General features: G+C 40.2%; 5 protein-coding genes across 18 annotated transcripts in view; 3 read left to right on the top strand and 2 right to left on the bottom strand.

The window, feature by feature from the left end:
• Nucleotides 1-21462: 21462 nt before the first annotated feature.
• Nucleotides 21463-23336, bottom strand: nat8l2 (N-acetyltransferase 8-like 2). Its single transcript, XM_078247497.1, has 2 exons — nucleotides 23235-23336; nucleotides 21463-22146 (listed from the first exon to the last, which is right to left on the bottom strand). Exons 1-2 carry the CDS (start codon nucleotides 23334-23336, stop codon nucleotides 21463-21465), a joined length of 786 nt encoding a protein of 261 aa, XP_078103623.1.
• Nucleotides 23337-62907: 39571 nt separating this feature from the next.
• On the top strand, nucleotides 62908-243508 carry slc12a5a (solute carrier family 12 member 5a). Of its 4 annotated transcripts, XM_078249033.1 has the most exons (26): nucleotides 62908-63067; nucleotides 189519-189619; nucleotides 190768-190905; nucleotides 212581-212727; nucleotides 222243-222297; nucleotides 223466-223596; nucleotides 226054-226301; nucleotides 227372-227583; nucleotides 229718-229885; nucleotides 230664-230762; nucleotides 232141-232198; nucleotides 232340-232514; nucleotides 232627-232745; nucleotides 233047-233145; nucleotides 233248-233367; nucleotides 234286-234390; nucleotides 234687-234855; nucleotides 235615-235810; nucleotides 236348-236517; nucleotides 236815-236946; nucleotides 237996-238103; nucleotides 238536-238661; nucleotides 239177-239370; nucleotides 239608-239622; nucleotides 239845-239978; nucleotides 242023-243508. In XM_078249033.1, exons 1-26 carry the CDS (start codon nucleotides 62908-62910, stop codon nucleotides 242112-242114), a joined length of 3471 nt encoding a protein of 1156 aa, XP_078105159.1. In that variant the 3' UTR covers nucleotides 242115-243508. The 4 variants fall into 4 exon arrangements, with proteins under 4 accessions (XP_078105159.1, XP_078105158.1, XP_078105160.1 ...); XM_078249032.1 differs by lacking the exon at nucleotides 239608-239622; XM_078249034.1 differs by lacking the exons at nucleotides 62908-63067; nucleotides 239608-239622 and adding an exon at nucleotides 136928-136982.
• A 5197-nt stretch (nucleotides 243509-248705) lies between these two features.
• On the bottom strand, nucleotides 248706-258955 carry ncoa5 (nuclear receptor coactivator 5). Of its 11 annotated transcripts, none has more exons than XM_078249021.1 (12): nucleotides 258866-258955; nucleotides 257841-257898; nucleotides 255680-255896; nucleotides 255362-255469; nucleotides 254471-254534; nucleotides 252663-252953; nucleotides 252460-252578; nucleotides 251762-251918; nucleotides 251414-251643; nucleotides 251070-251274; nucleotides 250286-250377; nucleotides 248706-249757 (listed from the first exon to the last, which is right to left on the bottom strand). In XM_078249021.1, exons 3-12 carry the CDS (start codon nucleotides 255846-255848, stop codon nucleotides 249186-249188), a joined length of 2007 nt encoding a protein of 668 aa, XP_078105147.1. In that variant the 5' UTR covers nucleotides 255849-255896; nucleotides 257841-257898; nucleotides 258866-258955; the 3' UTR covers nucleotides 248706-249185. The 11 variants fall into 11 exon arrangements, with proteins under 11 accessions (XP_078105147.1, XP_078105153.1, XP_078105152.1 ...); XM_078249027.1 differs by having other exon boundaries at nucleotides 251414-251613; nucleotides 251762-251891; nucleotides 252460-252581; XM_078249026.1 differs by having other exon boundaries at nucleotides 251414-251616; nucleotides 251762-251891; nucleotides 252460-252581.
• A 3053-nt stretch (nucleotides 258956-262008) lies between these two features.
• LOC144517141 (F-actin-capping protein subunit alpha-1) lies at nucleotides 262009-266727 on the top strand. The gene is made up of 10 exons (XM_078249036.1): nucleotides 262009-262117; nucleotides 263675-263738; nucleotides 263845-263896; nucleotides 263990-264053; nucleotides 264218-264424; nucleotides 264509-264588; nucleotides 264745-264823; nucleotides 264917-264988; nucleotides 265192-265254; nucleotides 265831-266727. The coding sequence occupies exons 1-10, from the start codon at nucleotides 262082-262084 to the stop codon at nucleotides 265969-265971; spliced, it is 858 nt and encodes a 285-aa protein (XP_078105162.1). The 5' UTR covers nucleotides 262009-262081; the 3' UTR covers nucleotides 265972-266727.
• A 907-nt stretch (nucleotides 266728-267634) lies between these two features.
• Nucleotides 267635-269476, top strand: part of mov10a (Mov10 RNA helicase a) — a 17359-nt gene continuing 15517 nt past the window's right edge. The window contains exon 1 of the mRNA XM_078249037.1: nucleotides 267635-268049. Coding sequence (XP_078105163.1) covers nucleotides 267931-268049 — 119 coding nt within the window. The 5' untranslated portion in view covers nucleotides 267635-267930. The remainder of the gene's footprint in view (nucleotides 268050-269476) is intronic.

Consider the following 269476-nt stretch of genomic DNA (forward strand, 5'->3'; position numbering starts at 1 on the left):
TCTGACATTGTGTAGAATAAGTGACTGAAAAGGTTTTTACCTCAATAAATGTGTAAATATAGGATGTATGTTTGTGTTTTTTGTTCTTCAAAAGTCATTATCTCTCATGCTACTTTTTGTGATTTCAAATTAAATATCAGTTTAAATTAAAGCACAAGCTCTGTGGCTTTCAGTGTGTATGCAGTTATGGAGTTTTACAAAACAATCATGAATGTATTGCACGGTAAACACAATTAATTTAACAGATTGTTCCATCTAGTTTGGCGAGGGTACAGGAACATAACACAGAAAAGAGAGTATACTTATTCAGGGAGCCTAGACACTATAATTAAATACATGCACACAGTCTCATCTAAAACACAGACACGATGTATCAACACCTCTGCCTTGGGGCTTGATACAATACGAAATAACAACAACAAACAACATGTATGCCCTATACCTACCCTACTGGCTGCACAAAATAAAACATGAATAAATAACAAAATAAATCAAATTGAAAGCATTATGAAGTTATATAATTTCTGTTAGAAAAAGTGACCATCCACACTTGTATAGCTTATTATATAATGAAGTGATATAAACCACGCTCACAAAAAACCCACAGGACCCTCACCCAGAAGAGCAGTGAAATCAAATGTCAATGTTGACTTTTTTAAGTAATGCAGGCTACATTACGTAACGTTACTTACGTAACATTCTTAACTAACGCCACGAACATTAGTATTTTAATCCAAAATTACGATCTTCCTAAACCTAACCAAGTAGTTTTGTTGTCTAAACCTAACCAAGTACCATTAGTTTTGTTTAAATTCACAACGGCACTCCCAGAGCGTTAAAAAGTGACGCCAAAGGTTCAGGACAACGCTAACAGCGACCGTTTATACCGTCATATGAATAGATAATGATGGCCTTCTGAACCTACTGGTAGATGTAACAGGCCCCTTCTAACCAATATCTACAGGCTGATAACGACCATTCAGTGACGTGGTAGCATTAGAAATGGGTGTACATTTAGTAAAAATGGAGAATATTAGTAGGATTACAAGTTTAAAATGAAGAACAATATACTACCATGCACATGCGCACACATTACAACACTTTACGAGTCTTACACAATACCACTCTGGTGTTGAGTAAAACCATAGTTTGCCAATTTATTATCATGGCATCTAACGTTGGTGGGAAAAGTGCTTTCACTGGGTGGAAATTTCACCATTATTTTGTATTTAAAGCAGAAAAGGGGAACAGGTTATTTGTTATTGAGGTAATCCAAAAGTAATGGAAAGTAACCAAGTTACGTTACTTTAATATTGTGATACTTGGATTAGGACACAAATAAAAAACAGGTCATTAGTAATTGTATCAGAATACATTTTTAAAGTAACCAAGCCAACCCTGGTTAAATATACTGTTTGCATTATTATTCATTAAACTATCCAGCATTAAATTAGAGTTGGAAGCTCCAACTCCACCTTGAATATTAAGTTAGGTAAATATAAGTACATTGTGCTGATATGTCTCTCTTTTCTCTTGAAGTAAACATTTTAATGCAGGACTTTTACTGTGCTATATTAAATAGTTTTAGTTTAAGGACATAAACACTCACACACAGACAGAAATTTCTTCTTTTAAAGATAGATGCCTCTACTTGAAATCCTGATTCTTGACCCTACTGAACATTTTCATCATTTCATCTTTTAGGTATCACTTTGACTACTGCAGCGACTCTTACACTCAAATCAGTGAGGGCTTTGTGGCCGGGACATCAGCAGGCAGAGAGATAAGTGATGAAATGAGATAGGGGCCAGCTGACCTTCTCAGCAGCAGTGGAGTCATCAGCGCACAGAGCACACAAACCTGATGACTCAAACTGTCCAAATTGACTGACATGTCAGTGAGTTCGGTGATTGGGTTTGAAGTGGAGGCTGCTCTGTACGCAGGGATGCAGGCACATGCGAAGGAGATATACAAGCATGCATGCACACAAAGATGCACATTCATTCATTCATACATGAGAAGACCACCGTGCTCCTGGAAAAATAATGCGGGGGCCACAGTGGAGAAGATTAGTTGGGATACATAGTGGAGATGGAAATGCTTCGTACAGTCACATCCGCCTGAGTGGTCACATATGGCCTGACCTGGAATGTGAGGTGCCCCCTTCCCAAGCCCACCCTTACACTAAGAATAAAAATATTTACAACAGAGCAGGAATGTAGTAATGCAAGGAGCACCCCACCACCACATCCTCCACCCTCTAGCAGCGTGATATGCCCTACTCCCTGTGCAGCAGCGAGGCTTCCAGTGTTGACAGATACACTTCTAAATGGTGTCGACAGTGCAGGCAAACGATTTTCAGTCTCCCTGTTTAACAACTTTATCTGTCATTCAAAGTTTTTCTGTGTGTCCCGAATCGCTTCACATTCTGTGTGGTGTTGATTGAGCATTAAAATTCTTGAGATCGAGCAGCTTTTGATTTCATGAAACATAAAGACTTGTGACACTGACAAGCAAAGGTTTTATTTATTTGATGGGTCTCACAAAAGCTCATAGATTATTGACTCTGGCCAAAAGGTAGGTCATTCCTATTGATAGAGATGATGGGGAAGGGCTGAAGCTTGAGCTGGTAAGGAAGCACATTTCCGTGAACTTGCTGACCTCCTCCTATACACACTAAGGCTGCTGTTTCCTCAGTATTTGGGTCATGATTCCCTGGATGGAGAAGCGCCCTCCCTCCTCTTGGACAGAAACAAGGTAAAGGACTGGAAAGTGTTGGAGTAGAAGTAAGGCCATAGGCTTGTTCCTTGGAAAGGGGAAATGTCGATAGGCAACAGAAATGTCATAAGGTCAAAAATGTGGCACCGTAAAATGTTTCCTCACATTGTTGTGTATCAGTGATTTTAGCATTGGATCATTCCTTTTGAAGAGATTAGTCAGTTGAGGCAGGGGTGACTGAGGTGAACTGCTGTTAGTGAGCATGCAGAGTTCTCAGAGTGAGTACAGGTAACAAAGGTCTGTGAACTAAGTGAACTACTTGATCTGGAAAACTCATGGCAGCACTCCATAAAAAATAGGACAGCATCGCTGACTTTATATTGTGATAACTTGATAAATGTTATCAACATAGGATAATATCTATGACATTGCCAAATTGAGAAGCTGCCTTTGTCTGTCCTCCTGTCAGTTTGGCTGGCCCTTCTGCTTCTTGTATTTCCAAACATGCATTCAAACCTACCATAGACATACTCCTGCATTGATAAATATAATAGAGCATGTTTAACTGCAGTAGATAAGAACTTTACTGTAATTTGGAGGGACTGGCCCACAGACCAGAGTGAAATATCTCAACACATATTAGATGGATTGCCATTCAATTTTGAGCAGACATTCAGAGCCAGTCAGAAGATGAATCCTACGGGGTGTAGTGATCCCCTGACTTTACGTCGAGCACCACCATGAGATCAAAGTTTCCACTTATCCAGTGAAATATCTTAACATTAAAAAGATGGTACAGAGGTCTATGGTGCCCAGATGATGCATACTAATGATTTTGGTGATCCTCTTATTTTTCCTCTTGCGACACTCTGAGGTTAACATATGACATTTGACTATTGTATAGATTTGTAATTTGGCTCAGAAATTTAAGTTCTTTGCTGCTGTTGGCTGATTGGGGAAAATGCTGTTTTGTTGTACAGTATGAATCATAGCAACTTTTTGGCCAAGACACAGGCGAAGTGAATCAACATGACGCAACGCCATAGTCAGGCTTTGTCGCCACTAGTTCTTTGCCGTCTGCTTGGTTTGTCAGCACCTTTACAGAGCCGCTGGCATCGCTGTAGACTCTTAGTCTTGTTTGAAGATAGCTGAAAAATGTTGCGCAAATCAATCGTTACTCTAAATGCACTATAAAATATTTGGCCCGTTGTACCCTGAAATATGAAAAGTACTCAAGTAAGCATGAAACTGATCCAGACATAAAGCCATGAAGTGCTATGAAGCCCTTATGTGTGGTGTTTATTATTTGTTGATGTTTTCTGTTGGCATTGTCCACAATATGACCAGCTCAGCAAAGTGAGTGTGCCCTACATGCAGTACAATAATGAATATAAGTCATCAGAAATATAAAAAAAGACTGTGGTGGAGTAGTACACAAATAAGGCTAAATTGGCTCCACATTGACAAACTCCAACATTAAAATGCTCTTACATGTATTTATTAGTGATCAAAATAGAATCATATAATATTCTTTAACTTAACACTAAATGGAGCCATTCTGCACATCGAGTTAATTTTTGATATTTTAAGTAAATTTTGCTGACAACACTTCTTTACCTTTAGTTAAGTAACATTTTAAATTCAGGAGTTTTACATGTAATTGAGTACTTTTAGACTGTGTTATTTCTACTTTTTCTTTTACTTAAATACAGGATCTGAATACTTCATCCACCACTGAAAATAGACTATGATTCCTCTGCAGTATGTCACCATGGCTGCTATGGCCCCAAAGAACTTGTTGATTACATTGTTGGCACACTCTGGTACTCTTTGACCTCTTCACTGACCTGAGCCTCAGAGGTAAATTTGTCAAAGTTTTGACCCCCAGATACAGTTTACCCCCATGGCCCCATCAACTCATCGCACTGTCTCTGTTATCTTATCATTATAAACAGGAGCTCTTTGGTGGATGTCATCATGTTCTGATGTCCTGTTAGCCTGCCTGCAGGTGGGCATTTAAAGGAAGCCGTTCAAGGCAGAACATGGATAGGTTTGCCTCAAATTGCCTCATTTGAGCTAAATGGTGGTTGACCAAAAAGAAACATCCTTCAGCTGGCCACTGAGCAGAACAATGAACCTATTAGAGCAGCCCAGTCTTCTAAAAATGGTGTTCCCATACAACTAAACTGCATTCCTAATTACATTTAGGACGAAACATGTTTTGTCCAGATTGTTTGTTTTTGATGTATCGCAAACGGGAGGATGTCAGGGGGGCCAAACAAATATGGAACTTTCACCCAGGAGACTGCTGTATGTGTCTCGTGAGAAACCAAAAGTCAACGTTAACTTATTTTAACTTACATACATAAGTTAGCTTACGTCACATACTTATCTTACTTTAAGTACGTAACATACTTAACTTATGTACGCAACTTAAGTTATTACTTACTTATTTTAACTGAAATTATGATCTTTTCCTTAAACTTCTTCAATTTACAAGAACTGTAAAGAAACACTTTTTTTTTTAAACACAATTTAACATTCAACATTCATCATTGACTTGATACTTTTTAGTAAATATAATAAAAGTAAGTTATACTATGTAAATGCTCTGTATCGTATAAACTGTCATAATCAGTGACGCAATGTCTGAATGTGACATAACCATGCTGTAACCAAGAATGAAAAAGAAGACTTAGATGCAGATGCAGAGTGGAAAAGGGCTCAGAAAACTTAGTTTAGAGCCTTGTTTAGATCCACAAAGTGCCCGTAGCTTTGTTAACGCCAGATCTTACTAAAATGAGCAGAGTGGATCTAGATATCCATGCAGCACCTTTATTAAGTATACAGTCCTGGATCAGGGCTAACTTCCTTCCTTCTTTGTGCCGATTGTTTGGAATTCCTATCAAACTTCATCTCTAGTCGAAGACACAGCCCATCTGGATCAATATTTAATATTACATATTCATTTAAACTGCTGAGCTTCTGTTCTCCAGTTCATGTTGCTGTTTCACTCCGCCTTCATTTTTTACCTTAAACTCATAGCTATGTACTGATGGCCATCTGCTGCTTGTCAGCACTACATATTATTTGTATATTTCAATCCAAGAAGTTTTTGTGATTCTGAAATGTATAAGGTAATAATGATTTGCTGTTAAAAAGATATATCTTAGTGTATATCAGATGGGGGCAAAAACAAAAGTGTTGCGTTTATAATTTTGTTGAGTGTATGATCAAAGAATAATAATTATTCAATGACAACTAGGAAGAATCCATCCATGATATGTCGCTGAAAGCTCCGGGAAAATTTCCAGTAAAAGAAGCTTGATCAAATTCAGTGTGATTTTTTTATTTTTTTTTTATTTTTTTATACTTGATAGTCAATACATTGATTTTGGTCTAAATGCAAATAAGTTTTATGGTTCAATACCTGGTTTTAGCTGGCTGGGCTAGGGAAACTGTTTATGTATAAGTCTGTTTCCCCATGGAATAGTGTTTCCCTTTGAATAGTGTTTCCCATAATGCTATGTTAGTTAAAGATAGCTGATTAGGGTTGAGTTAAGGTTAGGGGATACAGACCTTGACACAACCTATCTACCTAATGTGGTTTTGAGGGTGAAAAGTTACACTCCCCAATTTCTGCTTAGTGTATGTTTAGGAGTGATGAGGTCAGAGCCTATATGCCAAATAACTTCTCTGTACTTAGTGTACATACAAATAAGTCAGTTCCACATGACTGAACTGATGGGAACATTTACAGATATAATTCCCCTCTACTGCCTGCTCACTTAAAAGAGATGGGGCCAGGCGTCTGGGTAGTTCACCTGGTAGAGCGAGCGCCCATATGCAGAGGCTCAATCCTCAACGCAGTGGCTCAGGGTTCGACTCCGACCTGTGGCCCTTTGCTGCATGTCATTCCCCCTCTCTCTCCCCTTTCATGTCTTCAGCTGTCCTAAAATGCCCCGAAAAAAAACTGTGTCAAGCAAAAGAGCATAACACCTCCTTGTTGGATAACAGAGTTGTTTACTACAGAATGATGGACAGTTCTGCATATCTGTTACAACAATAACCAGAACACTGGGTTGCAGAGAACAGCCCCTCACGCTTAATTCCAGGAAATTTTGTGCGTTCATTCTTGCATGACATGTGGCATGTGTTACTTCTCATTCATGGAGAGAGAATGGGCAAACAGCGGAGCCTCAAAGGAGGCTTTTTAGGAAAAAGTAAAGAAATGTGAACACTCCCTGCCACTCACCGGGTGAAAAACATTCCTAAGTGTACAGTTACAATATCAGGTTTCATTGGGAACAGAACTACAATGCTCAATGACATAGTAAAAATAAGGAGAGAAACTCGGAAATGGGAATAAAAGCCATCAAAACAAGCATGTTGAGACACTGCAGTAGCTCAAATTAAACTTCCTCTTAGTGGAAAAGTGTGTTTGTGGGTTTTGTGTGTGAGAGGTTTTCACATGTGGGCAAAGATGAAGGCAGAAGAAGTTATTACAACTACTTTTTCCACTGTAAAAATGAGTTGCACAAGCCATGTTTTGATCACTTTTCAAGCAGATTTATTGTACAGGCCAAATACTGATGTACAGGGTCCAGAAAAGAAAAGAAACAAAAACAATGTATCCATAATTGCATAGGCAATAAATATTTGCTTGCGTTTCTGTCTGCACAGACGACCTAGGAAGCCATTTCAAGGCTGAGGCCAAGAAACACTCTCCAAAATCACAGAAAAACAGAGAAAAACAATCCTTTCAGTTAATTTTGAGTTTTTGAGGTCTATGAGTGATTCTTACCAATGATGTTAGTCACAACTGCTTGTAAGAATATAAAAAGTTCTTTGTCTATTAAATACCGACATCAGCAGGAATGCGTTGTGTTGTTTCTGCATTTCCAGATGTTGCTTAGGGCTCCACTAAGGCGAGAGCCAGCACAGGTAGTTATACTTTATTTAGTCATGCTAGCGTCGTGACTCTATGGGTGGCAATGCTGGTCTGTTGGTCGTAATATCTCAACAACTGCTGGATGGATTGCCATGAAATTTGGTGCAGACATTTATGATGTCCAGAGGTTGAATGCTACTGACTTGTGCCACCACCACATTCACACTTGTGGTTGTCCTGACAACTGTTGGATGGATTGGCAAGAATTTTGATGCAGACTTTTGCAGACAGAGACAGATTTCTGTCTGTCTTTCTGTATCTGTGTATCCCCTCAAATACAGAGGAGCCGCAGCCCAGAGGAAACAATTCACCATTAAAAAGAAGAAAAAGAAGAATCTTGCTTTCTCAAAGTAATAGTTTGATATTATATGTAATTTATTTGCATTTTTCATCAGAAAGCCATTTTTATGTGCTATGATTTTTATTTTGTTGGCTTGGTATGTTTTTTTTTTTTTTTACATTATTTCTGTAACACATACATATCTTTGAAAAGTGACATGTAGAAGAACCACACATGCAGATTCTACCATGTGTGCATGTGGCCTGTGCGTGAATGCTGTATGTGATTATGCACCATTGCCAGGCTTTCTCCTCTTGTTTTTTTTCCATGTCACTGTTTTCTTTCTATCATTTTCATTCATGTTTACAAAGTCTGATCTGGTTTCAACCAGCTCATCACTCAAGCTGGTTTTTACAACATCTGTCTGGCTTTGGTGCCAGGGTGCAGGCTGTGCCCACGCTGTGCATGTTGATGTCGTAGACTAGAGCAACGAAGCCCTGAGGTCATCCATCCTGATCAAAAGAGGGTTTTTTAAATGCTATTCAGTACGCTTGCCCAGGGCTAACCAAGTTGTTTTGGAAAACACGGCAGTATATTAACCTGTTTGTGTGTAAGGTAAGGAGGGCACAGAGACTCTGTTCGTTTATGAACTGTGTAACTGATGTGATATATTCTTTGGAAAGGAGCCAACTTGTTGAGTTCAGAGGGGTCCTTGTGTACTCTGCTCTGAACTCTTACAACCTCTCTGTGTGTGTGTGTGTGTGTGTGTGTGTGTGTGTGTGTGTGTGTGTGTGTGTGTGTGTAAGGGGTTAAAGGGGAGGTAAGTAAATGAGTGAATGAGCTAAAAAACATGCACCGGTCGACCTCGCCTGTGCCAGGGGGGGAAGTGACACCACACTTATTTGCGCGGATGTGACAGTGATAACATGCAGTACCTCCCGCTTTGAAACACCATTTCCCCATAATAAACCCACCAGGAGAGAGCACATTTGTCTGAGTTATCTTGTTTCCTATAGATGTTCACACAGGCGTTACAGGCAGCGGCCATTTATCCATCACGCATAATACATACAAGAGCATGTATTTTCTTTTCTTATTGCTTATATTACAGAAAAATAAAAACCCTCCCCATACTAGGGGTGTAACAATACATCAATCTGAATCGATATATTGATTTAATTGTCGTTAAGTCGTCATCTTAAAGACCTGTCTTTTAACTGGAAATTCCCACTTTATATTTATTCTTTTCAATAAAAAGAATAGTATGTTTTTACTTTAAATGTCTGGAAGAGCTTGGTTATGAAATTGTCAAATCCTATTTTAGTAAATATATATAGATGTAACTGATTGTGTTAAATGGGCTTATTTATCATCTTGTATCAGTCGCAGGCCCCTGAATTGAATCGAATTGAAATTGTATTGTGACAGACTTTTTGTTATTAGTAAATATTGTATCGTTGTCCGAAAAATAGAAATAATATCGTATTGTGATAAAAGGTGTGACACCACTACCCCACACCCACCAAAATATCTTAAAATAATGAAGTCAACATTGTCACAGTAACACAATAAACAAACTAGCTTAGCACACACATACACAACAACCGTTTTAGACATCTTAAACGAAAATGAAATATATAAAGACACTGCACGCAAAACATGATGCCAAACAACACACTGTATGCAACATATTCAAATAGAGACAAAGTGAGGTAAAGAGACAAACGTCGAGAGAGAGAAAGCGATTTTGTTTTCATTTATTTACACTCATAATAATTTGATGAAAAGTTTTTGTTGATGAGAGTTTCATGAATTCATGCAGGCACACGATGGTCAGACTCAAACTAAGCAGGGGTCCTAAGATAAGTTTGAGGAGTCAAAACATAATGGGATATATATATTGTTATACAAAATGATCTTTTTATATGCTTATATATGATGTAGTACTATACTACCAATCTACCCACTAGTATACAAATCTAAAATTGGCACTGTGAAAGGAGCCATCCTGCATAATGAGTACTTTTACTTCTAATAATACTTCTTATCTGTACTTTTCCTTAAAGTGGCTATTCGTAACTTTCAGTTTGTGTTGATTTTAGCGGCCGCTTTGGACAAAAGCGCTAGTGTTTTCACCACACCTGCAGTATTACTGAGTTAGTTTTACCAGGAGGTCAGTAAGTTGTGATGAATGTTTTGCTCAGACAGAAAATGTTTCAGAAACATTAAAAAGTTACATATAGTAACTTTAAGTAACATTTTAAATTAAGGACTCATATACCATGGTATTTCTAATTTTCTTTAAGTAAAGGATCTAAGTACTTCCTTCAATGCTGCTCTTTTCAAAAGATATTTAATATGTTACATCAAAATAATTGGGCTTAAATGCCATATTGAAAACACAATTCATACACAGGTGATACCATGTGTCCTACAAACAAAACTGCCATTTATCTAGTGTGTGTATGTGTACAGTCATTTTAAATTCAGTTACTCATAAGAACCATAACAAAATGGTTTATTTACTGCTGCTCGTTATCCCCATGAATTGACCCATGTATCGTTATGTTGATCTGTTGCCTTTGACAGATACCTTGCCTGTGAGTTTTGAAGTTGTGTCGTGTATGTTGTGTATGGACTGGGTAAGATGCATATGAACTGCCATCTTGGGATAAATAAAGTTGTCTGAATCTGATTCATCAGAGTTTCTCATTCAGTATCTAAAACATGTCCTCTAAGATTAGCTTTTGTTTACAGGGTAGACAAAGATTTCATTTGTACGATAAATAATAGCTTTAATTTCATCTTTTTATTACCATTATTTAACCAGGAGGAGAGATCTGGTCATAATGGCAGCATATAGTCCTATTAGGATGTGTGTCTTAATCAAGGGTTTCGTAGGAGCACAAGCTGGACATCAACTTTACTGATAAGTGGTGGAAAGAGGCTGTGGAGAGAACCCATGCAAGCTCTTTTTCTGCTCGACTTACAGTTCCAGGTCACAGGGTTCATTCACTTCTCTAAAGCCTGGCTGTCAGAAATAAATCATGATGTAGAGGACATGCTTCTGTTACAAGCTTCTTTATTCAACTTAATGTTTTATTTGTGCTCGATCCTTTACAATTTTTGGCAAGACTATTTTGAGATCATGTCTAAAACATTTAATCCTTGTGCATCACTAGGGACATTTTTTACTTGTTATTCTTCGATCATTTTGGCTGTTTTTTTGCATGGCATACATTTTGGCAAGGGTGTGTTTTGTTCTCTCAAATTCAACCTCAGCACCATTCTATTATATCAGGCTTTCAATCAAAGGGCAAATACATGCTATTTTCCTGGTTTACACTCGGCTTATTGCTGCTGTATTATAGAGCACTGCAGTGTTTGATGCAATGAATCAAAATCAATGTTGTTGCTAATCATTAACATATACACACAAAAAATGAAAACTCCACCTGGCATTTATTTATGTTAACAAACTGGCATATAAAGAGTTAGAATTCTGAAAATTAGTAAACATTTGGTAGTGATGGTCAGGACTGATGTTGGTGGAGAATAATAGAGTGTAATAAATAATAAAATGGAGAATAATAATATAGTATTTTATAGCAATTTTAGAAAGGGGACATTTTGTCCTCTGAGGTAAGAAGAGGGAGTTTTTCTAAAAAAATTTATTTGACACTGCACAAAACACCAAGCATCAAAATCAATTTTGTTGCTAATCATTGACATTTCCCAGACTGTGAAAAAAAAACCTAGCATTTAGTATACAGAGAATAATTACATTTTTTAGTTGTTGTTTTTATAACAGTAGCATTATGTCAACAAATGGGTTAAAGGGTTAGAATTCTGAAAATGAATGAACATTTGGTAGTGATGGTCAGAACTGAAGTTACCTAAAATATTTAACTTGTGTAAGTGGCTTAAGCAGCCTTAGGAGGGGGACATGAGAGCAACTTTTTTAAAGGGATGCACAAGAGTTGAGCAGTTGCTCTGAGACCCCGGTGCGTCGCATACAGACACCGAAAGGGTTCCTTGTGCATCGTTGGTATCAGGCAGTGTTGTAGTCAACCACCTAAACCGAGATCAAGTCATCACCAAGACCAGAGTGTATCGAGACCGAGACTAAGACTTTGAGCGGTTGAGACCGAGTCAAGACCAAGACCAGGACCCGTGTGAGTCCCACACTGCATGACACAATAAAATGTGGAAAATGCTAACCATAGGCACTCCTTAAATTGATCTGAAAGATCCACCTTCCCATTACAAAACACCCACAGAAAACCAATTAAGATTCTTCTTCATTCAAGATTTGGCTGACATCCCCCAGACAGCTAGCCTAGAAATCAAGACACACTCTAGCGGCAGCAAATGTAATTTGCAGCCAGGGTCAGTCTAGCAACTCTCCGTTGGCTTGCAAGCTGGAAAAACCAAATTCTGGTCAGGCCAATCACATCGTGTATAGAGTCAATGGGCGGGCTTAACATAAGGACGGCAGAGTTGTGGAGGTTCCGCTTAAATTCCCTGCACTTGAAAACAAAGAAGATAGCTGCTGCTGCTGGCGAACAGCGGTCTTTCGAATCGGCTTTAGCCGCGACTCTGGAAGACTTGGAGTTAAGCACTGAAGTCATTCTTAAAAAAGGAAGACGTGTTCGGAGTTTTGCCGACCGGATACGGCAAAAGTTTAATCTATCATCTGTGAGTACAGAGGGAATTTGAAAGACATCCGTTTATCCCGCCCCTCGGATTGAGCCCTGCCAATGGTGAGTTCCCAGACCCAACATCTTGATGTGGGTCTGGCTTGTCAGGCTACCAGACAGCCAGAGCTGCTTCAACCTATCTCCCGCAGTCACTTTCTTGAGAGTGCGTGTTTAGGGGGCGGGGAGAGGGGGGGTTAACAGTAACAAAGTTATTGGTTGCATTTGAAGCAGGACGTTTTACATCCAATCACAGTAATGATGTTAACACATAAATCAGACACATGCAATTTAGTGATATTCCTGCAGTTGTGGTCTTAAAATAAAATCCAGAGTCCTCTTTATCTGAGAACGAGACAAGGCCGAGTAAAAATGCGGTGGATTCCGAGACCATCAAAAAGTGAGATGGCAAAGTGAGAGCAAGACCAATCTCGAGTACTACTGCTGACCAAGCTGCTGTATTTGACGAGATGGGAGTGAGAACGGGTTGCTAATTTGGAGTCCCCAAAGACCGGAAATGCATGCATTCAATTCCATATATTTAAAAAATGTACATCTAAATTTGCCGTATACAACTGGAGAAGATCAGATGTGAGCACTGAGATATCCTTTGGGAAATGAAAACCTTATATAACCTACTTCAGCTCACTAAACTTCTTACCACCAGACGGATCAACGGAAGTACATTTCCAAGATAACTGCCTGACATGAGCCACGCGCCGGATGTCCCTCACCCTCCGCTGTCTGTGTGTTGCCGTTCTCAAACTTCATTCGCTTCGGGAAACAACAACAAACGAGCCAGCAAGCTTCACCCTGAAAATGGCAAGTTCTGAATCAAATTTGGATTGCGCAACAAGGCAGGCCTGCTTTGTTCTTTTGGGGAATGATTGTAAAGATTTACAAAGAATATGTTTGATGCATTTACTATCTAACTGGGACGTGTTTGGGACTGATTGGCCGGATTGCTGTGGACGAAGTACACACAGCGATACACTGGTAAGAGCAAATTACGTTTAACCATGTGTCCAGCTAATTTAAATAGCTCACGTTACTGTATTGTGTGAACATTGTATGTGGCGTTTTCTTTTGCAGGATGTTCTACCAAAACAAGTTTCTTCCTGAGACCAATTTGGAGAGCCACCATCGCTGCATCCAGAGCTCAGCGCCGTCCAAGACGATTGTGATTGGTTTAAAGAAAGACTACCACCAGACTAAACCCACTGTCCCTCTTTCTTATCAAATGATTTCCCCTCTTTTTGTTCTGTCTTTGTTTCTGTATTGCTGTGTTTTATCATTACTCTACTGACAGGGAGAGTTTGTGTAGTGTACTGTTAACATAGTTCCAGTTCCTATGAGGGGAATATTGAAAAATAAATAGAACAGGGGAAATATTAGAATTATGCTTTTACTTCTATAAGTACTATCTATACTTCTAATACTTTGATCTGTATTTTTAGCATTATGGTGATGTGATCGGATTTCAGTGATGTCCGGTAATCCTGTATTCCTTAATAAATGTATTAAAACAAAAATATAAGCTCCATGTGTACAGTTGTTTGCGTGTGTGCAGGCTGACTCTTGTCCATGTCGGATGACTTTTAGGGGGCCAGCGGGGCCACAGAGTGACTGACCTCTCCACAGATGTTATTACACATAGATGAGGCTGCCCATCTGATCAATAACCCCTCACTGCGTAATCACACCAATGTGTGTGTGTGTGTGTGTGTGTGTGTGTGTGTTTGCCTGCCCTCTCTCTGTCTCCCTCCATCTCTCGTTCCAAACTTTGTTTTTGCTACTGTATTGTATTTAACCATATTGATTTCTCCCTGAACCACCTCCTCAAGGTTTTCTGCTGCAGGACTCTGATCTGTTGCTGTAAACTTGTTGTGCTCTTTGTTCTAAAATGCGGATAGAACGATGAAAAACAAGCTAGAGTATCTCATCTCTGTGGCCTGAGCAGTCGATAATCAGAAGAATATTAAGAGCAGTTTAGCTGCTGGTAAAAGTTTCTTGTAAAAGTTGTGAGGTGTAGTTACTCTTAATAATGCATCAGTGACAGTTTATTGGGCGGTAAATATTATTTTACCGTAGCGGAAGTCATTTTCTCCGAAAGAGCACTGTAAAACTTTAATTGCCTCTGTTTAGCATTAAGTTAAGCCTCTGTGGGATTTAACTGCTGTAATTTGTGTTGAGTTACAGTGTGTAGCTGACAGTCCGAAACAAAGTGTGTTAAAGAGTTAGCAGTTCATTTTTTGTAGACATGTGGGGCTAGAAGAAATAAAAACCAAGAGTTCAGGAATAAAAGGTTAAAGAAGAGTTTTCATTGACAAAAAAAATCTCAACTCAAGGGTTTTCGACTGTTCTTCACATGGTCTTCATCAGCAGATTGAGTTAGCTCATTTTAGCATAGATGTTCAAACATTCATCTCATCTCATCCATGGTGGTTTAAAAGTTAATATAAAATGCTCAGAAAAACAGACACCTCCGGAACAAGGTGAGGTGAGTTTAATTGTACAGCCCCTTTCAACTATGAAGCAATTCGAAGTGCTATACATAAAACAAAAGTAAAGGCATTAAGATGAAGTAAAACAAGATAGAAAGATACATATAAGCAAGTAGACCTTGAGTTGAAATTGTTCAGTTTGTGAGATTGTAGAGTTTAAATCATGAAATACAATACATGCAGTTTTCCATCAAATGTCTAATAGATTTTTAATTTTTGTTACATGTCATTTAGCATAATGAAAATGTTTTTTCATGGTTAGCCATTCCTCTTCTTCTCTCTGGGAAATGGAGATAAAACAATGAAAATGAACAATGTTAGAATAAATGAATAAACAGTGGATTCAGGAATTCACACTTTGACTAAACATATTTAATTTAAAATAGCCTAGATTAACTTTTTTGGCATTTTATTCTACAAACAATAAATGACAAAGCATAAACACATTTTTAGAATTATTCTTTGGCAAATTTTTGGCAAAAAAATTCAAAGAAATAAATTTTTTACTTTACAGGTATTCAGATAATTTGTTACTGCACTTCAAATTGAGCTCAAGTATTTACTTTGATGATTCTTTATTATGTCTACACCTTAATTTATATTATAATAAATTAGTAAAATGTGTTTTAGCTTTGTCATTATGAGTTTTTACGTGTAGAATTAGTTGCCAACATTGCCAAAACAAAAGTGCAAAAGGTGAAGACTTTCTGAAGTCACATATCGACAATATAACTACATAAAAATGAACAGATCAATACAATTTTTTTGCTTTTTACAGTAAATCAGTTTCTGTCATCTCAACAAAAACTCAGTAAAACTTGTTGAACTGGCCCTTTTTCTAAACTGACTAATGCTTTATCAAGCTTTTGGCTCAAAGGGTCACAGGGTCAGAAAAACATTTTGTTCGTCCTGTCCATTTACGGTCAACCCCCCCTCCCCCCCCTTCTCTATTAACGGCCTGCGGAGGAAGTCAGAGACCTGCAGTCTGCTGCCTCCCAGGGAGTACACAGGAGATGTTCATCTGTTTATCATTAAATGCTCAATCTGTCAAAATGACCTGATCAAATAACTATTACACATTTTGGCAGCTTTGTGTGTGTGTGTGTGTGTGTGTGTGTGTGTGTGTGTGTGTGTGTACTTGTCCTTCAGTTTTGTGCAATTGGAGGATTTTTGCCAGGGCAACTAGCAGCTTGTTGTGAACCCACTGTTCCATTTGTTGGACACGTGTGTGTGTGTGTGTGTGTGTGTGTGTGTGTGTGTGTGTGTGTGTGTGTGTTTTATCTGTTGTGTAAGTTAAGTTACTTTTAGTAATATTTACTTTTACTTTGATACTTTAAGTATTCACCTTTTGCTGATCATTCTTCTGTAATTTTAAGGATTTTAAATCCAGGACTTGTATTTTTAGATTTTTGTATTACTACTTCTACTTGAATAAAGGATCTGAGTACTTCTTCCACCACTGCAGTATACAGGGAGGACATCCTGTCACACTGAATGTTTTATACTTGTGAATTGATGAGCATTGAAAAGAAACCTGAGAGCTACTATAGGCCAGGGCCTGTGGCCCAGTGGTTCAGATGCCATATAGCCAAACTACAAGGTCCCCCAGTTCAAATCCGACAAATGGACCTTTGTTTATGTTCCCCTCTCTTCTGTCTATATCTTCACTATCACTGTCCAATAAAGGTAAAATGGTAACAAAACAAATAAAGGTCCTAGTCCATTTTATGTGGATTAAGAAATATCAGTATGTAGGCTAATTATACTGTACAGTCTTCAGTCAGAGAATAATAAAGATCTTGTTTCCTTCAGTATTACTTTGTCTTTCTTTAGCTGTCATCATCAAGCATAGATACTGACAATGTCTATAAAAAGGCCCACAGGAGTGTTTCAAAGATTTCTAAAGTATCACATTTACATTACCCTCACAAATAATATCTCCAAGACAGAGTGAGGAGTGTCACTGCAATGTCCAAACCTAATATCCTTGAAACAAAACATCACAGCAGGACTAGATGCATGGACATGAGCAAGGTCCGTACATTTCATTTCTGCTTCTAATTTCATTTCCACTGTTTAAATTACTTAATTTGTTTGGTGTAACTAACAGAAAATCTCTTTTATTATTGATTTTTAAAAGCATCAATAAATAAATCATCAGATTAAATGATGAGATGTCTCTCCTCTAGATAGGACCATCTTATTCCACTCCATTGTGGAAATGTTGAGGGTTTGCAGACGCACAAAACACAGTAAATTCTTAATTGCAAGTCCTGCATTCAATATTTTACTTAAGAAAATGTACAAAAGCATGGGATCAAGATGTACTTAAAGTAACAAAGGTAAAAGTACTCATTTTGCAGACTGGCCCATTTTTAGAATAATATATAATAATATATGTATATTATTTTATTGGATTATAGTTATTGACAGATTAAAGTATCACTTTAATGTTGCAGCTGGTAAGGTTGGGGCTAATTTTAACTACTTTATATACTGCTGTATAAAATATACTAATATTTCATGTTTTATTTGTTTATAATATTTTGTATTAATCTAAATTTATAAAAAAATAGATGGAAGTACAATATTTTCCTCTGAATTGTAGTGGAGTAGAAGTATCAAGTAGCAGAGAATGGAAAGACTCAAGTAAAGTACAAGTACCTTAAAATTGTACTTAAGTACGCGAGTAAATGCACTTTGTTACTTTTCACCACTGCATAGTGCAGTTTTCTATCTTTTTTTTAAACAGTTTTTAGCATTTTTAGTTATGATCTTCCCTTTGAGGAAGGCTTTATATGCATCTAACAGTATAACGAGTATAACTCCATCCGGTCAATTCAATTTTATTTATAGTATCAAATCATAACAAGAGTTATCTTAAGACCCTTCACAGATAGAGTAGGTCTAGACCACACTCTATAATATACAAGGACCCAACAAGGGGAGAGAGAGAGAGAGTGGATGAATGTTTGCTTGAGTTCGTGGAGCAGACTGCTCTTCAGAGTCGTGTAATTACGGCTTCATGACAATTTAGTAATGGCAGACCGCCGATAATAAATGTATATAGCGGAATGCAACATTTTTTTATACGCCACCGTGGCTGGTAGGTTGAGCAAATTCACCTAATTTGCTAATTTCCATCCCTATTCATATGTAAGGTTGGATACAATTAGCAGGCTTTCCAAATGTTTAACCACAGTAGGAAGTAGTTTGACACACCAGCCGACTCTATAAGCATCATATTGATATCTAATTATTTGGGATGTTGAGTTGAAGACATATCCTCCCAATTAAATACAGTTTTCTTATTGAAAATATTACCTTTGTTTTGTTATCTTTTGTCTTTTACTTTTGTTTGACAAACATGCTCAGCATTTGTCAGATAAAACCAACTAAAATCTACAGTCGCATTTCATCAAACGTTAAATTGAATTGCATTATATATATTCGGTACATATTTATGTTCTGTTTTTATTTGTCATATAAGTTTTATTATTTTATTATGCACTTGCAGAGCTTTTTATTTTTGTAATCTTTATTGTAACATGTGTTTCCATGTTTATGCTGTTCACACTGCTAACATCATTGCTTCTTCTCCTGTGATCCTTTTTTTGGTTTTGTCTAGCCTTAAATGGTTGTCAGAGTTTCATGTCCTCTTCATTGGGTATTTTGAATTTAAAGTAACTTGTTTTTTGTGTTAATTCGTTAGTAAACTACATTAATAGTTTATTATTAATAATGATCAGAAGATATCTGGCATATATGTAAAAGTACATCGGTAAAAACAATTTCTCCCTCTTTGGATAATATCACACAGTGTACACATGCTGTGTGTTGACTCACATGCAAGGTCTTTAACAGTAATAACCTTGATTTGTTTGTCCCCTCAGCCTCTCCAACAACTGACACAGATTCAATATTGCCATGTTGTTTGGCTTTTTCACAAGTGTTGAACTCAAAACCTTTGATGGACAGATAGAGCACACAAAAACACCGCCAAGTGTTATAACACAGGCAGGAGTATCTCTGGTTTCTCAATCACACTCTTTGCTTTGGAGAGCTGCCAAGTGTCATTTACCTGAAATGTGTGTGGAGGTGAACTCAAAACAAGTGTCATGTGTTGGTTTTGTGGGTACAAGGATGTGAAGAAGGGGAATTTGGAAGATCAGAGAGATGAACTGGAGATGCACTTAGAAAAAGTTTTCTATTATGTGCCCAGGTGGAGAAACTAAACACTCTACTAACAGATTGGCCAAGGCCATACCCTATCTCGCAACGTTAACGAAAGTGAAAAAGTAATTTGTGTATCTTCCCCGTGATTTGGATCTGCTCCAAAATGTAATGGGTTTTTCCTTGTCCTATACACCCTACCACCAAGTTTAATGAACTCAAACAGTCAAAGAAACTGAACTGAAAACATAACCTCCTTGGTGGAGATAGACATTTATCGAGTGGCCATTGAGTGTACGTCTGTACGTGTCCTTTTTACACTCAGACCTAAAGAAGTATGTGACTATCACTGTTTTTCTCGACCACTTCAATCCAGTGAAAAGATCTTAGAGAAGAAGAAAAAGAAACATAGAAATCTCTCATGTGAAAAACATTTAGCAGAAAATAGTATGATCATGTAGGCTGCAGTGTTGTAGTACTCGAGATCGGTCTTGGTCTCAAGACCGATCTTAAGACCCATTTTTGAAGGTCTCAGTCTCGTCCCGGAATCGACCATATTTTTACTCGGTCTTGTCTCAGATGAAGAAGACTCTGGATTTTAAGACCACAACTGCAGGGATTTCGCTAAATTGCCTGTGCATTGTCTGATTCATGCCTATGTGTTAAAACTTGCAAATGCAACAAATAACTTGACTCATATCTATTTTGACATTTGTTACCGTAAACCCCCCTTTACACACACTCCCAAGAAAGTGAATGAGGGAGACAGGAGAAGAACCTCTGGCTGTCTAACACAAATCTGGTTTTGGTCTTGTCTTGGTCTTGACTTGGTCTCAAACCCTAAAATTCTCGGTCTTGTTTCGTTCTCAATACACTCTGGTCTTGGTGATGACTTGGTCTCAGTTTAGCTGGTCTCAACTATAGACTGTATAATATTAAGGGACAGAGCATGTGTGACGTCATCCATTGGTTTGTGGAGATCTGCTATGAGCCGTTGAGTTTGCCGTTACGGGCGCACCTAGTATATGCTATACTGACATTGTCTGGTGTGGGTTTGTTTTTGTTTTTGTTTGTTGTTCTGGGAATGCGGGAGCTTGTTTTTGGCTAATACAGCTATTGAAGCAGCTTCCTTCTATCCCCAGTCCGTTTACCTACAGTAAGATGTCTGTCATGTGGGATGAAACACATCTGGAGGAATCCCTTGCAGTATACACATGGGAGAAGCACATGCCCACACAGTGCCTCCAACTCCCTGTCAATATTGATTCATGTCATGTCATTTCTAGTGTATGCCTTACAGCAAAGTAATAAGTGTCTAAAGCTATAATGTTTTGGATTCCAAACATCTGGCACCTCTCAGTGGTAGAATAAAAAAAACACACACTGTGGCAGACATAGTGACTGCATTTACATGGACACTAGTCTCCTGTGTTGATGAATAAAATCATATGAAGAAACTTCTTATAGTATAGCAGTATAGCATTGTTTAAAAAGCAGTTTTGATGGTGATCATAAATAATGTTTACCAGGGACTCAACAGATGTTAGTGTTGACACAAAATCTCAATTTGCTGCACACTACTCAGTAAACTATTGTATAGGGAGTAGTGAATAATTGAACAAGGAGGTACTCTATACGTGATGAGTGAAAGACTGTGTTTGACTGTCTTTGACCCTGTTAGTTTTGTTGCACCTGTTTGTGTAGGAGAAGCTACACCTTTATCATTCATATTGGTTTAGTGCCCAATATGCACACATGCACATGATGTGAGTGTTGTGTGTTAAAGCTAAACATACAGCGGTGTAACACCTTTGAGGGTGGATTTATTTCTTGCATGTTTTTGTTTGAAAACAGTTAAATGTGATCGATCATTTGTGAAATAAAATCACAGTACTTGAAACTAGTATTTTTTCCCCTCTACAGTATTGGTAACAGTACTACAATAAACAATCAGTGAATGTTGGTCCAGTAAACTTAATGTGAAACATGTATAACCAACATTTAGTTAACATTCATGTTTCTGAGATAAAGCTTACAGGTAATGGTTTCAGTAAAGTATTATCGATGCAAAAGCTTAAAGCACTGATACAGATGAACATAATAGGAACATCACAGTAGCTGATCAGGAGTATTTCAGGTCTACAGGTGTTTTTCCAACTGTAAAACCGTCACCTTGGCCAGCGTTACAATCCATAGAGGAGCCTGTGTTTCGGTGTGTGAGAGGACGTGGCTGAACCCCAGTTTCTTGTACAGGGCCACAGCAGCGGTCTGCGTAGAGCTGGTCTCCAGCACCACCCTGGAGAAGCCTCGTTCCTTACAGAAGTCAATCACAATCTGAGCCATCCTGAAGCCCAGGCCTACCCGTCTGCACAATGGTGAGATGATCATCCTGAACAGTTCCCCGTGTCTTTCTTCCCCACTTTGTTTGGCCACTACAGCCACCATCCCCATGATCTGGGCCCTCCCATCAACCTCAGCCTCTGCCACCCAGAAACAGTCATCTGGTCTGCTCAGATAGTTCCCAGGGATGTCCTGCATTTCTGTCCGGAGTTTCTCCCTGACGTAGCTGGTATATAGATCATAACAGCAGTAGTAGACAAGGCCCACCCAGGCTCCTGGTAACACCACAGCCCCTAACACGGAGCCGAGCAGGTAGCCAGTGACACACAGAGCCAGGGTGATGGCGAGGTAGAGAGGGCTAGTCATGGCGTTGTGAAAACATGGACGGATGTGCTCCCGGATGCCGATGCTGAACAGGGCGAGCACTGTGTCCTTGTCTGAGGGATGGTACCGGCGGATCACCAGCTGCATGACCAGAAGGAACTAGAGGGAAATCAAATAAAGGATTCACATGTTACATCTTACAATAAGTTATTGGAGTGTGTTCATTCATTTTGGGGGCCAGATGTTGCTGCACACACATTTGCATATGTGTCACTCACTGAAGTCTGTGTTTATAGTATTGGTTTATCTGAGGAAGACACGGTATGTGTAAAATGTGTAAATAGCATACAGTATGTTTAAAATTACCTGAACTCAGACTCAAAAACTCACAAAAATTGAATGAGTAAGATGTGAACATGGAAACAGCTTGACATAAGTGCATTAATGTAGTTTATTTGTATGACAGAAAAATGTATTACCTATTTAAGTCAAATATCAAGTAAAAATACCAAACATTCACTAGTTCCAGCTTATCAAATGTAAGGATTTACTCATTTTCGCTTCCTTGTTTCCAACAGAGTATTTTCGGATTAGAAACAGAACAAGATTTCTGAAGATATCAGTTTGGGCTCTGGGAAATTAGAATGGACATGTCTGGCTATTTTCTGGCTTTTTTTTTTTAGACTAAACAAGTAATCTGTTTGTCAAAACATTAGCACTAGATTAACAGATCAACGAAATAATCGTTCACATTTGTTTGTCACAGCTGTTTTGCTTCTATGCTGTGTCTGAGAAAAGCCAAAACCCTCATCATTCACTGATTTTCTATCACATGTTAGAGTTGAATCATCTTTCAAATATCAACTTCATGACAGCCGTTTTCTGATTCTACTTGCAGTTTTCAACATGTAATAAACCCGCTGCCAGTTTAAGACAGACAACCATCCTACAGTTTTCTATTAGTTCTTACAGTGTTATAAACAGTCTCCTGCGCTTGCCTGAACTGTAAGCCGACTGATAACAGGGCCACAGCTGTAAAGACACCACATGATAACCAGATAAAGAGCTCACATGATTCATCACAAATACTTTGCTCAGACTCTGTCGGAAACCCCGTTACTTTAAGTTTATACCGTTGAGCTCACGTTACAAAATGGCCTACTCAACGTTAGCTAACTTAGCTTTAGTAGCCTACAAGCCTGCAATTAATTATCTTGTGTTCTAGAAACAACTTTGTATCGTTGTACTAACCATAGACTGTAAGCTATAAAATAACTAGTGCAGTGTCCGGTCAAAACGTGGCTGTTGCTTGGCCTCCGGTATTGCTGCTTGCAGTTTGAACCGCTCATCCAAATAACATCACACTCGACACAGCGCTTTCTGCAATATAACAAATCCGCTATCTCTTTCTTTATCCGTTCTTCAATGAAAGTTTCTAGCGTACGGAGCTCCCGAATGCGAATTTGAGTTTTCTAGGATGGCGAAGGCATGTCCCGCCCATAGTCTGCCTTACTCTGCCTCTGATTGGCTTACCCTGATATTCTTACCTCAACCCTAACTAATCTCACTCCAGGCTACCAGGGCGACACATTCCTTCGCAATTACCGATTAATCATTCATTCATTCAGTCAGTCATTTTTTAAGCAGAATATGAGAAAGCTTCACAATGGAGTCAAAAGGAACAGGCATCTAAAATAGCCCAATAAACTGGAGTGAGCGGTAATCTACCACCATACCATAACTACCATATACTATGTTAAGGTTAAACAGATTGGCACTTCTCTATTATGACTTAGATAGAATGAATGGACAATGCACTTCCTTGGGTCCTCAGCATACACCCATCAAGTGTGAAGTCGATCAAATGAACGACTGTCGAGAAAATCGAAGGAGAGAGAGACAGACAGACAGACAGAGACTCCTTCAATGTTAGTTAGATTTAATTCTCTGCAAAACACACTAATGCCTTATTAATTTGTCTGCTGGCTACATTATAACTTAAAAAGATTGACACTCTGTTAACTTACGTTACTCAGACAACTTGTGAAACTGGTCCTTGCCGGGGATCAGGACAGTCCAACGTAGTAGCTCAAATGAATGAACACGATGGAAACACGATGACGAGCCTTTTTGAAAGTTAACTTTACCGGGGTGAAGTTCATGTAATGATGGCGTTGACAAAGAAGTGATCTTTGAAGACATTTTTTTATTTTTATGTAGGGTCGAAGTACAGTGAAAAAGTAGATAACGCCACTTGCAGAGTCTGTGCAGAAATGTTAATAATTGTGGGGACACCGTGCAAACCACTTTATATACAGTGGGGCAAAAAAGTATTTAGTCAGCCACCAATTGTGCAAGTTCTCCCACTTAAAAAGATGAGAGAGGCCTGTATTTTCATCATAGGTACACTTCAACTATGAGAGACAAAATGAGAAAAAAAATCCAGAAAATCACATTGTAGTATTTTTAATGAATTTATTTGCAAATTATGGTGGAAAATAAGTATTTGGTCAATACCAAAAGTTCATCTCAATACTTTGTTATATACCCTTTGTTGGCAATGACAGAGGTCAAACGTTTTCTGTAAGTCTTCATAAGGTTTTCACACACTGTTGCTAGTATTTTGGCCCATTCCTCCATGCAGATCTCCTCTAGAGCAGTGATGTTTTGGGGCTGTCGCTGGGCAACACAGACTTTCAACTCCCTCCAAAGATTTTCTATGAGGTTGAGATCTGGAGACTGGCTAGGCCACTCCAGGACCTTGAAATGCTTCTTACGAAGCCACTCCTTCGTTGCCCGGGCGGTGTGTTTGGGATCATTGTCATGCTGAAAGACCCAGCCACGTTTCATCTTCAATGCCCTTGCTGATGGAAGGATGTTTTCACTCAAAATCTCACGATACATGGCCCCATTCATTCTTTCCTTTACACGGATCTGTCGTCCTGGTCCCTTTGCAGAAAAACAGCCCCAAAGCATAATGTTTCCACCCCCATGCTTCACAGTAGGTATGGTTCTTTGGTTGCAACTCAGCATTCTTTCTCCTCCAAACACGACGAGTTGAGTTTTTACCAAAAAGTTCTATTTTGGTTTGAGCTGACCATATGACATTCTCCCAATCCTCTTCTGGATCATCCAAATGCTCTCTAGCAAACTCCAGACGGGCCTGGACATGGCCACTGGCTTAAGCAGGGGGACACGTCTGGCACTGCAGGATTTGAGTCCCTGGCGGCGTAGTGTGTTACTGATGGTAGCCTTTGGTACTTTGGTCCCAGCTCTCTGCAGGTCATTCACTAGGTCCCCCCGTGTGGTTCTGGGATTTTTGCTCACCGTTCTCAACCTTGTGATCATTTTGATCCCACGGGGTGAGATCTTGCGTGGAGCCCCGGATCGAGGGAGATTATTAGTGGTCTTGTATGTCTTCCATTTTCTTATAATTGCTCCCACAGTTGATTTCTTCACACCAAGCTGCTTACCTATTGCAGATTCAGTCTTCCCAGCCTGGTGCAGGTCTACAATTTTGTTTCTGGTGTCCTTTGACAGCTCTTTGGTCTTGGCCATAGTGGAGTTTGGAGTGTGACTGTTTGAGGTTGTGGAAAGGTGTCTTTTATACTGATAACAAGTTCAAACAGGTGCCATTAATACAGGTAACGAGTGGAGGACAGGTCTGTGAGAGCCAGAAATCTTGCTTGTTTGTAGGTGACCAAATACTTATTTTCCCGAGGAATTTGCAAATAAATTCATTAAAAATCCTACAATGTGATTTTCTGGATTTTTTTTTCTCATTTTGTCTCTCATAGTTGAAGTGTACCTATGATGAAAATGACAGGCCCCTCATCTTTTTAAGTGGGAGAACTTGCACAATTGGTGGCTGACTAAATACTTTTTTGCCCCACTGTAGGCCTATTCCCACCCATTTCAAATGTTATCACTCCATATCTACAGTATGGTAATGATAAACAACTGATAATACCCATTCAATCAGATGATAACATTCGCAGCGGGTGCATATTCCTGCGTTCTAAATCTTACTTAAGCAAAAATGCATAACTTTTATACCAAAAAAAGGTAAAGTGGCAGTCCTTCCAGTCTGGTTGATTTTGAGTTTCTATTTAATAGAACAATAGAATTGTGCTGAGAGTTTAGCAGTCTGAAACATAGAAAAATAATGAATCTTATTTTATTTCTATGGTCTGGAGTCTTGTTGATACATGAGCTTCAAGTCTTCAGAATTCTGTGCATAGTTCTATGTTTTGTGTGTATAGGCCTACAATTGTGAAAAACTGTAATACTTGCATCAGTAGGCCATAGGCTCAATCGCTATTGTTACCTCCTTCTGCGATGGAAAGTGACTTAACAGACATTTATTTAAAGAAAAATCTTCGAGATTATAAAAGTCCCATATTGTCAAAAGCGAGATTTCCATGTCTTTTTTTTGTTATAAGGCAGGCCAATGGTGCTATATAAATACTGTAAAAGTATCAAAAACGCTCAATCCACAAAGAAATGCCGCCTGGACTTCCGTCTAGTTGTGCTGTATCTACAGTATACTATATATAGGTAGAAGGTGCCCCTACAGTGTCCTTACAGTCATTCCCCGGCTGCGATGACCGTGCAGAAAGCGCAGATGCGGAAGACCCAGAAACGCAGACCAATCGGAGTAGATTGGGCTTTTTCGCTTAAAGAGTGCTAAAACCGAGTGTTTCAGACAGAGGGGGAATACAGGTATATTCATACTGACAGTATGAGCAAAATGTTTTTTCAACAATAAAGCATGTAAACATGTTCTAGTAGTAGAAACCCAAAATACAAGTAGAACCTGAAAATAAGCATATGACCTTTAAAGTATCAAAACCTTCTCATAAGACCGAAAAAAATGCTCCTGTGAGTGTTGTATATAAACATGTACTTTTCTTATACATGAAACTCCACCAGAGATGCTCACAAGTCTCTGAGCATAGCTATATATAAGGAATTCAAAACATTGCAGCCAGCGGGATGTAAATTATTACGTAAATCTACTACCACGTTTTCTCATTTATCTTTTTTCATAACATCTAGCAACAGTCTAAGTTAACCTCCCGTAGGTCATGGCTAAAGCAAGAAGCAAGCCAACGTTAGATGGCCAATGCTGAGCTAAATGTGTTTGCTAACCTTTCAAGGTGCGTTTTCAGGTGCCTGATAAAATGAGATGTGGTTGAGCCAGAGTCATTTATCTTGATACCACATATTTTGCATTCAGAACTACTTTTGTGTGGGCCTTGTTGTATGAAGTTTTTAAAGCCAAAGCTTCTGATGAATGGCACAGTGGATGCCGGTGCAGTCGACATGTTTGTTGTCGTCTCGCACGCGCAGCAGGTACGATACGTATTATGAGTTTCGTAGGTAGGTTATAGGTTATGCAGGGAGGGGAATAACATTCAGCTCATCGGACATTTCCTAAAAATAAAGATTGTTCCTGCATCTCAAGTCGAGGTCCGAGTCAGCAGGTGAAGGTGGAGTTTCATGTATAACAAAAAAATCATAAAATAATATAATAGGCCTATCTTTGTGTGTGAAATCATCACTAGTCAAGTTACTAGTAACTGTAGCTGTCAAATAAATGTAGTGGGATAGAAGTATAAAGTGGAATAAAATGGAAGTACTCAGCCTAACTAAAAAGATTGATTATACATACACCCCCAATCTAACCAAGAATTCCTTATTATTGCCTAATGGTACTTCCTGTAGTACCCATATAAATACCGTACTCACATTGTCTAGGTGTGGGTTTGTTTTTCTCATTCTGGAAATGCTGGAGCTTGTTTTTGGCAAATACAACAGGCTGCAATTTAACCCCCAAGCAGCTTCCTTTCTCCACATCGTCCACAGTCAGGCATCCGTTCACCTACAGTAAGATGTGTGTCCTGTTGGATGAAACACATCTGGAGCAATCCCATACAGTATACATGGGAAGTGCATGCCCACACAGTGCCTCCAAATCTCTGTCAATATTGACTTATGGCATTTGTAGTCCAAGCATAAAGTCATAACTTGAAAGGGGAATTCCATCTAATTGAATTTCAAGGTATAGTGTCTAAAGCTACAGTGTTTTGGATTTCAAACATTTGGCAACCTCGCAGTGGAAGAATAAAAAAACACATTGTGGCCGACATATGAGTGCATTTACATGGACACTAGTATCCTGGTTATGTGTTTGTTTGTGTAAACTAGATCATTTGAATTATGCTATAAAATCATATGAAGATTCTGCAAACTGTGCCTCTAAATACACTGCAAATATACTGTATTATTACCTCAAAGGTTAATGCCGCATTCTATTTACCTCGGAACTCGGTTTTAACGAGGTCAAAGTCGTAAACACGCCCCCTGACCTTGGATTTACGAGCTCAGAACTCGGACAACCTCGCAGTAGCCCGAGTTCAAAATCTAACATGGCTGCCCCCTGTATCAACAGTTGTGAAAGCTGCAGTAACATAAAGTTATAAGCACTTCTGTCTTATTTGTGTCACTAAATCAGTCGTTCACATAGGTATGTCCAACTACTATCTGTGGACATGTTGTTACACTGTTTGCATGCACAAAAAACGGCGTAATGCGTCGTTATCAACTGGTATTGCTAACAATAGCTAACCGGGCTAGAGCTCTTGAAAACAATGAAAATCCGACTATTAAATAGAACACATTCAACTCGGGTATGACGTCATTCCCAGTTCCGGCTTCCGAGTTCCGAGGTAAATAGAACGTGGCATAAACACCACGACAATCTGAACAAAAAAAACACCAAACATTTGGACTGAACCATAGTTCCCACAACATTAAGAGCTTTAATACTCATTACAGTACTATTACTATATTGCAAATGACTCCCAATCATGTACTGTAAATACAAGACTCTAGAAACTACTGAGTTACATCACAGACAGGTGCTTCAGTGTTCAGAAGGAACTAGAGGGAAATCAAATAAAGGATTCACACGTTACATCTTTGTTGCACTTAAGCTCAATCCTCAAGAGAGAGAGAGAGCGCAACTGCATAGACTGTAAATATTAAGTCTATGTTTGAGATATGTTTTCTCGTTTGGTGGGTGTGTCTCGGCTCAGGTCACAGGTGATACTCAATCAGCAGAGACGTCTGTAAACTCGTGGTGATAAAACATTTAAAACTGCATCAGCGTGTAACGTTGACGTTTGTTTAAGCCATATTACATGAGAGGGTTTAATTTCAAGATCCGAAAGGCGCATTACTGAAGTATAGGCCTCAAGTGTAATTGTGATTTATACAACGGTGATCAATCTGTATTCATATTGTGGAGCAATTCACTCTTGAAATACAAAACAGACAGGATTTCTAGTCCCTCCCTGTTTAGTAAACCAGCTAATTTACCGTGGGATTTATCAAACTGAATAAATCCCGCTCGCACATAAAAACACAACTGCTTTGCTAACTCCATCGTGTTGTAAGTAAGACATCTGCTGAAAAAGTTATTGTATTCATTAGCATGATTGCCGTACTGTTAAGTTCACAAACATCCAACACACCAAAATACAAACAAATAGCAGACCAGACGCAAGCTTTTATTTTGAAAAGCCGAAGCTTGGGGAGGCACCAGCCGGGAGGGCATGAGACGGGAGCATAGACTTTATATTATTAATATATTATGTTATTAATAATAATATGAATTTAATATACAGTCTGTGGAGTTCTCCACCGTACTCAAATGCTCTTTAGGACAATCATAATGTTGCATGATTGCACTGAATTTCTGAGTGACATAATTATGTACAGAGAACTAGGGCTTAAAGGGATAGTTCCGATATCTTGACATGGGGTTAACTTGTATTAGGTTCTTGGGTAGGGTTGGGTACCAAAACGCGGTGCCAATAGGGCACCTGTTCCGACATAAATGGTAGTAACGAGACTACTACCATTTCGGTTCCTCATTTTTTTTTTTTTCAAAAGCATTGCTGCACGGGACGCTACGTTACCGTTAGCTAGTAGCTGGATTAACACAACGGTTAAAATGCTGACAGTTTACGTTAAACTGTGTAAAGTGTGACTGTATTTCCCTGTAGAGGATTCCAACACCGGGACTGCAGCTGCCGTTGTTGAAAAAAACAACACACAGACGGTGCGTTCACTAGAAACTCGCCAGCCTTGTGGTGCATTTTAAGTTATTGTAAAATACCCTTTTCCCATCTGGTGTTATTGTTTTTGTCGTTTACCAGCAATTTACTGGTGAAATAAGTCATTGTTATAAGTTATTGTTATTACATTATTGATTAATAATGTTCAATTCAATCATTTAATTTTGACCATATGGCCTTAGCAATAAACAAGCCGTTCTTAAATGTCACCAACTGTCGTTTTGTGCTCCTTTTTTATATTTTATATTATATACATTATAAATATATTATATATATTTCGGTTCAGGCACCGGTACTGTTTTAAAAGTATCAATTTAGCACCAGTATCAGAAAAAAAACCAAACGATACCCAACCCTAGTTCTTACCCATAGTCAGTGTATTGCTTACATTAGATGCCAGTCGCCACACCCCCAGTTTGGAGAAACCGACTCGGAAGCTAAGCAATGTACTGCTGTGGACGGGGGCAACAGAACAACGTATTTTAGTCACCCCAAAAAAGGCCCACTTTAAAAAAAAAAACCAATATCAATTTAAGTGTACAATATATTCAGAATATTTTATAATATTTTGGGCCTATTTTAGTTGGCTAAAATACATTTAGCTGCTGTCCCCGTACAAAGCAGTATATTGCTTTGCTTCCGTGTCGGTACTCCGGTCTGCTTCTCCAAACTGGGGACGTGCGCCATCTACTGAAGGTAATACCAGTGTATTACCTTCAGTAGATGGCGCACTTCCCCTTATCTAAGTCAGTACTTAGATAAGTATCTCATACAAGCCCACTTAAGAATATCTGAACTATCCCTTTAAGGCCTAGATGAGATAAAAGTATATATGTTTGAATTTGGTCAGCTCACAAACCTACAAAAATGTAATCAGTAAGATCTGCATATAGAAAATTGAGATGTGTGCATCAATGTAGTAGATGTTTAAGAAAGATCTTTTGAATATTAATCAAAAAATCCTCACTAGATTATCAGAGGTTTGGGGTTCCCTGCTGCTGGAGCTGCTGCCCCCACGCCCCGACCCCGGATAAGCGGATGAGGATGGATGGATAGATGGATGGATTATCAGATAAGAAAAATAATTAGATTATAATCTAATTATTTGTCACATCTGTTGAAAAGCCAAAACCCTCATCATTCACTGATTTTCTATCACATAAAGTTAGAGTTGAGTTTCATATTTGAAACTTTGAGAAGTTTCAAATTTCAACTTTATGACAACCGTTTGCTTATTGCAATTTACAACATGTATTCAACCTGCATTTTTATTAAGAGATAAAACCGTACCGGCAACTACAGTTTTCTATAGTTCTTACAGTGTTATAAACAGTCTCCTGTGCTTGCCTGAACTGTTAGCCGACTGATAACAGGGCCACGGCTGTAAAGACACCATATGATGGAGCTCACATGATTCATCACAGATAACTTTAATGTTAGCTATGACTCTATCTGTCGCAAACACCCAAAGGTTAATTTTTTTTAACGTTGAGCTAACGTTACAAAATACTCAACGTTAGCTTACTTAACTTTTAGTTAAAGCCTGCCAGAAACATCATTGTAACGTTGTACTAACCACAGACTACGAAATAAAGGACAGAAGTGCAGTGTCCGTTCAAACCGTGGCTGTTCGGAACGGACTGATTCCTTGACCTCAAGTAATGCTGCCTTCAGCTCTCTAAAGAACTTCTCATCCAAACAACTCCGGTCTCTTTATAAAAAATTTTTTTTTCTTATTCTTATTTTTTTTAACTGTAGCACAACATGTAGTAAGCGTCGTAAAGCGAGCTGTACCCAGCATGCCGTTTGGCGGTGTAACAGTTAATAGGGGTCCCCTCATAGATGTTTTATATCTATGGGTCCCCTAGTCTAGTCTCGCATTGCCAATTTCCACAGCGCTGTGGAGACCTGGCTACACCATACATTCTGGGATAGGAAAAAAAATGAAGATGAACTGTTCACACAATACAGTAACATAAGCTATTTAAATTATCTGGATAACGTTACATAGTTAAACGTAATTGGCTCTTTCCAGTGTAATGCTGTGTGTATTTCGTCCATAGCAATCAAAACGTCCCAGCAGATAGTAAATGCTGTAAACATGTTCTTATAATGTATGTTATGTAACTCTTTACAATCATTCCCGAAAGAACCATGCAGGCCTGCTTTGTTGCACAATCCAAATTGTCTCCAAAACTTGCCATTTCAAGCTAAGCTTGCTAGCTCGTTTGCTGTCGTTTCCTGAAGGAAGGGATCTTGTGAACGGCAACACACAGAAGAAGGTGAGGGACATCAGGCAGTCAGGGGTGATTCTAGGATCAGATATTGAGAACATAATGAGAACATGTCACGGATACAGTGTGTTGCAAAAGTGTTTCACTCACTGATGCATTAGTTGGACCCAGGTAACAATTTTTGGTTCCCAGAACGATCTGGGAACGTTCGTTTTTGGTTGCGGGAATGTTCCCTGAAGGTTAGTTTTTGATTCCCATGGAAAGTTTTCCTGGCGTTTAGGGAACGTTAGTTTTTTGGTTACATTGTCCGTTCTCAGAACATTCTCTTACCGTGTAACCTTTAGAGAACGTTCCCCTGCCGTTGCAACCTTTAGGGAATGTTCCCCTACCATTGCAACCTTTAGGGAACGTTCCCCTAATGTTGTAACCTTTAGGGAACGTTCCTCTAACGTTCCCCTCCCGTTGTAACCTTTAGAGAACGTTCCCCTACCGTTGCAACCTTTAGAGAACGTTCCCCTAATGTTGCAAAATTTAGAGAACGTTCCCCTGACGTTGTAACCTTTGGGGAACGTTCCCCTAACGTTGTAACCTTTAGGGAACGTTCCCCTAACTTTCCCCTACTGTTGCAACCTTTGGGAACGTTCCCCTACCGTTGTAACCTTTAGAGAACATTCCCCTACCATTGCAACCTTTAGAGAACGTTCCCCTAACTTTGCAACTGTTGTTAAAACAGAACTTTCTAGATGTGTTACTTTGGCCAGGTCATCATCAAAAAAGTGAATTAGTTCATTCATGATTTTGTCCATGTTGATATTAGCTGCTTTATTTACATTTATCAAACACGTGGCATTGTTTATCTTTTCACGTAGCCGTGATGTTTAAATACCTGCCATGCTGATTCCAAACAGACAGCATCAAGGCAGTTTGGGTTTCAGATAGCTTTTACACAACGGCCACCGTTAATGACAAATCATGTTCCACTGTGAACGTGCACACGGTCAGTGAAGGAGCAGTCGCAGCGGTAGCCGGTAACGTACTCGTATGACAGAGTGCACGGACCGAAGCTTTGGGACTAGCATCTAATGACTAGCAGCCCTTTCTTACCGCTGCTGCCGTGCAGTGTCTTCTTTCAACATGCGCTGCAGCAGCCCCCGGCTCCCTCAATCTGAGGCACCGTGCTAAACAGCTTCCCGTCTCCTCTTGTCCTCTATTCATGCCCAGCGCCATTTGTTTTAACTCCTTTCTCAACTAAAGCTGTATCTACTACAAAATATCAGGTGAAAAACGTCCCGATATTTTGTGTATCCCCTCTTTAACTTTTGCTTTAAAACAGCAGACATCTCCATATTGTCTCAGGTTGTTTATTGTGACCTGGTAAAGTCAGAAAATAACACACATGATGACAGGACAGACCATTTGCATGTAAGGGGAGGGGGTACAGATTACAGCAGGTGAGAAACGGCCTGATATTTTGTGTATCCCCTATGTAACTTATATGGCAGACAGGTGAACAAAGCAGTTAATTGAAAAGCCATATTAAACTAAATTAAATTAAAACAGAAATCACGTTAGAGGGCAGGGAGGGATGGGTTAGCAAAGACGAGAAAAAAAATATTCATTAACCTGCATGACTAACGTAGATAGGCCTATAGCTAAGGAGAATGTCAATATGGAACTTTGGAAAACACTGTCGATTAATCCACAATAATAAACGACGCATTAAACAATTCACACGTCGCCTTAATGTAACACACAAATACACGTATTTATGTAGATAAATGAGACCCTTACTATGGAAAACCCTGTCGAGTCTTAAGTAACTTTTAGCTGCAGCTGTAGTTCCAACGAGACAACCTGTAGGGGGACCGAAGCTCCGCTCCGAGTGCACGCGCATTCCCGCGGCCAGGGGATACAAATCCTGGCGGGGTTAAGTACCTTGGCACGACACCGGCACCGCACTCTCGCATTTCGGCAAAGACCCGCCTTACTTTGCATCTGATTGGCTAGAACTCGTTTCATTGGTAGGTGGAAGTTCGATGATTGGTTAAATCCCGCACTCGCGCTCCCTTCTGGCACGCGCATCTGTTCGCAGTTCACTGAATCTCTGGTACCTACCCACCCCCCCCAAAACATTTTCTCATCGAATCTACACGATTCACGTAGGCGAATTTTGCCGAAAGGTGAGTGATTTTCATGTATGATACATGTAGGCACATTAACACAATATATTGTATAAATGTAGAGTGCAAAGTAATAGTGCAAATGTAGTGTGCAAGATGCATATTGGAATGATAAAGTATGTAATGTGTAGGTGAATGGCCAAAGTGGCGATGACCCCACTTATCAGCAGTTCAGGAGAGTGATGGCAGTGGGAAAGAAGCTGTTCTTGTGTCTGGTTGTTTTTGTGTGCAGGGATCAGTGTAGAAGATGGCCAATAGCTCTTGTGGTAGGCCATGCTTCCGCAGTTGCCGTAGGAAGTACATCCTCTGCTGAGCCTTTTTAAGGATGTTAGACTCCCACTTCAGGTCCTGGGAAATGATGGAGCCCAGAAACTTGAATGAGTCCACCTTTGACACTAGGCTGTTGGATATTGTGAGGGGGGGAGCACTGTGGGGTCCTCCACGTCTGCTGCAGTCAGCGCGGGGACGTTTTTCTGGGAGGCCGCTAGAATAGCAAGTAGAAGCAAAGTTACAAGTCAAATTAAAACCTCTTATCAGCCAAGCTAACCATAATACTGATGTGAACAATAAAATAACACCTGCCTGTTATAACCCTGCAGATTGTCAGGTCCTGGAAGGCCTTCTTTGTATTTCTGCCCTGCAGGCTATACGGTTTTACAATGTCATTGTTCCTTGTCATGAAATTGTATTTAATTGGAAATGGAAAATTCAAAGCCACTGTACCTTCAACTGGGTCCCAAGATGAAGTGGCAGACAGAGCTTGCGTTACAATACACCCATCCAGCTCTGGGTGACTGGCTGGTTTCCTGTGTGGTGTTGACTCATCTAAAAATAAAGTAGATATGAATATTGGTCAGTTCATTTATGGTAGGTTTCTTGCACATGCCATTGCAAAAGATGAACCTATGCTGTTACATTAGACAATCGCTAAAAAACAATTAAAAAAAAACGTACATGCTGGTGGTGGAGGCAGTAAAATCTGCTGACCTTTTTTTCCCCTTTCTCTTTTTTATTGACAAAATGCAGTTTACAAAAAAATCAGTTAAGCAATGATAGCACGTGAACAACAAGTGCACAAACTTATGAAAGTAAATAAATAGAAACATACGAGGCAATACAAACGAGAAATAACATAAAATATATATGAAAAAAGAAATAACAGATTAAAAACAAGTACAAGAAGAAATAAATTTACAGTTAGTCAGAGGTTTCAGGGGAAAAAAGCTCTACAGTTTCCACAATTTTGATACTTTTTTTGGTTATCCAACGATCTAAGTGAGAAAAGGTACAACATTAGAATATAGAATTTTGCATACATAATGACAAAATTAATTAGATATTCAAGAGCACAATTACCTGAATTATTGTAGAAACAGATGATATCTTTAAGGTTAAAGGAGTAGATAAAGTTGGTGGGTTCAAAAAAGTAAGACTCCAAATCTGTCCAAAATCTTTTGGAAATTTCTCAATCAAAAAAAAGGTGAGATATTGTTTCAATATTCTGTTTACAAAATGTACAGGAAGAGAGGGTATATGTTATGTAAAATGTTGAGGTGTACTTCCTTAGCTTTGTTAGAAACACAGTACTTATACGATAGAAGCCAAGCCTTTCTCCAGTTTATCTTCTCAATTTTGGATCTCCACACAAACTTGCCCCTTGGCACAACTGCATTCTTTCTCTGAAAAATTTGGCAAATATGCTTATTATTACACTTTGTGTGCGTTACTTCAATTCCATCCAATGATAGTAAAGGCTGTGATATAACGTGTGCATCATAGGTTAAGCAAATTTTATAAGTAGAATTAAACCATTTGAGATTGCACGAGTTAAAGAATTAAATTCTCTGAAAGGAATTGGAAAACTGTGTACATTCATAAACTGTTCATAGGTTAGCATATCACCAGATTCATCAAAAAGATTAAGAATGTAATTTAAATCTCTTTGGAACCAATTCGGAAAAAAATAAGGATTTGTTCCTAATGACTATTGGCGTTTTTCCATTACATGGTACCTGCTCCACTCGCCTCGACTCTACTCTACTCGCTTCACTGTGCGTCCGTTTTCCATTGCAGATTTTAGTACCTCCTCAGCGTGGCTGGTCGTCATAGCGGCGCCGCAGTAAACTGCCGTGACCTAACGCGACACACACACAGAACGTCGAGGATGTGTTGTTGTTGCCACAGCCAGAAGACACATTTTGTTTCAAATGAAGCTGGAGGCAGCAAAAATAAACACAGCTGGCTAAACTATTTAAAAATGGCAGGTTTGTTCAGGACACCCCCCCTCTGTCGCTTTCACGTCACCTTTTGGTATCGCCTCAGCTCGCTTTGAACCGTAATGGAAAACCAAAAAAGGCAAGTAGAGTCGAGGCGAGTCGAGCAGGTACCATGTAATGGAAAAACACCACATGTTACAATTGTTCCAGAGGAAAGTCTTGTGCGGTGAAAAAAAATTGTGGACAAAGGCTAGCTTCCAAGCTAGAAGGGTTTGATAATTTAATTAGCAATTTATTTGGCAGAAAATTACATTTTAAAATAAAGGAAAGACCTCCAATTTTGTTAAAAATGTAATTTGGGATAAAATACCAAATTGACTCAGGGTTTTTAAGACATCTTTTTAACCAATTAACTTTAAAGGTGTTCACAGTGTCACTGAAATCTAGGACTTCAAGACCTCCTTCTGCTTTACTACTGGAAAGCACGTTTTTCTTTAGTCTGTGTGACTTATTTTTCCAAATAAAATTCAGAAAAATTAGATTTACTTCAGTGGTTGTTAAATCTTTTACAAATAAGGATAAAGATGGATACACAAAACGAGATAGGCCCTCTGCTTTAGAGAGGAGAACTCTGCCCAAAATAGACAAATCCCTTTGAAGCCAGATGTTAAAAATATGTTTTGTTTTCTTTAGTCTACTTGAAAAATGTAGATGTTGTCTAGCAATACGATTTCTAGTTATAAATATGCCCAGATACTTAACAGAATCCTTAACTGGGATATTTCCAATTACACAATCATCACAACCATGTAGAGATAAGATTTCACATTTGGACATATTCAGTCTTAAACCTTAAGCCTTGGAAAATTGGTCTATCAAGCGAATAGAGTTACATAACTGGTTCTTGTCTTTTAAAAAGATCGTAGTGTCATCTGCCAATTGGGACATTTTTAACTTCTTACCAAATATTGAGATTCTTTCAAAATTTCTGTCAGATGTAATTTTAAGTGACAATAATTCGGTGACCAAAATAAATAAGAAGGGCGAGATAGGGCACCCCTGCCTGACCCCTCTATTAATTTGAAATCTTTATTGTATCTTTAAAGTATTGAGATTAGTTATAACCAAGCTATTAATCTCTTTATAGAACATACTGACAATGTCTACAAATTTGTTACCAAAGCCAAACGCTTTAAGGGACTGTAAAAGAAATTTGTGCTCAATTGTATCAAAGGCCTTATAAAAGTCTAGAAACAAAATGAGTGCCTCAGACTTAACTGCATCTGCATAATCCAACAGATCTAACATGAGTCTGATATTACAACTAATATGTCGATTTTTCATAAATCCTGTTTGAGTTTCAGCTATAATAGAGTTTAGCCCTTTCTTCAATCTGTTTGAGTAAGCTAAAGCCAATATCTTATAATCTATTGTTAAAAGAGTGATAGGACGCCAGTTATCAATTAATAGAGGGTCTTTGTCAGGTTTGGGGATAAGAGATATAATGCCTTGCTTCATTCATCTCCCCTTGACTGATGCATTCTTTGTACACACATAATAAAGAGTTATGAATGTGTTCCCAAAAGTGTATATAAAATTCAACAGATAGGCCGTCGATTCCTGGAGATTTGCCCTTCTTCATTGAAAATAGTGCATCTTTAATTTCATTGACTGACAGGTCAGATTCACATAGTGATTTAAATTCCTCATCAATTGAAGGGATGGTAGCTTGAACGTTATTCAAGAAACTTGCACAATCGCACAAACAAAAATTGTGATTCATATAAATTCCTATAAAATTTGGTGACAAAATTAGAAATTAGCTTTGGATCTTTAGAAGGAACTCCGTCAATATTAACGGCAGATAAAGATTTTCTTTTAAAATTTCTTTTCTCAAGAGCAAAAAGTAACTGGTGTTCTTTTCCCCTTCTTCAAGGCATTTGGCTCTTGACCTAATGAACGCTCCTTTTGCCAAGTCTAAAAAAATTTGGTCCAACTGTAGCTGGATTTTCCTTATTTCGGGTTCTTCTTCCAAATTAATGTTTACTTTTGTCAGTAAAAGGTTAAGTTTGTGCATCAATTCAGCTTCTACCTTACTTTTTTTCTTTGTTTAGTTCCTTACTCCTTTTAATAGCAACACATCTGTCTTTGTATTTAAAGAATTCCCATTTTATCCTGTAGTTGTCGTTTAGGTCGTCATTGAGGAATTCTGCTAGTTTTTGGATAGTCATTAAAGGAATCATCCTTCAAAAGAGAGTTGTTGAATTTCCAATACCCTTGAAAACCTGACGTCTCCTGAGTAGCATTTAATTTCAAAATAATTTGTTTATGGTCAAATCTGCTGACCTGAAAAAGGGCAGGAAGGGACGCATCAGAACAGAGAACCAGGTTGAATTTCAGTAGTTCCACGGTAGGAAATATGACTCTGGTTTCTTAAACGCATGCATAAATGTTAACTTACGGACAGGGCTTCCAGACACACGCTCCGTCCTGAAAGTTTCTTGCTTGTGGAATGGATTCATCTGAAATAAAAGACCATACAATTTGTACTGATTGCAAAAAGAATATTTGAAGTGTAAATAATAATAAATAGTCTGTACTTAAGGTCTTACCATGATTATCTAAATAAATGATGGATGTATTTAAACAACCAAGGAGGTGTAATCATTATGTCGTGCTAGGTTAGCCTGCAGTTTCGTGAATAGAGCTTCTCTTAATACATCCATGGCTTTATCTCTCATCCACGTTACAGGCTTTACAGCATACATCCCTCGGATGTATCCTAAGATAATAACATGGATGTATTAATAGAACATATGGTGAATTACAGCCTCCAATTTGGACGTGCATTCAGTGAGTCCGACTGAGTTCAGCTCGACTCGCTGTATAATGATGGCAACCGTGTCGGAGCTTTCTTTAAGTTGTTTACCAAAATCTTTCACCTTGTTGTCCAGGTTCCTTATGGTGGTTAAAACATCATTGAGGGAAGGCTCAGTCTCTGTGGCCAACTTTGATGTATCCGTGGGGCTAGCAGCGCTCGCAGCATAGCTAGCTGTAGAAAGCTAACTTGTTTCCCGCGATAGCATACGGGCTAGCAGTCTTGAGCGGAGAGAAGTCTTTACTGTTGACAGCCGACAATGTCTTTCTAGGTATCTTCGTCCTACCTTGCGTTATAACACCGTCGGTGAAGTGTAGTCAGCACATGTTTTAGTCAATGGCAGTATTTCAGTTCTAATTTGGGACCAAACGAACGGATCTTTTGTTTGCCCTGTTCGCCAGGTGTGTATACCGGTGTTGTATACGGAAGTCAGGACAGGACTTGAATCGGTCACCTGAAAGCAGAAGATCCTTGACATTGAGAAACGACTGTCTTCTCCCTACTGGTGGGGGGGGTGTAACGGTTGGATTTGTACACTGAACTGAGCCACTTGTTAGAAGTGAAATGTGAAATGAAAGTGTATTTTCTTAGTTGTGAAAATCGTTCTATTGATAGATTCTTGTTTTAAGTATTTTCACATAATACAGTTAACAAAACGAAATCAAGCACAAAAGTATTGTTTTTAACAAAATTGTTATCAGCCTAAAAATAAATATATTCTCTTGCTATGTTGTTAATCTTACTTAGATTTTATAAGACCAATCATTTTTGAGTGAATCTAAATCAAGTGACTGCTAACCTTTTATATGCTACTTCAAAAACTTAAGTGGAGCTGGTTTAAATAAACATTTTCAAAACCGCACTCAGAACAACCAAAAACAACCAAACGGGAATGTTGTGTGGAGGTACAGTGCAACCACAGGAGAACGTTTCATTTGGTTGGTTCCCTTAACGTTTAGGGAACGTTATAACCATGAGGGAACGTTCCCTAAACGTTGGAATAACTTTCAGAGTAAATATTTGGTTGGCTTTAATCTGCATTGTAGCCTCTCAGTCAGGGGTGGGTAGATGGGTAGTTGCGCAAAAAATATTAGTCAGTGATTTTGCTACAAGACTGACCTGAGAGAGACAAGGAGGCATCAAAGCCATTATGAAGACTTTGTGTGTTGCTGTTGTTGTGCTGAGTCTCACCTCAGTGTGCCAGCCTGCGCCGCTGGTCTGTGAGAAGCTGCAGAAGAGATTGGACAAATCTTCAGATGTAAGTCTCTTTCCATATTTATTGATATGTTCAACTGAATTGAACCTACTGAACTGATTTGTACGTGTTGTGGAAAAGAAAATATTCACAACAGAAGCTGCATATTGAATACAAAAATAAACAATATCATAATATTATATACAATATTTATTATTTCAGTTGTCTGGGAGATGGCACTGTATAGCCTTCTCTACTGAGTTCTGTGTGGCTACAACAATACTGAATGCTATTTATTGGCCAAGCGTTGCAGTGGACTTTACCTCTAAGGACACACCGAACATCTACACTGTCAACACAAAATTTAAAGTGTATCATTTACTAATCATATGTGATTAGTAAATGATACAATGTTGTTACAGTAATTTGTTGACATGAATCTGATGCATAACACTGTCACCGTTACTGTCAAGAGTATTTGTGCTATGTGCGGTACAGTTGATCTTTCAGTTGTTCTCTTTAATAAATCCTTTGCAGGTATGGTTAATGCCGCAACGAATCAACATCAGACAGGCAATCTGGCTATAAGAACAACACCGTATTTGATGTTGACAGCATTGGTAAGAGTTTGATTTAATATCCTGTGTGCACTGGTGTTTGTTTTTTCAATTGTCTCTCTGTCTCTGCTTCTTCCAGTCACTACTTTTATACTGCACTGACTCATTCTGTGTTATTATCATAATCAACAAAAACACTTGCTGTGCCCAACTTCACAGAAGATAGCAAAAAATTCAAAATAACTTACAAATTATTCACAGTGAATTTCACAGTGACTTAATTTCAGAAATTCTATCATGCTTTTGTAGGATATATGCTAGTTGAAAACTATGTCAATTTCAGAGTAGTCTCGGATTGCCAGACCTATCTCCACAGCACTGTTGAGTAAGGTCTGGCTGCACCACACATTCATTCTGGGTGAGGGGGAAAACCTCAGGGTTATTTGCATTTCTTTAAAGCAATCAGAATCGTCTTGGCCGGCGCTAAGCTCTGGACGCAGCGACGGTGGCTCTGCAAAATAGTCTCGGGAAGGAACTTGTTTTGGTGAAACATTTGCACCCCACAAAAAAAAACAACACATACAATATAAAATGAAGAGTAACTGTTCACACAATACAGTAACGTGAGCATTTTACATTAGCTGGATATATGGTTAAATGTAATTTGCTCTTACTGCTTTCATTTAAGGTAAAGTCCGCACAACAGTTATGTGCGCCGAAAAAATATTTAATAGTAAATGCCATAAACATATTATTTGTATATCTTTACAATCATTCCCTGAAAGAACCAAGCTGGGTGTCTTATTGCACTATCCAAATTTTCTTCAAATCATGCCATTTTCAGCAAGTAGCTTGCTATCTTGAAGCAAGCGTGAGCCACACACCGGCAATTATCCTGGAAATGTACTTCAGTTGATCTAGACTAATATGATATAATAATATATACATATATAATATAATATGTTAAGGAATCGCATATGCCCCTGGCTACCCTTTGGCAGTGCCACTGGACAGTGTCATTTGTAGGGCACTCTAAAATACAGCTGTTGCACTTCATAATAAAAATCTTGATATATTCTACAGTGTAATTATTTAAAGATTTGATTGTATTGCTGATATGATTGCGTTAATATTATTTGTATTTTAAACATTTTGACACAGATGTGTAACTCTGATTAGGATGTAAACCATTTAATGTAATAATACTACCCAACAGATGCTCCAACTAGTAAACCAATGGTGCTGCTGCAGAGTGGCTGTCCTGACTGCATCGTTCTAAAGGAGGATGTTAACGCTGTTATGCTCTTCAGTAAGATGAACATTGGAGATGATATAAGGAAATATGTGATAATATTTCCAATAATGGTGATATACAGTACATTACTTATGAGAATAACACTCAGCAAGAATACGCTTCAGAGAGAAACCTTTTAGCATGGCTTCAGACTGTTCATAGTTAATTAAAACTATAGGCTAATCTATATTTGATATATCAGTATGGTTATCTACCTAAAGAAGTGTGTGTGTGTGTGTGTGTGTGTGTGTGTGTGTGGGGGGTTCAAACACAGTGCTCAGCATAAGGGAATACACCGATGCTAAAGTTGACTACAAAGAGGAATAAAAAAAAATCATCTTTTGGAAATTGATCTTAATGCCTTAATTAAAAAAGATTAGGAAAAATCCAACCTTTAAGGACACCAATTTTCTTTGTGAATGAATAATGTATCATAAATAAATAAATGTTCTTCCTTAAAATACAGGGGGCATAAGTCAGTACACCCCAATGTTAAATTCCCATAGAGACAGGCAGATGTTTATTTTTAAAGGCCAGTTATTTCATGGATCCAGGATACTATACATCCTGATAAAGTTCCCTTGGCCTTTGGAATTAAAATAGACCAACATCATCACATACCCTTCACCATACCTAGAGATGGGCATGGTTTTATTTCAGTTAGCCTAATAGTGGTTTGATTTGCATTGATAGATGATCTTATGGAAAGTACCCCATGCCAATCTCTAGGTATGGTGAAGGGGATGTGATGATGTGGGGCTATTTTAATTCCAAAGGCCAAGGGAACTTTATCAGGATGCATAGTATCCTGGATCCATGAAATAAGTGGTGTATACTGTAGATATTCTAAAACAGAATATCATCCTAAGGCTTTTTAATCTGAAATGTGTCATCTCTTGAACAGGTAGGAGACAGAATGTCTCTGCTGCTGAGCTGAAGGAGTTTGTGATACAGGCAGAGTGCCTCGGCTTGACCAATCCGCAGGTCCTAAACACAGATCATGGTGAGACTTTTACACCTATCCAGATTTTTAAGGACTTATAAATCATATCAATTTTAAATATGCATGTAATTAGTATTGATGAAAACAATGGGCATTGGCCATCCTTTTAATGTACTAAGATAATGCAATAATATGAGCAGTAATTCTATTCTGTGTCATTTTCTTTTTTCTAATTTGCCTTTGTGCTTCCTGTACAAACTACGAGAACTGCTTAAGAGAGGACGATATCTCTAATGCTTATATGAACGAAGTTATGTTCAAAGGGCTTGAAAGGTTGAAAAACAAAAATAGATATCATGAAATGTATACCTCCACAGTTCCGTTTGGGAAGTTTGCTACCATATCAGACTTCAAACCTCTGAATGAATGCTACTTTTGATTACTGAATTGGATTAAAAAAATGGAAATAAAGACTACCATTCTACCATGTCTCAGTAATTGCTATTAGTTGTCATTCACAACAAAAACATGGCGTTTTGTGTTTCCAAGTGTGTTTGAATGATTCTTCAAAATGTATCTTCAAATGAGACCGAGAGTCTACAGTAATAAACTTTTTTCATGGCAGACATGTTGACATGTCATAGTAGGAAAAGCACAGGTGGATTCAAAACCAGTAATGATGGCTGCATTCCACTTAGGAGAGGCCCTGGTATTGTGCATGCTGACTCACTGAAATAGCTTACTGGGACACTTGATGGAATTGAGCCATCGTTAAGGTTATCAATTTCAGCTGTGCTTTTCCTACTATGATACGTCAAAATGTTTGCTATGAAAAAGGTCTATAGCAGCTCTGTTGAAGCTGTACTCGGCGGAGCTTTGAGCTTCATGCTAATTTCAGCATGCTAACATACAATACAAAATGCAAACATTTACCATGCTCACCAAATAGATGAGTTCACCATCATCAGCATGTTTACATGCTATCGATTGCTATTGAATTAGGTGTAAACACACAGCACAGCTGAGGCTGATGGGAATGTCATTAGTTTTAAAAGTTGTATTAGCAATTTGGTAATTAACCAAAGTATTAGGCAAACTGAGATTTTGACCTCAAGACAGGGGCGACAGGCAATGTGGGCTTAAGCCTACCCAACTATGTGGCTATCCTTGATTATGTATTGTGATAATCTGTGGAATGATTCCCACATCCCTTAGAAACATTGAACTCACCCTCACTGCCCAGAAGCCATCAAGCATCAAGGGCTTGCCTCGAAGTTGCATGGGTTCCATAATAATGCGTGAAAAAGGCATATTTGATGGGGAATGTTCAAGAGCAACACTCTAATTACCACCACTGATGTGCCCCTGAGACTGAAACTGGCCAGCAGATCAGACTGGTTGTACTGGGCAACAGTCCACCACTATAGCCTCGCTCCACACTTCTTTTCAATGATACAATGTTCGGTCAAAAGCAGAACACCACTACCTTTGGTGCCAACCACTGCAACAACGACTGGATCAACGGGAATACATTTCAAGGATAAAGTTTGATGTCAGGCGTGGCCCCCCAGCTTCCGCTGTTTGTGTGTTGCTGTTTTCAAAATCCCTTTGCTACGGGAAAGAACAACAACCTTTGAGCTAGCAAGCTACACGCTGAAAATGGGAAGGTTGTGTCAGTGAATGACCGTAAAGATTTACAAAGAAAATATTTACGGCATCTAACTGGGATGTTTCCGGCAAATTGGCCTGGATTGCTGTGGATGAAGTAATGTTACACACGGCGATACACTGGTAAGAGCGAATAACGTTTAACTTTGTATCAAATGCAAATGTTCCACCAAAACATGTTCCTTCCTGAAACCATTTTGCAGAGCCATGGTCGCTGTGTCCAGGACTTAGCGCCGTCCAAGACGAATGTGATTGGTTTAAAGAAACAACCCAGAGCGTGTTTTTCTCTTATCCTAGAATGTATGTGTGGTGTAGCCAGACTTTACTCCACAGCGCTGTGGAGACAGGTCTGGCAATGCGAGACTACTTAACCTGGTAGGGGGGCCCTGGGACAAAATATCAGTCAGTGGGCCCAGATGAACTTCCCCCATTCCTGCACTACTTCTTGGACCCAGGTTTGCTGTGACGTAATTTAATTCAACACAAATTGATTAAGTAATATGCATCAAATATAATAAATAAGCACAAAGATGAAATAACAAAGGCTGTACAATTAAGGATCCTTATCAAAAAAAGGGTACTAGGTCTGCACACAAGCACACGCCATTATATTGTGATTCACAAAACAATAGGCTTTTGTGTCTCCAAGTGTGTTAAAATGTTCATTCACAATGTATCATCAAACAAGACTGAGAGTCTACAACAATACTCGCAGCTCTGTGAAGCTACTGAGACACGGTGGTGTTTCGAGCTACATGTTAACTTCAGCGCGCCAGAGTGCTAACAATGAAAATACTAACATATACCATGTTCCCCATCATTAGCATATTTGCATGTACAATGCAAATGCAAGTTTAATTTTTTCGACCTGATTATTGTAGTTGATGAAAAGTAAAGGGATAAGCAAAGTGTTTACAATTCATCCTGAGGGGAAGAGGAAGATGAACATGAGTGCCAAATTTCATGCCAATCCATCGAGTAGATGCCACTCACAGCCCTGGGTCCTGGGTTAGATTTCCAGTTCGGGGCAGAACATTTCTGTTTTGAATTTGCATGTTCCAAAACCTCCTTAGAGTCAGTGTGAAGAAGATTTGTGACACGCTGTTAATTGTGTTTGACATTTAGATGGATTGACCCTGGAAGTGTTAGTGCACACATGTTGGTGCACACAACCCCCACAGACCCCCGGCCCTTTTCCTCCAGTTTGGCAACTGCTGTTTTTGCATTTTGTGCTTTGTACTTTGTGTTTGTTTGAAAAGTAAACATTAAGTAACATTCCAGCTTACTGGAAATGGAACATTTGGGGTTAGTTGGTGTTATACAAACTCAGGAACGGGTGGGTAGATGTTGCACAAAAACATTTGGTCAGTGATTTTGCTACAAGAACGACCTGAGAGACTGTGAGGCATCAGAGCCACGATGCAGACGATGAAGACTTTGGGTGTTGCTGTTGTTGTGCTGATTCTCACCTCAGTGTGCCAGCCTGCGCCGCTGGTCTGTGAAAAGCTGCAGAAGCCAGTGGACAAAGCTCCAGACGTAAGTCTCTTTCCACATTTATAACTAACTTGTAACTTGTATTTTTCAAATCCATTTGTGCATGTTTCCTTTTTCTGTAATGTTTTGTGAAAACAATCATCTAAAAGGTTTCAGATTATTGCCAAACATCTAAATAAATAGAGTAAATAACAAATAGGCGGCTGCATATATGAAAAAAAAACACCTAACCATAAAAAAAATTCTAACAAAAGGTTTCTCTGCTGTTTTTTGTAGTATTACGTGTCCTTAATAACATACTAAAAGTTTACCAAAATTTGACCACTAGAAAGGGGTAATTTTCAAGATGGCGTCCGAGATGGGCAGGAAGCCCTTAAAATATCCTAACTTATTCATTATTTGACCTAGCAAAGTAATCTTGGTGTCTAACTCCATGTTTTCTAGGTCTATAAATCCATTGGACTTGTCTAAATTGCACTGACATGATTACATACTTATGGAATACATGATTTTGTGAGATACTGTAAGGTTTTATCTTTGTTTGGGTTGAACCAGAGATGTCAGTACGTTTTTTTGGACACGTACCATTTTTTGCTAAAACACGGACTTGACATTCAATGTAAAAGTTATTTCACCCAAAAGTAACTTAAATTGGAGTTGTATAACTTTGATCATAAACAACTCTTAATTAGCCCAAAGAGAGGCCTGTGTGTGAACCCTCTAAAATGGTCATTCATTTCAATTTCAATAAGGTAATACATATGTAATGCACCCTCTATAGATGTTTTTGAGTATAAAGGTGGGATTATACCAAACTCAACACAACTTAATTCACAATTTTCAGCAATTCAGAAGATGGTTGAAGAGAATACTGACATTTGATATTGCTTACCTCATTAAAATGTTGGACTGTCTGCCAATATTTGCCACTGCTGGGCACTGCAACTACCTGAAATCGGCATATTTCTACCTCCAAGAAATGTGCCTACTTGAGACCAGACACCCTGATGTATATGACAAGTTTTCCAGGGGTATTCCATGTGGTCTGCCACAGCAACCAGTATTGGGCAGGCCTTAGCTCTGACCTTGTCATTGAGCAGACATTAATGCGATCCTTGAAAAGCAGTGGGAAATTGTAGCCTTGGGGCTGGCTTTCGGACATTTCTCCCAGCAGCAGCTCTCCTGCTGGCCAGCCTGTGCTTTGTTCATTGGGTGGTTTCCACCTAAGCTCAAGGGTACAAGCCAGCCCCCAACCTTCAGCCAGATCAAGATGACATTATTTTCTGGTCCAGTGGAAAGGTGGTGTGCTTCGCCCTGTTCTGGGTCTCAGGGGACTCAACAACCTTTTGAAAGTGTTGCCGTTCCACATGTTGAGCACAGCAGATGTTATTCGTGCTGTTGCCAAAGAGGACTGGTTCACTTCCATCCATTTGATGGATGCTTATTTTCCTGTTCCTATTGTGCCTCACCACAGGCAGTGTCTTCGTTCTGCCTTCCTGGTCATTATAATTTCAGGGTCCTCCCGTTTGGACTCTCCCTCTCTCCATGGGTATTTACCAGGTGCGTTGCAGCTGGACGGTAGATGGTCACCTCCTACCCTAAGAGTCTGTGGAGCTGCCATTTCGTTGCAGCATGTTGCGGTTGACAATGACACTGTGGGGAGCCACAAGTCGTATCCTGCTTCTTAACTGGGGCTCTAGGGTTGCGTCCCTCGGGCGCCCCAAGGGCTCCTGCAGGGGTTCTGCCCCTGGTGCTGGACGCCCTATGTTTGCCTCCCTTTGAATATTGGCAGAGGCAGAGCTGAGGTAGTTGTCAGCCTAGGCTGCGTTTCTCTTTTCCATCACTTCCGTGAAACGTGTTGGCCTGCTACATGCTTTGCTCATGAGTGATTCCTGTTTGAGGTGGTACTTGGATGGCTCTGATGTCACTTTGTGACCTAATATGGCGTTCCTCCCTAATATGCTGGCACGCTTACGCCTCAATCAGCCTATCCACTTGGCATGTTTTTCTGGAGAAGGAGGGAGAATGAGTCAAGTCTGTAATGCCCAGTGCGGGCCCTTAAGGTTTGTGTTGACACTACCATCTGAATCTGTCAGTCTGAGCAACTTTTTTTCTGTTATGGTTGTCGTATGACAGGCTGTGGTCTCTCAAAGCAGCGCCTGTCCCACTGGTTTGTGGAGGCCATTGCCTCTGCATACAGAGCAAGTGGTCAATCCCTACCATCTGGAGTGACATGTCACTCTACCAGGAGTGTCTCCACGTCGTGGATGACTGGAGAGGTGTGCCCTGGGAGGAAATATGTGCCGCGGCCTCATGGCGTTGCAAAGCACGTTCTCACGTTATTGCAGGATGAATGATGCCACCCCCCATTCATTGGGCGTGGTTCTCCGGCTGAGGGCCTCTGCTGCATCCTTGTGTGGTGGGTACGCAGGCTTCCTCGTGACTCTGTTGGTATAAGTCATCCAGTGTGAAACACTGCCTCTGGCGGTCAGTAAGGATGAAATATAATGAAAGTTACGAATGTAAATACAGCTCTATGAATGATGGATGACCGGCAGAGTTCTTGGTCACTCGGAATCTTGCAAACCTGCGAGAAGATTCTGAAGGGATGAGTTCGGGGTGACACCGGAACTTAATACCTTGGCTAGGGTCACCCCGAGGTCACAGGTGACCTTGTTGATATAAATACTCGACCTGCACAAGCGCAATATGGAATATATTCAGTGTGAAACACTGCCTCTGGCGGTCATCCAGGATTCATAGAACCGTAGTTACATTCGTAACTTTCGTTGGCGGTACTGAGCGTGGCAGCTCTGTTTTGACTAATTTTACATTATCACACAGTTGTATGTATTCTTTGTTGGAATCAAAAGAATGGTTATGAACCACAGAAACCACTAACACTAGTCAAAACGATATGAGAAAGGAGAAATATGCAATTACTTTGAAATTATTAAATTGTTATTGTATTCACCGTTATTTTTGACATTAAATATGCTTGTAACCAATTGCTTTAAAATTCAATTGTACCTGTAGTCACTTCTCTATCATGCAAATATGCTAATTACAATAGTACAGGAATACAAAGGAGTAATGGTCATTTTAAGAACCTGACGGCCGCCATTTTGAAAATGGGGCCTTTCTTGGAGTCAAACTTTGGTAAACTTTTAGTATGTTTTTAAGTACATCTGATACTACTGTAAACCACTGATAAATCTTTTGTTAGAATTTTTTTGGGGTCAAGCCATATTTGCAGCTGACTAAAAACAATATTCCCTTTTTTGTTATTTCAGTTTTCTGGGAGTTGGTATCTTATTGCCATCACCTCGGAACCCTGTTGGGTTGCAACATTACTGAATTACGTGTTTTGGCCAAGTGTTTCACTGAAGATTACCTCCAAGAATATACCCAATGTCTATGAGGGCAACTATAGGTTTAAAATGTAAGCAATCTTGTTACTTGGAACGATGCTTAATTTGTTGGCAAGAATCTTATGCATCACACCGTCAGAGTGTTTGTGCATCCTACAATCTTTTAGTTGTTAAATCTTTAATAAACCTTTTGCAGGTATGGCTATTGTGATACTGACTCAGAAGATTTTTTGCTTGAGAACAACAAGATTTTTGTTGTCGGCATGAACAGTAAGAGTTTTGTTTCATTTTCTGTGCACGCTGGTGTTTAATTGTTTAATTGTCTCTTTGTCTTTGCTTCTTTTAATCACTATTTTAAACTTTTACACTGCAGGCTAGACTGTAATGAAATGTATTACTTTTCTTACAGTCTATCCTACTGATTCTGTGTGATCATCCACAAAAAATATTCTTAACAATGCACTAGGGGTGTGCAAAAAAATCGATTGACATTCGTATCGTGATTCAAGCTCTACCGATTCAAAATCGATTCATAGAATTCCAAAAATCGATTCATATTTTTTTCTTTCTTTTTTTTTTTTTTTTTGTAATGGCATGTGTACTATTGTCCTAAAATGAGTTTAGCTTGCCATTCCCATAGATGGCGCTGCGTCGAATTCAACCTGACGCCTGGGCACTGTTGTTATAATTTTGTTATAAAGAAGAACAAGTACAGCAGAAGTAGTTTAGTCGGCGCAAACAATGGCAAACCTCACAGAAAGAATTATTCAACCTGCTCCATCCTCATTGAAGGTGAAAGTTTGGGCACATTTCGGCTTTTATAACTTCGAGGGGAAGACGGAACTTGATAGGAATCATGCTATATGCAGGCTTTGCAAAGCGAAAGTTAAGTATTTTGGAAACACCACCAACTTGAGAACTCACATGGTACGCCATCACCCAGAGATTAACATTAAAGACGTGGACGAACAACAACCTAAAGTACCTAACATGCCAGTCAACCAACGCACTCTCTTTCAATGCTCTAAACTCCCACCGAACTCTGAACGAAAAGCTCTTTTTATTCAACAGTTTTATTTTATACTTGAATTAAATGTATTTGAGAGCTGGACAAAGCTTGGCACTTTACAGTTTTTAGTTGCAAAAGTTTTTATTTTGGCATGAAGACATATAAAGTCATATCAAATTTGTTGTGTTTCTTTTCTTTTAAATTGTATGTCTACTGCAATCACATGGGGAAAGTAACTACTTTTACATACTGTGAATCATTTTTGAATCAAAAATCGATTTTGAATCGAATCTTGAGCCTAAAAATCTATATCAAATCGAATTGTGACATTTTCTTAAGGGTGCACCCCTACAATGCATAGATTATGATCAAATGTAAGCCCTATAGGCAGGCTTTGAAATAGGACACTGAAACAGTTCTGTTGTATTTTATGTGTTTTTTTTTATACAGATGTAGTGTTGATGTGATTATGATATTGTAATTTTAATGTTAACCATTTAATGTGTTATTACCATTCACATTCTTCGTATGTTTCAACAGATGCCCCAGTTGGTGAACCAGACTTGGTGCTGCAGAGTGGCTGTTCTGACTGCTTCGTTGTAAAGAGGGTGGACAAGGACATCAATATTCTCTTGCTCTTCAGTAAGGACAACAGAGGGATAAAATAAGAAACTATGTAATGATATTTGACATGATGAGGGACATACAGTAACATATCTTAACATGACACTAATACTGCAGGAAGACAGATATACAGCTCTGTGAGGTTGAGCGTATTTAGGAACAGCTAATTGCTAACACATGCTAACAAGCTGTCATGTTCACCATCTCAGGTTAGCGTGTTATCATACTAACCATCGCTAAGTAGCACTACACACAAAGGACAGCTGAGACTGATGGGAATGTCATTAGTTTTGCAGGTAGTTGGTCATAAACCACAAAATGAAGGACAAATTGAAATGTTTACCCGATGATGGTACTCCAGGAAGCGTAAAGGGATTACCAAAGTTATTACAATTCATCCTGAGGGGGACATGAATGTTTGCACAAAATTGTATGCCAATCCATTTTATAGCCATTCTAGTGGCACGGCTAAAGATTTTGATTTCTGTATTACTGTAGTGAGTGAGAATGCAGTGGTGTTGGTGTACACTGTAGTTCTATTTCGTATAGGCTTCGCTCTCTAAGCCACGCTATGGGTTTATCCCTTCGCGCATGTGTAGTCGTGAAGATTTTCTTTCCCGCCCTTGCGTACCGCTCGGGCTTCAACTACGTTCGCAAATACTGTATATAAACAGAGTGGACCCGTTGCTCTGCTCCCACTTTTTCTTCAAGCAAACAGTATGAAGAAGATTATGAAGACCTCCGGCTCCAGCGGCATCCGCCTCTGCCCTGCCTGCGAGGCCAGCTACATTTTTTCGCTGGACCGCCACCCCCGCTGCGAGACCTGCCTCGGTGCCTCTCACGCCGGCAAGGCTCTCACCACCGATGCCTCCTGCCCGTTCTGCGCCCGCCTGCCATCTAAAGAGCTTCAACCTCCGCTCCTCCGCCTGCCCCCCCACAGCGGCAGCCAGCCCCTGACCGGCAGGTTTCACGGGGCCGAAGGACCATGAAGGCGGCTCCCACCTGGTCAAACCCGCCCCCGGAGCCACCCAGCAAGCAGTGACGGTGGCAATGACGGGGCGCGGGGAACGTCTGTCCTTCCACGGTTGAAAACTGGAAACACAACGGCCCTTTTAAGGGCCACTTCAGTCTTTCTAAAGAGCAGTTTCCCTTCAACCGAGCAGCCCTTGTTCCCACTGAACATTACGCTGATGTTATGACAGATGTTCCCCACACAAGCACACACCAGGTCACCGCTGCTCACGGAGCTCCACTGCTCTCTCACTATGCAGACAGCGGGAGCAAACGCCCACCCGCTACAATTAGCGCTGCTCAGTTATCCTCCTCCCCCCGGCTATGCCAGCAGGATGAGGACGACGATGACCCGCCACCCTTTCAACAGGGCCCTACCATGGGCTGGGCGACACGATCTACTCATGTCTCGCCCAGCGGCGGGACAGGCTCTGCGCTTCTTGCTAGCTATGTCTGTGAACAACACACAGACATGCGTGCGCCCGCTCTCAGAGCACAGCGCAGCATGGATCAGGCTGACACACATGGACTCGTGGATGTCAAAACTGATATCGCGGGGCTACACGCTCCAGTTCGCCTCCCCCCGCTTCGCTTTGCGGGCATGTTGGAGACAACTGTGTCATCCCAGGCAGAATCAGATGCCATGACGTCAGAACTACGAGAACTGCTGTCAAAAGGAGCAGTTTCCCGCATTCCTCCGGGGGAGAACGAGGGATTTTACTCCCGCTACTTTCTCACTCCAAAAAAGTCAGGCGGGTTACGCCCCATCCTCGACCTGTCCCAGTTCAACCGGTGCGTCATGGAGCGTCCATTCCACATGCTGACTATCAGACATGTGTTGGAATGCGTGCACCACCAAGAATGGTTTACATCTGTGGATCTGAAAGACGCATACTTTCACATCCAAATCATTCCCAGGCACAGGAAATTCCTGCACTTCTTTTTCCAAGGGGCTCATTTCCAGTACAACCGACTACCGTTCGGTTACTCACTGGCTCCCCGCACTTTTTCCAAGTGCATGGTGACGGCACTTCAGCCGTTGCGGAAAAAAGGCTGCACACTGTGGCAGTTCTGCAGCACCTGCAGACACTGGGTTTCGCCATAAACTGGCAGAAAAGCTCATTGGTTCCCACACAATTAATAGTTTATCTGGGTGTAGTGCTAAACTCGATTGTTATGAGGGCCAGGCTGTCAACGCCAAGGCAAGACGCACTGATCTCTCTCCTGTCGCGCACCACGCCACGCGCAAAGGTGTCAGCGCTGTCCGTCATGCGCCTTCTGGGCTTGATGTCCGCGGGCTACATGGTAGTACCCCTGGGGCTTCTCCACATGAGAAAAATCCAGAGGTGGTTTCTCTGTCAGCGCGTCGACCCCATATGCCACAAGTGGCAAATGCTGACCATCCATCCTTCTCTGCAGTCAGACCTGTCATATTGGGGGAACCCCCGGACCTTGTCAGCTGGGGTTCCCCTTGGCAAGGTGACGTCATACGTGACAGTGTACACGGATGCGTCCCTCACTGGCTGGGGAGGAATGTGCAAATCACAGGTGGTGGGAGGGGAATGGCTACCTCCCCCTCTCCCACACATAAACTGCCTGGAGCTGTCCACGGTGCTGAAGGTTTTAAAGCACTTCGCCCCAGTGGTAGCGGGGAGGCATGTTGTCGTATAGACAGACAATGTTACAGCAGCAGCGTTCATAAATCGCCAGGGCGGCGGCTTTTGGAAATAGCCAGGAACCTTCTGCTGTGGGCACACAATCATCTGCTGTCCCTCAAGGCTGTTTACATCCCCTGTTTACTAAACCGGGCGGCAGACCTAATGTTGAGGGGAGGGCCCTCTCACAACGAGTGGAAATTGAATCCCACTATCGTTCAGAAGCTGTGGAGCAGGTTCGGGGAAGTGGAGGTGGATCTGTTCGCCTCACGAGAAAACACAGTGCGCTCTGGGGTTTTCCTTGAGCACACGGGACAATTCAACCCTTGGCGTGGACGCCTTCTCCCGCCATCCCTGGCCCAGAACCCTCCTATACGCTTTCCCCCCGGTCCCTCTGATCCCTCGTCTCCTGGAACGCACATAGGAGGAGAATCTGTCGGTCATCCTGGTAGCACCGGAGCGCACGAGCGCATCCTGGTTCCCAACGCTGGTCCAGCTGCTGGCGGGTCCCCCCTGGCAATTGCCGTGGCGTGCGGACGCACAGTCTGGCTGCTATATATATATATATATATATATATATATATATATATATATATATATATATATATTATGTACATATGTATATATTTTTGTCACTATCATACATCCTCTCTCACTACCATGCACGCCTACAATCATGATATGTGCCGCTGCATGTGTACTGCCTGGGGTCCTCACCCCCCCCCTACTCTGGGTGGCTGGGAGGACCTGCAGTCAGTGGAGGTTCATAATTATCAATCATGTATTACCCTCACCAGTCATGCATTCCTGCACTCTTGGCTTGGGCCTTACAGCCAGCTAGGCCAAATCATTACCATGGCAGGCTCCGTTACCTAGATAACAGCTTATCTGATACAGTCTCCTGTCAGTGCATGAGAGAGAGAGAGAGACAGTGAGGGGTCGCAGGTGGCATTGACTACATCAGCTTCACCCTAAGCCATAGTGTGGCTTAGAGGGCGAAGCCTATACGAAATAGAACGATAGTTACGTTATTGTAACTCCAGATTCTATGAGTATAGGCGTAGCCCTCTAAGATCCGGGCCACCTGCTCCAGTTACATTAGCTGAAGAAAAAGCTTATGTTGGGAGCAAAGCAACGGGTCCGCTCTGTTTATATACAGTATTTGCGGACGTAGTTGAAGCCCGAGCGGTACGCAAGGGCGGGAAAGAAAATCTTCATGACTACGCATGCGTGAAGGGATAAATCCATAGCGTGGCTTAGAGTGCTACGCCTATACTCATAGAATCTGGAGTTACAATAACGTAACTATCGATATTCTAAGACTGAAATGTGTCTGAAATGTGCCATCTCTTCAACAGGTAGGAGGCAGAATGTCTCTGCTGCTGAGCTGAAGGAGTTTGAGAAACAGGCAGAGTGCCTCGGCTGGGCCAAACCAGAGGTCCTAAACACAGATCACGGTGAGACTTGAAAAAAGGAGTAAATGTCTTTACAATCAATATATGAAAACAAAGGGAGTGTACTGTAGTGGCATGCACCCTAATTGAGAGGCTTCACCTCCTGACACCCCTGTCCTGACACAGAGGGGACTGGTTAAACAGGGAGATGGCAGCTGGCAGGAAGGTCCTTCTGTAGCAGTCCTTGTCACAGCAAAGCTGGATCAGTCTCTTACTAGTTTGGGATAGGAGAAAAACGTGCTCTGGTTTATTGGCATTTCTTTAAACCAATCACAATCGTCTTGGGCAGTGCTAAGCGACGGTACCTCTGCAAAATAGCTTCGGGAAGGAACTTGTTTTGGTGGAACATGCACGTAGGGAGGCGAGCTCTGGAATTAAAATGGCTGTCGAGTGTGTGATAAGAATTTTACTCCAAAAAAAAGAGAAATATAATTTGATTGTCGGTTCTAGCTCGGAGGATGTTTCCCGAATCAACCAGAGTTTAGAATGCCAACACAAAGAAATCGTAATGTGATGGACATCCAGCAGAACCTTGGGTGGCACCGGAACAATCCCGTAGATGAAACGTTGTCTATACTGGGTTCTTCTCACTTCACCTAAATTTCATCCCCTTTCCTCCCTTCCTCGCGTGTTAGTCCGTCCCACCAAGGAAACACGGGAGAGATGCAAGGAAATCACGGGAGGAGAGAGGAAATGAGAAATGTGTTTTAGAGGGATGAGACGTTCTTTTCCTCTGATGCGTCACATTCGTCAGCCGTTTGGGCGGAGTTAGCAACCCTTTAAGCTGTACGGCTTTCGGGAAGGCTGCTCTCGTATATCCTTGCCTATAGCTCCTTGGTGATCCCTCCTCGATGCTCGCTCCTTGGGGTAGAAATAAGAGCTCGAGACGGCCTTCACGGAGGAGGGACAGAGCAACTTACAGTTCAGTCGCAGAGCGAGGAGCTATCAAATAAGGCAGGGGTTTTCAATGTTTTTAAAGCCAAAGACCCCTTAAATGAAAGAGAGATGGAGCAGGGACCCTCTTCATACAGTATATTGTATAAAATAAAGTTACTTATTAAATTGGGCCTAGAATAACGTGTAGGGTGGCCTTAAGCCTTTATACATACCTTTTTTGCATAGAATACTACACTATCAAAATAGCCTAATAATTGTTGCCATGATTTCATAAATCATGTATTAATGTTAAAACATATATGTAGCACAGTGAATCGTTAGGATTAACTGAATCTGTGGATGGCTACCATAGTGACCATCTTACCTATAGGCCAGTGATCATCAGTAGGGATTTATATATGCTAATAATATGTTGGATTCATGTTAAGACTAAACATTTTTGAAAAATACTTTTCAAAAATTACAATTATTTTGAGGCCCCCCTGCATTGACTCCGAGGAACCCCTAGGGGTTCCAGACCCCTTGTTGAAGATCCCTGAAATAAGGGACATGGGATGTAACCATAGACTAGTCTCTTAAAGGACAGTCTCTGAAAAGGCTCCACTGTTTGACCAGGAGCTCATAAAGAGGATGTGAGGTGTTTTTCATGGTGCATACTAGTTGGACTCCTCTTCTCCACCATTACCTCTAATGGCTCTAAAGTGGCTCCCAGAACAGAGCCGGCATTTTTGATGAGTTTATTCACTAGTGCCAAATGTATGTAGTATGCAATACATAGCATGGTAAAATGTATTGTGGAGTTGGCGTTATTTATATTGTCAGTGCTATTATACTTCAATTTTCGTTTTTGCTCCTTTCACAGATATTGAAAACTGCCTGTCACTGGACGATGACGACGTTGAAAATTCGGAATTATTATCCTTGATTTTTCAAAGACTGCGCAACGAGTATGCAGTGCTCCTCGAGTGTCTTTCAGAGAGTATTCAAAAATACTTTGAGTGGGCTCAGCAACAGTGGGCTACTTTCTGGTGAATGTGCTAGGGCACTGCGATAATAAATATTCACTCACACAATCATATTTTTGTGAAATGGTGCAACCCCAAGATGGATAAATTGTTTAAAGGGAATCAACTACTGTTAAAGACTCTCAAATGCCACAAAACAACCTTTTTTTTTAGTGGTAATCTGCAGCGCTTTCTACTGCAAAGATAATATATTCTCTCTTTCAGACAATTCAATGTCATCATCACTAATAATAAATGAATGAACAAGATGTACATAGATGTATATTACATAGATTTTCTTTTTTTCATTTTCTTTTCCTCTTTTTTTCTTTTTCTTTTTCTTTTCCTCTTTTTTTCTTTTCTTTTTTAATAAATAAATGACCACTGAAGTATAAAAGTTTTTTGCAATGCAGACAGAAAACACACACTGCACTGCACACACTGAGCCAGGATTTAAGCGTGATTTATGGTTGTGTGGAGGCTCCACGCAGAGCTTTCAACGTAGCACAAGTGGCCTGGGGTCTCATTTATAAAACTGTGCGTAGGATCCTTACTATAAGTGTACGTACGCCCAAAAGCCCAAAATGGCGTACACCAAAATAAAGTCAGATTTATAAAACCGTGTGTACGCACACCTGTAAGCAATGTTCCCTTTATAAATCAGAGATTACCTACAAGTGTGCGTACATGGATCAGCCTCTTATCCCACCCTGTACACGCCCATTTTTAACCATAAATAGTCAATGCAAAGCACCTCGTGAATGCTCATCAGTGTATGAATGACACTGGCAGTTGTTACACCGAATCATGATGACTGGCGGAGAAAAAGCAAAAAACTTCTCAGACGTTCAGGAATTGCTGCAAATTGAATTATAATTTCAGCCTGTTCTTGCACAGTGTAGGGAAACCTGATCTATAACTACATGTATTAATAATACCGTCCAAAACGGCAGGCATTACGGCACTCAGGGACAGCTTCGATATACCAGACGTATATAATAAGATTTAACAGAACTATATATTATATCCAAACAAGCCTTAGTGATAAAGTTGAAGATTATATAAAATATTTATAAAAAAAAAATAAAATACTTAGCTGTCTGACATTTCCCTCTGGAAACAGCCGGTTGCCCCCAGAGTGGTGAGGACCTGTATTTGGACCGGGATGGACCAGGATGGCACGGTTCCGGCATTATTGCCCTCTCTACTGGACCCAATTCAGTACATAGATCCAAGAGCACAGCTTTAGGGAATCTAAATCGGCATATTAGTATTCATATATTAGTCATTGGTTTCCTGCTGAGAACCATGGCCTCCGATTTAGAGGTGCTGAGCCTCATCCCAGCCGCTTCACACTCGGCTGCGAACCGATCCAGAAACCGATGGAGTGCCTTCTCCAGGTAGGGAATGAGTCCTTACCCCAAGTGAAGGAGTTCAAGTACCTTGGGGTCTTGTTCGCGAGTGAGGGGACAATGGAGCGGGAGATTGGTCGGAGAATCGGCACAGCGGGTGCGGTATTACATTCAATTTATCGCACCGTTGTGACGAAAAGAGAGCTGAGCCAGAAGGCAAAGCTCTCAATCTACCGGTCAGTTTTTGTTCCTACCCTCACCTATGGTCATGAAGGCTGGGTCATGACCGAAAGAACAAGATCCAGGGTACAAGCGGCCGAAATGGGTTTCTTCAGGAGGGTGGCTGGCGTCTCCCTTAGAGATAGGGTGAGAAGCTCAGTTATCCGTGAGGAGCTCGGAGTAGAGCCGCTGCTCCTTTGCGTCGAAAGGAGCCAGTTGAGGTGGTTCGGGCATCTGGTAAGGATGCCCTCTGGGCGCCTCCCTAGGGAGGTGTTCCAGGCACGTCCAGCTGGGAGGAGGCCTCGGGGAAGACCCAGGACTAGGTGGAGGGATTATATCTACAACCTGGCCTGGGAACGCCTCGGGATCCCCCAGTCGGAGCTGGTTAATGTGGCTCGGGAAAGGGAAGTTTGGGGTCCCCTGCTGGAGCTGCGACCCCCGCGACCCGACCCCGGATAAGCGGACGAAGATGGATGGATGGATGGATATTAGTCATCGTCATGGTCCCTGAAGTCTCTTTTTCTCCTGATTCTTCCATTAGCGTATAGTCCTCCTGCAGTGCCATCATGCAGCATTACGCATTGTTTACAACAATTTGTGATTGTTGCCAACACAGCATCAACTAGTGGTATCCCTCACCCTGAGATACAATTTGAAGACGAAAGAAAGTGTAATAGGCAAACACACTTTTCTTCATGCAGGTTTTGTCACAAACAGTATTAAAGTTCGGACTGATAACGAGGACATTAAGAGTAACGATTGCGCCATCCCTCAGTACAAGCGCAAATAACACTGCTGGATTTAATCTTCATGATAACGTGGATATGGAGTGAAAAAATGTGCGTGAGGCATCAATACTTGAAAATATTAAGAGTAATCGTTCTTCCCATTTACTTTCTGCAGTCTGACTTCAGTTCACCACCTCACCATCTGCGTCGCCAATTCCTATGTTGTCTCCAAAATGTGCGTACGCATGGGTCAGAGTTTGCGTGGAGGACAGCACATTCTCCCGTCAAGTTTGTTTTTTATAAATCACAACCTTTGCGTGGGAAGTGGCGTACGCACATTTTCAGCCCCGTTTTGTGCGTACGCAACGTTTATAAATGAGACCCCTGAAGTTTATACTTGTGCGTTGGTGTGTGCGTCGATCACTTTAAGAAAATAACAGGGCCGGCATGTGTGTGTGCGTGGGGGGTGTTTGGTAGAGCTTTGGAGCGAGTACCGATTCTATAGTCAACAAAGTGTCTACCCTGTGCTTTCTGACCACGGTGGGAAATCTGTAGTAGGAAAATGTTTATGGAGATGGAGAAACAGGAAATGAGTAGGGGGCAATGCTACCAAGCCACGGCCGACCGACGTGCGTCGCCGCGACGCTTAGGAGGTCCACGTCAGGCTACAGCGTAGGGTCCGTGTCGCCACGTACCTACGTACGTAGCCACGGCGTAGATTTAACGCTGAAGCATAAATCATGCTTTAAACTGCAGCTGTGCAGCAACTCAGCCTGCTTCAGTTTTGGTGAAAAGACTAAAAGTTTCTCTGATTCACATCAAATATTTGATTATCATACCAACCAGACAAGGTGTGATCATTTGCATTTGTGCTAAAGTGTTTTATCAGATTTTGTGTTTTATAATGATTAATTAAAGTTAAAGAGGTTATATAATAATATACTTCTAATATATAAACTAATAATACTTCACAGCACAAACAGCCTCCATATCATCCTTGAATTGGATTAACGCCACTATGACACAACAAATTATTCTGATAAGTTTTGTTATTGCAGATATGTAATATTGGATTGCATTATATTTAGCTAAATAGCTATGAATTTAAATCTCAGTGTATGCCCTTCTCCTGCCCTATGCCTGTGCATTTAGTGAAATATGGTATGTTTGACGTTGATACACAATAAAATAATGTTACAGAGCTAAACACCTTCATGCTATAAAAACAAAGTTGTACACTGTTGAAAGAAACAGTGAAATATCTTTTCAATATCTGATTCTACTGTGTGATCTTGCATCTGTCAAAAAGACGGTGTGCAAAAAACGGCAAAATACAAAATCTGGCTAAAATTATTATGTGCTTCAGCCATATCACATATTTGGTGGTAACAAACTTGCTAGTGATGGGACGGTGTCTGGTTTGATCCTGGACCTAACAAATAAATAGGCTTTTTTCACAGAGGACATTTTGATATCTCACAGTATAAAAAACAGAAATGAATGTATGATTCATTCTATTTAGCTTCTTTAGGTCCCTGTCTCTGTCATGGCTTACTGAGACACTTGAATAGAACAGAGCCTTTTTTAAATGTCATTAGTAACGCCTTTTCAGTAATTTCTAATAATGATACTGCAGAGGAAAAGGCCAAGCTTTAAGCCCAGGTGCTGTACTATGGGTTGAATAATTGACGCCCTTTTTACCTTGTTTTGATCAATCAAAGTCCAAGCCGTATTTGCAGTTAAACCAGTGGTTTCATTTATTTCCATCAAATCTTCATGGTTTCTCCCTACAAACAGTGACTGTGCAGTTAATGTGTGGTTGTGTAGTGATGTGGCTGTCTAGTGTGTGTGTGTGTGTGCAAGAGCATAACTTTGGGTTCAACATTGGGGGGTTTGAGGTCTCCACTTTTGAGCAAAATTGAAATTTTGAGCATATTAAACACTTCATTTCCTGCATTCTGGTGAATTTTTCTGTAACAATTTGTGCCTTTTCTGCATCAAGTTATGGTGCAATTGTCTTAATTTATGTAAAGGAAATTATAATACGTTTTTGGGGTGGGTTACACTGTCCAGTTTTGATTATTAGGGGGGTTGTAATCAACCCCCCCCCCCCTCGCCTATGGGGAAATCCTACCTGGAAATCCAGCCCTAACAGCAACCAATTCGATTTTTGTTGTTGTGTTTGTTTTTTTTACACATCTTTACAAGTGTTCTCCACTCATCGTTTTACATTATAAAACCTTTAACCTTTTTATACTATTTGTTTTAGCTACTTTAACTTTACAGCAGAGAATCAACGGCTGCTAGTTGACGGACAGTTGATCTTTACCGTGGTTGCCTAGCAACGCCAACTCAACTCAAATGTAGATGGCTGCATTGCTTTGTAATGCTATGATTTCAAAATATATAAAAAATAACACTACATACAAATAGTTAACACAATGCGTTTTTCAAGTTAAGTGGGCTATAAGAGAGCGTGATTAAAAAAAATAATAAAAAGTGTTAACATTTTACTTAAAACGGCGCGACAATCGAAGAAGATCCGGCTCTAGGACCCAGGTGCAGCATCCAACCAACAGACACCGGTTGATGAGATCGTCCAGTCGGCGTTACACATCTAATTACACGACAAAGAGCGAATGTTCGCTCCGGTCAGTAGTAGTCGGAGGTAAACTTACTAGACGGTGAAGGTGGACTACAATAACGATAAAAGCGAGAGCATTTTCCGCTGTCTTTGTCCGTTAACCCGCACCGTGGCAAGAAGACCCGTCGCTTGTCTCATCGGCGACAACCATGAGCCAGAGGTTCATCGTCTCCAAGAGCGACGGCGACCGGCGCCCCTCAGACATCCAGGGGGAGGTGAACCAACTGTTTGAGGGAGACGAGCCCCTGACCAGCAGCGATGCGGAGGGGGAGGATGCTGCCGGTACCGAGGTGGTGGTAGTGCTGAAAGGTAGGGAGACACTTAAACCGGGCTTCATTCATCCTGTTTGTTAGCTATAACGTTGGGCTATATGCTAGCGGTCCTGATGCTTGACTCCTGTGCTTGACTCCTGTTGTCTATGGACCGATATGTGTGACTTGAATTTATAATGGCCACATAAGGCACAGTCTGGCCAATATGACAGAGGCACTGCAAAGGACACACCGTTTCCTTTCCCCTTTAAAATATTTGTAATGTTACAGTTGCAACTATTGGAAGTTGCATGTATGCTCATGTCTATGTTGTAAAAAAAAAAAAAAATGGGGCTATGTTTTGCTTGGTTTTCAAATGGTCTGTTATTTTGTATGTCTGCTCCCACTGTTGTATACATGTAAATGTGTTAATTTTTTACAGCACAAGTCATCAGTGGTCACTCTGAAGGGCATCAGTTAATTTCCTTAGTAACCCCTCCGTTGTCAGACACTAGCCAGAGGCTCTTCATCTCCCCATCTAATAGACCTAACTTTATGTGGCCTGATTTATAGGGTTTATTACGATCAGGCAGTCAATACTTCACCCTCCACACATACCACCTAAACCACAGCATGTGAGCAGGGAAACTACTTGATTCCCTGGTGATGAAAAGGAGATGTTAATGTCAAGTACGTTTCAACCTTGTAGCTTGGTTTTGGTTTTACTGTACTAGTAACATATTTTATTAGGTGATAGCTTGCAGAGTGTGTTATCTGGCTGTCTTTTTTGTCGCAGTTGAATTGTATCCCAGTTAGTGCATACAGGACAATTCCTGTGCTCACCATGAATACGAATTTAATCCATGGTGAATAAAAACATCGCTGGTCAAACCTTAATCTCTACAGTTAGGTTATGGCAATTTCCTCCAGTTCCCCTCTGAGTAACCCTAACCCTGAGAATCGGAGCCATTGTTGTGCAATCCTGTGTCACCAACTAACCTGAGTGAAATAATCAACACCAGTGATTGTCTGAATTCAATGCAGCAGTGCAGAAATGGTGGCAAAAAAACACCAGGAATCGAAGCTGTTAGCATTGATTTTGGAAAACGTGCAATTATTCAGGTCTAGTCATGTGCAAATAAAGATTTATCTGCAAATTAATCAATACATTTCACACTGCATTTAACTTATGAACCCTGTCACATTTATGACATTTCAGATTAATTGGCCAGGCTCCCTAGATTCCCATAAATGCCTTTATTTCAGCTCCAGATTTGCTGCTCCTTGGTTTCTGTGCTATGGTCTGAAGTCTCCTCCTACCCTATGGAGAGTTAGACATCTAGTCAAATCCTTTATTCACTCTGATCAGCATTGTTTAAACAACAATAATACACATTATAAAATATACTAACAGTTACATTTTTGTCACAATATGTCTTTTCTTGAGTTACACGACTACCTTCAGTTCTTACACTAGATGCTTGACCTTCTCATTGGATATATTAGATGTCATCGCCTTGTCTTGACATTGTTCCTGCTGCGCCAAGGTTCAGCAGTGCTGACAGATTTCCACTATTAAATCAGCCGGCCTTTGAGATGGAAGTAAGGGCTCTTAATTACCAGTCCAGCACTCTACTTCATTGCTACAGAAAGCCTTGGAGGTTCAAAACATGCCACCATCTCCTCCCGTGCAGGTGACTTAACATATAAATGCCTCTTCAGCATTTCTCCACTTAAAAACCCCAGCGTATATCAATCATTCATGTGGACATGAAAGATGGCTGTGTGGGACAGTAGGAACAAACCTCACCATCTCCTTATGTTCCCCTTAAGCGATGGGGAAAGCTTTATTGAGGGACTTCCTCTCACATACAGTAGGCTATGCTCTTGCTGAGCTGGAGCCTTGTGGAGACTGCATCTCTGCATCCACTTAGCTGGTTGCCATAGTGACACAGTACATTTTCACCAGAGTTGTCTCACAAATGGTCTTCCACTGAGGTGAAAACCCTTCAGATCAAGCAATATGAAATCAGTCGCTTGCTGGGATGGTGTGATATTTTTTTCTTTCCTGTTTCCTGTTCTGTGTGGCTTGAAATCATTGTAATAGAACATAAAGACAAACCATACTGTAGCTGAACATCAGATTTGTACACCATAGGTGTGAGGCTTATATAGTTAGCTTAACTATAAGACATTTCTGATTGCTACTGTTAAGAAGCTGCAACTAACAACAATTATTTTCATTATCAATTAATATTTTATTATTTTCCTTGCTAATTGTTTTGTTGCTAAAGGCAATAGTGAAAAATGTCCATCAGAATTTCCCAGAACTGAAGGGGACATATTTTCTTTTGTGATTAACATTATGTTTTTTTAAACAACATGCAAAACATACAGTTCCCAACATGAACATATCCCCCCCCCCCCCACCCCCACCCTCGTCATCACCACCCACCCAGACAAAAATCAAAAAAGATGACGCAGTACTACAATATTCAAGACCATTCAACAAAATAGACAATAAGCCTGTACACCTCCTACCATAACACATGGGACGTTAGTCTCCCCCCTTATGGTTGCCAAAGGCTCTATGGCTAAACAAAACAACAAAAGAGAAAGAGGGGAGCCCTGTCTTGTTCCCCTTCCAAGAGCAAAATATTTAGAAATTAACCCGTTAGTTTGCACCGCAGCCTCTGGGTGCTAATATAACACAGTCTCACTCCCTAACTGTTAAATGTCTGACACATGGTCAAGGACCCCTGGCGTTAAGTTTCAACGCCAGGGGGGTACCCGTTGCATTATTTTTTGACGAGGGGGTCCGTCAGATAGACATTCATGTTATCCCTCACCCTCGGATATAGACGAAAGAAAAAACACGCCCCCTTTTAAGGAGAATTCCGGTCAATTTCAACACGTAGCTCTGTTGTTTGGAAATTTGGAGTGCTGGCAGTAGCAAGAAAACCGAAAACAATCGGTGCTGCCTACACCGTGTTATCCCCCTGCTAGCGTTAGCACCCAAAAGGCTTAAACAGGGCAAATTTTAAACATGTTTTAAGCCTCTAAACATGCTCGAAATGTCATTATGTACTTACATTAAGTGCCTACCCGTGTGCAGTGATTCCTTCCGAGGGAACACAGCGAATCTGACTGAAGTAGATATGACAGAAAGGCATACAAATTGTGTTAATCCAGCCAGCGCACGTACCTCTGTTTATTTCCTGTTTTCCGGTAAAGTCCACACTAGTCGATTGTGGAACTCATACAATCCAGTATTCCAGTCAAATTTGCTGTCTTCCCTCGGAAGGAATCACTGCACATCGGAAGGCACTTGTAATGACATTTCGAGCATGTTTAGAGGCTTAAAACACATTTAAAACTTGCCCTGTTTAAGCCTGTTGGGTGCTAACGCTAGCAGGAGGATAACACGGTGTAGGCAGCACCGATTGTTTTAGTTTTTCTTGCTAGTGACAGCACTCCAAATTTCCAAACAACAGAGCTACGTGTTGAAATCGACCGGAATTCTCCTTTAAATCAAAATCTGTAGCAGTTTTATTATTGGTATTTTTAACCCAATAACAGCTGTTTTAATCAACATTTATTCACGAGATCTTATCATGGTTTATATGTATTTCTTTTAATGTTATTATTTTGGTCTATTTCGGCCAGGGAAGCTGGGTTGCTTTTTTGTTTATTGATATTTTTAAAACTATAACGCTACATATATTAATATTTATTTAGATGTTATCATGGTATTAATTTCTTTATTTTAATAATATTATTTTGGTCTTATTACCGGTGAAATATTACAGTATGCTGTAAGACAGAACATTACGATATGATCCGAGCTAGACGCATTCAAAGCCGATATCCCACAATGCAATGCGGGCATTCATTCACAGAATCGGACAGCGATCAGCGGATCTTTAATGACAGTATTGCTTCAATGTACATATATACAGTCAGTGGTTTAGTCACCAGCAACAACATGTTGCTCAGCTTTGTTCCAGTAAGTTATGCATCTTAATAACGTTTAAAAAAATCAGTGGAATTGACGTAGCAATTACCCCTCCTCGTCTGTGAAAGAATGTGCACGTTGTACGTGAGAATTTACACAATAAAAGACCAATAATGAAAAAATTGTGTTTTATGCTAAGCACTTTGATTTGCCATATTATACTATATAAAAAACTACAGTTGAGTGTTTATAATACAGCCTAAGTTTGACTAATTAGCATTTGTTTTAACTTAAAAAAATAAAAACTGTATACAAAGAGAAGCATTTATTTAAAAACGCAATTTTCTAATTTTGCAGTTGATGAATATTAATAGCAAAGACGAAAGGGAAAAAAAACATGAGCATATTTATGTGTGGGACTTAGTTTGATTTAAAATCACACTGTATTAGTTGTTTTAAATAAATGACTTTTTTGAAATATCAATTTATGGTAGGCCTAACATATTAATTATTATATTCAGAAGATGATCCTCATATCAATCACCATGGTTACAGATTGTAGCCATCCTAACCTTTGTAGCCTTTTTCAAAATTAAGAAGGGACTAGTTTTAGGAAGCATTTTCAAGAAATTAAAAGGATAAGCAGATTGTTGCCGAGGTTTTTGTTCACAGAGTAAGATGTACTGTATATAGCTTTGTATATACAACATGGTTTGGCATTTTTGGCACACTTCTGCCTTAGCCTTTATACTGCACACAGACACAACTCACACATCTAATTCAACCATTTCACAAGCTGAGGAAAGGGTCGTGACATGGGTCAGAGGGTATCAGGTCATAAATGATGAACCAATCCATCGGCTCTGCTCCTAAAGGCACCTTGGTGTTAATATGGACAACACCTTTGACTGGAAGGCCCGTGTTGAAAGTGTGTGTTATCATTTAGAACAGACACTCACAGTGAATCAGAGGGTTTATGTTATACAAGGCTGCATTACAGAGCATTTTAATATGACTGTCATGAAGGTTGTGGAGAGGAATAGAAACCAGTCTCCCTAGGCAAGCACAGAGAATATGGTCTGATCTGGTTTATTCTCCATGCCAAGTATGAGCTCTTATCCTCTGGCAGAAGATATGGGTACCCCAATCTAAACTTATCATTTCTAAACTATAGTCCTATTCGGACCTACCTCAATTAAAACTTTAAATAATGTTGCTTGAGGCTGCAGGGGTTGTGCAATAGCTTCATGATATAATGCATATGGTTGTGTGTTGCTCTTGTCACTGTTTGTGAAAGATGAGCAATAGATTTTGGCTGTGTGATGTGCTTCAGTCTGACTACATATAACTTTGTTTATGTTTTTTATTGTAAGTATATGTCAGCTGTGTGATAAAACAATATGTCAAGTGTTATGTGTAGGGGTGGTACGGTTCACAAAATCCACGGTTCGGTACATATCGAATTCATGTTGCACAATATGTGCATACATCGGCACCTCTCAAAATCTTTAAAACTACGAAAATCTTTAAAACTGACCTTTGTCGATCAAAAAAACACAGATTCAGCAACTGTATGGCCTATTTCTTGCTTAAAATGTTTTCAGAAACACTATTTTCGTAAAATACGAGATCGTATTCAGAACGAGACGCCATTAGAGTCTGTTTTGAAATTCGGGAGCAGCAACAACCACGTGACGCGTTCGTCCAATCAGCTGCCATGTGTTGCGTTCATGTTGCTCACCCCCCTCGTCGTTTCCAGTAAGTGTTTTAACATAGGTGTCGAAAGTGGGCACTACGGCAGTAAGTGGTTAGTGCACATTAACAGTGTACTGACGAACCGTGCGACACACACACGCTCCGAACCGAGACATGCTAACCGAGCGGTTTGGATGTTTTTTCATGAACCGTACCACCCCTAGTTATGTGTGAAGCATTTGAACAACGAAATGAAAAACGTTGTCAGAGGACTATAGCAAACACATCGTTGGAAAGGTCTCAACCTCAACAGTAACATATATCAGTCTGAAGAGCATACATTACTCCTGCTTTGAAATATAGACCTCTGAACTTTGAACCCAGTCCATGTTTGAAGGCTTGTCATTTAGCAACAGAAGGTGCTACACACATAAGACCAGCTGTTATAGAAAGCTCTGGACCTCAGCTGTCATGTACATATGGTCACCAAAGTTTACCCACTGTAAGCACTGTCAAATATGGTAATAAGCTATTTTCACCTATTTAACGATTCGATTTTAAAAATCTGATGACACCAGTGTGTTCCCCATCCCAAAAAACCCCAGGGTGTATCCAAAATTCTACACTGTCAACTTCTAATTATGAGAAATATACCAATATACTTTAAAACTACAACTCCCATAAGAGACGTGCAACAGAAGCTGTTACAAAGCTTATGCACTTGTAGTTCTTCCGGGGTGGGTGGGAGGATTTGTTCGACTCCTGTGTTTCTGCTGTCTGGCGTGAATGGGCTTCATTCCATTTCAGACAGACTGCTGAGCAAACAGTACATGAGACAAATAATGAAACTGTATTTTATTATTCTTGTTAGCTTTATTGTTTACATTCTCAAATACAACGTTAGACAAAAACATCAATATTACGAATTTTATATATTTTGTATCTTCTTATCCGCCGAGCGGCACGTACTACGTCACTTCCGGAGTTTTCCGCGGATTTTTTTAAACGTTATTACGATGCATAACTTACTGGAACAAAGCTGAGCAACATGTTGTTGCTGGTGACTAAACCACTGACTGTATATATGTACATTGAAGCAATACTGTCGTTAAAGATCCGCTGATCGCTGTCCGATTCTGTGAATGAATGCCCGCATTGCATTGTGGGATATCAACTTTGAATGCGTCTAGCTCGGATCATATCGTAATGTTCTGTATTACAGCATACTGTAATATTTCACCAGTAATAAGACCGAAATAATATTATTAAAATAAAGAAATGAATACCATGATAACATCTAAATAAATGTTAATAGATGTAGCATTATAGTTTTAAAAATATCAATAAACAAAAAAGCAACCCAGCTTCCCTGGCCGAAATAGACCGAAATAATAACAAAAGAAATACATATAAACCATGATAAGATCTCGTGAATAAATGTTGATTAAAACAGCTGTTATTGGGTTAAAAATACCAATAATAAAACTGCTACAGATTTCGAGTTAAGGGGGGCGTGTTTTTTTTCCGTCTATATCCGAGGGTGAGGGTTAACATGAATGTCTATCTGACCCCCTCGTTGAAAAATAACGCAACGGGTACCCCCCTGGCTTTGAAAATTAACGCCAGTGGTCCTTGACCATGCGTCAGACATTTGACGTGTAGGGAGTGAGACTGTGTTGGCTAATACAGCACCTTTATCCACTTTCTAAAAATGCTGCCAAACCCATACATTTCCCAAATTTGAACATATCGCCCCATTCAACAATATCAAACACCTTTTCAGCTACAGACCATGCAATATTAATGAGACACCTGATATAATCTGACGATTATCCGCGAATAAACCCCACCTGATCAGAATGAATTAGAGAAGTAATAACCCTTTTTAATCTATTTGCCAAAATGTTTTAAATAATCTTAACGTCTAACTGCATTAGGGAAATTGGGCAGTAATTCTTACAGTCTCCTGGGTCTTTCCCTTTTTTAGGAACCAAAGTTATCAAAGCTTGCCTACATGTTGGTGGCACTGTGCCCTTCTCCAGTGCCTCTAAATATACCTCTAACAGAAGTGGAGCCAGTTTAGTTGCAAAACTCTTAAAAACTTCTACTGTGAAGCCATCGGGCCCTGAGGCATTACCCACCCTATTACCTCTTTCATTTCCTCTATAGAAAAATCAAATCCACATCAAGGAGTTCTCTTTGCTCTTCTGTCAGTTTGGGAATCCCTAGTGGCTCTATGAAGAAACACATTTCTTCATCAGTAGAGGTCAAGGTTATTATAGTTTTGCATTTTTCATTAGTTTTTATTTTTATTTCCTTTTGACTTTTTGTTTTCAAATTCAGTTTAGTTTTAATTAGTTTTTAAAGCGGGTTTGCTAGTTTAGTTTTTATTTTTTGAAAATGCTTAGTTTTAGTTTAGTTTTTATTAGTTTTAGTCTTAGTTTTAGTCTTTTTTTGTAATATGGGTTATTTGTCGGGGGATTCAAAAAGGTCAGAAAAAGTATTGTGTAATAATAACAAAAACATCATACAATTTTAGAAATATGTATTCACAATGTATTCAACAATAACACCAGTACATAACATGTAGTCTACATATGGTCATAAATATGTAAACAGTCTACACAAGACGCAGTATGTGCAAAATGTGTAAGTGACGTGTTCCAGGAAAAAAAAACTAAATAGCCAACAGACTAAAGAAGACATGAACAGGTGTCGAACTTTGGTTCGAGTAAAGTGGCTAACTTTTTGAAGTCAATTGAGTCACACAGTTGTGTAGACATCCCAGTATCAATCCACATATTAACCCACGCTTCCTCCCGCTTTTGGTGTTCCTGCGTATTTACTAACCAGCAGCTGTCAGGTCGCCGGTGAAAGCCTTCCTGTAGTGTTCTCTGTCCTGCTGTTGTCTCTGTCATGCTGCCTGGCCCTGTATCCATACATCCATGCCCGTAACGTTACCGGGGTTAGCTTCTGTTTTGGGGAAAGGGGGCTCTGCGTTCCTTTACCTTGTTAAGGTAAGCTAGGTTAGCCTCCTAGCTTGTGTGCACTTCTCAAATGTACTTTCAAATTCGTGGGATTTTTCCCTGTAATAAATTGACAACATATTTTACCACCTTCCACTGCAAGGCACTTTCTGACACAGTCATAATCAAATAGGACTTCCGCTTTCTTCCAACTTTCGGTAGCGCTATGATGCCAGGCGAGAGGCACGGAGCCACGGACATGTTGTGTTCAATTTGACGTGAAATGTCGGAATTTCTGGGTTCCCAGTCGGAAACTATACATGTCTGCGGGAAATGTCATGGTCGGAGAGATATAACGTTATTTGCTCTATGAAAGATCGACAAAGATGAAAACTAAGGACATTTACTCTATAATTTTATTTTATTTTAGTTAGTTTTGCAAACAGACATTACAGTTTTAGTTTAGTTATCGTTTTTTTGTAATGCCTCGTTTTTATTTTTATTTCAGTTAACGCCAGTGTTTTTTCCCACCTAGTTTTCGTTATTTCTTTTTTTTTCTTTAACGATTATAACCTTGGTAGAGGTAGATAATGACCTATAGAGATTAAGTGTAAAATTCTTAAAAAAATCTTGTTAAATATCTACAGTTGCTGTAAAAACATCTCCAGAATTGAATCTTACTGCAGAAATAGTATCTAGCGAGTAATTTTCCTGCTTTGTCTCCCGATTCTAAATAATTTTGTCTTGCCCTGAATAAATAGAATCCAAACTTCTGAGATATAATATTATTATATTGGTATTTTAATTGAGTTAGGTTTCTCAGGCCATCCTGTGACATTCTTCGCTTAATCTCCGTTTCAGCATGTTTGAGTTTACTTTCTAGTTCTAACAGTGCTTTAGCACTATTCCTCTGAGATGAGGACTAATTGATCGCCAAGTAATCTTTTAGCTCAGACATAAGCCCTGTAAAATGGAGGAGTTAAGGCGCCACCTATAAGAGCAGCTTCTCTCACTTTGAGGCAGCAGGTCTAGGCACACCCACGCATGATCAGAGATGACGTTATTTCCTATCACACATCCTATAGCAGAAGGAGCCAGTGATTTGGACATAAAAAAAAAATTCTATCCTAGAAAATGTCTTGTGCACTGACGAAAAAAATGTATAGTCTCAGCTAGGCCTGTCACGATAACAAATTTTGCTGGACGATAAATTGTCCCAGAAGTTATTGCGATGAACGATAATATTGTAGTGGACTTTCAGTCTCTGTTAACAAAAAATGCACTGGAATAAAAACCAAACACAATCAAAAACAATAAATAAAATGGAAATTAAAAACCAAACCCAACCAAAACAATAAATAAAATGGATGTAAGCAAAATTGCGCTTCAAAAAATATTAAACATTAGGCTCAGACATAAAGAGTGCCAAAGAGATGAAGCAGATGCCTCAACAGGCCATATGCAAAAAGCTTTTTAAAAAGAATTTCTCCAGCACAAAGCTTTGTTCAAATAAAGCGAAAGTCAATTGCAGTCTATGTCCACAGCAGGTTGTGCACCAAGGACGAGAGAGAGAAAGAGAGAGAGAGAGAGAGAGAGAGAGAGAGGGAGAGAGAAAGAGGGAGAGAGAGAGAGAGAGAGGGAGAGAGAAAGAGGGAGAGAGAGAGAGAAAGAGAGAGAGAGAGCGAGAGAGTGCATTCGTCAAAATGATGGCTTTTCGATGATACTAAAGGACAACATCTCTTTAGCAATGAAGCGAACTACACTGTCTGTGAGTGCACAACATTTTACACTATCCTGTTTGTACTTTGTCGACTAAACGTCCCAGTGATTGTGTACAGTCGGGAAGACAGAGACGGCCCATCTGTTGTAGTTTTTTTTCCCCAGCTCGGAAAACTGCACCGGATGATTGCGTTTTAGGTGCTTTTGCATGTTTGTTGTGTTGCCGTGTTTAGTTGCTACTGTTTTACAACAAATGCGACATACCGGCTCGCTCAGGTTAAGTGCTTCACCACGGTCATTCGGTTTGAATCCGAAGTGCTCCCACACTACAGCTGTCGCGTTTGGCTTTGAAACCAGTTCCATCTTTTTTTTTTTTTTGTTCCTCCAACTCTCAACTAGCGTTTTCTCCTCACACGGCTCTTTTGCTGCACTCTGTGGTAAGCTACGCCAGGAGTCCCGCCTCCCCACACAGAGATCATGCGGCTGACAAGTGACTAGAGGGTTCACTCCTTGTTACGCTAAGGAACCGAGAGTGGTCATCCAGTCTCTTTGGTAGAGAGAGAGAGAGAGAGAGAGAGAGAGAGAGAGAGAGAGAGAGAGAGACGAGGAAAACAAACAAGCATGCAAATGGAAATTATCGCGGCCGGAAAAATTATCGACCTCATTTTTATTTATCATGCGTTTAATTGATTTATTGACTATCGCGACAGGCCTAGTCTCAGCTGGGTTTAAAATTCTCCAAATATCAACCAAGCCTAAAATCTTATACGTCCTCTGTAATGTGAGAGAGGCTCTGGGGGCCCTGCGTGCTGCAACCCCACTGTAGTCCAGAACTGGATCCATTATCAAATGACCCCTAGAACAATATTATGGTTTCCTACAGCTCTTAATTTCTTTTCCAAATCTATAAAAAAAAAAGACTGATCATCTACATTAGGTTCATATACATTAGCCAGAATTAGTTCTTGCTCTTGTATTTCAACCAGAACGATAATAGCTCTCCCAGAATTATTTGTCAATTTGTTTAATTAATTTAAATTGCAGGTGCTTGCTAATCAGTGTAATGACCCCTCTACTCCTGCTAGACCCCACACTATGAAACGCATATCCAACCGATCCTCCACACAATTTTTCAAATTCCACAATCGACATATGCGTTTCTTACAAAAATATCACATTGCTTGTTTTTTTTTAAGACTGGACATAACCTTCAACCTCTTCATGGGATTCCCCATTCCACTAATATTCGAGGTGGAAAAACGTATAGGGCTTAAGTTAGACGACATAACTATATCAAAATATCAAAGCCATCTTCTGAGCACATAACAAATACTGTACAAAGTGGTGATGACTAAACACAACTAAATCCCAAATACTCACAGAACAGTCCATGTGCACCTGAACAATGCACAGTTCAACTCCCTTAAAAGTCTGTCTTTTCGGTTCGTAATCCGTTCTCACTTCACATGCTCCGTCTCCCGTGCACCGCTGCTGAAAAAAAAGGCCAACCAGAGTAATAAAAAAGTATGTGTCCAAGTAGGATCCCAGCCGGTGTCTCATATTTGCGCCAGTCCGTCCCATGAGAAAGCTGAGAAAAAAGAAAAAAAGATAATCCATCAGCAGAGGCTATAAGTTGCCGACAAATCACTCCATATTTTCTATGAATGCCATCACCTTTCAGGGGCATTAAAACTCCAGCCTTGGCTTCTATTTGAAGTTTGGCAGGATACAGGATTCTGAACCTCACCTCTCTCTCATGAAGCTTTTTGTTACACTCATTAAACTTGTCACGCTTTATCTGTGTGGCTCTAGAGAAGTCTGGAAATAGCATTATGTTGTTATTCTGCCAGGATAGTTGCCCTTGCCTTTCGCAGTCCGCAACACCAGGTCCCGGTCCGATGATCTTAGAAATCTCGCCAGAATGGTCCTGGGTCTGCTGGCCGGCGGTTCTTTGTGCACGCTCGATCTCATCTCTCCCTCAGTCTCCAACAACTCCCGAATCAGCTCCCCCAAAAACTTCACTGTATCTCCTCCTTCCTTACCCTCGGGGATGCCCAGAAAATGGACATTATTACGTTGGGATCGATTTTCAAAAGCTTCAATTTTTCCCCAGAGCATGTCTTCCTCTCTCTTGCTAGCGGCATGATCACCCCGTCTCTCCCTCTCAGCCACCTCTAAACTCTCAACCTCATCCCTTCTGGTGAACAGGCCGGAGAGCTTCGACCCCATCGAAACAATGGAGCGGCGGATTTCCTTCAGACCTTCTAGCTCAGCGGAGATTTTCTCTAGTGCTGCAAATATTTTACCAATATCCATCGGCGACATGTCATTAGCCTGTTGCTTTACTGCTACAGCAACAGCAGCAGCGTCATTTTTACCCTTTTCAGCCTCGTCACCACCACGGAGCATATGCTGCTTAATATCTCCATTGGCCGCTAACATTTAATTGTTCGTCATTTTCGGCATCCAGAGTGTTTCTCGACCTGGCTGAGCACAAATATCTCTGGTCAGTATCTTCAAAAGGATAAATACAGCAGTGCACTATACGGAGCTCTTCGCCCAACTAGTCTGCCATTAGGTCACGTGACGCTCCCTGAAGGTCTTTGTGTTCCTATCATACATGACAAAGAAGCAAAAACCTTGACATTTGAGAAGCTGAAACCACATATTTGGAATTTTATTTAAAAAAAAGATATCAGATTCAAAAAGTCTGAATCTGTCAATGGAATTATGACATTGTTGGCATTTTCCTGCCGCATAATAATTGCAGTGTCTACCAATGCCCATTGAGTCTTGCGTGCTTATTTCAGCTGGCGGTACCAGAGCAATATCTAAATTCTTCCCCCTTGGCTTGGACCCGTGATCCTGTTTCTATTGATCCAGAGGGAGGTGTGAGCTCTTTCGGCTCAGCCAGCCAATGTGGTTGATGATGACTGGCTGCAGTAGGAAGGAAGATCCATGTCTGGCTGCGAAGTGCACTCTCTGCCCTTGACCTTGCAGTGGTGTAAAGGGATATATCTCCATCAGATCAGTCAGGCTCAGTGGGATGGGCTGCAGATGGGTTCAGCATTTCTCATGTTGCACTTGGCAAGGGAGGTTTTGAAACTACCAAATCATTCAGAAACCTCATATTTCCAACATTCTTCTTATTATTTTTTGACAATTTGGGTGTAGCACAGTGAGCTGTAAACACAACCTTGTCATATTATTATTTTATTTGACAGGGACAATGTGCATTTAAATGTTACATATTTATAACTTTCCAAAGTGAAGTGTGTGTAGTGAGTGTAAGCAAACAGTTTCTTAGAGCAACAATTAAAGGTCCCATGGCATGTAAATTTCACTTTATGAGGTTTTTTAACATTAATATGCGTTCCCCCAGCCTGCCTATGGTCCCCCAGTGGCTAGAAATGGCGATAGGTGTAAACCGAGCCCTGGGTCCCCTGTTCTGCCTTTGAAAAAATGAAAGCTCAGATGGGCCGATCTGGAAGGTTACCTCCCCTTTCTCTGCTTTGCCCTCCCAGAGAATTTTGCCCACCCATGAGAGAGAGAGAGAGAGACATCGTGGCTTTCAAATGAGCAAAGTGGCAGTTGGTCAAGGCCACACCCACACCCTCCACCTTGCCTCCCCCTCTCTCCTCCTTGCTAGCTACAGAAATGGCACATACTAAGGAAAGCTCATTGTGGGACTGGCTCTAGTGGCTGTAATTCTGCACCAAGGCTGAATTTCAGGAAAGAGACTTCAGATACAGTATTAGGGGACCACTAAGGTCTATATAAAAGCATCCAAAGAGCAGCATGTTGTGGGACCTTTAACATTCATTTTGAGTGGGTCCACCTGATGAATGTAAGTTCATTATTCACTTTCCCTCTAGCGCTGTTTGGTCTCCACCAACTTCTGAGGGAAATAGCTGGCTCTTTGCCTGCTAAATGCTATACTATGTTAAACAGCTAGTCTAGTACTTTTTTTGTTTGACCTTTGGTGGTGGGCAGGGGGCATGCAGTGGGTTTATCAGAGTTATTTTGCTAAACAAACAAACAATGCTGATGAGAGTGATGGGAGTCAACCAAAACCATAAAGTTGGGAGCTGTAAACCCAAAACAACGTGCTGGAAGATGCAAAAAAGTTATGTAAAGCAGAGAGGAAGTGCAGAGTAACTTGACAAATACTAGGGGTGGGAAAAAGAATCGATTCTTAGATGCATCGCGATTCTCTCTAGAATGATTCGATTATCGATTCTGATAAGTTAATAATTGATTTAAATAAATAAATAAATGTGTTGATTTTTATTTAAAAGTTACTGTCTCCAGAGAAGTACAAATCAGAAAACAGAGTGACTGAAAGAGGATGGGATAATGGACAACAACTTAGAGTTTAGGCAAGAGTGCAGAAAAAAACAAACACAAACAAAAATGGCCAAAAGGAAAAATTAAATTAAATTTTGTATATATACACATGATCTAATAAGACATACATAAAATAATTAGGCAAAACACATATAGAGTGCCGAAGTCACGCCCTTCTACTTCCGGCCAATGGGACCTATCGTTCAAAAAAATATGAACAAGAGTCAATGGAGAGATAATAATTACTTTTTGATCCCGTTTGAATTGAGCCATGGATTACAAATATGATGTTCGTCAATTTAAAAGATAATTTTTCAACCGAAGAAAGTCTCAGTTTTTTGTTAAACTGTTGAAGTATGAGACTGTGAAAATACATAATTAGAAAGACTACACACTTACAAAGTCGCATGGATGACGTCTCGCTGAAGCTACGATGTCTGTGTGTATCGTACCGGGGATGTAACGTTACTCAAATGAGCAGAGGATCTTGCTTGTTCTTTTGTTTATCTGCTGAAAACAGTTCACTGGATAAAACACATCAGGTAAGATAACGTTACATGTGTTGTGGAACAGAGCTAAGCTAGCTAGCTACCAAGGAAGTTGAGCATCAAGCTAGTCACGTAACTAGCTAGTCAGTAACGTAAATTGTGAGAGATATATTTTTTCCGAATTAAGGTCTCATAGGGTCCAACGGAAGGGGAGTGACTTCGGCTCTCTATAGGCTGTTCTTATCACATTACATCTGACCACCTCATGTTTAATGTTCTAAGAAGCCAATTATCCACCTTTAAACGATGACTGAGCCCCTGACATGGAAGATTACTGTGAGAGAAGGTGACTTTCACAAGCATGTTTAAGGCTTAAGCATGGAATGACTACAAAATAAAAACCTCAGTAGACAAAACATTTCATTAAAACTTGTGTGTGACAAATACTGTATATGTCAAAATCTAAGCTTTGTCTAGCTGCTTTGTCTAGGAAGTGATTAGCAAACTCTGAGTAACAAACTCAGATTTATATGTATATTTTTTAAAATCACGCATGGAAATGTACATAAAAAAATTTTTGCATCGAGATGCATCGATAATGGCCTCTGAATCGGAATTGAATCGAACCGTGAGGTGCCAATTGATTCCCACCCCTAACAAATACTATGTAGGTTTCACATTGGGTGATTTGATCCATTTTTAAGTTTAAAAATATTGATTAGAGCAACTTTAAGATAAGAGTGTAAGCTGCTGAAATCCTTTGGCTTTCTCTCTGTAGCTGCCCACAATAAATGCAATTTTACATGAGCGAGCAGATCTCCATATGTCTGAACTATATATTTGGTGTGAATTTGGCTGGTCTCTCATTAGAACGCCATCTACTGATGCACTCCTTGTATGCCTCGACTCCTGTGCTTTCCAGCCAAGCTGTGATCTCTCGAACAGGTTCTAAGTTTGTGTAAGAGCATGCGTGTGTATGTACAGTACTTGTGGTTTAGTTTTATTAATGTGTCAACAGTAACTATTGTAGCAGATGGGCTTGGATCTAAAAACACAGCCATTTGACGTTAATAACTGTAACCCAATTTGTCCCCGGTGTTTTGGTACATGAGCAGAGAGGCCGACTTAGCTAAGGTTTATGCCGTGTCACTGTCAGGATGTTCTGTTTCCTTGTAAGCAAATACAATCCAGTGGACAATAACACAGCATGGAAGCACAGCGACAAAAACACCCATAATCACAACAACAGCACAACCTAATAACCGCATGACAGCAGCAAACAGATTTTGATAGTCTGTCTCAATTAATGTTTGTGCTTTTGTCTTTGCCACTACATATGTGTAGGTGAATTTCTATTTTGAATCTACACAGAACTATCTATGTGTTTCAAGGAATAAATGGATAGCATAACAGGAGTGTGCAATTCCCCATGCGCTTTCTTTCACTCTAATTTAAACAGTGTATTACATGGGTTTGTTGTTTGGTTTGTTATCATCTATATGCTGCTATTTCTCCACCAGAGCACAGCTGAGCAGACATGGTCAGATTATTAAGGATAATGCTGGCAATATATATATATATATTTTTTTTTTTTTTTTCAGTTGTCAACAAAATCCATCCCCATTATTTTCTGCCTTTCCCAGCCTGTAGCCCATTGGTTTCCACAATAAATATATACTTTAATTAATTTTTTTTTTTTAAATTAGGCTAAATAATTGCCTAAAACACACTGAACACTGTAGTTTTTAGCAAAGGTTACTCAATCAGGAGTAAATAATGTATTTGTTGAGGACTATTTTCAGCATATTATTATTATTATTATTCACTCAAATTCGACTGAAGTGTAATCCAGCAGTGGCTGCCAGTGATTGTTCTCCCATGATAATGGGCTGTTGGCTGACCAGACGGAGGATTGTTTGTGTGTTTATTCAGGCATTTCTGCCCATGCATGTGCTGTAATGAATGCCATGCAAATAATAGAGAACCTCTTTGATATAGAGGTGCAGTCCGATGGTGAACACAGATATTGAGTCACAAAGGGCTATTGTGGATGACTCCTATTAATATAGTGGGGTGGCTGTTTATAGTCACTCCTGGGAAGAGTGTGGACCTGGTTAGGATTTTTATGGATTATTTATCAACCCCCGGAAAGCATTGTGTAATCACAGCTTTTCTTGTCATGAAGGGAGAAATGTGATACTAAACATTGCATTTGTTGTTGTTGGCCGTCTGTTCACACAAAAAGAAGATTAGGTTTGAGATGTGAGGTTTTGTTTGGATAAAAGCTAAATTCTCTTCCTCTTTTGATATGCAGGGGGTGCAAAAAGAATGTAAACATTGAATGAAAAGGGAGGTGTAAACTCTGCTACAAGATCCTTGTTTTATTAGTGTTAACTCTAGACCAATTTACCGGTTTTCAGTGCAGTTTGTTTGGCATGTGGTCTGATGGTTATCCAGACATAGACATATCCCCACCCCCACATATGCACCTGCGATGTCAGCCAAGGTTATTTGGACTTGGTTATCTGTCTTGTGTTGCTTTGAAAATACACATATCAAAGTGCTGGTCAGTGTTGGGCAAGTTACTTCCAAAATGTAATACATTATAGATTACTAGTTACTGTCATTTGAGAGTAATTAGTTATATTACAATATTACTGTCTCTGAATTGAAATGCTTTACACTACTTTTGCGTTACTTTTGAGTTACTTTCACCAAAATGACAGCAGAAGTTTGACTTGGCAGGTAGCATGTGAATTTCACCACAGGATCAACAAAGTCTCATCTTTGTCCACTTTAATACATCATAGTTTGTTCATAATATTTTGTATTAGAAATCTGAATCTGCAAAGTAACTAAAGCTTTAAAATAAATAGTGTAAATGTAAAAAGTAAAATGTACAATAGGCCTGCTTGACTCTGAATTGTGGTGGAGTAGACGTATAAAGTGAATGTACTTAATTAAAAGTACCTTACAATTGTATTGATGTACGACATAGTTACTTTCCACCGCTGATGAAATGTAATGATATTACGTGTAGCAAGCCTAAACATTCATGTTTATATCTGTCAGTTGCTCGGTCACACCGCTGTCCGCGCAGACGGGACACAGATGCTGTCCGTACCGTCTCTGGCTCTGGCTCTGACCACGGGAAGAGCGACAGGACAGCACCTCGCTTCAACGCAACATAAAAAACTTCTGAAAATAATGGGAGTATGTCCACCCCGCAAATGTATCCGTCTCTGCAGTCATCTCAACCATCGAATTCCAGCAACAGGAAATGACATCACTGGTGTACGGAAGTAGAGCAGATTTTGCCGCTGCGGCCGGCTGAGTCCCAGAGACACAGAGAACAATGGAAAGGCTTTTTCACACCATATCTCTAACCCTGATGGATAGAGATAAGGTTGAATATCGCTTAATTGTCCCTTTAAAACCTGTTAGCGGAACACTATCATTTCCAGCCAGTACCTTGGTTTATTTAACATCAACTGCCAGAAAAATAAACTGTAACGATAAGTCTGAAATGTTTACAACTTCACATTATATACTTTTCTGTGGACCTAGGAAAAGTATTTTAAGTAAGTAAAGGACTCATTAACCTTCCACTTGCCTTTCTTTGTCTTCTTGCCCATCTGTTCCCCTCCTGCTGTAATGCCATTAAATGGTTCGACATTTTCTACCTCAGAAGAGCCATTGATTTGTAATCTAGCGAGCCATTAAATGCCAGGGCTTCTTTGCCATCATTCACCCCGTTATTCCTTTTTTCTTGTCCAAGGGGGCCATCAATACAGTGCAGATCAATACAACTCATACACCATTACCTATGTATGTCCAGTCCCTATCTAATTTTCTGTGTGGAAGTGGAATAAAATGATTAGAGGCTTCTTCAGGGGAGGGGGAAGGACACTGTAAAGAGAGGTGTGGTGACATTGACCAGACAGCAGAGGGCAGCCAATTTAAGGTTTTTATGGTGGAGACACGCAAGACTGATGCTGTGTGTGTGTGGGTGCTTAAGTAATCCTTTTAATTTTTTTTGTCAAGAGGTTTAGGTTTTGACATACATAGTTAATATACAACAGACAAAGGTGGTTTTAACAGCTGCTTCTTGCACATACAAAACCTGTTACAGCAAATCTGAATTGGAAGGTTGAATGTGATGAGAAATTAATTGCTCTGCAGTGACCCAGACAAGTTTTTCTCTGCTGAGACAACAGGGGGCAGTCATGTCCTAATCAAGACTGCCAGCATCTACGTATATTCCCTTCAGTCAGAATCATGTGGTAGAAAAAAACTAATATATGATAGGGGATCAGGAACCCAGCAAATTACACCACTGTCTGTGTTGTGTGTGTGTGACCGAAGGTGCGTGTTAAGCAAATGTCAAGTGAGAAGAAAATGTATGTGTGTGTGTGAGGATGGATGGGAGGAAGAATAAGTAAGGGAGAGAAAAAGGTAACGGCACAAGAGGGGGAGTAAACCTCCCTTAGCCCAGAAATCCTCGTGCCGTTATGTAACTGTGTCTGCAAATGGAGGAGGGGTGTAAATATACAGTGTGTGTATATGTGTGTGTGGTGGGGGATTGAAACCAATTGATAGAAAGTGACAAAATCCTCCTCACATGCAGGCAGGCTGCAGGGCAGACCTCAGTGATACTAACATCATGGGACGAAGGGGGGGGGGAGAGACGGGGGAGAGCCTCAGCGGGAAGAGGTAGAGCATTTCTCCTCTACCACGCAACTCGGATGACACATCCATCACAGGTCCACAGAGCCAGTAACTTGGACAACCACAGCTCGTTCTGTGGCACACGGCCTGATCTGCAACCTTTACACTCAAGATTTCTATCGTGCCTGCGTTCCCACATACTGACTACCATTAACATCCCACATCGATTCAGCGTGTCAGGCTAGTTTAGAACATCATGTAAAAAAATGGCCATGAATGTCTTCGGAAAATTCTTTTACAGAAGTGTTCTAAAGAATGTGTATTTCTTTATTCTTATCTAAAAAGATGGCGGGGATGTTTTCTGGCACTGTTTTAGAGAGTAACTTTGGCATGCATATTGCATATTCATCATAATATTTATTATAGCTAAAATAATTAGTTGATCAAGTCAACCGAAAGAGAGACCATTTTTTTAAGCACTAATGGCAAAAATGTACTGGTTCCAGCCACTAAAATGTGAATATTTGTTCTGTTTATAGTCTTCTGTGATGGTAAACTGATTATCGTTTGGTTTGGGACCACTGATTAGACAAAACAACTTGAATTCTGGGAAGTTATGATGTGCATTTTTCATAATTTCCAGATTGATTATTTAAGAAAAGAATTGGCAGACTAACTGATAATGAAAATTGATAGATACTTTATTGATCCCCAAGGGGAAATTCAAGGTCCCAGTAGCTTAAGACATCACACACAACATTCACATACATCATAAACAGGATGATAAAAAGCAAATCCACATGGATAGCATGGACAATAAAATAAAAAATACTAAATAAAATAAATATAATAACTGATGTTGTCTAACAATAAGATTATGCCAATAAAGCCTACAAAGAAAAAAAATAGCCTACTCTGTATGAGGTTGCTTGGGGGGCTGGATCAAATTTGAAACTGAATGGGATGTAGATTTTCTGTAATTCCTGTGACGACTATCGTCTATTTCAGTCCCTATCTTTCCTCCATTTCCATTGCCTATCAGTCACTTGTCTGTATCGTGCATTGGATTTTTGCATTGCATGTGTCACAGTCGGCACGTCAAGGCATTGCAGTTAGTTTCATCATTCTGAATGTATTTATTAGACCTGTGGGATCTTTCTTCTGTCAGCTCAGCACCACCAGGATCTGTGGGCAGCCAAGATTCTCATGACTCTGCTCACATTTAAAAGCTGAACCCAGTGGGTGGGGGTGGGGGGTGTTGTATAGCTAAGTTTGCCCTAACATTACCCACCAAAAAAACTGCTTATATTAACTTCCTTTTTTGGAAATACTAATTGGCGCTATGACTATGGAGAAGATTATTTTTAATAGGTCAGTATGATAATGTATTAGACATAGGTTGCCAGAATAAATCACTGCCCCAAGAATGTAAGAGCCAGTGTTGTAGCCAAGTCACCAACTGTCAAGTCCGAGTCAAGTCTTGAGTCCCCAGTGTTCGAGTCCAAGTCCAAGTCACCAAAAAAAGAGTCAGAGTCGAGTCACCATTACCTGAGTTCAAGTCCGAGTCGAGTCTCGAGTCCCCAGTGTTCAGTCCAAGTCGAGTCATCAAGGTTGAGTCTGTGTTGAATTCCAAGACATTGCCTACATTTCTCCACTCTGGCACCTTTAAAGAGCTGATACATTAATAAAAGAGGGTCTACATTAAACCACTGTCATGATTGCAAAGGGAAATCATTTACTGACTTTTTTTCTAAACAACATTTAGAGGTGCTCTTTCTAGCATTGGATGTAAAATCCGTGTAGGCGAACTTCACGATCCGGGGCACATCTCTCTGCATTTTCCAAATGTGAACATGTAGTAGGGAGCATGTTCGAAATGTCATTAAAAGTGCCTACCCATGTGAAGTGATTCCTTCTGAGTGAACACAGTGAATCCGACTGCAGTAGATTTGAAAGAAATGCATGAAAGTTGTGCTAATTAATACCTCTGTTTAATTCCGGTGTTGAGACGGCAGTAAGACGAGTGCTTAGGGACCGTCTACAAACTACATCACCGAAACGAGAAACAACAAAAATATTTATTAATTTAATGATTAACTAAGGTAGTGTCTCCAAACTTACCTCATTATAACTTGTCTCCTGCTAGTTGTACTACACCACTTACTTTAAAAAAAAAGCATATGCCTATTTTTGAAAATATTTTAGTATCTCTTTTCAGTGTCGTAGTTTGTAGACGGTCCCGAAGCACTCGTCTTACTGCCATCTCAACACCGGAACTAAACAGAGCTGAATTAGCACGACTTTCATACATTTCTTTCACATCTACTGCAATCAGATTCACTGTTCCCTCGGAAGGAATCACTTCACATGGGTGAAGGAAAGGAACTTGTAATGACATTTTGAAATATGTTAAGAGGCTAAAAGCACGTTTAAAACTTGCCCTGTTTCAGCCTCCTGTGTGCAAACTGTAGCAGGAGGATAACACGTTGTAGGCAACACCAATTGTTTTCGTTTTTTTTGCTACTGACAGCACTCCAAATTTACAAACAACAGAGCTACGTGTTGAAATCGACCGGAATTCTCCTTTAACTGTTAACTCACTTTACATAGTTACACTAAACTAAACAAGAAGCTTCTCAAGACTTGGTGGCTTCATATTTTGTTAATACTGTGGGTGAAGTAAAGGGTGTTACCCCCAAAAGAACATCAGTCTCCCCAGCTGCTTCCTGGCCGGTCTTGGAGCCCGAAACAGGAAAAGTGTAACATCTTATATCAAATTTTTATAACCTATTTAGTCAGAAAATTCATACGTCTGAGTTCTTTTTCATGACTGCTCAAGTCCGATTTTATATATCCTCGAGTCCGAGTCCAAGTATAAGTCATCAGTGCGCGAGTCCAAGTCAAGTCACAAGCCCAGAGAATAGAGACTTGAGTCGGACTCGAGTCTGAGTCCAGGACTTGAGTCCGAGTCCAGGACTTGAGTACTCCATCACTGGTAAGAGCTGTAGAGTTGGGGTGTGTGTATGTTGGGGTGTGATTTGGAAAGCAGTGCAAGCTCCATCTGAGGCGATGGAGGCAGAGAGCATCGGGCCAGAGATGCAGGTCATGCATCCCCATGGGTCTGGTATTCAGGAATTATACCAGGCCTTCCTGTCCCTCAGAACGGCTGCACTGTGTTCTCTCTCCCTCCAATTCTCCCTTTCTCTGGCTGGGAAACAATTCAGAGCTGGGGCTGGCATGCAGGCTTAGTTTGGGTTTTGAAAAGGTGAACTGTAAGGAAGATATATAATGTAAGAGTTGTGCTTTCAATTTGAATTTTGTGTTGTGAATTTTTCAGTAATGTTTTTGGTTGGATGGCTACCAGGCAGAGTTACATAGTGCTGCAGCATGCAGGAGGGAGAAGGATGGACCTTGTCCCCTGGCCTCACTGGAGTTGTTCCACAGCCCAGTTCTGTTCACAGTCCACAGGTTCTGTCAGCTGGTTGCGCTCGTTTGGGGTTACACACTCTCCATCACCATTACCATGCATGCCACTGCTGTGGCGCAATGTCAAGAGGGTGACTGCAGAGCAGTCCTAAGGATTTCCAAATACCTATTGTCTTACAGTACATACATTGATTATGTTAGGCAGACAATAAAAAGGAGATTTGGGCAATTATCATTGAAAATCTGTTATATGCTTTTCTGACAGCTCATCACACACCATTACCTGATTTGTTTTTCTAAATATACTAAAGAATAACAGTTTGTTTGTAAAGAGTATTTGAAATAGCACTTGCCATTGGGAGTTTGTCAGTACAGACACCACTCTGGTCAGTAGCATCCAGTATGATTCAGCCATGGCAGTTTCAGACCTGAAGTTGATGTCATATCAACATGCCCCACTTTTAGGCATGGAAAGTAATTACAGCAGCAAAAGTATACAGTACAGATGCGAGTTCGTAATTTTTATAGATTTTCTTTATACAACTATTTAATACAACACAAACATTATGAAGTTATTCTTCCATCTAGAGTTGGGCGGGACAGTAATTCAGTATCATTTATTTACCTTCAGTCAAATTGTATTATCATGATGGCGATCCTTAAGGCTATGTTCACACTTTGTGTCTTTTTCGAAGCTGCAAAGTCCTGAGCGCTTTTTTAAATGCCATTGGCAACTTTTTTTCTGCAGCTAAAAGCGTCTTTTTGAAGTTTTCAACAATTGAACCTGACAGTGTTTGCTGCCGTGCTCAACAGCTTATGAATAGTTTTGTTTTTTTGCTTTAATATCAAAGAAGTAGGTGTATTCGTTCATAACACTAATGATCTTAATGCTGCTTCTGCTGGTAGTCTTATGCATCTCCCATCCCATTACTTTAATCACTTTAAGTTCTGAATTTGGTTTTATCTATTTAAGCAGGACGTTATTATGCAGTATGTTATAGGGGACTTTTATTTATTCATGCATTCATTTGTTGCCCCTCCACTGCATAAATGTCATGTCTCAGCAACTAAGAAGCTTAGACTATCCTGATGTATTTATCACCTTGGTAGGTTGCTCATGTGCGCTCAGGTTACATGCACTGTAATTATGATATTTCCAAGATCATTTGAAGGCAGGCCAGGTTGTCCTTGTTACAAAGTGGGTGAGATTCCCTGCACTCACCACTTGTCCCTTGTGATTGTCTAAACACATTTGTCCACATTTATTTTTCACTCTTTGCTCTAGTTATTTTCACATTGTTTTCATTTTTGCTAAATTGTTACCATTGCTTTCGTGTTGCATTTCAGCACTTATCATACTGGGTTTGTTTGTGTTAAAATTGTTAAACATTTACATCGAGTACTGGTTTAATTTAAAGCAAACACACAACCACAGTCTAGTTCCTTACGTTGCAGTCTTGAATAGTTAATGGTTTATTTCGTCATACTTACCTTTTCTTCGTTGCTTTGACTGGTATTCTGGAATGTTTGGGGAGGAGCCGCCAAGCATTTCCTGTGTATTTATTGTGTTAACGATGTCATCACTGACATCACTAGACCAAATCAACTGATGGGGTTTATTTATGAGTTTTCTTTTGATAGTTTAAAGTTTTTTTTAAAACTTTTTATTTATATGTATTTGGCACACGGTAAATAAATACGAACTTGTTGGAATCTAAGAAGTCTGCCTTTCTATCCTAGGTGAGCAAAGTTACCGTATAAAGTGACTAGTTTGATTAAAGCTGTGAATGTAAAACTGTTTAAAGCTAGGAACAGATATCAAGATTATTGCAACTGACAAATTACAGATGTCCTATATGACTTTTTTCACCAACATGGCAGCCAGAAAGAGGCACCTATGGAATGATTAGGGTCAGGTCGCTTGCCACCCCCTCACTTCGGTTGTGCTCCTGTTAGAGCTGCAAGGATTAGTCGATTAATTAGAATCAACACAACTGCAAAACAGAAAACACAATGACAAAACACAAAAAAGGTGAGCTGTTGTGTTTTGTGATTTGTTGCTGTGTTTTGTGAATTACGGTTGTGTTTTGCCTTCAGGGCCACCTTATACAAAACCCAAACAGATATACAGTGGGGCAAAAAAGTATTTAGTCAGCCACTAATTGTGCAAGTTCTCCCACTTAAAAAGATGAGAGAGGCCTGTAATTTTCATCATAGGTACACTTCAACTATGAAAGACAAAATGTGAAAGGGTTTTTAATGAATTTATTTGCAAATTCCTCGGGAAAATAAGTATTTGGTCACCTACAAACAAGCAAGATTTCTTGCTCTCACAGACCTGTAACTTCTTCTTTAAGAGGCTCCTCTGTCCTCCACTTGTTACCTGTATTAATGGCACCTGTTTGAACTTGTTATCAGTATAAAAGACACCTGTCCACAACCTCAAACAGTCACACTCCAAACTCCACTATGGCCAAGACCAAAGAGCTGTCAAAGGACACCAGAAACAAAATTGTAGACCTGCACCAGGCTGGGAAGACTGAATCTGCAATAGGTAAGCAGCTTGGTGTGAAGAAATCAACTGTGGGAGCAATTATAAGAAAGTGGAAGACATACAAGACCAATAATAATCTCCCTCGATCCGGGGCTCCACGCAAGATCTCACCCCGTGGGTTCAAAATGATCACAAGAACGGTGAGCAAAAATCCCAGAACCACACGAGGGGACCTAGTGAATGACCTGCAGAGAGCTGGGACCAAAGTAACAAAGGCTACCATCAGTAACACACTACGCCGCCAGGGACTCAAATCCTGCAGTGCCAGACGTGTCCCCCTGCTTAAGCCAGTACATGTCCAGGCCCGTCTGGAGTTTGCTAGACAGCATTTGGATGATCCAGAAGAGGATTGGGAGAATGTCATATGGTCAGATGAAACCAAAATAGAACTTTTGGTAAAAAACTCAACTCGTCGTGTTTGGAGGGGAAAGAATGCTGAGTTGCATCCAAAGAACACCATACCTACTGTGAAGCATGGGGGTAGAAACATCATGCTTTGGGGCTGTTTTTCTGCAAAAGGACCAGGACGACTGATCCGTGTAAAGGAAAGAATGAATGGGGCCATGTATCGTGAGATTTTGAGTGAAAACCTACTTCCATCAGCAAGGGCATTGACGATGAGGGTCTTTCAGCATGACAATGATCCCAAACACACCGCCCGGGCAACGAAGGAGTGGCTTTGTAAGAAGCATTTCAAGGTCCTGGAGTGGCCTAGCCAGTCTCCAGATCTCAACCCCATAGAAAATCTTTGGAGGGATTTGAAAGTCTGTGTTGCCCAGCGACAGCCCCAAAACATCACTGCTCTAGAGGAGATCTGCATGGAGGAATGGGCCAAAATACCAGCAATAGTGTGTGAAAACCTTGTGAAGACTTACAGAAAACGTTTGACCTCTGTCATTGCCAACAAAGGGTATATAACAAAGTATTGAGATGAACTTTTGTTATTGACCAAATACTTATTTTCCACCATAATTTGCAAATAAATTCATTAAAAATCGTACAATATGATTTTCTGGATTTTTTTTTTTCTCATTTTGTCTCTCATAGTTGAAGTGTACCTGTGATGAAAATTACAGGCCTCCCTCATCTTTTTAAGTGGGAGAACTTGCACAATTGGTGGCTGGTGGCTGGTGGCTTGCCCCACTGTATTAATAAATCTGTTTGCCTTGCTAACTTGTGATACAATTTGAATGAAAAAACAAAGAAATGAATGATACTTTGGGATTAATTCTGTTACCTAATTTGTACAGCCCCAATTCCAGTAATAAAACCAAAACACGTTTGCAACGTTGTTTTATTGTCAGTTTATTGTATCTTCTATAGCATATCAGACATAGTGGAATAAGGCAGTTCGTAACTTCGCTCACTCCAAGGTGATATATTTAGATTTTTTTTTGTTTTGACTGATCAACAGTCCATAACACAAATAAATTCAGAATGATCTATACAGCGAAAATCAATTTGCCTTTGTGGAAAGATGTGCAACATCTTTATTCTGCCCTGCCTTCTATTCATCCATCCATCTGTTTACTACAAGTGCACTAAGTTTATTTAGCCATTATCCACTTTGGTAATCAGCCCCACAGTTGCTCGCAGAGTGGATTGAGTCATGACAACCCAATAAACCTCTCCCTTTCTTTCCCTCTCTGTCGTTTGCTTTGTTTCTCACCTTCCTTTTCATGTCACTGTGACCTTCCCTTTATCTGCCTGCCAAAATCCTGAAGTTGCTGTAACGACGAGTATTTGGAGAATACACTTCATGATCCTCTGTCTCCGCAGTCATTTGTTTCCCAACCATGTGCTTGTTGTCATCCAGGCAAACTGCAGACATTACAGCTCTGCCACGTGCATGATCAATCTTTATTGTATGTCCACCTGATGTGTGTACCTAACGCCCGCTCTCACTCATTTTTAACTATGATTTTCACGTACACACTTTTTCACCTGCATCCAAATTCTCTCCCTCCCTCTTTTTCTCTCTCCTCGTGTTATGTTCATTCAGCTTGTGGCCACTTTGCCTGTCTGGCCCGCTGAATGGATGGCAAAAATCACTAGTGTGTGAATGGGTGTTTGGTTGGCTTGCTTTGTTAATGGTGTGTGGAGAGTATGATAGGTAGGACTGCTCTGCCTGCATTTTGTGAGTGCAGTCAAAGAAGTGAACAGATGTGTGTTGCTCGTAAAGGCAGGGATCAGGATTGTCTCTGCGAATAAAAAAGGTGAAAAGAAAAGTGAAATGTTGACATCTTGGATTTTAGCCATTACCTCCTCCCTCCCTTCTCACCTCCCACCCCAATTGTCAGCAGCGTGAGCTAAAGGTAGATGGATGTCAAAAAGGTTTTGTTGTGCCTTTCTCCCACACACTCCGTCACACTCTAGTCTCTCTGCGATCCTTCTTATTCTCTTTTTCCCTCTTGATAAAGTCTCTTTTGCCTCTGCCATTACCCCCCTCTACATTTTTGACTCCCTCTCTCTCTCGCTCTCTCTCTACCCACCCCCTCACTCTTACACCCTCTCTCCCCTTGGTTTTGGTGCATTGCAGTGGCTCCACCACCACATTGGAGACACAACAGCCTTGGCAAACGAGGTCTCTCTTTCTCTCTCTATCACTTTCTCTCTCACTCTCTCTTTCTCTCTCTCTCACACATTTAAACACACACACACACACACACACACACGGACAAACACACACACTTCATATGCTTATCGAGAGCAAGAGACAAACCCTTGAGAATGAGCCGAACAGTAACCTCAACCATTTCCATATCAAAAAGCTGCACAAGATTTGAAATAAAAGGCACAAACCCAATCCTTTGCCCTCATTCTTGCTAGGAAGACTTGTAGATTTCCATATGCACACACCAGCCTTCAGAAGCCCTGTGCTTCTCAAACGGTTGCAAGGCAACCACCTCTTTAGTTTTCACTTGATGGATTGCTCTCTGATTTCTGGGGAATAAAGACACTTCATAGATCTTTGGAGGACAAAGACTTTGTAAGATTTGCTGTTTGTGTCATCTATCACACCTGAATAGACTACCAGGCGACGGGCACTGTAGGAGGTGACTGTTATTGTGTCATAGCATCAATCCCAGCTCAGCTCTCTGTCGTTCCTGATCTGCCAGCACTGATTAAACATACATTTGATGAGGGATTCTTTCCAGTATCTAGGCCTGTAACAATTATTACATAATTGTCTAATTGTCAATTATTTTACGTAATCGCGGTTTCTTTGTCAAACCGCAATTAATTGCTAACATTAGCTAAGGTCTTAAGGGGTATGACTGTTGAGGGTAATTGTTGATTTTGTTAAGATATGCCAAATTGTAATTATATAAGTAGGCTAATTATTGGTCGGACTGTTGAGATAAAGCTATGCTAGTTGTTGGCACCTGTCCCAATACATGTTTATAGCAACAAAAAGGACAAGGGGGGATACAGTTAGAAAAAAATGTTTCATGATAATATAGAATAGTGTATTTGTTGGGGACTATTTTCAGCCTTGAATGAATACACATTTGGTGCTCTAGTGACTATTTCCAGCAGCAGGGCGATGTACAGTATGTGGGATCAGCTCAGAACAAACTACAGTGGTTGTGTTCATCATAATGAACACATCAGACAGTGCAACAGTGTGGCTCACTGATACGACGAAGGTCTTTGCACAGAGGAATAAGTTATATGTAGGGCTGCACCGAAATTCTGGGCCAATATCGATTTAAAATAACAATTTGGCCCACTAATGTTTTTTGTTGTTTTGTTTTTGTTATTTATTGCCCCTTTTGTGCCAGGGGAAAAAAAACTTTTCAATGTAAAAAATAAATAACTTCAGTGTGTGTTTTAAAGTCATTCAGCCCTTCATTACACTATCTTTGAATGACAAAAAATTCAATACAAGTTTATGAAATTTCACACATCAACAACATTAATTAAATGTAATAACATACATTACATTTAGAAAAGCAAAATAAAATATAAAAATAAATACTTATTAAATAATAAATCTTGTGTTTGTCATACAGAATAAACGTGTTGATGGTGATTGTCATTTTATTTGCTGATGCACATATATGCCGGGCACATATTGTTTATTCTAAAAGTATGATCTAGAATCAGTTTATTTGTCATGTTCTTAAGGCAGTTAGCTGCAGATTAGCCCACCCCTGCCACCGAGGCATGCAGGACTGGAGGAAGCAAACCCTGTGAAGCATCCCTTGTTATAATCCGAGCTATTTAAGGCTAACACTCCCACTTGTGAAAACCCAAAGCCGAGCCTGTGATTTAGAATTCCATGCATGCATTATGTAATGCTTTTGTCTTTAATGCTTGAATTCCTCTCCAGGCACAGGCATAGTTTATTAATGAAGGGGATTGCATGATTGGGGGGTTGGTTGTCAATGTGTGTGTGTATTCGCGTCAGTGAACAATAGTTTGTTGTATCTGTGTGGGCAGTGAGTGTATGTGTATGTGTGTGTATCTGCTCATGTGTGTGAGTGGGAGTGGGAGGAGATTGTGGGGATTCCTGTGCACTTGACATGAGGAGCATGACAACATGGACAACAATGACCATGAAAGGTCAGGGTTTGTCTCCCTGAAGACTGTATAATGGCCTGTCACAGTTTGCACGGATTACCCACTTATGCCAGCTGACATATGTGACATGTTATGTGCTCTGACTGAAAGGCTCACAAATTGAAGCCGGGTAGAGACTATTAACCAAGAGTTGTTACTCACTATTGTAGATGACAAAGTAGAATTGTGCTGTTGTACACAAAGTGTTGTTGTCCTGTTTCTTCTTGTGAATTATTCAGACATCCTGTCTTGTTGAAGTTCAAAATTCAGTGAGTAAAATGTAAAGTAAGTAAAATATGACATCACTTGTTTTTCTGGTCTAACAGTGATCCAAGGTTGCAGAGTTAAAAAAAAAAAAAATATATATATATATATATATACATTAATTTATATATATATACATTAATTTATTTATATATATATATATATTTTTTTTTTTTTTTAATTGCCCTGCAATTAAAAGCCCATTCGATTAGTAGTTTTAAGTAGTAGTTCATATTGTTTTAACTTTAAGTACTGAAGTCTGAAATACCCTAGATAATTTAGTCTCCTGCCAAACCAACAACAGTAAACATGGCCAGCGATATACTGGGAATCTTCTTAGTCAGTCCCCAAGGAGGAGAAATGGAGAACTGAAATGGTGCAGACTGGGTATCATTTACCTCAGTTCCCGGCTCAGTGTCATCCATTTAAAGCTACTCTGTGGAGTTTTTGTCCTCTAGCAGCGCTATGGAGCAGTTGTTTTTAATAAGTTGGCCCCTGTTTTGTTTGCTCCTGTTTTGTTTGTCTTGTCATGCATGCCCACGAGGGTGACGCCATACATCTTTGTGCCAATGGTTTCACACACTGATCTACAGGTGGCAGTAACACGCCAAGAAATGTATCAATGCGTCAAGAAAGGCAGTGAAGAAGAAGACTGCAAGTGAGTAAACATGGATGTCAAAAATGCAGGATTCAAACTGTTAATGTGATTTCTGTTTTATAAGGAAGGACATGGATTCAACAAATATTTCAGACCTAAGGATACAAACAATGACTTTTACAATAGGAAAGAAGTTACAGTATATGTATACATAACTTTTGTCTATACAAGAAAAACTCCTCAGGGCACCTTTTTAACAGCACATAAAAAACAAAGCAACTCAGTTTTAGTTTTGCCTTAAACCAGGAGAAATTTGGGGCCAAGTAGTGTTAGCTGCTTTGTGTTACTGCGCACTCATTGCCTTCTTAAATGACTAATGAGGCATGTACTGCCCAAAATCTTTGTATTGCAATTGCAGTCTGCAAAAGGGATATAAACATTGTGGGCAGCGGTGGATAAAGTCTGAATTTTTTCCCCTAACTGTATGGATTTTGTAGACATTTGTTGACACAAGACAAAGCAATGAAAAATAATGTGATTTAAAAATCACAAAAAATGAATTCAAGACAGAACTCAAAAGGTCACCCATGAGGAAATGGATTATGTAAGCTTTGATCAATGGATCGTCGGAAGCTTTTATGCTGTCGAGCAGGTCCAAGTGTTCATCTGCTTCTAACTTCTGGGTCAAGTTAATATGTGCCCCGTGTGCTTGTCGGCAGCTTATGTTGAAGCTGTGATTCCCTATCTCCGCCCGTCTCTCGGCCCAGAAGTGGGGGGCTGTCTTGGCCAGGGTTGGCTTTTAATTGAAATTGATTTTGTCTCCAGCGATGGAAGCTGCTGTAATATGTCGCGTAGCTGCCTGCAAATCTCCCATTGTGTCCTAATGGTTTTTGAAGGCTCATAAGTCTAGAATTGTACAAAACAAAGCCTCTCTTGTTAACCTGCTCTTATGACAGAATTCTAGGCAGAAAAAGACCCACAGATGCATGTTAGAGCGCCAAATACATCCTTCATGAAGCTACAACTATTGCATTTTATGTTTATTGCCACAAATTTATATAATTTGTTTGCCTCGCTTGCTGTGTGAACATGTAATGAAGCCATTATTTCAGCTTTAAGTGTTCCTTCACTGCTCTGGTTTTATTACCTTTCTCCTCAGTCTCCCCATATCCCTCAGTCTCTCTTTATAGTGTGACTATTCACCGTCTGTGTAGGTGTGTATCAGTTTTTTTTCTGTCTCTTCAAGTGAGAAAGTAGTGACGAGGCGTTGAAGTGCGTGGAGGCTTGTCCTTCGGCATTAGGCTTAGATTGGCCGAGTGCAATTGTCCGGGCTGTTTGTGTGCACCTCTAATTGAATTGAACCAGACCAATTGAGCCCCCAAACTGCTTTCTATTGAGTCAGATGTAGAGGTGAGTGTATTTATCACTTTTCCTGCTGCGCTGAAAAGAAATCCACTTGCTCTTCCTCATACCAGTTGTAATGCTCCCAGAGGCAGGTCGAAACTGCAAATATCAGTACCATGGGTGCTGCCACTTGAGCTGTTGATGCCATTGATGGTTTCCACCCTGACACCTAAGAGAGCTCAACACAAAACCGCTCTTTCTTCATGGCTAAAGGTCTTGTCAGCCTTAATCTCCTACACAGCCTTGTGCTATGGATTGGACAGTTGAAATCCCAATAGTGGTCAAACATTTAGTTTTCTTGTTCCTGTGAGAGATTTTGGCAGAGGAAAAAAAAAAAAAGATCCCTGAAACGAGAGGTTCACATTTTGAGAGAAGGAAACCAATATCAACGTCACAGTGTGCTATTAATGGATGTGCCTAGGATGCCGGGTAGTCAAGGAAACCATTTAAAATAGATGTTTATTTATTTAATTTTTTACAGAAGGAAGGTTTCCTTGTGTTCAGAGTAGGACTGAGTTGAGTGATGCAAGTAAAAGATAAATCTGTTAAACTGTGTTATCTTGATATTTAAAACCATAGAAATAAAATGGATAGAAAGGCCATTTCCATTCAAATCAACGTAGCAGCTGCCATTTTTATGTGTACCATTGCCATGGTAACCTATAAACTTCCGATAATAAGCCGACTTCCGGCAAGTTGCGGAGCTGAAGTTTTCCAGTAACGGACTAACGAGCAGTGGAGTAGTAGCCTAACGTTATGAGGCCGAGAGCCAGCCGCTAAATGAGTCAAATTAACTTCATGCTTCATCCACACAAAGCACATTGCTATCGCCACGAGTGACAGCTTTATTTGGCTCGTTTTCTGTGAACGGTGTGGCGAGGGGGTAACATCAAGGGGTAATCTTCTCCTCGGAACGCGTACCTCTTATGGCGCCATTTTGATGCTACCAAGCCATCACCTGCCATTAGTATTCCATTGACTGCCATTCATTTTGACGTCACTTTGACAGCGAATAACTTTACATCTGAAGCGTTTAAAGACTCTATTTGTCCATTGTTTATTTCTAAAGAAACACGACAATGTATAAAAGGCTCCATTGCCTTGTATCCCACGTTATGGCTCCGTAGCAGGCGTTTTTATAAAAATAGGCTAACGATTGTGTCATAACCACGCGACTTACTGTTGCACAGTAGAGAAAGTACCGTACAGGCAGGAGAAGCTCGCAAGCAGTTTCGACTCACATTAGCTGTTTAAGTTTAATTACTAATGTTAACTAGCATTTTAGTTAGCAATAATTAGCCTGTGCCTATGTTATCTCCTTACATATACCTACGTTCTCCGTCTCTGCAAGTCTTCTTGGCACAGCTACCAGAAGACCTACAACTTTCAGACACGTTGCTCACGTCACATTTACGTCGTTTCTCTCAGTTGGAGGCTGCGCAGTAACGCTCAGCCATCACCGGAAAAGTGCTTCTAATATCCTTCACTGGTGCAACGGGATCTGTTGGTCCATTTTATATATGTCAATGGGTAACATTAAGGCGAAGTTAGCAAGCCCAGCTAACACCGGCTGGCTGGCTTGCTGATTCTGCTTTTATGCTGTATTGTTTACAGAGAATGAGATGAACAGCAGGCTGGGTGTAACGTTAGCGGTCCGCTAACTGTCTAACTAACGGTCTAACTAACGGTCTAACTGTCCCTCCTCACTCCCCGCAACTCCGGAGAACGTCTCCCGAGCTGCGTCGGGCAGCTCTCCTCCCAGCGTATTAACAACTAACAACAATCACCATTTTGTTGTGTACCAATCAAATGACCATGGGAAACAGTTCAATGACCTTTCTATCCATTTTATTTCTATGTTTAAAACGCTCAAATAAAAAAACAACTTCACAAGAGCTCCTGAAGATTTCATGGTCGCCCGATGGCTTAACAGGGTTCAGTGGAGTTCCTTTTGCCTCTGACTTTTGCCAGTCTGATTTGGCTTCTCCTTGGCAGCAAATGAGATGTGGGAGAATCACAGCGTGATTCATCTCACTACTGTGGTATCTGGCTCAGTCATAGAGCAGCAGTACACAAACTAGCCTACTCTCATCCTGTGTGTAGGATCCTGTCTCCAACGTCACACTCTGAGAGCTGCACCTTCAGAACAAATATATATATATATCATCAGACAGAATATCTGTCATATATATATATATATATATATATATATATATATATATATATGTGTATATTTTTTTAAGTTACTGGGATGTTGCAACTTTAAATCATTTAATGTGATATTTATTTTTATTAATCTTAAAAAGTGAAGTTATGATAAAACCAGATTTTTTTGTTATTCTTTCTTATCTTTTCCATACTGCCTACTGTCTATAATTGTGTGCCCTCGGCTGCTGCTCAAGAATATTGCTTGTTGCAATTAATACTCCCATGCTATTTTTGTGCCACATCTATACAGAACCATAAATGTCATGCCTCAGACCTTCCACTAGCCCCTCCTTAGGCTGTGTTTATAACCCCTGAACAAACACAAGTTAATTAATGAAAGAATAATTAGCCACGCTAATTAGTGAGCTGTTAAAATCTCTGAAAGTGCATTCGTCCGACTCGGACGCTAGTCCTCACACCTCAAAATAATTTGCTTTATGTTTTCCCCTTGTGGATGTATAAGAGGCTTATGCATTTGCCAAACATTGATTTGATATTCTCTGCTGACACGTGCACGCTGTGATGGTCATGCTTGTAATCCTGTTGGCTAAATATGCTTAGCTGTGAAAGCAGATTAAGACATGGCTGTGTTTTCTTGGCCAGATATTCCCAGTGGCCTGGGTGATCTAAGCAAGAGCTTTGAAACATCTGTCCAGTGTTGTGTTTAAACATGACCCAAGGCTGATGTTTGATCAAGGCAGCATGCAGGTTCCCATAGTATGAGAAATATGAGCATTACTCATGTTACTGTTATTCATTTAAGGGGAAAAGGCACTTATGACTTCCTAATCATTAGATTCAGACATTTTCTTCAGTGTTAAAGTAATCCAGCTGATATTGTCTGAACATTGTTTCAGTACAAAGGTTTGCAGCTAATGCAGCGTGACTTTTCATGGTGTAGATTTGCCAAAATGTAATATCGGATTAAAAAAAAAAACTCTGCACCTGTAAAGATGCAGTTGTAATTACAAATCATTTGCAGTCACAACTGATCAGGGATAATTGCAATAGGCCTGGACAAAAATCAGCTAAATGTCAACTAAAACCATAAACAAGAACACACTGAAATAGCTCTGCAGCATGTCACATTAGTGTTTCCCACAGACTTAGACTATTTGTGTTTGCGCTTAAATATACCCAATATGTCAATAATTCACTATATAAGCTGTATTCTAGGCTCCTTACTTGCTTGCTAATAATTTAACTTACTTCAACAACAACACTTTCCCTAAAGGCAACAGGTCACAATAGGCTCTAAAACTGAAAAGCATCTCTTATGCTATGAAGCTGGAAATACTAAATATATAGAATAAAATAAAATAAAACTTGTGCATAAGGAGGAGTGCTTTAATAAGTTTCCACTCACATATAACTCTACATCTTGCACACAACTCTCCGTAGCTGTTGTAGCTGACCAGGAACTAGCAGGTGGGTCTTCCAGCTCCGCCGTTTTGTCGTTTCCTCAGTACATGTTGCTAACAGCGTACGGCCAATATCAGCCTTTGGGCGGAACTCGCACTTGTGAACTTTGGTTCCACATTATATGCATCAATCTACATACAAAATATAAATATACTAAAATGGGTCGCCAAATATACTTTGACGGCCATTAATATACCTGGGCGGCCCAAGTAAAGTCTGTGTCGGAAACATTGTACATCTGTCCAAGACTGATAGATACACTAAAGACCTTGCAACCAACAACGACTAACAGCTGCCTCTATCATCTCTATTTTGTGCTATCAGACTGTGACTTCCTTTGACCAGTTTTATCATAAAGTAGAGCTCCAGGGGCCTAACTGTCAGGCAGGCGAGGTGAGAGCAGCATGCCTGGTGAAGGCTGCATAAGGCAGAGGAGGGGCCGTGGACTGGAAGAGGGCAAAGCTCTGGCAGTGGGCACCACAGCCTGGCACATGAGCAGCCAAGCGGAAAAGGGCAGTCTGGTGAATCTGTAGCTGGGCAGTGATGTATAATGGAATGATTCAAGAAGGCACCAGCACAAATAGGTTAGCACCATTTGGTAAATGACATAAAGTAGAGTCTTTTCAAGAGATGCAAAAAGTGGAACAAAAATGAATGTTAACGAATGTTAATCAGGAATGATTGTGCTGTACTACTGAACATCATTATTGCAAATACACAAACATCCCATTTCATTCTGTGTGTAAATACATAATGCAGTTGGATCTTATTTGGTCAATGATCCGATCCATATACATTTTCTGAATTATAAGTAACCATTTTATACCAGAAGTGCAGCTGAACCCACATTGCTCCCCAGACGAAAAGCGGATCATACTCATTGTAAAGGACTGTTAACAGATATCCGATTACTCGCAAATCTAGCCTCGCAAATTGGGACTGAAAGTCGAATGCTAATGTTTCATCTTGTCGGATCACATCAAACGAAATGATCAGAGCCAGCAGGACTCACTAGCATCTGAAAAAAAAATCCCTCAACCTCTACTTACAGTACATTAAAGACACGGTCCATAAATATAGGCTATCAGCATGGGGCCAGTCATTCAACAGCCACAAAAAAAGCAAACATTGCAGCAAACGGATGCTGTGGTATTTACACATGCGACACGGAGATAAAACAGCGAGGGAGATGAGAGAGGGAGAGAAGGGAAAAAGCGAAGAAAGAGAGATACAGGGAGAGACTGGCAGACCCACAGCCTGCTATATTGGACAGGAGTGCCGTTGCCATGGCAACCGGCAGCCCTCGATTGGTATTTGGAGCAACGAGTGGAATTACTGCAGAGGATTTGATGTTCAGTACACATCTGGGGTCAGATAATATGGTGCTACAATCAGCTACTCCTTTGCTGGCTCCATGCCGTGCTCGCAATCCCATGTTTGGGACACAGCGGCTGGCACCTTAAAATCTCTCACGAGTGCCAGATTAACCAACGGTTCTCTTCATCCTGACAGATGTTTGTGCTGCCAAGTACAATGTTGGATTGGCAGATGTAAATGGAGCATGTGTTGTGCTGGTTTCAGGGTAGCACCTATTATTGGCTCTTTAAAAAAATATTCTTTTTTTAAAAGCTGCAAAAATTCAAGGTCAGACTTTATATGAATGAAAACAGTAGAAATACAGTTACACACACACAATTACAGTTTGTATGACAACTTTCAGAGATGTGGTTGCTTCTTGTTTAGTCTGATAAAATATGACAGCTTTCTATCCACAGAGAGCATTTTTTCGACACAGTGAAGCATGGCTATCGATTTTGAAACATAAAAGGGAAGAGTATTGTGTAGAAGTTGCTGTGTTGAATAGAACATGTTTTTTTCTAATGTTATTCTCTCTCTATTCTAATCTATTTTAGGAGAAAGGAAAATGAGTTTGTCTCTTTCTGTTTGAAACTGTGTGATGTGTTTGAGTCTTAAGGCTCAGACACACCGACCAGACGGCTGACCCTCGGCAGAAAAGGCAGTTGGACTGATCAGTCTCCCTGAGTTGGTCAAAAAAGTGCCTCGGAACACAACAAAGCGACGAGACGTAATATGTCTCCATAACAGCAGGCGGCACTAATCTGTATTGTTGCCAAAAAATGAAAACCGGCAGTTGATTGGACGAACGCGTCACGTGGGTCTGGTTTCTCCAAGGGGGTAAGCTTCGCTTCAGAACTTGAACCTCCTATGACCAAACGATCACCCGCTGTTAGCATTCCATTGACTGCCATTCATTTTGACGTCACTTTGACAGCGAATAACTTTACATCTGAAGCGTTTAAAGACTCTATTTGTCCATTGTTTATTTCTAAAGAAACACGACAATGTATAAAAGGCTCTATTACCTTGTATCTCACGTTATGGCTCCGTAGCAGGCGTTTTTATAAAAATAGGCTAACGATATGTTTCCTTAGACAATGAACAAATGGGTGAGAGCTCCATTGCTACATGTTGTTATTTGGTTTATTCACCAGAGTGATTCCAAATGCAGAGCTGGAATCAGCCGAACCCTCGGAGCTGTAAAAGGGGATTTCTGAAGGTCTATTTTGCAGTACAATGTGTCTTCACATGCCCACTTCATTTCATTTTGGCTCTTCAGAAACCTATGGATGATAGGGCCATAGTCTCACAGAGACTATGTCCATATTTTATACAGTCTGTGGTACTTACCCATTGTTGGTTTTGGTTTCTTCCTGTCGTGTTTACAATGAGAAAAATATAGATGAGTAACACTAACCTTATCTTTTACTATATCTTATTTTGTTACACCCCGCATCTCTGAGTGATCACAAGGCAGACTGAAAACAGCCCTTTTTAATGGTAAGGGTATGTTATGTAGGTTTAGTTAGTTAACCCAAACACCCATTTTAGAAAAAAAGAATTTTGAAATCACACACTTCCCGCTGTGCCCACAAAAGCAACTGCAGAGCTTTATAGCATCGCCTTGTAGACTTTGCGATTTGATAAACAAGCTTCATATATTTGTGTAATGATGTTTTTCTGTGCAGGGCATGCTTCACTAAACAGAACTTCAAATAGCTTTTTAAATTTCAAAGCAAACACTCTTCTATCTGTCTCTCGCCCCCTTTATTCACTGGTGTAAACTTTTCACTTTGGCTCCCTTCGTTCTTTCTACTCGAGTTGATGAATCTGCTAAAAGGGTTCAATGTCACACCAGCATTGTCATTTAAATATTTGAATGATGGTTTTACTTCCAGCAGGAAAAGAGGACGACAAGCACTTTGAGTCCATTTCTAGCCTCTGGTTGTAGATCTGCACCACTTTAACATCCTTCGCCACACACACTTTCCCTTCCCCCGTGTGTGAACTAGGGCACATGTACACACACACATACTTATATACTGTACTGTATACCTGCAGAAGAGATTTTATCCCAGCCTTTGAAGTAAGGCTGGACGGTATGACCTAAAATCAAAATCACGATTAATTAATTAAACATTTTACCTCGATTACGATTAATGAACGATAATACTAACGATTATTATTTAGATTTTTTTTTCACTGAGGTTTGTACTGTAAATATGCTCAACTATTAAAGGTAGGATAATTTTTTCTAATGAACGAGTGCATATCTTATCTTTGTTCTTTTAAAGTAATTGAAGGAAACACACACACAGATTAACTAATTATGGTTATTTGTTGACTATTCCGAACAATTGAAATCAAAGCAGACATTGCTTGAAATAAAGACGTCTTGTGAAAAAAGTTACATTTTAATTTAATGTAAAAAGCACGTTTCCTAAAAAAGTAGATAATAAATAACTTGCATTTTTTTTGCAAACAAAATAACTGACTTTAAATTTTGCGATATCGAAAGTAAAACACAGGTCTTTTAAGCGGGGGTCCGGAGTTCATGTCCAGGACAAGTTAACAAGACTTTCACCCAGGAATCGGGTGTTCGTAATCTTCCTTGTCATTTTGGTGTAACTGTCGTCACCGCATGGCGGTCACGATTTGTCGGCTAAACTTAACTGAACGGCCGCTGAAGCGACTTTACTGAAGTCAAAATGTGCCCAACTGACGGACACAGCGTTTGTTTTTGCTGCTGCTGGTGCTCAGTTGTTTAAGTTCTCCTCCATGTTGCATACCATGCCGCAGACTGGACAGGGCTGAGTCAGGTGACTACACACTCTGTAGTATGTTTTTAATGGGAAAGTACATGAACACACACACACTGGGGAAAGTATTAACGGGGGGGGGGGGGATTACATCTGTTAGAGGTTCTGAATTTCGGTTTTGATTACTTTTTGATTAATCGTCCAGCTCTACTTTGAAGTCTATGTTCCAGTTCAATGTTCCAGAAAATAATTAGGAATAAGGAAGAAGAGGAATATGATGATTTAGCAATGCCGCAGATTAAAGCAGGCAACCTAACGATAAAGACTTCATGTGCTTTATAATCTCATTCAAGACGCTGCATTCAAAGACCCGCATACAAACAGTAGACAATAGTTGTATTAAAGACCCTACGATTACTGTGAGCCACTTTCGTAGATATGTACAGACGGTTGTATTATGGTTGTAAAAGCTCTCCACTCTGCAGAGGTCAATTGGCAAGGCATTATGGTCAGTCTGTGAGATTGTCAGTCAAGCGTGATTTGTCTACCTTTTTCACTGAGACACACTCAACATTGTTTTGTTGTCTTGTCAAGAGACAGGGTGATTAGTTTAGAACTGAGTGGCTGCAAAATCTTCCCCATCATTTTTGTAAACCGAGCAGGGTAAACAAACTCATTCAGCAACATAATGCTTGTGGCAATCAATGTTCCACAAGTAAAGCTCAAACAATGCACCGCCGCCGCTGCTGCCATCAATACGGAACTCTGACTGAAACACACTGTCATTGTTGGATTTGACATGGATTAGGTTTCCAATTTTTCTGGAGTGATATTTTCTACTGTGTGCTGAAGTTAGTGGAGTGTGGCCAGACACATACAGTACATTCTTCAAGGAAAGGTTGTAGGAAGTGATAAAAAAAAGAGCTCTACCTCAAACACAGCGTTATATTTGTTCATGTAACGCTGGACAAGAAATTGTTTTTGTTCAGACTGACACTTTCTTCATGTATACTTGCTTGTCTGGAACATCCTTTGTAGTATGTCTGTAGTATGAAGGTATGAAGGTAAAGGTAATGCACATAGAGGCACTGAGAGCTTTACATTGACAGAAAATAAAAATTAATGTACGCTTCGCCTGAATTTATAGAACAAAATGTACCTGTATTTGATGCACACTACAGAGTGTCTTAGACGGATGTGCGGGGATCTGTTATACAATCCATTTCTCCCCTGTGTGAATATTTGATAGGAAGAGCTACATTTCCTTGTGCCTCTGTGGATATACAGTAATGGGGTTAAAAGCCCCACGTTTCTCCTCTCACTCCTCTAAGACCCAAATGGTTTTGTAACGCTCTCTGTTCTGTGGTCTCACATGAGTTATGGCATGTTTTTGACTTGTGCAAGTGTAAAAAAAAAGAAAAGAAAAAAAGACCCAACATCATATGTCATTGTCATTTTACAGACTAGATTGTTAATGAGAAAGCAAAAATCCTGTAATTAATGAAATTATTATCTAAGTGAACCGGTGCCCCTTACTCTCCACACCCCACTCCTCCTCCCTCCTCCTCTGTGTATTATTCATCATAGAGGACTCCTGCCCTGCTTCCCCGAGCTATTTTTACCCAGCATGCCCGTCACATTAACTGAGAGACCCAATCCCCTGCTGCTCCCAACAGCAAGCCTCCCTCCATCTGGATCATGGATTACATCCCTCAGTTCCTACCCTTTCTCCTACTCTCTTGGTACCTGAGCCCCCCCTCTCTCTTTACATCCCTCCATCTCTCGTTTTATCCCCACTTCTGTTTCTTCACCACTCCACTAACCCCCCCGACTCTCCACTTCTGTCCTCTCTCTTATGTCTTTCAATCATTCATATTAGTGTTCCTGGTCCCCTGGGAGTACTCACTACACATCTCTTCAGATTGCAGTCATCGCCTGCTGAGCTGGTGTAGCAGCATGATTTGAACGTAATAGCATGAAAATAAAAAATAAAATAGTTTTTTTATGTAGTTCATTGTAGTTTTCATCCCCAATCAAATAGGCCAGTTGTAGAAGGTGCAGTGTGTAGGCTTGAATATGATAGGACAATGCTGTAGTTATATTTAGTATGCACTATAATAAACACACACATTGACCCATGAATGACAATAACGTAAACGAGAAGACAGTTAAAATGAAGAGGTGAAAATGCATTATTTGATAAAAGGTGGTTTTCCTTTTACTTTTATGATATCCTCTCTCCAAAACATGCTGTGCTCCCAAGCAGGACTTGAAGTTAAGCTTTTGGCTGTACTGACTCTTTATTTCTGTTTTTTTATAAGAACAATAACCAGGCTTCCAACAGGGAATTGCAGGGTACAAACTGCACACAAACCAAAGCAAACAGTGACCGTCCTTGTTTTGCTCCTTGCCTGGGAGTCGTGCACTCCTCCATTTTAGGAAATAGTTTATTATCTGTATATACGGTCAGATAAGAAGGTCAGTTTTATTGGTCCAGCATATTTGTTTAGACTTCACATTAGAGACTTGAAGCTGGGGAAACGAAATGAGCGTCAAAATCGTGAAACAATCACAACCAAGGCAAGTTGAATGTATTTTTTATGACTGATATATCACTGACTAAAAAATGTATACTGGGGTAGCAGATTAAAACATGTAAATACTGTTTGGTCAAGCTTAATGTCTTCTAGGTGGCTCCTTCAAACAAAGGTATGCATATTGTATTTCTCCTCCTCTTGCTCCTCTTGTTTCCTCTGTGACTAATGAAAGTACTTCCTTTGTTTATAATCAGAGATCAGAGAGTCACTTGTTTATGTACAGAATGCTGCATACCCGCATACAGGCTATAGACTATCATACAAACATGCACATGGATGCAGATTGTCCATTCATGTTCAAATTTATTAAGTGGACTTCGGTTAGATTGAACTCGCAGAACGTGTGCGAATGTGATGTGCACATGCAAATGTGCTCAAAGGTACAGCCAAATTTATATATATATATATTTGACCTTAGTTATTTCAGTTAGTAAAATTTTTTTTTTCAATGAGCGAAATTCCTGAATTGCTGGCCTTTATGCAGCCCTAGTGACAGTCGTCCTTCAAGACACTTTCACATAAAAGCAGTCCTAGGCCACCATGTCATTTCATTTCCAATGAGTTTCCTATCCCTGATCAAATAAACAGGGCCGGCTCTTTACTGGTCGTTATGTTGCAGTCTCAGAAAACATTTTAAGAGACAATGAGGTGCTTCCTCTGCTATTGCAAAACTTCTCTTTATTTCCCATTCAAGCCCTTTTCCCCCTAAGGTGGCAAAGTTAATATTTTATAAGAGCCATGAGGTGAACTCATCTGAAGGTAGTGCACGTCCACAAGAGCTCAAAACAATCTCTGGTAGCCATATTTGTGCTATTTCCAAGCTTTTGCAGAACATAACCTGTTGTCAACTTGTTTTTCTCAAATGTGTAAATGTATTTAGTTGAATGCTAAGTGCACTCCAGCACTTAAGATTAATGGAGGTATATGATATTGTGCACACTGAGCTAATACTGTAAATAGCTGTAATTACTAAGCGGCCTACTGAGAAAAGTAGTGTTTGCTTTTTAATCAGAAAACAGCTGCACATCTAAAAGGTTGTTGATAGAACATGCAGAATTGTCACCTAAAGGCCAAATGCACAAAAAGCGTCTGACACACGCGTTTTGAAGTACACCTCTGGTTTTAAATGGCCAGACACGCACCAAAAGCGTTATGAGGCACGTCAAACTGCTCTGATGCACCTACTCAACCTTGTTTCGATTTTGGAGCGTCAAATGAGCACCCAGCGACCAAAGCGGGTTTTTCTGCAGGCGCAATACCTGTTCGGAGAGGGCTAAAATGAATACAAAGGTAAGGATGTTTTCCTCAGAGGACAATATTTTATTAAATAAATATTTAATAATTATACTAAAGAAATGGATAAACAAATAAATTGACAAGATATAGCCATATTGAGCCTGTTTTTAGTGGAGTCCTTATTTTGGTCAATTTTAGTCAACATTTCTTGACAGGCAGCTGCCAAGAGCATCTTTAGGGTCCTAAAGACGCATCAATTATCGCTTTCAGTGCGTTTGGGCCTTGAGTCTTTATTGATCTTGAATAACAATATATATTCTCTTGAGAACAAGTGAACTAACACATTAACAGGAGGCTGACAGGACCATTGATCTATTGTGCCTCCGACCAAATAACATTGATTGATGAAATGACAATCAATGTAAACTTCCCACCCGCCAACTAGTTTGCACTATTTACTCTTTATATGGTTCCTAACATTTCCTGATGTGACGGAAAATATCCATACTATATTATTATCATAGTCGGGTTAGTAGTAGTTCTACTTGTACTGTGGCATTGTTTTATACTTTGTGACTGTAGATTACATGGCAACAAGGCACGGAATACTTGCTCTTGGGGGAAATTGTTTGGTTTCTGTAAATTAGAGTTTGGTCTAGACCTACTCTATCTGTAAGTGTCCTGAGATAACTTCTGTTATGACTGGACACTATAAATAAAATTGAATTGAATTGAACGTCCTAGTTTTTTTGCAGATTTTTTACTTGGTTTACAGTGTAGAATTATTTTTGGAAAATGGCAACAGTTGCAATCAATGCTATAGACTGGGACCAGAATTAAAAGCGACTGTACATATATAGTATTATACTAACTCAAAATAGTGGATTGAGTGTTAGGTTATTTGTTAGGGTGCTTTCACACCAATAGTTCGGTAGACACGGTGCAATTCGGGGGTGAAGTTGCAACATGTTTGCGTTTTTCATTTGGTTCTGTCAGCGTTCACACTGCACTTTATCAAGCACACCAAACATTGTAAACTAATGTTAAAAAAATAATAATAACAACAAAAAACAATGTCTAGTGCACATGGAAGTGAACCTCAGACCACCCCAACCAAACGAACCATACTATCCAACCAAATGCTCCAGGGTTCGGGTTAAAACGGACCGAACAGCTCAGGTGTGAAAATACCATGTAGAAAAAGTAGTTTTGGACAGTCAGCTTTTTCCTTTCGAGTAGCCCATACATGGAATACAATACCCACAGAACAAAGGAACATCACATCTATCAAATCCTTCTCCAAATCCATAAAACATTGGTTATTGACGAATCAAATATGCTGCCATAATCCAGAATAATGTGTTTGTCTTTGTCGCTATAGTAGTGTCTCTGTGTGTGCTTATGTGTTGTTGATGCGTTCTAATGTGTGTCTATGCACTTTTACCTGTGTCTACTGTGTGTGATACTTGTGTTATGTTTTTTCATGCCATCAACCTGCCAGTTGTAATGATCTGGAATAGTGGTTGTGTCATTTTGCTTGTCTATGTCTATGTGTTTCTTGTTTTATGTGTATGTGTTGGATTGTTGTAGCGTATCTATTGTTTTAAGCCATCAACCTGCTAGGGACTGCAGATGCAGAAATTAGCCTGTATGGCTAAATCTGGCACATTTACATGTTGGACTCTGTAATCATGTTGATTAATGTGCGTTGTCCTGTTTAAATAAAGAAATCTAAAAAATCAAATTAAATAAAAAGCACCCTTAAGGTCACAGTTAGGAAGAAGGTTAGAATTCGGGTCTGAAAATCCTGACGGAGGAGGAGGGATTGGTACACAGTCTGAAAAGAGAATCTACCCAGGAGGCTAAACACAGGGACAAAGATACCCCTTTTGGCTTTTGGGTCTGATGTTCTCCTCTTAACACATTACATCATCACTGTTCCTTGATGCTCTTTTCTTTTTTCCTCCTCTGCTCTCTCAGCCACTGTCAGCCTTTCCTGTCCACTTGACATTAAATTCTCCTTAACATTCTTCATTGCGCTCCACTTCTCTGTCTTCCTATGTCCTTTCTACCTAACACACTTCACATTAACTTACCTTCTCTTCATTTGGCTCCGTCACTTGTGCTGTCACATCGGCCCACTCCTTCAAACCCCCGTCTCCCCATACCCACTGACTCAGCAGCTGGTTTCAGAGGTTGTACCAGTCTGTGTGTGTCAGGTGGGAACAGGTGACGCTGCAGGGTGCAGGCTGACCTCACTGTGTCACTTTCACTCCAATTCACTATCAAGTTTGTTTGAGACGCCGCCCTCTCACCTTGAGGCTCCTTTCAAGCTTGTATGAGCTGCATGGAAAAGCAGAAAAAGCTAGTTCGAGGCAGATAATACTCACACTCACTGTAGGACTTACTGTATGTCTGCTTTGCATTCATGCAGTCTGTTTTGTGATGTGCAGTCTTTGATTGATGTGTGAATCTTGATGGTTGTATAATCCTTAAAAGCAAGACACAGATGGATACTGAGCATTGATATAGACAAAAGCGGTCCAACAGCTTTGTTCACAACTTCTCAGCTAAGAGGATTTGGGATTTATAAATTGATAGAAGCTGTAGAAATGTCTGTTTGCTCTTTCTGTCTTGACCTCTCCCTGTTACCAACTAAACACACACACACACACACACACGTAGATAAGGGAGTGTGACAGAGTAAGTGCTAACAAGCAAAGCGAGGCAGGGAGTGTTCAATCTTTCCCTTGAGTGTCAGAGTCAAATGTAAAACAGAATGCCATAACATTCACATTAGCGTTACATTATATTCACCTCCTCATGAAACATTCATCCTCTCTAACTATTGGATATGTTGTGAAATTTGGTTGATACCTGGTATTAATAATTGCCCCCTGCTTAGTTATGCTGTTTTCATTTTTTCAAAAGATCAGTCAATAAAGCCAACATTTGTGGTACAATAGCCTGTAGAAAATTATAATTATAAATCTGGATCTGCATCCAAATACGTCATGTGGTGTCATGTGCCAGTTTTTTTTCTTCATTCAAGCAAGTGCAGTAGTTTAGTAGAAAATGGAAATGAACTCAGAAAATTACTTTTCTTACAGTGTTAAGAAAAAGAAATCCCCATCTGGATACTGATTTTCAACAAAAACTAATTTATTTTTCCTTGGCACATGGACTTACCTTACACAACATTTCAACACATTTGAATACATTTTTAACATTCTTTTTTATATCTTGCTAATTATAGACAGAGAAACTGGACTGCAAACACAACCTCCTTGGCAATGGTTAAAACCTTTGACATTTTTTGTAAGCTAGCTTATTTTATCGAGACACTGCTTAGTGATCAACAGTAAACTGAAGCTGTTTACTACCACTTGATATGCTGAAGCCCCGATTGGGTACAGTAGGGAGCCCATTAGTGCACACAGGAGATTTGAAGCATCAACATGGGAATTCTGATGTACTTCCGCCAACCCAAAAGAAAACATTTCTTCAGTAGACGCTTTTCATTCTTTACCTCATGTCACTGCTCCGAAAATGTTTTTATCAAGGCCGCAGCCAGGTGTTTCTGCTAAAGCTCTCTGTGTTGAGGTTTCAGTTTCCTCAATACTGTTGTTGATACTAGCAACTAAATCATTTTACAGTATGCAATGTTATTTGATACATTTGTAATAAGCTGTCAAGCCAAGGATGATGATTTCTTTTGGCAACAAGTCCTCGAAATGAAAGGACACAAAATACATTGTTTGTAATTACCCTCCAGAACGACACATTAGTGTTTTCTGATCTGACCTTCAGCACTACAACATCTGCCTACATTGCCCATAAGGCAACTTAACCGTTGCCAGTTCAGTATGAGATTCGTTGTGCTATGCTAGTAGCGGCCTATGTGGCCTTGAGACGCTACAGAGGTCAAGGGGTCTGAAGTTCGAAAGAAGTGAACTTGTAAGTCTTTTTTCATTTTCAGACTTTTACGAAAGCCACAAAAGGTTGTTTTTTCCACATACTGTATGCAGTAGTTCTCCCAAAGACCTGTAAACAGACGTTGATGTGTAAAATAAATACTGATCATACCTTTGGGCATTGAAAAGTCCCAAGATCTATAAATTGATCAAGATAAACTTGTGTTTATACTATCAATGTATACAATGTATACATGAGAGAAGATGTTAATTTCTGCAGTAATTAAATTATTAGCAGTTGTTGTGATGTTAGCTGGTGTAAATGAGAAAGCGATAAACTTGTGAGGCACATACGTATGCTAGGTATGTGCCAGCCTTGCTGTAACCCGGCCAGTTAAGTTAGCCAGCCAGCCAGCCAGCCAGCAAAACAATCTTTTCAGGCAGATAATAGCTCTTTCTTTTTTTTATGTCGTAATCTTCACTCTAAATTACAAAGTTAGAGAAGTAGAACCAGGGAAACGTGTGTGTGTGTGTGTGTGTGTGTGTGTGTGTTTTCACCACAACGGAATTTACTGCCTCTCTGCTTCCTGCTCTGGTGGGCAGATACGATTAGATTTAGAAGACAGACATTCTCCCACTTCAAGCTGACTAGATCTTTATGTGCTGAAGTTTGCACCTGTGAAAACTTCAGCAGCACTATATCAACAACATGATGCTTAGTGTCTGACTGTAGTTCCAGTTCTCCGTGTGTGTGACTAGCTGCTGCTTACATAGCAACTGTATTGACTGTGTTTGCAGTTTATTGGCTCTAGAAAATATAACAACCCCCCCATTGTGTGTACAGCCTCAGGCTACAGAGGTACAATAGTGATGAGGGAGCAGACTCTTTTGCGGGTGCCCAAAGTTTGAATCCCAGTTCTCCGGCAATCAATCCGTGTTTAGTATTTGGTTTAATAAAGCAAAACTACACATTACACACTAGCTCAAACTAAAAACCATGTTTCCCCTGAACCTCTTTGTGGCACAAAGAAGATATTGCTGCTTGTCCTGTCCTTCTCTTCCCTGGCACCACCTTCTCTACCTTTTTCAATTTGCCTTACTGGAGGATAAAAATGTAATCATAAGTAATTTTTCCAGCAGGTTTTAACTTATTCCCATCATCCTCTCTTAGCAAGAAGTCAAAATCTTTGGGTGCTTTTGCAGAGAAAGAATGGGTCCTTCTCACTATTTTACAGCAGATTAGCAGCAAAAGCCAGCATGCAATGGAGGATATCATAATGCTAATAAAATGATATAAAGTTTTCATGCAATAGTATTAGTCTACTATTAGGTAATAGTATTGCAAACGTATGTGACTTTTAAATTAGGCTACTACATCTAATTATTAAGTTTCCATTGATACTGTTCATTTAACCCGACATAGGCCTGTACAGTACAGAACTTGTAAGAAATAGACGCTGGCAAGCTTCTTAGTGATCTTTTTTTGCCAATACCATTGTGGTAACAATTATTAATTGCAATTCTTTCTGAGTAACTCCAAAAACCTATACATAAAAACAAAAATGAAAAAATTATGAAAAGTGTGGAATGATATTGACACAATGTCTATGCAGGCTATCTGACTATCCAGGCTGCACATGTCCTATACTGAAAAAAGGTGAGGTGACACACGTGTACACTTGAATCCAGTGGCATGCATGCTATAGTGTGAAATGATCTACCTGCCTAATATAGTCTTAATTCTATCAGCGACGGGCCAAGCTGTAATCTTGTTATCTGTTGTTAACAGAGTTGGGGTTGGGTGGGGGCTCGGCAGTGATGGGGATCTCCACAGGGCAGATTACCTCTGCATTATCCACTCAGAATAGGACATTATCACCTATCACAAGCCAGAGGTGTCAATTGATCCAATCAGATTGTCCCTCTAGTGATGCGGGCCACTCCCATTGCCAGTTAATTATAGAGAAGATGAGTTTAGCTCAGTGGGTCAAGCTGGTGCAGCCTGCTGGTCTGTGACTGCACTGCATGTTGCTCCACAACTAAACAACATGCTTTATGTGAGACGTCTGAGCTCCGAAGGTTGAGAGTCATTTCACTTTGTGCTCAGTCACTTTTAGATGTACGCAGCAGCTGCTACTCAGTTACTGCCATTAACAGGAAAGCCATGATTGTTTTCATCAATAGATTATAAAGCTCAGCCTTGTTAAAGTGCTCATATTATGCTTTTTGGCTTTTTCCCTTTCCTTTATTGTGTTATATATCTTTTTTGTGCACGTTATAGGTTTACAAAGTGAAAAAGCCTAAAGTCCACCCCAAAGGCACTTACCATCTCCAACAGAAAACACTGTTCACAAACTGCTCCAAACAGCTCTGTTGTAGTCCAGCCTTTACGTGCGTCACTTTGGAATACACGTTATAATGCTCGTCTAGCTGCTAGCGTGCCACACCCTCATGCTCTGCTTCTGACTAGGTAGTAGTCCTTACCTAGCTACTGCGCATGTGCGACTCCCAACAAAAATGGAACAGAAGTGTGATGTCTCACTCTGTAGCTAAAACAGAGAGCTCAACCCACAGGGTGAAAAGAGGAGCTGCAGCAATGTGCAGTACAACAAAAATATGGTGTTTTTTTTATTTAATTAAACCATGTAAACCTATTCTGATATAACCTCTAAATACAATTATGAACCTGAAAATGAGCATATTATGACCACTTTAACAAGTCTGATTGACATCAATCAGATATTTATGTGCTGCTTTATCTTTAATACTTGGACAGATTCTTTTCATTTAAAACGTTTTGGGCCATATGATTTTGAACCCCTGTAATCTTATACAAGATGTCCATTTGCAAAAAATTTAAAGGGCCTTTCCAGCATTTTTCAAACTGGGTCTTATTTTGATAATTGTCCCAATTCTGTCTAATGGATCAAGCAAGTAGATCCCTTTGCATCTGATCCAGGGTACCACTTTCTGTGTTTACTTTCATTTGTACTCGGAGACAAGCATTTGAATGGATTTATTTAAAATAAACGTTTATTTGAGAGCTAGTGCTGCTTGCTCCGATATATGTTGTTTTGTCAGACAACATATCCAGAATGTCTACAACGGAGGTAGCGAGTAGAAAGTTACATGACCCAAAGTCAGAATGACCACAATTATGAGAATAAGCTGCAACCCCTGTTGAAAAATGCTTGACTTTTTATTTTGAAGCTTTAAAGCTGCAAAACTGTGTCTGTCTGTTGTTTGGTACTGAGCAGGTAGTGTACAGTGGGTTTTTAGAGCCTTTCAACTACAAACACCTGCCTGCTAACGCCGAAAATGACATTATGAGAGCCGTGAGAGTGAATTAAAACAGTAAAGTTGTGGGCCAGACAGCTAAATAATGAGCTGAAACTCTATTAGGCCTAAAGGTAGTGACACACCAACCCGATAATCGGCCGCCGGACAGTCTGGCGAGGTCAGTGACTCGAGTATGTTCCGTGTGTTCCATGCCGTTGTCCGTCCGAGGTGCTGTCGGCCTTCACTTTGGCCGACCTGACATGATGCGTCAGAGGGCGGGCAGTCGGACTCCATGACCAATCTTATTGGTGCAGTGCTAACCCGGAAATGACGAGTGGGATGAGCGTGACTAAGCCTCTCAAAATCTGACAAAAATATTTTAAACTGACCTTTGTCAATCTGAAATGAATACAGATTCAGCAAACGCATGGCCTATTTCTCGCTTAAAATGTTTTCAGAAACACGTTTCGGTGAACTATCTTCGTAAAATATGAGATCGTATTCTGAACGAGCCGCCATTATGCCCGGTTGAAAAATCCGGAAGCAGCCAGACCCACGTGACGCGTTCGTCCACTCAGCTGCCAGTTTTAATTTTTTGAGCGACAATACAGATTAGCGACGCCTGCTGTTATGGAGACGTATTACACGCTCAAGTCGGCATCGCTTCGGTGTGTTCTGAGGCACTTTTTGGACCTCGGGAGCTGACTGACCTTTTCTGCCAACGGTCGGCCGTCGGGTTAGTGTGTCAGGGGCTTAAGCTCCGTAGCTCCCAAACACAGATGATAATTCTCTGTAGGTTCATCATTACAAGTGATGCCTTTTATATTGTCACATACATTGCTATTATAAAAAATATCCATTATAACCGCTTTAAAGGTTGGATGTGACGGAAAAGCCACCACAGATGATAAACAAGTATTCCCACAAGATGTTGTGGTGAGCTTCAAATAGTGTGAAGGATCCCCTTCCTTATTGATCAGCCATCTCTTGCCACTTGGCTTCCTATCTAGTTTTGTGACCACATACACAAAGTACAATCAATAATTGATGCTCATTTTGCCAACAGAAAGAATAAATGACAAAACATTCATGTGCAAAAAAAGTTCCATTTTGGTACAAAGGAGCATTTCATGTTTGATTGCCTGTCATGCTGAAATATTGCCCTAGTGGAATATATAGAAACCACAGAGAAACCAGCCACATGCTGATATACTCTCTGTCTATGTAGCTTTTCTCTGGCTCCAGGTTGTAGTAGCTGAAAACTGGATACCAAATCAGCAAAAAATAGCCCTAAACAAAGCAGGCATGTGCAGACACACCCCTTTTCTTGGAGTTTTTTTTGGTTATGCTTCATTATGTCATAATCTTCCTTTGCACCACGGTGTAGAAATAAAAAAATTGTAATAGAACCAGAAAAATAAAAATAAAAAATAGCCAAAAGTAATAGGAAAAGGTGATATAATTGTGATTATAAAAGATTTATTTTACCAAATAACACCTACTCCCAATGGACATCTTCGGTATACTTGTCAACTTGATCTTTTTGCCACATTACTTGAATCCACATTGAGAAAGATATAAATGTATGCTGGATAAAAGCAACATGATTTAAAGGGATAATTGGTCTCAGAAGTCAGGACATTGGTGTGTTTATTTTGGGACAATGTTGCATTAACACAAACACAGACAGCTTCATCTCATCCTATGACTAAAGGTCGAGACACACCGACCAGACGGCTGACCCTCGGCAGAAAAGGCAGTTGGACTGATCAGTGTCCCCGAGTTGGTCAAAAAAGTGCCTCGGAACACACCAAAGTGATGAGACGTAATACGTCTCCATAACAGCAGGCGACGCTAATCTGTATTGTCGCCCAAAAATGAAAACCGCCAGCTGATTGGACGAACGCGTCACGTGGGTCTGGTTTCTCTGGAAATTCAAAGACAGATTGTCATGGCGGCTTGTTCAGAATACAATCTCATATTTTACTAAAATAGTTCACTGAAACGTGTTTTAAGTGAGAAATAGGCCATGTAATTGAATCTGTCTTCATTTCAGATCGAAAAAGGTCAGTTTAAAAGATTTTCGTCAGATTTTGAGAGACTCTAGTTACGCTCATTCCGCTCCCCGTTTCCAGGGTTAGCACTCTACCAATCAGATGGGTCATTTGAGTCCGACTGCTGGCAGTGCCCGCCCCGCCGATTATACATGTCAAATCGGCTGGTCGTAAAGGTCTGCAGATTGGTCGGAAAATAGCTTGTGTGACTGTAACTGGCTTAAAAGTCTTTTTTTTCCCCAGTGCTTACTTGTGTTCAATTTGTTGTTTTTTGTTTAGGACACTTGTAATTGTAATTGTTCATTATCTATATTATTCCTCTCTTCCTTGGTGAAACTCCTTCTATAAGCCCCTAGGGGTTTCTTAATCTCACCTGCACAATCTTTATTTTTTATTGTGTGTTGTCTTGATTTTATGGTGTGTTGGTGTGTATGGTGTATTCTGCCAACTATGTGTTTCCTCCCACCCCCTGAGTACAGTTGAGTATTTTGGGTGGAAATGTCAGCTTAGTTAGGAATAGCCTATACTGTATGTGCACTGTGAAGAACAGACAGAAATAGAAACAAAGGTCAATGTCGCATAAAATTGACTTAATGTGGGAACAGTAATGAGGTGACCTTTTAGGAACTTATAGCAGATAAAAGCACATGGATGAAGGAACGGTTTCTCAGATATGTGAGATACCAAGTAAGACCTTTTAAAACAAGAGTGAGGCATTATTTCTTATTTATCTTTTTTTAAAGAACGATAACACACACACAGACAATAGAAGAGGTTAAACCGCCTTTTAATTTGTGGCGTGTTGCATAATGCCACTTTTCTGTAGTTCTGGTAGCAAAACATTTTCTCTCGTAATCGCTGACCTGTTTGTGCATGCCCCATAAGTTTGTACAGCTGCACAGGAGCAAAGCAGATACACGATGGCCTTTTTAAAGCTCACTAGATCTGGACCTCATATCCTGTGGCCTTTTTATGAGAAATAGTGCGTTACAAACCAGGCAGAGATCACACCTGGCTGCTAAATATGTACGGTTGGATACCTTTGCATTTATATAGCAACATACTATTAAATGTTTTGATACAAAAACAACTCCCATGAAACTTAACGTAAAAGTACCTACCTATTATTTTGTTTGGATTTAGATTACCTAATACATTAAAACTAAAACAAACAACATACTTTACAAGCAATCAGACCATTACCATGAGTTGATTTGTATAAATCATTTGGTTTTTTAAGTCATTACTTAGACAAAAGTGCTTTATTTCATGTGCTACTAAATGCCATACCTACCTTTGACATTTAGATGTGGCATGATGGCCTGGTATGATACTTTTGGGGTTCAACCCTCAGTAATTGTTACTGGGAAAGTGACATTTTGATATTGCACATGAATGATGGCAGAAAAGAATCTTTCATGTAACCTATCACGCATGAATTGATTTATGGCCACTAGGGGGCAATCAAGCATCAGTGTTTATCATAGGCGTTTATTTTGGAATTGTGTTTTTGGTAACCTGACGAATGTAAGTCAGGTGAGAGCGGCTCAGACTCAAACATACAGTAAATGTACTCATCGTGAAATCCAAACAATAAACTAAAAGAAGAAAAATCTTTAAAGAACTGCAACGTTGGGTGTTAATTCTCTATGATTTTGGCATGATTAGCAGCTTCACATTACAGTTATTTTAAAATTTTTAACAATATATTGATCGGTGCTGGTTAACCATCACCATCCATACATTATAGCAAATTTTGTCTATAATGGTGTCAATTTTTTTTAACTTAACCGCAGGCTGGTTGAAAGTTTAATGTGTGTTGCACCTCTGACCAGCGCCGTATATTAGAGAGAGTTTGGCCAACTCAAATCATGGGCGCCATATTGGATACCATCATCAGATGACGCTACAGTATAACCCTATGTAACGAATATGCTATCTTGAAATAAATCGCTTATTTTCACCATAAACAGGCATATACATGTTATTATCAACGTTTGTCAATATGTAAAAGGCCCTTACGGAAATGTTCCAGTGTATATTTACCTTCTATATCGTAAATGGGCCTATACAAAATACCCATTGTAGTGAGTGACCATGTCACCTAAATAGTCTCTGAGCAGTATTTACCTTTCTACTGTCCGCTAGCATACGTACAGGCTAACTATAGCCAGTTAGCTTTGTGTGTAACGTAACAAAAACACACCCATTTTGTAGGTGTAAAGCTTAATATGTCATTCAATAAAATTATGGTACAAAAGGAGCACTAATGCCACAGGTCTTATGTTGACAACGTGGACGCAGATATAGGAAACTCAAAGGCAGTCGTAATATTTACCTAGCAGGCTAGGCTAGCTAGCTGTCTAAACTTGTGAAAAGCCAAACAACATCCCCCAGCTGTGTTTTCACTTTCCCTCCAATATTATACATGGAGAGCTAACGCTAGCATAAGGCATGGCTAACTTCAAACTTCATTCATTTCTAAAGCAGTGTTAGAACTTTTTTGACAGCATGGTACACATTAACGATGGTATTACTATATTTGTCCTATGTATTTGTTATCATAATTCGAAGAGAGAAATTGACATTTACCTCACACAATAATGAGTAGTCACTTAGCCTCAGTGCTCTTTTCAGCTTCAGCACCCACACTTTTTGCCTTTTTGGTTCACGGGGGGGGACTTGTGAAATCTTTTGCTGCTTCCCTGTCTTTCATTGCAGCCAAACGTGCAACAGTTGGGCATTTTTTTAGTGATTTATGTCATTTAAAATTATTTTTTTTTACATTTTTCCACTATTCCCTGCACTATGTCAATGGGAATTGGATAATTGTTGGTATCCAACATGGATTTCACGAAACATGTGACCACCTCGGAACCAATCGCATAACGGGATAGCTCAGAACATTCAATTCCCTAGTTGGCCAAACTCTCTCTAATGTACGGCTCTGCCTCTGACGACCCCCATCACTGGTGATATCACAGTGTACTGACACACCCTGGAGTATACCTCTACATCACTGCAGCAAGGTGAGAAGTTAAGTTAAAATGAAGTTGCTTTATCTATCCTTAGAAACTTCCCTAACTGGCCATTTTCGCTGCAGACATGTTGACTTGTCTTAGATGGGAAAACACAGGTGTAACCAACAACATTTATGGCTTCATTCCATTTAGGTGTGCCAGTAAGCCATGCCAATGAGCCAGCATGCACATTAGCAGGGACCTGGCCCTGGCACGTCTTAATGGAACTACACCTGTTTGACAATCTCTGCCATCACTGTTGGCAGTTGTTAATCTTTTATAAATGTACATTTTTCATATTTGACCACTCAAAAGGTGATGGTGACTACTTATGAGCATTAAAGGGATGAAGGAGTAAAGATTTAGTAAACTTATATGACTTTGTTTTATTTGTATATATGTCATGTCTCACTCTGGACTAGCAACTTGAAGGCATGTACTTAAAAAAAATACTAGGCATCAGGGACAAACAATTAAAACATACAACAGCAGTGTTTAGTTCTATGCAAACAGCCAAACAACTCTTTCTGCTTGTGTGTGTGTGTGTGTGTGTGTGTGTGTGTGTGTGTGTGTGTGTGTGTGTGTGTGTGTGTGTACAAAATTAGTGACAGGAACAGTGGAAAGTCCATAAACATCTTAAAGCCCACACATTTTACAATAACGCTGTAAAAACTTACTGCTTCATCATGCAGGCAGAATATTCTTAAAGTGGCCATATTATGCTCATTTTCAGTTCATAATTGTATTTTGAAGTTGTACCACAATAGGTTTACATGGTTTAATTTTTAAAAAAACCATATTTTTGTTGTACTACACATTGCTGCAGCTCCTCTTTTCACCCTGTGTTCAGGTCTCTATTTTAGCTACAGAGTGAGACCCCTCACTGCTGTAACATCTTTGTTGGCAGTCGCACATGCACAGTAGCTAGGTAAGATCACATCATCTAGCTAGCTGTTTGTTTCTACAACTTCAGTAGTACAAGGCAGGATTAGCCGGGAGACTTCTTCTAAACGAGGGCACACTTCCAACTTTGCGTGGAATACCTGCAGAATAGGGACATGTAAGTAGTTTTTTTTGTAGATTATGGTGAACTAGTGAGTGTTGTAGCAGTGTTTTGCCATTCAGAACGGTTAGCCACTTCGTTTCAGCTAGTGACGTAAAAAGCCTTAAAGACTGAAGGCAGTACACATTCAGAAACCTGTATCTCACTCAAAACAGCATGGATGGTTTTCTTCCATGTTTGTATGCGTGTCGAAGCACCAGAGACACAAAATAACACCCCAAATCCCAGAAAAAGTGATTTTTTCATAATATGTGCACTTTAAATGTTACACAACAGAACCAAATTAATATATACAAAAAATAGATTTCAGCCAACAACATCACTTCTCCTTTCATTTATACTTACTTATTTTGGATGCTGAAACCTATGTAAGTTTCTTTGCTATTTTTAATACAACATCCACTGCATTTCATTTCCTCAAATTTACCAAATACGGCTGCCTGCTCCTTACTAAGATAATCTCTCTGATCATGTTTCTGTGAAGCCTAAACCCAACATTGATTTGTGTTACACTGGATGAATCGCCCCCTTTTTCCATCTCAGTCAAGTGTCTCCTTCTGACATAAACAGATGTTCTGTGCTCTAAAGCAGCTTACATGAGCAACCTACAAAAACCTTCAGTATGTTGCTCCGAGGAAGGAACTGCCTACAGTACCTCTGTGTTCTTGACATCATGTACCAGCTTATTGATCCACTGTTTGAGTGGTTCCTATTATAAAACTACATTAGGCCATTTAATTAGGGCTCTGTATACATGTATACTCTTGTATTAATAGGAAAAGTGGTATAGATGGTCACAAATTCAGGTCAAGTGCATACATAGCCATATTTGTACATTAGTGTGTTCCGATTAAACATTATGGGCCAGATTTACTAAGAAAATGGGGCTCTCTGTAAGTGAAGAAGAGCTCATAATCACAGTTCAAAGGTTGGAATACACACTGCTCTGCAACTGGTGAAGAGAGGGAGGGAGGGAGAGAGGAGAGAGAGAGAGAGAGAGAGAGAGAGAGAGAGAGAGAGAGAGAGAGAGAGAGAGACAGACATAAACCCATATCACTCAGTCTGTTTAAGGCAGGAATGTTGTGTTGTTATTCCGCCTCGACATTCTGTTTAAAAGGTACGAACACGGAATGGGGGGACAGGGTTGTTTTGCCATTAAGGTAGTAATGGAGTCAAATCGACGTCTGTCTAAAAGCGACAGCCGGTATGGCATGACTACACACACACACACACACACACACACACACACACACACACTACATGCCGACGCTGTTGTGTTACACTTCACGTATGGCATCAGGTTTATGTCATATCTGGTGAGCGCGATAATACATGCTTCTCAGCAAATTATATTATTTCACACACATAGATATTAGTCCTCTGCCTATGTTTTTTTCACGCTCGCAGCTGCCTGTATAACCCTTGATTGTTGAATTGGTGTGTGAAGATGCGCGTATGAAATAATATAATTTGCTCGTTTTATCACACTCACGAGATATTACATTACATGTCATTTACCTGACGCTTTTATCCAAAGCGACTTACAATTGCTATATATCAGAGGTTGCACACCTCTGTAGCAACTAGGGGTTAAGTGTCTTGCTCAGGGACACATTGGTTGATGTATCGCAGTGGGAATCAAACCCAGATCTCCCACACCAAAGGCATGTTATATCCACTGCGCCATCACCACCACGATAGATATACCATACCAGATATGACATAAACCTGATGCCATACTCGCTCCTCTTTTGCTTCCGGAATGCCGGCACGCTATCTAAGATCACACACTGGGGCGGCATTATGCTATCGTTGTTTGGTTCAGTACTGGCACACTGGCGGATTTTCTTTATGTATTGCCATGTGGAGGCAATCTCAAAGCCCTTATTTTATCTGAATGTCGTGTACAGCCCCTTTAATATCTTTCTGGTACACGGCCCAAGGTGCAATGGCAAAACCGAAATGCGACAATATGTGTGGACGGACATCGAGGTGGAGTTGCAGCCTAGCGTCACCTTACAATACTGATAGCCTTTGTTGTTTCTGGCACATGCTCATTACACAAAGAAGCAATGGGCATGCACAAATTGAGGAGATGCCATCATCATTTCCCAAACGCTGCGTCTTACATGTCCACACGGATACAACGTAACCGGAGTTTTAAAAGGCAAGGCGTTTTGTAAAATCTCAGTTTTAGTGACCTAAAACCTCTGTTACATCCTGTAGTGAATTTACATCATTGATGGCCACATAATGTACCACAACATCTGTCTACTATTTGTTTGTGTTTTGTTCATTAATAATAGCTCATTGGTTCAATTTTGTTTGCAATAAATACTTATTTGGGGCAGAATCTGCATTGAAAAACTAAAACGCAAAAGCCTCAGTAAATCTGTCCCTGTGAGTTTTGTATGCAAACAGATTTCAGAGGAGTGATTGCCTTTGGTTTGACCAAACTGGGGTGGTGATCATTGCAGTTAAGCCAGAAGCTGTAGAGCCATGTATGGAAATGAGCCCTTATTACTTTCTGTTCTCATTCAGGGCGATGCTCCCCACTCCTCTTCTCCTTCTCTCACTTAATTTTTCTTTCTCTGTTGCTCCGTCTGTTTTCTTTGGAGGAAATGAAACTGGGTCATATCTTCCTTCCTTCCTCCTCCCTCCTCCTCCTCCTCAGTGGCTTAAATGGAATGCATAGGGGAAAAAAGGGTGAAATAATGCAGTGCTGCTGGTTGATGTATGGGGAGACGAAGACGTATGGGAGGCAGTACAGGCATGGTCATCCACACACACATTCACAAACACACGTACTGTACACGCAGAGACTCACACATAGCAACACTCGTTACAAAAGCACTTGAAACATATCTCCTCTCTCTCTGCAACTTATCCACCAGTGTGTGCACTTCTTTCTTTCTCTTACAAGGTGCATCTCGCTGCTGCTTTTCTTCCCGCTACGTCTTTATTTATCTAACATTTCAGGGGTTTCAGCGTTGACTGCCTGCATCCACAGCTCAATAGTTCTGTCAGGTTCACCTTTTTAATGTGGGAAGATGTCAGAGTCTCCCTCATCTCGCTCTCTCTCTCTCTCTCACACACACACACACACACACACACACACACACACACACACACACACACACAGATAAGCTACACACATGCTACAATATCTTCAACAGTAGTGGAATCACAAGACAAAACACAATACTATCACAATACTCTACTGTGTTGCACATAACAATGATGATACAATACATTATAGCCTGACCAATACTGGATTTTTGAGGCTGATACTGATATCAATATATCATTGTCCAATTTTATAAACTCTCAAATATCATATATTAACCTTAAAGCCACCTAGACATGATCTCCGGTCAAAGCGCTCTGCGCTGGCCGTTCCGTTTTTTTTCTTTGGGGAAAGCATTGCCGCCCAACTAGGCAGAGCACTACCCTTGACGTTGTGCACCGCTCGGACGTATACCTGCGCAGCGCTTTGCTACTGCTCTGCGCCGAACCTCGCGGTTTTACTGCGGGTCATGTGTAGGCGGCTTCATTTTCTTTTTTATTGTGACCAAAATATGTAATGAGCGGGACACCTTGCAGCTGAAAAATTAAGCTGTCAGTGCTTTCGAGTAAACAATCAATGTAATGGCGACACTGTTTTTAAATGACATGAACACGTCTTTGGCATTTCTGTACTACACTTATTTTGTTACTTGCGCAGTAATAGCAGTGTACTTGAATAAGTAGATATCGTCTACAGTTTTCTAGTATATAATTCTACAGTACATGCAGTTTTGTGAAATGCCTTGAATTACGTATGTAAGACAATCATTTATGATTACTGTTACATTTGCGCTGCTAAAGAGAGGAAACATTTTTTTTTCAAATGCAACAAACTGAATACTCTTACTAGGCAAATAACTACTAAGTATTACATTAATAAGTAATATAAGTAATACATAATAAAAGGCAGTGACACTTATCACAGTTCTAGTAGTTCCAGTATTATCAAAAGAGAACACATCGCAACATATTTGTCTCCCCCCTAAATTTGACTATCCTCTTTGGTGGCAACACACATACAAATACTGCACCATATTCAAAGTTTAGTGTGCTTTCAAGGAGTTAGTACCAGAATTGGTACATCAGTATTCAGACTTCAAACTTACCCAAAGATTTAGACACCACTTAGACAGTTACGTGTGCAGGGTTGAGTTTCAGGATAAAAGAGCTGTCTGCATTTATCTGCTATTCAGGCTTAGAATGTCAGTCTATGTTTCTTCTGTTCTTCTCATAGTTCAGGAAGTTGCTGGGTTAGAGTCCAGAGCAACTGCTTTTTGTATATGAAACTCTGAGGGCGACATTACAGTCACACACATAACAGCAGTTTCATCGTCCTGTGGACCTGATATCATTTTTAACCTGCTCGCTCATACTCGGTGATTAATGTTTAATATAAAAAAATCTAACCAGGTATTCATGTTCTGTAACAGCCTTATAATTATACCTTTTATAATTATAATGATTTCACCTGTTTTATTAGCATCTCTTATGCATTATGAAATTAGATTAATTGAATAAACCACTTTGGAAATTAGGGCTGCAACTAACGATTATTTTAATAATCGATTAATCTGTCGATTATTTTTTCGATTAATCGATGAATCGGATAAAAAAACTAAAAAGCATTAATTTACATCAACTCAATACATACTTACATACATACTTGTTGTTTTAGTTAATAGTTGTGTAAAGGTAAGTAACCCAAAGAGCAGATACAGACCACACACACACACACACACACACACACACACACACACACACACACACACACACTTATACACACAGCTTATTCATTAAATTATTACCATCATGTGTAAGTGTAAGTTAAGTTCATTTATACACCACATTTAAACACAGCTTAAGATGACCAAGTGCTATAAAAGAACTTTAAAATGAAATTAAAAAGTACAACACACACAAATATATTTGTCAACAATAACTGATATGGGACAAAGCACAGAATATATACATGACAATAGATAAAAAAATTAATGGGCCAAAAAAGGCGACTGAATAAAAACGTGTCTTTAGTCTTGCAAACTATACCACTCCTGCTTTATTACTGTCAAACTGGATAACGAGTAAACACCAGACCAGCACCAGAAGAGCTACTGGAGGGACGTTACGTTCCTCACTTAAAAACGGAACAAAAGTAGGATTCTGTAGTGACGTTACCCCGCTGTTGAACTCCCTTCCTCCTCATCAAGGACTCCAACATGTTTACGTGTTAGGTGCTGAATCATCACCGTGGTGCGCCCGTGCCATGCCATGTCGCTTTTGCTTATCTTGCAATTAACACGTTTTCTATTTATTTAGTGTGAAATGCTCCCACACCTTGGATGACTTAGGTCGTACTGATTTCTCTGTCTCCGCCGTGTGTTTCAGAGCAACGTTACGGGTCTCTCCGGTCTCTCTCCATATTTCCTCTACCCCCGCTCTGCTCTTTTTTCTTTTCTTTCGCGCTGTGCTGCTCCGCTCTGCGCTCAACTCAATTTATTTTTTTTATCTCCGCGACTGAGTGGCATATTGATACAACGAATCGATAATGAAATTCATTGCCAACTTTTTTAATAATCAAATTTTATCGATTTTATCGATTCGTTGTTGCAGCCCTATTGGAAATGAAAAAAAATCTAAAAATTCAAGTTATAGATGGACGTAATTTTTTTTTTTCTCTTTTTTGTTTTGCCTACTCTGTCGCATTACAGGTTAAAATTGCCATCAGCTTTATCAATCTGCTGCTCGCAAAAGTCTTTTGGACTAAATGCAACTGTTCTGGACATAAACATCTACACATCTGTCTACACATATACAGTACACTACTACCTTTAACACGTTCAGCATTTAAAGAGAGAAGATGACCTCAGTATTTGTCAGTTGTTTTTTTTCTTTCTGAGAGGCAGCGGCTGCTGTGGAAGGATTAAGCGATTAGAAATACAACACTCTAAGATTGGCCAGCAGGCCTTAAAAGATAAAACGTGTTTAGAGCAAACAAAAGTCTGGATCTGCTGAGTCGGAACATCGCCAGACCACTTTGATCTCTTCGCTCTTTCCAGCCGAGGCTACAAGAATCTCCCTGACATCTTCAGATGCCTGTCTCGCAATCAAAGCCCCGTCAGATGTGGGGGCTTGTTACTCAGGACTGCCCCGGCTATTCTCAGAGTAATTACTTCACAACCCTTCTGAGGGCCAAGAGATTCTGCCAGCACTGCAGGTTTCTTAACACTTAACAAATCTCTGACAGCATACACATGTTGTAGACTCTGTGCTCTGATGAACAATATAAGTTGCTGTTCTACCAGCAGGGGCTAACAGGACTGAGGACACATTTTGGACACAAGTGCTCTGAATTGATTACTGCCCCTCTCTTTCCCTTTGTCTCTACATCACATTACCCACTCATATTCGTTACTGACGTCAGAGAATGTTCTTTCATAAAGCAAATCCATTTCCAAGGTACAAAGCTATGATTAGATTTGTTTATGAAGGACAAATAAAAAAGCAGGTTGATTCAATAAAGACAAATTTACACAGTGGGTGTAAAGTTGTTTTTCAATTTGGCAGCATCAGGTAAACTGATGGACAGTAGATGGAATCCATCCAGCCTCTCCTGAGTAACATCCATTATCGTCCACAGCCTTCTGTAAATTACCCCTCAGGAGACCAGGGCTAAATTCAAACAGTTACCATGTAATTTTCTTGAGCCCATCTTAACACAATCTCATACAAATAACACTGATAACGGCATCCTTTAGCGTTTGTGCTTGCGTGTATGTATGTGTCTGTCCTCAGGCTTTCCGTAGGAGGATATCTGGCTGTTCTTTGAGCAGAGCCTGATCAGATTTACAGTCGAGAGAGAGAAAGAGAGAGAGAGAGAATAAGACACATGGGAAATATAATCGAGCTAAACTCATCAACAGAAGTGCTTGGGTATTGTGCTAACAAACTGCATTCTCAAATTGTTTCACTATGGCTCTGCAATAACACTCTCTGCACATCAGCCTCACTTTATGTTTATGGAAGTCATTTTAATGTTTGCATATTTCATTCCCGAATCGGTTGAGACAGAAAACCAGAATGCATTAATCATTACAATGCAGCTTCAATTAGATTCATGCAGCCATCATCATGTAAAGATTTTACTTACGGGGTGATTAACTATAAACTGTACACATATAGCATGATTGTATTAATGTCTAATTCAACCCAAGGCTGTGTTTGTGAACGACACATTCAAATTGGTGGCTTAGATGTGTCTAACATCAGTGCTGACTGAACCTTTTCTGGCTGCAATTTTTTTTGACAGAAAGTCTGTGTATTGCATTATTTAGGTGTAAGTGCCTCCTCTCACTCAGAATATGTTTTGATTTCAGACACTAAGGAAACCCAGAGAGAATATTACGGATGCTGTTTCATTTAAAAACTTGACGCTCCTCTCGCCGCACACTTGGAGATGAACTACCTTTAAAGCTTCCTAGGAATGTTTCTGTCTTGTTTTGCTTTGTCTTTGTGTCCACTTGAAATTCAACTCCGTGTCCAGGGCTTTAGTTTTTGTGGCTGCTGTAAAATGCTGCATGCCCTTGTCAATGTTTGGAGGTGCTCAGACAGACCATAATGATCTGGCAGAAGTCCAAGACACCACAACACATGCGTAGACGAGGCTCTGCTACTGATAGGTTGGAAGTGGTTGTTCTCTTGCTTTATTTCATCCTATAATGTTGTGCAGTGAGAAAATGTGTAGCAGTTTAACCTCAGTAGGTCCTAAAGTCTGGTGCTGAAAGAACCTGGAACTGGTCGCAAATTTATAAGACCTAGGGATTTATTAAGAAACAGGTTTTTGATTCTAGTAATTGATTCGTGAAAGTTAAAAGTTAAAGTTAGACCTTATATGTTTCCGCTAAGGGTGCTCCAATTGATCAGCCACAGTCATTATCTGCGAATATTCGTTCTAAATAGTTTGATTGATAGTCTCTATAAAGGCCGACCAAAAGAGCCAATCAGATGATGCAAAGCACGGGAGAATTTCTATGGTTTAAGATGTGTCTTTGGAGAGAGAGTACGCATTTTACATTGAGTTTGCAGTTGATAATGGCCATCAATATTGGAATGTTTCATTTCATGTCAATATAAAAGTCATTTAAATTTATTGACAGAAAAAGTTTAGGAAGCGTGTGCATTATCCACAACACGGTCCTGCAAATATTTCACAATAAAAACCTTGTGTTAACAAATTAAGAGATTTTGTCCACCAAAACTCTGGAGGGCTTTTAATATGAAACGGAAACAGGAGCTTTTGAGTTAAAAATAAATATGTATCTATTTTGTATGTCTGTGACATTCTACAGATAAAGACATTGAAACTGTAGTGAAAGGAGAGAGTGGAATATGTTGCACACGTCTGCCAATAAATAAACAGTTGTCAATTCATTATACTTTCTTATCTCCTAATTTGAATACTTAATATATAATGTTAAGAATATTAATTAAGTTAGTTAATCAGCCCCAAAACTCCTGATTATGGACACTTCGTTTCCACTTACATCTTGTAAGCGTCTTTGCATGTGTTTATCAATAAGGCAGTATCAAATTGGTCTCGGGAAGGAACTTCTTTGGTGGAACATTTGCACCCTGCAAATTAAGTGAAGTTAACTGTTCACACAATACAGTAATGTGTAGGGTTGGGTACCTGAAACCCGGTTCCACTATGGAACCAGTTCCTACGCAACCGGTAGGAATCGGACCGGATTAGAACGCAAATTTCGGTTCTTCATTTCGGTTCTTCATTTCGGTTCCACTTAATGTGTCAACTGAAATATTTTCCCTCTGTCACTCCGAAACACGTAAAAATATCTTACTTTCTCTGTAGTCTACCGTAAGCTAGCTACTGTAAATGTAGGCTACTTTTAAAATGCCATATTTTCCCTCTGGGCTCACCAAAACGGACGTAAAAGCATCTTAATCATTCACTGCACGTGATCGCTAGTAAACATATTACACTTTTTCAGTTTTTCAAGAATTGGTTTAGGAATCTGAATTGTTTTAAAAGTACCGGTTCGGCATCGGAATTGTAAAAATCCAAACAATACCCAACCTTAAGAAATGTGAGCTATTTAAATTAGCTGGATACATGGTTACACGTAATTTGCTCTTACCAGTGTATCGGCGTGTGTATTTTGTCCATGGCAAATCCCCGCCAATCGGTCCCAAAACATCCCAGTTAGAAGATAGTAAATGCTGAAAACATATTCTTTGTAAATCTTTACAATCATTCCCTGAAAGAACCAAGCAGGCCTGCCTTGTTGCATGATCCCTATTTTCTTCAAAACTTGCTAGCTCTTAGTTTGTTGGTGTCTCCCGAAACCAACAGTTTTGCAAGGCGAGCGACATCCAGATGTTCCAGCGATTATCCGGTAAATTAATTATCGTCGATCCAGACTATCAATCAGGTAGACCGGCTCTAGTACTCAACATTGTGACACAACATAATGTTGTCAGAATAAGAATCATCAAAACGTTACTGTTCATTACAAGCCAATGAAAATGTGTCTTTGACGTGGCTCACACTGTACACATTGAGTAAAAAACGGGCTCCAGTGCAACCACACTGCCTCCACTGTTTATATTTACGCCCCTGTCTCAGATGCATTGTCATATACACCATAGTACAAAAAATGCTCTTCATTGCTTGAAAAGTCACTTGGAGAACTTGAGTTCTTCCCTCTTCTCTTTGTTTTATGTCTCAACTGACTTCCATTTACTCCTTGTATCTCTTGCAAATCAGCACCCTCCACCCTTGCTCCTTTTGATGACACAGGGTCACAAGAAGTCAGCAAGCCCTGCTCAGACACGTAATTGAAATTCTTTTGACCATGGTCTGTCATCATCAAAAGTAAAAGAGTTCCTCTACTTCATTAGTAGGCTTTTGAGTAAAGCAAACCAGGTCAATATGACCTTAGCATGGCTACATTTCATAAAACATTACTCAACAGAGATTGTCCTGTTTAGAGCCCGGCTCTACGTTCATGACATTTAAAATGCCTGCAATTGAACCTATTGAAAATGTAAAGTCTTTTTCAAAAACCCTTTTGAAAGTTGTTCTCTCAAAGGTGCTACATTGGTCAGAGTACTCCTCTGAGGAAAACGTGACATACAAATTGCACATGTTTACACATGAATGGCGGCTCATGTAATCAGTACAACTTCAGGAAAATGTGTGACTCATGCATCTCCATTTAATGATAAAATCCCCCCCAAGTCTTTCTGTTTGTGCCCCTTTATCTCACACACACACACACACACACACACACACACACACACACACACACACACACACACACACACACTGTCATACCCACAAATTGTAGAAGCTGCACCATATATTATTTTTTATGCATAAGTGCATGCATTTTTAAACTCTCACATGTACAGGCATTCAAGAAAAGGTGTTGTATTTCATGCATCTACTATTGATGTAGTTTTCATACTGTAGCTGAGGAGTTGGTTTTGGCAGTGTCTGAGTGTTGTGAGAGTTTGGGCTAATCCAATAACAGGGCGCTGTTTGTAGGCAAGACACTGTTCAGTTGTTTGCAAGCCATGCTGCTTAAGAAATAAGAAAGTCTTCAGATGCCTGAGTGAGTTAGCAATACATGCACAGAATAGTGTCCACAGAACATTTGAATTGCATTTATTAGACTTTCTGATGGCTTGAATTGAACCGAATAAGGAAAAAAAAAAACTAAAAGGAAATGTGTTTACATTTGTCTCCAGAAACCCCTTCGGAATACTAGTCGTGATTGAAATAAACCGCTCTTGTTGCACTGCACAGCACAAAAAGACCATCTTGTATCTCTGACCACTTCATCTTCTTCTTTGGAAAGTTAAATTGGAATGTTTTCAGCACTTTTTAAGCTAGCAATGTTCACCAGACATCTACTTGATTAAATCTTTTTCTTTTTTGATATAACTCCAACTGATCAATCCATTTTCTTTGATTTTGAAATGTGTAACTGAGCTCTCTGTTTGTTCCTGCCCTCTGTTGAAAAACAGCTGCTGTGCCAGCAGGTCCCTCTGCTCCAGTGCACTCGGTGCTTGCCTGCCTGCCGTACATTCCTCTTTGTCATTGCATTGAAGCACAATATATTCTTGTCACCCAACATATGAAGATATTATTGGTGTAAAAACAACAGTTTTGATGTCAAATCAAGACATTTGAGGTTCCAACACCAGCTCTATTTTGTATATTGTATTGGGTGTTTCTGAAAATCTGTGTAAAAGGCAAGTCCGTTTTAAACATCCAGCACACTGGTGTAAAAGTGGTGATGACCACTTTCTCTAAATGGTTTGCAGACATCCTGAAGTAAACGTGTGTCTTTGCAATGATCTGCCTGACAGGCACTTGTTCTCACCTGTCCCTTGTTCTATTTAGGGGATGTATCGACCACCTTCTCCCTGTCCCCTCCCTTCTTCTTCTACCTACATACATAGCTCAGCACAGGGACCATTACAACAATAGATGATTACATAATAGATGTTTTATGCAATGCTTTAGTATTATATGATGGCATAAGTGAATCAGCAGAGAAGATACTTTGGTACATGTTATAAAGGAGCCCTATTTCAAGCTCAATGTTGTCAAACAAGATATGATATCGCTCAAAAATGTAAAACAACAAATTGCTCAAATTTACTGTTGGCTCTTTGCCGACCTTGTTACCCCCTTAATCATAATATTGCAGAGATTTGGCAGTGTGTTAGCCCACTTCATCTGGTTTGGTTGTGAGCACAAATACGTTTTCATTTCATTCAGCCAGCTCACATGGAACGGTTATATCAATATGTGAGTTTAGAGTTTGCACAGTTAATGTTTGATGTCTAGGCTGTGACATTTAAACCTGCTCAGACAGAGATTGGTAGTGATGATGACCTCAGTTCACCTCTCTTTGAGGAAGATTTGAGTCTACAGGTGGATGCTGCACTGGATGTAGGTTGAATTAATGCTCTATGTAAGCAGCTGCAGTGATGATGCAGTGTTGTAGAGTAGCAGAAGCACCATATATGCAGACCAATGGACTGAGCTGTGCATTGAGAGCTTAAAAAGATCGTCTGATTTAAAAGGATGTATTGGATATGTGTTGCAGAGAGTCCATTACGTCACATGTGAGTGTATCTGCACTACCTATGGAGTTGTCCATAATAACTGTCTGGCAGGTTTTGCTCAACTTTTGTCAGATCAACTTGCTTTTTCATAATTTGTTTGTCAAGTTTAACACAGATAAGTGGCACTGTGAATTGTACAGTTATCAGGATGATGGAGGAGGATGTGAACTGGGCCTCCTAAAAAAGCACAGTCGCCCTTTTTCTAAAATAAATTCCGACGATTATACACCAACACTAATTTCAAGAGGCATGATGTCAATAGTAAACAACATAAATACTGTGCATAAACCAGTTTCCAGACCGAAATATTTGCACTGTTTGTTACATTAGCACCAATACCAACAGTGGAAAATGTTTTGGTCCAAAATGCGTACAAAATTTAATTTTAGGGAAACATGATGGAGCAAATATATTTCACCCTTATTTATTATTATTTCACCCTTTATTTATGGTATACCACTGCATTAATAGCCTTTTGGGGTGGGAATCACCCTCACCATATGGTATCATCACGATTCTTATGTCACGATACAATATTATTGCGATTTTAAACAAATTGTAATGTTATGCGATATATTGCAGTTTATTACCTTTTTTTCCAACTTCAAATTTTTCCCAATTTTAAATGTCCACAAAATGAAACCTTGTCAACATCTGTTTTATCTCTGTTTTTTCATCTCACTTCAATTGTATTGCAGCAAAATGGGATTGTCGAGAAGACAAACTGACCAACGCATACTGTATTTATAGTAAAAGATCAATACTTGGCGTCTGTGTATCCATACAGTACTGCCACGGAAAATATCACAATACTATGCTGTATCGATTTTTTCCCCCACCCCTAATAGCCTTGCAATGCTAATCCTGAGATGGACCTTTAAATAAATACCAAAACTCTGAGTAGACATTATACTAGGTCCTTTATGCAGGTTAACAGAAGCTTGGTATTTACTAGGGCTGTCAGTCGATTAAAAAATGTAATCAAATTAATTACATACTCTGTGATTAATTAATCTAAATTAGTTGCATACATAATTAATGGTGCCTGAACCGATACTTTTTAATAAAGTAAAAAAAAAAAGAAAGGTACTAAACAACAGTTGGCGACATTAAAGAACGTGTTTATTGCTAGGCCATATGGTCAAAATTAAATGATTTAATAATAATGTAATAACTATAACAATGACTTATTTCACTAGTAAATTCCTGTTGAACGACAAAAACAACCACCAGATGGGAAAAGGACATTTAACAATAACTTCGAATGCACCACAAGGCTGTAAATTACCAGTTTCATTGAACGCACCGTCTGTGTTTTTCCGACGTCGGCAGCTGCAGATTGTTTCCTCTAGCGGTAGGCTAACGCTAGCTGCTGTTGAGTATAGTGTTAACTAGCTAGCGGTAGGCTAACGTTAGCTGCTGTTGAGTATAGTATTATCTAGCTAGCGGTAGGCTAACGTTAGCTGCTGTTGAGTATAGTGTTAACTAGCGTCATGTGCAGCGGTGTTTGTGTTGCCTGTAACGTCTGTTTCAGAGCATCAAAGAGAAGTGCAGATATATCAGTGGCACCAGATTTCGGTACCCAACCCTTTTCAGGAAAAAGATTTGTAATCAAGTAAATGTTCCAATCAATGATCCAGGCAGCACATTCTCATCTCCCTCCTTCATTTTACAGTCCAATGGTGGCTAAAACGGCTCTGGGTCAAATGTCAATATGGAATGGATTAATCTGCGTTATTGTTTTTTAACGCGTTATTTTTTTCTCAGATTAATTAATCAAAATGAACGCTTTATTTTGACAGCCCTAGTATTTATATTACATGTCATTTAGCTGATGCTTTTATTCAAAGCGACTTACAATTGCTATATATGCTATATGTCAGAGGTCACACATCTCTGTAGCAACTATGGGTTAAGTGTCTTACTAAGGGTTGGTTGATGTATCGCAATGGGAATTGAACCCAGATCGTATACCAGAAGGTATGTGTCATATCCATTGCGCCATCACCACCCATCCACAGCACAAATCAAGTTAACCATTTACTAGCCTTCCAGCCATCCAGATGACAGCAGTAATGACCACAATCACTGTGGGGTCAATGACTAGCCGACAGTGGCTGTTGCAGGGCGGAACTCTCATTTACAGTATATGTCTAGTATGGATCAGTAGTACATCTACATACATCAGCTGGTGTTTTAAAACAGAAACGCATGAAATGGAGTACTTTACCTGGGAGGCACCCATTATTAGAGTTAATGCGCTTGTTTACGTCCTTGTTATTTAATAAGTCCTTATATATAATACGTCTCTGTGTAACCAGTCAACCATAGAAATAATCAGCATGATTTCATGTCATGCACATTTAACCAATCAGATTGCTTGTACACTAAGCAATGATGAGCAAGTTATTCAGGACACAATTGAACGGACCGAATGTTTCAACTGAATCTAAATGCAAAGGCTCTCCCCTTGTGGATACTGTAATTCAATTTGTGCGTGTCTTTTGTTGTTACAAACAAACTGCTGGCTATGGTGTGATTACTAATGAACACAGAGAGATAAATGTATCAGTACACACAGCTCAGTAGAGAAATGTATTGCCAAGCTTTAAGGTATTAGTTCTTTGTCAGGGTAATTGTACATTGACAAAACCAGTTCTGTCTGAAGCATTGGTAATAAATTTATTCACTGAAACAGAGCGTGCAGTTACATTTTTCCTCCTCTTTTTGAAGAAAATCTATTCTGTGCATCAGCGCTACCATGACTAAAACCAAGATTAATTGCTTTCATATCCCTGGTGTGGGATCACAACCACTGGGACACACATAGAAACACACACAAGCACACAGATTGTCTTCATACCACACAATCTTTTTTTTTTGCACATGGTACACAGTGTACCAGATCAAAAGTAATCTGCATGCATCAAAATGAGACGGGCCTAATTGACAGCAAGTCTTCAATGCTGTGCCGACGCCATGCAGCATCTCTGTTTGGAACCAAACACATCTACACTCTAAAGGGTGGATTAAAATAGAAAATGAAAAAGATAAAGAACCATGCTCTGTTTTGTTAGCTGAGAGCAGAGAGGCAGGTGTGTGTCTGTGTGTGTGTGTGTGTGTGTGTGTGTGTGTGTGTGTGTGTGTGTGTGTGTGTGTGTGTGTGTTTTTGTGTGTATGCCTTTGTGCATATACTAAACCAAACTGATGACTGTATTGGTGATGCAGTTTGTCTTTCCATGAGTACATGGCTCTCCATGTTTATCATAACTGCATACAGATGATGTTGATAGGGCTTGTTCATCCTTTGAAGAAAACAGTAGCTCTATTTGCATCTGACATTAAAGTAGGGAGTGAGCGCGGCGGCTTATTACAAAGCTGACAGGAGAAAAAGCCGATGCATAATGCACCTCTGTGGACAGAAAACATCAGAGTGGCGAGGCTACCGCCTGCTCTCTCTTTAACAACATCAATTCCGCTTCCACAATCACCTTTCTGTCTGACAGCCGCGATGAGAAGAGGGAGGCAGGGAGGGGAGAAATAGATGGAGAAGAAATCACACTACTGCTTGAATATGCAATCAGTTTGGCAGCTATAGTGACTGAGCAACATCATCTGAGCAGGGGAGAGTGAGTTTTTTTTGTATCTGAGTGGGAGAGAATGAGATCAGGAGTGAGAAAAGCAACAAAAAAAAAGAGACAGAGAGAAGGAAAAAGGAGGAGGGAGAGAGCAAGTGTGCAGCTTTGAGGCGTTCCATCATCCACCAAACTCCTGCAGCTTCCCTCTTCCCTCCTCCTCCTCCTGGAGAAAGAGACAGAGCAACAGCGAGAAGAGTGAGCGAGAGAGAGAGAGAGAGAGGGAGCAACAGAGAGAGAGCAAGATAGGCTTACAAGCCAGCGGAGAAGAGACGTCAAGAGGAGGATCTACAGAGGGAGAAAAAAAATCCTTCTCTCTCTTCTGCTGCCTCTCTTCGCGCATCCTACGAGGAGCGAGGAGGATCCGGCTGGCATATTTTCTACGCTGCTTCCCCGTGATTTCTGTGGCTGTATCACAGTGGGTGGCGCGCAGGGAGAGCCGCCGAGAGCTCGATCGGTGACACCGCTCCGCAGCAGAAAAGTACTGTAGAAGAGCCGGGATGCTTAACAACCTGACCGACACAGAGGAGGGGGACGGGGGAGCGCAAAGCCAGGGTGAGTGATGGGATGTGTCATGCAGTCACACACACACACACACACACACACGAGCAGATATGCAAAAAACAGGGGCATTCATATGGCAATGCAAGACACGTAGATACTGTAATCTACATCTGCCCACACAAATACATTGCACAGAAGTGCTTCATAAAGCACATAACGTGCACAATTTTGGTTTACACTGATGGGAGTGAGCTTGGAGTCATTGGAAGAGGATGTGTGTGTGTGTGTGTGTGTGTGTGTGCGCGCGCGCGGGCACATGCACGCGCGTTTGTGCGTGCACTGTACAGTGGTCGGCCTGCTTGCCTCCTCTGCTGCTGTTACTGCAAGGCTGTTGTGACAGGAATAGTAATGGGCTTACTCCATACGATGGATGGTGAGTGTAAGGGCATTACAGTTTTGTCCAGCACGCACACACACACACACACACACACACACACACACACACACACACACAATCAAACATGCATACGTGCATGCGCAATACAGAACGTTTTCTTAATGGCAAATGTAAATGCTCCCACCACATATGGCACTCTATGGACAGGCGGTATGGGCAAGTGTACGCTCACACAAACACACACACACACACACACACACATACACAACCACTCACATTTACGGATACCAAGCCACCATTGCTGCTAATCCCGTCGCCCCCAGCTGTCAAAGATCAGCCCTCCATCCAATCCCCATCGCTCATACCAGTCCTCAGTCTCTGCAGGCTTTTTGGAAAAAAACTTGTGGGTTACTGGTTTGTGCAGAGCTGTGTTGTGAGTGTTTTTATACCGGCTGTTCACCAGAGAGCACATACCTTCTGAGGCCCGGACGGAGATTGAACCAATTCTTGTGCTAGTGACAGACACTGCACAATAATTTTGGAATAGTATTAAGTCATCAATGCCATTAAAGTCCCAGGTAACTTTGGTTTGGCCAACCCATCGGCTCATTCAAACTGAGGATAATTCTGCAGAAGCTGCACACCGGCAGTATTTCTTTTTCCTCTGCTATATATTGAAGATTGTTGTAGCTCTGCATACTTATCGCTCTCTCTCTCTCTCTCTCTCTCTCTCTCTCTCTCTCTCTCTCTCTCTCCCAAGGCCTAGCTCTCTCCTTCACTGCCCTGTTTTCCGTTTTGCTCTCAACATTTCTCGCTACAGCTTTTTTCTCACTCCTTCATGTCTCCCATTCTGCGTTATGGTACACAGATGTTCCTGTGGTTGTCAGGACTCTCACGGATGCACTGGGGAGACAGGTTGCGGATGAGAGAACAGTCACTATGCTGCTCTTCTCCTACCTGTGAGGGCTTAATGATAAAAATAGATCAGCGCTGGGAACATGAATATTTAACTTAATGCGGGCATCTCTTTTTTTGTGGGTGGGGGGGATTACAATGGACACGGACAGCGGTTGTAAGAGGTTGGCGACAGGGTTGAAACATGATCGAGTTTATAAGTGCGACGAATTGAAACGATCAAGGACAGGTTACCAGGCGTGACATAAAGCCACATAATGGTGCATGCAGAAGTGTTAAGCTAACAAGATTACTTGAGCGTTGCTGTCTCTGTGTGCTTCTACCTTTACGCACTGTCAAATTTACCGTCTGATTTACATTCATGTGTATGCATCCAAGTGTGTGCAGAATGGAGTTTTAAAGTTGGCACGCATGTTCATAATAGGTGGCCTACATGCTAATGTGTGTGAGAAGTGTGTGTGGTTGTAGCTCTTCGTCTCTCCTGCTATGTGTAGATGTTAGACTGTTTCATTGGTCAGGCTTCCCCTTTTTATGTGTTCTGTAGTAATGCGTATATATAACTTAAGAGTATGCATGTAATGTGCACAAACACCTCAGACCCTCAGAGAGGTGAATAAGTGTCCGCCACCACCTCCTTCCAACATATCTCCATCTGTTCCTCCCTCTGTGTCACTCTGTCCCTATCTCACTCTTTTTGTCACTCTGCACTCTGCTACAGCATCTCTCAGGATAGGACCTTATTCACACACACACATACACCCACATATCCATACACCCCCTCCCCCTCTCATCCCTTTCATTTGAATCACAGCTGTGCAACAACCTGAATAAGTCTGTTTAGTCATCAGTACTATGCAGGGCAGCTCCAGATAGGGAGGGCTTTTTGCCTCTTTACAGTAGCTGTCGCTGTCCGCTCTCCCTCGGTGCTAAAAGAGGCTCCCCCCCTCTCCCTCGCCTGACTCTAGTAGTATGTACATCCAGGAGGAGCTCAGGGCTGCCTAGCGCTGTCCAAGGTGCTAATTTATAGCCTTCATTACACGACTGGGTCACAGCCTGGGAGAGGACAGCACAGAGTTACACACAGCTTTAGGGTGAAGGTGTTTGTGTGTGTGTGTGTGTGTGTGTGTGTGTGTGTGTGTGTGTGTGTGTGTGTTTTGTAGGGGTGTGTTTTTGTACTGTGCACCTTTTTATAAGCTTGCAAAGATGAAATGCATAATTCTCACGGAAATTAAGAATGATTGTAAGGGAAGAAGTGGATGCATGTTGAGTAAAAGCCTGATTTACATATTCATAAGTTCATCATGTTGCTCTCCCACCATATTGTTAATTATGTGCAGATTTTTCTCTTTGGAGCAAGTGGAGTGTGAGCGGTGCAAGGAGGTGGGATGCAATCACGAGTTGAAGCGAAAATGAAGTTTTAGTGATCTATTTGCAGCACAGAAAAGGTTTGATGGCAGAGCATGTCTTGTATTTTTTAAGCACAACAGGGCAAGCTGTTACTGTCTGAAAGGTGTAGTGATGCTGTATGGTGGACACCTAAAGTGAAGAGTTCTTGTTGTTTGAGTGATGGATGTGTTTCACATTTTTCTTTAGCGCACATTGAGGTGAGAGTGTGGTTTATGTCTCTCTTACTGGTGTTTAAATGTGGAGAGTACCATTTGTATTTTCATACATCTACTGAATCATGTAAAGTTTTGATCTACACTCATTGATTATGGTACAGCATTAAGAGGAGCTGTTCTGGGTTCTTGTTAGCAAGCAAAAGTGATTTCATGCTACTTTTCTACACGTTTGTTGCTGTCTGCAGTTTTTCATTTATGTATTCAGTTGCTTATTAATGTGCCAGTTCAGTTTATTCGCTCCAGTTTAATGAGTGAGTAGTTTTTGTAAGGTATGCATAATTGAATATTGCTCATGAGTTCTGCCTGAACAGCCTTTGGCTCAGCAGGTCACTCGACTGCTGATAGCCAGCTCGCTCCACATAAATCACACTCTGAAGTCTTTTTAAGAAAATATTTTCTAACATTATTGCCATTTAGATAAGATACATTTTAGAGAAAGTGAATTGTCACAGCTGTATAAGTACAAGAACAAATACACAATATATACACCTTAGTAAGAAAAAAAATCACACGCATTATTAACATTCACTGTACACAAATGAAGCATGAAAAAAATAGTACTTAATATTATATACTGTACACCAACATTAATAGTACAATAAAGGGTAATGAGACAAGAATACTCACATATCCTGTAAAAGAGAAGACATGGAAGTTGCAATACGAAATTAAAGTTGTTATTCTTAATATTTCAGTCTTGGTAATTATTACAGCAAGCACTCTTTGAGCAGCTACTTAGTCAGAAATACAACAGATAAGCAACTAGTGTATCTGTTTGCAGTGCAGCCAAACAAACTTAACGTGGTTTTAATAAAGAAGTCAGCAAAAAATAGTTGCATCCATGATTCAAATTCATGCTGCACACAGTGAGAGTGGTTTTCAAACTGAAGAATGCAAAGTGATTTACCACGCTGAGGAGTTGAAGTTGTGCCGCATGTCGCCTGCAGCTCTTCCTCTACAATATTTAAAACTGACTCTTTTTGTAGGCACATTTTTGATGAACGATCGAGTTTAGCATTGGTAACAGTACATTGCGTTTCCTGTGATTGCTTGACAATAAATTGGCGCCCTGTGTTTCGCCAGTTGAACTCTTTTAATGTGAAGCAGCAATGTCCGGTTAGCTTTAGCAGTAACTTGACACAGCTTTGATACAGCGTTAGGAGAGTGATCAGTAAGCAATCAGGCTGATATCAGTGAGATGAAATTACATACACAACCATAAATCTGGATTACAAACATACATTACACACATTTCCTGTGAAACCCTTGTGCGTTCAAAGGCAATTTAAATACCACATAGGAATGGCGACTAGAGGTAATTATGTCCAGAAAAAAATACATTGAATGGGTATTGCTGACAAAAATGCCACCATAAATAGTCACCAAATCTGGGTTTGATTTCTTAAGAATCTTGACAGATTATACCTTTAATTAGAAAATCCACTTGAAAAGCTGCTACTTTGCTGCTGTTGAATGACTTTCTCTTCACCTGCTAAGAAATGTATGAATATATTGAGAAAAAGCCGTCAGATTACTTGATGACAATAATCATAGGATCCATCCATCCATCCATCCATCCATCCATCCATCCATCCATCCATCCATCCATCCACTCATCCCCTCTCTCCAGCCAGTCTGTATTTTTGGCTGTGAATAGGGTTGTAATGATGTTTTAGTTATGGCTGACTGCATAATACTGCAAAATGCTCCCCGGGGCCCTCCTAGGGCGGCAGTTGTTGTGCATGCTCAACGTCATTATTCTCTGTCTACCTGCTCTGCGACTTATCTACTGTAAATGGAGAGAGAGAGAGAGACAGCAGAAATGTACTGTAAGTGAGAGAGATTGCAGGCTAATACAGGACCACAGAAACTTGTTACTTGAAAAGGTAGTTCTCTGGCTACACAAACAAAAATGCATTTTTTAGTAGCTTAGCACCAAAATATATCATCTCCACATGAGTAGACTGACACATAGAGCCTGCAATATAAATACTGTATATAGGTCAAGTTCAATACTGACTAGTAATACTTGATATAATTGAATAATTGAATTGTACCATATATTTATTGCTATAGTTTTGTATACAGTATATTGTCCTAATTTATTTACTGTACTATTGACCTTCCATTGTGTTCTGAATAAATGTATTATTATTATTATTATTAATAATATTTTATTGCCGTGTCGTATGTAAATTGCAAAGGACAGTGCTTTACACTGTATTCCTCAGCAGTGTCTTTGAGAAGGAGAATTTAATATTGTGCAAAAATACGGTTTACTGTTTTCTGTTTGCAAATAAGGTAGTTTTGCCTGTATTTCTAGCTATTTTAGCTTCATTTTTATTCTTTCTTATCCAGTACCATCCTCAAGAAAACTCACCTTATGAGTCAGAGCTATTTTTCATCAGTGTACCAACCACCATTGTACAAATGGCTCCTGAAGTCCAAATATAGATTTTAATTATGTATCACTTAATTGAATTTAATAAAGGTAGTAATGAAACATGAATACAATGGCTTACGATGGGGCAGATAGTTTTCTTGTTAATTAGAGTATGGTTACCATCAGTAGTGGGTGTCTATATATAATGAATGGGTATTCATTTATTGGTTTGTCAATTAATAAGCAGGAGAGTGTATAATCAGCAGTGAAGGGCTCTGCTTTCCCAAAGCTTGCTGTCGACTCATGCTGTGATGAAAAGCTCACACAAAAGCAAGTACCAAGAGACCACCATTAGTCATACACATATGCTTTACTACATGTTTTACTTTCCTTGTCTAAAAAACATTTATTCAGCATTTAACTTCCTTCAACTTTAGCGGTGTCAAAGTATTGTGTGTGCAATTTCATGAAAATAAGTAATGGAAAACAAGTTTTCATTGCATTTAGGTGAGACAAAAGCAAAATCACTGCCTTTCATTTGGAACACATGAACACGTTGATTACATGACTTTAGTTCTCTGCACAGCCACAGAAACAACACGGGCGACAAAGGGTTTCCGAGGTAAAATATTTCAAATGGATGGATAGTCTTAGAGAGAAATAGATGGCCAGTTTTACTGAGGGGAAGAGGAGGTCAGTGGACGTGAAGGAAAGAGATGAATCATGTCAGAAACAGCTCAACCAAGCTGAACACGGGAACCATGGTCATCTCTCTCACAACTTTCATAACTGCATTATACCCACTGTATGAAACAACTACAAGTCAAAACATCTGAATGAGTTAAATACATAAGAATAGAGTAAGACTATTTTTTTTAATAAGGCAAAATAATGAATACAAGCCATTTATATATTATAAATGTATATAAAGGATGAACATTTTAATAAAGAAGCAATATATTATCACAGAGAAACCATGCAGAGTATCTAATCTTTTGTAGCGAGGAAGAAAAAAAGCAGGAATAAGCAAATGGTGTCATGCGGGTAATTTATGGTGAAAGAGTTGTTAGCAATTAAAAACGTGTTTATCTGTGTTTTAAGCCCCCAACGTCTCCACTAGGATTAGGCAATGGTTATAGTTAGTAGATATGCACCGATTACAACTTTCTAGGCCGATTTCGAGTTAGGCCAGCCGATACCGATTTTAGCCAATTCCGATTTAATTTTTTCTAACCACTTTACAGCACATACAAATATTTATTTTCTATCTTTTCTTTAATAGAACATTTTGCACAGAACATAGAACATTTTTTGAACAGATAATGGATCACTATAAAATAGAACTATATAAATTACTCCTGGTGTGGGAAATCCACACACATCTAAAGTGCAATGTTAGAACCATTTCCTTCATTTCACATCCAATATCCAACAAAAAAAATGTGATTTTGGCTTTTGGTGTCGTCCCTCCACGCCCTACTTTTTCCTTGCAGGTGTTGCATATTGCAAACTTGTTATCTTCTGCACACACACTGAAGAATTTCCAAACAGCTGACATGTTGCTTCACACCGCGAGCGGGTACACGCGACACACGGAGTACAGTAAAAAGAGACTTTGCTGTCGCGTCCATGTGTGCGTGCGTCCTTGAGAACTGTAACTCGTATAACTTATGTTGTCAGTTAATTGTAGCATTGACCGAGCACGTAAAAACTGGCCAATTCCAGTCACCGGCCGGTCTATCGGTGCATATCTAATAGTTAGGGTTAGGGTTAAGGTCAGGGTTAGGTGCCTTGAAGTCAACGCTCGCAGTGCTGCCTTGAAGTTGATTAGGCAATGGTTAGGGTTAGGGTTAAGGTTAGGGTTAGGTGTCTTGAAGTACACAGTTGCAGCCCTGCCTGGAAGGAGATGTTGGGGGCTTAAAACACCATGGAGCTAAAAACGCCCAAGGACAACAACAACGCTACCTAACTAGAATTCAAAGTAGAAAAAAATGTATCTTTAAAATAAAATATCATTACTGACTTGTTTAACAGCAGGCCCCTTTACTACCAAACCAGATTCAGAGTTCTGGTTCAGTTTATTTGTAACCGTGTAGGGCTACAGCTACGTATATAAGACAATATCAGAAAGAAAAGTAGCTCTCAAATGTTCTACCAAAATATTTTAAACCAGATGTATTAAAGAACAATTTACTTTCTAGTAGTTAATTGTAGTCTTCATTATTTTGCAGGAAACCCTACTAGACAATGTATCAATGCTTAAAGCATGGCCCTGCGCGTTATTGAGACCAAAGTCCTTGATGAGTCTCTCGAATTCCACCCTATCTGACATTACTGTGAACACGGCCTGTGCCAGGAGATTGAGCTCGTTATTGAAGAGACCAAAGTCCTTGATGAGTCTCTCAATTTCCACCCTATCTGACATTACTGTGAACCGGCCTGTGCCAGGAGATTGAACTGTAATGAAAAGGCTCATATTGATTTGCTCTCACTCATATACCTATTTGCGGTGATTTGGCTGGTGTGTGGTTGAGACCGGCCTCAGAACCATGATACACCCTGTAGCACAGCAATCTAGTCTATCAACTCTGTACATGAAGACTTCTGGTCTGTCACTTGAGAGAAAATAAAAGCCAAAGAACCTCTGTTACTACGTTTCTGTGTGTGCGTGTCACAGCCTGGCTTCATCCCATTGTATCAAGCTGTTTTCCTTTGGCTCAGGAGAGAAAAATAACCAAGTAGGTAATGTGGATTGCCATGGTTACAGTCTGGGCTGTTGGAAATGTTCCATATATTTAATAAGTATGAACCCTTTCTACTGAGGTTAAACATGACAAACAAAATGCTTCTCTCCTGCCATTCATTAGTATCTACAGGTAAATTGCAGCGGTGGTAGATTCACTTTCATTTGGAATTTCCCTGGCGGATAAATCATTTGCATTTCAAAAAGAGAGAAGTCACGTTTTCCTTATTTTAAGCTCACGCGTACCTCTGCATCACGGCACTCTCTCCGAGGATAGCTAAACAATCCTCTCAGCTCCATATTTAATAGGTAACTACCAGCCAACTGAAAAATATATTGCTTCCTTTCATCTTGAGAGTAGTTGTTATGCAGTATGCGCTTTGCCATCGCGTGTGTACTTTTTGCCCTGAGCATGAGTGTGTGTGTACTGTGACTCTCATACATATGCATGTGATCTCTTTTAATGTATGTGCACATATGCTTATACTGGCACAACAAATACAAGCGGCAGGACTTGCAGAAAATTAAACTGCTAGTGTTGAAGTCAGCCAGCAGCAGTGGAGAAACTCATTATTGTGTGTGTGGGGTGGGGCGATGTGGATGTACAGTTTCAGCTGTGGAAACCCCAGCGTGTGTGTGTGTGTGTGTGTGTGTGTGTGTGTGTGTGTGTTTGTGTGTGTGTGTATGTGTGTGTGTGTGTGTGTCTGTGGGAGGATCCTCTGTTGTACAGCATGGTATTGTGGGATTGCTGTGTCTTTAAACTAGAAAGTTGCTTAATTGGTGGGTGAGAGGGCAGAGGGACTGCAAGGCAACTGCAAGGCCAGAGGTGGGCATTTCTGTAGAACCGAGAAACAGCGAAATCAAACACACAATCTTGTAATTGGGCAAGGGAGGGGGGTCTGGGAGGGGCACAGAGGGGGATCAATCCCTCACAGTCTGCTTCATCGTCAGGACTCTGGCCAGCAGTACACCATTGGACTCGCTTTACACACACATAATGTTTGGGATGGACTGGAATTGCTAATGAGGCAGATGGGCACGGCACCAACATCATCCTTTTGCATAAGAACTTCAGTGCACAGACTGAAGTTCAGATGATGCAACTGATGCGACTTAGATGATGAAAACAGTTACCACTGATTAATTACTGACACAGTGTAGTGAACAAGTTAAATTAATGAGGCAACTTTTAAAAGCAGTGGGAACACACAGAAAGGCAGGGACACGTTTGAGGAGGAAAAAATGGAAAAATAAAAGCAAATTTAAATGGTATTCCCTTCCCTTCATCATGGATTCAGAAATGGAAACTAGTTTTTCTTCATCAGTGAAGAAAGTAACTCTACAGTACATTAATTTCATCCTGATGTTGGTCATGTCCACCCTAAAATATGTTTTAAAGTAGACAGAGTTTATAGACTTTCAATGCTACCAAGCAGGGTTGGGAGATGCATCATTAGGGCTGCAACTATTATCTTTTAATTAATAAAAGGCAGAGACATAGAATTGAGAGATTAAACAATGAATCATTTATTCAATGAAATAAAAATGTTTTTAATGCCCATCACAGGGTCTGAAAGTCACAAGACTTCTTAAAATGTTTTATTTTGTCCAACCAACAGCCAACAACTTAAAATGATACAAAAAACAGAAAAAGCAGTTAATCCTCAAATTTCAGAAGTAATTATTTAAAATTTTGCTTGACTTAAAGACTTAAACGATAAACTGACAATCAACATTTTTGCTAATACATTTTCTGCCAGTTAACTAATCTATTAATTATTGACTAGACATTCTGCCATACTGTTAATATTGTGGTGACTAGTATAAGGTGTGTGTGATGGGGACAATCAATGGCCAGGACCTTTTCCTGGCAATATAGAATTATTATATGATTTTTGCATCGATTGTTTAGGTATACTTTGAAATAGACATTCCTGTTATTATTTTATCCAAACAAATTATAAATATCGATATTGGGATATTGAATTACACATACGGTGATAGGATTTTATTCATATTACCCATCCCTAGTGCCACGTCAGCTATACCTGGAACAGGATTCATATCAAATCATTATGGATTTGGGAAGGTTTGGTGAGTAAAAATGCAATATATTGACAAAATTGAGTTGTTCCTAATGTTTTGTATGTTACTCTATAAAGACTTGTATACTAATGTATCTGTTTTAGCTTACTGCCTGCTAACTACAGTAATCAAGATTGACAGGGATGTTTCCATTGATGAAAACTGATTGAGATATATATATATATATATTATGCACAATGCCTCTCATTCATTGCCACAACCTGCTGTCCAGATGCCACAGTCCTATAAAGACACTGATTATAAATCTCCTCATTTGCGTGATTGACCACATTAAAGCCCAATGGTCCGTTTGTAAGTTTGGCTTTAACTATGTAATGGACAGAACTGGTGATGAAGTTTTAGCTTTTGCTGTCTTTCCAGTTTTCCAGTTAGTTCCTGGCCATTAGGAAACGCAAAAGGGTCATTAGAGGATATTAAGGTTTTTTAGTGGAAATGGTTTGGCAGGGGTTTGGGAGGGGGTGTGTGGGTGGAAGCATAATGAAATGTCTCTTTCTAAGGCTTATAATGCAGAGAACAGTTGGGGAGCCTCAGTTTGTTTTTAACTTCATTTTAACCATCCACGGGGTGATTTGAAGCCTGCTCTTTCAACAGAAACCATTATCATCTTTATTTGGAATTTGCCGTGACAAATAAAATGAATTGAGTTGATTGTAAATAAATATGATGATAAACAGGTACATCCCCATTAATCTATAATGGTACGTTAGTTAATAACGTACCAATTTATCATGTTTCCCCTTCACACATTGCCTGAAGTGACCGATAAATGTACAGGGACATTACTGGATTAGGGCCATTATGACCGGGACACAAAGAGCAACACTATAATTTGAACATTTTCAATGGCGGGGCTATCAGTGGAGCTGTTTGGGAAAATAGTCATTCATTGTAGAAAGAGAAAGAGTACACGTTTCCCCCCAGAACAAACTGTAGACAGCTAATTTTATACAACACACACACACACACACACACACACACACTAAATGCTTTTGGTTTTAACAGTCTATGGTACCTACAGCTGTTTGATGTTGTTACGGCTGTTTCATGTCATAGTGCCATTTGATGATGGTGTCTTTTTTTAGGAATGAAACAGACATGACAGAGAAGATGGAAGAGGACAGAGAGACGTGCAGAGGCAGACAGACTGTGATTGATATGTTATTATTGGCTAATAGCCTCAGTGATTATTTCACACGCACACTGCTTTATATCTTGTCATGTGAACGGTAGCACATATACACCAACACAAATATTTCATCGTGGTACATACAGTATGATTTCAGCTCATTTAATAATGTACCATACTTATAACCACTTACGTTCAAGTTTCAGGTGCATCTCTAAACATTTTACATAATTTGGTCTCTCCCGATCACACAGAATGCAATCAAATGCCACTTACACACCCCACAGCAGCCACTCTATGCCATCTGATCCAATCATTGCATTTCAGCCCACCACTTAAACACAGCCCAGCTAAGTGGACATATGGATGTAAAGTATAATCTCACAATTAAATATTTATGTCTTTAGGTATGTATTTCATGCACTGTTCCCCTGAGTACAGTGTCGCCTTTGGCTAGACCGATCACTTAGCTCACCGTCTCTCTCTCTCTCTCTTTTTCTTTCTCTTTGACAGCAGTTTAGTTGACATGTCTGCATAACTCTCAGTCAGCCGAGTGTCTAGCGCTGATGTGCCTGTATGAATAGTATTTCCCATTTCGCCACGGCCCAGATAGCCTATCAGCATCCTCAGCAAATGGAAATAAACCATCTGTCAGCCGAGCCGCTCCACAGGCGGCGGAGAGCCATACCACTTGCCCCGTGTCCCATCTCGGCCCTCAATAGGAACCCATTTAGCTATTGTCACACAGGAAATGGAGCAACTTAACTGGAGAGCTCTAGGATTGGTGTGGTGTGTGCCACAGCCTAAATACATGGACTTTTAGAGGCACTCTCAGCGTTTGATGTTTTATGTTCAGCAAGCAGGATTAGAGGTTATTCTGTCTCTATGGATTCCCAATTTACAGAAGTTTTATTAAGTTTTGGGTACTTGACAAGATGAAATTTGACTATTTGTCATATTTGTGCCTCTGATTCGCTTTACCAGTTGAAACTTCAGGCTGTCAGTTGATGTTTTTTTGTATTTGGAGGTAATGTTTTGTTAAATCAATAAAAAATGTGTTATATTAACAATGGGTCTAATGACTACGTGTATAATGTAAAAGGGCTCACTCGTAGTGGTGAACTTTTATCACCTGACTCAGTAGTTCCTTAAAACTTGCTCTATGCTAGCTGCCCAGCATTAAACAACAGACAGACAAAGTTAGCAACAAGCTGTTGAACACAGTGGAGCATTTGGCAGCTGGAGAGCAGATATTTCCCTGGGTGGATATCAAAAACATAGATAAAAAGAGAGTAAATATTTTACCTTTATTTCGCCAGGAGGCCAAAACGCGACTCCAAATGAACACATGGCTACATTCACTGCTCGTATATCTGCTCAACATGTAAATTGACAGCTGTTTGCTAACATGTTCGTCATAGCAGCTATAAAAGGTGATAAATATTGTTCGGCAAGTCACCAAATTAACTCAATTATGGCTGCTTTAATGAAATGCTGTGTGATACTCTACCCATGACGTTCTTGTACTGTAGGTGCAATTTCCATACAAAAACATGTTTAATCAAAAGAAACTGCACTCCCAAGTGCATTAATTTATTGTGATGACCTTGTGAGACGTCAGCAGCAGTAGAAACATCGAAACCCTCAGTACACAAATCTGAAGATAGAATTATTGGATCATTCTCCTGACTTGACTTCAGACTGTCAGAAAGATGGCTACATGGAGCCTAACATGGCAAGATAACTGAAGTTGTCTATCTCTGTCCATCTATCTATCTTGATGGGCACAAAAAAGTTGGGAAACATTAGATGAGACTCACATTCCATCACATTTCTTTTGTAGTTTGCATCTTATTTTAACTCGAGTGAAATATTCCACTCACACATTCCCATCTTTTCTCCGAGACTGAGTTGAATAGATGCTGTCTTTTCTTGTACATTCTCTTGCAGCATCATTCAAATATTGTCAGTGACACTTCCCACCACTGTGACTCCCCTAATGAATGCATTTATTATGGTCTTATGGTCTTTATTATTCAATAATGCAGCTTTAGACTTTTTTTTAGACATAAAAGCCCCTAGTTTCTTAAAATAGAAGCCCTTATGTTCTCCTATTTTGCCTTATAATTCATGATCCATCAGCCACATATACTGTATTCTATACAGTATAATGCTTAAACAGAAAGCCATCACCGCTGGTGCTTCACATTTTATAATTTTTTTCATTTTTCAAGTGCTGTCAAGTGAAGTCCTGTGATCTCAGTCCATTTACTCCATGTCTGTCTCTAAGAAAGAGATTTCTAGAGTACATGTATGTGAGAGCAAGAGCTTCTGTTGACCTCCATCCAGTAATCCCTAGACCTCTTCTTACACACTGCTGATCCCTCCTCATTTGCTATCTATCGTCTTCTTCCTTTTCCACCCTGTCATCTTCGTCCAGGATGTCTAGATTATTAAACCCAACACGTCCTAATCCTCTCATCCTCCTACTCTGCATCTGCCTCCCAGCTTGGTCATCAGACCGCTACTTTTTTAGCTTAGCAGCCCAGGACCTTGGCTCAGCAGCTCTTCATCACAGCTACTTCCCAGTCAACTAGAGTAACCGTAGTTTTAGATCTTTTGAGTTGCTAATGATTCTGCTGTGTTGACAAAAAACTAGGGCTGTCAATTGATTAAAACATTTAATCTAATTAATTACATACTCTGTGATTAATTAATCGAAATTAATCGCATACATAATTACCGATACTTTTTAAGAAAGTAAAAAAAGAAAAGAAAAAAAAGGGTACTAAACAACAGTTGGTGACATTAAAGAACGGCTTGTTTATTGCTAAGGCCATATGGTCAAAATTAAATGATTTAATAATAATGTATAACAATAACGATAACTTATTTCACTATTAAATTGCTGTTGAACGACAAAAACAACCACCAGATGGGAAAAGGACATTTACAATAACTTCAAATGCACCACGAGGCTGTAGTTTACCAGTTTAATTTCAGACGACCGTCTGTGTTGTTTCTCCGACGGCAGCTGCAGATTGTTAATCCCGGTGTTGAATCCTCTACAGTAAAACACAGTCAAACTATACACCGTTTAGCGTTAGCTGTCAGCATTTTAACCGTGTTTAATCCAGCTACTAGCTAGCGGTAGGCTAACGTTAGCTGCTGTCGAGTATAGTGTTAACTAGCGTCATGTGCAGCGGTGTTTGTGTTTCAGAGCATCAGAGAGAAGCGCAGACATATCAGTGGCACCAGATTTCGGTAGCCAGGGTTGGCAGGAAGAAGATTTTTACAAGTAAATGTTCCAATTATTGATCCAGGCAGCACCTTCTCGTCTCCCTCCTTCATTTTACAGTCCAATGGTGGCTAGAACGGCTCCGGGTCAAACGTCAATATGGAATGGATTAATCTGTGTTATTTTTTCTCAGATTAATTAATCGAAATGAACGCGTTATTTTGACATCCCTACAAATAACACATGCTCATCCTTGTGAGTGTGTGCCCCTCTTACACTAAAGCTGTGAACAAACTCTTAGATTTTGAAATGATCCTTCTTCCCCTTTTCACCACTCGTTCTAATCGTCTTCCCTCATTCTCTAACCTTCTCTTCCCCCGCGACTCCTCTTTGACGTGAGTGCTGCAGCTCGTCACACATTCACTTAACTTCATTATCGTTGATGGTGCAGAGCGAGGGAGTGAAGGAGCCTTTGATATTTGGCAGGCACAACGTGCAGGGAGAAAGAAACAGAGGGGCTAATGGGATGGGGGGGCTGCCATCACGGCTCCAGCACATCAAAGGATTCCTCAGCAGATGTCTCTAAACAAGATGGCTGCCGGGTCAACTTAGTTAATTACCTCAGTAATAAGAACAGGTTGGTGTTGATGCCGCATGCTCGGGTCCGTGCACTGCTTTGTGGTTTGCTACGCAGCGGACAGTGTTTTTTTCCCGATCTTTGAACTTGCTCTGAGCGTTTTGAATCAGGGTGATTTTATTTGAATGGATTTGAAGTATCTTTTGATCAACCGGAGAGTAGTGAAGAGTATTTGTTGTGAGGGGCCAATGAATTAGTGACTGTCTCCTGCTTTCACTCCCCTGACAGACAGATAAAGAAAAATAATTTAAAAAGTATGCCTATGGCCTTGTTTTTTGCCTCAGATGTCATCCTCCGTTTCAGAGGAGGAAGCAACAGGGAATAATCATCTGTGCTTGGTATGTTTTGGGCCTGAAGGCCTGACAGGCCTAATGGTACATTGGTGGCCAAATCATGTCTGACTGAATGAGGCCATCATATTCATATTTGGGATTTTAGTGCAGGAGGCTATAGATTAACACTTTCAAGCTGAGGTGACAGTCAGTTAATTGTTGAGTCTTTGTTTGTTAAGAAGCCCACAGCCTCGGCCATTACTGCAGCCTCACTGCTTATGCTGCTGCTCCTCTTTGAACTCGTAAATATGGACACAGATGGCACCAAACAAAATGTTACGCAAACATCTTTGATGCCTCCAGGGTTACTAAATCTATAATGTTTGCCCCAAAATGTTTCAAGGCTCATTTACTGAAAACTCACCATGTGAATTCTAAGTCTGTTTTGTCCAAAGAACAAACACTTATTATTATTAGTGTAGTATTCTTTATCTAACAGGTACATATTGCTGCAGTGAAAATATTTTTCTGAGTTTCACTGCTGCTGCAGCAACCAGCAGTCTTCCTGGCTCCATTATTCAACAACGCAGGCGCTTGCCTCTAGAAATGATATAGGCAGCAACACTGTCTCATGCATACAAATGGGAAGGTTAGCATGTGATCCATCCTGGAATGGATCACACTCTCTGGCTTTGGCAACAAGAAAAACACCGTAGCGGGATTAAAGTGCTCCCCAGCCCCCCGGAGTAAATGTGAAATGACACAGTCAGATGGACAGTATACTCGACGTGTTATCTGTTCACTGAGAGCATAAGGAAGCTCCTTAGATGGTCAAGCGGTGGCTCTGCTCATATTTCTCTGGTTAAAAAGAGAGAGAGAAAGAGAAAGGGACTGCATGGAACTCCAGCCTTTATCCTCGGCTACGTTGCTTGTTGCTATAGCAACATGACTTTGCATTCCTTTTCACCTGCCGTTTTTGATCAATTCTCACACTTGCCTCTCCCTTGCCAACCTTCCTTTGTTCTAAAATGCCTCGCCACTGCAGCTGACTTACCTCCACTGTTTCAGAGTGGACTACTGCCACAATTGCTGTAATACTAGAAATATAAGGTTCCCTTGTTTAAATTAATATAGTCTGACTACAAGGTACAGCACAGTATCAGAGTGTACCAACTCTGAATCCCTATTGTGAAATAGGACCCACATTGTGCTATACCATCATCTCCCCACTAATTCTGAATAGATCCATGTGTGGCAACACTACTCCTACAGAGCCAATCATGCCCCAAACTAATGATTCATCAGGAGCCAGGAGTCTCTGGAGTGTCCCTGGACCATTTTAGCTGCAGTGCAGTCCATCATGGTCTTACAGACAAATTACAGAGGTGTTTGTTAGAACCTAACCTGACCTTCATTAGAGTCACAGGGCATCCTTTTCTCTCTGGAGACATTGAGGAAGACTAAAAGAATTGTGTTGCCAGAGGTTAGATGCGACCAATTATATGCCACACACACCCTTTATAATGTATTTCAACTGTGAAATGTGTCACAGCTTCCATCATTTGAACTCTGTTTTCCCGGAATGGTATTGTGCTAATTAGCCTGTTTTTAATCAGGCAAGTGAAAAGAAGAGCTCTGTGCGGGGTCCTGCGTAATGGGTATATAGATGGAAAGTGACAGTCAGTCCTGCGTGAGGAAACCAGGCATGCAGCGTGTAGAGCCTGAGCTGGAGGCACTGAGGCGTGATTGCTTGGCTCTCATGTAAAAGTGCATTTCTACTCAGTTTATGTTCAAATATATATATGTACATTCACAGGCACCTATAGGCATAGGGGTACAGTAGCATGTCCACGTTAATTTATCTGATAAAAACTTACATAAGAACAAACTGTATAGTCTTCTCTTTCTCCCATTCATTTGCACAGAAACTCACATGCAGATTTGTGAAATAAAATGCACTCATTCCCATCTTCCTCCACCCTGCTCCTTGTGTGCAGTGCAATCATGCAAGTGCCTCTACTTATCTAATGCACATATGAATGTCCGCAGAACGAATGATCATTGAAATTACGCATTATGGAGGAACGGTGCGTGGTTGTTTTAATAACACGTCTATGATGGCTTGGCTATGTGGACGGATAATTGGATCGTCTTACATATTGTTCTCTTCCACGAAATTGCACTGCACAGGGCTGTGCGTAGAGGTAAATTTCACCAAGCATTTGCAGAGGGAGGAGATGCAGATATCAAGAAATGAATATGGTTCCCACAAATGTTGAAAAGGGAGGTAGATGAACTGGAGTGCAGCATCATACAAATTCTGTGTGGTGGTTGCAGAGAGAAAACAACAAACAAACATGTCAACATGCAGTCTTCCGCAATCATGTACGCACACATGCATGAACACCCGGATAACATCATCCTGTATTGAAACAAATGGAATTGTGCCTTGATTGTTGATGCATGTTTGACTGTGGACTGTGACTGACAAGTGCAGGTACAGTTCAGCACAATAAACGGCTCAGCATCATCTACTGTGTCATCTACAGTATACACCACCTGCGTTCCACTTAATGATTTGGGCATAATGCAGAATTGTGCAGTGTGTTTGCGTGTTATTCATTAATCCCCCTCTGGGATTAACAAGTGTTTTTGTAAAGGCAGCATGCATATAGGTTTATATGTCTGGAGAGATAAAGGAGATACATTATACAGGGAAACAAACGAAACAGTCGAAGAGTTACTTGTTTTTCCCTTGATGATGAACACTCACTTCCTTGTGTTGCTGGTGCGGTCCCGCGGTGGGTGGGGTGTACTGAAAGAAACAAACTGAACTGAACTATCGAAGTGGCCAGATAGTTTTTGTTTCAAACAATTTAATGCCCGAAGGGACCGAACAGTGAGTTCCAGAAAGTTACTAGAGAGTTTTCAAATTGCGGTCTGAATACTGGGCCACTGTGATTAACAACTTGCTCAACTCTCACTGAACTGTCCCCATTGATCTGGTTCTTCAAGCAGGCCCAAGAAAACATCAGCAATGTTAAGGATTTAAGTCCAAAACCATTCATGACGGGTTAAAGATCAGCTTGCCCACATCCTCGGTTTGTTCAGCAGGTAAGATGGTTGGTGAGCTTTATAGGCATGAGATTCCATCTTCGTAGGTAGCTAGAGGGATATCAATCTACATTCATGAAATATAACAACACAAAATGATGACAAGCGCGGATGAGGTTGACATGAGGTTGTTGTTAGTAGACTGACAGACATCGAGTCAGCAAATCGAGTTAATTGCAACCACTACCGAAGCTTCTGTGCCAGTGAAAACGCCACGCCAAAACAATGACCGAAACCTCAGAAGCTTCTGTGAAAGGTGAAAAGTGAAAAATTTGTTGGGACATTGTTGGGACCAATGTGTCATTACTACTGATTGGCTAGTTAAAGCTTACTTTTTTGGTGAACCTGTTCTTGCTGCATGCTATATGCACTGCTAACATATGTCGGCCTGCTACTGTTACAGTACATCTTCAACAGATGAAGAGGCTTTTTCATATAAGCAGAGATTAATCTTTCTGTTTGCTCTCCTGGTAGTTTGAGAAAACACACAAATGATTCAACTCATACTATTCATTTATGAAAGCTTTTTCCAAGCACCCGTTTCTATTAACTTTTTACTAGGAAAAAAAAAATCCTTATTATCAGAAGCGACAGTTTGTCATTACCAAGGCTTTGTTTGGGATAGAAAAAGGACATGCAGTTAGCATTAGCAGTGATAGCCAGACTGATTGAACAATGACAATTGCTACCCAGGCCTACAGATGGATGTCCAAATGGGTCTAGCAGATTGCCATTTACAGTCCAAAGAATCCAACAATATGTGAAGCTAAATGAAACAATCTTACTTCAGTAAATGACTTTCCTTATTAGGAAACCAGGGGACATATAATGAATCTTGAATTACTCAGGGAAACATCTCCAAAATGGACCTGCACCTGCAATGAAGTATCATTGGTATTGCAGACCGTGCACAGAAAATTATTTTCTTCATGCAATAATTTGTCCTATATCGACGTCAAGAATGATGGATATGAGATGTTGGAACCAAAGCCAGACAGACACACAGATGCAGGATGAGTGGTTGGACGACTCTAGCTTTTTTTTGTCTCTTGGTGTTTAGTGAGTTTCTGTTGGCGGTGCCCATCATGGGTGCCTCTCTGGTGCCTACATTACTATGCCAACTCTCAACCATGCCAGTCAGCAGCAGCAGCACAGCTAAGTAGGTCACACTGCAGTGACGCTGGCTCTCCAGCTAGAGAAGGAGAGAGAGATAGACACGCAGAGGAAAGAAGAAAGATACAAAAGAGAGATGAAGAGGGAGGCAAAATAGAGGAGGGTTTAAGAGAGAGGAGGATACAGAAGATAAAGGAATGAGGAAGAGGAGGGAGGAGCCAGAAGATCTGGAGAGAGAAGTGATTGGAGTGACTGAGGAGAGATGGCAGCTAACCGGAAACAAGGCAGAGGAATCACGAGAGGAGACAAGCTGATTTATAGATGTAGATTTTTTCAAAAGCAATGATGGTTCAAGATTGCAGCACAGAACTTCATTCAGAGGGAACGATGTTGAGAGTTGATGAGCACAGTGCACATAGAAGGTGATAGTGAAGCAGATGAAAGGAAATCTTGCATATGCACACCCAATCTCCACCGACACGACAGTCACATCATGCAGATGCTCTCGTCCAAAAAGGCTGTATTGTGATTCCATTTTTATGTATTCAGCAAACAGAACTGTGCAATCTTAGAGAGTGTGTCTTGTGTGCAATTGAGCCATTGAATGAGTACAATCCGTTCATTCAAAAACAGATGAAGAAAGAGAGACCGGAGATGTTACGTTGTAGCAAACTCAAACATTTCAACATCAGCGATGTAACTTTTGTTCCCGGAAATGGCCTGGTCCCAACTAGCTAGCTAGCTGTTAGCAAATGACACGCATATTCTAGCATTGCTAGTGGATGCAACTATGTCATGTCAGGTGTACTTTATCAGGACCCAAGGAAGTGTCCAGTGTGAAGTAGTTTGAGTGAGCGGTTCTCAAGAAAGCTGCAAGCAGCAACACCAGAGGCCAAGCAACGTGACAGCTACGTGAGCATTATAATGTGTACCAAAGTGATGCACGTTTGTCACGGAAGTAAAGGCTGGACTCAGTGCTTCATTTGTAAAGTGGGAGGTCCCGGAGCGCAGAGTGGGGGTGGATCCGGCGACTCAAAACGGGGGTTGGAGGTAAGGGAACAAAAACAAAATTACACTGCCTACGTAGCTTGTCTGACTAAAAAAACCTAAACAACGCTGTGTGTACATTAGGGCGATGTTTATTTTTATTTCAGAACATGCACTGCATCGGTGCGAAATGTAAAAAAAAAATAAAAACTACACTGCAACAATCGATTTCACAAGCAGCAATTATCCATCGGACTATTAAATTAACCAAAAAACCCACCATGGTCTCCACATTCTTGACCGGCAGAAACGTTTTTTGCTTGTTTGGGATCCGACTGGCCAGCGTATTTGAAAAAGTTAAGCAAACTTGACATTTTTCCCCTGAGTGAAACGAGGCTAACAGCAATCTCAACCAGCACAAGCGCTTGTGTCACTTGAAGTGCAGCGCCGCGCTGTTGAAGTGCCTCCCCTCCCTCCGTCCCTCTCCCCCCTCTGTCTTACCCTGAAAATTCTCCTCAAAATGCATCGAAAATGCAAACACAAGATTTTTGTGGAACTTCAATGGGGAATAAAGACTAACAAGACAGATAACAACATTGAACGCTACACAAACAGTAATTTATTTTTTTCATTTAGGCGATTCATTTTTCATAGTGACACAGGAGGTGCCGGATCCAATAAAAAAGGTTCCGGATCCAATGTCGGAGGTGCCGGAACATATACCGGTGTGTTCCGGCTCAAATTAAGCCCTGGCTGGACTACAATAGAGCTGTTTGGAGCAGTTTGTGAGCAGTGTTTTCTGTTGGAGATGGTAAGTCCCTTTGGGGTGGACTTTGGGCTTTTTCACTTTGTAAACCTATAACGTGCACAAAAAAAGATATATAACACAATAAAGGAAAGGGAAAAAGCATAATATGAGCACTTTCATTTAATCAACGAATTGTTTGGTTTGTGAAAGGTCAGAAAATATAACATATATCACTTGTTTGGTCCGAGCAGCGGTCCAAATCCCAAAGTCATTTAGTTTACCATTTTAGAAGGCTTAGAAAGCCGGCAAATATTCACATTTGAGAGGCTGGAACAATCAATCTTTTGCTATTATGATTAACCTTACCAAACGCCCTTTTTTGTGACCAAGCTCAAAATAAAGTGGTTACTAATAATAACTAAATAATAATCTCTTTGCCGCTGTTTTAAAATGTCTGAATTAGTCTAAGTGACACTGAAACAAATTTACAGAGGCACAAGCATGGTGAAGAATACAAGTTTCTTTTGTGCCTTTTTTACAATTTTATTTTTACTTTTACTTTTCTCTTTGAATGACCTTAACCAGATGCTTTCCAAAAAGTAAGTTAACAAAAAGCCCTCTTAGCCCACACTCATACTGCTGTTTCTTTTTTTTCTTCTTTTTTTTCTTCTTTTTGGCCTTTATTTTACAGGACAGCTGAAGACATGAAAGGGGAGAGAGAGGGGGAATGACATGCAGCAAAGGGCCGCAGGTCGGAGTCGAATTCCAGGCCGTTGTCTTTTCAGAGCGTCTTTGTACAAGTCTTGCACAGGACAGAGCATTTGAGAGCACACGCACACACACGCATACATTTACACGTTTACACACGCACACAGACCATGTTAACCAAGCACACTATGACAGTTTAACACCCTCATTATGTTATTAATACCTGTGGCCGTGTCAATAGGCTCTAATGCCAGTGTCAACGCCCTTTAATGGAATCACTCACATCAGTGCTGTGTCACACCTCCTCCCTCTCCTTGGACTGTTTGCCATGCAGAGGGTGTGCAGTACTCCAGCCCTCCCACTCAGCTAACAGCAGGGGCAGGATGCGGAGAGAGTGACGAGGCCAGGAACAGAGGAAAAGACGAAGAGAAAAAGAGCTCTGACACATTTTGCAGATGTAGTATGGATTGGATTGGTGACTGAGGTTTTGTCGTGACAGGTGTGCGGCTATCTGACCTTTTCCTTTTTAAAGATGCCGTCAAACACATCTGCATTGAAATATCTCTTGCACGTACTACTGAATCAGTATTTATTTTATTTATTATACAGTGCTGTAACACAGAATTCTCCGAATCAGTGATCTACTGTATGTTGAGTTTAAAAAAGTTAAAACAATGCTGATCTTTGATGTCTATGTACTTTTATGTTTTAATGTATTCACAATATACGCTGCAGCTGGGTTAAGGCAGAAGGATTGTATCAATCCTGTTAGACACAATCAATATCTTTCTGTTTCATACTGATTCCTAAGGTTCTCAAGATAATTAGATCATGTCGGTCTTTGTTCCAAATGGTCAAGGGGGCAGCCCTGCTTTTGTCACACGGCAGGAAGAAACCTTTTGTCTATCCGTCTTGGATCCAACCCCTGCTGTCGTGCCGACTAGATTAGAACCAAAGAACGCTTATTCCTGTAGCTTGAAAAGAAGTCAACATCCTCATGCGGAAATCTTTGATCTATGACCGAGAGTAACCTAAGAATTCAGAAGTACGCCCTTCTTTTGGGGGACAACAGATCAATGGAGAGAGTTTTCATCCAAGGAACCGCCCACAACTTCAAGGGAATATATTTGTGAAACTGAGAAATTTATGGGACTGTAAAATGTGAATCCACAAGGGAGAAGCATCTTTTCAGTCTGCTGCAGCGTTAAAACTTTTTTATCATGTCATTTCGTTATTAAATCTTTTTGTTAAATCTTCATTGGCCCAAGTCTCTCCATTCAAGAAAACACAAAATCTATCAATGGCTTCAAAAAATTGTCATGGCAAGAGCTGCTCCGTCCACCGCACTTCCCTTCTCTGCCTTTAGTTCATCTAGGCTAATCATTCTCTGGCCTTGAGCCTGTGTTTACTTCCGTACCGCAGCGGTGGAACACCTTTTCTCTTCATGTGCTTATTACCAGTGTGATACCATTCAAGGAGAAGGCTGGTAACAAATTCCATGAAAAAAATGACCATGACTATCCTCAAGATTCTAACCATTTGGATTAAAAGCTGCCTGAAAGATCATGAATAAAAGGGGCTGACACTCCTGGCAGTTGAGCATTCAGAGGTCAACAACCACCTTCCCTGTTTCATGTCTCACAGTCTCATTTCGGTGGTGCAGATGGATCCAGTCAAGGCCGTGTATGATAGGCCAGTACCCTCCTCTTCAGTCATTCCAGGATTTCGCGGCATTTTTTTGAGATTGTTGCGGCTCAAAATGCCTGATTTTGCGGGAGCTTTTGTAAAAAAAAGTTGCGATGTCTTTTGTATGTTTGTTGCAATGAATTTGCGGGAGACGGAGAAAGTTGCAAAAAAAGTTGCTTTTTTTTATTTTATTTTTTTATAGTTCTTTAAAAATAAAAAGGAAACTTGTTTTGGGGAGAATAAAACTACTCTGGGCTGAGTTTTCTTAGTAATCTTACCAAAAAGGCTCAGGATGCTGCTAATGTTGGTATAATATGAAAATGGCTGGTGGATTTAAGACAAAAAATAATTTATTGAATGAATCAAATTTGAACATATCTGTCAGTGGCTTGTTGATCTTTACATTGTTAGTTAATTTCCTATCCTGGGCTGGGACACACATTCATACGGTTTGATAAAGTAACGTTACTTATTGGACTTTAACTTATCATTGCACTTGCAACGAGCGTAGCTGTCCTCAATTTAGGTCATCCTGTATGTCTCATCTCTGGTTTTTCCTGCATCCACCGTGTGTGATTGTGTGTGTTTGTGTGTGTGTGTCAGTCGCGGGGGGAACTGAGCAGCCCTGCCCGCTGCAGAGAGCCGACAGGAAACAGCAGCCGCTTTCAGCGACTAGTGTTAAAGCGTACATTGATGTTAAAATGTATACAGTTTGGCAGGACGGTCTGAAATGTTTTGCATGGTCTTTCACTGTACGTTTTGTTGGGAAATGTGAGATGTTCGAGTCATACACACGTCTCGTCTTACAAGGAAATAAATTTGGCCACATATGTGTGACGTCAACCCGTTCTCACTCCCGCTTGGTCATTGGCTCTCAGAGTCACATACTGATGCAAAGTATGGCACGTGGGACTACTGGGATTGGTTAAAGTCGCGGGAAACTCCGGTTATTGGTCAAATTTGCGGAAAAGTTGCGGTGATTGGTCAAAATTGCGAGTTGCACCAAAGTCGCGGTGATTGGTTGAATTTGCATGAAATCGCGATCGTTGATCGCGACATCGTGAAAACCTGGAGGGACTGCCTCTTGCATTTGCTTTTTTGAATTCATATACAGTAACTACAGCCCCTCACAATGCTCTTACCTTGCTTTGTTCCTTTTTAAGTGGCTGTCAAAGATGAACTAAGCTCTCACAGATGTTAACAGGGTTCGACATAAGAAATGTCCCGGTGGTCCCGGGCCAGTAAAATAGTATGTCGGGCAAGTTGATTGGACAGTCGGCGGCCCGTTCGGGCCAGTAGCATTGTGTGTGCCTATCACAGTCACAAGTCAGTTTCGTGCACACTAGTAGGCAACGTTACCTTAGAAACGTCAAACAAATGACCGTCAGCAACCAGCACAAAGAGTCCATACATGCTGTGGACCTTCAGCAGTGGCTGCAGCAACTCAAACCCAGCAAGCGCAAGACTGGCCGCTCTCCTCCCGGCGAAGTAGTGTCGCGGCGGGGATATGGTCTGCTAACATTACTAGCTAAAGTTAGCTAAGCTTCTCCAGTGCTGCGTTCAACTGCCGTCGGAAACTATACAATCATTTCAAAATGAACGAAATACACAAGGGTTAGGGTTGGATTCATGATGACAATCATCGACATTGTGAGTTTACAAAGAGTGAAGCAGCAGTGTATGGCCTTGATACTGTAATTATATAGCCTCATTTACTGTATACTAACTAGGAATTATTAGTGTGCAAATCCATCTAAACTGACTAACCTAATTTGTAGATGCAGAATAGGCTTTTTGTTTGGATAAATCATTACAATGCATGTTCTTTGGGCCAGTAAAATTATACAAGGGGCCAGTAAAACTCTGATCTACTGGCCCAGGATAAAAAAAGTTATGTTGGACCCTGTGCATTTGACCTTAGCCCTCATTCTAATCCAGCCCACTAGTTCGTTGTTAAAGCTTACACTTGTGATTTTGGGTGTAGCAGCTGTCTCGTCTCAAAGCTCAGCCTAATAAGTAGAATCAAAAGTTAGCTTTGGAGCAATGGAGGTACAGGCTAGATGGGGCTGAGCAGCTGTTTTTGTTGTGGACCAACGAGAGGAATCTGGAATATCATATACAATATACACATCTGGCCGACCAAGTATGCTTTTTCAGCTGAGTTCTCTCAATTGAAGACAGAGGTAGATAAAGATGCAGATGAAGATACATGCCAATCTTAATTGGATCCCCCTAACAAAAACTGGCAGTTTACTTCTCTTTCATCCTCTTCCGTATGCACTATATTCTTACCACATTCACTTGGACAGTTTCTTGGTGGGCTGTTAAAGCAACACCAAAGCACTTTTCCTCTTTGGTCCCCCTACAGGTTGGAAGCGGAATTGTCCATTACTGTTCTCATTCGAACTACAGATCCGCTACCCGATCTGGCAAACTTGCTGTCAGTACCCGATCCGTACCACCTGTAAAATCCGTTCTGCACATGCGCATAATTCAGCGCATTTCTGGTTACCAGAAGAAATCATTAGACAGTGACAGTAGACTGTTATGATGGCAGAGATGAAGTTTACAAGGTGTTTGCTGGAGTTTCCTAAAGTATCTGTTAATGATATACGGGGGGTCGTCTGGCCATCCAGTACAAACCATGTAGCAAATTAAATAAAGGCTTCAAATTTTACGTTTCATCATTTCTTTGAAGGTAATTTGCTAACACTAGCTAGCCTGAGCTAGAAGCCTTGCTTTGGTGTTTTAAGTCATGACTCCATCCTGCTTCAGGTTAATTATGCTTTAAATAAAGTTTTAAGCATGTGTATGCCTCTCACTTCATGTGTTTGTACTTCTATGAAAGTATCAGGTAAAAACAGGGCTACAAATGAGATCTCTGTGAGAGACCAGCTAACTCCTAGCAAACTATTATGTAGCTCAATGCTGGACATTTTACCCCAAATTCGGTCACTTTACTGTATTTGTATTTGTTTAGTATTTAGTTTAGAAGCCTTTAGTGGTGATTTTTTACGGTACAAAGTCCTGCTACATACGTACATATACAGCTAGCTATATATGCTCCACTATGTCGCGTTAGCATGCAGCTACAATAGTTAGCTATGAGTATGCTAACGTTAGATTGCAGTGGAACGAAGCAGCACTTTATAACGTCAAAAGTCGCAGATAAAGGCTTCTGAACCAAACACTACACAATTGGACATGTTTCAGCAGGAATGTGACCCGGAATTGGGGAGAATTTAACATTGCCAGCTAAGATGACATGTTTACTGCCGTTAGCATGTAGCTACTATAGTGGTATAAAGCAGTGGTGGCTGGAAGAGCTGTCATCCCGTCTTCAAAAGGACACTTATGTACGTTTACACTTCATCGTATTAATAATAGACAGTCTATGGTTATTAGTCAAGACGAAGTATTAAAAGTAAAAACATTAACATAAACAACACAACAACGACGTTGCTACACGGTTTTGGATCAGTGACAAGTCTCGATTGTTTGTAGCTATGACTATTGTATAATAAAGATTTAATAAAAAAGTTGTGATGTTTGGTCGTAAAGTGTTTCAACGCATGCGTGGTACAAATCGCACAGGGACATTGTTAATTTTCTACTACGTAATTATGCACATGCGCAGAACGGATCTTACAGGCGGTATGGATCGCGTACTGACACTTGCATAGTGCGGTTTAGCCGATAGAGGGCCGCAAAGTCAATGCAGAAGTGCCGTTCACCCTGTTACGAGTTGATCAACCACTGAAACAATTTTGGAAACATTATTTTAAGGTACAAAAGAATCGTTGGTGTTTCCTCTGACAGTCAAAATGAAGGACATGTGGGTAATTTGCTCGGCTTGAACTGGCTTGACTCTGGCCTTGTCAGAGGCAGCAGAGTGTGAAAATGTGTAGACTCAGATGTGAGGAACATAGTAAATATGAAACAGTACTCATAGGTCCTTAAAATGGCACGCATCCTTCTGTTGCCAAGCTCCTGCAGTCTATTCTTACACAACAAAAAAACTTTTACATTCACAATGTACCTTTCTAGTTTGGAAATGGAAGTAGAGACGACATGTTGATGAATTTCTTTTTAATCAGAGAGTGGTCGTTGACACAGGTATCTAAAAAATGTAAAATGATTAAATATTCATTCAGACCTCTGTTGGAACAGAGCCTGTCTGCCGGATGGGATGGAGCTCGGAGATGAAACGAGAAAGGATGTCTCATCATCCCATCATCACTTATTGCTTCAGTCACAGACACCAAACCAGCACAAGAACAAAAATAGCACAGTCAAGTCTTTTTTACCCGCTTAAAAGTTTAACTTGTGTGTCTTTTTGGTCACGGACGTGTCATTTCTGCCGACATGCTGTGTGTGTTCATGCAATGCGATCATGTTACCATGTGCTTTTTTGCTTTTTTCTTTGATGAATCATGTAGATGCCACTTCAGACATTAGAGCACTCAGTCATCTAATCATGTGAAAACATACGTATTACTTTTATCGTAAAGCCCAAATGTTTTTGTGTGTGCATGTGTGCGTGCATGTGTCTTGGTGACTTTCCTAAACGGTTACAGACAGTAAACTGTCAGTAGTAGCAAACGGGTGCAATTATGCCCCAGCACTGATTGATGACACAGCGAGCTCCATCTAGTAATGAGAGTCCCCTGTACTACACATCCTTATGCTATGTAGTTAACACACATACACACACACATTTTGTCAAGAGCAATGAAAATGCATCCAGCAGTAACTTGTTGGAACTGGGCATTCAAGGGTGATACATCAAAATCCCCCTCAAATGCAAACACTTGCAAAGCTGACACGTTTCATAAATCACCTGAGGAGGCTGTGTGTGTGTGTGTGTGTGTGTGTGTGTGTGTGTGTGCGTGCGTGCGTGCGTGCGTGCGTGCGTGTGTATGTGGCCTGTGTCGTCCTCCTCTGTTATCCTCCTTTAGGAAGTGACCTCTATTTACCTGTCATACACCGTTACTCCCCCAACACACACGCACGCACACACACACACACACACACACACACACACACACACACACACACACACACAGAGTTACTGCAGTACAATGCACCATCAAGTCATGGCTATTCATTCCAGTTGTGCACACATCGCCAGCTCAAAACCACAGAGATTGCTGCGACACAACAACTAAGACAACGCTCTAGAAAGAGATTGATGAGGGAACAAAAAAAAACTTTAACAAGTCAGAAAGAAGACAAACATCCAGCAGGACATTTTGGAAGTGAAGGATTGTAGGAGATATTGCTTTCAAAAGGACAACACGTACAGGGAGGCAGTGAGAGAAGAAAGTGTAGCTTTCAAATCTGCAGCGTCATGGAGGCTAAAATATCTTCCAATACACTGCCACTGAGGACAAGAGTGTCTCATTTTACTATGCTTACAAAAGCATATGCAGACAGAGACCCCCACACATACACACTTATACCCATATATTCTGGAGGGAGGGGGGGTTGTGTAACACATGTAGGGAAAGGGGTAGGAAGCAGGCAGCCTCCGCTGAGACATCAGCCTTCGGTAAAGCCTCAGTGCGGAACAGATTCAACCCAGCACTTTGAGGTACGGCTGCACCCAGCCCCGCCTTTGAACTGTGCACGCGTCCGGCCTTGTGGCCCGGAATAATTAGCATTTCACCGGCATCCATCTTCAAAGGCAGCAGAGGAAAGCAAGGAGCATCACACGCACACGTTCATATCAAAAGGGCTCCTGTCCTCCGTGGTGAGGTCTAATGTCACAGTTTAAAAAGCTGCTGCGGTTAAATGTTCAGTGTGTGGCGGGGTTAGAGAGGCAAGGTTTTGCGGGCAGTGTTGGCGAGTGTTGTATGTGCGAGATGTTATCTTCTACGTACAGAATATTATCTTCTGCGTATAGGAGATATTATTAATAACTTAATTCTACCTTTCCTCTAATGACATATTAGGATAGGCCTAATTTTTGAGAATGAGTAAGCCTTGCAGAATGAAGCGCTTAGTGCACGATATAAAGGGCATTGAAAGTTCGGCCAAATGCAGCATCAACAAAAGGTTTTACCTTCTCAGTTACCTAACAACAACAACAAATGGCCACTGTAAAACATAAGGGAACTATGAGATTTCTCCATAAAATGTTTTTATGACCTGTATTGGCTGTTTGAGGGTTTTCCGGTGTGTAGCTGCTCAGCCAATGACCGTGTGCCGTGTCAGTCAGACTGGAAAGTGACCTGCCCTACAAAAATAAACTATGCAGCAATCTTGGAAGAGTTCATTTCCCAAAACAAATTACTCAATTTGTATTCAGGAGATAATATATCCAACGTCAATCTCCTATAAACTTAAGGTCAATATTACTTTAGGTTAAGGGCAATATTGCTCTCAAAAAATATATTCACCTTGCCCCTCAAGGATTCTGTAAGATTGTCAACTATTTAGAATATTGATTAATTGTTTAAGTCTAATGCTGTCAAACGATTAAAATATTTAATCGCGATTAATGGCATTAATGTCATAGTTAACTTAATTAATCGCAATTAATCACACATTTTTATCTATTCTAAATGTCCCTTGATTTCTTTTTGTCCTATAATTTTTTTCTCATTTTAATGCTCTTATCAACATGGAAAAGTGGATCGGCTTGCTTTGTGCTTTTGTTGCCTGGCTTTGACGAGGGGGCTGAGAATCCGCATCAGCTGTGTGCTTGGCCATCAAGTGGTATTTCAGACTGGACGTGCTGCGATGATAGCTTAGTTCACAACGACAAAACACACAGATCACTTTGGTCTTGTTAATGGAACCATTTGGCAACTTTTTAAAAGTAAACTTTCCATTCAGAATTTTATTGGCATCCATTTCGGCGTCTCCCTCTCGCTAGCTTACTACTCTTTGGCCGGCTCGCAAGCCCAAACAAGTGTGTGCCTGTTGTTTAACCTGTTAGCCTGTTGTTTAACTACAAAGTTTGCTATGCCAAAAAGAACGTTAATCTCGCGATAAAAAAATTGACGCCGTTAAAATGAGTTTGTGTTAATGCCGTTAATAACGCGTTTAACTGACAGCACTATTTAAGTCATTTTTTTAGTTTGGAGGATGTGTTAGTTTTTCATAGATTTACATTCTCAGTAATAAATGGGCTAGAGTAATCAGTAATCAGTTGGCCCGGTCACCCTGCACTTTGAAGGCTTCAGATGTTTTCTTAAGTGAAGCTGAAGTGTACTTAGAAGGATTGTACTTAACACCAGCAGCACATCTGCCAAGGCTTAGTAAGAACCAGTGCCTCATCAGTGGGAATCCACTGACATAGAGGCTAACAGTAGACCAACAGCTGTTTATGAAAGACTGGAAGGGGGAAAGGGAGATGATGGAAAGGACATGAGGAAAGTGAGAAATAGTGAATAGGAAAATAGGCCAGGGGTGAGGACGCAAGAAGCCGACAGGAGAATAAAAGAAAGGATCAGGTCAGAGTGAACAGAGATTAGACTTTAAAACATATTGGAGAGATGTTGTTGTCTCATGGATGTGACAAGGTTATGTTGAGCAAGGCTAAGAGACAGAACATTGCGTACCATACGTTAGTCATAAATGACTCAACTGTGCATGATGTTTACCTCTGTGCCACACGGACAAGATCGTCTATGTCTAATAAATGGTTTACATATTCTTTTGTTTGGCTGCATTTCCCTTCCCTGAGGCTAGGTGGTTGCGGAAAGAATGGAATTAAGTGAGCATGTTCTGCATAAACATATACACAATTCCTTCCCAGTGTGCCTTATTAAATGCACAGACTCATCATTAGTTTCAGAAAATAGAATCCAAAGTATCGTAAGATGAAGGCAATTAAGCACATTGTCACATTAAAAGCTGTAAACAAGCAAAAGTTGCAACTTTTTTTCTGTTTTAGCACAAACCGATAAATGATAAGTATTTAAATGTAATCTTATGAAGGAGCTGTTCTTGTCTCACGCACATGTACAACTGTCTTATCAAACGGTGGAGGCTTGTGTCTGCTGACAGCGTGTCTGAATTAATGTTTTATTCAGCCAGAGTGTGTCTCCCTCCCATCACTCAGACAGTCTAAGAAGATGTGCCGTGGATAGCCAAGCATGGACATGCCATCAGTCACCACCTAACTTAATCCACGCAAGCGCTCACATGCACGCAGAATCAAACTGACACAGAGGCAGATACTCTCAACACACACACTCATATCAGTACAGTTTATGCAACACTTAGTATTCAAAATACAACCACAGACACGTGCACACACACACAGTTGGTTGCTCAGTATTCATAAGGCACGCAGCAGAGGGATGCGAAAGAACTCAGCAGTTACGACAAATCACTGACAAGCTAAATTCATCACACAGCCCCGCCGCTATACAGAAGGGAGAGAATGTGGCAAAATGGTGACATGACTGACATTCAAAACAGGATTTTAGTATCACCCCCAAGGTTACCTCAATAAACATTACAATCGTTAGGGCAGAACCGACATATTTCAATATATATTCAATATTGAGGAACTCTGTGTCACTGAATGTTCCTGCGGACGTCTTTAAACCAAACATTTAAACAGCAACAGACTTATTCCAGTAAAAGAAGTTTGTTTTTACCAGTGAAAACCCACCATCAATGAGTTGGTTACAAAAAGCTGCATTGATAACATCTTAACAGCTTCCTACTCCAGTCTTGTATAGACTTCAGTCAAGCTGTGTCATCATTGTTCATAAAAAAAAACAAAAAAAAACTATTGATTGTTGGTAGAGTCATTGACCTGAAAACGATTCCCAGAGACAACAAAAACCACCCAAAATGGTGGCCTGGTTAACTGCCTCTTGGTTGGAGTCCATTAAATCTCTCTGAGCCAGGCTCAAAGGCAACTGTGCCAGTCCTGTGGCTGGAGGCTGGAAGCTGGCAGAGGTGGCTTGTCAAACACTAGACAATACACACAACCAGGGAGGACGGGGAGAGATTAGCACCCCGCTGGCTGGTTTGTGTTGAATACTGCTGCTGCCGCCGGAGAACATCAGTCACACAGGTAGCCAAGAACAAACGACTTTGATCATAATTTTGTCTTTTCTTGTTTTGGCCTTTTTATATCTTTACTTTTAATTATAATCTAATATCAACAACAATGCCACCTGGAGATCAAACTGTACAGTATGACATCATCAATTAGTAGTATGAAGATCTTTAGGTACTTTGATGTACAGTAGCATTAGCAGGGGAGAATAGCCACCTCTTCTCTTCTCATTAGGCAGTTGTACACAGAGCGCCCCTCAGTATTTTAAGTTAAACACATAGGAGAATGTACCAACAGTTTAGATTAGATACTGTATCATTACACCTGGAGATTTATCAGTGCTTTGTCCCTCTGGAGGATCCAAAAAAAGCCAAAGAAAAGTCCAAAGGTCAATCTGATGAGGTAACAAGAGAACAGAAAATAACAAGTTATAACAAGTAATCAAGTTGACTTGAGATGGTATGAGAAAATCAACAGCGAAGACATACCCAACACAGGTGCCCATATACACACATCACATAAATATTTAACTGGCAGGTGTACTGAGCTAAGCTGTGCAGTTTTTAACCCAAGTTAACAGATGCTATATCTAATCGTACATTCTGTATTTATTTTTTTTATTGTGATTGCAAAACACAGATACAGATGGTTTACCCCTGCATGCTTGGAAGGTTAAAATAAAGGACAAATATAGTGTTTTTATGTTATGTAACATTTAACCTACACAGAATTCAACATGTCTTGTCCCTATACTCAACTTCAGCCACATTAGTGGTTTCTGTAACTATGGAACAGTAGACCACTGAGCTTTCTGAATCTCGTCTGCCTCACTGCTTATAGTAACCACATATGTGGCCCTGCTTGTTCTTCATTTATTTCAGCCTGTGTTTGTAAATACTGAGAAACTGTGTATTTCATAGTTTTCTTTGTTTTTGTTTTTTACCCCTGCCATTTGGTAAATTAAGCTAGAAATACCAATTGTATCTCTCTAAAAAGTCCTCAGAAAGTGGTTTAAATATAATAAATTGCAATATGAGCTGAAAGTGTGCAAAAAAGTATCAAGTTGCTTACCTTACCTTGTTCTCCCTCCTGTTGAGACTGGAAAATGTGAACCATTAGAGATGGTGAGAGCGGTGCGAGAAGGATGATCAAACTCATAACAGAGTAAGAGGCCCGACATTGTGTGTGCTGTCCCCCCTCTGAGCTGCTGGGACACCTCCCAGCGCTATATCTTAAAGAAAGTATCTTTCATTCAGTGGAAATGTGGTGTGGGCAGAGAATGCATTGTGTCTGAGATGGATGGATACAGAGAGCAGCACAATGTCAGTGTGAAAACCAATGTCTGGACTGAATGGATTCCCTTTGTTGATCTCTTCCGCAATTTCTGTCTCAGAGCTCATATCCTACACTCCATCTCTCTCTCTCTCTCTCTCTGTCTCTCTACTGCAGCTATTTTCCCCCACAACTGTAACAACACGGCAGTCACCCCTCCAACCTGTATCTCTCTTTTTTACTTTATCTCCAATATTCTCTTCCCCTTTTTTGTATTTCTTTCCTCTCTCTTGCCCACTGTACATCCTGCCGTGGGCACAGAGATACTGTAGAAAAAGAAGGCCGAGAGATTACATTAAGGAGAAAGAGAGAGAGAGAGAGAGAGAGAGAGAGAGAGAGAGAGAGAGAGAGAGAGAAAGAACACAGCTGGCTGAATGCATCACCTGCTATCTTGTCAGTAAGAGGTATGACTGTGCAGCTACAGAGTAAACCGCTGCATATTTCGAAACACCCAGCCTTCCCCATTTGTCTACATACACAGCACACGCAGTCTTGAGGGATTTCCTCGGCCATGACTAAGGGGTTGTTCCAGACTCTCCTTAATGTTCAGCAGAGGAGGACTCCTCTGGGCCTGAGAGAGGTGATGTAAGATGGATGGATGTGGTGATATAACTGTGACAGCAATAAGGTCACTTCATAATAAGTTATGATCAGAAGTGCCGCAGTGTTGCAATCTATTTGAAGTTGAAGGTTTGCACCTGGTCGGTTGTAATTCCAATTCTGATGTGGTCCAGGAGAAACTCATGATTGAAAGAAGCTAGTGGCAATTAGTGCTGCTCTTCACACAGAGGTTTTAAATAATGAAAGATATTACAGTGCTGATAGAGCCTTAAGCTGCCTACACATGTAGGGCCCTATGAAATCCGTTTTTTTTTTTTTAATTCCATGTTTTCAGATTTATTTTTAGCCCTTTTGGATTTTTCGGATTTGCTTGATTTCTTTTCACTTCTAAGCAGCATTGACCTTTAAAAACTCAGTGACACAAACTCACAATTCAGCTTTTTTATTTAAACTGTTAATATATTCAGCAAAGCGCATTGACCTAAATCTTCCACAAACTCACGCCTTGCATCTCCGCTTGTTGTTTTAAACTGAAAAATGAGAAGGAAGTAAAAAAAAATTGTTTATTTAATATGTCAACAAAATATATGCAAATTCCGTGCGATTCCGCGTGTATAACATAATTGCATTTCATGTGTAGATTCCGCGATTCCGTCCTTGTTTTCTGCATCGCGGAAATCATAAGGCCCTACACATGATCCGCGGTAAAACCGCCGCGCTGGCCGTTTCATTGTTTTCCCATGAGGAGAGTGGGGCAGCCCAGACCTCGTCGCCGCTGACATTTCAAAGCGCAACCAATTCCAGAACATTCCTGCACTGCGCTTTTCCCCTGTGCTCTGTGCTCTACCACGCAGTTTTGCTGCGTAGCATGTGTAGGAACTTGAAGGAGGTTGGCGGTTTTGCATGTAGACATTTTTTTAAGCGAGATACTTTTGAAAGAAGAAATAACACATCTTTCAAATGTGAAAAGTTGGGATTAACAATTTTTTAAATTCATTTTAAACAATAGAGCATACAATTCCCAACACCCCCCCCCCCACACACACACACACACACACACACACACATCATCACCACCCACCCAGACAAAAACCAAGAAGAGATGACACAATAACAACAATATACAAGACCAAAAAACAAAATCATAAAATAGACAAATCCTATATCCTTTAAATATCCTTTAATGACCACACCGTAAGCCCATCATACACATCTCTCCCCAGCACAAAGCTTCTTAGGAGCCCTCCAGAAAGCTCCAGTACTTTCCCCATTTAGACATCTAGTCTTACAAACCGCTTTATTTGACATTTTTTTCAAACGGCGCCACCCTAGCCATCTCACAAGCCCACTCTTGAATTGACGGCACTCCTTCATGCTTCAATCCTCTTAAAAGAATCTGTCTGGCTATCATTAAACTAGTTTGGACCCAACATCTTATGTGCTTATCTAAAGTTAAATGTATTATTGATAAAATGGACCTTTGCTCACTTCAGTACTCTGAGGTGTTGAACTGCAGCCATTAATGGTACATTGTTGTTATTGTGGCTAATGTTTGCTAAGTTTGCTTTAGATATGTGTTGATGACCTGGCATTACTGAGTCAGTTTGTTGACTTTTTAACTATTCTTTACTTGTGCTACTGTTACATTACATTTGAGCATTAACTAGTATTTTCCACTTACATAGGCTCTCTTTAATATCGCAGATTTTTGCTGTACAGTATGTTCTGTAGATAAATTGGACATTAACGTAATGCCCTAACAATCCGGCAGCTCATCAAAGAGAAATTAACTGGAGAAAAATTAAGCCCTGGCTATATTTTTACAGTAAACCACAACACGGTATTGAAAGAAGGACAACAGAATGAAGCATCTCTCTGTATAATGGAACCATTAAATAGGTCCATTATACAAACTGGTCGGAGAACAGAAACAAGCATCACACATACACCAAATGTTAAAAAATGACGAATACATTATCAATACCAGTACCCTTAAAGTGGTACTGATACCTTTTATTTATTTTTTTACTTCATTTAATACCCATTATGTGAATGGAAGCATTCAGTTGTGTAAAATGTCACCACCACTTGGTAGTGGGCCAATCACACGTCACATTTTCCCTCCACAGACTCACGTCGGTAAATTAGGGAATGAACTTGCGCTCCCGGGGGCGGTTCAGCAAAAAGAGGAGGCGTGTTTTTCCGGCGCAAACATTCTCTAGTGCTATTTTGCAGTTTCAGAAAACAATTCCGCCACAGACCAGGAAAAACCTAGTCTAAAGTCAGTGGCGCATTATTCAAATGCTATTTTAAGGGCACATGCTTGGCCGAAATGTAGAGTGTTGCTTCTCTCATCTCACGGACCCAGCAGTTCCCATTTTTGCAAACCATACATAAATACAAGGAAAAATATGACCTTGTTTTACACAACAGTTCCATGAATCATGGATGTGTTGATGACATAAATGAAGAAATATTAGAGGACTTAAGGAGATGTGATGTTGAACTGCATGTGCCGATGCCACTTAACCCAAATGCCCCAGCAGCAGCACGGGAGAGGAGAGACCGAAGAACTGCATCGTCTATAGTGAGGTAATATTGGTCTAATGTTAGACTACATTGCAAAAATATCACCATGCATTCATAACCTCATGATTCAGTGAGCGTGAGCCCAAAACATCGGAAAGTATGTTTTTGTGACATTTCTTTATTTACATTTTGTCAAAAAGCAAATGTCGGTCTCCTCGGCTGTGAACCGCTCCTGGCGTGCGCCCGTGGATGTATTAAGAGCGTGCGCCTAGCAAATCCGCCATTATAATAGCAATCCCCCATGGAACAAGCGCGCCTGCTTTTAAAGGGAATGTGAGATAACGCTCTGATTGATTTGCATGTTACACCCAAACCACACCTAGCTACTTCAGACCAACCCATTATAGATTTGCGTCGGGCACAAGAGTCATTTATCCCGCCGGTATAATAGCAACAGCGCCCGAGATCCGCCCACAAAGCTACTTGCGTTTGGTGTTTGATACTTGAGTTTCAGATCATTAAAATAGGGCCCAAAGAATGCTTGCGGTGATTGGCTACAAGCAAAACCATCCAAATAGTAATTTTTTTTCTAGATCTGGGTAAAAAAAAGGATCAAATGCAGGTATTGTACAAGAGAAGTTTTGATACTACTCGGTACTGGGTTATTTCATTTAATACCTTAAAGGTATTAAGTACCAATAGCGAGCCCTGCATCTGATTGTGGATGGCTAAAACCTTAATTAAGTGCTTTGTGTTGGTTTACAGTGTTTTTATCAAGCAGCTCAATTTTCTGCTCCATTTCTGTCTGACAAGCTGGCAGCTAACAGAGATTATTTCCGACCACAGGATCTGTAGACTGAACTCTCTGTATATCAATACCCCCTCTGGACTTGTACCATCTGATGTCAAAACTAGTGCCAAAGCAATTTAATCAATTTGTCAATTGGCAAAAAATTACTTAAAGGTGCTCTAAGCGATGTTGGGTGACGGCACTTCTTGTTGACGTTTGAAGTATTTTCAAACAAAACAAGGCTAGCTCGTCCCTCCCTCCTCCTCATCCCGTCCCCTCTCCCTCCCTTCCGTACTTCCGCGCACTAACCTCCCAACCCCCACCCCCAAATTCTTCTTGTCGTTATTGGCTGGAACGCTGGAAGACTGTTTATGTTTCGTGGGTGCAGGTTGGTCAGTTTGTTTTTGTTGCCATGTGTGGAGCCTGGGCTGTCTGCAGATACCGCGTTTTTTTACAGTGTGTTCAGAGGACAGGCAGCTAGCGGATAGTGAGGAGGTGTTTGCTGTATGTGACAAAAAATGTTGTAGCCTAAAAAACGTGTGACATCGCTTGAAGCACCTTTAACCAGGCAGAAGTGAAAAAATAGTCCTTATTTTAGCTTCTGAAATGTGAAGATTTGGTGCTTCTTTTCTTGTTTATATTAGAGGAAATAGAATATCTTTTTTTTTTTACTATTATTTGAAAGTTTATGATTCAAACAATTAAACTGTGCCTCATTCTCAAATGTCCCTGTAAAAGAGTGTACCACAGACTCACGCCACACCCTGCCTGACTTAATTAAAGTATTACAGCTTTGTTAATGGTACACACTGTTTTTGACCTTCACAGTGTTCAGAAGTTCGGGCTCAGATCTCTGACGGCCGATGAGAGATGAGAGAGTAAAGAGGAGACAAGGACAAATATCCGTCACCGTAACTGAGTTTCCATGTGTCTATAAACGTGTTAGTGTGTGTCCGTGTGAGTATGCATGACTTTGTGTGCGTGTGCTTGTAAAGGAGAGAGTCTGAGAAAGGCGAAACAGTATCAGTCACTGTCACTAAACACTGCAGTCTCTGGCTCAGTTCCACACGCGCGCACACACACACTCAGAGACACACATGGACACACAAACGGAGAGGTGCAGGATGCATAATTCATAGGAGTAATCAAAGGCAGACAAAAGCCACAGTCTTTGAGTCTGTGGGCCCACCAGGACACACACACACACACACACACACACACACACACACACACACACACACACACACACACAGCAACTCTATTCAAGTGCACAGTGCTTCCTACCAGCCAGGCAGTAGTCTACAGAGAGTAACAGAGAGAGAAAATGAGGTGAAAAAGAAAAAAAGCGGATAATTTTTCAAACAGCCCCTTCACTTCCCTCCTCTGCCTAGAGGCCCTCTTACAACTTCCTCTCCTTTTTTTTTTTAGCTTAAAAATAGTTCTGTCTAGACCAAAAGATACAGTAGAGTGGAAATAAACTCCCCAAGCTCACTGGCTATAACTTTCTGTTTCATTTGCCCCCTTCTCTTTCCTCTCTACATTTTTTTCCAGAGTGCATCCAAAGAGAGAGGGGTTTTTGTGGGAGTTTAAAGAAGTGTTTTCAGGCTGCATGCTGCATTAATATTTTATAAAATGCCAGTGACTAGCATACATGAGAATTTAAAAAGCACTATTTAGCATTGACATTATACTGTACAATAATTCAAGCTGTGCACTTTAAAGAGGTGGTTCTATTTCTGGAGTAATGGGACATGGATGTGTGTGCTTATGTATTTTTGCTTGTTGCCATGTTTTATTTCTCTCTTCTGTGTGTGTCTCTCTCTCTCTCTCTCTCTCTCTCTCTCTCTCTCTCTCTCTCTCTCTCTCTTAGGGCACAGCTGTAAAAAGCTCAGCTCTTAAAGCTTTCATCTCTGTCTAAATCCAAACCAGTGTTCAATTATTTATTTATCTGCCAGAGACTAGAAATATCTGCTAAGATCTGCCGGGCTTTGACAAGATGAGCCTCAGCCTTGCAGTGGAGTGGGTCTCTGGGCGGAGCGGTCACACACAAACAAACAAACACACACACACACACACACACACACACACATACACAAATAAATTGGCAAACAAGCACACAAGTGTTAGAAACTGAGATACACATACACACACACACTAAGGCATGTATACTGTACGCTATCAGTAAATGACTGGGACTGCGACAGGTAATGCACCTGTACTGAGGTACCTGATAAATCCCTGAATGCTATAGTCTTATCTGGCCAGGCCAGATTGAAGAACAAGGCTCTAATCTTTATGTGTTGCGGCTCCATCTGTCTGTCTGTCCATCTGTTTGTGTCTGTCTCTCCGTCCGCCTGCTGCAGTGCTTCAGTCTGCAGTCTGTCTTTCCTGACTCCATTACTTTTTCCAATGAAGTTGATAGGCTATAAACTCTTCTCATTATATGGGTAATCCCTCGGTGCCTCCTACTCCTTTGCTTTCTCTCTCTTTTTATTTCCTTTAAAATGTCAAGTCTTGGTGCTGATGCAGCCTTACACATTGGAGTTGAACTTAAAGCTGCAGCACTAATCAATATTTTTATATTTACATTGGGTGTAATATGAAAGGCATCATTTGTAGTGACAAACCCACAGAGAATTATCACTCGACCTCTTTCAGCTCATTGTTTTGGTTTTACCAGCCATAACTTTACTGTTTAGGTTCCCTGATCCACCTTTACACTACGTATCAGTTAAGCTGCATCTCATTAGATCTCTGGACAATGTCAGGCAAGGCTTTCTCACCCTCAACTCGTCAAATACTGAATACTTGGTCAGTGGCCCTCAGTCACTAGTAGTTTTAAAGACCGGAACTCCATGTAAGAAGGTAGGTTGTGGTGGTGGATGGGTCAAATAGCAAAGGACTGTCCGTGTGTCACTTAAATGTTTATCTATCAACCCCACCCACAATCTTTTTCTAACCCTAACTAAGATGATGCCAAGGGGTCCCGACTCAGAATGTCCAAAGTGACGCCAAGGGGTTCTGACCAAGCGTGTTGAAAAATGACGCCAAAGGGGTACCAAGAGTGTTAAAAAGGTGACGTCAAGGGATCCTGAACAAGTATCAGTATTTGACAAATTGGGAGTGAGACTGTGTTATGTCAGGAGAATCAGGTGTGGGCATTGTCCGGAGTTTCCCTTTCACACATGTAGCACACAACAGGAGATTGCTTGTGTCGGATGTGTTCTCAATTACTGGAAATACTTTGTTTTGTTTAGACAAGTGGCGCCTGGGTAGAGCATGCAGGAGGCAGGACATGAAGCGAATTACACCGCAGTCACGGAGCCCGTTCATAATTTGGTCAGAAAACAACCACCTCTCTTGTCGCTCCTTAAATTTGTCTGACGATTTAGTGGTCTGCCCTTATCCAAAAGTAGTTCCCAAATATCACCGTCTCTCCAGTCGTCCTCGTGTAAATCATTCTTCTTCTTAACCCTTGGATGTTTGTTTTCTTCTATGTCGCACAAGTTACGACAGATACGTCAACAAGCCTCGATGCATAAGGTCCAGAGTTAGAATCCGACCTGTGATGGTTTTCCTGCATGTCTTCCCCCTCTCTCTCCCCTTTTATGTCTGAGCCGTCCTATCATTAAAGGCGCAAATGCCCATAAAAAATCTTTTAAAAAAAACTAAATAAAACAAATTCGCCACAAATTCTCCACCAAATGACCTGCTCTATTTACACATGGGCTCAATCAGAGATTACACAGAATTTGTACTAAGGAGCTGGCAGGGCAAAGTCCGTTAATGTCCTGTCGTACTGATTTGGACATTTGCATTTTAACACATACAGTTCTACTCATTGGATGATGGGCAATCATCTTGGAAACTTGTACTGCGGGAAAAAGTAATGTTGGGTAGATGGCAGTAACAAAAAACATCTGTTAGCGACCCAGGACTGTGACACATGGTGTGATGGTCCCGGATCGGTGCAAATTGAAATTGTTCTTTATCACACGTCTGAACAGGGCTGAGATGGAGTCGGTTGCATGAGTTTTATGACCCTCTCCGCTCACTGATGTTGTTGCCTTGCAAATCAGCTGAATTTATGCTGTTAGTTCCTTGCAAATTAGTTTGATGTAGATGTATCCCCCTCAGCCTCTCACCCCACCATACCAGCTTGCCTTGACATTCAGAGATGATGGTGAAATGTTCCATTGAAGTTATTTTTGGCAACGTTACATAATAAGTCTCTCTTTCTGTCTCTTCACATGAAGTGGTATGATGCTACACACTTGGCAGATAGGTCAGCACCACTAATTGTGATGTACTATCACAGAGATATTTAAGGATGTTTTAGCTTCAGCTGTCAGTCAAGTATATAACAAAACTGGCGTTATTGTGAGAGATGTCAATGGTACAATAACTGCGTACCTGAGTGCTGCTTTGCTTTAAATTTTGAGCAATTGGAAAGGCTTTACCAGGCCAGTAGAAGCAGACAAACCATCTAGGATTGTGGGAGTTTTCCCACTAGGCGAGTCGACCTGTGTACCCGGTGTATTTTCATAAGAATAACCAGCCAGCTCAGTGATTATGTTCTGCATAATCTAAGACAGCGTAGACCTTATAAATTAACAATTTGCTGCTTTTAAAAAAAAGTAAGGCTGTAACATTATTGATCAATCAACCAATTATTTGCTCAATTAATCAATTATTTGAGTTTAGAAAATGTGAGAAAACTGAAAATCGAAAGGTTTTGTCCAGCCAACAGTACAAAACTCAAAGGAATTCAATTTACTATTACATAAGACAAAGACAAGCCGCAAATCCTCATAATTGAGAAGCAGAACAAGGGAATGGTTGCAGATTATCATAAATTATGATAGACATAGACATAGATTGTTCGTTTATTTTATTTTTTTGTCTCCATCATGTGTCCTGTTACTTTATTTAGTCTCTTTTTAGTTCTCATCTTTTTACTTGTGGGTTCATTGCATTCCATTCATCCATTCCGTTTCACCCTAGTGTGGTAGATTGGTTTTCTGTGTCCACAGGCCTGCCTGCCTGTTGACTTGACTTTTTTTCTGGAGGAGAGTGGACTCGAGGGTTGGGAATAAGGGCAGAAAGGAAAGCAGTAGGAAGGAGAAAGTGGAGAGTGGTGTTGGAGAGAAGAGACCACAGGGATGTGGTATCACACCTTAGAGGAGAAAGACCGGAGAATGAAATAAATGAGGAAAGGTGCTGAGAGAGGAGAGGAGGATGTGCCCTCCCCCTGTTGTCCTCTGGGCTTTGGCTAGATTGCTTTCTCTCTGACTCTTGGATGTCGAGGTGGGGATGGATGAACGTGGCCAGAGCCTGAGGGAGGGGGTCGGTCAGCAGAGAAGACACTCAGGTGTTAATTTTCACCTCCATTCACACCTCGAGCAATCTATCAGAGAGCCAGAAAGTTGCAGACCTGGTGAGATGATAGCCCTGTCCCCTTTGATCAGACCTAGCCATCGCATAAACCATCCCTGCCATCTATAAGACTGACAGGCGATTGGATTCCCCCCAACCCCTCTCCCTCTCTCTCTCTCTCTCTCTCTCTCTCTCTCTCTCTCTCTCTCTCGTGCGCAAATTCTGACTCAGCCAAGACACCTCTATCGTCATCTTGTCACAGGCTGCTGAACCCTCTTATAGGAGCCCCCTGTCCAAAAAGAGCCAAATGTAATAAAAGTGTGATAGCGCTTGGCTCTCCGTCCGGACCTGGCACCATGAGCACTGCAAAGGAAATTATGTTTCCGAGTTAAATTGGTTTCCTGGCATGTGATAAGTTGGGGAGAATTCTTTATCCATGACCTCATGAAAATAAGTCAATCTCCCAGCTGCTATCATTTCTCCCATTCTGTCACCTCCCTCTCTTTCCCTGCGTCTTGCCCCTGTGTCTTCCTTCTGGCTACGCCGTTCTCAAAAAAGTAAAAGATAGCAGGTGTGGGATACCTTTGCTCCTCTACCAATTACCTCACCAGTGTATAATCCTACCCAACCTCACCTCTCTTCCCACTCAATCCTTTTCCCTCCCTGGCACTCTCACTCCCTCACCTCCACCCCCGCGATTCTTTTTTACGTATTTCTTTCATCTCTTCCCTTCATCCCCAAGTCCTGTTAGGCTCCGTGGCTCACCAATTACAGCAGCAGTAGGCAGCTAGCCACCGGCAGTCTCCATGCATGCAGGAGGCATGCTGCTGACTGACATGACACACGGTGTTCTCCCATAGCCAGCCAACCTCCTGAGGGATGCAGATAGCCAGGCTCCACCGGGGCTCAGTGTTACTGGCTTTACATGGCTAGCCATTCGCTGTGCCTTATACCTTGCGGCCTCCTGCCTGACACTTTTCTTTTCAAGTGAGCATGCCGAAAGTGACAAGCGAACAAGCCAAAGTATGTCTGCGGAGAGTTGAAGGGTTCTGGTTTTAAAAGTTTAAACATGCCAGCGTGTAAGTACATTTGGGTGTAAAATGGAGTAATGTGAGCTTTTGAGAAGAGAAAGTGTGTGTGTGATAGTTATTTCCCGTGAATGCAACATGAGGGCTTAGGTTTGTCTTCAGAAGCTCTTTGAAGAAGATATTTGAAGAGATCTGATTGGGTTCTGAAACATTTTGATGGATTGATTTTTCGTTACCTTCTGACATTTATAGACGCGACGAAAACCAATTAATTGAGAGAATAATTGGCAGATCAATCAATAATAAACATAATTGGCAGCTGTAGCCCAACTGTAAATTGCTGCATTATTAATAGACTAATTTAACTAAAAATTCAATCTACTGGTTTCCAAAGTCAACAATGAACCTTTAAACTTAAACAAATATTATACGTCCATATTTACTACACAGGCCACTGTCTTTTACTGCATTATCTTTGAGTGACGATCAGTTTTAATGTCTTTTTAGAAGAATTATCTGTAAATAAAAATGAAGCTGAATTTAATTCTGTAATAAAGGCCACTTAGATGAGCATATTAACATTTTTTAACAACTCAGAGCTTCTCTCATCTGGATTTAGGCTGATGGACAGTAGAAGAACAGTGTTCAGAAATGATTTCAAGAAAGAAATGAACTGAAACTGAGGACAAAAGTATGATTCTGAAAAGTGGAAGGAAGCCCTTGATGCAACAGACTAAAGTGTATCTCAAGGCCAATGTTTAAGGCCACAGTTCTATTATCTTTAAAATGATTTTTTACAGTGAAGCAGATACTTTATGTCTGTCAACTCTGTTTTTCTTCCTATCTGAATAGAAAAAAAAAAACTTTAACAAGGGTATGTTTTGTAATCTGTGTTATGGGGGCAAATAGATTCTTATCTATAAAATATTAGCGCTAGAGATTATAAACAGAAGCAGAGGAATAAATTGAATCCTGTCACAGAACAATAAGAGTTTATGAAAAAAAGGTATCCTTATGATATACAGTAATAACATTTTCAATCTGCCTTTTCTCTGCATCATTTCATAGCTGAGTCTGGCAGTTGTCAGCTCCCAGCAACCTCCGCGTATCTTCCTCTGTCAAGATATTCCTGCAATCAGCCGGTAGTCGCAGAGATGAACAAATAAAGAGAGGAGGGATGCTAGTTTTATTTGCCTGTTAGTCTCCTTCTGCGTACAATCACCTTCAATGCCTGATGTCAGATAGAGAGGGTGCTGCTGGGAAGCCATTGCAGGGGCCTGCCATTAAACAAAAATTAATCCTGACGTGCACAGCTAGAGGCGAGGCAGCGCCATTGAGGGGTAATTGGACCAAACCTACACATTCATCATCAGACAGTGCAGAGGCCTGGTCAACATGCTAAGGACTGCCTTACACTCTCATGTACATGCACAAGCATCCTCCTGGCTCCCTCTGCTCTCAGCCAATCAGCTGCCTTCAGCTCAGGAGCCAATCAAGAGCGAGGATCTTTGCTGGAGATATTGGGGGGATGAAGAGAAGGGACTGTGTCAAAGTCGTACCCTGTGAGGCAAGGCTGCATTCAATTTCATACCGAGCTGAAGCACCAGCCTGAATACTGATCAGGGCACAGGTCCTGTCCTGCAGCCCCACTGAGGGGAAAAAAGGGCGTTTTTACGTATCTATCCACACTCACGTGTTCCCCACATAAATATAACCATAAAAACACATCATGAGACAGCAGCAGCAGAGAATAATAATAATGAGAGTTAGATTGGGAAGAGTGGGAGAAAGAGAGCGAAAACACATAACGCGAGATCCCGTTATACAAGGCTGTTGTGTCTCTGATGTGGTGCCATGATAGGAAGGAAAAGAGTGAGAGAATATCTATTTATGACAGTGTGTGGGGGCAGGTGTGGGCAAGTAAGCATATGCTGTTGCTATTTTTTCCTCTGTACATTGTTTGTGCTTTTTGTGCGTGTAAATCACTTGTAAATGCAGTATTTTTAGGTTGTTTCTCACTTCTTCGTACCTCGTTATTAATAGCTGTCTATGGCTGATGGAGAACATAATCAATGCATGTGTCATAAACCTGGCAAACATTTCTTTGTTGTCAGGAATTTGAACAAATTGTCTGACTTTGTGCTGATGGAGGCAGTGTATTTAGTTTCAATCAATTGGAAAGGTTAAGCCAATTGACAGGTCTACGGCTGGGCTATAATTAAATATTATCATTTATCTTCTTTGACCTTTATTGAGTCAAGATGACGTGATCACATCTTGTCATCATTTTACAAATTAGTGTAGTTCAGAAAAAATCTGAGAACATTTTATATAAAAATGAATCAAATAGATATTTGAAGAATGAGTGGATTAATAGATTAGTCGATCAACAAAACACTAATCAGCAACTGTTTCAGTAATCACTTCTTTGTTTCAGTCACTTATAAAGCAAACATGCCAAAAAAAGTCCTTCTGTTTTCTCCTTTCATCATTTTCCGTTTCTGACTCTTGGTTGGACAAAACAAAAGATTTGAAGGTGTAATTTTGGCCTTCTGGAATTTGTGAGGGACATTTAAACCATTTTCTGACATTTTATTGACCGAACAATGAATTGAGGAAATAGTCGTCAGATTAATCAATACTTTATAAAATAATCATCAGCGACATACCTGGACTGTTTTATTTTAGATAAGATGAGTCAAACCACAGCAGAAGAAATACAAGAACAGATGCATAGATAAGTAACTTTAAACAATTGAATACTTTATACATTGTGGACATCTACTACATCTAAATGTAGCATGAAGAAACAAAAGTAAAATGTACTGTAGACATAGAATAGTCACAAATGAAGTGCGGAGAAAGGGAAGGTGCAATGAAAAAAAAAGTATAAAAAAATACATAGTACATTAACCATATTTTGATGTATCAGTATTGGAAAATCATATTAATAGATGATATCGCCTTCATATTTTAACATGGTTTTGTTTAAAGTTCAACACATATGTACCCCTCTGCCCCTCTGTGATCTGCATAATACTAAACTGCCTTGTAACTGAAAGCTCTTACATGTAGGTCAATTTTAGGCAAAATCTTTTGTTTTCTGAATTGCACATGGATATGTTTGGGTAAATGTTAAATCACTGTCAATCCTGATTTGACTGGAATTTAGATTAAAGTGACCTTAATCCTTCACCTGACTCCACCCACGACAGAGAGAGAGAGAGAGAGAGAGAGAGAGAGAGAGAGAGAGAGAGAGATGACAACAATCAGTAAACTCATGACCTGCTTGTATTTGCCTATGCACCAAGGAACAATTGCAGGGAACGCAGCAAGAAAATCCAACTTTTTTCTTGATTGTTTGTTTCCATCCCACTAATTCCATTGAAATTCTTCACTCTTCCACCAGATAAAGCATTTCTCTCTGGATACAAATTAAATGTCTCTGCGAGCACATGTACTGTACTCACTGTTTACTCCACTGTGAGTCTGACTAACAGCCAAAAGGATTTTCTATATTTACTTTCATACATTAAGTAACTGTAAATACATGGTGATGTGGATGTGTAAAAAAAAAAAAAAAAAAAAAGAAAGAAAAAAGCCTAATTCAATCATATTTGACATGTCCCTATTTTCATACGAAATGGCTGAAATCCAGCCATCTCAGCCCAGACTAAGATTAATTGGCCGCATCCGTTCTTCTGCTGCTGTACAACACCATCAGTGGGGACTGAGCCAAGCATATGCACCATCACCACACACACACACACACCAAATCAACAAGTGGTCCCTGAGCCTCTGTTGAGTCAGCTCCCCAAGAATCAACATCTAGCGCCTAGGCTTTTCCCCTTGAAGTCAGTCCGCAGAGAGAAAGAGCAGTATGGCAGCGTGACACAGAGCAGGAAGGGTCAAAGAGAGAGAGAGAGAGAGAGCACAGCAGACTGTATGTGTAAAGAGAGAGAGAGAAAGAGTGAGCAATAACCATGACTGTTGCCACCTCACCGTCGTACATGAAGGATCAATAAAATAAAGTCAAATAGTTCTCACCAACTAATCCTCTGTGGCTAACTATCTGCTGGAAAACTGAAATGTCCGACTGAGACTAGTGGACCAGGCCTCCACTTATATTTACTGTTTGACACTACAGAACATGTGAGAAATACACTAGTAGTGGGAGAGCACATCTGACAGTGCACCAAATGTGATTTTGTTTCTTAAACACCATATATATGATTGACTGACTGTTAGATAAGACTCATATACATCAAAAAACTGCACTAAGTGCAACTTGCACAGACATAGGTTTTACTTACATCTTTATAAATACTATTTAAGTAGTTGTACATTTTTATTCCCAACTTTATACGTTTGTACATTCTCCACTTTATTTTTTGAATTTTAGTTTTTGTACTCTATCCTATTATTATTATTATTATTATTATTATTATTATTATTATTATTATATTATTTCATGTATATTCTGTATGTGTGCTGTGTGTCTGATATTTTGCTGCTGTAGCACTGTAATTTCCCATTTTGGGATCAATAAAAATCTATCTATCTATCTATCTATCTATCTATGATCATATTTATATAACTCATTTATGAACTATAACTTTTGCACGCAGTTCTTTTTTCAAATCTATACCCTATTGTGCGTGGTAGAGCATAGAATGTAGAGCCAACATAAAACATTAAAATCCTGCAAAAACACCCAGATAGGAGGCTGTGAATTACATCATAATGTAAACAATAGCATCATGCTCTCTCTGAAGTCACATAACTAAATTAATCAAAAGATGCACAAAATAAACTCCATTTCATCATAGTGAAATTGCCGCCGTCATAACCTGTTTAAGTATTGATTAATCTATTAATTAGAGGTGAAGCAATGATTTTGATTGACAGAAAATTATTCAATTAATACAGTTTTGTGTTTGGCAAGTAGCAAAATAAATGAATCATTATGGTAAAGCACACCCTTTCATTGTATTAACCACTGTAGGTTATAAACCACAGTGCAAGTATGAGTTTTAATATCTTAACATTGCAAAAAGTCTAAGACAAGAAAATGAAAGAAGAGTGCACACTCAGTGTTTTTGTTTAGTGGAGGATTTGGAAGACGATCGAATGCTCAGTGAGCATTACAGCTCTGGATTTTGACCATAGATAGGGAGAGGCTTTGATAGCGAGAGCCATTGTTGGACCGATCCCATCAGATTGAAGGAGGATAAGCTGCTTGGGGGATGCGGTCAGAGCAAAACTCTTTTAGGCACTGTCATTTTTCCAAACCGGGTATATCCATCATTACTTTGATGGTGGAGTTTTAATTATTAGACGATGAGGAGAAATGGGCCCTGGAAAGATAAGTGATAGAAAAGGGACATTAGCTATTAAGATATACAACTCTGTGTGTGTGTGTGTGTGTGTGTGTGTGTGTGTGTGTTTAGAGTAAGTAGTAAATTGAGACTTCAGGAATCACTTTGTACCATCAAGTGTGGTTTTAAATTTACTTACAAAGGCTAATATGTTAAAGAATGGAGCTCAGTTTTAGTTTAGTTAAGTCATGGGTGCATTAGCGGATTAGCATCAGCTGTATCATTTATGTCACAAATATTTAAAATATCAGTAAGTAAATGAAATTGAAATTCACTCAGACCAATTAGTGTATCTAACTTCAATCGTGTTTTTCCGTTTATTCCAGTCGCACGGTGCATAGTAGCAGAAACAAGTCTCTGCTGGATACTCTAGCTTCCCTTTTAACCGCCTGTGTATGTTTTAACCTGCCTGGTCAATGTGAGTTGAACCTTAAGTGCAGTAGAAGCTTTTACATTTTACAGCCGGAGACATAAGTGTCCCTCTCTCTCTCCCTCTGTGGGTTCCCATTTCAGGTCTTTCTTTGTCTGTCTGAGCCCATATCTCTCTCCTTGTCACTATTCGCTCCCGCTCCATCTATCTGTGTCTCTTTCCATCTTCTCATCTGGACCCTTATTCTCTTGCTTTCCATCTCTGTGTATTAACCTCTCCTCTGCTTGCTTTTTTCTTTTTGCTTGTGCTCTTTTCATGCCCCGAATCTCTGTGCACGGCCCCGTTTCTCTGCGTCTGCTTCTGAGTGGCCCTATTGCTCTGTCTCTGTAGAACAGTGTGCCGGCTGTTAGCGGTGCCCCGACGTCATGGCACATGGCTGCAGCATCCTGGCTCCAGCATCCTGACTATAAATAACTGGGTCTCGTGCTGCTCAGTCTAAGACTAAGACTGAGCCAGAGGGAGAGCAATCTGCTGTCTCCCTCAAGAGACGCTTGAAGGGGAAGGTGCAAATAAGACAGCTAACTCTGTGCAGCCTTCGCCACCAAGACCTTCATTGTACTTGGTGAACAAAGTGGTTCTGAATTTAATTATTTTTTCGAGACAAGAGCAAACGTCTGGTTAGGAAGCACTTTAAGTGCTGAGGCTAATTAAAGCCTAAGGCTCCAAACAGTAAGGTATAAAATGACAGACATCCACATGAGGACCTAACAGGTCCAATGTCTTCAATCATCTGTGTTTATTTCAGACGTTGATCCATTGTTCCTAATCTCTGTCATGGTGTGCAATTGTTTACAGTGTCAGGATAGTTCTGCATAACACTGCTCTAACACTGTGATTAAAGAGTCAGAATTATGCACTCATTATGATGGTGATTGCATGGTTACTTCTGGTATATACTGTTTACATTCTGCTCTCTAAATAAAACACGTACAGTATAGTGCTAAAACCTTTGGGTCAATTAATCCACCAGTTTTAATAATCAATAATATATCCTGAACATTTGCAGTTTCCAGGTTTTCATATGTGAGGATTTGTTGCTCTTCTCTGTTTCATATAATAGTAAACTAAATATCGGGTTTTAAACTGTTGGTCGGACAAAACTAAATATTTGCTGACGTCACTTTGGGATTTTATAGATTGAATGATTATGGATTAATCGAAAAAATAAGATAGTAAATTGCTTTGCTAGAGTTCCAAATGCAAATCTAACCACAATTACTATAAAAAACAAACAAGATTGCCGAGCCTCTCTTCAACCTGCACCATGTTGTCTCGACAAAGTACCCGCATACAATCCAGCCCAAACTGACAGTTTTTACCCTTTCTTAATTCTAGCAGCAGCACAGGTATTTATTACCTCAATTATGTGTATTACAATAAGCACCTGCAGTTCTAACCCATTATCCAGTTCTAAGCTCAACAAATACCTGTATAAAATATCCAAAAATTCAAAGGTCCAAAACTTCTAAGCTATAATGACCTTAACAAATGAAGCATCCTGTGGCTACTTCACAATAAACAAGTTTAGGGCTGTTATTATAGAAACAGAAACTGATTCAGAATGTGTTGAGTTTGCCTTTAATCAGCATGTTAACATCGAACAAGGTCGGCTCAACCTCTCAATCTCTCATTCTGCTCAAAAAGAAAAAACAAACCAACAAAAACCCTGAAAAGAGAAATAAGAAGAGTTATTATGTTATAAGTGGAACAATTACACTGCAAAATGTTGTTTCCCCAAGAGTCGGATGCTGCCCTTCCAATATTGTTTGTTTTGGAGATTTGCCTCGTGCCTTAAGACTGTGAACTTGTGCACAGATGCTTCTCGATGAAATCATGATGCCTACAGCAAGCTGTCACCTAAATAACATCACATCACACAGTTTCTACCACTCTGTGATTCGAGGGTAAAAAAGCTGCCAAACATTTTTAATATTTCTCTGCGTTCGTGTTCAATCTTGTGATCTCCTCGTTTGTCAGTGTAGCGAAAAACCGATTGAGATGTTCCAGTTTGCATTCTTCCTCTGGCCATATGGAATATATAGCGCTGCACATATTGTGAATGCACACTCCATTAGTTATGGTTCTGTTCCTCTGCATTTCTGACTGTGGGCACTTATGGAGACATAAAAAGCCTCCCCTCCTCTCCTGATGTGTCTTTCTTTGCTTAATCAAGAAATTAATAAATAATGAAATAAAAGTCGGCCTGTTCTTGTGCACAAGAGTGCTATTTTGACACGAAGAAGCTCATGTCTGGTCTGTGCGTTACGCACACTGCTGGCATCTTTGTGGTCTTCTTTATTTCAGTTCAGTCTAAAAGTGAAGGTGTGTGTATGTTTCTTTCAGGTGACAGTAACCCCAAGGAGAACAGCCCCTTCATCAACAGCAGTGATGCTGCCGAAGAGAAGACCCAGCAGTATGACGGCAAGAACATGGCCTTGTTTGAGGTACGGTCCAGTGTTCTGCACTCGCACGCACACACACACACACACACACACACACACACACACACACACACACACACACAGATTTTTTAAAGCACACAATGGGCATGATGGTAATAAGCAGGATACACTCACTCTCACAATTCAGTGATTGAATAGGGTCTCTGACATCTATTAATGAGGATAATTACTGTGTGAAGGACATGTTGGAACCTCAGGTTAATGCAGGCAAATATCACACTGCTACAGGAAAGAACTTCAGCAAGACAATTTGCCCATACCTGTCAAGTTTTGGATTTGAAAATAAGGGGATTTTCTTTTTTTTTTGCCTCTAGCCCACGCTTGTGCTTGGCGGATTTCTCGGGCTGACATACATCATTCCTTCCCCCGTGTGAGATGCTAAAGTCGCAGTTACAAAAATTACAAAACGCGTGACTGTCCCCCACCCTGCTCCTCTGTTAAAAGTAAATTCACTGTCCCATTGATCGCGTTATTTACATGAGGGTTTTGAATTTTTGGCAGGAGTGCCTTCCGTCTCTGTCGTAGCGTCCATCATCCGTCTCTGTTTTTTTTCTTCTTTTTTTTCCCGCGTTGTCACTCATCATCTGACCTCACACACTAACCTCGCGACAACTGCCCTGTACCTGTAGTAGGCCTCTGCAGGTGGCAGTTATCGCGAGGCTAGTGACAGAGCTCAGATTGGGAATGTTTTGTTTTTTTTACTCCGCCCGGGCCCGGGGTATTATTGTTTTTTAATAACGCAGGTTAAAATACGGGAGATTTACGGGAAAATACTAATACGGGAGGACGGCGGGAAAGAAGGGTAAAATACGGGACTTTCCCGGCCAAAATGGGATACTTGACAGGTATGAATTTGCCACAGCTCTGCACAAATGTATTTAAATTGTGCTCTCAGTGGGAATTCTAGATTCTAGATTTTACCTAAAATAGTTACTTATCTGAGTACAGTACACTATTAGTGTTACAGCACTTGTTTCACCTGGCTGGCTGAGAGTGTTAAAATGCATAGCTGTACCAAAGATTTGGGCTCACACTCTTTGAAGAAATGCATCTCCTTCCTTCCTCCATCTCTCCAAACCCTGATAAACCCACTGATTCCAGCCCTTTTGTTAATGTTTGTGTCTCTACAGGAGGAGATGGACACCAGTCCTATGGTGGCGTCTCTTCTCAGCAGCCTGGCCAACTACTCCAACCTGCCACAAGGTAGCAAGGAGCACGAGGAGGCCGAGAACAACGAGGCTGAGTCATCGCGCAAGAAACCCGTCAAGGTATTTGAGAAACCCCACCAAAATATATATGTTGGCCTTTCATTCCCGTTTATTTCCTTACAAGCAATGTAGCATTTAAAAGGCTATTTTTTTTTTTTTAAACGGAGTCCGCCGCAGTGCTCACTCCACATAAAACGCTATATTAGTAGTGCAGTACATCACGTCCAGCAAACTTCACTGAGAACAATGAGGGCAAAACAGCATAATCTGTATTATCTTCAGTATTACTGACCGGAGTGTTTCTTAACATGATGATATCGACATTTTCACTGACACTGTAACGTCCTACATACATTTCTGTGAGTCTGTGTGTATCCCCACCAAAACTGTCACCAGCTACAGTAACAACACGCCTTGGTTCAACAAGGAAGTAAGGCGCCTATGCAGGGAGAAAATTGCTGCATTTAAATGTGGTGACAAAGTACAATACAGACTCCAGTTAAAACAGCTAAAGCCACTTATAGAGTAAAATTTGAAAACAAGCTCCAAGTCCACGACATTAAGGGCATTTGGCAGGGCCTACAGATAATCACTAACTACAAGACCAAGCATCATGTTCTAGACTGTGAACCCTTACTGAGAGGCTTTATGATTTTTACTGTAGATTTGAGTCCAGTGAAACTCAGACAAGCTCTCTCAGTCTTTCCCACCCGGGTTGTTTGGTCACCCCCCTTTTTCAATCTCAGAGCATGTTGTCAGAACATTTTCAATTGGTCTCTCACCACATCAATAGTACCTGCTTGTTTCAAATCAGCCACGATCATCCTAGTGCCTAAGAAAAATGCCTCAATGACTATAGGCCTGTTGCACTTACGTCTGTGCTCGAGAGCCTAGTCTGTAGGAACTTAGAGCATATTACACTAGACCCTCATCAGTTTGCCTACAGGGCAAATAGGGGAGTGGATGATGCAGTGTCACTATGCACACATTTCATTCTCCAACACCTTGTGCCCCACAAAGGTGTATCCTGTCTCCTCTTTTATATTCTCTTTATACCAACAACTGTATATCCCACTCAACATCAGTTAAACTGTTAAAATGTGCAGATGATACCACTGTAGTAGGTCTTATCTCTATTCTGATGGTGATGAATCTGTTTACCGGTGTGAAGTAGTACAGCTGGTGAGGTGGTGTGAGGACAGTAACCTAATCCTCAATACATCTAAAACCAAAGAGCTGATAGTTGACTTTAGAAAGAAGGCAGCCCAGCACCTTCCCCTCTCCATCAATGGCCAGGTTGTTAAGAGGGTCCCCTCTAGGGCTGCACGATATTTTGTTTCATCGTCTACATCGCGATGTGCGCATGCGCGATAGTCACATCGCAGGGGGAATGGGGGGTTTATGGGAAGTGAGGCTCTCCCTTGTGTAGAAAAGTACCATAAGCGGCAGCTGCCGCTGACACAGTGATGCACATGCTTTTCCATTGGTAGTGAAGCTACAGTAGTCAGTGTTTTATGTTCGCTGCAACGACAAACTAAATCACCTGATTAATGCAACGTAATCACGACATATCCCGGCCATTTTACCAGCCAGGCTAAAGCTAACATAGTTAGCCTAAAGAAACAAGACGTCTGTCCCAACTAACGTTATGGTTCAGAGCTGCGACGCTGGAAAAGTAACACTAATCTACAACAGCAGTCTGTTTCTGATATAACGTAATTTACACTGATTTAAGTGCTCTTGGATACACTGTTTGTTGCAAGAGGCTCTGCATGCACAGCAAACCAACAATCATGATCAATTTTAATCAATTTATCAAACAACTAAAGCAGGCCGCGCTAGTCGACCACAACCTGAAATTTAGAGGAAGCAACATGCATGCATTATTAATATCATTCACTTTAGCCTGGATTGATATTATATGAATACAATGGTGTCATGTCAGTCAACCAGTGTATTTCTTCCTAATTTCCCTCTCCAAAATCACTTCAGAAGAGTAATCACAGCGCTTACTTGCTTTGGTTTTTGTAAAGCATTAAAGTTCAACAAAGACTGGTTCACATAAGAAAATTTCTTTTTTCGTTTTTATTTTCTTTGTAGATACACTCCCCTACAAAATCACCCCAGTAGTCTTTTTTTCATATCGCAATATATATATCGCAGGGGAAAAAAATATCGCAATGTAAGTTTTTTTCCAATATCGTGCAGGCCTAGTCCCCTCCTTCCGCTTCTTAGGCACCACCATACACCAGTCTCTCTCATGGGACCTGAACATCTCATTGTAAGCAAAGCCCATCAGAGGCTATACTTCCTCTGTCAGCTGAGGAAATTTGGGGTTAGTCTGAAAGACATGACTCCTTTCTACCGAGCCATCTTGGAAAGCACGCTGACCTTCTCTATCCTGTCCTGGTATGGTAACGCAACCAGCCAGGATAAGCAACAGCTAGAGAAAGTAGTGCCTCCAAGATTATTTGCTGTAGCCTGCCTACCATAGCCTCACACTATGACACCAGAATCATCAGAAAGGCTAGAAACATCACCACTGACCCCTACCACCCAGCACATCACCTGTTCAGCCATTTGCAATCAGGGTAGAGGTATAGAAGCATCACCAGCAGAACATCACGCTTCAGAGATAGCACCTACCTCCAAGCTATACGACACTTAAACATGGCTTAACGTTTTAACGTTTTTCCCTGCGGCATTATGTACTTATGGACTGTCCTCTCTTCACTATGGCTGCCCCCCCCGCACTATGGAATGCCCCACTGCACTAGGGACAATCCCATTCGCAATTTCACTATGAGCTCTGGCTTGTGCCTCCTCCACCAAGCACTTTATGGACTGGTCCACAACCAGTAAACATTTAACACTTTAAAGTGCAATATGTGTTCTTTATGTTTACGTCTGTGCATTTGATGTCAATATGTGAGGTATATGTGTGCAATGTGTTGTTATGTCGGTGCACTGTTGTCAATAAGGTGGTATGTGGGCACACCAAGACAAATTCCTATCAACTGCACTGTTAAAATGGCTAATAAACTTAACTTAAACTTAATCTTAAACTTAACTTAGTATTCTCTGGTCTAGCACAGCTAAAAGCACAAAAATGCCAGGACGCCACGTTAGCGTCACCTTCACTACTGAGTTTGTAACCATAAGGCTACCGACAATCCTTCAACTGACTTTAGCAGTTTAGATACCAGGCTTAACTGTCCTGTTGTTACAGACGTTAACTAACCACAGACAGTTTCCACGCACAGCGACGCAGTTCATGGCGCTGCTGCAGAATGAATATAGGGGAAACAAAGAATATTTGTTTTTGGAATACTTTTTTTTTTTTTGTCTTTTTGTTTTTGTCTGGGGTTCATTCTTTCCCCTATATTCATTATATGTACAATTATAGGTGAAATACTGGTCTGGATCTAGAAGTCACACAAGATCTTATCTCTGACATCCTCAGCCACTTTTGAAGGTGCCTCCCACTTTGAAATTGGTACTTCCCGCCCATGCTCGGCACAGATGTTCTTGTACATTATGCCAGCCACTTGGTTATGGTGTTCCATGTATGCTGCACCTGCCTGCATCTTACACCCTGCTGTTAATGTGCTGAACTGTCTGTCAACTAGAGCAGAGAATATATATAATATATATACAAAATCAGTCATTCAAAGGAATAATAATTGGATGCAATGCAATATATATCTGTTCTTACAAAATGGGCTTTTTATAAATTTAATTTTCAAAAAAGTCAAAGAATTTATCTGCATTTTTTTTACTTTAAAATACCTATAACAATACAAAATTCTCTCTCTAGTTTAACGTTTTTTTTCCTCCATGCATACTATGGCACATTATCGGCAGCATATTTGCATTTCCTCCTCATTTTCATCTCTTTTCTATCATGTAAATCATATTCTGAGCTGTCCGTACCACACTAATTTACTGTAAACTATGGTAATCTGTAACTTCTATAGCAGCAAACACAACACATTCTCGATGCATGAGGATGTAGAATCTGTTTAAAATTCTGGTGAAACTGACCTGCTCCATTCAATAAATCCTTGTATTTCTACTATAAATCAATAAGAACTGCAGGAGATTAAGTGCGCTGCAGTAAAAACAAAAGCACTAATGGGTTTTCTGGGGTCATTGTGTGTAATAAGAATAAATGTAGTGTTTTCTTGATGCATTGTAATGCTTGTGACTGCTGAGCTAAAGCAGCTCATTGTTATCAGATATGTATGCTGCAGAGGAGTTTTTCCTGTTGCTGAAGTTTAATACTGATTACAATTAATAATAATAATATTAATTATTAATTACTATTATAATAATATTAATTATATTGTTATTATTATTATTATTATTATTAATAATAATAATAATATTGAAAATATTGTTTAAGCTGTCTGCTATTCTAAGACAATTACTAAAATCATCTCACAAAAGTCTGCTGTTATGATGAAGTGTGCATAGATATATCACTTTGCAGTGGATGCACATTTGCTGTAATATTGTTTATTGTGCACCCTGGACAACTTGTTCACCTGACAGATTGTTATGCTTGTTGCCAGGAGATGGTCATCACGAGTGTTCCCAAATATAGATTTGTACTTTCCATTACATCATGAATCCCTAATAGCAGAGTTTATGATTGTTTTGTTAACACACTCACTGGAGAGAAAGAAAATCTCCATGAGTTTAAAACTTGTCAATCATTCTCTGTTGATATTATAAATTCCCTGTTCGTGTTTCTGGATTGCATCTTAAATGCCACTCACTAATAAGTTCCTTCCACATCATCCCCTGGTATTTTCTGCTGTTGGCTGTTGAGATGCCAGTAGGAAGGAGTTTACTTTTCAGCACTTGATCGACAGACAGGCAGCTACATTATTAATCCTGTGGGTAACGGTGGTTTTAGCAGTAAGACGAGATATGACATTGCAAAGCTGAAATGAGAAGAGACGTACGATAACGATGACGATAATGCAAATAATGAATGAAGTTATCCCAAATTAGCGTGACAGACTGGTGGGAAATGGACTGAGTCACGTGGTAACATATTTCATATAAAACTCTGTAACTCCAGACTATGTGAGGTAAAAACACAGTTTAGTCATTTTGAGTAGCCACAGCAGTGACAGGTTGACAGCTTTTCTATGATCTCTGACCCAGCCTGTCTTCCTAGGTTCCCAATCAGCCTGCTATTTCTTCTACCTTATATATTTGCTTTTCTCCTCACGTCAGTCACTTTTCCATTATTTCCCTTCAACTCAGTGAGGTTCCCTCTCTTTTTTCTCACCTGCAAAATTGATAACATTTTCATTTACATTGGTACAGCCTCACTGCTACCATGGCTGTCTACGCTTGTTAAAAACTAAACTTAGCCATCTCAATGACAACTAAGCAAACTACATTTGCTGATGACGGACAGTTTGACATCAATCCATTTGAGCACAAAACATGCGATCAAACCACAGTAAAAGGCCAATTCACCCAAACATTATAATACAATATGTTTCCACTTGCTTCTTGTGGTATCTAGCCATGCAGATACATTTGGTTTTATTTGCACAGGTTTTGGAAATTTCTGCCTCGAGTCCAATACAATTCAAATTACATTTGAAAACATCAACAGCAACCTCTCTTTCCAGAATTTCTCAGTTCATCAAGATAATCCACAGACCTCACTGCGAGCACAAACTACTTTCTATGGAAGAAATAGTCCTTGACAGTGAGACAGGGACACTGTTTCTAGAAAGAGATGTAATTTGGGTGGCCTAACCCAAATGATATCCCTTTAAAGGGCCTAACCTTTAAACAGGTTTCAAAGCTACTATCTATTATGTCGCGATCGTACAAATATTGCATGTAGCAGTGTTAGACAACAACATTGTCCACATGGGAGTAAAGCATTGGTTCAAAATGGCTTCACTGTTTGCTTGTGGTATATTCCCCCATTATCCTACGTAGTTGTCCCAGATGTAAGGTGTATTTGTCTGGCTCCCCTCTGCTTGGCTAACCCTGGGAACAGGTCTAATCTTTCCCCTGTCACCCCAACCCCTTCAATACTTTAATTAGTCTGCACACTACACCAAGCTGCTGCTTCCCCAATCAGCAGCCCATTCCACAGGCAATCTCTCCATCGCCATGAGAGGCTTTTCATTAAGGAAGCCTGTGGCGTTTTATAGCTCACACAGCGACCTCTCTCTCTCTCTCTCTCTCTCTCTCGCGCGCGCGCGCTCTCTCGCCTTCCCTCTCTATTTCTCGCTCCACTCCCTCTCTCTCATCCTCGCTCTCCATCTCCTTCATCATCGGTCCCTGGAGTGATTGAGTGAGTGAGTGAGTAAGTTGCGAGGGAGGGAGAGCAAAGCAGCGGGCTTTCTTTGTCGCAGTGTTAAAGCCAAGATTAGAGATTTGGTTGGCATGTGACATGAGGGAGCAGTCTGGAGGTCGCGCAGGTTAAAATAGAAACCATTCGCAGCTGATCTGCCTACAATTTTCTCTTCCCTGACCTCACTCATTTGAAATTAAAGGACAATTCCGGCGCAAAACGAACCTAGGGGTTAATAACAGATGTGTACCCACTCTGTCACTCTCTGGGACATGTTTTCATGCTAATCGAATGTGTTTGTAGCTTGAAACAAACTAGCGCGGACCGCTGATTAGCTTACAATGCTAGTATTCAGGGCATGTAAAAGTAAAAACTAATTGCTATTTATACCACTAAAAAGGCTCACCAAACTTCAACGGTAGCATAATGAGGGTCCCTAAATGTTAACAGAAGCATTGTAAGTGTATAGACAGTTTATTAAAAAGATAGTTTAGAAAGACAGTAGCTCCCAAGACGGCGGCCGCCTGTATACGAGAAGAAGTCTTTATAATCTATCTTTTTAATAAACTGTTATTAACCCACCGGAATTGTCTTGTTTATTTGAAAAGCACCTTTCAAACACATGGGCAATTCAAGTGTTTTACTTGAGGTAAATAAAATGTATTACAAGACAATTTAATGTGTTATATTAACAGCGGATCAAATGACTTGTGAAAAACCCACAGAGAATTATCAACCGACTCTACAGTTCCCTTTAACGTCTTTGGAGCATTTCTAGCATCTTTCAGCTCGTTGTTTTAGTTTCTGGACTGCAACTTCACTGTTTTAGATAACTGTTTCCTCTCTCATCTGTTTTCAGCAAAAACCTCTAAAACACCCTCTACACTACAACTACAAAGCACCAAACAGCAGACAAACAAAATTTGCAATTAGCTGGTCAACATAGTTGAGCATTTAGTAGATAAAGAACCATATATCCCTTTCAGTTCAATCTCTTTTTAGAGAGCTAAAAAGAGATTGAATTGTGGACTTACATTCATCAGATGACCAGACACACGATTCCAAATAAATGTTAATCAGTCCCTCCAAGATTTTGCAGACTTTTTTTGAGATTGTTGCGGCCCAAAATGCCTGATTTTGCTGGGGAGCTTTTGTAAGAAATTGCGATAAAAGTTGCGATGTCTTTTGTCTGTTTGTTGCAATTAAGTTGCGGGAGACAGTGAAAGTTGCAAAAAAGTTGCGTTTTTTTTAATTTTTTTTATAGTTCTTTAAAAATAAAAAGGAAACTTGTTTTGGGGAGAATAAAACTACTCTGGGCTGAGATTTCCTAGTAATCTTACCAAAAAGGCTCAGGATGCTGCAAATGTTGGTATAATATGAAAATGGCTGGTGGATTTAAGACAAAAAAATAATAATTTATTGAATGAATCAAATTTGAACATATCTGTCAGTGGCTTGTTGATCTTTACATTGTTAGCTAATTTCCTATCCTGGGCTGGGACACACATTCATACGGTTTGATAAAGTAACGTTACTTATTGGACTTTAACTTATCATTAACTTAGGATAACAAGCGTAGCTGTCCTCAATTTAGGTCATTGTGTCGTCTCATCTCCTTTTTTTCCTGCATCCACCGTGTGTGTTGTTTGTGTGTGTGTGTGTGTGTGTGTGTGTGTGTGTGTGTGTGTGTGTGTGTGTGTGTGTGTGTGTGCAAGCGTCAGCGTCGGAGCAACAGCCCCACCCGCTGCAGAGAGCCGACAGCCAGGATTGAAACGGCAGCGACTTTTAAATCGTTACAGCGTACATTGATGTTAAAATGTATACAGGACGGTCTGAAATGTTTTGCACGGTCTTTCGCTGTACGTTTTGTTGGTAAATGTGAGATGTTCGAGTCACACGTCTCGTCTTCATATCACAAACAAGGAAATGATCAACCGTTCTCACTCCCGCTTGGTCATTGGCTCTCAGAGTGCACGTGGGACTGCTGGGATTGGTTGAAGTTGCGGGAAAGTTGCGGTGATTGGTCAAAATTGCGAGTCGTACCAAATTCACGGTGATTGGTTGAATTTGCGTGAATTGGCGCGATCGCGAAATCCTGGAGGGACTGGTTAATGTTGCTCTGTATTGGCTGGATGAGTAGATGGGCAAACACAGTATAACAAGTTTATAAGGTAACAATATGTCAGTGTTGTTTTTACAGTTTGTAGCGCTGCTAACACAATGAAGAGGAAAAGGAAATATACAGGAAGATGAAATCAAATGAAACAAAAATAGATCAAAAATACAGTAATGCACAAAATCTACAGTTTCAATGCAGTTGCAGTAGGTTTCCCAAATGTGATAACTAAATGGTTGCCAAAAAGGAAGATTTATGCAGGAGTAATATGTTCAGTTCTCCTGGTTCTTATTAGAAATCTGGCGGCATCGTCAAGAATACGTTGCTGTTGTCTAATGATCTTTATGGGAATACAATACAAGGCACCTTTTTAGTAGTGCATGTGGCTGGAGATGAAAATTAGCTTCTCTAAATCTTCTGGCTATTTGTTTTAGATGATAAAAGGCTGATTTAGTTATCGCTTCAACACGGGTGCGGAACCTAAAATCTGTGTATTAAAATTACAAACTTCTAACTTGGCCTTTAGTATTTGCTCTATAAATTCTTGTGCATCGACCAAACCTAATGCTCTTTACCATTTCAAGTACAATTCAAGTAATTTTCTAGATGAGTGCTCTTGCAGAGAATTACAAGAACATCCCTGTCCTGTTTTTTTTTTTGTTTTTTTTTACATATTAATGTTCTCTCATATAAATGTTTCCCTCGTAGTTGTTTTATGACCCCTGCTCTTATCTTTGCCCTCACCCGCCCCTTTTCGCTTCCACCCTCTCTCATTAGCCCAGTGCATCATATCATTGTTCACATAGGCAGCCCTCTGAAGGATGTGCCATGATTAATGTCAGTTAATGTTATATTACAGCAGCGTGCATATGAGTTCACAGCTGAGCTAAACTGAGATTTCACACCTCACATTTTGTCTATTAGTGAAGACAGCAGGCTAACAAGCTAAGTGGAGGTTTTTGTTCTACTGCAGTTAACTATTGTTTTCATCATTGATTAATCTGTTGATTATTTTTTTAATTAACTGAACTTAAGATATTCAATACACAGTCATACATGATAAAGAAAAGCAGAAAATCCTCCTATCCTAGAAGCTGGACACAGCTAATTTCTGGCATTCCTGCTTAAAAAAATAACCAAAACTATTAATCGATTTTCAAAAATGTTGCTGATTGTTTTTCTGTCCATCAACTCATGGAGTACTCGAATAAGGGTTTCAGTTCTGCTACACTGAAAAAAGGAAAAAATCTCATTTAAGGCTCTTAAATGTTATTTTTTTCTTTCTAATCCATGATTAAAAAAAAATCACGTCAAGCACCATTTGCATTTTATTTTCAAACTTGATTGGGCTGAATTACAAAGCAAATAATCTGGCTTTAGGAGCTTTTATCCTGAATTTCTGAAGTCTTTTTTCATAGTTAGTTTTAAGATGTTTTTAGTGGCTTGATTTCCAAGAAATCTTTTTTGCTTACTCGATTGGCAGATTCTTTGTTTGACACTATCACATTTCTCTAGATTCAACACTTTTTGGGTCATTTGTAGGCAGGTTTTTACAGTGTAGAAACCATTTTCCACTCACCTGTTCTGCTTTCATCCAAGCCAGGTTGCTGCTGACCTGAATTTCAGTGTGTATCTACTGCTGCACATGTGCATTACTGGACAAGGAGACTTTAAGCCTTGAATCTGATAGTGCGGCTAAATAGAGGTTTCACAACTGGTGGGAACATATGAGGCTTTGTGGAGTCTTTTAACCTAGAATATTCTAGTAACACATATACATATACGCTATTTCGTGGTGGTGAGCCTTCAGCACCATAGAGCACGTTAAGGTACAGCAGTCAGTGTTTTACAGATAACTAGTGGATAACGCTTTTACACACACACACACACACACACACACACACACACACACACACACACACACACACACACACACAGTGTTGACCGCTGGTCAGGAGGCTGATGTTAGCTGGCCTCTCCTCTGACTGTCTATTTAATAATTCAGCACACCTGAGCAGAAACACATTTGCCCTATCAGCTCCTGTTTGGCCAGCAGAGCGTGGAGATGGCATTACAAGCTCCCAGTCTGCCTCCCCTACTGTCATTAGCCTCCCCCCCTCTCCCTCCACCTAACCCGCTCCACTTCATGCCTCTGTCTCTTCCTCCACAAAAATACAACTGAAAGTGTGCTCCTCTCCTCGCTCGTTTCTTCGTCTCCTTCCTCTCCTCTTGATTCCTCCCTTGTTTCCTACTCTCCCTTCTATTCCAATTCCCTCCTCCTCTCCCCTCTGACTGCCTCTCCTCTCTTGTTTTCTTTTTTCCTTTCTATCCCCTCTTCCTCCTCCTCTCCTTAAAGGAGAATTCCGGCCAATTTTTACGTTAATCTTGATCGCTATAGCTACGCGACTACTTTCGATAGAAAAAAACCCAACCCGAATCAGTGCAGGTAACACAGAGAAGCTGCAGCTACGTAGTACAAGCGTCCCCTGAGCTAAAACGGCAGTGGTCGGGGCAAGTTTTAGAGTGCCTTTGTGCCTCTTGACACAAAATGCAATTAATATGTCTGTGCCACATGAACAGGGCCCTTACGTGTCAACAAGATGCATTTTCAACTCAGACATTGTTTAAATTCACCTACCCTGGTCCCTGTCTCGATCCTGCCGGTAGCTAGCTTGCCCTGCGAGCTGATAGTCGTTAGTCGTTAGCTGCTAGCTGCCGTCCGGTGAGTGTATTCAGACAGGCTTCTGTGATAATCATCCCAATAAAAATCCACGGAGTGGCGGTGGTGTGGCTATGTCCTCCAGAGGACAGTTCATGTCACGTCTTGAAGTGTATTCCCCCCTAAAATAAACAGTACTGCGGTAGTAGCTGTTAGCTGCTAGCTGCCCTCCGGTGAGTGTTTACAGCCAGATAGCCGTTAGCCCTTAGCTGCAAGCTGCCGTCCAGTGAGTGTATTCAGCCAGTATTCTGTGATAATCATCCCAATAAAAATCCACGGAGCGCCCAGTGGTCTGGTGGATGTCCTGCATAGGACAGATCATGCCTTCGCAGCGAAAGGTTTAGATTATTTCCCCCTCAAAATAGGTACTCTAAAACTAGCTCAGGGGACGCTTGTAGTACGTAGCTGCAGCTTCTCCGTGTTACCTGCACTGATTCGGGTCGGGGTTTTTTCTATCGAAAGTACTCGCGTAACTATAGCGATCAAGATTAACGTAAAAATTGGCCAGAATTCTCCTTTAACTCTCCTTACCTACCTTCTCCCTTTCTTTCCTCTTGTCTGCTTTCCTTTCGTTTCTTCCTTTTATCTTTCCTTTTCATGGCTCGCTTCTATCCCTTTCTCCTCTCTTCTAAGTTCTTACCCAATCAGATCTGAAAAAAATCCAACAAGAATGTGTGACATAATGACAATGACAATGAACTATCATATTAATTGATTATGTATTGGTGGATTTCTATTGATATATTGTAGAAAGTGGGGACAATTGGATGATGTTTTCTACAGTAACCTAATCAGCTGGCCTACAAAGTCAGGTGCAGCTCCAATAAGGGATTATTAAACATTCAACCACGTTCAGTAGATTTTGGTACAGCTGCCGAGCATAGAAGAATTCCTGTAAGAAGTGATTTACAGTAAAAGCCGACACTGGTTTTGCCAGCCTAAGCAGGTTGGCAGGGTGTCCCAGAGCCCAGGGGGCTAGAAGTTTACTTTTATCTCCTGAAACTCCTTTCAGATGTATGTAGTCTCCCCACTTTCCTCCCCTTCTCCTCGGCCCTCTTTCATTTTCCTTCCCCTGCAGCTAACCAAGGATGTGAATTTGCTTTCACCTTCCCTTTTTAACTCTTCTCGTCTCCAAACTCTGACGTCGAGTAGAGAGAAGGTCCTCCCTTTGTTAGCCTCATCAATTCAGGAGATTTCTATAGGAGGGGCAAAATAAGGCTGTGGGGGCATGAGGTCTCTGGGAAACAGTTACGCAGAGTAGCCATAGACTATATAGAGTGTAGCATATGTAACATATAAATTACATTATAAATTACATAAATTACGTTTGTATATTGCCAAGTAATATTCCCATTCTGTGTGAAAGTACTCATGACAAAAACAACGATATAATATATTAATAATATAAATAATATAAATATATTGACGTGCAAATGATTGCACAAAAGAAATGTTTCCAGTGTATAAAGGCCTTAACCAGACCATAATTTATTTAGCATAACCACGATCTTTACCTAAAATTACCTACACTGTGGTTTCCATGCACACATATATTGTAGAAAGCAAGACTTTTAAAAACATTGGACAAGAAGTTATATTTCAGATTCACCAGTCTAAGCTCAATGCAGTTTGCAATTTGAAATTGCAAAGCCATCATTTTTATTATCTTCTTATCATATTTACCATTAACACAATCTTTCTCTAACCTTACCTTATGTCAGCCACAACCTCCTTCCTAATAGGTGCTGCGACATTACAACAAAGTCACATTTGCTACTTTGAGAGGACAGTAATTACTCTCACAACCGCAAGTTGTCGCGTGTGGATTAAAAAAAAAATTAAACAAATAGTCAGTGCTGTTGTTTTACTGATAAAGGCAGCGTCAGAATGAAGAATGCAATAACATTGTGTTTGGTTATTGCTCAGTGGATCATGTGAATAAAGTGCTCCTGATGGAGACTGGAGAGAAGCAGAGAGAGAGAGAGAGAGAGAGAGAGAGAGAGAGAGAGAGAGAGAGAGGTCCAGCCTGGTGAGAGGCTAGTGGTAAGTGGTAGGGCAGCAGGATGCATTGGATCTGAAGTACGTGTCACGGCAGATGTATTGAAAGGTCCTGTTGTGTGTCTAACACACCTGAGCCATCTATTCGGTGGGTTCACTACACTTCCCAGGGGGGTCGGTGGGCAGCTGTTCCTTCCTAGTTCAGTGGTGCCACACTGGCCAACCTGTGGCTCTGCAGCAGTCAGTGCTGCCTTTGCTTGCGGTGGCCTGCTCTCTGGGGAAATCATCACTCTGCTGGCTCCAAGCCCATTAGTGTGTGTGTGTGTGTGTGTGTGTGTGTGTGCGTGCGTGCGTGCGTGCGTGCGTGCGTGCGTGCGTGCCTGTGTGTATGCATCTATCAGAGCAGACGCAGGTCAGGACTGCAATCCCCATCCACAAATGAAACACCAATTGAATGAAAATAGAAAAGCGGCACATTCAATAAACGTCCAGCCCCCCCAATGCATACACAAGCGTTTCATCTGTTTCAGGAGATTTCGCAATATAAAGTCATTAGAAGCATCCATTAGTTCACCCGATTTTTTTGTTTTGTGTACCAAACCCACAGAGGTGTTTTATCATGTTCAGGTTCTCAGACTCAGTGTAAGCCCTCTCAGTTTCTATTATCTGTGTCTGTACATCTTATGTAACACCAAGGATTTCTAGCAGTCACACACTGTTTTTCAAAGCCTGCCCATTGTTCAATGGGGATTATAATTTATCACTCAGCTGCCGCAGACACTCATACAGCGGGCCAACATACAAGGTCTGCTTGATTGATATTTTTTTTTATTCGAATCAGCCACCTTGAAAGGACTTACAGAGCCTTCATCCTCTTCAGGGCGTTGTGTCTGCTGTTGTATGTAAATGTTCACAGGTTTCCCTTCTAATAACTTACCTGTTATTACAAACTGACCTCAGACCACTTTTTGCAGCAGCAGCAGTTCTGGGTCTAACAACAAAGTGCTGATGGCAGGGTTACCTTTCTTCCTGCAATACCTGACTGCTAATGTACATTACACATGAAGTCCCTGAAGAAACTCAGTCTATTTAATTACACTGCTACTGGGCGGGAGAGTCATGAAAATAAAATAAAAGTGTGTTTGGAAATTATACATTTTGTCTTTTTTTATCCTAATAGTTTGTGATTGTTTAAAACAAAAACAAAAAAATGTCTTTGTAATTATTAACTGTAAGCATGTGTTAACATATGTCCTGTCTTTCTGACTGAATGTTTGAAATATGTCTTCTTGTGGGTTTTGTATTAATGCAGGAAATATTAGACAGTGATACTGGACCAGCAGCCTAAACGGCGTCTTCACATGGTACCATTGGTGCACAGAGAGCCAACTATTCCACTAAATGTACACATTGCTTATATAATACAAATGTAGTTTTATCGGTTGACGCCCATTCAGGATTTCAGTATTCATAAACAAAAAGAAAAACTTTAAGACTCTCGACAAGCAGATGATGAAAAATCCTCTACCCGTCACACTGAAGGGCACACTCACAGTGAGTCACAATCTTATTTGCATTAGCTTAGACAACAGACAAACTGTGCGACTCATTATCATATAGTGGGGGAGATGACAGAGATGGACGAGGTTTGCTCTCCGCTGTTCCCTACAGCAACCTGTGGAGGCCATGATGTGGCTCTTTGATTAAAGCACAATGAGGCTGAAGGTTCAGAGATTCCCTGCTGCAAGGATTAGGTTGTAGAAGAGGCAAGGTTGTAGGTAACATTTTGGCTCTACAGAGAAAGAACTATACATACACACCTGACAAATGCAAGAAATGTGTAGCTGAATATAACATTGAAGACATCTACAGAATAATAGCAACACAGAACATTTCAGATCTTTATTGTTGCACAAGGAAATTATTGTTGCTGTAAAGCATCATAAACACAAAAACACAATGAGACAATTATAGATATCAAATGGCATGTTATAAGAGTAAAGTGCAACAATAATAATAGGGATAATATCAAATTATTATACATACATATTACATACATACAATACATATTATACTAACTTAGTTTCCAAGTTCGGTAAAAAAAAGTTCGGTAAAAAAAACTCATGCGAAAAAAGCTGGTGAAAGTGTGTTTCCATCCGACGGCTTTAAAGCGAATAAAAACCTGTGCGTAATGATGTCACATGCTGTTTCGCGGTCAAATTGGTATATCGAATTGATTTGAGACATTTTAATGGTGTTTCCATTCATTTTCGCTCTGAATCACACAACATTCAAGCTGACATTTGCGAACAAAGTTTTGCCAGACAAAATGGATCGCGCCATCTACCAACAAATGATCAATATTGCACAAGTTGTAATAGTGCTTATGTGCCAGCTGATACATATCAAGCTATAATAAGAAAACAACGATGCTATCAACACATTGCTATGATGATGCAGATGCACGTAAATGCCCAACGACAACGGAGGCGGCCTGTGGTGTGGGAACGACAGCGTTATATTTTGCTCATAAATTAAATTCAAAAAGTCTCTCGTCTCCTCGTTCGTCTACTTCCGTCTGTCTTTGTTGACACCCGCCATGTGTGCAAACAGAGCGGAAATACTGGGCGGAAATGAACTAAAACTTCTTCTTCTTCGTTTTGTGGCGGGTTGCAACCATAAAATGACCTAAAACTTAATTGCAATTCATTATTTATTCGGCAAATAACGTTTCCATCAGCGTTTATCGCATAAGCCGTATATCGATCAAGATAAAATCCGATGAGACCGAACATATTTCCTTTGAGTCGATATTCATGAAATTCAGTCAAATTTCACTGTTTCCATAAGGCATTTTTCATTCGATATCACTTAATTCGGATAAAAACGTGTGGATGGAAACATAGCTACTGTCTGTGAAACCAAGGAAACATTGCGTCTTAAAGGGGAGGATGTCTAATTCCTTTAAAAGATGTTCTGGTTTTGAGAAGATGGATTTAGCGTTTCAACAAAAAAATGTCTGACAAAGAACGCTGCTGCTCACCAATGATTTTTCTCTCCACCTTGACAATGTTGCCCAGTCAATCATCGTTTCCCACATTCAAATTGGCGTACCAACAAATAACTGAGAAGGTCAGAGCTGATTCTATGATGGATCTGTAAAATAACACCTATCACCTTTCAGTCAACACTGAAAACATTCAAACTATACAGAAAATATAGTCTTCGTTACCGTTTCTTGCATACCGTCTCAGCATTCACATCAAAGCTCAGTTTCTTGTTAAAGGTTCCCTGTGGAGTTTTTGACCATAAGTAGCACTATGAAGGAATGTTTTTCTGTGTGAGTCCCAGTTGTATTTTACCTCGTACATGCATACGAGGTAGGGATGGAAATTAACTTTTTTGTTCACCTGCCACTGTGGCAGGTGGATTTCAAAATCTACCAGCCACTCAACATTTTAACCAGCCACATTCTTTTTTTAACCGGCAATTGTATAACTGCATGTAAAAAATAATACAAGATCTATAATACTCAATCATGTTTATTTCATAAGGTCTTAAGGAAAATACTAACATTCTCTTTCTCTCTTAGCACACGCATACAGTGTTTCCACTAGGATTTACAGTCTTTGGATCAGAATAATATCTGTTTTACCACTGTGAGTCTGTTCAGCTTTAACGTTACAGATTTTACACCACATTTTAACTCACTATGACCACTACTACTGTCATTACTTAACATTGTGCCAAAATATGAACAATAACATTGCCGTCAGTGGGCTTATTTGCTAGCTAAACACCGCTCCAGCACATAGACCATACCTTAGAAACAATGTTACGTGAAACAGGTGATTTAACAGTTTAACAGTTTAGAAATAAAACAAAATGCTGATGGAACATTACTATGATTTGATGTTGGTTTTGAGTGGTATGCATCCCCACTACGTAAATCTGATAAACATTTTAAACAGTAACGTTAATACAGCGTGTCGGGGGAATACAACGTCTCCTGCAGTGGGGAGTCAGAGGGGCCGCAGTGTTACCTTACCTTAGCTTCTCGTCTCACCTCGGTTCTGGACACTGAACACTGAATTTACTAATTTCCAAGCTACTGTAGCTGTCATATTACCCGCGGTTTTCATGGCAGAGTCGTTTAATTACGACTTCATGACAATTTAGTAATGGCGGACCGCAGATAATAAATATTTATAGCTGAAACACTGGTATGCTGCATTTATTTACCCGCCACCATGGCTGATAGGTTAAGCAAATTCACCCGCCACTGCACAAAATCACCCTCATTTGGCAGGTGGCGGGTGCTAATTTCCATCCCTGATATGAGGTCTCACACATGCATGGTTATACATGGTGAATGTAAACAGAAACTTTCTTTACATAAAAACTCCACAGGGCACCTTTAAGTAATACAGTACACTGTGCAGTACTTTCTTTCGCTCTCGACAGTTTCCACTACTCGTCATGTAATAATGTTATGAGAAGGTGGAGGGAATGTTTTCATGTGTGTGTCTCAACAGTAGTTTGTTGAACAGTGCATAGCTTGTTTAGATACTAAAATGAGGATAATATAATATGGTTTCTTTTTTATCACAGTGTTTCATTCTGGTGCACAATATGATAAGTTTGAAATCTCTGGTGTTTCGGGCTTCCAGACCTGGTGGAAAAGCTGCAGTATTTTATTGTTCACTGTTAATTCACTTTGCATCTCTTTTCCCCTCACAGCCACACAATCACTGACGTCCCCTACTCAACGCACCTGCCTTTCTCAATCTAACTTACGCTACTCTTGTAACACTTACCTTTCATTAACATTTACCTTTCATTAACATTTACCTTTCAGTAACATTTACCTTTCAGTAACGTTTCCACCTCATCATCAGTTCAAGCTAATAAATCCCTGGTCTTACTTTTTACCATTGTTGCTCTTTTTCCAAAGTATTTCTGTATTTTCAACTTACATCCATGCTTTTGAACAGCAGATGAGAGTCAGACAGACTTCCAGTCTGTGTTTTCTGCCACCTTTGTCGCCTTGTAGTCACGTGTTACTTTCAGTAACAGTTCCACCTCGTTGTTGGTCAATACAAAGAAGAAGAAATCTCTCGTCTTATTTTTCACCATTGCTGCTTTTCCTCTAGTCTCTTCTGCAACGAAAAGCCCCTACTATGGCAGCACCAACCAGGTGGAGTTAACATGCTGCTTCCTGTTTACATCCACACACGCATGCCCAGTATACGTGAATGGTCATGAGTTATGCGGTTTGGGCGTGTTAGTTTAAACGGAGAATAGTTTTTGTATGCACAGGGTTTATGTTGTGGCTCAAAATGCCGCTTAAAAACTAAAACCTAGCAGTGTAAATGTAGTAATAGTCAGTGCTCCAAGCAGTTGGGGGTTCGGTGCCTTGCACAGGGGCATCTCGGCAGTGCCTTAAAGGGGAACTGGCACCTCCCCAGCTACCAGTCCACACTCTACTTTGGTCAGTGCAGGACTTAAACCGGGGACCCTTCACTGCACTGCCGCTACGACTGATACTGGACTGGTACTTTGAGTATATATTATGCCAATAGCAAAAAAAAACTAAAAGCCCTTTTACTTGTAACATAGTATTTCTACACTGTGGTATTGCTACTTTTATTTCAGTAAATGATCGGAGTACTTCTTCCACCACTGACTGTATGTCACATTGGGTTAATGGACAGTCACATAATGGTGGGAAACAATATGTGATGCACATAACACATATGATATAAGATATGTTGTGAAAGGACATATGATGTGTGATATGATATGATGAGATTCAACATGTTTTTTGCGTTTCTTCACAACCAGATCAAGGGTTTCCTGTGTGATAAGCTTGCCAATTACAGTTCCGAGTGTGAGCTCTTGCTTTGTTGTTTATCTGAAGGAAATTAAAAAGATAATTATATTTGCAAGACCTGTTTGGACTTGACTCTCCAAACAAATCACATGATTTGATTAAAAGTCTGGTTTATGAATTCAGCATATCTGCCATCTCTTCCCAGTGCAGGACTGTTTTTTTTTTTAATCCTCCATCTTGTAGTGTACATCCTGTTACAGCACATCAACAACTTTTGAAGAAATATATTAGTGGCCATCACTGACAACAAAGCAGTGTTCAAAAAACTTTTGCAATGTTGGAGCTGAAGACAGAAGATAAAAGATTACAGCCTGACTGATACTGGGCTTTGAGATCGATGTCGATGTCGTTTTGAGAGTTAAATGAAATATTGTTCAATTGTCTTTTTTCACATGAACGCATAATAAAAACATAAGACCTTTTTAATGTGGTTGTTAAAGAATTGTGACCACAAGCAGGACAACAAAAACTTGTCAGTGCTCTCTTGTGAACAAACTTTGAAAATGTTACTAATATATCTCAAAATTGCCGCGATATAACAGCAAAACAGATTTAAAACCCAAAACAGGCACATACAGTGCCACGGAAAAAGAAAAGCAGCTATTACTTTCTTGCTTATACGGCACATTTAGCTCATATACATAGTTGTAAACTGCTGCTGCTGCTGTTGTTACTTAAATTGCTGGCTCTAAATTAGGATAGGACTGGCTGGGCCTGTTTTGGGATGTTTTTCATCAATAACATCATGTATTTCTGTTCGGTGAAAAGTTATTTGATATAGGAATAGCACCTCAGGGTTTTTTTTAACCCATTTATTTGAAGTTTGTGTATGTTGGATTTGTAATGAATCCATTTAAAGACACAACTAAATCTCAAAATGTATTGTAAATATGTATTATTTAGTAGTTCAACAGTATGTATGATCCCATTCTAAAAAATATTATTTTGTAGACAGAACTAAAATAATCTAGCAAACAATAACAATTAGTAAATAACACAGATTCACTAAACCTTCAAGTGTGAGATGAATTATTATCACCCATTTTGCTTTCAATCTGAGGAATATGCACCTTTTTTGTGACAAATCCTTATCTGTATCTTTACTGACATGAACTACAGCTAATCAGACCCATTCCCATCCTGTTTGTCTGCATTCGAGCATAGAGATGCAGCAGAGAATGTTCGTCCATGTGTTATTCACGATGTATTGTTGTGACAGTTAAGGTCTGCGCTCCCACTTGGTAAAATAGGTCATGGCTGGATATCGGCATAATTAGCTATCATTGGCCAAGCTGTCCTTGAGCAGGAAATTAATATTTCTCTATTATGTACAGGGTCAGCTGACGTGTCCTTCAGATTTAATATATGCCATCATGTTGGTGCAGACACACACACACACACATACAAACACACACAGGACACATTCATACACAAAAAAATAGGTATACACACACACACACACACACACACACACACACACACACACACACACACACACACACACACACACATTAAGAACATCCTAAAAACCTTCAGGAAAAGAAATCTATTTATCAATCTGACGTACAACAAAATACATCTTCAGTCTCTGTGTGTAACTGCCTTCAATGGAACAACCTTGAAACTGATTTCCGTGCTGTATGAGGACGTACAGAGCAGCTCTCTCTTTGTCCACTGATCCACACCAGGGACAGCACTGCAGCAAAACCAACCAGAACTAATCCACTGCAATAAAGGAGCCTGTAAAGAAGTAAAATAATAATCCATCCATCCATTGAACCTATTGGTCCCCTGGCTGCCTCCTGATCTCCAAGTTTTCTTTGTTTCTTAGACTCAAAGTAATTATTGTACTGGAATTGGAAATCAACAAAGGTTTCACGGAAAGCAATGTGGGAAATCCTTAAATAAAAAAACAACTAAAAGGTGCAATTGGGCGGATGAATTGAGCCTGTTAACTTTTTAAATACTTAAATAACTAGCAAACATTACAATTTAAAATGCATGTTAAGCTGCAACAGTTACAAGGAAGAGTAAAAGAAAGAAAGAGTTTGTTAACATTGGCATAATGGAAAACACATCAACAATAAATAAAAATAAACAGAGACAGTTATGTCGCAACAGCAGCTATTTCAACCTAAAGCACCATATTAGAATTACAAAGTGTGCCTTTGAAAGTAATAATCTGTCCTACAAGTAAATTTCTGTTTGCCTTAATGGCAGTATGACCATCTGTAGTGTGTTTTCTTTTGCACGTGACCCTCGGACAAAAAAGACACCAAGACTAATTTGCACACTGTGTCCCAGCATGCACGGCTGCTATGTTGACTTTCAATCATTCACACAGACACCCAAAGTGAAGCAGGAGTCATTCAGTGGGTCCTGCACATCTGGTGTGTCAGACTTATTGCAAATAAGGAAGAGATACTTACGGTAGCTAAACATTCACCTTCTGTAGTCTGAGATTCAAAATTATACTATACACTGCCATATAAAGTGTTACTGGAGCTTAATCTTCATCATCAAAATTGTGTCACAGTGCAGACCAACTGATGAATCCTGTTTGGGAAATGACCACTTATCAATTATGTTCCAAATAAGGCGTATGCATTAACTTCATTGGTCAATGACAAGTTAGAGTTTGTATTACAATAACTTCCTCTCTCGTCCTACTTCAGGCCCCCGCGCTCGGCACTCTGATGGGCGTCTACCTGCCGTGCATCCAGAACATCTTCGGCGTGATCCTCTTCCTCAGGATGACCTGGTTGGTGGGAATCGGAGGTGTCATTGGGACTTTCTTCATAGTCTTCATGTGCTGTACCACAGTGAGTGTTACCTACTTTGATTTTAGCCCTTCTGTTGCAGCACACTCGGGGGGGAGAGGTGTGTTGGGGGTTGACCTGGTTTATACTGAAATCTGAAGTTCACACATTTAAAATTGTCATTAAAGAGTGACCTCAAACTGAAGAACAGCATATTATAGCATGCATGGCAGCAGATTGTGTACAGGTAATGAGCTGTGCATTAGTAAAAGGTATCAGATGTATTATAGATGCACTATTATATCTTATCAATTTGTCTACTTTAATATTGTATCTGTGGCTGGTTGAGGCCATTGTGGGCAATGCAGCATTTGTATATGACTTTTGCATGAATGTGATGAAGTACCTTGATTTGTCAGGTATTTAATTCACTGGATTAGCCAGAAACATACATTACCATATGGTTATTGTATCCATAAACAAACGCATAATTGTTTAACAAAACACCTTGCTATATCATGAAATGGTCAGTATAAATATATTTCTCTTCTACCTCCTCTGTGGAGTCCAAAAAACACCATAGCACAAAGCTTGCCTCCCTAATGATTTTGTCCAGGTTCTTCCTGTCTGAAGCTGAGATTTAACTGCCCTACAGACCAGTGCAAGGCGTCATACATTCTCTAAATGCAGACGCTTAACATTAGTCTGCTCAGTAGGAAAGGTCTTTGTTAGATTAGAATTTATATTGACCCATTGCTTTTCCACTCCCACTAAAGACCTAAATTTTGAAAAAGTGGTCCCAATTATGTACTTTAATAAAAAGAAATTTAAAGAACAGGCTGAGTAATTTCAGCTGGGCATTATTGTTTTCAGCAAAACCGACTCAACACGAGTAAATTGTGCATTTGTTTGGGACTACATTCAGCTGCTAGCGAATATTTACAACAGCAGAATGGTGTATGTGGGATCGACTCAAAATAAACTTCAGTGCCCGCCCCATTTTCATGATAATGAAGGAACACGTCAATCAGAGTAAGAGTGTGGCTCAGTGATGTGTTTTTAATGTCTATAGCAATACTTATACTTGTTAGAATGTTCAATTCATTGTTGGTTTTGGTCTTTTGATAGAATCTGACTTATCCTTTAAAATAAAAAAAGAAATAAAACCTCAAACTCACCCACACACATATAGTATATATATATAACTCAAATATCACATTTGAAACATCCATACATACACACATATAATGTGAAAACATGCAATTTAACATCTTCTCAAATGCTCATATGCTAATAAGTGAATCACAACTCTGAAGTACAGCACCAGTCATCCTGTTTTCTACCGTTCATTCTGCACATAGATTTATACATAATGTCCTTAGTCACTGTCTGGCAGGTTGACAAACATGTGAGTAGCACTGTAGCCTCTTGGCGTACACAATAACATACTGAGTTTTATTGCCTTTGGGAAATAATTACTATTTTAACTTGCTAAAGTGGAAATATTGGCCCTGCTTCAAACCCAACAAAGCCTTATTAAAGCAGCAGTTCAAGGGAGGAAGTTTTAAATTGTATCTTAATTTAGCCCGTTTGATCACACTGCTCATTGGTGGAGTATAATATTGCTGTAACTGCCACTGTCACATGACAGTAGCTATGAAGGCTATCTTCAAACACATTCTACCAAACAAGGTTCCCTTTGAGAAATGCAAAAAGAAGGACGATGCCACACTTTCATCGCTCTAGTTGTATTATTATAGACGCTGCGCATATAATCTGTAAAAAAAAGTCGTTTGGTTTGGAGTGTGCATTGTGACAGGACTGTATGTTGGCATGTCTGTGTGTTTGTGCAGCCTAGATTCTCCTCTAGCACAGAGTGTATTTATAGAACAGCCCCCTCAAATCCCAACCATAGCAAAGTTGCCTGCACAGACACACAGGCAATATGCTTCCCAATCATGTTTCTCTGTGACAGTGTAGAGAGGGCTTTAAAACCGCATACTGGGAGAAAGCAGTATCTTTTTTTCTTTTTTCTTTTGCTTTATGGTTGTACTCATTTAAAAACTGATATAACATGTAATTGTTGTGGAAATATGTTTATCATTTCCTCTAAAATATAGGCTAGATATAAAAAAATAACCAAAAAATGTAAAATGGCTGCTTATTAGGTGTACAAACTGATTTTGAATGTACTTGCACTGGACAGTATATCACTTTTAAATGTTTCATTGGTGAATGTGAGAATATTCTGTGGAAGCTTCTGGAAAAAAATATGGTGCTCAGTGTTATACTGAACATCAGAGTCAGAAATTGTGCAATGCAAGTAAAAATGCTCTAAGATCAAAGCTAGTTCAGAGACTCACACATGCAAACACACACAAACGCAGATACTGTGCTATACTAAATGCCTCATGCTTGCCTTGCACACGTCATATACTGGCAAAAAACTGACCTCTTTAACATACATTCTGTTCCTCCTTTTCTCTCTCAATTTCTCTCACTATTTCTATCTTTTTCACACACACACTTATTTCTTTTCAGTCACACCAAGTTCATTGCACAGCCCTGGGGCGATAAGCCTGAGTGTGAACGGTGTGTGAGAAACCTCTCTCCTCCTGAGCTCCTTACATAACACATAACCACCCAGCCCTCCAGGGTTGTGTGTGTGTGTGTGTGTGTGTGTGTGTGTGTGTGTGTGTGTGTGTGTGTGTGTGTGTGTGTGTGTGTACATACATGTATGCAGCGATCCCCACCTTAGTGAAATCCAGAGAACTTGAAGTGGGGAGGAATCACGCATGCTGTGAAGCTGGATTATATACAACATGACCCCATGTTTTATTCTCATGAATGCATGATGGGATATCACTGACGGAGCACTTTTCATTATATGTTCGATCACAGCAGCACATATCTGTAACTGTCGAACACTTACATCGTTATTCTTGCGCCACGCAACATTTTGACAGAACATTTTAACGAGCCGTCGACCACCGCGCACGTTCTGGGAGTCATAAAATAAGGAATGTGCCTCCATGTGGAACAGCTGACACATTATATACCATTAACTATAAAATTATACACACAACCATTTTAAAAGTCAGTATATCTCCGAGCCCATGTATGCAAACATAGAGCTCTATGTGTGTATTTTTAGCCCAGATAATGAATGCAGGCTTGACACCAAGATAAAATGAGGTTTAATATTCTAGATGGAAAGTCATCTGTTGTTTGCCCTTCCTCATTACTTGCACGTCTCGAATCCAAATGCTGCGAGGGGAAGGGTGGTCTGCCCTCTGTGTCCTGACTCATTTAAATGCTAAGGATGCTATTCTCCCTTCATTTCTTAAATTTTTTGCTCTCATCTCAATTTCTCCTATCCTTTTTTCATTTTACTGTCTCATTATTTCCACTCTCCTCCACCTCTCTCACACAGCTGCATCTCGTCCTCTTGTGCTCAGTTTCCATCCATTGATGTCAGTCTGAAAGTAAAAACTCACCTTCATCTCCTTCACCTGACACTGTTGCCTTCTGCAATACCGTCCACAGGGATTTCAAGTTATAAACAGCTCACTGAAAATAGACTTCTACTGTACCATTGTATGTGAATGGATGAAGTTGTACTTGACAAAACTATTGTGCATTTGTGTAATGAAGCATGCTAATGAAGCACGCTCTCAGGGCAGTGCAAAACTCTGTTCCTGTCAAAACCAATTTCCGCTCAAGTTTGGGGTCGACAAAAGGCCAAATCAGAGTTTGACTGTAGCTTTGGGAAGAAAGAGACCTAAAGTGTCCTTTGCAGTCAGCGTTACGGTATATCAGCAGGCTTTTCTTACAAATGAAAATCAGCTTCTTCGCCAAATACATTCCTCGGGCTCAGACGTAATCATGGCAGCTTAGCAATTATTCAAGTTTCGCTAGCATTCAAACTGCCTGAGAAGGAAATCGTCCCTTTAGTCTAATATGTAGGCTGTCTCCTGTTGAACCTCATGAGAACAAGACAGATGGCGAGGCGGCATAAACTGAAGTTTTCTACTGGCACGCTTGGAGGCCAGAGGGCTTGTGGGTGCATGTTGAGTTTGGACATACAGGCGCTGACTCCAGGCTTCATAGAGGAAAATAGTGTTGGCAAACCAGAGTAGGGCATATTCTTTATCTAAGAAACTCTCGAACCATAACAGTTGTACATTACCTGCACTGCCTGAAAGTGGGACGATAAAACAGGCCACAGGCTCTGGGTCAGTGGGAAAAAAGATGCTGCACGTCCTGCTCACTACAGCAGACTGCAACAGCACTGCTGCCTCCAGTGCCAGTCCACCAATCAGGGGCTGATTCAGACATGAGGTCATCAGGTAAAGTAGTTGGGATTTTTGGCCATGCATCATCTAGTCTCACTTTGCCAGACCATCCACACGCTGCGGAGCGGAGGATGGTCTGGCTAGTCCACATAGCATTCCGCGATGGGAGAAAAAACAATCACAATCGTCACGGGCGGCGCTAAGCTCCGTACGCAGCCACTGTAAAATAGTTGTGCGAGAGAAAGCTCAGATTTGACAGATAGTCTAGCTAGCTGTTTCAATTGACCATGCAGAGATCTGAGGAGCAGTTAACCATAGTCCTCATAAATCCACCGGAGTTTAAAATTCCAACACAAAGAAACCGGAAGTGGAACGTCAAGGATATAGACCATCCATCATCTGACCAGGGAAAAAATAAGAGACAAAAAGCTGAAAAATGTTAGCCTTAAATTTTAGAGAATTTAATCTACACGTCAAGTTAATTCACATTTGCGTCGAGTTCATTTACATTTGCAGCAAATTAGAGTCTGACCTTCTGAGATCAGTGCAAACTTTGCAGGACGGTCAGAGAACGATCCTCTGTGTTTGTGACAGCAGCTGATTGATGCCATTTATTAATGTCCCTGTCTGCAGTGACGCCCAGAGGGGTCATGTGGAATAAAAGTAGGACACTTCTATCAGTAAAGGTAAAGTGATGAAATAGAATTCAATTGAAAAACAAAAGCTCATCTGCTAGCTGCATGTCAAGAAAATGACAGACCATCAGGAAATGGACAGAAGTTAAATAATCGGTCTCACCAGAGACAAGTGAGTTTTGAAAGGTCAAAGTTGCTACTGTATCCTGTCTGGAGCCAATTACGATGAAATCCATCCAAATTGATCTAAAGAAAGGGATCAAGGGACAGTTTGCTAAGCCCCACCCCCTTTAGTTACTGTTTTCATGCCTGTCAAGTGTTTCTCACACACACGTGGAGTTTACAATAATAACAGTGGCAGATTTACCACTCAAAATTCTATGTGATTTTTTTACACAATGTGTCCTTAATTTCACACAGAGTAGGACAAAAGCAGGTTTCTCATTTCTAGCAGACTATACCGGCTGACTCATTTTGAAATTAGAAGCCTGTGAAAAGGCCTTAAATGTGCACTTGAAGGCTACATAAGTTATTGTACTAAAAGACTGAAGCTGAAGAGTGTGCCAGGCAAAAAGTCAGCATCCTTACCAGCTGGTGCTCAATGTAAAAGACATTGAAATTAAGCGGCATTATTTTTGTAATGCAGGGTGACGATAATGAGCTCTACACACAGCACAGTATGATAAGGAAAAAATGTAAAAATTGTTGGGACATAACCTTGTTTGAATGCTTACTATAGCAACCACACAAAAGAATGTAGTTAGCTTATGACGTACTTTAGAGGAAGAGTTTGCTACTACAGTAGTAAACCAGGTATGCTAATGTTTGCAGTTTATGTTAGAGGAGATAGACACACTGTTTAATCCATTCCTTACACTTCTGCTCCTGTGTTTTGGATTTTGAAAAGGCAGAAAAAAAAGAAACAAGAAACCACCCTCCAAACTCGATGCACAATCACCGTTCAGGGGTTTTATCGATATCCATATATTGAGAAAAAAAAACATATTGCCTTTTTACCATTACTGAAATACATTTAATCCAGAGCCAAATATTACCTCTAATGTACATCTGCCCCTATTTGACTGTACTAGTATGTCTAAATCGAATAATTCCATTCCAATTGGTGGCTGTACAGTCGTGTACAGTTGTGTGGTGATTCTATGAGTCAAGTATGCGACGCACTACCTCTGCGTGGCTGTTGCCCACATCAGATAAAACACTTAAACAATTACTGTCTTATCTGCTGTGGTGGGAGAAGAGCTTTCGGCCTCATTATGACCAGATTAGAGAGAGGAACAGAGCCCAGTCCCACTCATTCTTCACTCCTGATTGTCAGTCCACCGGGCCCTCAGGTGACACTAACCACATTACAGTCTTCACAGAGACGGACGTAATGATAGTCCAACATAACCGGCTGGTACTCACCAGACTTTTCTTCCATTATTAAGTCCCAGTCTTGCTGGTCTAAGTTACCTAAATAAAAAATAGCGTTAATAATGTAGGAAATGTCGTGATTAAATCTTCAGGAATTGCAGTGCAAGAACACCACAACAATGACCACTGAATGATATTATACACTGTCAAGGAAAAAATAGTTATTATTCATTGTTATTAATAATAATAGTAATAATTGTCGTAGTATTCTTACATTTATGGGTGAGGTACTTTTCAAAAACAAAGCACTGAAACCCATTAAACCAGTGAATTCAGAATAGTGATACTACATTTTTGAGGCCGATACTGATATTGATATTTAAGAGTTTAAAAACTATTAAACAATTTGTCGGCCAATAGTTGTTTTTTTAAAATCAAACATTTGGGTGTTTAAAGAAAATTGTGATTACGTAACATATACTGGCATGTTGTAAATTACCTAAATGTAACTTACAGTCAACTAAACTGGAAACTAAAACTTTCTTTAAACAACATTCACAACAGAACATAAAAGTATTGAAGTTGAGCTAAAAAAATAAATAAAAATACATGAAAATGGAGTCAATACAACTTCTGTATTATACTTTACTTAAAGTCCCCCTTTCACCTATCATCTGCTCAAGTAGGAAAGTTTCTCTGTGATCATTTTGTGATGTTGAAGACATGTACAAGTATGTACGAGTATGCTTTTGTGACATCACAACTAGTCGGAAGTTAGTCATTGGTCCAATATGCGTATAACAGAAGAAATGATGTGGAAACCTCCAGATCACAAACACTGAGAATACAGTGAACTAGGAGACATCTGTGTCCAGCAGGTAAACTTTTGAAATCTGAATATTTGCATTTTATTTTTTCCAAGGTAATTGAATTTTTTTTTTTGTGAAAAAACCATATCAGACAAAAAGTGTTATTCCAGGCAGAGAATTTTTTATGAGTCATCTGGAGTGGATCTTTAACTATAATAAACGTTCAAACTCAAACCTATTTCTGTGCTGAAATTGCTGGTTACTTATGAGCTGACGTATACGCCAATAACAATATATCTGTAAAATCACTGGATGGATCTTAAAATCACTGGATGTATCCTTCAGGCTCTCTAATAAGCTCTCTCTAATTCCGCACTAAGGGGAAAAAAAAACGCTCTGGGTTGTTTGTATTTCTTTAAACCAATCGAATCACGCTAAGCCCAGGATGCAGCGACGGTGCCCTTGCAAAATAGTGTCAGGAGGGAAGCGGAAGGGGAGGAGAATTCCATCTGAAATACGGCAGGCCTTTTTACGCACAGTCTAGATCCTGCAAGTCAGACTAATCATGGTTAACATTTTGTTTTCTGTCCCGTTGCTGTAAATGTAAAATATGTTACGATGAATAGTACCCAGGAAAGACCCACCTCACACTGACTACATACATCAACCATTTTTGCAAATGTGAAAGCTTTCATAAACTGGGTTGAAGCCCAATCAGTAATGGGACAACCTCTAGCTCACCCAGTAGAGTGTGCGCCACATGTAGGCTTAGTCCTCGGCAGCAGAACGAATCCGGCCCACGGCCCTTTGCTGCATGTCATCCCCCCTCTCTCCCCTTTCTTTCAGACTATCCTGTCAATTAAAGGCCATAAAAGCCCCCAAAAATAATATTTTAGAAGCTGAATCAGTAACAGCTGTATACAGAGACTGTGGGCTATAACAAGTCGTATTTTGAAACATTGAAACAATGACTAAAACAATAAATGCAACAATAATGGTACAATAAAATTAGACAAATAATATAATTACAGTAAAAAGGAGAAAAGGTATACATAGCAGCTGTTTCAGGAGATGGCACAGATTTTTACCAGCCTGCTCTCACATCTCCTCCTCATGCTCCGTCACTCTCTTTCATGTGCAGGCAATGTAAAAAGACACTCAGAAATTCAACAATAGCATTTGAAAGAATGATGAAATCTTAATGCTGTCTTTGTACTGTCACACACACTATCTCTCTATTTCTCACTTTGTCATTTTGTATTTTTCTGGCCCATTCTTCCACTCGCTGCGTGCATCTCTTTCTTCCTCTGCAGAGCAGTAAAGGCTGTTTGTGTTGCAGGCAGATATCCATCCTAGCATGCCCTTACATTTCTTCCGGTGTTTTTCTCCTCTCTCCCAGCACCGGAGTTACATTAGAGTTGTAACTGGCTGTCTGAATGGGCTCTGACAGTTGTTGACAGGCCCGGTGGCATTATTATATATCTAATCAACAACCAAGCTTCAGCATTTAGCATTGCTTTAAATTGGGGTGGTCCTTACGTAAACTCCAACACGGGGTATTTTGATGTTATATACAACAGGCCTGACGCTGATATCATGAACATCACTGGGAGGGAATTAAAATGTGGAAAGTTAACTTCTAAAAGTGGTAGGCTTATCTGACAAAAAAGTGGTCGGTCGGTCCACCACAGACTGAAGTATCTCAACAACTATTGGATTGATCTTGACCTTTCCTTTAGCACCACCAGCAGGTCAAAGATTTTACTTGTTTAGTGAAATGTCTCTCCATCTATTGGGTGGATTGGCACATTGTACAGACATTGAAGGTTTCTAGATGATGAATCCTAATGACTTTGGTGATCCTCTGATTTTTTCCTCTAGCGCCCCCATGAGGTTGACCTTTGTGGTTTTTTTATTGAAATATTGAATGGACAACTATTGGATGGATTGCCATGACATTTGGTTTAGACATTCATGCCCCCCTCAGGATGAATTGCACTAACTTTGATGATCCTTTTAAGTTTTCCTCAAGCTCACAAAATTAATTTGTACAATACTTTTGTCTTTAGTGCTGATTAGCCACCATGCTAACAAGCTTAATTAAGATGCTACAGGGCCAGGCTAGCTGTTTCCAGTCTTTGTGCTAACCTGGTAAACATTATTACCTGCTAGCATGTTAACATTGTCATTGTGAGCATGTTAGCTTCATGGCATTAGCATTTAGGTCAAAGCACCGCTATGCCAAAGTACAACATAGTTGCTAGCATGGCTGTAGACTCTTAGTCTTGTTTTTTTCTTTTTCTTTTTGAATCCTTGTTTTCCTTTTATTGTAAAGATATATTAATTATGAACATTGTTACATTTACAGATGGATCAATCAACTCTTCACATTCACATTATATGCAGGATTTTGTAAATATGATGATTTCATGTTCCTCTGTCATTTCCCCTCCCTCTCTGTGCAGACCATGCTGACTGCCATCTCAATGAGTGCCATCGCTACCAATGGAGTAGTGCCAGGTGGGTGAGCAGACGCTGGCACCACACAGTCATCACTGTTTGAGTCTGCCCGCTTCTAAAATTCTCTTTTCACTGATTGCTTTTGGCACATTACATCCAGCGCAGCTTGATATCCCCAGAAACATTAAAAGCTTTAGTCTGAGTTCTTGTGCACTTTAACTTGTCATCACACATCGTTTACACAAAACAAAACTTCAGCCAAATGCCTGAAATGTAAAAGTGAATGTATGCGTTTGTATCTGTATGCAGACACATTAATGTACACAGTATAGCTCTATTTTATAATGCAAGTTTACATAGTAATGATGGCCTGCGTCTTACCAGTTGAAGTGCATACAGCTGGGGTCAGAGCAAATTACAGGCTTGTGGAGAAGTGTGAAACTGTAAGCCAATTATAACTGTCTCTGTTATAACTGGTACCAGTCTTTATGCTGCTGCAAAGTGCTGATTAAGGTCTATTTATTTATGCTCAGTTAATTTATTTGCACACTGTTAGGAAATAGAAGCAGCACTGTGGTAAAACACAAAGATTAAAAAAAGATTTGTCACAGAAACAGCATAACATAATGACAACTATTGAAAAACAATATGAGAAAGCAAAGTTGCAAAATTACACGAACACTTATAATCAATATAATCAAATACAGGTGTTACAATTAATGAATCTCTTTTCAAGTAAAAATAGCAGACATTTACTTGTTGTAGTTTCACAAATTTGGAGTTTCTTGCTTTCATCTGTTATGAATTGAATATTTTTTTGGGGGGGGAGGGGGGGGGGGGTTGGCTTGTAGTTGCAGAAATTCAACAATTGACAATATGTTGGGCTCTGGTTACATTTTATAGAGTAAAATATGAAGGAGAAAAAAAAGAATTATTGCCAAATAACATTAATGATGATTTTTTTGTAGCCCAAAAACTGTGGCACTCAAATATCAAACTTAAATTCAAGTAGTTTATGTGTGTTTTAAATAATGGACAGAGGAAATGTAATTGATTGAAATTCACTTATGTATAAATCAAATGTTGTGCTTGAGCTTTTACTTAAAATGAAAAGCACATTGAGTGATTTATACAGTTGCACATTAAAAGAATTCATGTTCATTGCATTTAAATCATATACATACCGACATACAAACCTTTCTGTTAACATCGTTGTGTTTGTGTGCAGCTGGAGGCTCCTACTATATGATATCCCGCTCGCTGGGCCCTGAGTTTGGGGGAGCAGTGGGGATCTGTTTCTATCTGGGGACAACCTTCGCTGGAGCGATGTACATCCTGGGGGCCATTGAGCTCCTCCTGGTGAGAAACATCCCCTCTCTAATTCTGTTACTGTCATCATGAGGTTTTATCATTTTCACAAAATTTTCTGCCATTCACAATACTCTCAAATAGAAACAGTTGAGATGTCGCTTGGAAGAGAGGTGGGATCAGGAGGGATATACTATGAGTGTGTCGGACCAGACAGCAAACGTGTATATGATCATGGGGCCCTGCAAATTATTTGACAACACATATTCAAATTTGGCATTGTAGATATAAAATGGCGCATTTCTCTATAGGTATTTTCTCACCTCAGATTTATTCTGAGACTCTGGTTAATAATTGATGAGAAATTTGACAACATCTCCATGTTTTTAATCATACCAGAAATTAGACGCAAAGACCTCTGACAGCCTAGTGTGTGGCTTCATGTCTTTTGTACAGCGTACTTGAAACGTTTTCCTTTCCCGCAGTAAACTCTGCAACATTATACTTTGACAGTTTTGTCATAGTGACAACACTGTCACAAAATCTCCTCTCAAGAGGATGGTAATGTCATTAAGCATCAAGTGCAAAAGTGCCATCATTGGATATGACCTCACAGATTAAATTATGTTGGTAATACATAAAAGATTTGGTTCCACGTTGCTTCGGTCCAAAACTGGTGCCAAATGGAAATTGTTCAATATGAGCATGGAGCCAAAATAAACAGCAGCACAAAAAACAATCACTGATGTCTACTGAGAATATGGGTAATCTTTCTTTCTTTATTTTATTTTATTTTCAATCTTCTCATTTAACTCTCACCAGAAAAGCTAATAAGCATCCTTCCCAAAATGTCAAGCTTTTCCTTTAACGTTTGTCATGATAAACCATAGATAATATATAATATAAATAGATTTTTCCAAAATGTAATTAAGAAGAATATAATCCAGGAAGAGTTGTTAATAATGTTGATAATTCCTGACAGCAGAATGCAGTGCAGCTTGAATGCTGCGGAGACTGACACGTCAGTGCAGTGCAATTAATGGTGAATTAGCGAATGTGAACTGTGTGCTCCCAATAATAAGGGAACCCAGCAGTGCATCACTAAAGTATGTGCCACATGCCTTTTATAAATAACGTTCTCCTTTAGTCTATTTTCCTCCTCAAAGCTCCTTTGAAGCTATTTTTGCTTGAGCTGTGTGTTCTTCAACGTGAGTTCTGATCAGTTAATGAAATGCAGGGATCTTTCATCTCAGTCTTCGTTCTTCTCCTCCACTACCTCCTCCTCTGACTTTTATTCTATACTCCTTCCAATGCAGTCCCCCATGCTGCATGGGCTATTGGGTAATTATGTAAATACTGCATTAGCGAGCGATCAACACACTGGCGGAGTAACAAGACAATTCCTTGAAACAGGTCTCATCACTTTGGTACACTGTTATCAGAATACCAGAGCTTGTGTGTGTGTTTTTTATTTGTATTCTTCTGTTATTCTCCTTCTGGATGCTTCTAATGGATATGCAGAGTTTGATCATGCCTGGGGGTTAATTCTGTCTTCTGGGTCAAAGCTGGCTTAGTTTCCATTGTAAAATAACAATCCCTGCAGAATTGTAAGAAGCGGATCTGGAGAAGGCTGATTTGAATATGTTTCATCCTTCCACCCAAGCCTAGAACACAAACTGATGCTACTATTTTAGGAAGCTGGAACAGTTCACAGTGAAGCAGGAGATTTGTTTGCCTAGTGATAATGCTGTTCTTAGCATCAAATCACTTTCTCCAGCCAAATGACCAAAATGAGCCCCGACTCCCTACTTCTTCTTCTTCTCAATTTTATTTTCCTCTTTATAGTGATTCAACTGTCTTGAGTGGAAACCAAATGGTTATTTGAATAAAAGAGAAATTCCCATGCTTATGTAACAGCTTCGGCATGAATCATCTAAAGCTGATGACAGATACTGACGGGCTAATTAGGGGTTTACCGTTTTATATATGATGGGACTATTCTTAGATCGTTAAAGTGTAATAACGGCAGTTAATTTGGAATATTAATACCATGCTTGAGTTCTCTAATTAAGCTGAATTAAAATAGAAGAGCAGTATTATATGTGCTGCTTCAAGCTCCAGTAGAGGACTGTTAATGTGTTTCCACACTTCACAGAGTTGTCCTCCTTGCTCACCTCACACTTTTCTCACCTCTCTTTTATTATATTTCACTTTTTACCCATGGTGACATTTTTTAAATTCAGCAGTAAACAGTGAGCTAGAGGAGCAGGCTTGTAAAAGATTTCAGGACCTGAAATCTGCCAGTTTACATCCCCAGACAGGCTAGGGAAGAGTGAGAAGGGAAAGTGGATGAGTAACACTCCCTAAACAACTACCACCAAGATGCCCTTTAGCAACAACAACATGATACAATGCGATTGTATGGAACTTTTATGAGAAAATTGCAGGTGTGATATCCCTTGTTATATACAGGGGGGGAGGAATAATAACATAACCCTTCTACTTCAGATCTACATAGCACCCAAAGCGGCCATCTTTCCCCTGGAGGGCCTGGAGGGTCCCGAAGCAGAGGCCGCCCTGCTGAACAACATGCGTGTGTACGGCACCATCCTGTTGACTTCTATGGCCACGGTGGTGTTTGTGGGCGTGAAGTACGTCAACAAGCTGGCCCTTGTGTTTCTGGCCTGCGTCATTCTCTCCATCCTAGCCGTCTACGCCGGGGTCATCAAGACTGGCATCGACGCTCCTGAATTCCCGTAAGCAGCGACAACCGAGACAGAAAACAGAACATAAGCACAGTTGCAAAATATAACCTTTACACAGAGAAACACACATGGGCACATGCAATACACGACTGATGTAGGAACACAAGCACACAACCCCTGCTAGGTTTGTGACAACATGTCACTACATTGATTTGATGCTAGAAAGCCATCTGCATTGATTTGAAAGCTTGGAAATGAATAAAGTATGGGTTTCGTTTTCATTCAAATACTCCGCCTGCTTTGACATGTTTCTGTATAGTTCAGATTACTTTACCGCATGTGTCAATAAAACTACCGTACGTTCTGACCAGGTCCGGAGACTTTTATACTTGTAGGTTAAAACTGAGCTGGACCTGCTACACACTGAAACATAGTCATTAAAATGCTGATTCATCACGTTCAACCCACTTTAGGGCATTTTTAGCTCAGACGTGTTTTGACCTGCAAAAAGAACTAAATCAAAGCTTCCTTGGGAGAATATTGTTTGAGGTTAAAGTCTTTAGTCTTTTTTTTTGCTATTTAAATGATTTTGGTTACTTTTTTCTGTAAAGCGGTTGCACCATGAGTAGTCTATATCCACGACGGGGATGTTGTGTTGGAATTTTAAACTCAGGTCCATTTAAGGGTAAATCCAGACAGCTAGCTAGACTATCTGTCCAATCTGAGTTTTCTGTTGTACGACTAAAACAATTTTTTAACGTACACACGTTCCACCAAAACAAATTCCTACCCGAGGCTATTTTGCAGCGGCCCGCGGCTTTTCACAGTGCTTAGCACCGCCCAAGACGATTGTGATTGGTTTAAAGAAATGCCAAAAAACCAGAGCACATTTTTCGCCCATCCCGGAATGCTGTGTGGACTAGCCAGACCCTCCTCCACAGGTCTGCGGAGGAATGTCTGGCAAAGCGAGACTATACCATGAGTGACCAAATTAATCAAATTGCTTGGAATCAGGTCAAATGACAGGCAGAATGTGGTATTTTGTAATTTAATATATTATTATTGTTATTGTATTACACAAGAAGTCAAAACAAATGTGTTGTGCTTTTTCTTCTTTCCAGCGTGTGTATCTTGGGCAACCGCACTTTGGTGTGGAAGTCCTTCGATGTGTGTGCCAAGACCGTTGAGACAGCTAATGGGACAGTCACCACCCAGCTGTGGCGCATGTTCTGTGACTCACCTTTCCTCAACGCTACCTGCGACAAGTACTTTACAGCCAACAATGTGTCTCAGATCCAGGGCATCCCAGGGGTCACCAGTGGAATCCTGGCAGGTTGGTTCATGTCGTTTGACATCTGCCTATATATACTTTTCATACAGTGAGCACACAAATACAAGGCCATGTCTTTCTGTCTCTTGTCTTAATATGTTTCTGAATCACAGATCATTAGTGGTGTCATTCTCTCCTCAAAGGTCAACGGTTTTGTTAAACTGCACATCTGTGCAACGCAGGTTATGCCTGAGTGATTCTCTGTTGTACAAACATCCGTCTCCAGTATGAGCGGCTGCAGAATTCTTTTAGGGGGCAGGGAGTAAGTAATGAAATTATTAAGGAAGGCTGTCAAGATATATTTTGTTCTAACCATTTACATGAATGTAATAAATACATTGACTTTGTTAAATTGGATTAGAATGTATTTTTACGTCTCATGTATAGAAAGAAGAATATAGAAACATATATTGCCATAAAAAGAGTTGACTGTCTTTCCAGGAAAATGTAGAAAATGCTGAACAGACCCTGACTACAGTAGCACTTACAGTGGTGCTCATAAGTTTATGAACCCATGCTAAAGTTGACTAAAAAGAGAAATAAAAAATCATCTTTTGGCAATTGATCGACGTTTTTTGGGGGAAAAATCCAACCTTTCAGTTAGCCTAATAGCTGGTTTGATTTGCATTGAGAGATAATCTTGCATCCTGATAAAGTTCCCTTGGCCTTTGTAATTAAAATAGCCCCACATCATCACATGCCCTTCACCATACTTAGAGATTGGTGAAGGGTATGTGATGATGTGGGGATATTTTAATTCCAAAGGCCAAGGGAACTTTATCAGGATGCATAGTATCCTGGATCCATGAAATAACTGGCCTTTAAAAATAAAATCTGCCTGCCTCTATGGGAATTTAACATAGGGGTGTACTGACTTATGCCCCCTGTATTTAAAGGAAGAACATTTATTTATTTACGATATATTATTCATTCACAAAGAAAGAAAATTGGTGTCCTTTAAGGTTGGATTTTTTTAAGGCATTACAGTAAGATTTTTTATTCCTCTTTTTAGTCAACTTTAGCATGGATTCATAAACTTATGAGCACCACTGTACATTTGTCAGCCCAAGACTACCTGAAACCTGAGGCTACAGAAAGCCCAGAGCTAGCTTAACCTCGCTTCTCTTTAGTAGTTATTACCGGGCTAACAGTAAGCCCTGTGTTAAGGGTCCACGTTTGAAAATCAGAGCCCGTATGGTGCCTGAAAAAGTATTCACCGGACTTGGAAGTTTTCATGTTTTATTGTTGTAACAAAAAGACCCTTTAATGTCACAGTTAGTCAGAGACTAAAACCAAATTGTCATCACCAGTTATAATTGTGTCCTATTAACATAATAATAATCAACCTAACCGCAGGTTATACTAGTGATCTGAATACCATGTTTTTGTTTTTGGGGCTAACCCTAAATGGTCACGGTTTAAGCACTAGGTTTAAAGGTGCAGTAGGTAAGCCTTATAAAACTAACTTTCTGTCATATTTGCTGAAACTGACCTTATGTTCCAGTAGAACTACATGAAGCAGGTAATTAAAAAAAAACAAATCCGGCTCCTTATGGCACCACCTACAACCTGTAGTGTGATTTGCAAAGATCCACAGCTCCCTGTTCAGATGCACCAATCAGGGCCAGGGGGGTTGTCTAACTGCGTGTCAATCACTGCTCATGCACACGCATTCATTCTCCCTTGTGGGGGGAGGGGCTTAGGAGACCGTTTTGGGCTTTAGCGGAAAGGGGGGAGGGACTGAGAAGTTGTCGATGTTCACATTTTTTGGCTAAGTCGTGGATCTTCACAATCCTACCTACGGCACCTTTAAGTGGGAGACAACATATCCCATATTTGAACTTGAATTTAAGCCCAGGCCTTTTGGAGCCTAAAATGCATTTATTTTTTGTTTATTGTAACACCAACGTAAGATAATTAAATGTAAATATGTAAAAGTAAAATGATTGACAACAGGATAGCTAAAGTAAACCAGATAATCTTAAATTTAGGTAAATCACATCTAAAAATATGTTAACTGCTTTGCAATCTCGAATGAGAGTATGTTTATGTCCTTTTTTTTTAAATCTTTTGTCTACATGAAACATTCACCCGATTCTCATGTCTATTCTTCCCTACATCCCTCTCCCCCATCCAGACAATCTGTTTGGGACCTACTATGAGAAGGGGGATCTGATTGCCAAAAAGTTCACAGAGTCAGCGGAAGACCAGGATGACCCTCTGACCAACGCCAACCGCTACGTGTTGGCCGACATCACCAGCTTCTTTACGTTGCTGGTCGGCATCTACTTCCCCTCTGTGACAGGTACATTTTTTTATTTTAAAACCATAGATGTATAATATTAATGGACAGAGCATGTGTGAAGTCACGTTGAGTTTGCCGTTACAGGCGCAGTCATCCTGGTTGCGGATGTGACGATTTTAGACGAGAGGGAGGAGTGAGAGAGGAGCCCTTACACTCTACGTTACGTTACACACTTTCACTGGCAATCACATCATAGCCACGCCCTAAAACACCCCCTGCTTTATCGCCGACTTTAAAATCAACGAGACCATAATTCAAAAATGAACATCATTTTGTGTTGTAGAAGACTTAAAACTAGCGATTGAGAGCATAAACTCATTATGAAAATTTTTACTAAGGTAATAAATCAAGTGAGAAGTGGGTCACTTTCTCATAGACTTCTACAGAAACCGACCTCCTTTTGCAACCTCACGTGTCGCCCCCTGCTGGAATTCAGATAGAATGCAGGTTTAAGGCACTTCTGCATTTTCAGCACTTCCGAACCGGATGCTTTGTCCATTAATATTAACAGTTTATGTTTAAAACTTGAGAGTGTGTGTGTGTGTGTGTGTGTGTGTGTGTGTGTGTGTGTGTGTGTGTGTGTGTGTGTGTGTGTGTAATTATTGGGACCTGTATTTCATTAATTACTTATTCATTCATTTGGTGGGGGAAGGGTTGTGTTGAAATTTCTGTGTTGTGCATGTATATGAATTCATTGTTATTCTGTTGCTTCTAACTGGCCCTGTTTTGTGTAAATCTCTTGATCTTGTTAATGTTTGCTTCTCGACTATCTGTTCAGGTATCATGGCTGGCTCCAACCGCTCCGGAGACCTGCGTGATGCCCAGAAGTCAATCCCCGTTGGAACCATTGCAGCTATCTGCACCACCTCTTTCGTCTGTATCCTCTCACTACTGCCCTCTGCAGGATAACAAGGGCCACTGCACAGACCGATTATTTTTCACACAAATTAAATATTTAAAATGATGCCAGTTTTTTTGTCAAATATTATATCAGTGGAATAGTGTATTTTAAAACCTGCCGATCAGCCCAGAGAAAACATCATAAATTAGATATACTTCCCAGGATTGTGTTACACAAATCCTAATTATGACCTTGTTTAGATTACATTAGATTCAACTGTATTGCCATTGCACAGAGTACAAGTACTGAGACAACAACTGTGACTAGAAGTGCACCAGAAGTGCAAAAAGCCGTAAAGTGCAGAGTATATAGAAAACATAGAATAAATAGAATGTGGAATAAATAGTAAGAAGTATGACTATGCTAAGATATGTACAGTATGGACAGAATGAAACATGTGCAGCAGTTACAGTAGGCATACTTATTCCAGCCAGATATCCACTCAAATTATATTTTAAACCCTGCGATGATATGTCAAACACCACTGGTCCAATGTTGACAGGACTTAAAGTGATGATGCACTGTGGGGCTTTGCTCTGCTGTAACAAAAACACACTGATTGGCCTGCAGGGAGCATCATAATAAAAGGTCAACATTTTAAACTGTGAAAGGCCATACATGCTACAATACCAGTCTGATTTTTGATTAGGGGTATTGCATTGTTTGTCTGATTGGTATGCCTGTATCATTCATGGAAGATGATGTTGACTCTCTTTTCTTAAATCATTGTGGCATGACTACTGAATCAGTTTGGTGTCACAGGTTCAATATGAGCAATCAGACTTCTGAGTCCTCCAACATGTTTGTATTTTATTGAATATTAAATTTCCTCTGCTGTAAAATTATTGAACAGATGTAAAACATGCTAGCACGGTTATGGCACATAGTAATGTAAAACAAAAGATTACTGAGCTTAAACCAAAAATGGTGTGTGAAACATGGCCTATTTACAGGCCTCTAACTCTGAAACAGCCATCTTGTACGTCTTCCAAGTATCTCAAAGTAATCAGCTTGGGGTCTAAAATTTGATTAGGACATCTAATCGCATCAGCAGTCTGCCTATGCAATCACAAGTTAATAAAGCAGAAGGAGGTTAGTTACAATGTTATTGATCTCTGATATATTATCTTAAACAAAATTGATTGATGTCTTTTCTCAGCAAACACAGTTGATTGGTTTATCAGATCATTAAGTGCATCTTCAAAGGGAAAGGTTTATGATTTTTATATTCATTTTCTGTGGTCTTATCTAAGGAACATTCATGCCAGCTAAACAAATATCAAATATCCACCATTTTAAAAACATGACACCTGTCTATGAAATACCTTTGTTTTCCTGATCCATAACTGCTCAGACATGTCCAGTGTGGTTCTGTTTGGTGCCTGCATCGAGGGTGTGGTCCTCAGGGACAAGTAAGTCCATCCTTGGTTAGCCGAGAGAAACAACCCCTGAAATGATTCCTTCCATAATATCCTTGCTGTTAATAATACAAAAAAGAAAAAGAGGTTTTGTGTGTTTTGAAATGGCAAGCAACCTTTTCCCATTTTGTTAAGGTTTGGAGAAGGAGTCCACGGGAATTTGGTGATTGGCACTTTGGCTTGGCCGTCACCATGGGTGATCGTGATTGGCTCCTTCTTCTCTACCTGCGGGGCGGGGCTGCAGAGTTTGACAGGAGCTCCTCGTCTCATGCAGGCAATCGCCAAGGACGGCATTGTGCCCGCCCTTCGGGTAAGTCTGTCGACTTTTTTTACTTTGTCATAATTTTCCCTTACTTTATAATAACGTTACTTTACATACAAAAAAACAGTGGTGTTAATATGTTTCTGCATTGTCCCTGCAGATATTTGGCCATGGAAAGGCCAATGGAGAACCAACATGGTCCCTGCTGCTGACAGCTTGTATCTGCGAGATCGGCATCCTCATTGCTTCCCTGGATGCAGTGGCTCCCATCCTCTCCATGTGAGAACTGAACTCTCTAATTTACTGCCATTTTTGAAAAACCAACTGTAGGAGATTTCAGAGCAGCCAGTCCCCTGCTATTCTTTAAACAATTTTGCAAATGCCAAATTTTATGGGCTCACGATTTAGCTCATCACACAAAAGGGCAGGCCGCTTTTCTGCTCTAGCAATATATCTAAAATACCAGTGAATGTTAAGACAACATACTCCTTGGACTGCAATCAGGGTGAAATCACTCTATTATGGCACAAAGGGCATACGAAGATCAGTGTTTTAAATAGAGTGTTTCTGTGTCCTGCAGGTTTTTCCTGATGTGCTACATGTTTGTGAACTTGGCCTGTGCTCTGCAGACACTGCTAAGGACTCCAAACTGGAGGCCCCGCTTCAAGTTCTACCACTGGTCAGTTCAGCAGCTACTGAGACAAATAGCAGCTGAATCTTGGTAATACATCTTAAATGTGTGTCTGTGGACATCTATCTTACTGTCTGTGTCTCTCTGCAGGGCTTTGTCCTTCCTGGGAATGAGCTTGTGTCTCACTCTGATGTTCCTCTGCTCCTGGTACTACGCCATCGTCGCCATGGTTATTGCCAGCTCTATCTACAAGTATATCGAGTTTGCAGGGTAAGTGGAGTGCAACCCCAGGAGAGATTGGATTCGCTGGCTGCCTTTGGGTTTTGCTGCTTGTGTGTGTGTGTGTGTGTGTGTGTGTGTGTGTGTGTGTGTGTGTGTGTGTGTGTGTGTGTGTGTGTGTGTGTGTGTGTGTGTGTGATACTGAGTTTTTGGTTTCTAACTCCAATATGTTTTGTTCAGGGCTTTAAAGGGAAATTAGTTCCACTTTTTGTTGGGGCTCCTGTCACTCATGTGAGGGGGGGCTGATGTCCTAGCAGACCACTTAGTATACTGTAAGAAACATGTAGCTACCATGTGTTATGCATAACTTCCTACTTATAATCATGGGTGGATTTTGAGACAACTGGCCAATGGGCACAGACATGTAAAATGCCCCCTCGCCCTTCCTGTATAGGAGTCCCAGACTTAAAAAGACGCAAAGCAATCACAAACGATGTGGCTGCATAGTAGTTTTGCATTTCTTTCAGTGATGTTTTGCAGATGAAGGTTCAAAAACTATAGCAGCCTTCCTGCCACAGCAGATCCACACTGAGACTCAGTCACTACTACACACTATACCAATATTATAGGAAACCAGCAAAAAAATCCTGAGAGGAGGGATCTGTTTTCTTAAAGTAGTGCCTGTGCGGCCCGCTCAGTAATCCATCCACACTTATAATGGAGTAGTACCAAGCCATGCACACTGAGTATTTAAGTGCTGTGATTCCCTGTGGTGAATGACATAATGTTAACTTGACATTTACCAGTGATGCCTAATCCTTAATCACACTGCATTATGTCAACTGTCGTCTAAAAGTTGTTTCACTGTGCTGACTGTATCACTGTCACTTTTTAAATTTAGAATGAAGCTGAAAGCTATTGTTCATGTTTTGATTGACGAATATTGATTGGCGCCTGTCCGTGTCACAGTGCGGAGAAAGAGTGGGGTGATGGGATACGAGGTCTGTCTCTGAGCGCTGCGCGTTACGCCCTCATGCGGCTGGAGGAAGGTCCACCGCACACCAAGAACTGGAGGTACACATTGTGTTGCTTTACCCTGGTTCTAATTAACATAGAAATTAACAAAATGTCTGTACATGTTCAGCCATTCTTTTACACACAGCTGTCAAAAAACAAAAAGTATTTGTGAATTCCTATTAACGCATCAACCTTGTATGCTGTTTTTCTTTGTCTCTCCTTCCCAACTAGGACTTGTACTTTACCCACTCGCCCATTTATTTCCTCACACCTTTATTTGATTCTTTATCGCTCTCCCTGCCCTGCATTTTTTTACCCTCGACTTTTTTCTGCTTTCTCTCCCCTCTCTTAAGGCCCCAGTTGCTGACGCTGGTTAGTACAGACGCAGAGCAAAACGTGGAGCAGCCTCGTCTGCTCTCTCTGACCAACCAGCTGAAGGCAGGCAAAGGTCTGACCATTGTTGGAACAGCTCTAGAGGGCACCTACCTGGAGAACAGCGAGCAGAGCCAGCGTGCAGAGAAGGTAGGGAGCCCTAACATTTAAAAAAACACAAACATAAGATAATGCATAAAAATCCAGATGATAAAAAAAGAAAAAAATATGTCAGATTCTGTTCTTCTGTGGAAGAACATTTATTTCATTCGTAGCTAGTTGCCACAGAGATATACTTGAACAAAACTTATACTTATCACGGTCAAAAGACAATGTTTATTTTAAAATCTGGGATATTTGAAACAGACATGGCTGTCACCTTGATCAGGGGATTTGTCTAACCTGGCATTCCCTATGTTCTGTTTAGTGTACACATGTGTATATATGGGTATTTATATATATGTGCATGTGTGTACCTACTAATATTCATGTCTCTTTTTATAATAGTCCTGTTTTTTGTTGTTGTTGTTGTTGTTCATTACTTTATTTTATTTAACAATGGGACTTACCTACAGTCACCACTGGAACTGGAAATCTATCTAAAATGATGTCATACAAAAAATGTATTCATGTTTCTCAGTGATTAGGCAGGATGTAAATAGTAGTGATCAAAGGGTAAGGGAAGGCAGTGATCAGACACAACGCAATTACAAATGAAAAACGAAAGGACAGGAAGGAGGGACCATTTGCATTCAAGCCAGAAAAGACACACATGGCACATAGTTGATCAAGGGGCCAAGCCAGTAGGGGCTGAAACTGGTCCCACATCTCACTATTATTACATTATCAAATCTGCACAACCCCCCAAAAAAAGAAGTTATTCTTATTCTTCGTCTTCGGCTTTTTTAGGCGCTGCGCAAACTGATGGAGACTGAGAAGGTGAAGGGCTTCTGTCAAGTGACCGTGTCCTCAAACCTGCGTGATGCCACCTCCCACCTCCTCCAGGCCAGTGGGCTAGGAGGCCTGAAACATAACGCTGTGCTGGTATCCTGGCCACGCAACTGGAGGCAGGGAGACGAGCACCAGACCTGGAGAAACTTTGTTGGTGGGTCCCTGGGAAAGCAAATAAACCAATAATCCCATCCAAAAGCTTTGGTTCTGCCTAAGGCAGATTTTGGGGTAGTGTTGGAGTGGTGCACTTCTCTAAGCACTAACTGCAGGCTTTTTATCTCCAGCATCGCTGCTGAAGCATCTCAGCAGGACAAAATCCCTACCGGCTCCAGCTTTTCAGCAGCTCATCCTGCTACTTAACCTCTCTGTTGACAAGTGACACAAAAATCAGTACAGCATGAAAGAAAAGAATGAATATTTGCCGATGGACAACAGAATTACTCATGCAAAACGATGCAGTAACAGAAACATGCCAGTTCAGATCATTAACATGTATTATAATCATAGCTGATCAATGTCAAAGCTCCCCATTAAGCTCAACCACAGCCAATTAGCTACATCAAGAAAGCCATGCAAACGAAATCCGAAAGAATATGAATAAATCCTGTCATGATAGTTTCTACAATGAAGACAATTTGTAGAAGTAGTAATCGCTAACACCTCTGCCTCTCTGTATGTGTGTGTTCTGCAGAGTTGGTCAGAGAAACCACCGCCGCTCACCTGGCTCTGCTTGTCCCGAAGAACATCTCGGCCTTCCCGTCCAATGGAGAGCGCTTCACTGAGGGTCACATTGACGTGTGGTGGATTGTCCATGATGGAGGCATGCTGATGCTGCTGCCCTTCCTTCTCCGCCAGCACAAGGTACGGCGCAACAGTTATTACTTAAAAAAAAACAAAACATTTCAAGTACACTAAGGTAAAACAAGAAATTAAGCAAAGCATGGTCTAGATTCAGCTTTCATAATATTTTCTGTAATGTTCTTTTAAGACGTTCATTCTGCAGTTTTAATACTCTGAGATGCAGCTCAGAAATACTTTCTGTAGTAGAATTCTGTAGCGGGTTTTCATAATTCTAAACCAGTAGATTTGCCAAAACCATCGTAAAGTAGTCACAGAACAATTCCGTGAGGATATGTCAGCAGTGTTTTTGCTGCTCAGGTTTGGAGGAAGTGCAAGATGCGCATCTTCACTGTGGCCCAGTTGGACGACAACAGCATCCAGATGAAAAAAGACCTGACCACATTCCTCTATCATCTCCGTATTGACGCCATGGTGGAAGTTGTAGAAATGGTGAGTTTTCTCAAGACTAGACTGACTTTTTATATATCTGTGACCACTTATGTCAGAATATAACAGTGCATCTATAAGCACTTTAATCTCAGTGGAACTGGTTACATAATTAGAGAACCCAGCGATGCCTCAGGCTTGGCCAGTTGCTCCAGTAAACACGACTAGTATTGTGCGCAGGCGGAAGCATGACTGCCCTGGCCACTGCACTGTAAATAAATGTAAACCTGCTGCTTGGTGCGAGATACAGCATGAAATACTGTGTGTGTGTGTGTGTGTGTGTGTGTGTGTGTGTGTGTGTGTGCGTGTGTGCGTGACACTGAGTTTTCAGTTTCTAACTCCAATATTTTTTTATGGGCTTTAAAGGGAAATTAGTGTGTGTGTGTGTGTGTGTGTGTGTGTGTGTGTGTGTGTGTGTGTGTGTGTGTGTGTGTGTGTGTGTGTGTGTGTGTGTGTTAAGGCATCAGTATTCTACAGCAAAGTCCTCTCCCCTCATCTTACCTATATTAGAATTGGGGTGAATGCGTCCGCCATTTTTTAAATCTTTTTAAAACCATTATTCAGACATTCACGCCCATTTGATGAAGCAATAGGTATGCGGAGGTGGGAAAGGAATTCATTTTCTCTTTCAAGCTCTTTTTTTTTTTTCTTCATTCTTCGCACTATTACTTTTGTCACGTTTTTGTGTGTACAACCCAGTGCAACACCATGAATGCCTTTGAGGAAAGATTGTCCGAACGTGTGTGCTGATTTGACAATTTGTATGATTCACCATGTCTCACTCCTCTCTAGAAAGGCACGCTTTTCACCCTGCCTCCAGGTGCGGCCATTCAGAACAGATATAACCACATTTGCTTTGAGACGTGGTCGGTGGACCCGTCATTTCAACCAGTTTATGCTTGTGTTGCTAGCATATCTCTTCCAGGATTCAGCAGGAATAAAGACAGCATCACACATGAGGGATTTGGCTATGAATATTCTGTTAAATGGATGTGAAAAGCACAAAAAAACAATTATTGAGGAAAATAAACCATTCATTTCTTTCACCTTAGCATGACAGTGACATCTCAGCCTACACTTATGAGAAGACCCTGGTGATGGAACAACGGTCCCAGATGCTTAAACAGATCAACCTGAGCAAGACTGAGCGTGAGAGAGAGGTAAGAAAGTTTGCTTATGTCAAAGTTTTGTTGTTTTGAAAGATGCACACATAAACTTGACATGACTTGACAGGCCGACTTGGCATGGCTTGGCATGATTCGACTTGATTTGACACGTAAGCCCTCTGGACGAAAGCATATCTACGGTTAAATCGGAGCAGTGGGACACCATATTTACCCTTTCTATCAGCGTTGACTACAGCCACAGCAGCAACTGCTTTGCTTTTGTGAATCGCAGCATGATGGTGTTTTGACAGATATTGAAAATAAAAGATGTTGATGTCAGTGTTATACTATTATTAGCTCCTCCAAGTTCTTTGTTGAACTTTAAGATTGCCTGGTTCTCCACATCAATACATTTGCAATGAAATTATCCTCAAATCTCCACTCATATGACTCTTACCTTGCTTTGCTTCATCTGTATCTTCACAGATCCAGAGTATCACTGATTCATCCCGCGGGTCAATCCGCCGTAAGAACCCGGCCGCCGTGACCACCCAGCTGAGTGTGACCGAGGACCCGCCAGCAGCCAGCAAGGAGGAGAAGCCTGAGGAAGAGGTAGAGCACAGCTGACCCCAGTTTGAAGTGTAAAGATTATTTGTGTGCTCACATGTAGGTGATATAACTCAGCAGATTGAGCGGGGGGATAAAACCAGGCACTCGTGGGGGGGGGGTTGTGATTTGTTTTTCTTCTCTCTTCTACACAGTAAATGACAACTAACAATAAAAGTGTGTCATAATAGAAATACTACAACTCTATAATTTTAAGGAATAGTTCGACATTTTGGGAAATATACTACAGAAGGTATAGTATTCCGTTGAACTGATTGAGTCAAACCACATAATATGCAGACTAAACAAAGTAATGCTCCTTAATCACACTTCTCTTCCCTCTCCCTCTCTCAAACACTGTGGCTCTGTGACTTTGACCTGCATTCCTCTAAATCCACCTCAACCGCGCCTCTTTCAACCTTCAATGTAATGTACATGTACATGTAAATCCACATCCGTCCTCTCCTCCTCTCGTCTCATAGTCAAAGTCGGCCTCTTCCCCTGTGTCCCCCCCTGCCCAGGTCCAGCTCATCCACGACAACACCACCCCAACCAGCCCCGCAACCCCGGCCACCCCGCTGACCCCCGCAGAGGAGGCCAAGAGCCCCGGGGAGCAGATCCAGATGACCTGGACTGAGAAGTGTGACGGTGAGCCGGCCAAACCGCCTGGCGCAGCCACACCAGAGGGCATCAAAGACATCTTCAACATGAAGCCGTGAGTGCTTTAAAATGCTCATTGAACCTGTTGTAAAGGTGAAGTACCTTCTTGTTCATGACCAAAAGAGCCTTGAGTCTTATTTTTTTCTGTATAATGTACCACCAAAGAGGTCTGCCAGAGTGCTGTGGAAGGATTTATAAGGTTGTTTTTTTAGCAGAGCTTGGATTGGGTACACTAAACAACTTCCCATCTTAGTACTGATAATCATGTGTTTCTCTTCTTGCCATGCTGCAGCGAGTGGGAGAACCTGTAAGTATTGAACTCCCTATCAACCTAATTCAGTCCATTCACATCTCATACTGACATCGTTGGCCACATGAGCAGATGAAGATGGAATACTTGTAGTGTGAATGAGCATCTGTCACCTCGACCAGCTCAGTATCACAGAATCCTTCGTAACATGCTCTGAAATATCACTTGATCAGCGTAAAACAGTTTGACCTTATTCTCTGTTGCTTTATCTTCACTCAGGAACCAGTCCAATGTGCGGCGTATGCACACAGCGCTCCGGCTGAATGAAGTCATCATCAAAAAGTCCTCAGAGGCCAAGCTAGTTCTCCTCAACATGCCCGGGCCACCCAAGAACAGGACAGGTGACGAAAACTGTATCCTTTACTCAGACAGAAGAAGGTTTACTAGGAGGAGTTACTAATAGAGATAGAGCTGCGTCCCTTTCAAAACACAAGAAGTAGTAGTAGTAGTGGTCAGAATGCAAGTGACTCAACAGTAATGGAAGCGTTTTCATTACTGTTGAGTCACTTGCATTCTGACTAGTGTTTATGTCCCAGGAATTAACTTTCAAATATCACGATGCCACACAGGCAGCTCGAGATAGCTCAGAGTTTGGGGGGAGGGGCCTAAAAAAAAGAATTAAAAAAAAAAAAGACTGGAGGCTTAAAGTGCAGTCAAGGGAATCTGTATTAGTGGATGTTTTTTTATCTGAAAACTATCCTCAGGACTTTCAAGAAATGAGGGAAGCTCAAACACACTGGGGGGAAAAACCATCACCCTGTAACAAGGAAAAAGCAAACATTTATGTCACTAATATGAAGGATTCATATAGAAGACTTTTAGATCAAAGTTATTTTTTCCCATTTTTGCACTTTAAATATAATGAACAGATTTGTTTGTAAATTGACATTCAGGTGGTGTGAAAAACATCGAAACTTTTAGTGGCACTCTACAGATACAATCAAAATCAGTTTAAGCCTTGAGGCACTTTCCTACTTCAGGAATAAACCTGTATTTTGTGTTATAAGCAATACATGGTAAGTTAATTTACTTGGTTTCAGGAATAAAAAAAATATCACTGTCATTTGTGATCATGAAATGTGTGTGATATGGCAGTGGAGGCAAATAACTAATTAGGATTTATAAGCAGACAGTGTCATTGCAGGCAGAAGGTACACCTTTGAAATAACATTTGGAGGTGATATTTTAGTTTTAATTATTCTTTTGGCACACTGCATTTCAATTGAAATAGATTTTTTGTCAGTTACAGTTCAGTAAAACTAATTATGAAATATGTTTGATGTTGAACAACTCACCAAGATGAGCTTCCGACTCAACGGATACTTCATGATCTCAGGTGGAAGGATCAAATCCTACTTCTGTCTTGAGAGTTTTTCATTTTCAGTCTGTTGCATTTTTCAATGTGAACCTTCACAAATACCTCAGCAGGATAAGGTGTTCAAGATTTAATGAAGATTTGAGGTTCAGGGTTCGATTCTCTTAAAGGAGCAGTGAATTTTAAGGTGTATCACTGAAAGTGAAGAAGTCTAATACACATTGAAACATGGGTGAAGTGTGTTGGATCAGATAGCTCAGAGTGATAGAACGCTGGTTTGAACAACCAAACTGATTGTGGGCTCAAATGTTATGAGGTGCAAACTATACTACTACAGCATGCTAAACCACGACAATGATTATACTATGACTTATAATTTTTTTTCGACATACTATACTGTCTTTATATATTTTTTCGACAAACTATACTATGGCTTTTTATTAGATTTTTTCGACACTATACTGTGACTTTCTTCGACTTTTTTCAACATACTATACTATGACTTTTTTTGACATACTATATTGTGACTTTTTATTTGACATACTATATGACTTTTTTGTTGATTTTTTTGACATATTATAGCATGACTTTTTTCGACATACTATATACTATGACTGTTTTACAATTTTTTTCTACATCTTATACTATGACTTTTACTTTTTTCAACATACTGTTACTTTTTATTTGACGTTTTCTATACTATGACATATCATTTTTACGACATACTATTCTATGACTTTTTAAAAAATACTATAATATGACTTTTTATGACGTTTTTTTTCTACAGGTAAATGCAAACAGTGCGTCTTAAAGCAATATTTTGACATTTTGGACAATACGCTAATTGGCTTTCTTGCAGACAGATGAGAAGATCCATACAACTTATATCAGGAAGTGGCTGCTCCTGGTCAAGAAATAGTTTGGCATATAACCTCCCAGTCACATGTTTTTCCCAAAATGCTGAACTATTGATTTAAGTATTTTGTTTTGTAAAACCCAGTATTAGTGCCTGCAGTATATTATATATGTATACAGGTATATTGTACATGTTTCTTCTAGTTTCTTTAACACTTCTCTCCAAGACATGGAGTTCCTCGAGGTCCTCACTGACGGTCTCAACCGGGTCCTCCTGGTCCGCGGAGGCGGCCGCGAGGTTATCACCATCTACTCCTGAAAGAGCAGCCCCCTCCCATGCCCCTCCCTCAGCCCTGTCCCTGTGTCAACCTTACTCCCACACTCTCATCAACGCTGCTTCATCATTATGTTTTCTCTCACCGCTTATTTCTGCAAGATAGTCCTCTCGCACCCAACCAACCACCTAGCTCAGCTTCAGCACCTCTCCCTCCGCTCCATCCCCAGAAAACCGATGAGCACTATCACACGCTCAGCAACTATAACTACTGTCAGCTCTAGACTCATTTAGACGCTATCTAGATTCGTTCTTGAAGAGACTTCTTTTCCTCGCTAGTCTTCGATCTACTGTAATAACCTGCATTGAGTCGGAGTCACTCTGCAAGGAGGAGGTGGTGGTGTTGGGTGTGGGTTGTTAAGCCGATGTGTGAGCGCACATGCATGTTTGTGTCCGTCTTTGTTTAAACTTTTGCATTCCTTATTGTTGGGTTATTTTTATTTTATTTTTTATTTTTTTCAAATATAAGCGTGGCATAACAGCAGCAGCTTCTGCTTGAAAAGGAAAACAAGAGCCTAACTGAAATGAGCTCAATGTAGGATTGTCTGTTTAGTTCCGTTGTGGTGATCGCACACCTCCCACAGCGCTCCAGCCTGTTGTCTTCAATGTGCTTTATCTTTCAAGAGACAAGGCAAAAAGACACTGCTACCCACGGTCAGGACCACCAGCTGGAAGGAGAACAGAGTCCTTAAGTATGAACTGTGAAATTCACATTGGTTTTCGAAGAAGACTGAAAAGGCATGTGGATCAAACCTTCAGTATTATCTTTAACCTGATTACTCCTTAGCATGGCGTCCTTATAACTGTGCGGGTGTTTCTACTCCACTTGTTGTGTTACCGCCATCACTGTCTTTCTACCTGTCCTCCTTTCAACTGATTTCTTAGTGGCTGTTCATCCCCTTGGCCACTGTTAGTGCCAAAAAAAAATACAACAAGGCTAGCTTAGTTTGTAGAGATTGACACGTAATTAAAACTGTGAATAGTGCGTTTCCTACCACAAGGCTGGTGTAACAGTGGGGAGACAGTACAAACCCCCCCGAGGAGATTGTCATTGCCAGCACCCCTCAACTCTCGTGTGGATCACTGTAAATAATGTACAAGCTCTGACGCGTTGTTCAGTATGAGTGTAGTATTTTTGTGACATACTAAAAAGCTTTTAGTGGAGAGAAAACATTCCTTCGCTGAGAGGGACAGCTCAAAAACGCTGTTTTCAACGTTTATTTATCTATTTATTTATTTATTTATTTATTGGATGGCATAGGCTCCTGTCACTATGGTAACCGTCATTGTAACCTCGACAAGCACTGCACCTGCACTGTCCGCCACTGTGCAACAAAGTGAAACTTTGATGAATTCATCAAATTCATTAAATAAAAATAAAAAACAGAACACTAAATGTTATTTTTTCATCTAGAGAACAAATATGTATTTATGTTTATAGACAAAACTTACACATATTGATGAAATAGTTTTATGTCATTTTGATTGTCACTCAAAGATATATTGTTGTTTTTGCCTAATTTAGATTACATTAAATGTGCCATATCAAAGTATTTTTCAAAGAGAAATAGTGAACAAAAATTCTATTGAATTAGAGGGAACAAAGTGTGCTAAAAAAAAAAGAAGGAAAACTGAGGTGTCTACATGAAACTAGTACGGTAATCATGACACCGTAGTTGGAAAGTCACCCTATAGACGATAAAAGAATAGATGTTCGGACACTCACAGTAGAAGCCGGTATATCAGCTGTTACAGAGGTGAGACTTTGAACATCTATCGATTGATTATTTAAAGGGTCAAGTCTAAATGAATGGAGAGGACAATGGCTTCTGTAGCTAGGAAACTCACGTTGTCCACAAGACTGAACTCTATGCAGTAGACTCTCCAGTGAGATTTTATATCCTCTAGATTGGTTAAGATTTGAGCCTGACTGAATGACTGGTAAGCAAATCATATTTAGGTTAAAAAAAAAAGTGCATCTTGGAAGGAATGTGCAATAGTTGAAATCTGGACTCATGTGATCATCTTATTTATTTTTTTACACATATATTTTGTATATGTAGATTTCGTAAGTCTTTAAAAGAAAATCCAGAATCATCTCACTTTGACCAAGGACAGCTGTCACTTTAATTTATTTCTGTTTGTTTTTTTCTGGAAGAAACTGTTTTTGGTCATTTGCACTTGTAGTAGAAATATGAATATAAATAAATACGTATATATATACAGTATATACAATATAGGGAAGCAAAACAAATTAGTTTCTAGAACTATTTACAAACAGTATTTAATGTTTTTAGTGTTGCTTGAATGTCGGACCATATGTTGTGAATGCTGCTAGTATCAATAGATTTATTTGTACTGTAAATAGAGATGACTAAGCAACATTAAAGATGAAGTGAAAAAGGGTAAAGACATACATATCAGTGGTGGTGGTTGTTGTTTATCAAGACGAGGCTGTACCTGTAAACATTTGGCCTGAGATCTCTGGACAGCTTTAGCTTTCTGTTTTTATTACAAAACTATACTGAATACCTTGATGCAATATTACACAACTGAGGGCAAATCCCCCACCCGTTTATTCTCTTTAAAAAAAATAATTAAAAAAGCTCTCGATTATTATCATGTTTAATCCCATAAGTAAAGTAAACCAATTTTAACCTACCAGATTATTAATTTACGTACTTTATCACCAAAATGTTTAAATATAAATATTTATCTGCTAAACGTTACTGTTTGCAAATTTTTAACACACCTACCTTTGACACCTGTGATACTTAAGAAGCAGCCACTCCTAGTTTTTGAAGATTTTAGGGTGCCAAGTCATGAAAATTTTCTTTAATATGCTTGTCACACTTAACTCTGACAAAGGGGTTGTTTAACGCTCGCATCAGTTTTTGAAGAACATGGCTATTTTGGGATTGTCTCCACAACATTGCCTGCATCAACTGAGCCTTTTAAAATGTATTCAAAAGAAAAGATATCTGATGTTTATTGGAGAAGTTTATTGGAAATGAATTTATTTATTGAATTATAAATGTTTTATAATTGCTGTTTGCATGGTACTATGTGGCAATATTTGTTTTAGTGGTTTCTATAGTGATGACTTACATGTTCAAGGTGCAGAGTGGGGTGAAATGTTGTCAAATGTTCTCACCTCTTATCAACTCTGGAGTGTTTGCCGCTCAGCCGGCGACAAGGCTAGAAACCTTGCAAACAAGTCTTTTGCAAAAAATAAGAAAAGTATGAGTTCACTATATCGTTACTTGTTATATTTCAATCTTGCTCAAATAGTCTTATGTAACACAATAGGAGATTTTGAGTTTGCGAATGGATGAGCTGTAGAAATGGTCATTTCACCTTTGTAAATATAGATCACTTAAGTCAGAGACACTATAACCTACTAGTGTTGTCTTTTGTTGTACACTGTTCTATCACTGTGGACAAAGTCTTAGAGTTTTGTAAGATTATGTGCAATATTGTTCTCACATTGGTAAGTTTTTACATTTTGTCACAGTTATGTTATTTATTTTCTAGAAACAACTCGAGGTGTCACTTTATTTCATGAGAATGTTTGTCACCAGGTGTTACAGACAATAAAGGTCTACAGTGTTCATCCCAAATGTGGCTGAGACAGCAAAGCACTTTACACTGAGGGGGTACTCTGTGACAGGATCAGTCTGCAGGAGTGGGGGGGGGGGGTCCTAACAAGAGCCAGCCTGCTCTGTACAGACTCTATCCCACAGTGATCTCTGGTGGCACACAAGTGTATTACAGCCAGCCATGGAGGTCTGACAGCTCAGACTACAAAATAGAATTAATTCCCATCATGTTTAAGCAGTTTTCGAAACTGCAATAATCCAGAGACCTACCTGCTGATTTTGTTTACATCTTATCTTTTCAGCATTCTCTTGGACATTTTAGCATGCATCACATTCTTTCCTTTCTCTTGCCAAACTTCTTTAAAGAATAATAGTAACTGTTAAATTTATAGTGCTTGTCACTCAATCTGTGAGGTGAGCCTTCCCAGAATCCCTCCTCCACACCCCCAACCCCCTCTCCTCACCCCATCTGCCCCAAATCCCTGGCCTCCCCTATCCCAGCCACTAAATCCACCCCAGCTCTGTATTTTAAATGTGATTGCAGTATAATTCTGAAAAATGATCAAAGAATATAAAACTTGCGCTTCCAATTCTGGCACCGGCTCTGCTTGGATGACACAAAGTACATAGTCGACTTAGAAACCAGCACGCCCCCTCTCCCCACAACTGATCCATGATTTAGATCAGATCCTTCGCCTGCACAACTGTAGCATGAGACAAACTTGCCGGTGATCATTACTCAGTCTCCATCCTTAAATGGATATTAAGGGCTCTGAAACACATCTGTTACCGGGTTGAGGAGGCTGTCCTGTTAAGACACCAACAGAGAAAATATCAAACAAGTCCCAGATTACGGCAGAGAGTGCACACAGTCTGTAGCTCAGATAAGATCGTACCCTTTAGTATATTTTCACAGAAGCAGCAGACAGATGTGCCTGATGTTGGAGGCAAAGCTGCACTTACATTACTCACAGTCGACCTCTCTGGGAGCTAAAGAGAAGAACTCAAGTGGCTATCCACGCAGTGCAAGCAGAGCCAGGTCCCAGTCATGTTGTGTAACTCAGTGCATGCATGCAATTACCCTGAACAAGGTGTATTGAAAATATATTAGGTGTTTGTGGTATAAAAGTATTTTGTTTATATCAGTTGGGAACTTTTCTTTCTAGTAGTATGTTTTTTTTTCTCTTTCCTTAGGACTGGCCAATAATTGTATCCAAGATGACTATTATTATAGTACAAGATTCTATTTTTATGGTAGATTTATTGACAAGGTCTTCTTATTGTGTCAAATATTATCTGGAGATAAACTGATTACCAAAGTATATTTCAGTTAACTACATAAATGATGGTGTGCAAATGTGTGCTCCCGTGAATTAGACGCAGACAATTAAATACTGTTTACTATTTTACAACATTTTGTAACAATTATCATTAATAGATTTAAAAAATAAAAAAGTTTGTGTCAATAGGGTAAAACTACGAAAGTGCCAAAGTAGTAGGGGAAGCCTGCAAATCCACAATTTGGTGGAAGTTGCATGCCTGTCCAAAACTGTTCATTTACCCATTTTTCAGTAAATAACTGGGGTTAGACTATATCCAGTCAATTATATTCAGTCAATGTATTAAGTACCAAGGTTACCAATCACCAAAACTGGTCAGTCATGTCGACATCCAGACCTTTAAAGAAAAAAGTTCTCAGCACATAGACTGGAAACGGGGAAACTGTCCAACTGTTACAAAATCCACCTAGGAGCATCTCTAAAGCTCATTTAACTCCTTGTATCGGGTTTGTTAAATCCATTCAAAACCAAAGTATAAAAAATTATACAAATTTATATATATATATATATATATATATATATACACACACACACACATACATTTCACTAGAATTGTATCTTGTATGATTTCATGTGACAAAAATTTATTGGCCGTTTAACTACTAGATTTTATCTTCAGGTTACTGGTCCCAACTGGAAATAGTAGGGTCCATAACCTCATAAAACCGTTTTTGTATGGTTTAACCCTTGTGTTGTCCTTCGGGTCCCCAGGACCCATTCAGTTTGACGTTTTTGCATTGGCCTGGCGTTGAGCTTTGGGTCCCCCGGTGACCGTGTACTATGTGATGTCATTTCACGTGAACTGGTACGGGGGGGTCCCAGAGACCCGTGCTGCGATCGAACGCGTTTGGACAGGTTAATACAAAATGTAAATAAACGAACCAAGTCCCCATGACACGAAGGACAATACAAGGGTTAAACGTGTTAGTTACTGAGCTTTGGATTGTGTTATCTTTGGACAGAGCCATTATCCAGTCTGTGTGCTTCATTTCATGAGTGGTATCGATTTTCTCATTTTACTTTTGGGAACAAGCCATTTCCCGAAATTAATTTTCCTTTAATACTTTATGGCCTTTGACAAATACAGTATTTCATTTAATAACCATACATCTCTACAGAGGACTCTCGTCACTGTCCAGGTTTGTTTTTAATTCACTGGAGTTGAGGGAAACATTTTGTATGGATGCTTGACAAATGTAATGGATGTATAGATGATATACAGCATACACACAAAGACACACCCGTTTTGAATTTCGGTAATATGAAAGTGTTTTTCATTCAGAACCATTCATTACTATACCTTGATACTGTACCTGGTCTTATGGTAAAGCCGTAGTGTGTTCCTTTCAGTTCTGTGGGAGTGTGTATGTGTGTACATGTAACTGCTGGGGGCGGGCTGGGAGGGGGCTACATGTAAATAAATCAAATACAGTTAGTGTGGAGGTGTTTTTTTTGTGTCAGTGTAAGTTAAATATTAAAAAAAATGTAAAAAAAAAAATAAAATAATGTATTCTCTATTGTGTTTCATGGTACATAAAAAAGGAGGAAAAAGTAGTTTTATCTTACATTTCAAAATGCTTATATCTCTATGGCTTCTGGCGATACCCGTTCCATTTTATAGATTTGTCAGCACAAAATGCAATAAACAATACCATTTTATTACTACAATTGTGTGGAGTTTTTAATTATGTCTTGTTTTGACAATGAAAGTGTTACAAATTAAAAAGACACTGTTAACTATAAAACACAATCGATCATGGTTGGAAAAGAACTAAGGAGTCCATCATAAACCAAAGTATAGTGTACTTTGCACATGCAACTTTGCCTCAGTTTAACTTACATGTAAGAAGAAGAATTATCTTCTGGCTAATAATTGAAAATACAGACCATTACAAAGTCTGGACAAGTTGTCAAATTTAATCAACTGAACACAATACTCAGAATTAAAAAAAAAAATAAAATAAAAAAGGATTAAAAGCTTACAAAAGATCCAACCTTCCAATCTTCCTACTCACAGCTGGTAAATTCACTGCACAGAGAATTGATGTGGTGTCTACTTGTGTCACAGTGAGAAGAGGACCTCACATTAGGAGAAGTAATGAATTCACTACAACCTATCAGTAATGTCGGGGATACATGGACATAGGTGGGATCTGGCCCATGCCGGGTGCAGACCTTGGGGGTGGCTGCTGTGAGCCAGCAGGGCCCACCAGATGGTTGAGAGATGGTCCACTCTGAATGAGGGTGTCCAGCGCTTTCTGTACACTTGGGTTGTCAAAATTAATACCTGAAGCAGAGGTGGGGGGTCTTTGAACACCGGGTGGGACTTGCATGCGGCCAGGTGGGGTGCCATAACCCTGGGATCCAACTGCAGGAGGGCCAGGCATGGGTGGGCGGGCTGGGTTCTGGGACGGGGGTGGGCCAAGGGAGCTGTAGGCCTGTGGCTGAGAGGTGGAGGGTGGTCCACCAGCGCCTGCTGAAACCCCGCTACCGCTGTTGAACAGGCTGAGGATTTTAGCCTGCAGCTCCTGCTGATGGCTGGGGTTAGCTGAGGCGCCTGAAGCAGCCGATAAGCCGAGGTGGCTGGTCTGTGCTGGTGTGCGAGTAGAATGGGATGCAGGTGGCAGTCCTGCGGCTGAGGGCGGAACGTCATGGTGTACTGCTGCAGGAGCCGCAGCATGGACTGTAGCTGTAAGGTGAAAGGTTTGGTTAGAATTTGCTGCTGCTGCTGCTACTACTAGATATTCAACAGACAAAGCTCCTGTTTCTCAACAGAGAAAAATGGAAGCAATAATTAAATAATTCTACCATAGGAGAACAATAATAGTTTACAAAGTACCATTTTTTTAAGTCTACGTTAATAGAAACCTTGCATCCACATTGAATACATTTTATATCTATACTGGGCGAGAATTTATTTGTTTGTTTGTTTAGGATCCTCATTAGCTCCTGCATTCTACCCGAGTAAAGAAATCTCTATCACAATTCCAATGTAAAGATGTGGGAGTCTGTATAAAAATGCATTGTGAAGTTGAGCAGAAGTTAATGGAGCTTTTAGCAATCTGAGATAGATAATTAAAGTGGGTATCTTCCAAATTTAGATTATTTTTAGTGCTTACATTTTCACAGACCATTTCCTTGCTAAGCTGCATTGGAAGACTAGTGACAAAGAGGACATTTCATACTAATCCTTTAAAATAGGATACTTTCATCTTACCTGCAAGAGGGTCTGCAGCGCTTCGTAGCAGCCGGGTTCTTTTGTCCGTCAGGTAGGCAATGAGACCATCCATTTCCTCTGGTGTTACAAATCTACCACAACCACACAGAAAAGAAAATGATTCCAAGTGTGGAGTTTTTTTAAAAACAATGTGTGAGAAACCAAAAGGAAGTACAACATGGAAACAGAAGTTGAGGTATCACTGAAACTTACATTACATTTTACATAGGGCTGGGCGATAAATCGATTTCATCGATTAACTCGAATGTGTAGTTAACATCAATTTGTTTAACTTAACATCCTCTACAACGTTTGTTTTTACCGCTAGTTACTACCAAGGAGCTTGCTACAGGCATGCTACATTCAAGAGACCATGGGATGTTAATGTACATTACTCAGCAACAGGTGAAAATAGGGGCAAGGTTGCACAATAACGTTAAAATGATTTGAACTTTTAGCGAGGAACGAGAAGTGAATTACCTGTATGTGTGAAAACAGCTTTATCTCACGCATCCGTTTTGTTGTTGTTGTTGTTGTTGAATATATAGCCCCGTGTGTGTGTGTGTGCGCGCGTATGAGTCAAAGCAAAATAAAGTTAAAACTTGTTTTGAACAATTTCTTTGTCATCTGCAGATTGATTTTAAGTAGGGGGAGAAAAAAAAAATATTTTTAGGCCATATCGCCCAGCCCTAATTTTACATTCTCCACCCACAGCTCCAATCTTTTATTTTTCCCCATTCAAGACGTTACAACACTTTCATTTTAAAGATATTAAACCAGATACCTGTTTTCAGACAGCAGTGTGATGGCGGTGAGCACAGAAACAGGGTGGCCCTCTCTGTCAGGCTCCCTGAGTAATACACTGTCCGCCATCTTGGCAGCCTTTCTGGCAATCTCCTCGCGTTCTTTTTCGCGGTTTTCAACTTTGTACGTGTCATAATTGTGGGCAACCAGCATCATGGCGTCCTGCATTGGCATGTTCCGATGCTCTACGGCAATAAAAGCACAAGAAAGCTTAGTGTGTTACCAACAAAATAGATGCACCTTTGAAATGCTGTGCTCTTTGTTATTGGAGGGATCAAAAGTGACCCTACCAACCAATAGATGCATACAATCTTCTGGCATTACCTTGCGGTGTGCCACACAGGATGTTAACAGTGCAGGACCGGTGGACCTGGTGCTGCTGGGTAATGATGATGGCAAAGGGAGTGCGAGCTCGGCCTACATCCTCCAGTGCCTGGGTTAGTGAGACTTCTGTGTTGAGGAAGATCAGATCCACCACCATGCCCAAATCACGGACTTTCCGCCCGACCGTCTCAGCATACTCCCTACAGTTGTTTTCGGAGCACAAGTACACACAGGCAAACAAAAACACAGGAGCGATATGAAAATATGCCATGTACTGGTCAAACATTTACAGAGGAGGTTTCTGGGCCAACATTTGTGTTTCCAGTAAACAACAGAGAGTGGACATACTTTTGCGCCTTGTTGACGACAATCACAGAGCAGTCAACAGGACGGTCAGTGTCGTAGCGCCGCTGGAGTTCTTCATAGTACTGTCGATACAATTCATTACGCCGGCGCTCTTCTGGTCGAGCACGATCATCTACTGTTGAGGAGAGGTTGGAGGCGACTGGAAAATGTCAGTAAAATGTTCAGCAGTTGAATACAATTCTAAAATTGACTTTAAAATCTACTTTCTAATAAAGCCTAAAAGGTAATTCCTGATTCAACCCTGACATACTATAAATACTGCAGTTGTGCAAAACATTTTTCAATAAAAAAGGACCTACATCTTCATCTCGAAATATGTAGTTTAAATAATATGGTTAAACAAAGAAATAATTTAGGTTTGGTTGTACGAGGCCCTCGGTTGTGCCTGCTGTGTCAAGTAATGGTGCCGTGTCATCACATCGGGAACACGAAGCTAGTTAGCAAAATGCAGTAAAAGTGATAACCGAACCTACAGAAATAACTTATGGAATGTTAGAACAAAGAAACTGCTAGAGTGTGTATATTCAAATAATAAAAAACCCAATCTATCCAAGAAAAATTAAGATACATTTTTACAATTTAACACCATTACATACTACTAGTAATAATACTAGTTAATCATACTTAATCAACTAAGAGTAACTTAACAGAATTTGGCATGTTCACTGTAATACACATACCCTCTGGCTCACGGCGTCCGTTCCAGGGATCTCTGTAAGGGTCCCTGAAGGGTTCATCCTTCCTCCGATAAAAGTCTTCTGCACCACTGCCACTGCGGTAGTATCGGTCATAGTCATCTCTGCTGTATGGCAACATTTCAGGTTCAGATAAAAATGTAAGCACTTAATCCGGGACTTCCAACTAATGGGCTGTCAGTAGTCACCTGTATGCAGGATCACGTGACTCTGGGCCTCTGGGTTCTGGGCCTCTGGGTTCTGGGCCTCTGGGTTCTTTGTCTCTGCTCTCCGAGCTACGGTACCGGTAATCATGGTCACGAGAGTGGCCACCTGGCCTCGACTCTCTACCCGGGTCCCTCCCATCACGGCTGTCCCGAGACTCCCGCCCATCACGGCTCTCCCGAGGCTCACGCCCTTCACGGCTCTCCCGTCCATAAACCGGTGAGCGTGACCGGGGTCGGGGTTCTTTGCTGTCCCCATAACTGCCATACGGGGCCCTGAGAGAAAGGTTCTCAATTAGTGCAAGGACGATTGGAGTTTATCCTGCCTATTAAATAACACAAAAGGGTAATGGGAACCTCGGTCCATGACTGGTGAGGACAGGCCTACTACAGTTGGTACTGTAAAATCCCTGTATTTATTGAATATTAAAAAGATGGAATATATATAAAAAAAATATTCACACAACCGAAGCAGAGCAAAGTGAAGGCAGCTATTGTGTTCGCAAAGAGAACTAACAGAAATTCAATCCAGGAGGCGATTCCGATAAGTCTTTTCAACAACGATCTTTTGAAAACGTCCAGTGCTCCGCGTACACAACAGTATTGATTTGTCGACCATTTGAGCTCCATTGACCATAAATCCAGCTCTAAAAATACACAAGTACCATGGCTGTTTAACTTTTTTGAACAAGGTGGTTTATTTTGGGCATTTAGCACAATTTGCTTGTGATAATTAGCAGTTGGTTCTTCAGCTATGGGGTTAGAAAAATGCTACAAAAATGTTTGGTTGACATTGTCAAGAAAATAGAACGAAAGTTTGACAGTAGAGGTCTAGTACAAGTTATTCATCTCACCTTTGCAAATTGCACAAACAATTCAACTGTTTACATATCAAAGACATTTCTAAGCAAACCGTAGAAATGGAAAACTTGAGACTTTGACCAGAGTTCCTAACAATGCAAAGTGGCCGAGGTGTATCCAAGTGGCGGTCACGTTAAGTGCCGTTTGAAGTTTTCGTGTTAAAAAGGTGGATGGGTGCTCACTCTTCTGTTGCCTTTAGGCTTGGATACACATGGCCATTATTCAATATGCTCTCCACAATTGTTGTTTGATCTAGCAGAATTCAAACTAAGAATGGACCTCTCAGCAGTTTAAGGTGTTGCACAACAATTTTACATTCATATTAAAATGAGGATCATACACATAATGTGACACACATGTGATCCTGTGTGTGAATGCCCGACCCCATACCCAAAACTCCCCGAAATAAACTTCCCAATGATGTGTGGGATGTTTTGTGGCGTGTACTTAATCATCCGTTGTGGATAAGCATTGCATCCGTCTGTTCCTCGGACTAAATACAGTTTCATGTACACACCCAATTAGTTAAAGGCCATTAATGTACATAATAGATATGGGGCAGGGTGGGACTAGCATTAGGTTTCCTTCAGCTGGAAAGTTGCATATTTTAGCTATGAAATGCGGGACAAAACCACACCAAGAACATGAGCGTTGAAAAAGCATATGGCAAGAATCTTTGAGACAGACACTTTAAATTACATTCATGTGGCCATTTTCTTTATTTCAACATCTGGAAATGTAAATTAAGGGTGAAATATTGACTGTCCCATGAACAATCTTAAGCCCATCTAATGGTACGACAGCTTCCATTAAGCAGACTTCACCACTCGTGGAAATCACAGTTGAGGAAAAGATACGCTTTAGTTTTTTTTTTGTTTACGGGCACCTCAGAGGTGATGGTAGTTCTTCACACCTATTTCACGTTACTTTACCTTCGTGGAGGGCTCTGCTGGGATTGAAGTTTAGCTTGTCGTCGCTCCACTGCCATATTTACATCTGAAAATAAATCAATCCAAACGTTGAACATAACAGTGACATGTAAACCAGCTCAAGTTTTCACGCAAAATGGAGTGGCCGCGTCAATACTTCCACGATCCAAATGAAACTGCGCTCCAATATCCAAGCTCGAAAATCCAAATTGGACGAGAGTCAAAATGCAGCAAATCCTGTTGCCAAATCTGTCGAATTGAGTTTAAGACGAAGAAATGAAGGGAGTTCTTTCCTAACCTTAAAAGGTGGCTAAACACTAGCAAAGCTTGAACGTTTAAAGTCAAATTTCAACTTTAAATTCAGACTTCAGAAACTACAAATACTCGACTTTAGTGACGCATTTAAATCCATGATGAAGAAAATTCCGACAGGTTTTGCAAATGAAAGATTTCAGAGATTCAGGCTTTGCCAACATTTAATGATGCACTGTTTATTTGCTTTGTATGCCAATAATGTAACATGTCTACAAAAAGAAAAGGTTAAGTAGAAAAATCATTCATTTTGATGAGTTGTAGGTCAAATCACACAACCTGCACTTTGGGAGGTTACTTGTGGGCAAGCATAGGGCTAAACAGAAAAAAAAAAACATTTGTAAGGATTATTAATTAAGATTGCATATTTGCTACTTTGTCTTTGCTGGAATTTTTAATTAAACAAATCCAGATGATCTTCAGGATTAACACTAACTACCATGCTCAATCATCAAAAGTTTCCACAAAAAACAAAACAAAAATGGTATAACTTTCAATAACATGGTTTCGTTGCTCGCTGTAAACTAATAACATCCTATCCTCTTTGGCCATACAATCACACCCACTGCAGGTAAGGCTTACCTATTTTATAACCTTTATATATTCGACCCTTTTGGGCAGACTTTGCAGCTTCGGCTTCCTCAACACGTTCAAATTGTACAAATCCAAACCCACGAAACATGGACACGCCTGGAAGAGGAACATTTTAAGTGGTACAGACTTAGGATCATTTTGAAGAACATTTTGGATACCTACCCATTTACCCACAAAATTATCAGTAGGGACATTATTACGCATTTTACATGCTTGCATTTCATGACACGACTTGTGATGCTTAATGCCAGACATGATTGAAATTGTCATGAATTAAACGTATTGCTTGTATGGTGTTTTACTGACCGACTATCTTCCCATATGGGCTGAACAGGTCTTCCAAATCCTTCTTTTCCATGTCCGAGGTCGGCAAATTCCCAACAAAAATTCGTCTCTCCATTTCTCTCGGATCATTACTGCTGCAAGTGCGAGAAAAACGGCCCGGTGATGCGCTGCGGCTTCTTCGGCGAGACATGACTCGATCCAAAAGGGTTTACTGGTTTTTCTTTGTGCGTCTCAAATGCTTCAAAAAAAAAAGTTTGGTTGTTCATTAATAAGTGTCTTTAAATTGTCGTCCACGGTCCTGAAACATGTCAGTGAGTTAAGAGAAGAGATCAAATCCCTTGGAAAGATGAGAAGTTTTAGCAGAGCAGAAGTTGCAAAATCATATCAGTTCAGACAATGGAAATGCTGTGGGAAAATCATTCACAAATGTTGCAAATCAAAATTTGAAACAAATCGCGCTGGTGAAATCGCAAATTCATCCGAAACCTTGTGTTAAAAATTTTTTTTTTTTAATGTGTCCTGCATTTCTCCGTTGCTCACTTGCACTTTTATTGGATATACCGTTGAACTGGACCTTTACGTACTGTGTGAGAGTGTGCCTTGAATTATGGGACAGAGGACAGCAGTGTATGGTTAATGCTGAGCATATTAACCAACGCAAATGTAAATCCACCACGCAAATGTGGAGATGCAATGGACTTCCGTCTCGATTTTCCATTGGGCAGGGATGTGAAAGCCTTGCATAACTAGCCCACAATTTAACTACACCCATTGTGGTTTGGAAAGGTCTTTAGCTTGACGCGGATTTAAGTTCATAAAGTATCGCAGATGAGCCATTCCTGCAACTGATCGACCAAATGTGCACTTGCTGGGCTTTCAACATGTTTTGTCCTAGGGTTATGTGGTATACCCTGTATAAAATGGCACACAAGAGACTGTGCCATGTTAAATTGTTGTTTTAGTATAGACTAGATTTAACTATGACATTAAATGCACCATGACTCTTTACATGTTAAACCAGCGAGCATACGCTTCCATTTTATGCCCCTCGAAACCATTAAAGAATCGCTTTAAGTTGTTGAAAACACACATTTCACGGTATGCAACATAAAGCAGCGAACATTTCACGCAAAACAAAATCTAAAATGTTATACTGAAGTTGTGAAAGAGAGTGGAGCAAATCGCACAGATACCCACAGTGCGTCAACTGTGCAGCGTGATGAACAGTTATGAAATTCTTGCCTCCACAACGTTAAAATGGTCTGCATGAGTTCACTAAAATAGCAGTGGAGACAATTCTCCAACAGTGTTTCCTACAAATCGAAGTGAGGCATTTCATCCTCTTCTCTTGAAATGGTAAAAACATCTTGAGGAAATTTCGCAGTGATGAAATGAAATCATGGGCTTAAAAATCACCTTGAAAATGCCAAAACACAAAAGGTTTTCTTTCGTCAAAGAAATCAACGATCTTAAAAAAAGTTTTCAGGATAAGTTGAGGTCTTTAAGTGGCCAACATGGCACAATATACAACACAGTCTCACGGCAGTTCGTGCAATTGTCACGTTATTTTTAATCTATTGATTTGTGTACAATAACACGTTTATCTCGTTTTTTTGGGATGGGAACAATCTATTCAGAGGTTGGGTTTCGGAAAAAAAACAACGGGGGAAAGGACGCCTCACACGCCGGGAGACGGCCGCGCGACAATAACACGACGGTTGTAATTAGGAAAACAAAAATGCCACACGCAGGACGCGATCCCCTGTCTCCCGGGTGAAAATCTGTATTGACTGCATTGTTTGACCCATCCCGACTAACCTCCCTATGCGGATTTTCGGCTTTTCCTACTACTATACTGTATTCGTGGTATGATCACGAAATATGCTTCCCATTGAAATACATTACTTTAGATTTTCGTGCTGGCCACCACGAAAAAAACCCCCGAGAAAAACGTCCCTGTGAACACGAATCAATAGATTAAATAACGTGACCATTTCACGAACTGCCGTGAGACCGGGTTGCAATATAACATGCAAAAGAGAATCTCTAGATGTTTTCAGTACCAACACACACCATATTAAAAACTGACATTAGAAAGTGAAGGCATTGGTGTTAGCCTACATTACATTTAAGGTCGGAGGTAATTTACATTATGCTTTTTAGGGAACTGCCCTTTACATACCTTAACTTGAACCTGGATGCTCTGCAATCTGTGTCCACAGAATTTAAACCCCCAAGCTCTGAAAAGAAAGAAAGTTTTCAATATCCAGTTAACAGTTTAGGAAATTAATCACCTCAAAACGCCCTAAGATGTCTGTAGTAGCTTCACTGATTACTGTTGCAAAGCAAAAACAAAACATTTTGAAAACCATAAGTTTGCATTTATTATAAAAATCCAAAGAATGCTCTATTTTTTGAGGCATAAAAATAAACAAGAACACATCACATGACAATGAGCTTAAATAGACCAATAAGATAAATTAAGGTAAAAACCATAGACTGTATACAAAAAAGGTAAAATGTTTAGGCTTTTTGGATCATTCATTCATTCACTCACAGTACCATATTGCACAATACCTATTCTACATTAAATGCAGCACTTCTGATCAGAAGCATTACAGATTTGATTATAACACGCAGGATTGCACATATGAGACTAAAACCATTCAAAAAAAAAAAATCACACAAGCCAAGTTTTACAAGCCACCATGTCACTTTGGTTGCTGCGTTTGAAGCCCCAAATAGCCAGAAGGCCCCTAAGCTTAATTCGCCCAATACTACGAATTACAATTACAATGTCTGGTGGTTTTCGCTTTGCTGTGAGCGTCCACGCTGTTCTCGGCGAGCGGAACTCACACCGGTCGCGCTGCAAATGGCGTGCATCTCGCTCACTTTACAGCACCGGTTGTGGTAACGGATCATCACATTATGTGATCTGTGATAAGAGATCACATAATGTATGTTTAGTTTTAGTGTTTTCTTGGTGCGCTAACATATGTGGTTACAATGTAGCTACACGTAGCCAGGTTGAAGTTGGCTGTTAGCTAGCTAGCTAGAAACGTTAGCTAACAGTAGCATACCTGTTATCTTGAAACCGCACAGCTAGCTTTTTAGCGACAGAGCCAACTACACGGAGGTAACGTAACGTTATACGATTTTTCAGCGCGTGTCGTTACATTACATACAGCAGAGTAACTCTTTACTAACCTTCAATGTGGATTTTATCTCCGTTTACAGCCTCTCAATGCCACAGATCGGTCCTGGCGATTCGGCTACCCCCCCTCTCACAATAGGCTTCTACTTTACGGCTCTTCTTCTTCTTCTTCTTCTTCTTCTTCTGCTTCTGCTTCTGCTTCTTCTTCTTCTTCTTCTTCTCTCTCATTGGCGGGCTGGGCTGTGTTTGCCGGCACCTACTGTGCCGGCGGCGAGTTTTTTTTTATTTGCAGGATGGTAGGGGAAGACTCATGAATATTCATTAGGGAACTCATCCCTGATTGGCTAACCCTGACCCTAACCATAACCAATCCCACTCCTTTTGCCTAAACATAACCAATCCCATCAGAGCAGGCAACGAGTACTAGCCATTCAGAGGGAGAGTAGGGCGGGTTCTTCCCCTACCATCCTGTAAAAATGCGGGGTGTGTAACATCCCTATGGTAACATCATGACTTTAAACAACCAACACCAATTTAAAAAAAAAAAAACCCTTTATAAAGAAGTTATATTCTGGATATTAAACCTGTTTCATTACATATTTAAATTAGCTCTTCTTCTGCGGACACAACTATTATTGAACGTAGGCATCGCACACTTGTAAAATCTGGTGTGTTAAACCCTGTCGATACTGTTTCCTTTTGCCCCACATTCTAATTTCTTAAATTACACGGCATGCCTAAAAAACATTTCATACATACAGTGTTTCTGCTACAAGTATTATGTATTTCTGCTATCATTGTTTATGCAAATATAAACAGTAGCACACATACAGTCTGTATACACACGATTTACTAAACACACCTTCTTTTAAGGCAAAGAAATAAATAAATAAATGTTTAAAACAGTGTGCATAATGCATTTTGACATTCTCCGACATGTATCTGTATTTGTCCATATGAAGTAGTTGAGGGAATTCCTTAAGCTTGTGTTAAAGTAGGCTATCCCCTCAGCCAAAGCATAATCACAACATCGTCAAACTTGTACTGACTGGTAGCGTGGACAGTTATGCTGCAGGCAGGCAGACAGATTTTGAAACTATGGAGCCACTTGTGCCTTGCATGAATGAGTAGTAACCAGCTCTACTGCATTACCACACAGGGAGCATTTATGCTTGTCAACAATCTGCTCATACAGTGACAGCCTGTTCCACTGCAGCAGCATCCTGCTCAAATCTTCTATTCTTCTTTGGGGTCATCCTTCTCATTCAGAGTTGATTCTGCGCAACATTGTGTCCTTAAACGCCACATGTGGAGTGTCCATGGTCTCACCATTCGATGAATGGTGAAGACTTTTTCAATGTTCTAAGTATGATTTAGTTTCACTCTCTCTAATTTGTATTTCTCAAGCCTTTCTTTTGCAATAGCGTATAGCATCACTATTCTATTAGGGGTGGGAATCACCAGAGGCCTCACGATGCAATATCATCACGATACTTATGTCACGATACGATATTATTGCGATTTTAAACATATTGCAATATTCTGCGATGTATTGCAATTTTTTTTATTTATTTGTTTTTATATTTATTTTTCCCAATTTCAAATGATGTCCCCAAAAGGAAACTTTGTCAACATCTGTTTTATCTAAAAACATTTCTCTGTTTTTTCATCTCACTTCAATTTTATTGCTGCAAAATGGGATTGTCGAGCAGACAAACTGACCAACACATATATAATAATAGATCGATACTTGGCGTCTGTGTATCGACACAGCATCGCCACGAAAAATATTGCGATACTATGCTGTATTGATTTTTCCCCCCACCCCTATATTCTATCATCCTTTTCTCAAATCCACAGTCTGTATTTTCCACAGATGGGATCTTCTGCCTCAGGCTCTACAGACATCCAGTGTTTATCACCACCTTTCAACTGTGGTTCTATTGAGGATTCACATTCATCTGTTAAACTCCGGGGGACACAAAAACTCACAGTGTAGAGGTAACCCAAATAATTCAGATTTTATTATGTTCTCTCCTAGGCCTTCATCCATACTGAAGTGATTCATTGCAAATATTTGTTATTGTAAACTCACTATACAGATACAATTAAATATACTTATTTAATTGGCAGAACTACAACTGAAGTGTATGTCTGAGGTCAATACAATTTGGAAAAACAATATTTGTTAAGGTTCCTTGGTATCTTGGTAGGTTTTCCTATAGGCCTACATAAAATCTAAACCCCAATATATTTGATAGGATGACCTCAACTTCAATACATAATGGTATTGAGAAACCTTTGTTTATTCCAGTGGAAAGGCTAAGTGCCAAGATAAATAAAAGGTAGTAGGAGGAGCAGCAGCATTGCCCTCCCCATGCCTAGCCTATGCTACATCATGTGTATCACTTGATCCATCAGTCCAGAGCATGATACACATTCATGTCTTAGGAGTTATCGTAATTAAGAGTTTCATGTAGTAGTTTCAAATAGAGTTCATGTCTCTACATCCAAGTCGTATTTACGACAACGAAAATATCACATTTTTAAAAGTTCCTACATATTCATATCAACACAGTGTGTCGTAAAACCAAACAAACATGGATAAATCACGTCAGTCGCGACCATAAACTGTAAAGGGTGGGGTCGGAACTTCATTTGTCAAAATAATTACACCCGCATTGAATGGATATATAGTGCTATATTATCAATGGCATTCAGTATTTCTAACTCTCACACGACATTCTCTACGTTAATCTACAACTGTCTTGAATGGTCACTCGCAAGTCATTCCCGACCATCCCATCTATCCCACATTACTTGAATGCGTTAGGGTTGCCAGGTTGGGATATTGTCAACCGTATTTTTATTCCGCGGTGCTGTGGAGATAGGTCTGGCAAGCGAGACTAGCTTAGTTTGTATGTTAAAGTATTTAATTGTATAAGATATATAAATATAGAAATTATGAGTTAAGTCATGTTATAACACAATGTTTTCGTCATCAAGCATTCGAACATTCATCTAAGTCGTTTCTATTTCATTAAATGTATTGTATATTCAGGACAACTCACACACACACACACACACACACACACACACACACACACACACACACACACACACACACACACACACACCCACACACACACACACACACACACACACACACACAGGGCAGTTTGCCTTGTTGGGCGTCTGGTTGTGCTGGGAGGAGTTACACATACCTGGCAACACCGAGAGTCGCTTTGTTAACACTTCAGTGAGCCAAGATGGCAGATTTCGAAGAGCTCAGCAATGAAGAGAAGGTATTACTTTATAAATTCATACTGTAATATATTCTGTTAGCCTTAACATTTGTTCTTTGAACATATTAGTGCTTTATGAAACACTTCCTGCAGCATGAATCGCCAAACGGACCGTATAAGGTGGCTGTTGGTGGAGCTAAACCAAGGCAGTGTTGTATTTGACAGTTCAGAGCTTGCATGTTGTTCTTGTGCACAAATACATAATGTAAGTTAGCTAACTTATGTGAGTCCGGCCCATGTGATTATAAATGACATGCGCACGGTTGAGCTGGATGTCTGATTTAACATGAATATTGAGTTTAGAATAATTGAAAATGATAAGCTAATGCTAAATGGAAGGAAGTCGAGCTACTTCCTGCATTTACAGTAAGGATGAGGACAGCATAACACCACCCACACCCAGTTTACTATAATTTAATGTAGCTGCGTATACTTGTCTTGATATCAAGCTGATGTTAGTTACTCACGTTAGTCGAGATTGCAGGTATTTTGTATTTAACTCGTATGCCTGCAACTTTTTGCACTAGATTCATGGGGCAGAAGCAGTCTTCCTGCGGTGTTAGTGGGGCTTTCAATGACTGGTGTTGCTCCCCCTGCCTCATGTTGCAACATGTTGTAAAATAATGCTTTGCATTCTTAAAACGGATGGTGTGACATGAGCCTACACCTTCCAGCATTACTACGGTGAACCTTTGAAATACACATAAACAAGTCAGTGCATTGAAAGCACTGAAACCCACCATTTTAACCTTTTATTAGATATATATTTCTTTATCAGACACAAGCTCAGATTGTTGAACTGCATCGTGGAGAATCAGAGTCTGAGCCTGGGAGTGCTTTCTGGGCTCTGAATGGAGCGACTATTTGGGAGTGTAGTTAAACTAGGTTACTCATTGTTATGCCCCTCTGCCCTTTCAGCTGTACAGCCCATTTGTAGGTCACTGCCAGCTGCAGCCTGGAGGCCTGTCTGCCTGACAGAAGGCATCACTGGCACAGCAACACTATAATGTGGCATTAGGATGTAGGACTGGTTAAAGGTTATTCCAACTTCTCTATTGATATTAAACTTTGCTTCCACCTTTCTATGCTCTGCCTGATTGTTTTTAACTCTCCACTACCTAACAGTCCTTACTGAGTATATTATCTTATGAGAGCACTAGTACCTGCCACAACTTCTTCACCCTGTGGCTTTGACACCACATGCTTACACTTGCATACTGGCTGCTAAGAAAAGCCCTTGGGCGACATACCCTGCCTGCCATCTAAGGAGTGGCCAAAATAGATCTAACAAGCCTAACAAGCGGCCAAGAAAGTTAGCAGACTGCTCTCTGCTTCACTCTAGTGGCTGCTTATCTTACCTGCAGTATCTCAAAGGAGAGTAACATTGGCTAGATTTTCAGAAAAAAAACATACAGCAGATTTGGCTAGTGTTAAAGGAGACTGTTGTTATTCTGCCTTAACACAATTTCTTTTAATATGAAGGGAACTGAACCAATAAGTACTCTGTACTTAGTGATAATGTGATGCCTCTTACTAAGATATTTTGTCTATTTCTAGGTCCGTATTGCAGCTAATTTTGTGATACACTCTCCTCCTGGAGAGTTCAATGAAGTCTTCAATGGTGAGCCTAATTTGTGATTGACACGTGTAGGACTACCTGCATTTAAATGTACATGGAAACAATTTGTCAATGCTTTTCTTTTTTTAACGTTAACTCTTCTTTTCAGATGTGCGAATACTGCTCAACAATGATAACCTTCTCAGAGAGGGCGCTGCTCAGTAAGTTTCATTATTATTTTTGTATGTAATAAAATTATGATATTCTGGATGTACATGCAAATTGTGGGTGTATTCTTTTTTTTTAATGTACAGTGCCTTTGCCCAGTACAACATGGATCAGTTCACCCTTGCCAAAATTGATGGATATGAAGATCAGGTAAGCTTTTTCTTAAAAAAAAAAAAAAAAAAAAAAAAAATCTAGATCATTTGTGTTTCTCATTGAACCCACTAAGATGTTATCCTTATTCAATTATTCATTATTTACGACCATGCCTGACTAAACGGGTATAGTAACGGCAGGTTTCTCTGTTTCTCCTGAAGGTTCTGATAACAGAGCATGGAGACCTGGGTAATGGCCGCTTTTTTGACCCTTACAACAAGATCTCCTTCAAATTTGACCACCTGAGAAAGGAAGCCAGCGACCCCAAGCCCCATGAGGGCGAGGCAGCCCTCAGGTCATGGAGAGATGCCTGTGATTCTGCCCTGAGGGCCTACGTCAAGGAGCATTACCCCAGTGGAGTTTGCACTGTGAGATCACTCTCCCAGCCTGCACCGCCATGTTCAGCACTACACACAATGAATCACCCACTCATCCTGTTTTATCTGCTTTAGGTTTATGGGAAAACAATTGATGGCCAGCAGACCATTATCGCTTGTATTGAGAGTCATCAATTTGAGCCTAAAAACTTCTGGTCAGTTGAGAGAGGATATGGATCTCATTTTAAACTTTCTAATCAAATTCATTTAGACAATTATATTGGTGCAGCGTAGAGGCAGTCACGTGTTACTGTGTTAGGTGTGTTTGGGATTGGTTTTCAAGTGTACTCCTCTGCTTTTTCTGTTTCCAGGAACGGTCGCTGCCGGTCTGAATGGAAGTTCAGTGTCTCGCAATCTACAGCACAGGTGGTTGGAGTCTTGAAAATACAGGTGTGTTAAGTAATTAATGGTGTGGTATGAGCTTAGCTGTGAAATTAGTTGTTGTTTCATTATTGTGTGCATCTCCTCTGTCTTTATTTCCAGGTACATTATTATGAGGATGGAAATGTGCAACTGGTCAGCCATAAAGATGTACAGGAAGCACTGATTGTGTCTGTAAGTATATTTAACATATTCCCTTTTTTCTATTTTAAACTCTGGGAAGCTGACGTTTCTTCTGTAACCATGGTTTGTGTCAGATAACACTGTCTGTGGCGTTGATAATCCAGAAGCAAGTAGTAAATAATGAAATGGACTTATTTGGAGTATTTATGTGTGTCTAAGTTGTTTAATTAACCCACAAATGTATGTTTTGGCAGAATGAGAGCCAAACTGCAAAGAAGCTTGTGAAAATTATTGAGGATGCAGAGAATGAATACCAGGTACGTGGGAGTTAAGACTAACGAGATTGGCTCCCATATGCCAATAAAAAGGTTTTACTATTGCGATACAGATTAGTGCGAATACATTTTCAAACAATATCACAAAAAGTCCAAAAAGAAACAAAAATTTGAATCATTCTCACAATCAGATTTTTTTTAGACCCTACTGTACATGTCAACAATAAAACTCAATAATAAATCACTGGCAAAACATGTCCTGTATGATACAGGAAAATCAGAATGAAAAGTAATTCATTAATCAATTGCCTTTTTTTCATGTTTTTGAGACAAATTTGGCAAACTTCATTCAAATTATACAACAAGTTGATCCGACCAGGCAATGTGATTGGTCAACTAGACATTTAGAATGTGATTAAAATCAGCATGACCGCATACCTTGCTCATCACTAAAAATGTTACTCTATTATTTCCATAATAGTAACATCAATACTTCCAGAGTAAACAATAACAGGAAACATTCAACATCACAAACAACACATCCAACTAACAGGCACTGACAGATGACATCATGGCACAGAAAGCACGAGTGACGTACTTATCTTTGTTGTCTTTCAGGTGGCCATCAGTGAGAACTATCAGACCATGTCGGACACCACGTTCAAAGCCTTACGCAGACAGCTCCCAGTCACCCGCACCAAGATTGACTGGAATAAAATCCTCAGCTACAAGATTGGCAAGGAGATGCAGAATGCTTAGAGAACAGAGGCTATTACGACAAACAAATCGGGGAGAAGCTGATGCTCGCGCTAACACGTGTGACGCAACGTAACGTACTGTATGTCCTTCTAAAAGAGACATTTGTTTGGGGTTTTTACAGAGAATGACAGTTTCCGTTATGCACTATGAGGGGATGCCTTCAATTTACAATGACATTGAGTGATGTAACTGTCGCTCATTTGCAAACATATTATTTTTTAACAAATAATGCCTTTAGTAACACTGTGAGAGCTTGGGTCATCCCTGCTATTCAAATTCTCAGTCACATGTTAAACCCACAGTTTCTGATCCCTCAGTGCTTTAAAATGGACACATCCTCACAAAACCCCTTGACTTTTATGTAGCAACTAATTTACACTCTCTATAACATAACTGATATTATTTAAGAGCTTTCAATACCTCTTATAGTTTTTTATTAACAGAGGGCAAATACTATATGCAATTCGATGACTGAGAGACACAATCTGTTTATATGTATGCATCCCTCTCGACCCAGGGTTGTAGCCAAAGCATAAATGTTTTTTTCTTTTCCCATTCACGTTTTGTCTTCCCTCTTGAAGTTTAGTTCTTCCACTTTTCTTTGTTGTCGAGAGACATTTCCGGTGATAATTATTCTTTACCCTCCTGGACTGATAAAGTATTGATGTGCCCGCTCTTTGCCTTTAGCTTTTGCTATATTTTTTATACAAACTGTAAGTACATTTATTATTCATGAAATAAAACTATGATCTTCAAGCAATGGTAATAATTTGTGTTTTACATCATGTTTCTTCTGGAAATTTGAGGGGGTTATTGACATGAGGAGAAGTTTACAGTCTAACACATTCTCTTTCTTTAGACTAAAGGTGGCTGCTTTTAGGAAAAACAATTGAAATTAAATTTAGTATTCCCACTAAAATTACATTCCTTGCTTTATAATGAAGCACAGTATGCACTGCATTTGGTAAATTACATCTGTATTTGCTTCATATTTGGTTATTGGTTCATGTCAATAACCGTATGTAAGTGAAAAATATTCTGCCATTTCTATGTGCACCGTGGTCTTAGTATCTATTGTGAACTTGGAATTATGAAGATTCTATCCCTATTTCATTTTAATTAGAGCTGACATAATTAGTTGATTTATCGATGACATGATTCATAGATAATTATTCGACAGAAACTTCATTGATAATCGCTTACTTGTTCAAGTCATTTTTCACAAATCATTTATCCTTTGGCATGAGATTTCCAAGATTACCAGTCAATATTAATTAAAGCTTAAATGAATCGTTATGCAGTTAGGTATTTGAGGATTGTGGACAAAAATATTGTATTATAAAATATTTTATAGGCCTATACTTGAAATCGATGGAAACACCCACTCACATGACTCTACAGTCTATGAATACATGAAGTAACGACAGCCTAAAAAAAACAAAAACAGCCTAGGGAGTGTCAACAAAAACAAATCTCTGCGGATAAGTACTCGTCATAAAAGTTGGGGAGGGAAATTTAAACTTCGGCTAAACTTTGTAAGGTATATAAAGACAGAACGCTTAAAGACAGAATAAGCTAAAGTTGTTCGTTTTTGTTTATGTATTTTGTTCTGTAGCTGAGGTGTTTTCGCTTTTCTTGTGTACAACAATTGTAGACGGTCCCTTCCGGTAGACGCTGGAAACCGTTTCACCAGCTCAAATTTTGCGCTAAACTGCGCGAAATAGCTGATTAATATATCGCATGATCGGCGTTTTAACATACAAAATAATGATAATTTGATGCAGGTAAAAGTTTAGTTTCTGTATGCTGTATACGCACATATGTCGCGCAAAATACGTAACGTTAGCATGTGGAAATGTCCAGCGCATTCAACAGCTGCATTACTTCAGGTGATAGTTGGTGAGCAGATGAACTTCCTCATATGAGTCAGTCGATAGTCAGCAGCATCGGCACGTCAACATGTCGCTTAAAGACGCTCTTGAATCCGGACTTGACTTCATTGAATTTTTGGGAGACAGAACATCTAACACCAGCAAAACGGAACTTCGGGAAATCTACAACTCTGAATTTAAGGGCAGGTAGGCTACTGTGTCACATGTAGTTGTTCGCCCGGTGTGTGCAAGATGTCTGTGAGACAGCAGAGTCCTGGCCGTTAACTAACGTAACCAGGAAATAAACATTCTGATATCAGATTCATTTGTCTGTATCTTTTGAGACATTACAGGAACGGGTTTGCTAGGACATTTATTTTGGTCTCGACAGAAAAACAGGAACATTTTCCCAAGTAACGTTACTCTAGGCTACTTAATTACATATTCAATGTAGGCCTATTGTTAAAGCCTACTTAAGTATTTCCATTGAATGCTACTTATACCTCTACTTCACTACATTTCAAAAGTAAACATTGTACTTGTTACTCCACTTTTATCACCAAAATGATCTGAAAGTTTGAGGTACTTTTCAGATTAGATTTTTTTTAATTCGCTTCCTGTCCAAAAACAGATGTTGATTTTATATTTCTGATAAACTGAAGGATGAAGTTTGCCAGTATGTGTTAAGATAATCCTCCCACTTTTTAAGCTACATAAAGTATTTAAAAAGCCCGTTGGATCAGCTGGAAAATGCATCGTTACAAAGTTGAAAACGGGGCTGTTTTTATGACGCCATTAAAAGTTCTCACAGGACAACGATGCTACGGCCTTAATGATTTTATAGAATATGATGCATTACTAAAGATTAAACTACCCAACAGTAAAGGAGTTAAAAAGTAGCACAAACTTTAAGATATAATAGTAAAACACTAACGGGGAACATTTTACTGCACAATAAATCATTTTACTTTCATACTATACGTACTTTATGCTGATAATAATACTTACATACTTTAAGGTTCATACTTGCATATCTAAGGTTTTGAATGCAGGGCCTTTACTTGCAGTGGAGTATTTTCACAGTGTGGTATTCATAGTTCTTCCACCACTGATAGCTTTACAATGTATTCTAACAATGCTTTTCAATATAACAATATTATATTTTGTATTGTTGTATACATTAGGGCTGGGCAATATATCTGTATTATGTCGATGTATGAGGCTGGATATCGTCAGTTTATCGTTATATGACAAGTGTTGTCTTTTCCTGGTTTTAAAGGCTATACATTACAGTAAAGTGATGACATCTTCTGAACTTACCAGACTGTTCTAGCTGTTCTATTATTTGCCTTTACCAATGTAGTTATGGTACTGATGATTATTTTTAAAAATCACATTGTGTAAATGTTTTGGGAAAGCACCAATAGTCAACCCTATAATATTGTCCCAATATTGACATTGAGGTATTTGGTCAAAAATATCGTAGTATTTGATGTATCCATATCGCCCAGATCTGGTATTGTTCCAACTAAGTACAGCTGGCGGAACATCTAAATGAACGTTTGGCCACTAAAGACCAGCCAACAGACTGATACATTTTTTAAATATTCTTTTCAGAATAAGAAAACTTAAAA

This window comes from Sander vitreus, chromosome 4 (assembly GCF_031162955.1).
Source record: "Sander vitreus isolate 19-12246 chromosome 4, sanVit1, whole genome shotgun sequence".
In the NCBI taxonomy this organism is placed as follows: Eukaryota; Metazoa; Chordata; class Actinopteri; order Perciformes; family Percidae; genus Sander; species Sander vitreus.

Bases quoted from the DNA above. Each gene is read 5' to 3' on its own strand.
- slc12a5a (XM_078249033.1), top strand. From the start codon at position 62,908: ATGAGCCAGAGGTTCATCGTCTCCAAGAGCGACGGCGACCGGCGCCCC. The intron at 226,302-227,371 runs GTAAGCAGCGAC...TCTTCTTTCCAG, and splicing joins ATCGACGCTCCTGAATTCCC to CGTGTGTATCTTGGGCAACC. The intron at 236,947-237,995 runs GTGAGTTTTCTC...CTTTCACCTTAG, and splicing joins TGGTGGAAGTTGTAGAAATG to CATGACAGTGACATCTCAGC.
- LOC144517141 (XM_078249036.1), top strand. From the start codon at position 262,082: ATGGCAGATTTCGAAGAGCTCAGCAATGAAGAGAAG. The intron at 262,118-263,674 runs GTATTACTTTAT...GTCTATTTCTAG, and splicing joins AGCTCAGCAATGAAGAGAAG to GTCCGTATTGCAGCTAATTT. The intron at 264,425-264,508 runs GTGAGATCACTC...TATCTGCTTTAG, and splicing joins ACCCCAGTGGAGTTTGCACT to GTTTATGGGAAAACAATTGA.
- ncoa5 (XM_078249020.1), bottom strand. From the start codon at position 255,848: ATGTCTCGCCGAAGAAGCCGCAGCGCATCACCGGGCCGTTTTTCTCGC. The intron at 255,470-255,679 runs GTCAGTAAAACA...TTCCTCTTCCAG, and splicing joins CCCATATGGGAAGATAGTCG to GCGTGTCCATGTTTCGTGGG. The intron at 250,378-251,069 runs GTATCTGGTTTA...TGGTTGTGGTAG, and splicing joins ACACTGCTGTCTGAAAACAG to ATTTGTAACACCAGAGGAAA.
- nat8l2 (XM_078247497.1), bottom strand. From the start codon at position 23,336: ATGAGCGGTTCAAACTGCAAGCAGCAATACCGGAGGCCAAGCAACAGC. The intron at 22,147-23,234 runs GTACAACGATAC...ATTTCCCTCTAG, and splicing joins TAGCTTACAGTCTATGGTTA to TTCCTTCTGGTCATGCAGCT.